Source organism: Ochotona curzoniae, unplaced genomic scaffold, assembly GCF_017591425.1.
Source record: "Ochotona curzoniae isolate NIBS_2020 unplaced genomic scaffold, NIBS_Ocur_1.0 contig_291, whole genome shotgun sequence".
Classification (NCBI taxonomy): Eukaryota; Metazoa; Chordata; class Mammalia; order Lagomorpha; family Ochotonidae; genus Ochotona; species Ochotona curzoniae.
In genome coordinates this window covers 2,880,856-3,169,213 of record NW_024465649.1, presented here as the reverse complement: position 1 = coordinate 3,169,213, position 288,358 = coordinate 2,880,856, and the positions used below count along the sequence as shown (strand labels likewise).

The 288,358-nt window shown below is 42.4% G+C and overlaps 1 protein-coding gene and 1 pseudogene across 1 annotated transcript; both read left to right on the top strand.

Moving 5' to 3' along the window:
• Window positions 1–81,231: 81,231 nt before the first annotated feature.
• On the top strand, window positions 81,232–286,753 carry CACHD1 (cache domain containing 1). Its single transcript, XM_040978638.1, has 27 exons — window positions 81,232–81,477; window positions 163,141–163,203; window positions 192,176–192,324; window positions 210,640–210,746; window positions 230,437–230,563; window positions 233,120–233,264; window positions 234,233–234,449; window positions 241,276–241,425; window positions 244,715–244,948; window positions 248,449–248,598; window positions 249,197–249,320; window positions 249,990–250,107; window positions 257,099–257,267; window positions 262,445–262,587; window positions 263,153–263,334; window positions 264,171–264,281; window positions 268,402–268,524; window positions 269,642–269,741; window positions 269,827–269,943; window positions 271,568–271,728; window positions 272,019–272,105; window positions 273,537–273,653; window positions 274,859–275,010; window positions 276,026–276,187; window positions 277,372–277,449; window positions 278,435–278,536; window positions 286,515–286,753. Exons 1-27 carry the CDS (start codon window positions 81,232–81,234, stop codon window positions 286,751–286,753), a joined length of 3,873 nt encoding a protein of 1,290 aa, XP_040834572.1.
• On the top strand, window positions 188,199–190,351 carry LOC121155340 (annotated as a pseudogene).
• Window positions 286,754–288,358: the final 1,605 nt, after the last annotated feature.

The window sequence follows — 288,358 nt, the reverse complement described above, 5'->3', positions numbered from 1 at the left end:
TTATGGTTCTCAAGTGCTAGTTAATGTAATGGCTTGCTTAATGTGACCCTTCTCCTGATCCATCATCATGTGAGGTAACAGGATATGATTCTGCAGGACAAGCCCTGAGCCCTAGCTTTTGCATAGACTGGTATTTGGTGGTCAGCATTGTTCAGTGATTACAAGTTTTTCAAGGAAGAGTTACTGTCATTGAGGATCTTTACGATTGCTTCACATCCTATAAGCACAGTGGGTTCAAACTGGAGCTACCTAAGTAGCGACTCAAAGAAACAAAACCCTATAGCTCCCCAGCTGGGCGGCCAGCAGGCAGAGCCTGGCACCAAATGGTACACTGGCCACCCAGGGACAGCTCACCATGTGCACATGGTGGCTGTTGACTGTGATCCAGGCATGAGACGCCCTGTCCTGAGACCCACCAGCAGCCAGGAGGCTGCTGGAAGTTTAAACTCCCAGGCCCAAGGTCGCACCCCTCCCCAATCCCATTCACCACCCAATGAGGGCGGCAGGCAGGCCCCTGACGTGCCCAGTCACGGAGACCTCCCCCCTCAGTGTACTCACCCCGAAGGAAGCAGGCCCGGGGACAGCTCACCACATGCACATGGTGGCTGTCATCTGGGATCCAGGCACGAGATGCCCCATGTCATGAGACTCACCCCACTTTCATTTTTTACATGATCATATACAATAGGATCTTTTTCTAGACTCTCCTCTTTTGTTCATCTAACTTTTGTACCTTGGAACACAATCTTCCTAGCTATATTGGAAAAAAAAAAAACACTTCTCAAACACACACTTTTGTCCATTTATTTTAAAGGAGGAATTACAGAGAAAGTGAAAGAGATCCATCTGTTGATTTACTCCCCACATAGCCATTATGGTCAGAACTGGGCCAGGCTGAAGACAGAGGCCTGGAATACCATCCAGGTCTTCCACAAGGGTCTAGGGTTCCAAGGACTTGAACCATCTATTACTGCTTTTGCAGGCACATCAGCAGGACGTTGGATTCCAATTAGAGTAGCCAGGACTCAACCCTGTGCTCTGATGTGGGATACTGATGTCCCAAGTGGTAGATTAACATGATATGCCACAATATCAGCCCCTATTAACTATAGTTTCATAATGTTTTACTACTTGAGGAAGCTAATCTATGCTATTGACCTTTTTGGTATAGTTCTGAATTAATTGTCTTTTTAAAACAATTTGTTTTTATCTCTGCTATGGCATCAATGATGCCTTAAATTAGAAGAACTACGTAGGGCACATCCCTGAAGACACAGGGACCTCCCTGAAGGTTTAGTCCTCCATGCCCCCTGCTGAACCACAGCCACTTACAGAAAAGAGTGAAGGCCTCGCTTGCAATGACAGGTAGTTTCTGTCAGAACCAACTCCAAAATGGGTCATGTTCTCCTCCTTCCAGAATATTCTAGAATCTTGAAGAAGCTCCTGTATCTCCTTTTTTTTCACTCTTTCAGTGAAAAAACATCAAGAAGTAGCAGTCACGACTGAGGATAACCTGTCTACCCCACTGCCCAAAGTCTCTCCACCATTGGCACGGTGGAAAGACAAGCTAATAGATCATTATCATTCTACATAATGAACGGTGCTATAGCTCAATATTAATGAATTTTACTCAGTAATTGCCAACATCAGAGACTAAATTATCATTTAAAAGAACTGAAGCTACTAATTAGACTCATTAGCCCTTCCTGGAGGGAGGAAGGTATGAGTGAGCAGAGGTGCTTGCTTACTGCCCTCCACTCATGTTACCTATCATCTGTGACATTTAGCATCTCTAAAATATCATGGAAGTTCACGGGGGAGGTTTTAAAACTAAATAGGTGGCCTTCCGTTTGCTTAAGAAATTCATTTGATCAAAGCAGTAACTGTCAAATCAAACTGTGATATGGACACACATGAAAATATTTTAAATTTCAGATTCCTTAAACTTAAAAAAAATCCAGGGGGAAAGTTGACTCTGTTAAGGCCAGGCCTAGAATTACTTTTTCTTATTTCTTTTTTTGCTTCTTCTAAATCCCCAGATGATTTTAATACAGCCTTTCGGGAGATCCTGGGCTAAAAGACATTGCTAATGAGACTGAGATCATTGCAATGCATTCACTCATTTATTTTTCAAGACATAAGCATTCCACAGAATTTTATTCAAAACCATGAAGTGTCCTAGGACACCCAGAGGAGCTGGTTCACCCGTCATTTGGCCCTCTGTAGAACACATGAGAAAAATGCACAAGGGGGGCATCTGTGTTGCCATCAACTAGCTTAACGTCAGCTTTTCATTCTTGAGTGGGCAAAGCATGCCGAGGACCCTGCCAATCTTCATGTGAGCAGAGGAGGGGATTCCAGATGGAGGTGTGAACTGAAGGGCACTGGAGAAGCACAGTCCCTTTGTATTCACTCCCACGGCAGCCAGCCCTTTGGCAAACTATCTCCCTTACTGCAAAGTGTTTTTAAACTGCCTGAAAAGTCACTCTCTAATCATCCTATTCATTCCACATGGTAACAGAGTAGCTGCAATTACTAAACAGGACAGTAAGCTTTGGCAGGAGAGAGACAAGAAACTTGAGTGTCGCAGCCCTGGCCATCTCTAACGCAGCAATGATAGATGCTGTGAGAGAAGAGGCCCAGAAGACAAGGTTAAATGAAGAAGTGAAAATCGATCAGCCCCGCTGTTCAAGTCCTTGAAATTCCAGCCGTATCGTCTGCAAAACCACGGGGTTGCACTGCACACAAAAACACCACAATTCACTTGACGCTGCTGCCATTGTTAGTGCAGTTGGAAGGTCCAGGGCCAAGTGGGCCAGCATCTCAGCTGTAGACTGGGTTTTGTTCCCACTTTCCAAAGCTGCCTGGCTACAACCTCCCCAGGCCAAAATCCTGCGACCAGGCGAACGGCCAGAGGCTGATGGGAGAGGCCAATGATGTTTTTATGAGGGCACCCAGCTGCCTGCATTTAAGAGCTGCTCTTGAAGAACGGAGCAGGAGCAGAGTAGGTGGAGCAGGAGGAAGCCTAGAAGAACCCAGGGGCAGAGGGACTGTCAATAAAGACAGAGTTAGCTTGCTGCAGGTCACCGGGGCGGTGGTGTGACAGGAAGAGTGAGATTATCATGTCTTCGCAGACACCACCGCACATTACAAAGGAAGGCAGGGAGGTCAGTCTGGTGCCAGCCTCCCTGAGTTACTCAGGATCTTTCTCTGCCAGCCATTTTCCTATGGTTGTGGCCTCCGAAGATGTGTAAAAAAGCAGGGCCCTCACGGACTCCATTGTCTTCTTTGGGAATGTCCCCAGTGCGTGGCCGCTCTGTAATAGAACACTATCACAGCTAGCCCAGACCGCTCTATATTTTTTCTTGGGCATCTTTATCTGCCTAAGCACCCTGAGCTGGGTTTTTATCTGACCCAGATGGTCTATAATAATTTCCTATGATTAGTCTCCTGTTCCTTTTATCTTTCATTTCCATCCAAATACATTTTGTCCCACTGCCAACTTATTTATGATGTGACATTCTTTCCCCCTCTTTTCCCTTCAGACACAATATCCGCCTTGACCCATGCTGGCATGATTCCCCCCAGCCTGTTGTGTCTATCTCTTATATAAACTTTCCATATCCAAATTATATCCAAGTCTGTTTCTGGTTTTAGCCCCTCCTTAGTAATCCCAGTTACATAACGTGTCTATTATATCTCCCGGTATTTGTTTTCTTTCAGTTCCCTTCTTACCATGCATATGAAAGTCATTTGTAAGGGGAGCTGTTTAGACTGTGTTTTTTTCTCTTCTTTTTTTTTTTATGTCTTTTTTTTTCTGGTTTATTCTAAAATTCCGCTGCATCCTTGGAGAGTTTAAATCTCTGACTACCCTGCCTCTCTCAAGCCCCGTTGGTTTTCTCCTAACAAGCTCATTTATAATGTCTCAGATGCACACGTTTTTACCGTGGTGGCTTGGTATAATTTCATGTGGTTTTGCAGACAGAGTCAATGTTTACTAACTCTCCAGCTTCTTCCAGTCACTTGTTTATCTGGGGCTGCATTCACATTCAGTTTCGTTCCATTCTTCAGAATCGACTCCAAGTCTAAAGGAAGTTTGATAAAGGCTTTGAACAGCATCATCACGTCATTTTGTGTCTTCTTAAGACTTCAGCTGGCTAGAAAAGTTCCAGAACAGCCAACTGAAAATAAAAACTATTTTAACGAATTACCCATCTGACCTGGATAGAAAAAGTGAAATAATTTGAACTACTTTTTTTTTTCATTAAATCATTTTGCGCATATAGGTGTGTGCAAAAGTTGATATGAGCAACATACTCCCTTCGTGTGTAGAGAAAAGTTATCAAGTAGAATGTCACAGATGGCTACTTCTACTATCACTTAACCATTTGCTGTGGTAGGGAGTCTCAGCAAAAGAAGAGCCAAGGGGTGGGCACAACTGGAAGGCTAGCAGCAACTCTTAGATAATCTTTTTCCAAGGATATGGTTCTTCAGGAAGGGTATGTCCCCACTCATGTTTGTTAACTCAGTTTCTCCAGGCCTCAGTTGAAAACAGAGATCGATACACATTCTGGTACCAGTGGGACTCCTGGAAGGATAATTAAAATGCTGTCTGAAAAGAAATAATCTATTAATAGTGTTCTAAATAACAATAAGATATGACTCTGAAAGTCACCTGGGTATCAATCTGTAAGTTGTACCCTAGAACCAGTAATCTTGGAAGTAATTGTAGGGCTTGGCGGCATGGCCTACCGGCTAAAGTCCTCGCATTGAATGCCCCGGGATCCCATATGGGCGCTGGTTCTAATCCCGGCAGCTCCACTTCCCATCCAGCTCCCTGCTTGTGGCCTGGGAAAGCAGTCGAGGATGGCCCAAAGCCTTGACCCTGCACCCATGTGGGATACCCAGAAGAAATTCCTGGATCCTGGCTTTGGACCAGCATAGCATCGGCCGTTGCGCTCACTTGGGGAGTGAATCATCGGACAGAAGATCTTCCTCTCTGTCTCTCCTCCTCTCTGTGTATCTGGCTTTCCAATGAATAAATAAATCTTTTTTAAAAAGCTGTTTGTAGATTTTATTATATATGTTAACTTCTCTTCTCTCACTACCATCCAGATTGCAGAAGAAAACACCAAGTCGCCAAGGAAGTTGAGTGATTTGTCTGTGGTCAAACTACTCATAAATGTGCAGCAGCAACCCAAGCCAAGAACGACTGACACCAAGTCTCCATCGTCTTAAGGAAAGGTAGAAATGGAGCATTCATACACTGACTACCTATTCAGACAAATTTTAATGTCGTTAAGGATACAGTTCTACCAGAACCCTCACTTGCGCATGTCATTAGAGAGGAATGCATTTCACATGGCTCTGTTATCCCACAGATAGGTAACCCTATTTGCCCACATAAAATTTTCCCTTAAAAAATCAGCAGCGTCTATGCATTTCTTTTTATCGAGTGTAGGTCCTGGCTGATTTTGAAGTGTGAGAGATCAGATTAATTTCAGGCTAGAGTTTAGCTGACTGTTGCTGGTGTGTGCCTGATTCAATACCAGCACCATTTAACTGTAGCTAAATCAACCACCTTTTATGTGACATTCTTTCTCTCTTCAAGCATTCTATCTGTTTTTATTCCTCTTGGCTTTGTGTTGGGGTTAAGTTTAGAACCCATCAAGAACACTTTGAACAAGCTTGTTATCAACTACTACTCCAAGAAAACCAACCAAGTGATTAATGTTTCAACACAAGAAGATATTCCAAGATTATTCTTAGTGTTGGAACATGAAGGCTCACAAAACTTGAGGTTGGGGAAAGTGGGAACCAAGCATAAGAAATTCATTGCATATTATGTATATCTGAAATGTTTAATAATCTGTGTATGCTGTGATTGATCATTACCTGTTTCATCAGAAACATTTTATGATTTTATGCAATTGTGTAAAACATTTCTCAAAATCTAAAAGTTCAAATATTAAGGCTAAGGGGTCATGTATCAGATGAACAGGGAGGAGATCTATAGGAAAATAAATTGCCTACATCAAGTTCTTATTGCTTAATATTGCATATCAAGAAAAATCAGTGGAGTATCTTTTGTTATTTCTGGAAAAAGGAAAAAGCCTAGTGAATTTAAATTTTCCCTTAGGACATTAGTGGAGAATCTGTAGCCCACGGGCTATGGAAGGCCCTTGAAATTATTTGGTCTGGCCCTACCAAGACAATCATAGAAAGGCCTCAAAATTCAAAAACTCTATAGCAGTCTAATTATTTGGAAATAACAGTGCATTTAAAAATTTGCTTAAACTTAATTTTTAATTAATATTTAATAGATTTGATAAAACTATGAGAACACAGTGACATTCCTCTCCCCCTTCTTCTCCCTACTCAATGACAGAAGACTAATTTTTAAGCCTACAATTCTGTAAGGCCCATGAGTGATGCTAAAAATATCCAGAGCCTGGCATGGTAGCCTAGTAGCTAAAGTCCTCATCTTGCATGCACCAGGATCTCATATGGGCACTAGTTTGTATCCCCGGTGCTCCGTTTCCCATCCAGTTCCCTGCTTGCAGCCTGGGAAAGCAGTTGAGGGCGGCCCAAAGCTTTGAGTCCCTGCACCTGCATGGGAAATCCAAAAGAAGCTGCTGGCTCAGGATCAACTCAGCTCTGACCACCGAAGCCACCTGAGGAATGAACCAGCGGATGCAAGATTTTTCTCTCTGTGTCTCTCCTTCTCCCTGTAAATCTTACTTTCCAATAAAAGTCAAATTTTTTTTTTTAAAAAAAAGAAATACCCAAAAGACCCTTGGCGGAAAAAAAAAAGATTCTTTACCACTATCAGTGCTTTAAAACTTTGCCTAACTCCGACAAGCCTGTAGGTGGATTATTTTAACAAGCTTTATTTTAAAACGTTCTATATTCTTTAGCCATTTTAAATCTCACAGAGGACATTCTTTTTAACACTTTGTTTAATAAACAAAGTATTTTTTATAGAACTTATTTTCCCGCAGGACTTTTATTCAGTGAAAGTTAATTTTATTCTTGAAGAGAAACATGGTATTTCTGATTTTGTATTTTCCTTCTCCCTCCAAAGAGGGAGTTTATATTATTTCTGTTTTCACTATTTTTACATGACTTTGGGACATTCATGGATTAGGGCAGGACACCAGTGTTTTTCTTCCAGAGGTTGTGCAATCTTTGGAGCATTGTTCCAAAGCAACCTGGATTGGAATACTTGCAAGGCAGAGTGAAGGAAACTTTAGCACAGAATAATTAATGAGACTCCAAGACTAGAGAGCTGAGATGCTGCAGAGCGGCTGCCAACAGTCCTCTCTTGTATTCCATGCTCAGGCCCTGGCCCCAGCAAGGTGGATCAAATGCAAAACCCAGTGCCCCAAATCTAGCTCAGACAAGGGACAGAAACCAGCACCAGGGAAGGTGGGAAAGGCAACAAAGATTAGAGGGGGAGGGAGGGAGAGGGCCTGGTAAGTCAACATATGGTGTCACCATAGGAAAAGAATGAAAGAAGAACAAACCAAAAAAAAAGATGAAAGACTGAGTCATGCAAAGCAGAAGATACAAATAACATCTTCTAGAAAGCATAACACAAACAATATAACCAGGGCCCCATGTTGCTTTATGGTAGTAAAGAATTTAAAAGACCAGAGTTTCTGAAAGGAAGAGCTTAGATAATGTGACATAGCAAAAGAAATGACATTGAGAAAATGCAGTGTTCGGTGAGCAGATGGTGAAAGAAAGCCATTACAAAGTCAACAACACAAACAGCCAAGGAAAATTAATACAATAATAAAATAATTATCCACAGGCAGGCATAAGTAAAAGAGTTGAAGGTAACCAGAAGAAAATGACAGAGACAGGAAATAATGAAGAGCCATTATAATAATAATTGCATAATGATAGTAGAAAAAAACAAAGATGCAGATATGTAACGCAAGAGTTGCAGGATTAGGGGCAGTGTGGTAGTGCATCAGGTTAAGCTTCCGTTGGTGACACCAATGTCCCATATGAGCATTGATTTGAATCCTTGGCTGCTCCACTTCTGATCCAGCTCCGTAATGTGCCTGAGCAAACAGCAGATGGTAGCCTAAGTACGTGGGACCCTGATATCCACAGGAGGAGATGGAGTGGAGTCCCCGGCTCCTGGATTTGGTCGACTTGGTGCCTACCATTGCAGCGAATAGGAGAGTGAATCAGTGGATGGAAGATCTTTCTCTTTCTGTTATTCCCTACCTTTGTATCTCTGTTTTTCAAATAAACACAGATTTGAAAAAGAAAACAATGGAACAATGTCGCAATGTTCTGGGGAATAGAAAAAGCATTAAATGCATCCTAATGATAACTCAAAGATCAAGGCACTTGGGAGAGACCACATTCAACAACTCACCATAACTAGGGGCCACAATAAAGGAAGCGCTCGCACTCACTGGAACCATTTAAAAGAGAGACTGCGTTCAAACAACCAGAAGGACTATAACTAATGAACAAACAAACAAAAAATACAAATTCTGACTTAATCAAAATAAACCTTTAGTTGATGTCAGAGAGGGAGGAGGAAATATGGGAATTTATTTCCTCACCTGTCTTAGTAAATTTTCAATCCACATTGACTAAAATTGTAACACACAGACTTTAAAAATTAATGATTCTTACCTCCTCAGGATTATTCCCTTCTGCTTATCCAGCCATTTGTCCATCTGTCATTCTAGCTCTCCATCCTCTTGCATATATTCATGTAGATCTATCTTAGCTACTGAAGTCAATCAAATGTTAAGACGACTTGTTTTGGGTTGGTGACATTTAGAATGATTTATAGCTTCCCTGTTTAATTCCTCTATGTTGCTTGAATCTTCAGAAACTTGTCATCATCACTGTGGTGGGTTCAAATTTGCCAGAAAATCTATGTATGCTTATGGATATTGTGGTACAAAAAGGTTAAGTTGCTGCTTCAAGCACTCATCAACCATGTTAGCGTGCCGGTTGGAGTACTGGCACCTCCACTTTCCATCTGACCTACAAATGCACCTGGGCAGACAATCCAACAAGGCCCAAATACTTAGGCCCCTGCCACCCATGCAGACAGCCAAGTAGAATTCCCAGCAGCTGGCTTTGGCTTTTCCCAATCCTGGATATTTTAGTCATTTGGAGAATGAAACACTGTATCGAAAGTGTGTGTGTGTGTGTGTGTGTGTGTGTGTGTGTGTGTGGCCCCTCTTTCTCTGTCACTCTGCCTTTCAAATGAAAAATAAATAAATCTTTTTAAAAATGCAAATTTTTGCAGATCCCATCAAGAAATAGAATCAATATCCTATCCTCTGTGTCTGAGCTGGACTTGGGTCTGACATTGACTAATATAATGGTACTTCAGCAAGTCCAATGGAAATTGAAATTCAATGATGAATTAATTTGTGTGTTAAAAAGGTTTAAAATCCACGCATACAGGCCCAGCTCGTAGGCCCAACTTTAGCCTAGTGGCTAAAGTTCTCACCTTGCATTCACCAGGATCCCATATGGGTGCCAGTTCAAATCCTGGCAATCCTACTTCCCATCCAGCTCTCTGCTTGTGTCCTGGGAAAACAGTCAAGGACAGCACAAAGCTTTGGGACCCTATACCCATGTGGGAGATCTGGAAGAGGCTCCAGGCTCCTGGCTTTGAATCAGCTCAATTGCTGCCACTGGGGGAGTGAATTGGGGAACGAAGATCTTTCTCTCAGACTCTCCTCCTCTCTATATATCTGACTTAACAATAAAACTTTAAAAATTATTTTAGGGCCCAGCAAAGTGGCCTGGTGGCTAATGTCCTCGCCCTAAATGCACTGGGATCCCATATGAATCCCGATTTGAATCCCGACAGCCCCACTTCCCATTCTGCTCCCTGCTTGTGACTTGGGAAAGCAGTTGAGGATGGCCCAAAGCCTTGGGACCCTGCACCCTTATCAGAGACCTGGAAGAAGTTCCTGGATCTTGACTTCGGATGGGTGCAGCACCAGCCATTGCTGTCACTTGGGAACCAATGAATCAGCGGGTGGAAGATCTTTCTCTCTATCTCTCCTACTCTCTGTGTATCTGACTTTGCAACAAAAATAAAATAAATCTTTTAAAAAATAATTTTAAAAATCCAAGCATACTTTTTTCATAATCTTTGTTTTCCATGAACTATTTGAACTTTCCTTACAGAACTCAACAGAGAAATATATTGAAATATTTCATGCTCACACTCAGAATTCTAAATCAACCATGTTGTAAAGAAGCCTCAGATAAAAGCCTCATGAGCAGACCATCTCAGCCAGCCAAACTGTATTAGTCAAGGATATAGCTGAAACAAGCTGCTTAAAGAAAAGGAGTTTGGGCCCAGCACAGTAGCCTAGTAGCTAAAGTCCTTGCCTTGAAGATGCCAGGATCCCATATGGGCACCAGTTCTAATCCCGGTGCTTCACTTCCATCTAACTCCCTGCTTGTGGCCTGGGAAAGTAGTTGAGGACAGCCCAAAGCTTAGGACCCTGCACCCGTGTGGGAGACATGGAAGAAGCTCCTGGCTTCAGCTGCAGCCATTGCAGCCACTTGGGGAGCAACTTGGGAACCATCAGATGGAAGATCTTCCTCTCTCTCTCTCCTCCTCTCTGTATATCTGCATTTCCAATAAACATAAAATAACTCTTTAAAAAAGGAAAAAAGAAGGTTACCAGCAAGGTGGTATAACAAGGTAGTGTTTGCCTGTGGTTCATCACATAGGATGGTTCTTGCGTCCTATATGGACACCCATTCAAGTTCTGTCTGCTCCACTTATGATCCAATTCCCTGCTTATGGACTGGGAAATCAGCAGAGGATGGGCCAAAGTCTTTGGACTCTGCACCTGCATGGGAGATCCAAAGAAAATGCCTTGTTCCTGGCTTCAGTTCTGCCCAGTTGTTCTGGCATTGCGACCGTTTTGGGAAGTAAGCCAGTAAATGGAAAATCTCTCTCTCTCTTTCCTGTCTATCTCCCTCCTGCCCCCATCTGTAACTCTGACTTTCAAGTAAAATAAAATGAATCTCTAGTATGGCTTATAGTTTTGGAGTTTCACAGTCCAAGACCAAGTGAAGCCCACTGATTCCACTGTTGATTGATGCCACAGATAACAATGAGAGAACATATGTGAAGGAAGTGCCACATGGCAAATCAGGAAGCAAAGAGACTGACTGCAGCCAACCTTATTAAGAGAACTTCCTCTTAGTATGTTCCCGATAACCTAAGGCCCTCCCACTAGTCTCACCTGCTAGACACCTTGACTAAACTAAGTTTCCATCATCTTACTTCCATCAACATATGGGTTTAGGAGCAATATCCAATTCAAACCATAACATAGTCATTCCAGCCACCCTCAATGAAGCCTCAGGCATCTGCATATTAAACACACCAACTGAATTGCCGGATAACCACAGCTTCAAGTGTGATGCTGGGCAGGACCAGTAAGTAGAATTTTCTAGTCAATCACTGACTTGTGAAACATAATAAATTATTTTTGTTTTAAGTTACTAAGTTTTGGAGCTATTTCCTACATAACAACGTATGACTGATAACCTATTTTTTTTAAATTAATTCAGCACTCTTAAAAATCTAAGATGCTGAAGTTTCCATTCTACAAGGCAGAGAGAGCTCTCTTAACCTGGAGTTTTCCACGAGATTAATAACTTCTCCACCAACAAGGATGGGCTTTTTTCCCACTATTTCCTATTTCTGATGTTCAGTATTACTTTCATCATTCTCTCTCACCAGTTTAGTTCACCACACTCTGCATATATTTCAGTTGACCTCATGGTGCCACTAAGTTTGTTGTGTTTCAGCTGTTTACTAAGAGTACAAGACAACACAAAGATTTTGCACATCTATCTACTATTATGTAATAATTACTCCAAAGTGTAGTCAGAAGACCCATGGACTCCTTTACTCTTCAAGTCCACTGAACTCTCTTTGTCAGATATACATCCCTTTCATGGTACAGGGCTAACTCCCAGCTTTGTGTTGTGTGTTCAAGATTCTGTGACCCCATAGAGTTGACTCACTTGGCCCTTGCTGCTCTAAAGCTTAACACCATGCTTAATGCAAGTGTGTCTAGAAGGCATGAATCTTTCAAAGCATGTTCTGGGAAGTGAGGGTTAGAGCTAGTGTTTGCTCAATTTTTCCCATGTTTCTCTAAGGTTTCCATTAGCCCAGAGAGGAACAGAGTTCAGGATGCTTTCTAGAGATAATTTTTGATTCTCTGATCCTTTCTGAGACCTCACTACCTTATTCACTCCTTAGTCCCACTCTACATTTGTTTTATCACAGAATTGTTCTTGTCATTTTAAATCATTGTGCATTCTTTTCAACTTATTTGTTCATTATGTTAATTTCAACTAATTTTCTCTAGTTTCAATTAATTTTCAACTAATAATCTCTAGATTTTTAACAGCAGGCTTTCAACAAGAAGAATTTTTTTTTCTTTTTCAAGAATCCCAGATCTTATAAATTTAAAAAGCTCTGTCGTTTTAGGTTCCAAATGTGATAGTTTGGTAGGACCTCCATAAACTCTGACCACACATTGGGTGGCCTGAACCATGGAAAATTCATTTATCAAAATTCTGGAAGCCAGAAGCACAAGATCAAGGTGCTGGAGGCTCTGGTTTCTCCTGAGACCTTCTCGCTGGGGCCTTTGGGTGTATCCTCATCGCCTCTTCTTATAAGGACACTATCTCGTTGGAAAAAGCCACACCCAGTGACTTCATTTTAAGTTAATCACCTCTTGAAAGACCTTCTCTCCAATCATGTTCTGATGTTCTAGGCATAAGGACTTCAGCATACAAATCTGAGAGAAGGAGTACAATGTAACATATAACACAAAAGGGTCTATTTAGAAACCTAATTGATTTCCAAGTCTCTCTGTGTGTTATGTGTTGTGTGCTCACTGTGTGTGTGTGTGTGTGTGTGTGTTCTTTTCTCTGGAGCAAATGAATACAGATTGTTCTGACTGACTCAACGGATGAATGACCTCAGAAATCCACACAATTTTTATAGACAACAAAGTCTTTTATAATGTGGTTTCCCTCCTCCAAATTCTTTCAATTCCTCCTACACTTAACTTCCTCTACTCTAATAACACAAAATTTCTTTTAGGTTCTCAAAACCCCCATGACATCTCATACTTCAAAAGATGTTGTTCCCTCATCTAAAATACCTCTCTTTCTATTGTGCCTTCCCTTTCTAATTCCTACAAATCATTTGTGACTCACTTTATGTTTACTTGGTACCTAAAACTAGATTAAGCTTCATTACATGTTAAGCTTCCCATAGTAATTCCCATTGTTTTGAACTGAATTGTCACATTTTGTAATAGTTATGTCTTATCCAAAAGTTCTACTGATCACAGAATATAAAGGACTGTGTCTGTATTTGTTATGGTTATATTCAGTGCCTGCTCCAAAGTCTGACAAAAAGTAGGTGCCAGAAAGTATTTGTTTTTCGCTTTTATTACGCATGCTCCACTCTCTCAGTCCTATTGAGGTATGATTGACATAGGGATACAGTCATCCCTCAGTATCTGACAGAGGCTGGCTTCATAGCCTTCATAGGTACAAACATAACTGGTCCCTCACAGATAATGGCGTAGTACTTACATTTAGCCTTTGCACATCCTCTGAATCACTCCTATGTGACTTACGACAGCCCATAAAACGCCAATTCTAGCTAAACAGTTATAATACTATTTGTTTATAGGATAATAACTCAAAACTTAATGTCCAAAGGCTTTGGACAGATGCAACATTTTTCCCCAAATAGTTTCAATTGGAGACTGAATTTTTGGACACAAAGCATCCAGCTTTGTGGACAACCAATGATATGTAGCATATTCAGAGTACAGATCATGATGCTTTGATGTATTTCCATACTGTGAGATAATTACATAATTAAGATGCCATCAGCATAACACATGAATGTGTGTTTGTGTGTGAACACTTAAAACCTGCTCTCTCAGCAAATTCCAACTACACAATAGGTTGGTATCAACTGCCCGTGGTATACATTGGCTCTCCGGAGCTTATTCCTCCTATAGCTGTAAGTCAGTGCCATTCAGTTAGCATTTTTCTTTTTCTGCCACTCTTAACCCAGGTCAATATGCTCTATTCTCTTACTGCTTGTTCATCTTTTTTATTTTAGATTCCACATCTAAAAAACATTCATTAAATGAATAAAAACTAGCAGGGAGCATTATTGGCTTGGTGTGCAGGAGTAGTACCATTCTTATAAAATTTTACTTCATGTTTCTAAAGATACTGCTCTATCCGTCAGGATTGTGAGAGGTTGACAACTAATACTCGCAGAAAAGGATGGTGGGTAGCAGTGTCTTCGGGAGGGCTGGAGACCCAGACAGAGGTCACAGTTTCATGCACAGAGCCCCCAGTTATTATGCAAAACTATGGCTATCTTTGGGGATCAGATGCCACAATAGGCACAACCAGCAACACTAGACACCAACTTGAGACCGGCCACTAAAACCATTTTTCCTGCTTCTGCCTTCCAGAACAATGCCACTGTCACATGACTGCCTCTACCACACATGGCCTCAATCATTGCTACTGCCATCAATAACTCCACTGCCCTTGCTATCATCCCACCCCTGTCTTTACTGCTTCTTCCACTCTTGCTGTTCCCATCTACATAGGACCTTGGTACACCCTGCCTCTGCATCTCTCAGGCTTTCCATTAAAAATCTGTTCTGCATGGACTGATGCTGTAGCATAATGGGTAAAGCTGTGGTATACAGAATCCCCTGTGGGCTCCTGTTCAAGTCTCAGCTACTTCACTTCCAATCCAGCTCCCGCCACTGTGCTTAGCAAAGTAGCAGAAGATGTTCCCAGTCTTTGGGCCCCTGCCAGCCATGTGGGGAGACCCCGATGAAACTCTTGGCTCTCCTGTTTCAGCCTGCCTCAGATCTGGCCGTTGCAGATGGAAGGTTTCCCTTTTCTTTCTTTTTTTCTCTGTCTCTGCCTTTCTGTAAATCTGTCTTTCAAATAAATAAGTAAACATTTCTAAAAATATATCTGTTTGGCAGAGCATGGGTAATGTGACAAATCTCCAAATACAGCAGAAGCTGAGAGCAAAAATGTCCATTTGATATCTATACTGAAATATGAATTATGCCTCATAATATGAGAAAATCCTAAATAAAGGGCAGAGGTTCAGACACTGGGAGGACAAAAAGTGTGACAACTGTCCACCACACTGTTATTGCAGAAGCACTAAGTTTCATGACCCCATTAAGTACTGTAACCTTATTATAGTGTGCTTTTACGTGTCTATGAATACATTTCAATGCATCTTCCCAATCTTTGACATCACACTTGCTGGTGCAGAATTTAAAAATATTGAATGAGGTGCTATTTGGGGACTGATTTCCTACAGAAGCAATGTCACACCAAAAATAGCACAAAAGGAAGTGCTCAGCTTTGCAGATTTGCAGTTTGTCAGTTCCACACTTGACTTAGGCTCAATGGTCACGCTCAGCCCAACCATCAATTTCCTGAATCTTTTCACCTCTATCTTCTATTCCATAATCACTATTTGTTCCACTGCCTCACATTTTATATTTTATGAAGTTGGAACATCACATTCCAAGAGAGTAGGGTCTATGTCTATTGCTGGCGGGGAGCTAGTGCTTTCTGTGGAGTGTCCACAATCAAAGTTCTCTTTCAGCAAGCAAGACTTTCATGGGAACTAAAGGAGAAGGCTACCCAGGCCCAGTGCCTCTCCCTTGCAGTACTAGATTCTCTGCATAGTACAGGGTGCTAGCCTTGACTCTTTTACTGCCCTGCCACTCTTTCCCAAGCAGCCTTAGTGTCAGGAAGCCTCTTTGTCTGTATCTGAACTGCTCTGTGCTGTGTGCTCTTAGATCACAGCACCTAGCCAATGCTTCAGTCAGCATAGAAGCTTCTCCCCACGTCCTTTACCTCAGCCTGCCTTCCTGGGACCATCCTTAGCTCCTCAGTCCTTTTGATTCCTACTCCTTTTCACCAAAATCTTTCTGCCTGTGGTGCCCAGCCTCTGAGTCATCTTCTGCTTCGGGATCTCCTGATGATTATAGAAACATGAGGGTCAGGTTCAGTGGAGACCTAGAAGAATTCCTCACAATGATCTGGCCTGTATTTAAAATATCTTAAAAAAAAATTTTTTTAAGGCCTCTTATATGGAAGTTGGCCTCTTGCTGATGTCATCTACTCTTCTTTTTGTGTTAAAAGACACCCACACCTATCTAAATATAAATGGAAGTACACGCTCTGGAAAGGTTATTGGAAACATTCAAACATTGTTGCATCCCAGCACGAAGGGTTAGTCCTCAGTCAGGTTTGAGTCAGCTCATCCCCTATCTTGGTGTAAGGTCACCCTGGCCCCACTCTGGAAAAGGCATCCACATGCTTAGTGTCCTCTACACAAAAGCTATGATGTTGATCTTAAAGAGGTAAAGTGAGCAACACACTATTATCCTTTGTACCTGGCCCGCCACTAGACTTCTTTCTGTAGAAACAGTAGATCAATGAATGAATGGCCATCAATAGCAATCCAAGTTAGCTGTTTCAAGCAGAGAATGTGTTGTTGAAAAGTCTGAGCAAGAGTGTAACATCTGGGCCCAGCACGATAGACTAGCGGCTGAAGTCCTCACCTTGAATGCTCCGGGATCCCATATAGACACCAGTTTTAGTCTTGGCAGCCCTACTTCCCATCCGGCTCCCTGCCTGTGGCCTGGGAAAGCAGTTGAGGACGGCCCAGAGCATTGGGACCCTGCACCCATGTGAGAGACCTGGAGGAAGAAGATACTGGCTCCTGCCTTCGGATCAGCACAGCACTGGCCATTGCAGCCACTTGAAGAGAGAATCATCAGACAGAGGATCTTCCTCTCTGTCACTCCTCCTCTCTGTATATCTGACTTTGCAATAAAAATAAATAAATCATTTTTTAAAAAAAGAGAGAATGTGTGTGTGTGCGTGTGTATAACTTCTGCAAGCTACCACAGCCTTGCCGGAGATTCCATTGGGAACTTTCTACCAAAAGCAATTATTTATTCATTATTATTTACTTGAAAGATGGAATGACAGAGAGAGAGAAAGAGAGAGAGAAAAAAAAAAGGAAGAAATCTCTATCTAGTGGTTCACTCTTCAAATGGCCACATGCTCTGGTCTGAGCCAGGTGGACACCGTGAGCCGGGAACTCCACCCTGAAACACATATCCCGTATGTGTGGCAGCAGATGATGAGTTAGCTGGCAGCTGGATGAGCAGGAGAGCCAGATCAAGCAGAACAGATGAGGCTGGAACCAGCACTCCGAGATTGTATACCAATGTCACAAGGAGTAACTTAACCCATTATGCCACAACGTTGACCCAGAAAGTGACTTTGTTTTTACTTTAAAAAATTGTGTGTTGAAGTCAGTTTCCAGCATTACAAAAGATTTCATGAACTTCTGACTCACTCTTAAGCATTGTCACTTTGTTTTGCAGTTATTAGCAGCACAGAGAAGTCTAGAATACCAAAACTCTGCAATTCCACAGGTTGAGTCTGATGAAATTGAGTCAGAAATTCCAGCTGCTTTGTCAAAGCAGTCACTGTGTTGCCAATAATGTCCAATGGCCAGACTCAAAAAATGAGGTAGCTCCCCCTTAAAGTATAGTATTTAGTGCCTATTGTCTGGCTTATCGTAATTATTCATGCCATTACTGCTATAAAAACCTATGATAATATAACTGGATGAATGTCCTGACCATCACTCTAACTTGCAACATTCATACACCTCACTTTAAATCCATTTTTGAAATATATTTCAAATAAAGAGCAACTATCTCTGGATAGTTTTATAACCACAGGTGGTATTCATTTACACAATGAAAACAGGAGTTACCAGGAGTTCTCTGGAGTTGGGTCCACACTACCTGTGTCTATAATTAATTAAAAGGTACCAAAGGAACAGAAGTTCCAAAAGCCAACTTCTCTGGATGTGCCAGTCAAAGCAAGAGTGCTTCAGGAAATTAACAATGGTGTGCAAGAAAAGTGTTCTGCAGCCAAGCCATTTTGAGAAGCCCTAGGTTCAACAAGGTTAACAAAGTTTGAAGGGTGTCATGTGTGCTGCAGAACTTTCCAGAGCCTTTGATACACTAATGTACATTGTAAGCTCTTCAGAACACTTTCCAAAGGTGTTTAACCACAGAATACTTGGTGGTTGAACATCTTCTAAACGTGCTTTATGATACAAACTTGAAAAATTTTCACTGGAGTGTAGACATTGTCTCATGGCTCATTGTTCTTCCTCCGAAGGATGAAGAAAACAGCAAGCTGTGCAAGTGAGCCTTTTGGAATCATTCTGTGTTGATGTATCATCTCTCTGCCGCTGCATCAGAAAGAGACATTCCTGTCACAAAGTGTTTGTCTGACTTTTCCTGACCAAGCTCACACCTCCCTGCCTGTCCCCTCTCTAGATCCCCAGGACAGTTCCAACAAAGCCCTGTTACAGGAATCTACTCTTCACGGTTCACTAACCCCATGGGCTTTTCATCTTCATGTTGTGCTGTCACCACTGGATCCTCTGCCTTGGCTTCTCAAAAGCTGCGGTTATTGCCAAGAACCCATTTTCTTTCTGATCATACGAATTGATTCCTACATTGTGCTTTGAAAGAACTCTGCTTGCTCTACTGTGTTTCCATGCCTCTCCATGTGCCCCCTTCATACCGTCCACCTCCTCTATGGTTGCTTGTCCTAGGTTTGTCCTTGACCTTCCCTTTGACTTGGCCCACAGCTATGATATAATACTGACTACTGAAGCTTGCCAGAACCATAAAATATTAGAAGGAATTGTCTTGCAGCATGAAAAACGGACCAAGCTCCAGGAAAAGTGCACCCTGATGACTGAGACCAAATGTCAGTGCTTGGGTTTTCTGTATCCCCATGTTTGATTATGTCAGTAAATCATTAATCAGTGGGTATTCTAACATTTTTTTACACCAATAAACAATGGTACTCATGGAAATGTGTTCTTTCTATAACTGTTTTTTAAAGATTTATTGTATTTTTATTTGAAAGGCAGAGTTACACACACAGAGAGAAAATCTTCCATCTGCTGTTTCATTCCTCCAAATGGCTTCAATTGCCCAAGCTGAGCCAATTAGAAGCCAGGAACCAGGAGCCTCCTCTGAGTATCCCACATGGGTGCAGGGGACCAAGGACTTGAGCCATCCTCCACTAATTCACAGACCATAGGCAAGGAGCTGGTAGGAAGCAGAGAAGCCAGGACTCAAACCCATGCCTGTATGGGATGCTGGTGCCATAGGTGGGGGCATAACTTACTATACCACAGTGCTGGCCCTATGTTCTTTCTGTATTTCTAAAATTGTTTATCTGCTATACCACACTCCATAAGCCTTGCTTGTTCACATTATTAGAAGTCATAACAGCTCTCTGCCTGTTGAACAGAGATTAGGGTTGCTATGTCATTTCATTTGATCTTCTTCTGTTTTTATTTTTCTCTGAGAGTGCCCAAAGCCCTGAAGGCAGAAGTGCCTTCAAGTTACAATGCATTGTTAATATTCCAGACCACACATACGTGGTTCTTTTTGTGTCTTTGACTTTTGCTATTGAGATGATTATGTGTGACAATCTGGTGCTGAGGAATGGCACGCAGCTCATCATATTGTGCAAACTCCTTAGTTCCCAAAGGCCAACTGGGCAGAATTTTGGTAAAGGTTCAGGTGGGATAACCCATATTCCTTCCCCAAGGCATTTTTTCAAATTCTTTGTCAGTCAGTTTAATGAAAGATAAGTAAAGACTTGACTATAGAGCAGCCAAATAAATGGCTTCTGAGGTGTGTGTGTGTCTGTGTACGTGCAATGCACACATGCGTGCATGCGTACATGAGGGGAGAAAACAAAGTCCTTTTTCAGCAATATCATGAGATAAGAACACCTGAGTTCTTATAAAATTGGCAAGGTTATTTGTCAATTAAGAGACAGAGCTCATCGCAAACATTCATCAGTGAGATCTCTCAGAACTGATTTTCACCAAAGGACATACAGCGTGAAGGAACATTGTAAATTTATTTGTATAAATAAGGTTGTAAATGGTCTTTTTAAGGACTACGACTTTCTTGTGCCTAGAGTGAGTCCCAGAGTGGCCCTGGGAGGCAGCTGTCCTCACATGTCCTGGCTTGCTTGTCTGTTCTTTGGACCTCTCTGTGCTCCTTGTCCATCTCCCCCTCCTTGTTCCTTACCTGAGCCTCAAGCCCAGCTGCTCCGTGACAGCTCTGCTAATGCGTGTGCTCTCCCTGGATGTATTCACTGAGTCAAGATCATTGATAACTATTATCCTCCAAGAAGCAACTACTCATCTTCTCTGTCTCACCAAAATGTACTGATTTTCAAAAGTACAAGTCACATCCCAGAACTTCAGTTCCAAACTTTAGAAACTTAGAAGCCCAGCTTGTTTTACCCTTGATCTTTCACCCAGTGCCTGGCATATAATGAATCCAGAAGGATATTTGTTGAATTTTTAAAGTGGACAAAGGGTCCAGGAAAATCCTGTGGCATGGACAAGAGGTGAGAGTGAGAGAACTCCTTGGAGAAACCAATCCCACCAGAGTGGCTTTAATTATTCATATGTTCACCCTCTTGATAAGCATTATGCACACCATTAGGTTCTATGAGAATACACAACTAAATGTGACTTAAACTCTTTTCTCCAGAAACCTAATCTTATGAGAGAAAATAGATGTGCACATCAATAACTGGAGTGCAAGGTTGAAAGTGACAAAGGCAAAAAGAGAAACACTAAGAGAGATGAGAAGAAGAAAGGGATTAATTATGCAAGAAGATGCTAAAATGGAACTTTTCTATCATACTCTGAGGACAGAAAGATAGATGTCAACCACCCTGTGGGCCTCTCTAGCCCAAGAGTAAGGTGCCAGCCGTTTCCACAGGGCTTATGCAGGCAACCACGCCACAGCATCCAAGAGCTGATAACGTCCAGGAGAATCTGTCTGGAGAAAATGGTCTGTGCGCTGTGCATTTCCCACCTGCTATTCCTGCTGAGCAGAGTCAAGGCTGCTTTCTTCCACCTGAAGTCAAGTGAGGGGATCTAAGAATGCCACAAAAGTTCTGGGAACTGGAAAACCAGCCTCAGAAAGGTGAGCTATTTGTCATCAGGGGAGAAAAGAGACAGTAATGCTTTGGGGAGCCAGTTGTAGTTCCCAAACAGCAAGGCACGGGTTTGACAAGAAGGGAGAAGGTGGAGCCCATGAGATGGAGCTGATCTGGAACATTCCCCAAGAAGAGCATAATAAAAATCTGATGTTTGGAAACTCAACCATAACAATGGACCATAAAGTAGCCATCAGAGGCCAAGTGCCATGCCTGTTATCAGGACTGCCAAAGGGTTCAGTGGGACATTCCAGGAAAACCCACAAAAGCATTTCAGGAGTGCCAATGTCCATGGAGATTTAATGGCACAGTAGAGCTGTCAGGAGTCACTCCGTGCAATCCCTTAAGCATTGGCCTGCCTGAAAGGGATTAGACAGGGAGCCAGCAAGAAAACAGAGGGCAGAGCTGGGAACAGACAAGGGACACAGGGAACATGAGCCACCTCTTCTGTTGACTTACAAGCCTGTGCAGGCAGCACTGAGGGAAGGGCAAGGTTTAACATGGGATGAGTGTTTGAACTTTTGATTATTATCAAAGACCAGCCTACAGTTGTGGAGGTTTTAATATCAAGCAAAAGATATTTACTTGTCTATCCAGGTGGGACTGGACAAATCCCTGACACTGCCCAAAATTTTGGCTGCACTGGGTTTAAACCATAGAACAGGAGGAAAAGCAAGGGAATGTTGCTCTCAGTGTCCATCTAGTGTCAGTTCACTTAATAAAAACAGTTCTAATTCTTCTAGTTGAGAGCATCAGTGAAGAGTAGAAAGGACAGAAAAGGTAGGGGAGGAAAGCATAAGGCAGTACTTCTCTCCCAGGCACAGCCTGATGCAAACTGAGCACCCTGGTTGCACCTAGCGCAAGCTGACCCCCCAGGAGACCCACCTGGGCTCTCTCAGTCACCACTGCTCCCCTGGATAACCACCATGCTAGCTTCTTATTCTTTAATATTCTTTCTTTATCTTTTTGGTTTTTTTAATTTATTTTATTATTTTATTACATGGTCCCATAGACTCTGGGATTTCCTCTCCTCCCTCCCCAAATCTCCTTCAACCCACTGATTCCCCCAATATTATTACAATAATACAGTTCTTCATAAAAAGCTGTAAGTCTATCAGTCTGCTAATTAACTGCATCCTGACATTGTAGATACGGACAAAGACAGAATCCTGCATCCTATTATCAAGATATATTTAATAGTTTCATTAGGGGGTCAATCTTTGCTTTGGAAATACAGATGCATGCTGAATTGTATCTTCACATCTGGATATGATATTCTCTATTGCACAATTATTATACATCCCCTTAAATGAAAAGCCGTAAAACAAAATCAACACCAGGAAGAAAAATAGAACATTTACAAAAACATGAAGTCAAATGACATACTACTGAGGGACAAATGTGTCACTGAAGAAATCAAAAAGAAAATCAAAATGTTTCTTGAAGAAAACAATGCTACTATGTGTCACTGAGGAAATTAATAAGAAAAAAACCACCTTTTTTGAAGAAATGAAAATAAAAACAAAAGTACCAAAAAATCTTGAACAGTATTGAAACAGTATTGAAAAAGAAATTTATAACATCAGGTGTTTACAGAAAATCAAAATATCTCAAACAAATGATCTAACAATGCATCTTCAGGACTTAGTAAAAAAAAACAGAAAGTAAGAAATGATTTTTTTATATCCCATAAAAAATAAATAGAATTGAAACTAAAAATCTACCAAGTGCAATAAGAGCCATTTTTGAGAAGATGAGCAAAAGAAACTTCTAGCCAGACTAGCAAAGTACAGCAAGAGAGAACAACCAAGTAAAATTAGGAATGAAAAAGAAAACATCCTAAGAAACCAGTAAAGTGACCTCTTCTTGCTGAATGGATCCTTTGCTCATTCCTTCTTCATCTCTTTCAGTATTTCTCCCATCAACGTCTGTATTATCTGGCATAACAATGGCTACGCCAGCTCACTTTTCTTTCCATAGTCTGGAATATATTTTTTCAACCTTTCACTTTCAGTTTCCACATAGTTTTGTTTGTGAGATGTATCTCCTGTAGGCAACAGATAGATAGGTTTTGTTTTTTGATCTAGTTCACTAATCTGTGATGTATGATTGATGAGTTTAAACCATTTACATTCAGGGTTAATATTGATAGGTAGTGATTTGGTCCTGTCATCTTAGCAATCATTGTTTGATTTAAGCCTTTTGCTGTTTTATTGGAATGTTCTCCACTTTCACCTTTGGTTTTGGTAGGTACTATTCCTTTTCTCTGTCAATAGAATATCTTTAAGTGTCGTTAGTAAGGCAGGTCTGATAGAGACAAATTCTTTGAGCTTTCTTTTACTGTGCAAGAGTTTTATTTTATTTTCAAAGACAAAGGAAAGCTTTGCTGGGTATGTTATTCTGGGCTGACAATTTTTTGCCTTTAGAATCTGGAATATTCTCTTCTGGCCTGTAGAGTTTCCTGTGAGAGGTCAGCAGTAGTCTGATTGGGGACCCTCTAGATGTAGACTGATTTTTTTCATGTGCATATTTAATGATCTTTTCCCTGTTTTCAACTGAAAAGAGCTTGACTTTCTTGTGTTGTGGCAAAGATTGCTCTTGGTCAACCCTCTTGGGAGTTTTGTACCCCTCCTGTGTTCTTCTAAAGTATTTGGCCAAAGTACTTGGGTTCCCACCATTCATGAAAATCTGGATGGAATTCTGGCATCTTGCTTTTACAGGCATTCAAATGTGTGGAAGTTGTTGGGGAGTGTGTGTATATTCGTGTGTGTCCATGTGTGTCTCCCCCTTTCTGTCATTATAGCTTTCAAATAAGTAAATAAGTAAATTAGTAAATACATCATTTGATTTTAAGAAATTTAATCACCTGAAATTTTGGTTGAAACTTTTTGAATTTATATATTTAATTATCTTGAAAGATTAGGATCTTCAAATTACTGAGTTTTGAATCCATAAGCATGGCATATCCTTCCATTTATTTCATTTTTATTTACTTCAGTAGTGTTTATTAGTTTTAGTAGAGAAATCTTACATAATCTTTGGCAAATAGTTTTTAATGTAGTTTGTGCTTTTACATTATAGTAAATAATATTATTTTAAAACTTTTATTTCCTTGTTTTGGTTGATAGATTCAAATAAAACTTACTGTATACTGACATCTGTATAGAATAATTTTTGAAGTAGTGTTGTGTGTCAATTATGTTATTCTTATATTTTTATATATGAGGGAATTTTTAAAAGTTCATAGAAAATTAAATTAGATGATAAGTAAATTTGGGTGAAAACATTTTGAAATTCAAGTGTAGTTTCTTCATACTATGCATTTTGCATGAATTTTCTGAAAGCCCTCATACTAGCTCTTTCAACTGCACTACAGACTTGCTTTACTTATTATCTTTACTTGTTAAAGGATAAGACTGAGGTTCAAAATAACCAAGAGATCGTTCCAACATCACACAAGAAATAGTGTTTGAATTGCCTTTGAAGAATAGTTTCTCAATTTGAAGTGAAATCATGTAAAAGACCATTCATGCAAACAAATAATCTGACAAAAGCAAAAATATAGGAGAGGAGAAGCTGAGTGTTCCTTTGGACTAGTAACCAGAAGATGTGAAATTTGTAGTCCACTAGCATGGACAGGTGTGCTGCTAAGGTCCAGATACACAGTTTGCTAAATGGAAATGAGAGGGCTTTCTTTCAGCTCTTGTCCTTCCACCTTATGGGATGAGCCAGTTCCAGAAAAAAGCAAAAACCAAAACAATCGAACAAAAACCTGACAGTGGAATCAGCACTAACTATATGAAATCAACAAAAGCTCTGTTGATTTTTTTTTCAACCCCAGGAATGTACTTTTCTCCAGGCAAAGCTTGCATTGTTAGTCTCTTGCTTGCCAAAGGATTTGGCAAAGATGCATAGAGAAAGCATCCACCAATTCTCAGCTCAGTTCTCCACAGTTTTCTTGGAATTGTACTCCCTCTATTGCTCAATGCTTCTACAATCCGAGGCTTTAGGCAGATTTCACATTTTACCTGACTTGTATAAAAAACTTACTTACTTGAAAAGCAAAGTGACAAAGAAGGAGATTCACCCACACACAGTACTTAGATGTGCTGAGTTACTGCCGAAAGAGGCAAGGCTCTCTCTGGCTGAAACCAGGATGTTGGAACTCCATACTAACCTCCTACATGAGTGCCAGAGACTCAATTTCTCGGGCCATCATCTTCTGGCTCCCCAAGCACCTTAACAAGAAGCTGGATAGAGCGACAGAGCAGCTGGGAATTGAACCGGCACTCTGATATGGGGTATAAGTAGTGACTCAAGCCACTGCACTGCAACACTGGTCTGTATGTGAATTCCTAGTTTCCCAACCAGGACAAAAATTCAACTTTTAATTTCTTTATGCAATTTTTTTAATTCTTGATTTTCTAGAAGTATATTTTACACATAATGCAAACATCTTGAGTACAGTTGGACAATTTCTGAAAAATATATACATTCGCATAATCAATTTCAGCCATGACATAGACAACATTGTGATAAATACACCTAGGGGAAAAACTTTTTCAGTTGAGTCTGATTGGGTCCCCTTGAGTTCTTGTATATTCACCTATGTTTCGAGATTTGAGAAGTTTTAACTACTGTTTCATTCAGTAGATTTTCAGTGCCTTTTCCTTTACCTTCTCCTTCGGGTTATCCTTATTATACCAGTATTCGTTTACTAAATGGTGTTCCCTATGTTTCACAGGCTTTCTCCATTTTTTAAAAAATCTGTTCTCTTTTATCTGACCGGGTTACTTCAAAATTCTTGTCCTTCACATCAGAAATTCTTTCTTGTACTTGGTCTAGTCTGCCATTAAAACTCACAATGTTTTTATCTTGTTAATTGATGTTTTCAGCTGTAATATTTTGTTTCATTACTTTTGATGATTTCTGTGTCTTCACTTCATTCCTCTTCATGTCATCTGTTGTTTTCCTCACTTCTTCAAGCTGTCTGACTGTTCCCTTGCATCTGATCGAGTTTCCTTAAATAATTGCTTTGAATTCTTTTTCAGGCAGATCATAGAGTTCCTTCAGATCAGGATCCATTTCTGGAGAACTACTGTATGCTTTGGGAGATGATTCCTGTGTTTTTATGTTTTCTGTGTCACCATGTCGATGTCTGCACCTTTCTATGATGTAAGACTTTTGATTTAGATGGAGTATGAGTTGTCACTTGGGTTATTGATTTGGCTTTAGGTCTAGGAAAGTCCGGAAATGTAACCTGTGCGTGATTTCTTCAGTGGCTGAAAATGTCAGTAGTGACTGCAGGAGCCGAGTTGTCTGGACTGCAGCAGTTTGTGAAAGAAGCAGTATGGCACTGAAGTGGATGTGAACTTCCAGAGGGCGTGCCACTAGTCCCCGGAGAGCTGGATGTCAGTCACACTAGGGTTTTTGATCATTGTCGTCATGCGTCTGGTACTGGGTGACACAGCTGTCTCCTTATCCCACCGCGTTATCCTGAGGATTCTGAGGCTTGTGCAGACAAGGACAAGCCCTGGGACCCTGTGATGTAGCAGTACCTCTGCCAGCTCCTCATTTCTAGCATTTTTATGTCTAGAATCTCATTACAGCAAGATGGCTTCCCCCGGTTAGGACACCAGGAAAGGAGCAGCTGCTGCAGCAACCACAATGGCTTTGTTTCCAGATTCGTCAGGTTGGTAGTTTCCGTTATTACTTTACTGAAGCCTTCTCTACAACAGTCTTCTGGAAGTGTGTTCCTCCCTGCTTTTGAAAACGCCTTTCTAACTGAGGTGGCCTCAGGGCCCCTCTATTCAGCCATCTTGACTGAGCATTCATTCTATTCTCTTATTACAGCCTTTGAGTGTCTAGTGAACCTGAAATGATTCCTTTGTCATTCTTTTGATTGGTAATTTCTATTTTCAAGGTTTTTCTTAAGCAGATACTGCAGTACATTTGTTTTGTTTTTCTTTTCCAAATATTGTTGATATGGTCGATGTTGTAGCTCCGTAGGATAGCCATCTCTTGCTTGGGCAGCACCGTATAGCGAGTCAAGTCCCTGTTGCTCTACTTCTGATCGAGACCCTACTAATGTGCTTGGGAAAGCAGCACAGCGTGTACCAAGCCTTGTCCCTCTACATGAGAGACCTGGCTGGATCTCTGGGCTGCTCGCTGCTTGCAGCATGCCAGTTGCAGCCATTTGGGAATTGAACTAGGAGATGGACGATCTCTCTCTTTCTCTGTCTGTTCCTCGCTCCCTGTCACTCTACCTTTCATATGCAACAAATCCTTAAAAAATATTTAAAGAGAAAGAAACTACTATTGACTTTGATAATCTTCTCTGTTGATTATTTTCTATTTAATCATCTCCACTCTTCACCATTTCTTCCGTCTACACTTTGTAGTTAAATTGCTGCTTGCCTTCTCACATGACAATGAAGTCGCAGTTCATGGCTGTTAAATCTGTCTCCTTTACTACCATTTACATTTAAAGCTATAAAATTTTTTATAATCGCTGTTTTTGTTGTATCCTATAAAATTTATGAGTAAATTGTTAAATTTCTTATCATATGGCTCCAAGTACTTCCTATTTTATTTTTATTTCTTTCTCTGTCATTAATTAAAGATGTTTTGCCTTTTATTTTTTCTGTTTTAGTATTGTTATTATTATTAGTTTTGTAGTTGTAGAGATTCCTTTGTCCCTTTCTTTTCCCCATTTTTACCTCCTGCCATATCCCCCCTATTATCACAGTAACTACCACAAGTTGAACTTTCTGCTATTTAAGTATATCATGGTATTGTAGGTTTTTATCTAACTTTTAAATATTTAGGGGTATTCTAGGTTTTGTGCTGTTATTTTCAAATTTAATTCCATTGATATCCAATAATAAACTCCATATGGTACCAAATTTTTGAGGCATTTTTTAAGTCACAGTTATGTGTGATTTTAGTCAATGCTTCATGTCCACTTGAAAAGAGTAGATGTATTAGGGATGGTGATACAATGTTTCTTAGGTCATGTTGGCTGGGTTACTGTAGCCTTACTGGCCTTTTATTACTTTCCTCAGTTACAGTGAAGAGTTTGTTAAGATCTCCAGCTACGACAAGGATGAGATGCAAAATGTACCCTACCCTGTCCTTTGGTGGTGTTGTAGACTAGTGCAGCCACTATGAAAGTATGGAGAGCACTCAGACAATTGAAAATTGATCTACCCAGTTGTGCTACTCCTGGGAAAACTGCATATGAGAAAGTGATATGTAACCCTATATTTATAGCAGCATGATCCACACTAGTGAAGACATGGAAACAACCCGGATGTCCATCAAAAGAGTATTAAATAAAGAAACTGTGGAACTGGGCCCCACATGATGGCTCAGTTGGCTAATCCTTCCCTTGCAAGCGCCAGAATCCCATACAGTTGTCAATTCATTCCCTGGCTATTCCACTTCCCCTCCAATTTTCTACTTACGGCCTGAGAAAGTAGTGGAGGATGGCCTAAAGCTTTAGGACTCTGCATCTGTGTGGCAGATCTGGAGGAGATTCCTAGCTCCTGGCTTCAGATCAGCTTAGCTTGGCTGCTGCAAACTTCTAGGGAGTGAAGCAGTGATTGAAAGACCTTTCAGTTCTCTCTCTCTCTCTCTCTCTCTCTTTCTCTCTCTCTCTGTAAATCTGCCTTTTCAATAAAAAATAAATGATTCTGAAAAGAAAAAGAAGAAACTGTACGTCTACTCCATGGAATACTACACAGCCATTAAAAAGAATGAAATTCAAAAAAAGGGAGGAAAAATGAAATTCTACCATTTGCAACAAAATATTTCCAACTACACATATGATGCTCAGTGAAATAAGCCAACCCCAAAAGAACAAATATCACATGTTCTCTTTTATATAAATCAATATTATAGTGTAAAAATACAAAACAAATAGACATATTGGTGAACAAGCGTATACCTATAGTCTCATGATTGAACTGTATTACGGAGACTGTCATCACCAGGAATTGAAGACACATCGCAATAGATATCTTTACTATCAAATAAAAGGAGGACTCCCAGTGAGACAGTTAAATATACTTTGTCAAAATGATACTGAATTTTCTATCTTTGTACCTAAAATGCCATGATGAACTTGAATAATGGAATGTTAAACTTACAACTGTTACTAAAGGATTAAACTACTGTAAGAATATGGTGAGGAAGGGAGGGGAACATGGGAAGGAAAGGAGGATACGGGAACAAGGAAGCCCTATACCCGTAAAAATGTATAATGGAAAATAATAAAAATAATTTTTAAAAAGATCTTCAGTAATGATTGTAGCTTGCTCTATTTTTTTCTTTAGATTCTGACATATTTTGTTTCATGTAGTTCAAGCTTTTTATAAAGTACCAGCATTTTCAGGATAATTATTAATAAATTGCCATAACAAGTTATTCTGATTTATGCCTACCAGAATTGCCTACTTAGAAGTCCACTCTTTCTTATATTAATATAACCATATCTGTTTTCTTAAGCTTGATGTTTCCACAGTTTATTTGTTATCCTCTTATTTTCAAATAATCAGCCTTTATATTTAAAATGCAACTCTTGCAGACTACATTGACACTCTGTTTTATTCAATGTGACAATCTTTATCCTATAATTGGAATGCCAACTCATTTACAGTTGATGTAATTGTTGATATGGTTGGAACTAAATTTCAGTATTTGCTTTTTGTTCATCCTCATGTGATTATTTTTCTCTGCAGCCTGCATCTTCTTTTAGCTCATTGAGCATGTGTTAGTATTTAAATGTTTTATTTATTTATTTGAGGGAGAGAAAGCAAGCATGTTCTCTCATACACAGCTTCACTTCATCAATGTCTGTAATAGGAGCAAAGCTTGAGCCAGATATCAGCTCAGTTCTCCTGTTTGGGTGGTAGAAGCTGAATCACTTCAGCCATCACTACTGCCTCCAAGATTCGACACGAGCAGGAAGCTGCCATCAGGAGTGGAGCTGGCTGTTAAATCAGATATGGCATGATGGGATGCAGAGATCTGAACTCATAAGCCAAGTGACCATTTTCTATATTCATATTTCCATTTAACTTATTCAATTAGCTCTTTGGTTTTTTCAACTTCATGTTGCCTTTTTCATGTACCATGTACTATCAACAGTTTAAACTTATTTACTATCCTCTCTTGTTTGTGTTAACATTATATATTTTGTTATTATATATGTTATAAACTTCCACAATACATTGCTATTATTCTTGTTTTAAAATGTAACTGTCTTGGGCCGGGCACAATGGCGCAGTGGTTAAGGTCCTCGCCTTGCACGCCCGGAATCCCATATGGGTGCCGGTTCTAATCCCGGCAGCCCCGCTTCCCATCCAGCTCCCTGCCTGTGGCCTGGGAAAGCAGTCGAGGACATCCCAAGGCTTTGGGGCCCTGCACCCGCGTGTGAGGGAGACCCGGAAGAGGCTTTTGGCTTCGGATCGGCTCAGCTCCGGCCGTTGTGGCCGCCTGGGGGGTGAATCATGGGACAGAAGATCCTCCTCTCTGTCTCTCCTCTCTGTCTATCTGCCTTTCCAATAAAAATTTAAAAATAAATCTTAAATATATATATACACACATATATATATAACTGTGTTTAAGGAAATTAAGTTGGAAACAATCTACCTGTAGCTTTGCATTTCTCATTTGTACTTTCCTACAGTGCTTCATTTTTCCACTGGTATCCTTTCCTTTCAACCTCAAGGAGTTACTGCCAAGTTTCTTTTAGTAAGTAACTATAGAAAATAAATAACTTCAGCATTTCTTTATTTGAAAAATCTTACATCGCAATGTTTGTTCATTTTTTAACCTTTTTTTTTTTAATTTTACTGGATATAACATGGCAAAGTGATAATTTTTCATTTCATTACTTTAAAGATGCCATGTCATTATGTTTTACTTCCACTTGATTTCCAAAGAGAATTCGTACAGTGCTCTTCTGGAATATATGCTTTTCTCTGGTTTAAAATTTTTCTCTTTCAGCTTTAGCAGCTGGACTGATTCGCCTGGATGTGGCATTGATCACATTTATCCCTGCAGGGTTCTCCTAAGATACATAGGTGGCTTAGTATATTTCCACTATTCTACTAAACTTTTTTTTTTGATAATAAACTTCTAAAATCTTACTTCTAGGGAAAACTTCCTGTCCTCCACTCTGCCTTTGCTTCTGTTGCTCTGTGTCTGAGCTAACTTACTATTTCTGACAGATCTCTGCACAAGTACTTTATCCTTTCTTTTCCTCTTTTTTTTTTATTTGCCATATTTGGTTGAAAGGCAGAGTTGGTGAGAGAGAGAGAGGAAAGACAAAGAAAGAGATCTTTATCTACAGGTTCTTCTCCAAATGGCCACGATAGTTGGGCTGGGCTGACCAAAGCCAGGAGCCTGGAATTCTATTCCGGTCTCCAGTGAGGGTACAAGGGGCCCAAGTGCTGGGTCTGTCTTCTGTTGTTTTCTCAGGCACTTTAACTGGAAGGTGGATTGGAAGCAAAGCAGCAGAGCCTTGAAACGAATGTTATGGGATGTTAGTCCCAGAAGGTGTGTTTACCTGCTACACCAGTATGTCACCTCCTCCTTGCTCTTGTTTGGATATTTTCCAATAATTTGTCTTCTCATTAAATGATTCTTTCTTTCGAAGTATCTGGTCTTCTTTAGCTTCTATCAAATAAGTTTTTCTCTTCTAACCCCTAATTTTTCCAGTTTAGAATTTCAATGTAGTAACTTCCATTCTCTCGTGGGGTATCATGTCCATTCACTCTTCCCATATTTCCTTTCAAATTCTTTAATACAGTTACAAATGGAGCTTCATTCCAGTGCCAACATCTGGACCATCTCTGGGCCTGCTTCTCTTATTCCTGACTGATTTTGTACATTTTCTTGTTCTTTCAAGTGACTTAGTAATACTTTTATCCTGGGTATTGTAGATGATACATTATAGAAATTCTGGGTTTTTGTATCCTTCCTCTAAGAAAGTTGAGCTTGTAATGGCAGACAGCTAAGTTTCTAGCAGATCTCCTAATCTTGAGAATAGGCTTGTTATAGGTTCTGTGATGGTAGATTTATTTACATTTTGCTTTAAATTCTGGAGAAGAATCCCTAGTCCTGTGCTTACTCATAAGGTGTGGCTTTTCTGAGGTTTTAGTGGAATGTCTAAGATGTTTACCAAACCCTTTGGACTGGGCACAACTTGAACTTTAATTCTTTCTTGCCAGCTCCATGCAACAACTGTAGCTTCTAATGCTTTCTATGAGGCTTTTTGGATTCACTGCAATAACAACATTTACAGCTTGGAGTCAGGAAGAATTTTAGGAAAATATTAATACAAAATACGACTATTCTAGTAATATAAAATATGATCTGCACCTTCCAACTAGTCAAAATAAGTTAGAGTATTTTGTAAAGAGCCACCAAAAAAAAAAAAAACCTCTGGAGACAAACTACCAGTGTGTTCATAGGCTGATTTGGGTGATGAACTGTGCTAGACACTGTATTGAAAAGCACAAACAAGAATCAGGTCTGAGATCACCTCAGATGAGGTTTTTTTGGTGATTCCCTACCAACTGAACCTCTGGACTCAGAACCCCAACCATGGAGAGAATTGCAGGTTCCATGGTCTTACCGTGGAGTGCATGTGTCAGAGCTGGGCCTCCTCACTGGCTTAGATGGAAAAGTGGACAGCATATCCAAATGCACGTGGAGCCTCCAGAGGACACCTGGCACCATGGCAGAGGGCAGTGGACAGGACAAATTTATCAACTATTCCAAACTAGCATTTGCAATGGATATCTGGGCAGATAGAGACTCTAAGGTGGACCATAGCAGCCAGTGGATTCTGGGGAGATTTCATCGCGATTGGTGTGGTGGGATCACCAGTAATTCAGGACTGTTGAACTATCAAAACCTTTTGAGAACTTCATAGCTTTGTAAATTTCTATTTTTCTTCCTGTTGTTGATTTTATATTGTGGCTTTTCATATAAGGGGAGGTATACTAACTGTGCAATGGAATGTATACTAACTGTGTAATGGGATGTATACTAACTGTGTAACCCTCATATCCAGATGTGAGAATACAATGCAGTATGCATCTCTACTTCCAGAGCAAAGATGGACTCCCAATGAAACTGTTAACTATATCTTGACAATAGGATGCTGGACTCTCTGCCATTGTCCATGCCCACAATGATGGACATAGGATTATTTATTAAGAACAATACTATAATAATAATATATGAGAATTCAGGGGGGGGAGGGGACTTGGGATGGGAGTAAGGGAAATCCCAGCGCCTATGGAACTGTATGATAAAATGATAATAATAAAAATAATAATTTTAAATAAACAAGCCTAGTAGATTTTATAGAATGTTATAAAGTCCAACATTCTAGTGTCAAGATATTTTTAACAATCTTATTTAGAGTCCATTTTTAAATCAGAAGTAGAGATGTATACTGCAATATATCTCCACTTCATAGTATACTTGCCTCCATTGTATAGATACTCCTAGATAAACATCTATTGGTTACCTAAACATCTATTGGTTTTGTATACCATTATGTATACCTACAATGTCAGGACACACTTAAATAGAATAATGGAGTTGTGACTATTGTTGAGGGACTAAACTATTCAGGAAGAGTAGGAACAGGGGCAGCAGAGGGTGAAAGGAGAAATCCCTGAGCCTAAGGAACTGCATCATGAAAAATTAAAAATTAAAAAATAACATTAGATTTTAAAATTAAGAAAATAATACAATGGATGCCTGGAAATGGACTTTCTAAAGTGCTGTATAAGTCAGAGACAGATGACAATAGAAGGACAAATTACTCCTCGTAAGTCCAGAATATGGTCAGGTGAAAGAAATTCATTCATCTGAGATCATCTCTTGAGCAACCACAAATCATCACTCAGGGCTCCCCTTATGGCCCAGGGATGTCTTCCAAGAACCCCAGTGGACACATGTAATCAAAGATAGTATGGAATCCTATATATATCAAGCTTTTTTCTTCTTTATGCAGACCTACCTCTATGAGAAAGTTTAATTTATAAATTAGGCATGGTAGAGATGAACCATTTTAACTAAAATATAATAATATACTATAGTAAAAATTACATGAATGCTATCTCCAGCTCTCATTACCTCTCAGTATATCTTATTATACTATATTCCCCCCTCCCCTAGTGGTGCAAGATGATACAGGTCTATGTGATGTGATTGACCTAGTGAAGGACAGAAACATTGTGACAGTGTCAGACTATTGCTGACCCTCTTCAGTAAACACAAGCATCGCAATACCATGACAGTGCATCTGATAACTGACACAGCACTAATTAAAGGGCACGGAACTTTTTACAGCAAGAACATGCCAGCTAAGTGAATGATTTATGTACCAACAGGGACTGAGTGGGACAATGCAAGAGCCCATCACACTACTCAAAATATACTATTGAAATTTTGAGAATTGTTTATTTCTAAAATTTTTCTTTTTTATTACTTCTAGGCAGCAGTTTCAATAGAATGCAAAGTTATGGATGAGGGGAAATTACTATCATTTGGGCATTACTTGAGAGGAGTAATCTCACAAAGGGATTGCATGCATTCACAAGCATTGAGTAACTTAGAGTTACTACTGAAACTACTGTAACTTGATGCTTTAACTAATGCAACCACCAACTTTTCCATGAATTTCAGCAAGTTGTGGCCTGGGACCAGATAACAACCTCTCTATACTTTGGGTTTCTTAGTGTATTTTTCAAAGTCATTATTTTAAAGTATTTTGAGATTTACAGATGGTAAGTAGATACAATTAAGGTTCTTCACCTCACTCATAAAATTTTGACTTTGGCCATGAATGTTGCAGGCTCTTCAGTGTCCTTTCTGCTGCTTCTTAAGTGACATTCCAATGCAAGATAGATGAAAGGGGGCGGAGCTCCACATGCCATTGTTGTTTAAACACAAGCCCTGACAACCTGACTGTAAAATGAGTGCTTGAGTCAGTGTTAATGAATCAGTCCATTTCTAATCAGAAAACAACCCTCTGGCTCCCTCCCCCTGACTTGCTGATACCTCTCATTAGTTGGTGGTTCTGAGACTGCGTGGGATAAGTATCTGAAGGCAAAGCTGGTTGGAGAAATACTCTAATCCTATTGAGAGGAGAAGAAAGGGGAAAGGAGCTGGAGTTTTTCACCCAATTTATGGTATTTTAATTAAGCAGAGACTTTGCTGTGTCGTTTACAAGCTGGAGGAAAACACAGACAGCTGTATTTTACATATTGAATGGCTATAAATAGAAGAATTAATATAGAAAAGATTAGAAAGCTATGTGGATAATGGGTGTCTGTTAGCTCCTGGAACCATGTCAGGAGTTTATTAAAGAAGGCCAATCTGCAGACTGTTTTTTTGGAGATTAAATTTTCTAAACACACACACACAAAAGAAATCAGAGTTTTGGACTCTGGGCACAATGTAAAGGAACTTCCCTTTTTAATTCTCCTATATAATTCTGTAACCACAACTTTTTACAGCTCCTTAACTTTTCATTTGGAATCTCTTTTTGTACCAATGGCGGGTAAAGCTGGACTTCATTCCTGTGTTGCTGATTGGTGTTAGCCTCTGGTGTAGGACATGGTACAACGCATATTCTCAGCAACTATTTGCCAAAAAGGCCAGAGTACTCTTTCAAGAGATTGGCCAGATAATCATGCTACAAATAGTTGTCTGATGTAACAAATAATATCTAAGGAACAAACCAATATCAAACAGTTTTTAAATTAATTACAGAGAATTGCAGGGAAAAAGAGAGACATAGATGGAAAGAAATCTTCCATCTGCTGGCTCATCCCCCAAGTAGGTTCAACAACCAGGTCAAAACCAGGAGCCAAGAACTTTTTTACAGGTCTCCCAGTTCAGTGACAGAGGCCCAAGCGCTTAGGCCATCTTATTCTGCTTTTCCAAGTGACTAGCAAGGAGCTGGATGGCAAGAGGAACAACCAGGACATGGAGCAGCATCCAAGTGGGATGAAAGGGGTAGCATAAGCTCAGAAATCAAATCTTAAAAAGACAAAGACAACTGAGAAAAAAAAAAGCTGAAGTAACTGATATTCCCATTATTTCTAATAAACATGCTAATATCATGAAAATCAATTAAGTAAGCTTTGTAAGAAATTAGTGTCATACTATTTGTTCTGAACGCACTCTTTCCATTTTCTAAGTATCCAATGCATGTCAGACTTTCGTTAGGTGTACTTATCTAGAAACCTTGTACCTGAGCTTAAAGGAACTGGAATTTTTAAGAGATTTTTATCTATTTTTATTGGAAAGGCAGATATACAGAGAGGAAGATCTTCCATACGATGATTCACTCCCCAACTGGACACAGGGGCTAGAGCTGAGCTGATCCAAAGCCAGGAACCAGGAGCTTCCTCCACACAGGTGCAGGGTTCCAAGGCTTTGGGCCATCCTCGACTGCTTTCCCAGGCCACAAGCAGGGAGCTGGATGGGAAGCAGGGCTGCCACAATTAGAACCAGCACCCATATGGGATCCTGGCACTTGAAAAGAGAGGACTTTAGCTGTTAGGCTACTGCACCAGTCCCAAGGAGCTGGTATTTAAAAAAAAAAATCTCAACAACACAATCTACAATAATAAAGACGTGTAAACAATCCAGATACCCATCCAAAGAGGAGTGGTTAAAGAAATTGTGGCACATCTACCACATGTAATACTACTCAGCCACTAAAACAAATATTATAAAATTTGCAACCAAATAGCTCCAAGAAGAAACCATTATGCTCAGTGAAATAAGTCAATCCCAAAAGGACAAATACCATATGTTCTCTCTGAAATAAGGCAAACTTCATGCAAATTATAAGATCAATACTTTCAATACTGTTTTTGCTGCAACACATTGGTTTTGATATTGTTTCTATTTTCATTTCTTTAAAATGGTTTCTTTTCTCTTATTAAATTCTTCACTGACTGGTAGATCACACAGTAGCATCATTTTCTCCCAAGAAGTTTGTATTTTCTGTTTCATTTCTTCATTGACACATTGGTTATTCAGCAGCATGTTACTTAACTCCTTGATGCTGTAAATATTTTGTTTTATCTTTATTCCTATTATTGATTTTGTTTTGTGGCTTCTCACTTTAGGGAGTGTATAGTAACTGCATAATAGAGACTATCATATCCAGATGTGAAGATGTAGTGTGCATCTCTACTCCCAAATCAAAGATGGACCCACAATGAAACTGTTGGATATATTTTGACAATAGGATGCTGCACTGGCTGTCATTGTCTGTACCAGCAATGTCAGGACAAACTTTAATAACAGAGTAGTAAGCTTATGACTGCTTATGAAGTAATATACTATCATAATAATATGGGGAAAATAGGATGGGGGGAGGGAACGTGAGGATGGAGTAGGGGAAATCCCAGACCCTATGGAATTGTACCATAAATTAAAAATAAAATAGAAGGGGGAAAATAAAAATAAAACAAATAAAAGAAAAAAAGAACTAGAGGGAGACCAGTGCCATTCTACTCTCAACTTGCCTTCTTCAGGGCTTTTCATTTCCACTCTCAGCAACTTTTTTCTAGTATTTAGTTAAAAATGTCTAATTTAAATGTTACCTGCTAGTTCCTGATTCTTTTGTTTCCATTCTTTAAAGAGTTTTGCTAATACAAGAATAACAAATTTCATGTATTTCGTAGATGTAATTCTAAGAAGATGACCATACTTTCCTCCCTTCTTCACTTCCTCCCTCAGACCCCCTCCTTCCTTTTTTCTCTAATTTTTGCAAAAATATAATTTCTGTCCACTCTATAGTTACAGGTTTAATGCACCACTTCCCTCCATCTTCATTTTAAACACAGCCAATCAACTACCTACTGTAGAGGACTCTCAGATCTCCAACCTCCATAGAAAACACATTTCCCTCCCCCTCATCTTTTCAGATTGAAATTGCTTTTTGTGCTTTAATTATTACTTAATGTTTTTACTGTCAAGACTATGAAATATTGGGTCTGGCACAATAGCGTCAAGGTTAAGGTCTTCACCTTGCACACCCAGGATCCCATATGGGCACCGGTTCTAATCCCAGCGGCCCCTCTTCCCATCCAGCTCCCTGCTTGTGGCCTGGGAGAACGGCTGAGAATGGTCCAAGGCTTTGGGACCCTGCACCCGCATGGGAGACCTGGAGGAGCCTCCTTGCTCCTGACTTCGGATTGACTCAGCTCCGGCCGTTGTGGCCGCCTGGGGAGTGTATCAATGGATGGAAGATCTTCTTCTCTGTCTCTCCTCCTCTCTGTATGTCTGACTTTGCAGTGGAAATGAATAAATCTTTTTTTAAAGTCTATGGAATATTATTTTCAGTTAAGCCATTAAGGTTCTCCTAATAAAAACATCCCCAGCTTTGCTGAATTATTCCCAGAGGTTAGAAGTTGTCTTTCATATTTTCAAATATAGTAAGTGTCATCTCAGATCTGTTTTCTCATGATCGTCTCTGTCATCTGGTTCTACCTAGTCTGTATGTTCACTCAGAGTTATCCAGTTCTTTTTTGATGATCCTCCCACCAAATGAGATCATCTGTTTGCAGTATCCTCTTGTGCTGCTTCCTCCTCTCCAGGGGCTCCCTCCAGACTTTGGGAACATCAACCTGGCAGCCAGTGTTCTGCAACTGTAGTTGTTGGGGGAGAGAAAATATCCTCTACTCTCTTAGATCTTCTCTCTGAACCTGCAAATTAGATCAAGAAAAAAAAATGAATAGGATAAAAAGGCACACAATTTTTATTAATATTTACATTCACAAGAGTTCACAGAAAATTTTTATGAGCATTTATATGAATATTAGGTTACTGAAAAGAAGTGAAATTCTAAGAACCATTTAGGAGTGGATGTAAGGTGCCTTGAGATGCCTGCTGGTGGATGGGTCCCCACTGTGTGGAAGACCTTGCCTTGATCACCGTGGACATTTGGGTACCCACCAGCAGTCTGTCTGTCTTTTTCTGTGTGTGTGTCTATCAATTAACATGAAAACAAATTCAAATACATTTTTCAAAATAATCATTTAGATTCAGAGCTTTATATACCGTTTTAACAGAAGACCTAGAATCAAGTGACATTCATATAGGCTATGCATAATAACTAGTATCCTTACAAGTACTTGCAGGCAGAATCTTATCCTTTTCTATGCATAAGAGCTGAAATAGCTAACATCAAGCCATGGAGAATGATTATAATGATAACAGCTACTTTTAAAATTTTTTTTTGAAGAGTTTTTGTTTATTTTTATTTGGAAGGCAGATTTCAGAGAGGAATAAAAAAAGACAAAGAGTTGGCTTCCATCCACTGATTCATAGCCTCAAGAGTGCAGAGCTGAAGCTGACCTAAAGTCTGTAAGAAGGAGCTTCTTCTGGGTCTCCCACATGAATCTAGGGGCTCAAGAATTTCAGCTATCCTCTGCTGCTTTCACAGGCCATAAGCAGGAAACTGGATTGGAAGTGAAGCAGCCAGGACTTGAACCAATGTTCATATGTGATGCCTGCTGCACTGCAGTGCCAGCCTCAGATAAAACTTATTTTTATTGAATGTCAACCAGACCCAGACAGCAAGGAAGATTGCAATGTCACAGGCTATTCCCCCTCATGTGAAAATATTCAGAAATACAATTTAAAAAAAACAAAATAACTGTCACTAAGTAATTATTAGAAACAATTCAATTCCTAGCATTCTGCTCCTGGCCATCACAATTGCAGGTACTGTTTGCATGCAAAATGCATTTATTCCATCCCAATATTCCACCAAATCTTAACTGCTCCCAGCATGAACCTAATGTCCAAAAATCTTATTTAAATAGCATCTTAATTAGTTACGGTGTGACTACAGGTATGATTTATCCTGAAGAAATTTCTCGCCAGCTGCGACCCTGAGACACCAAACAAGCTATGTGCTTCTAAAATGCAGTGAAGGGACAGGCATAAGATAGCATTCTCATTCTTATTTCAAAGGGGAGAAATAGGAGGGAGGAAGGGCCCCCAAGTAAGTTTTAATCTAGGCAAAGTACATTGCATAAAATGATGTCAGGTTGTATAATGGCCCTCTCAGGTTCCATGTTTTGCCTTCTGAACTCATGTGACCTGGAAGAGAGCATCTAGATGGGGGAGGGGGCGACCTTATTCCCATTAACAATGTCAAAAGAAAGGAAAGTCACAAAGGAAACAAAGAGAGATATGTCAACCAGGGATGTGAGCACATGATAATCCTAAAGCGGTTTGTACAGAATGGAAGAGAAATGTGGTCTTGGATAGAAGCCTTGAGTGATGGGACCAGTTCCAGATGAGGATGGTACACGTGCTTTGGATATGGAGAATTGGAAGTAACTTCTCTAATAAAACTTGAGGCCTTTAAAAGCTGCTCCTTTCTAAAGAGGAGAACCCATGAAATTCTGCCTAGTGATTCTAGGAAATCACTGAGTGCTTACTGTCATCTAGAGCCTTGGGCACCCAGAAGTCTTTCCACTTTTAAGAAAGGGCTTATAAACACACACACACACACACACACTAACCTAAGTTCATATGCATGGTGCACAAAATGTTGTAGAGATGTAGAAATACAGAAAGATTAATATGAATTTTGACCAAGGATCATTTAAATGTCTAGAATCAATATGGAAGGAAATATCACAGGTGAACACAAAGACACACCACCACATACTGAAGATGAGGTTACAATAATAATGTTTCAGTTGAATAGAAAACGTGTGAATCTAAAAAGAGGTCTGCACATAAAATATAGCCAATAAAAATTAAAAAGATGGTAAGAGACATGAGGAATGGAAGGAGCAAACCCAACAGGTACCTACTAGAAGTTCCAGGACCATATGTTTCTAGTTACTGAACACTTGTGTGATCATCAAGATTTGTCTCTCTTAGTAATTCTTAATTTACCCCCCTTCAAATTCCATTACTGGTTATGATGGCCCTTATTTTGCAGATTAATAAAGCAAAACTCAGAGAGCTAAAATGATTTTATCTGTAGTTACACAGCTCACAGATGGCATAGACGGTCATTCTGATTCCAATCCCTATGGTATCTCAATTCAGAATTCATGATCAGTTCTAGGTGACCACAGAGCTATCACGGGAAATACAGTCTTTCATGCCACATCGAAAAGAATATATTTTATAAGAAGAGAAGGTCTAGAACGCCATTCAAAAAAAGATCTATTTTATTTTACTTGAAAGTCAGAATTATAGGGAGGGAGAATGACACAGAGAGAAAAAAAAAATCTTCTATCCACAGTTTACTCCCGAAATGGCCATAATGGCCAGAGCTGAGTCAGTCCAAAACCAACCGCAGTAGCTTCTGGGTCCCCCACATGGGTGCAAGAGCCCAAGGACTTGAGCTTTTCTCACTGTTCCCAAGCCATATGCAAGGAGCTGGATCAGAAGTGGGCAACCAGGGCTAGAACTATCACCAAGCAGGCATTCCATAGCTTGCTATGCCACAAATCTGGTCCCAAGTCCCTTTTTCTTATTCTTACTTTTCAACCTTTCTGTCTTCCCCTCAAATTCCTTATGGTGCACGCCGTCTATTCTTGCCTCTGACCTATAAGAGAGTAATGGAGGCCGACACTGTGCAGCAAGACCTACTTACTGGACCTACAACTGTCTCTTGTCAGTACTGATTGGCTCTACTGTCTACTTAGCATGTATTTTACTAAGACTCCTTCTTCAGAAGTCTTTATCAAGGAGGAGAGTGGATCAATGTAAAGATAACAGAGTCATCTTTGCTTATATGTACAACATGAGCATCGAGAAACAAACAGGTGTGTTTTAACGAAATATTTTTTTTTAAAGATTTATTATTTTTTTTATTACAAAGTCAGATATACAAAGAGGAGGAGAGACAGAGAGGAAGATCTTCCGTCTGATGATTCACTCCCCAGGCGGCCGGAACGGCCGATGCTATGCCAATCTGAAGCCAGGAACCTCTTCTGGGTATCCCACGCAGGTACAGGGTCCCAAAGCTTTGGGCCGTCCTCGACTGCTTTCCCGGGCCACAGGCAGGGAGCTGCAAGGGCCACCGCGAAGGGCCCTAACCAAATCTTTTTATCTATTACTTTCAGTGAACAAAAAACAGCTCAATGGCAGTGTGAAATCTATGATTGGAACTCCAAAAAGAGATCAAAACTGCAGAGAAGGATCTGTGAATATTTTCACTGAATTTATGGTTAATGCAGCAAGATTAGTAGGAGACTGCCTGGGTGGAAATATGCTTCTGGTTTTCTAGACTTCCTCATAAAAAGATTCCTCATAGATTTTGAAAAAAATATACTTTACCTCTGCTTGTTTTCAAATGTCAATGGTAGATTCAAGATGAAATGCATAATGTATTTAGTCCTCAAAAGGAGCAAAAAAATTACATAGGATAAAAATGTTCCTTAAAGCAAGGTTGAGAAATTCTGACACATTGAAAACATGAGATAATAATAAACTCAAAAAGGGATCCAAAATTAAATGTGTGAATTCATAACAATTTCATAAAATGTCTAAAAGCTTTTTATGAGGCTCAAAAAAAATAGAGATGTGGATGGCTGAATTTTCAAAACATTGGTGATATTGTTGATTGAGAATTTAATGTGAATATTTATAATAATATATGTTTTCAGCTTGAGATAATATTTATAGTCAGTTACTATGAAAATTTATTTACAACTTTTCTTTGGCTCATAAAAAACATACTCAATTCCTCTCCTATGCCATAAAAATGTCACGACTTTCCAATGGAAATCACCATATCCAGCATCTTTTTTGAATTTACAAGATAAACTTTATTTAACATACGATTCATTTAAGAGAAGACTACTCTCTAAGTCTTTGTTAGGGGCCACCACATCCAGAACCAATTTGCTGAAAGCCTATGGTTGTCAAAATTCCACAATAAAACCCTGTGTAATGGAACTTTTGAAAATACTAAAATCTAGTAAAAAAAAAATTATAGTGGCTATTCTGAAATTTTGAAGAACTAAACCATGTGATGTGAAATTCTGGGGATTCTAACAAGATCTTTTTATTCTAAAGAGTGGAAAGCAAAAATATTTATAAATTTCTCTCAAATATCCTTAATTCTCTAATAGTTACACACTACTCTAAAGGAACAGACTTAGCTGTTTTTAGTGACTTTTTTTGGAGTAGCTTTAAGGAATGCTCCTTCCATGGCTTACTTTAAAATTATTAGTATCTACATGTAGATGTTTTCACAGATTGCAAGGGACAGAAATAAGTCATCTGTGATTCAAATTCTATTTTTGTCTCTTAAACACTATGTCGGTTCCTATAGCAGACACACACATAGACTGGTTCACATTTGTAACCATTTTGCACAAATTTTCCTGTTACATGTAACATTCACATGTCATCGTTTTGGGTGACTGTCTATTATCAAGCCTTGTCAGCAAACTTCAGTGCCAACTATGACAGGCAACACTGTTACCAGTCTAGAGACCGAAAATCAACTAGATTGATCTAGACTTGTTTACTCAGGTCATTCCTGCTTTTGAATATACATTTCCAGCTTTTCATTTATTTAGGAGACTGTCTGCCTTTATACAAAGCCTCCCTCTTAGATTGTTTTCTTTGTGACAGATTTTAGAATCTGAGGCTTGAATTTTTTTTAAGATTTGTTTATCTGAGTTACACAGAGAGAGGGAGACACAATGATGGGCCAGTGTGAAGCTAGGAGTGAGGAGTTGTATCTAAATCTCCAACAAGGATACAGGGAACCCAGAAACAGGGTCCTCTTCTGCTGCTTACCCAAGCATGTTAGTAGGCAGCTGGATCAGAAGTGGAGCAGCAGGGACTCAAATCTAACCTGAGATTTAAAATTTGTCTCTTCTTTTTTCTTACCAAAATGATATTGTTTATTTACAAAATGATTAATTTTTTTAATTTTTATTTTTGATGATTTTGACATAGATGATTAGGGTGCAAAGGGTCAAGGGCTACAGGAACGTGGGTGAGACCATTATTTCCACATTCTCTCTTTTTTTTTTTTCCTTCTTGCCTCTGGGGAAATGGGGAGACAAAGGGAGAAGCCACACCCAACCTCCCAAATGCCCCTGTGCCTTGGGATGGAGGACAGCCACCCGGCGCCACCCCAGAGTCCCTGATTTGAGGCGAACTCCAAGGGTCTTGCTCAAAAGGTATTGACAATTCCACAGTTCTGAGTTACTGCTAATCTCACCACTCCAAGTAAAATGAAATCTTTCCAGAGGTTCCACTATTTCCCTAATGGTCCCACTCCCACTCCTGGACCTTGCACTCTCCAGGTGGTTCTGCAGTTTAAGTTGAATGAATTTGGTCCCCGTGCCAACCTCTGCCAGCTGATTCTGCAGCAAAACCCAACCAACCCCTACCCACTCTGGCTTGTGTATGCACCAGTAGAAACAGTCAGCCCAGCCCAGCCTGGATTTCCCCAGATCTAGCTCAAATGCAGGCCAACAGGTGTCGTAGCCTTGCCCAGCCTGATCTACCCCCATCCCAGCTTTCATGTTCCCCAGTGGTGAGTATGGTCCAACAGGGGATCCCTGCAGACCCCCTCTCGGGTTCACGACCCTCCCCAATGGGTCTTGTGCTGGCTTGGCATTTGCCAGTGGGTGCTGTTGCCTGGCCAGGCCCAGCCCAGCCCCAATTCCAGCTCACGCTGGTGGGGGCTACAGCCTAGCCCAGACCAGCCAGCAACCAGTCCTGGCCCTCATGTGAACTGGCTTGTGTTGTGGCCCAACCTGGCTCAACCCACACTTGTCTGGTTTGCCCCCAACCTGAGATAAATGTATTTTGGTGTGTACCATTACCTGGTCTGGTCTGGGCTGCTCCCTATTGAGGTTCTTGTGCTTGCCTGCAGGGACTGTGCCCTGACAGAAGAGTTCCCCAAGCTCCTCTATCAGAAACCCTCCCAATGCTAGAGTTTATGCACACTGGTGAGTCCCTGGGCCAATACTACTTAGCGTACCTCCAGTCCTAGCAGGAAGAGTGGCCTTTCCTGAAAGACCCTCACCTATTCTGATTTTTACTGTTGGGTATTACAGCCCAGCCAAGCCTGGCCCACACCCATTCACAGCTCACGCATGGCTCTGCAGGGCCAGATACCTATCCCAAACTGTCCTGTGTCCACCCTGGTTCTCACAAACACCAGTGGGTGCTGTAGTCTGGTCCAGTCTGGCGCACCCCAGATCCAGTCCACACTTGTGCCAAGGGGCAGTGCAGCCATGTTCAGACCTGACCACAGTCCCCACTCCAGCCTTCGCACTTACCCAGTGTAAACCGTATCCCAGTCAGAGCATCCCCTTAGCTACCAAACCAGGCCTGTCAGGCCTGGTGCGGTGGCATAGCAGCTATGGTCCTCACCTTGAATGTGCTGGATCCCATATGAGCTCTGGTTCTAATCCCAGCAGCCCCGCTTCCCACCCAGCTCCCTGCATGCGGTCTGGGAATGCAGTCGAAGATAGCCCAAAACCTTGGGATGCTGTACCCACATGGGAGACCCAGAAGAATGCTTCAGATTGGCACAGCACCGATCATTGCAGTCACTTGGGGAGTGAACCATCGGACACAAGATCTTCTTCTCTGTCTCTCCTCCTCTCTGTATATTTGACTCTGCAATAAAAACAAATACAACTTAAAAAAAATAAAGAAGTAAAGATGACATTTTCACATATTGTGCTCCACAGTTGTGAATGATCAAACCAGGATACAGCACAAAGCCTGGAATCTTGATTGTGTTGCAGGTGTGTTATAGATACTCTATGCCAGGCCCAATGCAGTAGCCTAGTGACTGAAGTCCTCACCTTGCATGCTCCAGGATCCCATATGGGCACAGGTACATATCCCAGCAGCACCACTACCCATCCAGCTCCCTGCTTGTAGCCTGGGAAAGCAGTTAAGGATGGCCCAAAACCTTGGGACCCTGTACCCTTGTGGGAGATCTGGAAGAAGTTCCTGGCTCCCTGTTTTGGATTGGCTCAGTCTAACCATTGTGGACTCTTGGGGAGTGAATCAACGGACAGAAGATTTTCCTTTCTGTCTCTCCTCCTCTCTGTATATCTGTCTTTCCAATAAAAATAATTTTTTTAAAAAAAAGATAACACTGTGCCAGAGATGTCAGAAAAGATGAATGCAAGATTTAAAAAATACGATGAAAAAGAGGAGAAATGGGCATTTGGCCAAAGGATTAAGATATGTGCATCCCAACCAGAGTGCCTGGATTTCCTGGCCCGGCTCCCAATTTCAACTTCCTGCCAACGCATGCCCTGGGAGGCAGCAGGTGATGACTCAGGTAATGAAGCTCCTGGCTCCAGTCTCAGCCGTTGTGGAAGTCTGGAGAGTGACCAAGGAATGAGAGTGCTCGCTGGCTTGCTTGCTCACCCTATCGCTCACTTTCTGACTCTCAAATAATGGGGGAGGAAGACATTTTAATGATTTCACTTCTTGTACTTGGTATTATCCTCCCAACTACCTGTTTATTTACATAACGTCATATGCATTCATCATAGAAAAAGTAGAAAACATAAAAAAAGCAGAATGGGAAGAAAGCTATCCTAACTAATACTACCTAGAAATTGTTTGATTAGCATGGATACACAACTTCCAGCAAGGTAAAATGTGAAGCATAGGAAATTAAAGATTCTCTGTATATGATTTCACTAGCTTCTAGATGACTGTTTCTACTTTCAAAAACTCTTTATTTATCCATTTGATGGCAAGAAACCCCAACCATTAATTCACTCCTCCAAAGGTCAGAAGGTGAAAGAAGTAGAAATTTAATCCAGATCTCCACTTGGGTGGCAGGAACTTAACTATCCTGAGTCATCATTACTATCTCCTGAGCGTGTACATTAGCAGTAAACTAGAATCAAGAGCTGGACCAGGGACTCAAACCCAAGCCTCTGATGTGGGACAGTGCATCATAAATGGTGTCCTACCCACTAGGCAAAATGCCCAGCCTCTGCTCTTCCTAGATTTTAACCAGTCAGAGTGCAACCTCTACTGATACTGGTTAAGCAGTAATGTTAACATTCAGTAAGAGAATGTTTAAGGTAGCCTTCTCATTAACCTAAAGTTAACTCAGCTTCCTCCCATTTGCCCCCAGTTTACATACTTTTTAAAAAAAGATTTATTTATTTGGTTTGGAAAGACAGATTTACAGAGAGAAGTAGAGACAGAAAGAGAAAGATCTTCCATTCGCTGGTTCACTACCCAACTGGACGCAATAACCGGGGCTAAACCTATCCAAAACCAGGAGCCAAGAGCTTCTTCCAGGTATCCCTCATGGGTGCAGGGTCCCAAGGCCCTAAGCCATCTTTCACTACTTCCCCAGGCCATAAGAAAAGAGCTGGATCAGAAGTTGCCCAGCTAGAACATAGAACTAGTGTCCATATGGGATATCGATGCCTGCAAGCAGAGGAATGCCCAGTTGAGCCATTGTGCTGGCCTCCAATTTACATTCTAAAATGGAAGACAGTTTGTCCATCAGAGATAATGCTTTACTTCTCCCCCCAATCCCATCAATCCTATCTTTCAGTGACTTACTTTTTCTCTTTAATTCTATCTGCCCTTTCCAGTGGTCAAGGTGAAGCTGGGAGACACACAAAAGGCAAACAATAAGGGGTGGATCAGGAGAATTCTGGGACAGAATTCCCAATATAATCCTTTTGGTAACCCAGGGAGCAGGATGAGAGTGAAGGTTTATCAAATGGATACACCAAAAAGAAAGAGGATTATATTTGTATAGAGGCAGATCCTTCTATACAAACAATCTAGACCAGAAAATTAGCCAACGAGGTTAGGAAACATGTGCTAGAAGTGTAGCTGCTGACTCACAGAGCACTCTCACTTCCAGTCACTGGTGAGGATTTAGTGAAATGCGGGATGGACTAAAAGCTCCAGGCATTTTGTTTGGAAATGTTTTAAATTTGTATTGTTCAAATTCATCTTGTCTGGCCTTCATGAATCTTCCTTTCACATCTGGGATTGATATGAAGCTTGCTTTCCTTCCAATAATAAATGTAGGTGCTCATTCAATAAATCAGCATTTCTTGAAAGCCTTTTATAAATCAGGCTAATACTGGTGACCTGCAATATCGGGGGCAGCATTGTGGCATAGCTGTTTAAACTTCTGTCTGAAACACCAGCATCCCACATCAAGGGCTGGTTGGAGCTGTACTGATTCTGATGCAGCTCGCTGCTTATGTGTCTAGAAAGACAGGGAATGATGGCACAAGTATTTGGATTTCTGCCATGTGTGTGGAACTGAGAGCTGCTTAGACCCATCTCCTCCTTGCCACGCACATGCCTTGCTGAGTATGATCAATAATTTCCATTCTCTCCACCTTCGCATCAGTATGTGTATGTATTGAAGAAGTTGGGCACCAGTTTTAGCCCTGGTATTTCTGCAAATCATCCAATCAGTATTCAACCCCTTCTGATGAGAATAAGACCATTTATCCTTACATCGGGCTGCCCAAAGTTTCAGTCCATTCCTTATTCTTTATAAGCCATTGGTGTTATAAATCCCTACAGTGGTTGAGAGAGATTTTATGGATACATTCCAGGCAGAAAAGTACGTAATTTTCATTAGATTCCCAAAGGAACCCTCAACCTAAATAATATTAAAAAGTTGTGCCCTTGATCCAATCCTTTTGGTAACTCGCCACTCCCCACTGTGACTATCACGGTATAAATTGTGTGTACCTAAAAACACAATTTCATTTTGTCTGTAGCATTTGTTTATGTGTCACTTCTTCTATCTTAAAATTCTCTCCCCTTCAAAGACATCTTAAAATTCCATTTCCATAGCCTTTGCCTTTTAGTTTTTTGACTATTCTGTCTCTAAAAATCTGATCACATTTCCTCCGGTTGCCAACTGAAAGTAGATGACTGGAATCTTTTTACGCGGGCTCTCTTTTCCCTTAGCTACTTCTCCCCATAGCAAATGCGTCTACCCCTACAATTCCTAATGTCACAGCAACAGATGACTTCTAAACTTGGGCTGTGAGCCTGGTGTAGTAGCCTAATGACAAAAGTCCTCACCTTACATGCACCAGGATCCCATATGGACAACAGTTCACGTCCTGGCTGCTTTACTTCCCTCCCAGCTCCCTGTTTATGGCCTAGGAAATCAGTCAAGGATGACCCAAAGCCTTGGGACCCTACATCCACATAGGAGACCTAGAAGAAGTTCCTGGCTCCTGGCTTCAGCCTGGCTCAACTCTGGCCAATGTGTCCAATTGGAGAGTGAAGCAGCAGATGGCAGATCTTTCTATCTATATCTCCTTCTCTCTGTAAATCTGTCATTCCAATAAAAATAAATCTTATAAAAAGTTACTTTTATCCAGAAAGATAACAAAACTTCTGTAATGGATTTGAGTAGAAAAGTGCAATATATATATATATATATATATATATATACATTAGAAGTATTTCTCTGGAAAAGGACAGATGGATGAAGGAAATGCTTGATGGACTGCTGTCAGCACAGGAGTTCATATAATGGCAAAAGTAAGATGAAAATATGTGCCATAGAGTGACAGCTGTTAGAACTGTACAGATGTGTCTGATCTTGCAGAAGAGGAAAAAGATTCAGAGATGCTGTGGATTTAGAATTTATGAATTTGGCAATTGTTTGGGTATGGTGAGGTAGAAGAGTGAAGAAGACAATATACCTCCAAAGTTGTAACCCTACGTGTCAGAGAAAAGGTGACATTGTTAGCAATTAAAGAAGCTTGTTGGTAGTTAAGAGTCAGAATAAAGGGTTGGGTTGAGGATTCATGTGTAGCCTAGCTTGGGCCTTTTCAATTAAAAATATTATCAGGTAAGTCATATGGAAGTACTTAGCAGGCCACTGGCAAAAGAGGAGTAGAGCTGGGAACAAATACTGCTCTGTAGGCCAAATTTTTTGTTGTTGTTGTATTTTTAAAATGTAATTGTTTTTATGGGAAAGGCAGATCTATAGAGAGAAGGAGAGACAGAGAGAATGGCCACTGAGCCATTGTGCCAGGCCCCAAAATAAATAAATCTTATTTTTTAAAAAATCATCACCTTGTCAGTCCTACCATATTCTGTATCATTTAGAGATATTCAAAAGATTCATGGAGGCCGTAGGCACTTGACACAATGCTTAAGATGCTACTTGGGATAAACACACTCCAAGTCTCCAAGTCTCAGTGCCACTTGAACTTCAGCATGCCTTTCAATGTTCATCCAGGGAGACAGCAGCTGATGATACAGAGACTCCAGATTGAAATTTCCTGCTTTGGGCCTGACTCAGCCTTGTAGGTTCTAGGCAGCAGAGGAAGACATGACAGGAAAAAAAGATCTCTGACTTGCTTTGTATTCCGCCTTTCAAATAAAAATTTTGAAAAAAAAGAATGAAATTTTAAAAGGCTAGTGGAAAAGGCACATTCAAAAAATATATATGTATGGTTTTCAAAGTTTTATACCAAAAATAAACTTACCCTTTCATTTCATTTTCCACAAACTTTCTGAAATGACACCACTCAGCCACAATGTACCGTTTTAGCCTGTGATCAATGCTAAAATGATCCTGAGTTCAAATCCCAATTTATTCACTTCCTATTCTGCAAATTTAGGGCAATTGTTAATTTTTTCAAAGACAGAGTTAGAGAGAAAGAGTGATCCTCCATCCACTGGTTCACTCCCCAAATTGCTACAACAGGCAGTGCTAGGCCAGGCTGAAGCCAGAAGCCAGGAGCTTCCTCTGAGCCTCCCACATGGATGTAGGGGGTTCAAGGACTCTAGCCATCCTCCACTGCTTTTCCAGGTACATTACTAGGAAATCGAATTGGAAGTGGAGTTTCCAAATTTCTAATGGGCACCTATATGAAATAACAGTGTCACAGGCAGAGACTTAACATGCTACACCACAATGGCTTAATCACTTTTAATCTATAAAGACTGGAACAAGAGTAGCATTTATCTGTGGTAGCTTGAACATAACTAAAAATCTTTTACCAGTCCTGCCCATCCAAAGTGGTCCTGTATTTCCCCACACCTTGAATTTGGGCTTGTTTTCTGGTTAGCAAAATGTATGGAAAGTGAGGATCTTTTGCACTTTCCAAGTGTAGGCCCCAAGAGACCTTGAGGACTCCTTTCCATGTTACAAAACCCAAGACCATCTTCTAGAGCAAAAATGTGGAGAAGAAATCTGCCTACATACACAGTTTCCCCTCAAATAGATGCTCCATCACTGAACATGTAACTGAAACCATCTTACATCATCCGCTCCAGCTAGTCCACTAGCTAATGACCGCCGCGTGGGTGAGACCAGATAAGACAACTCAAACTTGTACTTGAGTCAAGTACAAACGGCCAACCTACAGATCTGTGAGCTAAATCTGTGAACTTAAATTAAGCCCCTGTGTTAGGGGTATTCTGTAGTGCAAGAAAAGTGGACAGAGTAGCTTACAGAATTGTCATGGGCATGCAATGAGGCGGTACACATGAAAGTGTGTATAGTACAGCTTGATACAATAAGAGATGGCAGTTATAGTGTTATTAAGTCAACACATACCTCTCAGCCTGTCACATGATCACTCTCTGAGCTTCTCTAACTCTTTCTTATCTCTGTATATTGCTACTGAATTTAAGCATGACAGAGTCCTTCTCTCTCTCTCTCTCCCTTTCTCTCATTCGCTCTCATTCTACCCATGAACAAATTTTTATCTCAAACAGCTACTTCTTCATGAAACCATTCCTAAATCTATAACTAGGTAATGGAAAGAATGAGACTTTGAAACCCAACAAACATAAGTCTGAATTCTGACTCTCCACTACCACTTAATCAGGTGCACCAACTTGTTTAATTTTTAGAACATTTTTCTGAAACTAGTTGTTGTAATGATCAAATGGCAGCACTGTTAATCTAACCTTTAATGCCCATTCAACACTTGCTTTTTTTCTTGCTTTTCTGCCTCAAAACCACACTTCATAGCACATAACATGTTCTGCATTTGATTATAATACTGAGTACTTTCTTTTTTACTCTACTTAGAGGGAAAATGACTTATTTATCTTGGAGTTGCATACAGTACCTTATATGGTTATTTTCACATGGTAAACACTCAATAAATATTTATTGCATTGGAATTCTAAAATTGCCCAATTACACAAGCAGTGTTGGAGGAGGAATTGCTTGTTTCTGCTGGGTGGTCAGGGTAGGATTTATAGAAGACTTGGATTCAAAGTAAGGTTTTTCTACTTCAAAAAAAATAGGCAGAAATGGAAAAGAGGGTGGGGGGCCCAGGAAAATCTAAAACCCCAACATTGGAACATGAGTACCTGCTCAGAGGAGAGTTAAAATCTGTCTGGCTGTCACAAGACTGGTGACAAAGCTACAAAGAAAAGCTAAAAAGAGAAGTGGCATCTTGTGTCACAGGGCAAAGAAACCACGTTTTCTGTCGAAAGCAGTAAGGGAAGCACAAAGAGATTGGCATATCATCCATTTCCTTTTCCGTATATGAGTAAATGTAGGGGCATCATACATATCATAAATAAGCAAAAACAGAAAGTTAAAAATTATCTATTGTTTTCTGATGAGTTCATTGCTGCTGTCATAATTTTAATGTGTATTATTCTGCTTCCTTTTTAAAGATTTATTTACTTTTATCAGAAAGGCGGATGCACATAGAGGAGAGACAGAGAGGAAGATCTTCCATCCACTAGTTCACTATCCAAATGGCTGTAACAATCAGAACTGAGCCAATCCAAAGCCAATAGCTAGGGGCTTCTTCCAGGTCTCCCACACGGGTGCAGGGTCCCAAGGCTTTGGGCCGTCCTCCACTGCTTCCCCAGGCCACAAGCAGGGAGCTGGATGGGAAGTGGGCCACCAGGATGTGAATCGGCACCCATATGGGATCCTGGTGTATGCAAGGCAAGGACTTTAGCCACTAGGCTACCATCCCGGGCTTGTCTCCTTAAAAGAAAGAAGAAGAAATTAAAGATCGATTTTATTTGTATTTGAAATGCAGAGTTACAAAGAGAAGGAGAGTTAGAGGCAAGGATCTTGCATCTGTTGGTTCATTTCCCAAATAGCCACAACAGCCAGATCTGAACTGATCCAAAGCCAAGAGCCAGGGGTTTCTTCCAGGTCTTCCACATAGGCACAGCGTCCCAGGACCAGGGCCTTCCTCTGTTGTTTTTCCATGCCATGAACAGGAGCAGGATAGGAAATGAAGCACCCAGGAAATGAACCAGTGTCCATATGGGATGCGGGATGGGCAGGCAGAAGCTTAACGTACTCGCCATAGAGCACCCCACAAATAATAATAATAATAATTTTGAAAAAATTTTAGGGCCCAGCGGCGTGGCCTAGCGGCTAAAGTCCTCGCCTTGGGGCCCGGCGCGGTGGCGCAAGTGGTTAAAGGTCCTCACCTTGCACGCCCGGGATCCCATATGGACGCCGGTTCTAATCCCGGCAGCCCCGCTTCCCTTCCAGCTCCCTGCCTGTGGCCTGGGAAAGCAGTCAAGGACGGCCCAAGGCTTTGGGACCCTGCACCTGTGAGGGAGACCCGGAAGAGGCTCCTGGCTTCGGACCGGCATAGCATGGGCTGTTGAGCTCACTTGGGGAGTGAATCATCGGACGGAAGATCTTCCTCTCTGTATCTCCTCTCTGTATATCCGCCTTTCCAATGAAAAAATAATAAAAATAAATCTTTAAAAAAAGTCCTCGCCTTGAACGCACTGGGATCCCATATGGGTGCGGGTTCTAATCCTGGTAGCTCCACTTCCCATCCAGCTCCCTGCTTGTGGCCTGGGAAAGCAGTGGAGGACGGCCCAAAGCCTTGGAACTCTGCACCCGTGTGGGAAACCTGGAAGAAGTTCCTGGATCCTGGCTTCAGATCGGCAGTTGCCGTCACTTGGGGAGTGAATCATCGGACAGAAGATCTTTCTCACTGTCTGTCCTCCTCTCTGTATATCTGACTTTCCAATAAAAATAAATTTTTCTTTTAAAAAAAAAAAGAAAAAATTTTAAACTCACAAGTGAGTTACAGAAGTTGTTATCAAAAACAACAACAAAAAAGTTCCACAGGTCTTTTGTCCAAATTTTCACCTGTTAGCACTTTACAATGAATGCTTTGGTAGACCAATTAACTTACAAATGTGATTCCTCCATCCCTCTACCACTAATCCAAAATACAGCCATGTGTATTTTCTAAGAAAAGACATCTCCTTATACAACCACAGTATAGCATGAAAATAATAAGAACATGAATATTATTTCCCAGCTGTAGGCAATTACCTAGGTCGCCTTGTACCTGGGCAAGTGATACACTGCTAAGGAGAAAAGTAGCCAGAAGCTGGCAGCCATTCTGGGCCTGCTTAATGCCAAGTTTGTGTTAAATATATCAATCTGCCAGCACAGTTGCTTTTTGCTTTTTCTTTTCTTTTCTTTTCTTTTTTTTTTTTTTTTAATAAATGGGGAAAGCTGGGATCACTAGTCCTGGACATACCACCCTAGTCCCCAAGTGGGAGCACTACAGATTGCCCAGGGAAGGGAGTCGGGGAACATGTCATAGTGCAGTCAGCTGAGGGAATGTTTGACAGGTGAGGAATGACTTCTGGAGTCTTCCACAGACGGAACCACTGCACTCACAGGTAAACAAGGGAGTTGAGGCAGAGTGGTTTAGAGAGGGAGAAACCAGAAGGCATATCTGGGCCAAGCCAAGGCACTCACCTGCTAAAGATGTTTGGGCTCAGCTAAGCTGTAGCACCCCTGGGTGTACACAAGAACCTGATGGGATGCAGGATAGGCTACAGCAGAGACTAACATGTGCAAAATCCACAGCTGGGGTAGGCCTGGAGTTGGTTACTGGGTTGTCCCAACTAGACCACAGTACTTGCTGAAATGCAATAAGGACCAGATCAATGGCAGATTGGGAGGGGCTAAGCCGCAGCACTCATCGGTTCACATGAGACATGGAGCTGTAATGGAACTGACCAGGCAGCTTACAATCAAACTACATCAGCATCTGGGGATGGGGAGCAGTCATTTGATGAAGCCTTAGACACCCAGATGTGTTTCAAGGGTGTTACTTGACTGGTTTAGATAGCTTAGATAGTTCTAAGAAGTTGTTGGTTTCATTGCTCCAGGACTGAGAAAATCTTTCCAAGGTTTATTGGTTGACAGGGTCCACCTTAGTGCATCCACAGACCCAGGAACATGCTGCAAAGCTTGGCCAAGAGAATTGTCCAACCTGTTCTACTTTCCATCCCCTGACGAGACAGCTGATTGCCTTTATTGGCCCAGATATGCTGGCCATCATGTCCTCTGTGTGCATTTGGTTATGCCTTCTACTGCACAGTCATCAGCAACTGAGGGAGCCCACTCCTGATAGATGTACTCTAAGATCAGACCACATATCCTGTGATTTTCCCCATGGCAAGAGTCTGAGTCTAGAGATTTAGTTGGAGAGTTCCCCAAGAAACTTCACCTGGAGTGACCTCTGACTTGACTCCTGTTTGCACCAGTCAGTGCAGGCTCAGGTTTGGTCTGTCATCTGAACCAGTCAACACACATTCCAGAGGATGCAAGCTGCCTAATCAGTTCCAGGCTGGACAAGACTGTAACAAATGTTAGCATTTAGGAAGGCAGGTATGAGGGTGGGTCAGGCTGAGCTATGCTGTAGCACCCCTGGGTGTGCACAAAAGCCAGATGGGATGTGGGACGGGCTGGGCTAGGCCACAGGAGAGGCTGAAATGTGCAAAACTCAGGGCTGGTTCAGGCTTGCGAGGGAGAGCAGATGATTATTTGACAGCAAGGAGCAGTCCCTTCCCCCTCCACCCCTGCAGACACAGGAGTAAAAACAACTGAAGCATTTGTCTCACCCACCTTGCTCCATACCTGATCTTCCTTATCCTAATCAGAGGCTCACATGGGTGTGCATCCCTTTCAAATATGTAAACAATATTTTAAAGGAAATGTAAAACATTTTTAAAAGAAAAAGAGCACTGTTGTATCACTACCATATACAGATAGATCCCATTCAAAATTGACTAATTGTCCAATATTTCCTAGGACTGTACCTGTGGTGCCAGCATCCCATATGGACACCAGTTTAAGTCGTAGCAGTTCTACTTCTGATCCAGCTTCCTGTTAATTAATGGCCTCTGTCCATCCTCTCTTTCTAAACTGCCCTCTAAATAATAGGAAATAAATTAATAAACCTTTAAAGAGTGAGAGATATCTTTTAGCCATTGATTTATTTTCCAGATAGCTGCAATGGCCAGGGATGAACCAGGCTGAAGTCAGGATTCTGAAATTCCAGCTAGGTCTCTCATGTGAGGACAGAAATCTGAGTACCAGGGCCTTCCTCCACTGCCTTCCCAGGCATATTAGCAAAGAGCTGGATTTGAAGTGAAGCAACCAAACTCGAACCAGTGTTCAAATGGGATGGTAGTGTTTCAGGCAGCAGACAAACCCACTGCGCCTCAACACAAGCCCCAGCTTTGGCATCTTTGAAAGGCACAAGTGGGGCACTTTTCCCATCAAGTCATATATGTATCTGAATCCTTAGGATTCAGATTGTGCAATTTAAAGCAATGTCCAGGAAGTTATGTCAATCAGAAGCATACAATATCAGTGTGTCTCATTACTGATGAGTTCTTGATCACTCAGCAGTCACTCAGAGATCACAATTTAGTTCTCCACAGTGAAGTTACTATTTTATAATAACAATTAGTAAGTATCTTGTGAGGGGATTCTACGAGATCATGTAAATATTCTGGTAAATTTTCACCTCCTGGCTTTAGTAACCAGAGCTGATTCTCAGCTGATTTACCATATACCCATGGATCCCATTCAAGATTGACTAGTTGTCCAATAATTTCTAGGACTATACTTGAATTATTTCAAAAATAATTCTCAAAGAACAATTTTCTAGCCCTGGTGCAATGGCTCAATAGGCTAATCCTCCCCTTGCAAACACCAGGATCCTATATAAGCAGTTCGTGTCCTCACTGCTCCATTTCCCATTCAGATCTCTGTCTGTGACCTGGAAAAGCAACAGAGGAAGGCACAGGACCTTGGGCCTCTGCACCCATGTGGAAGACACAGAAGAGGCTTCTGGTTCCTGACTTTGGATCAGTTGGCTGTGACCATTGTAATCATTTGAGGAGAGCCAGAGTGGCCGCAATGGCCAGAGATGAGCTGATCCAAAGCCAGGAGCCTGGAGCTTCTTCTAGGTCTTCCACACAGCTGCAGGATTGTAAGGCTTTGTACCATCCTCTGCTGCTTCCCCAGGCCACAGGTGGGGAGCTGGATGGGAAGTGGAACAGCCAGGACACAAACCAGCACTAAATGATATCCTGACACTTGCAAGGGGAGGATTAGCCAATTGAGCCTTTGCAGTGGATATCACCACCCCCCCCAACCTTCCACTCTGTGGTAGGGGTTCTGGAGGGTCCTCACAACTGGAGCTGTGAACAGTAGGGTGGAGTCAGGAGTGAACTCCCTAAATCACTTGAGTACCTTAGATTGACTGGATCTCCAACCTTAAGGAACATCCCATAGACATGTGGCTTGACTACAGATCACACGTTGCATGAGCCGGCCATTTCCACTGCTGAATCCAGACAAAGGATGGAGAACATATCCCAATGCACATGAAAGACAAGACAACCAGCTCCTCTAATCCAACTGAAGACTTCAAGTACTTCTGCAAAGTGTAGAAAAAACAAGCCAAGTTCTACAGAAAGCATCTAAGCCTGTTGGCACTCTGAGGTAGGCAAGAACAATTAACAGGCTTTAAAACTTACAAGAGGAGGGCCCAGCGCAATAGCATAATGCTTAAAGTCCTTGCCTTTCACACCTGGGAGGGTCAGAATGGGGACATGCAGCAGGCTTAGGGCCACAGGCCAAAAGTCACATCTCCAAGATCTAAGTCAGTCTTACCCACCTACCACTCACTCAAGTAACGGCTCTAGGACAGGACATTCTTCCCCCTTACATCTGCCCCTCCCCCTGCCTTTCACCCCCCACCCTGAGGAGGCATCAAGAAACCATTTCCATCCCCAGGCACCAATGTAGTCTGACAGCAAGAAATGGAACACCTTTTTTGGACCCCTCCACTCCCAGCTAAGGTTACACTTCTCTCACCCCTCTTCTTCCCCCACGACCCCAACTTTATCCCAACCAATGGCCCACATGGATCTGCAATCCCCTCCTGTTTATAATGAACTTGAAAAAAAGTAATTAAGAAATCTGGCAGGGGGTGGCCAGCAGAGAGGGGTGGCAAGTAATCTGACTTCCATTATCTGCAATGCATTTATTGGCTCAATGCCCCTGAGTAGGACCTGTCCTCTCTAGCCCTAGCCTCTTTAATAATATCTTTAGCACTAACTTCACCAGCTTCTCATAGAACATTCCCTTACTCTTGCCCTCAGCCTCCAGTAACTTGGCTCGAAGTGTAAAGGACATCTTGGTTGCCACCAATAAATACTAAGGAAAAAAGAGGGAAAGGAAATAAAGACAAGGAAGGGCATCCTTCACTCCTCTTTTTTGACAAATGGCTATCATGTATTGAGTACAAACTACTATTCTCAGTACTCCATTTGCAATCTCTCAATGTCTCAATTGCTCCCTGAAGTTCATGTCAATACCTGTTTCATGGAAGGAGACCCTAAGACACAGAGAAGTTAACTGGCCAAAAACAAGAGAGCTAGAAGCTAGAGCTAGGTCAGGTATTAGAATCCATGTAGTTTTTAAGTCCTCCAATCTTGATCACTATGCTAGATTACTTTCCATTTTCTATGTGTATATTTTTAACCGTATCATGGTAAAGCAGAAATTACACTCACAAGCTTCGAAACCAAAAATAAATCCAGCCTTCTATTTTACACTTCCTCTGGGATCTTGGGCAAGTTACTTAACCTTCCTCTTTTCTATGTGTCTTTCTTTATAAAATGATAGTAATTTACCTAGAAAATTCAAGGTTAAAATCGTTTGTTATTATCATGATATAAAGTTTTTAAGAAGGGGACCTGGCACCATGGCTCAATAAGCTAATCCTCCACCTTAAGGTGCCAGCATCCCACATGGGTGATAGTTTGTGCCTGAGCTGCTCCACTTTCAGCCCGACTCTCTGCTTATGGCCTAGGAAAATAGTGGAGAATGATCCAAGACTTTGGGACCCTGCACCCATGTGGGAAATCCAGGTGAAGCTCCTGGTGCCTGACTTTGGATCAGCTCTGCTCTGGCTATTGCAGCCATGTAGAGAGTGAACCAGTGGATGGAAGACGTTCTCTTTCTGTTGCTAATTTAGCATTGTATAAACTTGAAAGTCTTCTGATTCAATATCATTTCTAATGGACCAACACCTGCAAATCTTCAGAAGGATACTGTTAAAAATTAGCTGGTAGTCATGTACAGGATGAAACAGAAAATAAGAGAGACCAAAACATCAGACCCAGGGAAATCAGCTAAGGAACTATTGCAAGTGAATTGAAAGCACATTAAAGAGTTGATTCAAATGCAAAATGTTGAAATAATAGAGAACAGGGCACTGCTATAGAGACAAGATGATCTAGAGATATTAAATAGGAAAGAGGCATAAAAAGCTCAAACATTCCTATCACTCTGTGAGACGCGTAAGCTCTTGGTGCCAATTAAGTTACCCTGACCCCTTGAGATGAAGCTAATCTTGAGTCACAAACCCATCACACCTACCAAGAAAGTACAAAGTCTTCTCTCGGCAGTCTCTGAATCTCCAGGGCAGCCAATATTTTGGGACCACTCTGGTTGGCCACAGGTTTCTACCTTCTATCCATCCTCTCTACCCAACAACATGGCTAATCAAACTTGCAGTGCTATTCCTTGGATGATGGCCATCGAACTGCCCTCACACCAAGCACTATGTACATAGCAAACCATAACAGCAATTTGGAAGGAAACAAGAGTTTTGCCACAGCATCATAATAGGCTTCAAACAGATCATTAAGTTTTTTCTTTTTCAAAATTTTCTTCTTGAATCCACATCCCGAAGTGTTCTCTAGGTCTCCACTGTCTTCAAACTCTAGCTGTCTCAAATTCCTTGTCTTGTGCAGAGAAATTTTGACATGTGCTGTCTTGAGGGACCCCTTTCTTTAAGCCATTTCCTTGAGCTCTGTTTAAGAGATTGCCTTGTCAAGAGAATTTTTTAAAAAGATATTTCCCTTCCTAAAAGAAATCCTGCTGCTAGTTTCTAAGAAAATATATTTTTCATCAAGTTCTAAAAAGTAAGGAAAAGAGCTTGAGAATCTACTCATGGGCCACAGATCCCTGGAGAGCTGGGATATAGAATGAGGTGATGTGAAGACAATAGAGGATGACAATTAAAGAAGGGCTCTAATACCCCAAATTAATGGCATCCACTTGCTTTGGCAAACTTGCAAAGTTTCTCTTTCCCCAGTGTTTTTCTATAACCAAATGCATTTAGTGAAAAACAATTGTTAGCATGCCTGTTCTCATTTCAAGAGCAAAGGTAAACTCCCCCCATTATGTACAGCCCTTAAATTTGTATTCCACTCAGAGATGTCCTGATTTGTAATGCATAGTGAGGCCATCAGATGCATAAATTCCTTCTAAGAGGCTGACCTAGCCTGAGGAAGCCAGGTAGGGAGCCAGGAATGGGAGAGACATCACCGAAGAGTGTTTGCCTGTGAAGATATTAGTGAAGAGTGTTATGTCTCAAGGACCAAGTGTCGGGAGTGGGAGCGCTAGAGATGAGATGAAGGGTGCAAGGCAAAAGAACAAGAGGGAAAGGTGGACACGAAGGAGCGTAAATGTGGAGTCCACTGCAGTTTAAGATTACCAGTATCCAAGGCAGATAGCAGATACCTAAAACCTACAAAAGATCAAGCCCCAAACTTCTGCAAAAATACTAACATCATCTAGTATATCATAATAAGGTCAGAAAAGTTAAAGGTATTCTTTTTAACTTCTTTTTATTATTTTCTTAAAATGTTTTTATCTGCCAAGTTAGGGAATGGGTCACTTTAATCCAGTTGGCTCAATTTAAACATTCTGATTATCTTAAAACCAAGATAAATTGGAAGACACTTGAATATACTGTTCATGAGTGCAAGCATATTTCTGACAGCATTTTCATTATTTTTATTATGAAGAATCAATCTGCCCATTGGAAAGGGATTTTTGTCTAGTGTTGTTTACAGATTTCTGAGCAGCTTGGTGTCCATCGTAGTGTCTGATGCACCTTGTGTGGAAACATCTTTGATACTGCCTGTCCATGCCTGAGGTACTCCCAGCAAATACAGGAATCAATTTATAACACATTTGCTGACAATTGTGCATATCCATACAGAACAAATGAATCTGGGAGGAAATATGTGAGGTAAAAAGCTCAGAACAAAGAAAACAACAGGCAGAAATTATGCCTGTGGGGACACTGGCTCCATTTTGGCTCGATGAAACCAAAATATTTCTTGACTTGGATACCAGGATCATGGCAGTTTCTTCTAAAACACTGTGTTCTGGAGTATTAGGACAGAGAAGAAGATAAACACAGCCAAAACACTGGCCAAGAAAGAACTCCAAAAATCCACAATAAAAACTAAGGGAAAGATGCTTGTTTGTGAAAACCAGAAACTAGAATCCCTGACGCAGATGGAGGAGAAGGGCTCTTCACAGAGAAGTAAGTAGATCTTCCCGCTTCGGTCCATCATTGGCCATGCTTCCAATGGCTAGAGAACACATCTGCAGACTCATCAACCACTTTTCACATCTCAGTGACAACTACGCCAGTGCAGTACTTTGGCCAACTGGCCTTCCCCTGCCCTGCTCTGCTCTTTCAAACCTAACTTAGATATTAAAGCTGCCTTCCAGTCTCATTTCTCTGCTTGTGCCAGCCCAGGATAACCTCAGCACAGAAGCCCCTTTGGCACAGAACCTAAGTGGTAGTCATTGGAAGTTATCTGAGGGTATGTCTTCCACAGAGGAATCTTCTGGACATAAGTCTAGCAATCAAAATCAGATACAGACAAGACAACTCCCTGCTTGTGTGAGGTTCAAGGCAGGAAGAATTAATTCATGGTGATATAAATGATAGTTCTTATTACGAGGGAGGAATAGTAGCCGGTTAGAGGAATTAAGATGCCTTCTGGAGTATTGGAAATGTTTTAGATTTTCATTAAAGTGATAATTATGAGTGCTACTGCTTATGCAAATTCACTGGGTCAGGACCAGCTTTGTTGCATGCCTGCAGTGCTGGCATCCCATATGGGAGTCTGCTCCACTTGCCATCCAGTTCCCTGCTAATGACACGGAAAAAGCAGAAGGTAGCTTAAGTGCTTATGCCCCTCCTTCCCACCCAGGAAACCCAGATAAAGCTTCTTGCTCCTATCTTCAGCCTGGCTAAGCACTGGCCATCGCAGCCTCTGCAGAGTAAGCCAGCAAAAGATTTTTCTCTCATTGTCTCTATCTCTCTCTTTGTCTCTCCCCGTCTCTCCGTAAGTCTGAGTTTCAAATGAATTAATGATTTTTTTAAACTTACTGAGTATACAGTTAAGATCGGGTTGCTTTATATATTTTATACAACAAGCAATTTAACAGTTGGAGCCAAGTATTTGCATGGTCATTAAGAAATCTGCCCAACATTGAAGTGCCTGGGTTTAAATATCAGCCCTACTCCCAATTCCAGTTTCCCGCTAACGGTCACACTAAGAGGTAGCAAGTGATGGTCCAAGAGCTCACACTCCTGCCGCCACAAGGAAGACCTGGCTTGAGCTTTGGACTGGCCCAGCTCTGGCCCTTGCAGCTATTTGGGGAGTGAACTAGCAAATGGAAAATACATCTCTTTCTCTGTCTCTCCCTCCCTCTCTCTTTCTGTGTAACCCTGACTTTCAAGTAAAAGAGAGAGAGAGAACTTGTGCTCATTACTTCATGTCTCTGGCTTGACATACAAGATAATGCAATGGGGCCCAGTGCAGTAGCCTAGCAGCTAAAGTCCTCGCCTTGCATACACCAGGTTCCCATATGGGTGCCAGTTCTAATTCCGGCAGCCCTGCTTCCCATCCAGCTCCTTGCTTGTGGCCTAGGAAAGCAGTCAAGGACGGCCCAAAGCCTTGGGACCTGCACCCGCATGGCAGACTTCAGATCAGCTTAACTCTGGCCATTACGGCCACTTAGGGAGTGAACCATCAGACAGAAGATCTTCTCTGTCTCTTCTCCTCTCTGTATATCTGACTTTCCAGTAAAATAAACAAACAAACAAATAAATAAATCTTTTTTTTTAAGTTTGGTCAATCACAAACCCAAACAATCTTTCATTAGCTGTGGATATCAAATTTGATAACTCACCTAGTAACCACTAGGGCAAAGTGAACTATGAGCTTTTATTTATTCATCCAAATCAGTTATTAAAATATTATTGCAGGCCTGCTATGTTTAAGAAATGTCATTGAGTTAAATACTCATGGCACAGAACTCAATGTATGTTAGGCCTGTAGTTTTCTATTTCTCTGATTTATTTAAAGTTCTCCAACAGCGCCCATTCCACCAAACAAAAGGAAATGTACTTATGCTCATCAATCAACAACATCTCTCTCAGTTACATTGGCTTCTGATTTAAACTCACTCTCTTGAGGGATAAACAGTCATTTGTCAGGATGTCTCTCTTTTTTCCTTCTTGCAAGATTAATCTGGGCTGACAGATGACTTGCACATCCTCCTGATGTTAGCTGGGTAGCTGATCTGTGGCCTGTTGTAGCTGTTCTGCTCTCTAGCCACACTACAGTTTTCAACATCTAGTCTGTTTGGTAATGCCCCAGCTTCTGGTGTGCTCCTGTGGTTGACACTGGTGCTGTGGCACCTTGCTGTCATGGATGACACATATCCCATGAACAGGGTCCCTCTTGGGACTTGCCCTTCCCATCCCCTGAATGAAGAATTCTGGAGTCAGAACAAGGGAGCCTCTTGTTTCCCATGGCAGAACCACCCCAAACATGTTGAGGGGCTGGGAGATGGTTCCTGTCCTGTTCTCTGCCTTGTCCTTCCCTGGACTCAAAGGAAGCCTAAGAACTCTGTCTTTGCCAAGTCAAGCTTCGGACCGCCATAGTGAGCTGTCACTACCCCACGCCACCTTGCTCTGCCTCTGGCATCTCTGCATTATAGATGGATGGTGCTGTGATCAAGGCTTGTCGGCATCCTTCCAGAGAAGCAAGGACAGGTCCCCCAGCGTTGTGGCTCCTCACATCAGTCTGCTTGTTTTCCAGCTCTCCCACCTCACTCACTGAGGTTTCCTCATCTTCTCTCTACCAAAGTCCTACTTCTCGTACAAGTAACAAAATGACGGCCTCATCTCCTCCTGTCTGAGAGAGTCCTTTTGACAGCACGATGTTCTCCCCTAATGTGATGGGTTATAATCTTTTTCCTAAGTCCAGGTGACAAGTGACAACTGGAAAACATTCAAGGGGAAGAACTGGGTGTGTGACAGACCACTTGTGCTTGGGGACCTTAAAAACAACTCGAGAGAAAAGACAATAAAGAAAACAGAAGATAACGCGCGGGTAGCCACCAAATTGCAGATGTTCTGTTCCAAGGTCAGCTCAGCCAGTGCAGAGCTGAGATGGACAGAAGGTGGCAGAGCAGCCCCCCAGGATGGCACCTTTATGGAAAAGCAGGCAGGCACCAGGTGGAAATTCAGCAGGTCAGGAAAAGGCCTTCTTACAGAGTGCTGGGCTGAAATATGTTAGCTGATCCCACACCCCTCCCCCGCAAGTCGTGCTGCCCTGAGCAAAAGGAATTTTGGAAAGTTATTTTGCAAATGAATGTGAGATGTGAGATTATTCAGTCCACTGGAAAACAGCCTTTTATTACTCCTGTCTTACTTTCAGTTGAAATGTTAACAAATATGGGACACATTCTTTAATAGTATTCCAGAAAGGAACTTGGGCCTTCAAAGTTCATTTAGGCTTTTGCCTGTGAAGGAATGTCCTTGTACGAAGTTATGTCCCTGAGGTTTCTATTTCAATCTTTGTTCCTTAAGGTATTAGTTAGCGAGCTGAGTGCAGTTACAGATATAATGAATTGGATTTCCTTCCTTTGATAGTACAGTGACTGTTCCCTTTTCCAGTAAGTTGGATTAATATACTGAAATGACAAAAGGGAAAAGAGTAAAACAAAGATATTTGTATGTCTATATTTACATAACTATTTCACATTTGAGGGATCTTCAAAAAGTTCATGGAAATACGCGGTATGAATTTCAAAAATACTTTGGTACTAAAATAAATGTGTTGTCAATGTAATTTTTAAATAGTTTTTTTGTTTTATGTGAAGGACAGAGTCACAGAGAGGAAAAAGTAAGTATCTTCCATGCACTGATTTTATGTAAATGTCCACAACAGCCAGAGCTAAGCCAGGCTGAAGCCAGAAAGCAAGGATTGCGATTGGATCCCCACAGAGGTGGCAGAAATCCAAGCACTAGGGCCATCCACTGCAGCCTCCCACAGTCATTAACACGATGCTGGTTTGGAAGCACTGGGCAGGCAGGACCGGAAACACCAGTGATCTGATAGCAATCCAAAGCGGCAGCTTAACTTGCTGTATCATAACACCTCTTCTAAAAATTGTATTTATATGAGACACACACACACACACACCTCTCCCATGCATTGCTCACTACAAAATGTCAGTAATAACCAGGACTGGGCTGAAGCTGAGTGTCAGGAAGTCAAACTAAGTCTCCCACATGGGTGTCAGGAGCCCAGTTACCTGAGGTAGCACTGCTGCCTTCCGGGGACTGCAGTAGCAAGAACTGAAAATTGGAAGCTGAAGCCGAGAATTGAGCTGAGGTACTTCAATGTGAATGGAAGCATCTTAACCAGGGTTTAAGGCTACATAGTCCACTCTTAATCTTACTTTCAAATTCCATTTCTCCTAAAATCTTTGAAATTATCTCATATATGTATACATGTCTGCATATGTATGTATGTAAACATATAAATATTCCAAAAATATAAATATATGAAGTGCATATGTGAAGGTATGTGTATACATTTGGGTAAATAACAAAATCTTGAAGTTCATATTGAGGTACAAACTAAACAAATTCCCACTTTATACAAAAGAAATAAATGTTTTATGCCTTTGAACATTTGCTTCCTTCAGCCTGAAATGTTCTTCCAATTCCTTTCAATTCCCAAACTCCTACATATTCTTCAGGAACCAGCCTAAGAGCCACCTCACTACTATCCTACTGTTATATAGGATGTCACTAAATATTTTATATGCATGCTTGTGTTCTGTTATGTACCTGTCTCCTGTCCTGGACAATGAACTTTTTGGGTATAGGAACTGGCTCTCGTTCATGTTTGCCTGATTCCAGACCCTAGCCCTCAGGCACATACTAAGTACATAATAAACATTTTATGAATGAGTAAATGCAGTCCTTGAATAATCGTTAGGACTTTGATGTGAAGGGATGTAAGGCACACCCTATCCCAGACTGGGAAGAGACCTTAAGAAAGGCTGGAACCATTTGCTAAGATGGAGAGAAGTAGAAGGAGACAATTGGCCTAGAATGAGCATGACCCACATGGGAAGCAGAGAGTGATGGCCTATGAATAGCTTATGTATTTAGATCTTTGAGCTAATGTGACAAAATGGTCACCTTTGGAAAGTGATGAATATCCAAAAGAAGGTCAGAGACTTTGGAAGTTGTGTATGGAGGTTGTAGTTTTGGCCTTGGACAGTCCTCCACTTAAAGCACATGCCTCTGGCAGTGATAGATAGTGGGCCTCAGTGTCATTCTCTGTAAAGGACTGGGACAGAGAGAAAGGGGCCTTCCTGATGGGCAGGGAGGAAATGGGAGATTTTACTTGGTGTGCTGTGTGTGATGATTTCATGTGAATCAGGGTCTGGTAAGGAAATGAGCAGTGGCTTCCACATAATGGAATAAGGAAAAGTTAATGCAGGAGATTAAATCATTAAATGGGGCTGGAAGAACTGGAGGCCTTAGAGGTTACAGGGCTAAAGGGAGAGGGCGAATGCTAGTGACACAAGGAACTGTGGCTTCATCTTTGCTTTGACACAGCTCCAGGGACAGGAACTTTGGTTGAGTTCCACTGCTGGGAAGATGCTACCCAAGACAGAAAGGCGGGAGAACTGTTTTGCCTTCTTTTTCCCTCTGTCCTGCAACTGTTCACAAGCACTACCCACTATCTGAATCCAGGACTCAGACCCTTTGCAAAAGGATGCAAGCAGGAGATAGAGAGAGATGGATAACAAGGCAAATGATGCAACTCATTGTCTTAGCAAGGCAGGATTAGTTTTGGCCACAAAGGATGGAACAATCCAAGTAACAGTGGCTTACATAAGATAGAAGCGTTTGTTTGCATCACATAAAAGTCCACGTAGAGACTTTAGGGTTGTTGTGACATTCTATCCTATCAGAGACCCAGGCGTTCTTTCTCTTGCTGCCACTGTATGTGTGGCCTTGAACTCATGGTCCAGAGAGGGACATCTATGCTTCAGGAGGCTGGAAAGTAGAACAAAGGGAGAGAGAAAGAGAAACTCATACAGCTGTGTTTTTTTAAACTGGCTTATGATTCACATGTGGGTCATAAAATCAATATAATGAATAACTTTAAAAATGAAATGGAGGATCTCAGAATATACAACATTCTGAAGGTATTTCTATACATAACTTGTTCTTAGATAAGAGTACTACTAAAAGTATGTGGATATGGAATTAAAAGATAACCTTATTTTGCTATAAACCTTTTTAATCTACACAAATAATTTAGTCACAATATTCATTTTCCATAAACTTTTAAGAGACTGTTCATATATATTTTGAGGAAAGGAACCACTACTCAGGTAACATGAAGGAACAAAAATTCTGACCTGCCAATGTCAAGTAGTAAGGGGAGGGAAAAACCAACTCAAGCTCACTCCCTGCATATCCAGCCTTCAAAGATCTTGACCTTGTTCTGGATTTTCCTTTCAAAAAGAAATCAGTTAGTCAAATTATTTTCAGATAGATTTTTAAAAGCCATGTCTAGGACTTCACTTCATTCAAATGTGTGGGGTACTACTCTAAGCAGCAAGATTTATGAGCATAGAAATAACATATAAGTTGGGCCTGGCACGATGGCCCAGTGGTTAAAGTCCTCGCCTTGCATGCCCGGGATCCCATATGGGCGCCGGTTCTATCCCAGCAGCCCCACTTCCCTTCCAGCTCCCTGCCTGTGGCCCGGGAAAGCAGTTGAAGACGGCCCAAAGCTTTGGGACCCTGCACCCGTGTGGGAGACCCGGAAGAGGCTCCTGGCTTCAAATTGGCTCAGCTCCAGCCGTTGCGGCCGCCTGGGGAGTGAATCATCGGATGGAAGATCTTCCTCTCTGTCTCTCCTCTCTGTCTATCCGCCTTTCCAATAAAAATAAAATAAATCTTTAAAAAAAAGAAATAACATAATTTTATTTTTGTGCAAAGTTTTGAAATTCATGCAAATTTTTTTCATAATATGAATTTAAATAAACTTTTTGAAGGTCCTTTGTAAATAGATATAAATGTAGTAAATATATATATAATGTATTTCAAAAAAAATCAAAGCTATTTTTATAAAGTCTGAAACTACCCAATTTCCCTTTCATTCCTTTGGCAGAACTTAGTCACAGAGTTGTACAGAATTGTTAGAAGGGCTGGGAGGTTTGTTCTATTACAGACAGACATGTGCCTGACTAAAAACTACGATTTTTTTTTTTCTTGGCGTCTCTATTCACGGAAGATGAGGAATCTCCCACATACAGAGTCACGGCTATTACTGCCCGTTATTGTTGTTACTCGTGGCTGTGATTATTGGCGGAAAGCCATCTCACACAGAGTAACTCCTGGCAATTTCACACAGTGATAATAAAATTGGTCCTGGGACCCACCAGTCCATATGTGAATCCTGATTTGAAATTTGGCCTTCTCGTTTACAAAACACGGATATTAAGCAGCTTCTTTTTCAAGTTTTTGGAAAGTCTGAATAACAATGAGCGCCCGTGTGTGGTAGGTGCAAATGTGGTACTTCTGAAGAGCTCAGTGATAGCTGCAGATGGCAACTCTGGAGCCCTCGGGCAGAACACGCAGGAAAGTTGCACGGTGGAGGTCCGCTGTAGCCAACCAGCATTCGTCCCGAGCAGGGAGAAAGTGTTAGAAACACGGTAGGGCACCACAGCCTCCCCGCAGCAGAGGGAACAAGGGTCAGGAATGCCAGGTTCACCAGCAGGGAAAACCGAACAGCTCAACTCCCTGGAACTTTTGAGGAAGAAAACTAGGTGGGGAACTGAAAGCAACTTCCAGGGTTGAAAGAGTTGGTGGTTGAACCAGAGAGCCTGGTGCTCATGAGCATGAGATGGTTTGCTGAGGAACACAGCCGAGAGGACTGTGAGTCAAATGTGCTTTGGACTATGGCACATAACATTTTTCTCTCATATTGCTGAGGCGGCACTGAAAAGGACAGGGTTATGTTAATTTAAAAATATCACATGGCAGTTGGATCCATTTTCAAATTGAAAACTACCGTCACGCTCTTTCGTGCAAAACACGTAACTTTTTCTTCCACCTTCTGCATACTATGATTACTCTTTTAACACTAATTAAATTCCCACCATGTGCTAAGTGGTAATCAGAACATGTGAATTATATCGTTTTTGCTCTCATGGTGCTGAGCCGAGAAACTTGGTAGAACACTCCACAGGAAGGATGAAGGTGAATTTGATGTTTTTAATATTGATCTTATTCATCACAGCACCTTCAGAAAGAGTTGTGAAACCTTATTTTGAAATAAAAAATTAAAAATAAACCCCCTTCTGCTGGCAGAGGAGAAAGTCAGTGCTTGTGTGGGCTCTTTCTTCATCTCCCAGGAACTCCCTGCATCTCCACCAGTGCTCACTTCAAACATGACACGTGTCCTTCATGGCCAGTCTCCTTTCTGGACTGAATAGGATCTTTCTGTGAATATTTAATAGTCTGCAGAATATATTCATTTGTTCATAGATTCATGTCTTCCTTAATTCCGTAAATGTTTATTAAATTGCCAATATGTCTCATCTGCTGCAGAGACATTAAAAATCTAAAAAAAAAAAAAAAAAGTTGTTTTTCCCCTAAAAGAAGTGATTGTAGAACAATTGTCAAGATCTAACTTTCGCAAAGCAGGGTGATGAAAGCAATGTCTGGCACAGGCAGGGAAAGTTCATGAAAAGACACCTGCCTCCTGCTGGAGTGGCAGGCAGAGTGGTCAAGCACTGTGTCCTCGGTGGGGACAGTGAATTCAAGTGAATCTTCCAAAGGAAGAATGCTTAGCTAGACAGAAAGGCAGGGAGAGGGTTTCTGGGTACATGAACCAATCAGGGAAGGCCAGCAGGTGTAGAACGAGGGGGTTGAGGTTAGAGAGGGCAGTAGCCTGTGTTGGCTAGGACATGGGACGTAGATGTGCTCTGGCAGGAAGCTAACAGAGCAATAGAAGGACCAGGGTCCAGATCATGCCTGAGGTGCTTAAAATGTTTCCCTTCATCCTAAAGATTATGTGAGATCACTAATAAATGCATGGAGGAGATATGAGATGGCTTAGTGAGATTCAAAACAAGAGAATTCAAGGACGGTGAATACCATTGGATTGCTCTTGTGTATCCTCTTTCCTGAAGGTGACTGGACAACAGCAGGACTACCAAGTCACTCTGTGAGCTGAGGGGAACGGTACAGATGTTAAGATACTCAGTACCAGAGAGAGAACAACTCAAATATGCCTCAAGTGACATCCTGAAGTTGTGGTCCAACACCAAATTCAAGGACACTGAAGATGAGAACCTATGTTCAAGAGTAGAATTGAATGGATCAGGGAAAAAAGAGTGATGGGTGGCAGATGAAATGAGGAATCTTCTGATCTTGTTTTAGAAGCTTGCTTGCATGATTGGGTACAGAACTAGCTAAGGTTTACTTGGTTATGTTTCTTGATCCCAGGAACAGTAAGATGAAATTACAATGGGCAGTGAAAAACTGGGCAAATGGAGAGTATAAGATGGACTACGTCAATCAGTGGATTTTTCAACAACTTCATTGTGCTTGGAGTGGTGAGACTGGCAGCAATTCATAACTGTTGAACTATCAAAACCACTTGAGCAAGACCCTGGGAGAATGCCCCACATGCTCCTGGGGTGGGTGGGAGACTGGGTGGGGCTTCTCCCTTAATATTCCCCTTTACCTCAGATACATGAAGGAAACAAGATGGAAATAATAGTTTTACCCACTTTCCTGTAGTCCTTGAACCTTTTTACCCTAATCAACTATGTAAAGATTGTCAAAAATATAATTTAAAAAAAAGAAGAAATTACAATGGAGCACATATTCACTTAGGGGGGATTCTAGAATTTTCCCAGATTGGGGAAACAACAGGTTTAAAAGTCCCAAGCACAGACTTTGTCTTTCTTAGGAAGTTATGTATTTGTGCTTGCAGTTATTGGTCCAGTACCTATCCTTGATACAGTACCATAAGCTCTTGTGCGCAGGGAGTACAACCTGTTACATCCCTGATATCTAGTAAGATGCCGAGTTCCTGACATGAGTGAATGACAAAAACTTTTGAACATTATTCTAGCTTGTGCCATTTATCATTAAGTCATTCATATACTAATTCAAGTTCAAGTTAACTGGATGGTCTAGTTAAAATACACATATACTTTGTATTTCTAGTGTTTTTGATCCTTTAGTATATTTTGTGGTAGTTAAGTTCCTAGATTTTTGGCTTTCTTCAGGCATGTATTCATGGTTCCATTTTTCTGAGCATCAATTTTCTCCTTTTAAAATGAGTTTGATCATAATTCTTATCTGTTGTGATAAGGTAGGATGGCTCTGTAATGAAGTGTGTGTGATGGCCTAGATTTGTTTGTTTCAGAGAGACTTTCTATCCAGTAGTCACTGTTTGTCTCCTAAATGATCACAACAGCCAGCTCTGGATCAGGCCAAAGCCAAGAACCAAGAACTCCATCCTAGTCTCCCACAGGAGCAGTTTGGGCCCAAGTACTTTGGCATTTACTCTCCCATCCCAGGTGCATCAGCAGGAAACTGAGTCAGAAGCAGAGCATCTCACTTCTGTATGGAATGCTGGCACTGCAAGTCACAGCTCAACTTGCCGTGTCACAACAGTGGCTCCTGGTCTGGATTTAAATGTTACACACTACCACATGATACTTTTGAAACCATGAGCAAAAAATTTCAATTTTACTAAACATTAATTTCCTAATCTATAAAATGAGGATGACTATACCTTCTTAATAGGTCCTCGGGCCCGGTGGTGTGGCCTAGAGGCTAAAGTCCTCGCCTTGAACACCCCGGGATCCCATATGGATGCCGGTTCTAATCCCAGCAGCCCCACTTGCCATCCAGCTGCCTGCTGTGGCCTGGGAAAGCAGTCGAGGACGGCCCAAAGCTTTGGGACCCTGTACCCGCGTGGGAGACCTGGAAGAAGTTCCTGGATCCTGGCTTCAGATCGGCATAGCATGGGCTGTTGAGCTCACTTGGGGAGGGAATCATCAGATGGAAGATCTTCCTCTCTGTCTCTTCTCCTCTCTGTATATCTGACTTTCCAATAAATAAATAAATCTTTTTTAAAAATAGGACCTATACAGAGAAAAGATAAAATAATCCACTTAAAACACTTAGCATCATGACTGGAACATAGTAAGCGCTCAATAAACCTTAGCTTTATTATTATGGTTCACAGAGTTTCAGAGCTTAAATGAGAAAATTTAATAAGATCATTTCATTTAAAACATACAGAATCATGCCACATGACCTAGGAAGCATCTAGAGAGTATCGTTACCAATAGTATTTCTCTATACAGTCACTTTGTCACTAGGCGAACCACGTCCTTATAACTCATTTGCTTTGTACCATCACCTCTTCTATTGCAGGTTGAGCTGTGGTTTAGATTTTCACCGCAATTTTACTTTATATATTTCTTTTTTAAAAACTCAGGAAGCAAGTTTTGTTCTTTTTTTTTTTTTTTAAAGATTTACTTTGTTTGTTTGTTTGTTTGAAAGGCAGAATTAAAGAGAGAGAGAGACAGAGACCTTACAGCCACTGGTTCACTTAACAAATGGCCAAAATGGCCAGGGCTGGGTTCACTTCCTTCTCTCCCTCCTTTCCAGTTTTCCTTCCTTCCTTCCTTCCTTCCTTCCTTCCTTCCTTCCTTCCTTCCTTCCTTCCTTCCTTCCTTCCTTCTTTCCTTTATTCTTTCCTTCCTCTTCTTCCTTCCCACCTTCTTTCTGTTCTCCTCCTCCTCTTCTCCTTCATCTTGGATTTCTTGCCTAACCCATGCTTTATTGTTGGTAACATCTCTCAGGCACTACCTCCGCCAGGGAACCTTCTCTCTCCTTTCTACTAGTTAGATTAAGTACTGTCCCCATAACTGGTGCAGAACTACTTCTCTACAACTTCCCATATCATACTCATTCATGCAACAAATTTTTTCTGAATATTTCCTATATACCAAGTATTATTTAAACATTAGAATATATTGACAAAACACATAAAGTCTTGCCTTCAAATGGAGTTATATAATAATCAACAGAATAAATAAGCAAATTAATTTCCTAGATGGGGTGAGTTACAATAGTAGGGAGGTCGTAGGTTGGTCTTAGAGTTATAAGTGTCACAATGTTAACCAAAATGGTTAGGACAGACCTCCCCTCACATTTGTATACAGACTAGAAATAAGTGTGAAGAAACTATCTCAATAGGTTCCCTGCATTTATTTTGAGCAAAGCACTACTGCTCTTTTTTCTGGGATGTGATCATGCAGGTATATACGCACACTCATGTGTGTAAACACACACACACACATCCACTAATGTTTGTTTACCAAATAACCTTGGTGGCTAGAGTGTCATCACTTGGAGCAACAGAAAATTTGCTTTCTTTCCAGTAAGTAAGTTATTTCCCTCTGGGAAGAAGAAAGTTCTGTTTGCATTTCATTATAAAAGATTCAAGTTATTGAACCTTAGGCTTCCCCCATCTGGCCACCTAACATGTGAGGATTTCTCCTGGCCTTCTTCATACTTCCCTTTGGAAATTAAAGCTTGGAAGACTGCCTCAAAAGGTGACAGTCTGGCTACTGCTCTTATTGGGAACAATAAAGTCCTGGTCTCTACCTCAGGCATCATGTCTATTCTGCCAGATCAACGAGGATGTGGAACTTAACTTGATGACTTTCAAAAAGGGTAACATCTCTGCTCCACCAAAGCTCCACCAAACAGTTCTTATTTATGTACTTGAGAGGCAGAGAGAAAGAATGAGAGAGAGAATGAGAGAAAGAACCTCATGTGCTGGTTCATTCCCTACATGCCTACAATGGGGACTGAAGCAAGGAGTTAAGAATACAACCAGAGCTCTCAGGAGGGTAGCAGGAACCCAACTGCTCGAGCCGTCACCACTGCCTTGCAAGGTTTGCATTAGGAGGAAGCCAACCAGAGGAACAAACCAGAGAGCAGCAAACCCAAGCCCTGGGATATGGGACACAGGCATGCTCAACACCCGGTTATATTTGTGACCCACCTTTACAGCACCTGATGGTGTAATACAGACACTTGGAGGAAGAAAACATGGAAAGTTCTTGAGGCACTTGTTACATGTGACAGAATCTGTTTTCTCTCTTTTCAATAGTCTTAAGGACAACCAAAGTTCATAACTTTAAGGAAAACTGATAACCCATTGATTTTTTTTTTAATCAGCAGGAAAATTACAAATAGGAGAATCTAGTCTAAGATTTCATTCAGATCATTAGCCATTTCCATTTATTTAGCAATAAATCGCACTTGCTGAGATTAGTAGTTTTATAGAGGCTAATGAACAAGTGCTAACGTCTGCCCTTGGAATTACCGGTTCTATTCTCCTGAGTTCCCTGAGTTCACAAGTTCATTGTAGTTGGCAGCCAATTATTGTTTTGAATGAGAGGCCTGCCAAGCAGCATTAGACTGAGAATTTGTTGTTAATGTGGGCCTCACTTCCTCCTCAGAGTATGCCAAGGAGAATGATGGGGGTTTGAAAGAGCACACCACAGTTTTTGGAAATGTAACCCAAAGTCCTTCAAAACAGCTTGCCAAGAGGTTTTCTTGTGGTGAGACTCCTGGCCACAGACATACTGTGATAGCTGGCATTGAAATGGCGGTGGATGCCCTCAAATACAGAAAAGCAGCAGTTTGATGGGGACCCCTGGTTCATTCTTCGTCAGTAGTCAAGGAATAATACTGCTTATGTAGCTCCTTGAATATGTATGGCTTAGTATACATGTTTTCCAACTGAGTTGCTTCTCTGGGTCTGGAAGTGCGATCGACTCTGTAGCAGTGACAAAGGAAAACAATCCATGACAGATGAATCTACTGTGAGTGGTTATAGAGTGCACCTGAAGAAACATTTGGATAGGACCACCTGAACAGAGGGACAGTGATGAAACTGCATGATGAGTGCTGGAGCTTCTAGGAGGAAATGGATAATGACTGGGTAGCCAGCACTGGTGATCACAAGAGTACTGGAGGAGTCCACAGAGGGAGGACACGAGGCGGCAGACAAGTCACGTGGTGGCTTACTGTCTTCTTCTTATTTGTCATAAGATCTGTTTATTTTTATTGGAAAGGCAAATATACAGAGAGAAGAAGCAATAGAAAGAACTATTTTTAATCCACTTGTTCACTCCCCAAATGTTGATCTGAATCAATGCAAAACCAGCAGCCAAGAGGCAGGAGGCAGGAGCCAGGAGCTTCTTCCTGGTCTCTATGCAGGTAGGTGCAGGGTCCCAAGGCTTTAGACCATCCTCCATTACTTTCTCAGTCCCCAAGCAGGAAGCTGGATGGGAAGTGAAGCAAATAGAACCCAAACTGGTGCCCATATGGGATCTTGGTGCTTGCAGGTGGAGAATTTTACTAATTGAACCATTGTACTGGGCCCAGTCCATTATCTTCTACACACTGTTGTGACCCACTTACCAGTCTGTTCATCATTTTGTAGTTCAAATAGCTACCTGGTATAGATACGTATGAATGAAGTTGATTCTTTGAGTTACATCAAGACTACACAGAGAAGAAAAAAAGAGACTATTAATGACATAACTTGTAGACTAGATTTGGTGTGAGAAAGTTCTGAAATCCACTTGGTTACACTCTCTGGTCCAGCCCACACGTTCTAGGCACTCCAAAACCCCTGCTGTCTTACTGACCGTCTCAGTTTGTCTTATTTGCTCCCTCACATCTTCAGCATACAAAATCATACTTGCTCTTTATTGGGTAATTCTATGCACCAGGCACTATGCTAGGTAGATGCCTTTGCATAAAAACGATGGGCAGTATTGTACATATGAAGAACCCAAGAATAAAAGAGATTTAGCCTTTTGAAGAGAGCATGGCTAACAAATATTGTTCTTGGGATCCAAGTGGATTTCTGATACCAAGCTTTACGCTCTTAATTGCTATACTCACCTACATATACATATATACACACATACACACATACGTGTACTTACATGTATGTATATACACACAGGTATGGCCATCTATACATCTAACATGTGTGAGAGTATGTATACACAGAGGTGTGTATTGATGATATATACACATATACAGAAGTATATATAGATGAATGTGTATGCATTTATCAAAAATATTTATACTCAGATGCTCATAAATGTATATGAAATAAATAGCCACAAATATACCTCTGCATGTATACATGCATTTATATGTATATGTCACTATATATTTCCTGCTGGACAAGTGTGTATTACAGGAGTCTTGGCTTCCATGGCCTCATCTTGTATCATTTTAGATTTAAGTGTCACTTCTTGCTTTTTTCTCCTATCATTTTCTAAAAGAGAAATATAAAATTAAGGTTCTGTCCCAGGTAATCTTTCTACTCACCTTCAGTGCTGTATAGATTAATCATTTTGATGTCACATGCCCAATTGTCCCCTGGGAAAATACAATCAACAACTGCTGAGCAGAGATCAAAATGTAGGGTCATTACAGCTAAACAAATGGGGCCCAGCACAGTAGCCTGGTAGCTAAAGTCCTTGCCTTGCACACGCTGGGATCCCATAGGAGTGTCAGTTCTAATCCTGGCAGTCCCGTTTCCAATCTAGCTCTTTGCTTCTGGCCTGAGAAGACAGTTGAGGATGGCCCAAAGCCTCGAGACCCTGTACCCATGTGAGAGACTTGGAAAAAGCTCCAAGCTCCTGGCTTCAGATGGGCTCGGCTCCAGGCTTTCGGCTGCTTGGGGAGCGAATCATTGAATGGAAGAGCTTCCTCTCTGTATATCTGACTTTCCAATTAAAAAAAGAATAATAATAAACAAATCTTCAACTATACAAATGGAAGACTTGAGAACTTGTAGTTGTAGTGGTTTCACTAGCTAATCTTCCCTCTTCAAATGCTGGCAACCCATATGGGTGAGGGTTCATGTCCCAGCTGCTCCACTTCTCACCCAGCTCCCTGTGTGGGGCCTGGGAAAGCAGCAGAGGACGGCCCAAGTCCACAGGACCCAGGAAGAGGCTCCTGACTCCTGGTTTTTGGTTTTGGATTGGCTCAGTGCTGGCCATTGTGGTCATTTGGGAGTGAACCAGTGGATGGGAGTAACTTTACTCCGTTTTTTTCTTCTCTGGAAATTTGCCTTTCCCATGAAAATAAATGAAGCTTAGTAATAATAATTTCTATAATAATTATTATTTCTATTAATAATAATAATAAGTATTCCCAGACCCACCCCACCATCCGAGAATCTGTTTCATTTGACCTGGGAAAAAATAAAGGATCTGCCGTTCTTTTAACTGCAGGTGTAGGCGACTGGGGGACCACACTTTGGGAAACTACAGGGTAAAGAAAACAAAGCCCCAGAGGGACAAGCACAATGTTGTGTCTTAAATGCAGAGGGGGACATTGGGTGCTGACAGAAGGTTCCAGAGCTTTGGAACAGCAAGGGAGCAATGAATTCCAGAGTAGGGTGCTGGGAGCTATCATAGAAGGCCTCACAGCAAGAACATCTCAGCTGAATGGGGAATTAGCGCAATGGAGAGAAGTGGAAGTTTGGGGACAGAGAAAGGTGTTTTCTGGGGGTAGGGAGGCATTTGGAAAGAAAAGAGTGAGGACAAGGCCAGAGAGGCAGCCAGGTTGCAGTGCACACAGCCCTGTTCAGCACAGGCTCTGAAAGGGGCACCCAGAAATGAGGAGATGCAGATTAATGAGAGACAGGGTTAGTTCTGACGCTTAGGAAAATGATTTTGACTTCAGTGTGAAGAAGAGCATGACTGGCTTGGAGAGCGGATGACATCACCCGGGTTTTCACGGTTAAGGGAACCACAGGAGGAAGTCTTCAGTTTTTATGCATGGGGATCTCAAAACATTCATGGAAGATGGAACTAAAAGAAGTTTATTGTGGCACAAAAAAGATTTGAGGTCCATGCATTTTTTTTTTCACAATATATATCTTCAATGGACTGTTACAAGGTCCCTTGAATACATCGATTTCTATATTCTTTTTGAATGAAAAGAAAAACTTATCTCATAATTCCACTATCCATAAATGTGTTGTATCCAGGACCCAGTAAAGAGCTGAAAAAATGGAGAGTCAGCTCAAGAGAAGGATGAACTTTTTAACTTTGCAAAGCTCTGGTATTTTGGTGACTAGTGGAGGCATGGTTTTAGATACGTGTTCTCAGAAGAAAGGGTGGTAGGATGAAAAAGGCAGCAGGTGATTAGAATCCCGAGAAATAGCAACACAGACAGGATGGGCAGTAAAGGAGAGGTGCTTTCGGAAGGTGTATCAGAATAGCGACATATGCTAAGTTGGTAACCATGGTGAATGCAATTGAAAAAACTAATGTCAGCTGCTATTATTATTTATTTTGCTTTCTACTTACCAAGTGGACTAGTATTTTTGTGTTATTAATAACTATCATGTGCAAGGCTAGAATGCCCCCCCCAAAAAAAAGAAAGGTCGGCTTAACTCTGGGGGCAGAAGACAGACATGTAAGTTTGCATCTCCTTGTTCATTTAAGAATCACTTTTCTGAAACCTGTTGTGTTGTTGTGTTGTGCAGCGAAGGGCTTGGTCTCTGCAGTGGACAAGCTCACCCGGGCTCCAGTGTAAGACAAATATGAGGCTGCTAAGGGTGTGTCTTGCCCGTGTCAAGGTGAACAGACTGAAGGGTGTCACCAATGAGAATCTATATCATTGTAGCAGAGACAATGCTGATTGGAAAGTTCAGAAAAAAGGATGTTCATGAGATACAATGGACCAGAAGAGTCTGAAAAGAGAAGGTGGGCTTTTAGCACACTACTGTGGAAGGATTAAACCACAAGGCTTTTGGGATCAAGTGTAAAGAGCGCCAACTCCAGGTCTGATCCTCCTAGCACCTCTACTGTGGCTTCTCTGCTCTACTACCCTTCCTCTTCCTGTGCCTGGCTGTGTGTTCGAGGAAACTGCAGCCAACCCGCAGCACTTGTCTGCTTTTACACACACACGCGAGCGCACCCACCCACCCTCACCTGTTCAGGTGCTTCCAACAGGTCATTTCTCAGTCTGAGCTGGGGGGTCTGGGAAAACAGGTGTCCGCAGTGAAGTAGGGTTGACTTGTGGGTTTTGGCTGATGCCTTTGTTGCAATAATGGGATCAGGTGGTTCCCTTGCAAAGGCTGACCACATGAACCGTGTTGTGTTTCAGAGCAAGAACCTGGGAGTAAGACAGGCGCTTAATTTCTGGATCTGCTTTTTATCCCCTGGGTGACCTTCGGCCATTTATTCCATTGCCCTCAAGCCCCAGTCCTTAGTAGCTAGAATTTTGGATAAAGATGCCTACCTCGTAGAGGATGTTGCGGGGAGGTGGATAATGTCCAGAAACCTTGGGGCACCACGCTGGACACGCAGTGGCGAGCTTCCACTAGAAAACCGTCGAGCGACCAATCCAGGGCTATTGTTATTGATAACCTGGAAGACTGGCAGCAGATGCACCAGCCGCAGTGCCTCGGACCCTCAGGTTCCGCCCGGCACACCACCAGCGTCCTAGAACTTAAAGGGACTTTCGATGGGCGGAACCTGGAACGGATAGGAGCCCGGAGTCCTCGCGTGGGCGGAGGCCGTGAGAACCGGCGCGGGGGTGGGTGGGTCGCTGTCCCCGGTCACAACACGGTGGACCCCGTCCCGTGGCCCGGCTGGTCCCTGGGAAGGGAGGCTGGGCTCGGCGGCCGGGGCCCGGGGGCCGGTTGTGAGGCGGGAGCAGGGACGGAGGGGAGGGGCGACTGGGGTAATTTCCCCGCCTCTCGTCCTTGCTCCATAAATCACCGCAGCCGCGGCGGCGAGCTGGGAAGTGCGCGGAGCCGTAGCGCGGCGTGGTGGCACCAGACACCTCCCTTCCTTCCACCTCTTTCTTTCGGTTGTGGTTTTTTTTTTTTTGTTCGCTCGTTCGTTTGTCCGTCCACCCCTGTCCCCAATCCCAGCCTCCGCGTCTGCCTCCCCGCTCGGGGTGGCTGCCCCAGCGGCCGTAGCTGGGTGGCCGTTCTCCCTCCGGTGCCGCCCGTCGCCACCACCTCGCTGGGGACTCCGGGGAAGGGGGGAAAAAAGCCGCGCGGCTCGCGGCGCCGACTGTCAGCCCCGCAGTGCACGCACTCCGGCTCCCGGAGACCCTCGGCGCACCGCGGGGAGCGCTCCGGCGGCCGCTTCCTCTCCCGCCCAACGCCGAGCCGGCCGATGGTGGCCGGCCGCGCTCCCGCGCTGGAGCCGGGCGCCCCCTAAGTTTGGGAGCCGCTGCCGCCGCCGCCGCCGCAGCACCAGCAGCAGCAGGATCAGTGTGGAGACGAGTCTGCAGAAGAGGAAGAAAGTTTTGCGGGCTGCGTGGAACGGGCCCCAGGCGCACCTCCGGCGGCTCCCTCTCCGCGTGCCCGCTCCCCGAGCCCCTCGGCGGGGCGTAGCGAGGAGGCTGCATGGCCCGCGAGCAGGAGGACGAGGAGACGGCGGGGACGGCCGCCCTGGCACAACACTGTCCGGGCTCGCCTGGCTGGGCCGGGGCCGGGGCTCGGCGGCCGCCCCTCTGGCTGCTCTGCCTGGTGGCGTGCTGGCTCCTGGGCGCTGTGGCCGACGCAGACTTCTCCATCCTGGACGAGGCGCAAGTGCTGGCGAGCCAGATGCGGAGGCTGGCGGCGGAGGAGCTGGGAGTCGTCACCATGCAGGTAAGCGATCCCCTTTGCGGCGCTGGCCTTGCCCGGCAGCTTGCCTTTCCCCTTTGCAAAGAAACACCTCCCAGTGCCCGGTGCAGGTCTCCCTGTCGTGCACCGACTGCTTTTGGCCGGCACAAAGCCCCCACCCCACCAGACCTTTCTGTCCTGTGCACAGAATCGACCCCAGCCCCTTTGGTACGCACTGCCCACCCCTCGCTTTCTCCTCTGTAGAGTCCCCCTTCCTCCCACAGCCTGTGTCTGTTGAGCTCCAGGTCCTTGACCTCGGGCACGATCCTCTGGTTTCCTCCGCACCTTTCTACCCTTATCTGCACACCTTTCTTGGGCAGTTACCGCCCCGCCACCGCTGCAAACTCCCGTCTGCTCTTTGTGTGTCCCTATGCTAAGGCAGCCGGCCCATCGGCCTCCGACGAGTTTCCGAGGCCCCAGCCCTCCCGGGACCACTGCTCTGGTGCCCCGGGCCAGCGAGGCGCGCACCGCAGGGAAGGCACCGGCTAGGGGCGCGGCTGCTCCCGGGCGTTCTGGGGCCCCCGCGCTTCCCTCCCTGCCCGGTGCGTTGGGGGAGGGGCCGGCCTGGTGGATTCCTGCTTTAGATTCCGACTCTGGTCCTGGTGGGCGACTCTTTTTTGTGGTTGCTTTCAGCTTTGGTTGTGCGCTGTCTGCCGCATGCAATTTGGAGGGCAGGGTGCTGTTTGGGGTGTGAGTGTGTGTGTGTGTTCCCGCGCGCGCCTGGGCCTTTTGGGGGAGAAGCGAGGAGAAAGGGCGAGATGAAGGCGGTCTCGGTCTCTCCCGAGTGTTTACCATGCGGGTCCTCCCGGGGAGTGGTGGGGGGGCGCGCCAGTAAACCTCGCCCGCTGCTGATAGGATGTTACCACTGTGAACCACCGAGGTAAACATCGCCCCACGGCCACCACCTGGAGATTCTCACCCGCCGTTATTTTAGTGTTGTGGGCCAGAAGCACCCACTCGATTAGGGGTGCTTGAGGTGAGATCCCGAGGCTAATACCCTCTTAGGTAAAATCACCCCATTTCTCTAACACTCCCACGACAATAATGGGTGACGGGTAGGGTCTTCGAAAGAGTGAAGTTTGCAGGAAAGTGTTCTTGGAAGAGAATTCTGATACCGTCGCTACCCCGGCCGCCCCTTCCACCTCTCACCGGGAGAAGTGTTTTCGCTGTTTGTGATTCAGGTTTCCTATCTTTTTCCTTTTCTTTCTTTCTTTTTTTTTTTTTCTTAAATTCTTTGTACCCTCACTTCTGCCTCTTGCCGAGAGAATACAATTTTCCTAAAGTGAAGTTCCACAGACATTTTCCACCGTAGAAAAAAATAATCTGTTTCACTGTTGAGGGGAAGGTGGAGGTGTGGGTGGTTTGCTTGGAAGATCAGTTTAGGTTTGCACACACCCGGCCCTGAAGTGCAGTCAGGTCGGCTTTTATTCATTTGCATAATAATAGGTAAGACTTGAAAATACATCATTCTCCCTTTCGGTGCAAATCCTTGATGTTCATCTTCAGTTTTTTCTTTTTCCCATCTGCATTTTCTTATTTTTTCGGCTGTTGCTTAGTTCCTCGGAGGGTAAGGACTTTTGGAGGTGAAGGAAAATTCGTTTTCTTTCCAGCGGTGAATGTTTAGATCCGGGGTGCACACAGAGTTGTGTGTTTGGCGTCTTTGGAGGCGGGGGAGTCGGAAGCCGGGTTTTTGCAGCTTTGGATCTTGCTGCAGGGGTTAGTTGGCCATTGCCACCTTCATCGCATTGCCAGGACGGGCAGGGCATTTAGGGTCTTCCACCCCCCTCCCCCTTCCTGTAAGCGTCAGGACTTGATTTTTCTTTACTGTTTCTCACCCGATCCTTGACAAAAGGTGAAATTGGATCGCCACACATTGTCATTCAGGTAGGGATCCAAAGCAGATGTAGTTTTAAAAAGCTTCCCTGTTGAAAAGGAGACACTTCAGTCAAAAGCTCTGGCCGGCAGGGGGTTTGTGCCCAAATGGCCCTTTATCTCCTCCCAACTGGCCTCTTTCTAACACCTTTGCCACCTCATTGTGAAAGCCGACCTCCTGCATCCAGGGTTTTGTCTGGCAAAATGTGAAGTGGCTTCTCTCCCTTTTTGAAAGGAGCCAGGGCACACACACTGCATCTAAAAGTTCTCCTGGCGCTGTGCTTCGGTTTGCCACTTGCCTCTGCGAAAATTGGGAGAAGTGGAGTCTCTTTGGGGAGAATATTTGTAAAAACAAATTAATAGAATTAAATTGAATAGCAGTTGGATGTCTGGCTCTAAAAGATTTTAGGCCCCAGTTCTGCCTTGCAAACCTTCGGGGTCTGTTCAGTGGTTCTGCAAGGCCACGGATTTAGTTATTGTAATGTAGATGATGTGGCTCTCCCTAGGAAGATGTTGGATTTTACCTGTGCAGAGCGGGTCTGTTGTGCAAGGGTTGTCTGAAGGTGAGTTGGGTCAGATCCCTGGGGGGAACCCCCCCTTTTTATTTTTTTTTCAGCAAGACACACCTTCACCACTTAAGGGATTGGCTTGGCCGCTGTCACTTGATTTTGGCGTTTCGAACACAGTGTGGACTTTTCTATGACAGCACCTCATTGGTAAAGGAAAAAAAATTGTAGGTCAGTTTATATAAAAAGCCAGTTTTCAGTGGCTTCTGCTGCTGAAAATCTCCTAAGACAGTTTTTCATGCTGTGAAATTGCAAAATGGCCCTTCAAGCCCGGCCTCATGTTGGGCAGCATTTCCAGGGCCCCACGTGCCCTGTTCAGTGGGATGTTGGGAAGGTTACTTTACAAAAACAGAAATCAGGGTTCTTTCTGCTCTGTGGTTTCCGGTGACGTGGGACCTGTGCCTGTGTAGAGGGGACAGTGGGAGACCTGCTCCGCCTCCATGTTGTCTTTTAGAAGTTTCCTAGTGGTGACTACTTTGTCACTATTGTTCCTTTTTAGTAGTGGACAGAAATGTTGGAAAAAAGTATTTTGATTTACAGCAACCAATTTTGCCAGTGCCCTGGGAAAGCTGCCCCTGGATGCTGTCTTCCAGCAGCAAACATCATGCATCATGAGTTGGGGGGTGCGGAACTGAAAAGCTAATCATTCTGTCCTCGGGGGGTCTGGCTGCCCTGTGGTCTGAGGATCAGTGTGTGGCTGTGTGACTGGTTTCTGCTTTTTAATTCACACAGCCGGATTGTGACGAGGCAGCCTCAGGAAGAGGAAAGAACCCTATCTATCCTGGGTGTCTGGCGACCTGAGTCCCAGCTCTGCTACCTATAGGTTGGGCGATTGGTAAATGTCAAGTTGTCCATATGATTCTTGCTAGAGGCTCACTCGGTAAATGTAATGGCACCTGTTAACGTGAGGGCACCTGTTTTGGCATGATGCTGAATTGGAGACACGTTGATGGATGTAGTGGTTCTTAAATGGAGAATTGCTTGTTGAAAGCTTACAGAGCATGGAGCACTGTGCTTAGGTGTTGAGGTTTTCCAGCACAGGTGCTAATGGTTGAAGGAGGAGGTAAGTTTGCACAGGTAAAACAGTTAAGTAACAATGCCTGCTTGTTAGAAGGCGGATCTGCTTTGGGAGCCATTTCATCAGGCACTTATAAGGCCCATTTAACATTATATGACAATACAGGCTTCTTAACAGCAAGCACCTGGCACGTGGCCAGTGTGCCTGCTTTAGTGTTAGTGCTAACACAGCTCTGGTAGGCTGAGCACACTCAGTATTAACTTGGCAGGCACACCTGCAGGTTGGTCAGACAGCTGCTGTATGGGGCCTAGGAGGGAGGCTTGTGGTGGGGGTTGGGTGTCTTCTGCTTGGGGCATAAGAAATACCAAAAGCATAAGCTGGAACCTGGACTCCAGTGGAAGAAAGTATAGCAAGATGGAGCAGTTGATACTTCAGGAACTTAAGAGGGCTCAGCAGGGCAGAGGTGTGGATTGAAAATACAGCTCCATGTTGTAAATGACAAACAGGCAGGCTTGCTCTGCGTACAGAAAAACAGCCATACGTGAACTTCTTGGTTCAGTTTTGCGTATTTCCAACAGACTTTTTGGAGGGCTTTGATTCTCTAAGGGGTCTTGGGTTAGGCCAAACTGAAAACAGTGACTAACGCTGGGCCCATGTCCTTAATCTCCATAATGATGACAGCAGACACCACAAATGAGGCCCTCAGAATCAGGCAGCCAGCAAAAGGCTATGGGCGTTGGACTGCAGAGGGTTAGTGCAGCGTGAGAGGGGTGCCCCTGACGTGTTAGGAGCACAGAGGAGTCCTCAAGCCCCTCTCATGGAGATAAGGAAGCAAGTCATCACTTTGCTCTTGACCTTTTCGGTGACATGTCTGTCCCTAGTGGCAGAGCCTTAAAGATGAAGGGTAAATGAATCTATTCATCAGACTCTTCTGATTCTTTCTGGTGGTACCAGACGAGGGACACCTGAGCTGGAGGAGAGCTCTAGCTCCTGCATCCCTTGGTGTGGTTCCGTGGCTTCTTTCTTTGACCATGACTCCAGAGCTTCTGTGGTTATTGGACAAGGGTGTTTTGATGGCCCTCTTGCAACCACACACTGCTTTATAGTGAGATTTAGCAAGGTTTTTTTTTTTTTTAAGATTTATTTATTTTTATTGGAAAGTCAGATATGTGGAGGAGGACCCAGGTGCCTCCTCCAGGTCTCTCACACAGGTGCAGGGTCCCAAAGCTTCGAGCTGTGCTCGACTGCCTTCCCAGGCCACAAGCAGGAAACTGGTTGGGAAGCAGAGTAGCTGGGACACGAGCCGGAGGCTCCCGTGCTGGGCCCAGATTTGGTAAGTTTTTTATCTTCTAAGTTAGACTTCTCCTAAGTCATGTGCATCATACCAGCACCAGCCTGGTTGAGAATGATTTGAGTGTGTAACTGGGCAATATGGAATGATTGGGTGGGGGCAGGGAATCCCTTGCATTTACAAATAATATGATTTGGTTCTGTGCCCTTTTGCACAATAAAAGCACTAGTGGAAAGTCTGGCATTGCATCTTTGGGGAATTGAACACTTGGAGTAGAAGAAAGCTGCTGATTAAAGGGTGACGTGGTTTCAATGAGCCCAAGGAAAAGCAGGAGCCGTTTCTGTCGCGCGTAGTCCTCCCTCCCTAACACCTGCCTGAGCTGGCCTGGTCCCTCCTGCTAGTTCTGTTTCCCCTGCCAGTGGTATTTGAGTGTTGGAAGGGCTCAGAGGATGGGAAGGAGATGGTTTCACGCTTTCTAACAGGTTGCTGCTATTTCTGGTTGCTGCTTGAGGAGTTCCTTCCTTGAGCTTAAGTGGATGAGCAGGCAGGAACTTTGCAAAACGCTGGCATTGTGGTAGTAGATGGAAAGGGCTTTGTTTGGGATCTGCTTAAGCCTGCTCTACAAATACACTGGAAATCAAAATATGAAGGGACAATTTTTGACTCAGCCAGTTATTCATGGTAAAATTTCTGACATGTTATTAAATTGCAATGATCTCTAGTGTCTTCCCACTTAACTTCACTGCAGGAAAGCTGTTTGACAAGCTAATGAAGTATCTAGCATAGGGATCTAACCTCAGAACAGGTTGTAAACAGAATAAACAGCAGGATGGTCTGTGTAGTGCTGGGGGCACAGAACCTGGAAGGAGCAGCCGTGAAGCTCCTGTGCCCAAAGGGAAAGGAGATGAATCTTCTGGCAATTGCAGCTCTCCCTGCCGTCAGTATGGTGCCCCTGTGTTTCTAGGGTACTGTGTGTAGATCTCAAGGATGTGCTGCCAAACCCTTCTTTGGGGCTTCTGATGAAAATAGTGGAGCTATTTTCCTGCGAAACTGTTTACTACAAAGATTGTAAATATAGTCAAGCATTTTAAAAGGTGCGTGAAAACGCCTGCATCCCTTTCTCCAAGCTTAAACATTATCAACTTGTGATCAGCTTGGTTTCATCTCGGCCTCTGCCTCCACCAGCTCTTCCACTCTCCCCAGATTATTCTGAAGTAAATTCCAGACATTACATGACTGTTGATAAGGTTTTGTCGCATTCTTATGCTTTGAAGATTTATTTACTTATTTGAAAGGCATGGTTAAAGATAGAGGGAGAGTGGGCCCAGCGTGGTAGCCTAGCAGCTAAAGTCCTAGCCTTATATGCACTGGGATCCCATATAGGTGCCGGTTTGCCATCCAGGTCTCTGTTTGTGGCCTGGGAAAGCAGCCTGAGGCCTTGGGACCCTGCACTCACGTGGGAGACCTGGAAGAAGCTCCTGGCTCTTGGTTTTTGGATCAGCTCAGCTCCAGCTGTCATGGTTGCCTATGGAGTGAATCAGCAGGTGGAGGATCTTCCTCTATCTTCTCTGTATATCTGCCTTTCAAATGCAAATAAATCTTTAAAAAGATGGAGAGTGGGAGAGGGAGACAAAGGGAGAGAGCAAGAGAGAGGGAGAGATAGATTGAATGAGAATGAATCTTTTGTCTGCTGGTTCACTGCCCGGATGGCTGAAATGGGAGTGACTGGTCTAGGCCAAAGCAAGGAACCCAGAACTTCATCCAGGTCTCCCACAAGGATGGCATCTAATGCTCTTACCAAGCTCGTTGGCAGAGAGCTGGATCGGAAGTGCAACATTTGAAACAATGTATATTCTTTAATATGGGATGCCAGTGGGATCAGTCACTGTGCCACAACACTGGCTCTTGCATTCTTATTTAATATATGTATTTTAAAAAATGCTTTAAATATACAGAATATATTGGCAAAGTGGTGTATAGGATTTTTCCATTGACGAATCAATATAGATAGCTTGGAAGCCTTAACGCTTCCTGGTGATGTGTCTGAACAACTTCCACCCAGTGTCTACACACAGCAAGTGCCTTTGCCTGGCAAGCTCCTCAGCCTTCTAGGGTTAAAGTCAAGTTTGAGGAACCTCCAGTGAGGCTTCCTCGGTGTGCCTTCTGGTGCTTGCTTTCTTGTCTCTCTCCCACAGGTCTTTAAGGCTCCTTTTTTTCTTAGTGTAAGGATTATAGTCTGGGTATTTATTTTTGATTCTGCGTGAACTGGCTCCTGTTCTCCCTTCCAGAAGAGGTAAGAGTGAGGAAAAACCAAGGTGAGAAGACCAAGTGGGAGGGAGAGGCAGACAGGAGAGGGCCAGCTGGGCTGTGTACAGGTTTGTCAGAAAATGTGCTCAGTATGCTACATTGAAGAGCTGGAGGCGTAGAGGATGCAGGAAGTACTTGGTACCCCAGTGCCTTTTACTGGGATGTTCCTGCCTTGTGAGGGAGCACCCTGGAGAGACTTGAGTCAGAATTGGGAAGATGTGTTCTGGAATCTACTGACGGTTGCTACATAAAGTATTCATAGGGGTCACAGAATGAACAAAGTAGACCAGTAGAGAGCAATGTTGGATATTGTTGGCTAAGGGTACAGCGAGCGCTAACGGAGATATGGTGACCCTCAGCCTGGGATTGTTGCCCGTGTGGGGCTAATGTTGATACATCTGTTTTTAGAAGAAGGTGGATACCTGGTTTTATTGGAGATCTCTTGATTCTTAAAATGTTGACAGCTAACTTATTTTCTTTTAAAAAAAGGACAGAAACTACTATGTAGGTCAAACCAAACAGGTCTGCAGGCCTGATCAGGCCAGAGGCCATCAATTTGCAATGTCTAGGTTGGAATTATGCACAGGTTTTGGGAAGTTAAGCCAGGTTTGCAGGAAACAGGTTATGTAGTACAAAAGAGAACTTTTGATAGAGGAGTTCTAAAATGGATTTCCTTGAGACAGGAGTTCCTTTTCATCCTAATACCTTCAGGTATTCACTGAATGATTATTTTGTACCAGGAACTGTATTATTAGCCTTAAGAGATCCATTAGCTAATTTCTGATACATACCATGGAAGAAGAGGTACTAGGTGTTCAGAGAATACATATGAGTATATTAACCAATCTGGGGATAAATAGGAGTTCTAGAGGCCTCCTTGCAAAAGTAGAATGAATAGAATTGTTTGGGCATGGTAGGATAGCTTAGATGGATACAGAGTAATGAAGTTACCAGAAGGGTTATTGGAGGTGAGGGTACCTTTTAGGATTACACCTTTTAGGATTGGGGAGATGTGATTAAAGGTTTGGCATGTGCAGAGCTAGAGGGGAAAGAATGTACAAGAAGAGATTGGAGAAGAAGGTGGAGATAAGGCTGTGGGATGCTTGCATCCTCGTGTCACTCCAATCTCGTTTATGAGGCAGGTTACACAACAACTCACATTGGCTTGACCAAGAAAGGAAACTGCTGCCCCAGGCACATGACCAGTTCTGGAGAGGTCTTTGTGTAGGCTGTTTCAGGAGTGGTCAGTACTGTTTCTCTTTGCAAGCCCACTTCTTAAGTACCTCTTTTTGTTTCAACTGGTTGGCAGTAGCTACCCCCTGTTTTTTACTTGGAAATTAGCTGTGCCTGGAGCCTGAGTTCCTTGGGTTTGGGGGTGTTGTGAAGAGAGAAAATGAGAATCTGGAGGGAATGTGTACCCTAGGAAATGCAGCAAGAGTGATTTGGGATTCAGACACCTTAGCCAGCAGCTGCCAGGCCCTGCCCCATCTTTGTGTTTCACCTCCCCAAGTTCCACTCAAGGGAGGCCTGGAAGTGTGCTTCCTGCCCTCGAACCCGTGCAAGCTGGCTGACCGCACTGCATTCTGTCCTGAATGTTTGTCTCAAGTCCAGACCCAGCAGACCTCTTGGACCTACCCTCTGTGGAGTGCACACCAGAGTGCCTGGAGAACAGAAAAAGGCCCGAAGCAGTCAAGTCTGCACCCCTCCGTGCAGGGCCGTGGCTGCAGTCGTGAGTGGTAGATTGAGAACTCCAGTTGTGGTCATTGGAGTCTAGCCTTTGACCCTGGCATGATACTGTTTCACGTTCCACTTCCCACCCAGCTCCCTCTTCATGGTTTGAAAAACAGTGGAGGCTGGCTCTTCCATCTCCTGCCTTTGGATCAGCTCAGTTCTATTCCAGCCATTAGATCCATCTGGGGAGTGAAGTAGATAAAAGATCTCTGTCCTTTTCTCTTTATGCCTTTTCCAATAAAAACAGCCAAATAAAAACAAAACAAAGTACTTAAATCTTTACTACACACACACATACACACACACACACACACACATACACACATATATAGTATTTAAAAAACAGGGACGAACCAACTTTGTTTAGTATTTGCTTATGAAAAAACATGGAAGAAAATTCCACATGTACTGTTTAGGCAAAGTTCTATTTTATTAAACAGATTTATTTATTTATTTACTATAAAAGGTAGAAGAATAGAGACAGAGGTCTTCCAACCACTGGTTTGTTCCTCACATGGCCACAATGGCTAGGATAAGCCAGGAGCTTCATTCAGTTCTCTTGCATGGGTGGCCTTCTTCCAAACTGCTTTCCCAGGCGCATTTGCAGGGAGATGGATCCGAAGTGGGGCAGCCAGGACACCAGCTGCCACCCATATGGGAGGAAGCATCAGAGGCTGCAGCTTTACAGTGCAGTGTCCGCCCCCCAGTATTCTAAAAGTGGATTTTATGATCTGTATTTCTCTCCCAAGAAATTAGAAGTATGAAATTCTTTAATTTTTTATGAGAATTTGTATTAGTGTTATAATTTTGAAAAAGTTGCTTGTTTGATTTGTTCATGAAATTGTCATTTGGATTGCTCTTTACCTTGCCCTTCTTTTTTCTGAAGGTAACTTCAAAGATAACTTTGAAATCGTCTTCAGAAAAAATAACTTTTCTGAAGATTCACATAGCCAAATGACTTCTGTCTTAATTACAGCTTGAAACATTGCAACACCTAAATACCAGAGTGCATCAGCTGAAAAATAGCTTATGGCTCACCTTTCCCTGGAAATGGTATGCTTGATTGTAATTGTATGGTAGAAGCCAGTGTGGAGTAAATTCTTATCTTGTACATGATAATGGCTTGGTTCTCTTCCAACCATAACAGTTATTTTAAAGGTGCAGTCAAAGCTCATGACTTTGATTCCTCTGGGATTTAAAAATAATATTTAAAAAAATATATATTTTTTTGCATGGCGTATTTAAAAAGATACTTTGAGGCCCTGGTAGAAGAACAGTGAAAATCAGCAAGTCTGTGAGAAATGCATCTGAATTTTTAATTAGGCTTTGAGTTGTTTCTTCAAAGTGTGGAGACATCATTAGTGATGTAAGTCTTGTTGCATTAGCAGAGACTGACATTTTACTTCAAACGCTGAGAGTGCAGCTGTCCTGTGCAGATAAAAGTTGCCAAGTGCGGAATAGCAAGGTGGATCGGTAGATAATTAGCTGTCCCACATTACTGCGGTGTGGAAGGAGCCTGCCCGTCATGGGCAGGAAGGAGGGATTATTAGCGGGAGAAAATCCAAGTGTGTCATAAAGCAATTGGCATCACTTCAGCTGTGGCAAAGCTGATAAGGCCTGTGTTAAGGAAACAACACAAACCCAGGCCAATGTGTAAGATGGCCAACTTTGCCTTTTTTTTTTTTCCTTTATTTCTTTTAAAAATCTTTTCAAAAGAGGAAATGGCCAGAAATGAATGATCCACGGATGCACAGGTTCATCCAACTTCATGTGTAAAATAACTAATGAGCTCAAAATAATCTTCATGTTGTTGTGTTACTTGGTGAAGCGGTGAGGATTCCACCCATGCGAGGGCAGAGCACAGAGAGCTCTCCGACCTTGGCAGTTCCCTTACTATGGGTGCCATGAAGAGAAACTTGATGCATATCGGCTCCTTGATACGAACTGTGTGCAGTATATATGAGTGATTTCAGGAGAGCTTTATTTTTCATATAGTTGTGACATATGTGTATATATTTTTAAAGATTTGTAATCATTGCATTCATCTGAGAAACTAGAAGTCTAGGAAGACCTATTAGATTTCTTCTTTTTTTAAAGACTGATTTATTCATTTGAGAGGCAGAGTTACAGAAAGAGGGGAGGTGGGAGAGGTCTTAACCAGTGACTTCCAGATGGCTGCAGTGGTTGGGGCTGGGCCAGGTCGGAACCAGGAGTCAGGAGCTTCAGGGTCCCTCACATGAATGCAGGGACCCAGGCACTTGGGTCATCTTCCACTGCTTTCCCAGGCACATTAGCAGGGAGCTGGGATGAAAGTGGAGCAGAGCCGGGAATGAAGCTGGTGCTTGTGAGATGCCAGCATTGCAAGTGGCAGCTCCTGTGAAATTTCAGGGGGCGTTTTACGGATGAGGTGCAGCAGGGATCTGTTTAGGTTACTTCTTGTGCCTCTAATTCCTTTTATTCTTGCTCATTGCTTTTTCTATAGCCAGTGCCTATTGCAATAGCCCAGAGGCAGGAGAGGATGGTGGGGGTTGGGTGCCACGTTCTGAGTGACACCTTGGCCACCATTGGAGAGAGCCAGCTGTGTGTGCCTCTTGCTGCTGCTGCTGCTTCTGCCCCTTCCCTAAGGAGAGACTCAGGTGCAGGCTACTGCTGCCTCTTGATGTCTGGGGAGGAAACATAGGTTGCTGGAAGTGCTTTTTGGTTGGGGAGGGATGGGGAGGGAAGTAGAAGTCTATTATATCCAGAGATGGCTTTAGCTGCTGTAACATGGGGACATATGGCCTTTCTTCATGATATGGTTAGCCTGGACGTGGACTGTGGGATGATTATCAGACATTGCACCAAACCGATGGTCTAACCATCCTTTGGTGTTCAACTTTATGACATTTTGGTAGTTCTTTCCAAATCAACTTGTACTTCTAATGCAATAAATTTATATTTACTATGTCAGTTTCAACCAGACCTTCCCTTGGTACTAAACATGTTAAATGTTTCAGAGGAAGCCAAGTACTTAACAGCACACATGGTAGGTGTCTAAGTATTGGTTGGTCTTGATGCTTAATTGATGTTAGAGGAAATTGGACTGCATTTAGGAATGTAAAAAAATAGAAAAATGTACTGGAGGCTACTTTATCCTGAAGGTTAGAATTTATCAACAAATATTTATTGAGATCACATTGTGTATCAGGTATTGCTTAATTTTGCATCAAATAGTTTCTTTTTAATTATGTTTTTATTGGAAAGGCGGATATACAGAGAGGAGAGGAGAGGCAGAGAGGAAGATCTTCCATCCAATGATTCACTCCCCAAGTGAGCCCAACGGCCGATGCTATGCCGATCCAAAGCCAGGAGCCTCTTCCAGGTCTCCCACGCGGGTGTAGGGTCCCAAGGCTTTGGGCCGTCATTGACTGCTTTCCCGGGCCACAGGCAGGGAGCTGGATGGGAAGCGGGGCTGCTGGGATAGAACCAGCGCCCATATGGGATCCCGGGCGTGCAAGGCGAGGACCTTAACCACTTGCGCCACCGCGCCGGGCCCTTGCATCAAATAGTTTAAAAAAAAGAGACCTAGTCTACTTTTCACCCTTCTAGGTGAAATAGACATTCACAATCATATTAATAAGACTTTAGTCGTAAATTTTAAGTAGTGTTAGGAAACCGCTTTTAGAAAGATGGCTAAGGGGTCCTTTCAAGCATTTAAGTAGGGGTAGGTGTTTCCCACAGCAGTTGAGTCACCCCTTGGGATGCCAGCATCCCATATCTGAATGCCTTGAACTCTGGCACCACTCTCCACTCAGCTTCCTGCTAAGGCCTACCCGGGAATGGATAGTAGATCCCTGCCACCCATGTGGAGTCCCCGTGGAGCTCTGGCTCCAGCCAGGGCTGTTGTGAGGTTTGGAGAGTGAACCTGCAAACAGGGCTTTCTCCTTGTCTCATCTGCCCTAACCGGTTTCACAGCCTTTCAAACATATACATGATACTTTTTAAAAATTAACTCAGATGTGTCCTTGTCTCTTTTTTCTTAAGCTCTCTACAGGTTCCCCCTGTGAATCGGTAAAATCTCATATTTCAAGTGGCCTTGGCAGCAGAGTGAGATGTGCCCTGCTACCTTTGAGACCTTCCACCCTTCCGGGTCACAATGTTCTTTGAACACTCCAAGCACACACCTGCCCCAGAGACTTTGAACTTGTGGTTCCCTTTGCTTAGGAGAAGCCAGAAGCCTTCCTTGTCAACTCTATCTTTAAAAAACATTGATTTATTTTGGAAAGGCAGATTTACAGAAAAAAATGGAGAGAAAGAGAAAGATCTTCCTTCTGCTGGTTCACCCCCCCCCCCCCCCCCCAGACGGCTGCCATAGCTGGCCAAGTTGAGCCGAGCCAATCTGAAGCCAGCAGTTTCTTTTGGATCTCCCACGTGGGCGCAAGGGCCCAAGCACTTGGACCATCCCTCCGATGTGCTTATAAACAAAGAGCTGGATGGGAAATGCAGCAGCTGGGACGTGAACTGGCGCCAAAGCTGCGGCACTTGAAGGCGGAATTAGCCTGTTGCGCCATCGTCCACGCCCCCCCCCCAAGTCTGATTTAAAACCAGCACCCTCCATCGCCTTCCCTATGGCTCCTTCCCCTGTTCTTGCCATTGCTTGTCCCGCCCAGTGACCTCTCACGGATGTAAACACCGGTTCTTTTGCGGCTGTCTTCATGGTGATTTGCCGAAGAGGGTGAATAGGTGCAGCCGCTTGTGACTGGTTGCTGAGGAAGTGATGGGAAAGAGGAGCCAGTCAAGATTGAGGTGGGGGCATGAGTGGGTGGGAACAGCACAAGGAGAACATGGAGGGACAGGAAGAACCAGCAGGGCAGGGATTGGTGGTCTGGCAGGGAGGGGAGGAACCAACCGAATACCGGTGGAGGAGGACTCTGGTAGGGACGCAGTGGCCACAGGTGCAGGTAGCGAGCTTGGCCGTTGCATTCCATCAGAGGGAGGCCCCTGTGCGGATGTGCGGGAAAAGCCAGGCAGCTGTGAGTGTGGACTGCGGAGGGCTTTGGAATTTGGATTCCTGTTTTCCTGTCAGCCTGGCGCCATTATTGATAGGGCACTTGGAAGAAGTGCGATCAGAGACCCTGGGTCTGAGGAGTTCTGGAAAATGGTAGGCCATCTACTTCTAAATTTATTATTATTTTTTTAATTTAAGGTATAGGGGCCCGGCGCAATGGCGCAGTGGTTAAGGTCCTCCTCGCCTTGCATGCCCCGGGGTCCCATATGGGCGCCGGTTCTAATCCCGGCATTCCGCTTCCCATCCAGCTCCCTGCTTGTGGCCCGGGAAAGCAGTCAGTGACGGCCCAAAGCCTTGGGACCCTGCACCCATGTGGGAGACCCGGAAGAGACTCCTGGCTTCGGATTGGCTCAGCTCCAGCCGTTGCGGCCGCCTGGGGAGTGAATCATCGGATGGAAGGTCTTCCTCTCTGTTTCTCCTCTCTGTATATCCGCCTTTCCAATAAAAAAATAAATAAATAAAATCTTACAAATAAATACACCTTAATTTTTTTTTATGTGATAAGCAGAGTTAACAGAGAGAAGAATGGTTCACTCCCCAAATGGCAACCTCTGGAGCTGAGCCTGACCAAAGCCGAGAGGGAGGAGTTCCCTCGGAGTCTCCCGTGCGATGCAGGGTCCCAAGGAGTTGGGCCATCCTCCACTGCTTTTCCAGGCCATCTGCGGGGAGCTGAATGGGAAGTGGAACATCTGGGACAAGTGGCAACCATGTTGGATACTGGCCCACAGGTGGATAATAAGCTGGCTTCAGCCCCCTTGCTAATCCATTTTTTTGCAGTTTTGTTAGGAGGAAAAGCAGAAAGTAGTGTGCTGCTTTTTTTATCTGAAAATTTTGAGAATAGGCATGCCTTTTAATTAAAAAAATATGCATGCATTGCTTCTTTTTGTTGGTCCAATGAAAACTTCAGGACCACTCTATGCAGTTAGGATTCAAATGCCCCTTCCCACACTGTACTAGCATTTATATCTGTATAGAGATATAGAGTAAAAACCTCTTTCTTAGAAGTTAATCTTGATCACTTCATCCAGCTTTGAATCTTTAGAAAAGAATCCTTATGGAGAACATAATTTTTTTGCTTTATTTTTATAATTGTGATAAGATATGCATAACATAAACCTTTGCAATTTAACCGTTTTTCTTGTGCAGTTCAGTAGTGCCGAGTGCATTTCAGTCGGGCAACCCTCGGTGCTCCTGATGCAGTTCTTGCCCCTGTCGCCAGCAGCCCCTGGGAGCCATGCTTCCTTGTGTATAGGATTTGGCAGTTCCAGGAACCTCATTTAAGGGGAATCTCTTGCTTCACATAAGCAGAAAGTCCGCAAGGGTCCCTGTGTGACAGCCAGTCAGGATTTCCTTCTCTGGTTGGATGGTACTCCATCGTACCTGTGCACTATCTTGTTTATCCTTTCACTTGTGGATGGCCACTGCTTCCACCATTTGAGTCTTCTGGATAATGTGGCTAGGCGGGAACATGCAGGTATAGGTATCTGTTTGGCTGCCTGCTTACAGTTATTTCGGGTATACGTTCAGAAGTGAAATGGTTTTTGAGAAACCATGTCTTGCCATCTTTGCAGTGGCAACACCGTTCCCTATTTCCAGCAATATACAAGGGTTCTGATTTCTTCACAGGCACCAGGGTTGTGATTCTCCAGCTTAAGTGACTGTAGGCAGTACTGGCATCCCATATTGGGATGCCATTTTGAGTCCTGGCTGCTCTGCCTTTAACCAGCTTCCTGCTAATGCACCTGGGAGGGCAGTGCTTGATGGTTCAGGTACTTCGGCTCTTGCTGCTCACATGGGAGACCAGGATGTCTGTGTTAGCTTCAGCCTGGCCTAGCCATGGTTGTTGTGGCCTTTTGGGGTAGAGAACCAGCACCATAGATAACATCTCTCTGTCTAGATTGCTCTGCCTTTAAATAAATAAATCTTAAAAATTACTTTCTTCCAATTCTTGTGAATACTTATATAATATATATAAGTATAATATATGTATGCATATACATGTGAATGAACATGTATATATTTATGATTGGTATTTTTGCACAGTATCCTGAATTCCACCAAAGATAGTCAGGACCTCCTGTTCCCCATTAGAATATTTAGCAGTGTTATCATCTGTGATACTTCTCCTTTGCAGGTAGCTTCCCTGCCCCTGGAATCCCTGATAATTATTCATTCTAGTTTGTACATTCTGCAGTAGGTCATCTGCATGAAAATGAACTGATGTACATTATTAACATGACTGTAAGTCTCATCTGTGTGTGTGTGTGGATTCTGTTCTGTGGAGCTAGCATAGCTTTTGAAAAGTTTAGGCTTTTCAATGTTACAAAATTTTTGAAGACTTTCTCGTTATTATTTTAACTGAAAGGCAGGATGACAGAGATCTTCCATTTGCTGGTTCAAGTCCTAGGTGGTCAGAGTAGTAAGGGGTTAGCCAGGCTGAAACCAGAATCCTAGAACTTCATCCTGGTCTCCCACAAGGAGAGGGCAAGGACTCCACAACCTGGGTCGTCATCCATGGCCTGTCCAGATTCATAGCTGCAGCAGAGGCAAGACAGCTGGCAATCCAAGTCACACTCCCCAGTGGGATGCTGATGGATGACAGCACCAACCATAAATCTTTTCTAAAAAATTTGCATGACTTTGTTTTGTTTTTAAGCAGAAGTTTTCTGTCTCCAGGCATGGGGTAACTGTGTTATATATGTGAAGTATGAGTTAGGTTACAAGAAACTGACAGTTTTTGTTTCGGAGTTGATGTGTCATTTTGTGTTCCTAGGAGCAAAGTATGAGTGTCTTGGCATCCCGCAGTTAATTGTTTGACTATTTGTCACTGTACATTGTGTGAACATGGTTATCTTGTAGTTTTAATGAACAACTCTTTCTATTTGCATTAACATGCCATTTTTGGGAGAATGTCAAGGTCTTGACCCACTCTGTAATTAGTTTCTTTGTTGATTTTTAATACTTAATTGTTAACTTTTATTGGCTTGTATCAAACTTAAAGAATTGTACAGTGATTACCACTATCCAGGATTTAATTTTAAGACTGAGTTACAGTACAGCGAGTTGACTCCCCAAATGGTTTCAATGGCTAGGGTTAGGCCAGATTGAAGCCAGGAGCCAGGACCTTCCTATGGATCTCCCACGTGGGTGCAGGATCCCAAGGACTTGGGCCATTCTTTACTGCTTTCTCAGGTATGTTAGAAATGGAGCAGCTGGGATTCGAGTCAATACCCATATAGGGTGCTATAGGCAGCAGCTTTACCCACTGTGCCACAATACTAGCCTCAACACTATCCATTTCTGCAAAATTTCCATTACTTCTGAAAGATCATATGTTTACTGTTGAGTGTTGAGACTATGCAAGTGGGCACTTAAGGAAAATGCATATGTTTAAAGTTTTATTTACTTATTTACTGATTTCAAAGGCAGAGTGGCAGAGAAGAAAAGAGACAGAAAGCTCTTCTAGCCACTAGTTTACTTCCCAAATGGCTATAACAGCTAGGGTCAGGCCCAGCCAGGAGCCAGAAGCTTCATCTGGGTCTCACATGAGCGGCCAAGGCACAAGCACTTGGGCCATCTTTGTCTGCCTTCCTAGCACATCAGTTGGGAGCTGGATCAGAAGCAGAGCAGCTGGGACTGAAGTTTTCACTCTAGTATGGCATGCAAATGTGGATGTCAGCATCACAAGCAGTGCCTTAACTGGCTGTGCCAAAGTGCTAAGCCCGTGCTTTATCAATTTTTAAAAGATTTTATTTTTATCACAAAGTCGGATATACAGAGAGGAGGAGAGACAGAGGAAAATCTTCCATCCAACGATTCACTCCCCAAATGGCTGCAACAGCTGGTGCTGTACCGATCCAAAACCAGGAGCCAGGAACTTCCTCCAGGTCTCCCACGTGGGTGCAGGGTCACAAGACTTTGGGCCATCCTCAACTGCTTTCCCAGGCCACAAGCAGGGAGCTGGATGGGACGCAGGGCCACCGTGATTAGAACTGGCGCCCATATGGCATCCTGGCATGTTCAAGGTGAGGACTTTAGCCACGAGGCCACTGCGCCAGGCCCCATGCTTTATCTTTTAATTCCATTTTCCCTAAAACTTTAGATCTCGTGTGTGTGTGTGTGTGTGTGTCTGTGTTTACAGATACTCATTTTACTTTCCTTTATGAGTGCCAACTTCTACTGTAGTTTTTTTTAAGTCAATGTTCTCACAGTTTAGGTTCTCTCATTATTTAAATAATAACGCCACCTGTATAGAAAGAATGAAGTACAATGTTTAAAATTAAGAATGAAGTACATGTCTCCTAAGGGAATTAAATTTCAGAACTTTGGAAGAAGACTTAAGGATTTGGGTGCTGTTTGAGATAGGGGCTCCCTATGGGGTCTTGGACTCAGTGAGGCAGCCTGCTTGGGAGTCCCCAGCATTGGACTCCCTGGGTGGGGCACCTGATGTGGAACAGGGCAAATTCCCTTCTTAAAGAAGGGGCTGCTTAGACAGGGCAACATTCAGGAGCATGCTGGGTTCCAGCGTGCTTGGGGAGGAGCTAAAGTGGTTGACAGGAAAGTTCCAAAAGGGCTCACGGGAGCACTGATGTTTGTGTTGAGGCTTGGGGGATAACGTGGGCAGTCTGAGAGGAGCTGGGGGCAGCGCTGTGAACCCCACACAGCCCCTAGCGGGAAGGGGATTCTCGTATGCAGGAGAGTGGCCATGTTACACTGCAAGGGTCAGTGAGGTGTGGCTCTTGTTCTGGCTGAGGTGGGAAACCACCGGAAGGTTCTAGGCGCAAGAGGAAGGTTGAAGCATCACGTTAATTGCTCTCCTTTCTTTCATCTGGGCCTCACCACCTTGCTGTTGTGCAGGGCACAGCATAGATTCTTCCTCCTTAAGGGTCTCCTTGTGCCATCAGAGTGCTCCTCTCGTCTGAGAGGATGAGTATATTATTCAGCATCTGCTCTTGGAGTTTGGTGCAGTGCACTCACATTTTTGTGGCTGCTATGTAATGCACAGAGTAGGGGTGCAAAGAATTCACACAGGTGTTGGTTGCGGTGGTAGTCACCAGAGGCAGCAGCCTATGGAGAAGGATTGTTTTAATCACTTCGGCTAACATCTTACTTTTGCTGATCTTCCTTTAAAAAAAAAATTCAATTGGTTATTTCCCGAGTACTCCACCCTTCTCGATCCTCAAATGTAACATAAAGCAGAAAGTACATGATGGATATGTCAACAGTTGGCATGTGCACTGCTCAGTCTATTTGGGAGACAGAATTCAAGTCAGTTCATAGGAAAATGGTTCTAAAAATTTATTTGTAAAGTAGAGGGGAGGAAGAGGTGTCTTTCATCCACTGATTGATTCCCTAAATGCCAGCCTGAAGACTGAAGCCTGGATTGAGACAGACCTCAATCCAGGTCCCCCACTTATGTGGCAGGGAGCCAAGAACTTGAGCCATCATCTGTTGCCTCCCCAGCTAAAATCAGGAGCCGGACAGGAACTTGAACCCATAAGCTCAGCTGTGGAAAGTGGGCATCCCAGGGCGTGTCTCCGCCATGTAGCACTGTGTGTTTCTCAACACTGATGGCAGACACTTTTTAAATTTGTGTTTTACAAGTTTGAAGTTTTTGACTAAACTCTTCGTGCCCATTTCTAATATCCTCTTTAGCTGTGTCTGAACTGTGGTGACATTTAGCGAAATTAGAGAATTGATTGAGATTTTAAGGGTGAGGCTTTCAAACAGTCTGTAGTTAGCTCACTTAGTGAATGAAATGAAATAATTATTTGCAAATGAACAGAAGTACACATTTTATTAGGCTTTAACGATTGTTTTGTGAGCGTACGGTTCCTAAAACAACTAGCATCTGTTGAACAGTTACTGAGAATTCATTGTGTGAGGATCCTGATGACGACCCAGAAGTGAAGTCTTAGTCCCCTTGTTGCGTTTACCCCAAATCCCTGAAGGATTGGGCTGCTACTGGATGGGTTTCGGGAATTGAAGGATTTGCATGCTAACATGGTGAATTTTTTTAAACTGAATTTTCATTTGGTGCTTTTGTTTATAAATTATGGATGCAAAGGTTATTGTGGTGCTACTTCCCAAAAACATCTCCATTGCATGAAAGGATGGACAGTCGGCTAACAATCACTGCATTGTGCCTCCATTGTTTTTCCTTTTAGCCAACAACTGCACGTGTACACATTCTGTAGAGCAGTGTGGCATACTCCGTGAATCTTGGTGTCTCCATTTCATTGGAATTTGCCTTTTTATACCTTGATTCTCTTGAGTTATGAGACTAAGATCAAAATTATCCAGCTACACATTGGTGTGTTCTCTTATCGTCTCCTAAGAACTCTAGAAGTGCTTCTTTTCTCAAATTATTCCCATCGTAATATCCTATCATTTAAACTTTGTAAAAAGATACCTCAGGTGCAGCCATTTAAACAGGAAAATTAAGTAGGGATTAAAGTAACTAATCTTTCAGTGTAGTTAGTACCTACTACTAACCAGACACTCTTAGACATGCTGAAGATGGGGTAGCCAACCAGAAGCAGCTCTGATGTCCTGGAGTGAGCATTGTGCTGGAGAGATTAGTTAGGCAGCCAGTGGGGATGTGCAGGGAGGAGGGTCCCTGAGGGAAAGTTAGCACATGCAGTGGTCAAGATTTCCATCCAGTTGATGCAAATGGGCCCTGTGTCCTAGAGAACCATGTGTGAGGATTAACTGTTCAAGCTAGGCTCTTCCAAGTTGTATTTATGTCCTTTTTAAATATATCAGAGTGGCCTGTAAACCATCCCTATGCTTTCCTTGTCTATGTGTTTCCTGTAACCATCAAATTTGAAAAAATATCCATACCACTGAGCTCCCATGTGTCCCCAGACTTTCATTATCCAGTCTCCTAGGAGTGCCCATCAGCAAGGCTCACTTCTTTGTAGATGTTTTGCAAATGTGCTACAGGAGTCAGAACTTCAAACTCAAACCAATTTGTAAGTAGTGCAGGCCCCTTCCTGAAGGAGGCAAGAAATATGAACCATTCCAGCAAACCCCAGGTTATGGTTCCCTCTGACTTAAGTTCTGTCGTCTGTAAGAACATCCACCTACAAGAGTTGTGAAAACAAGGCCAGTTCTCAGGCCAGCTCACAAACTTACCTGTTCACCCTGGTGCTATCGTCATCCTACTGAGCCTCAAGCTCAATGTAAAAACTGGGGTTGTTGTACAGTGGGTTTACATGAGGTTAAAGGATGTGATAACATCTAGCCTGAAGTCAAGGTCCCAGAGTTTGCCTTTTCTTTCTGTGGAAATAAATATTGCTCAGTATTCAGAAGTTAATGCTTCAACCTTACCTCTCAAATATTGAGCCGTCATCAGGATCCTTGGTATGTGGGAATGAGGAATAAGTAGGATGGATAATCCATACTGTGATTGGCATAAGTGTTGTGCTATTCATTAAGTATTGGCTTTTGGTTATTACAGCTTAACTCAACCCTACCCCGTGAATAAATTGATGACTTCAATGCCTGTTCCTCGTTGCTTTGGCCAAAGGGAGTGTTGTAAAGATGCCTGATGGCTTTGCCCATGGATGCCAGCAACTCTCGCCAGCCTGTGCCCATCTCTTTTCAGTCTTCCAGCATAACCTCCATCTGACCGTTGATCAAGAATAACAACTTGGGAACTCTTTTTTTTTTTTTTTTATTGTACTGTCACTCACAAGCAAAAAGAGAAAGACTTTTCCAATTTCCCAAGGGCAGAAGCAGCCCTCTCTCTGGTCTTGCCGGTCTGACTGGGCCTGGTTTCCTCTTGCAATGTTTCCCTGTGATGTTGTAACTTAAAAGATGGAGGACCTTTTGATCCAAGCCCAGGATTTGTTGGCTACAGGGTTTTTGTTAATAGAAAACACTCACACACCTCTAGGGGGAGAAATTAAAGCACGCACTTCTTCCTCTTTGACCTTTGAACCCTTGCCATTTACATCAAACGCGCGCCTGGGAGAGAAGGCTAAATTAATAATCTGTGATAGCTCCCCCTCTAACAAGCCTCACTTTAAACTTGGCATTTCCTCCTGGAACTGATGAGTTTCTGTCTCAGAAGATGTGTATGCCCTTCAGACATCTGAGCAAATACCCTTTGTGGGAGGTGCACTGTTCTGTGTTCACTGAGTCTCCGACATGTCTTGCCTTTCAAGAACAATTAGAACTGGTTTCATAAAGGCCAATGACTTGGCTTCATGGAGACTTGACTTGTTTATCTGTGAAATGGGGATTTAACCCTGTCGTCAAAGATTAGGGTGAAAACCAGAAGGAAAAGTGTTGTACAGTGTTGCTTTATAGCATGCTTTTCAGTTATCACCTTTGATTCTTGAAGTCTGCAGAGGGTGGGAATTTAGGGGCAGAGTGACATCTGCTTCAGAAGGCTGAACTGAGAGCTCCTGCCCTTGAAACTTGAGTAAGCCTTCAAGCATTAAGTGTTCTTGTATGCAAATTGCAATGTAGGAGATCTCAAAAGATTTCCCTTGGAAACATTTTTTTAAAGTAAAGAAATAATAAAGCTTGTTTTTTCATCCTTGGGCATCAATTGGATGTAACCGTAGGCCTGATGATGCATTCTGTTTGTCACCCTGCTTTATGGCTTGGCTGAGGGTCGAGTTGCTGTTAGTGCTCCAAGGATGCCAAGCAAGGGGTCTTCAAAAAGTTCAGAGTGTAATGAGAAAACTTTACAAGGGTGTCACATTTATTTACACCCATATCTTTTAATTCCATTTGGCATTTGAAGTTTTTGAAGTCCTTTTGTGTCTATGGTGATCTTGAACAGTGGAAGGAGGTAATATCTAGAACCACCTCCTCTATCTCTTTATTCTTTTTTTTACATTTTATTATTATTATCATTTTATGATACAGTTCCATATTCCCTTATCCTCTTCCCAATTCCCTCCCCCCACCTAGCTCCTTTATATCATTACTAACATATAGTTCTTCATACTCAGTCATATGTGCATCATTGTGGGCATGAACAATGGCAGAGAGTCCAGAATCCTATTGTCAAGATACAGTAAACAGTTTCATTGTAAGTCTATCTTTGTCTGGAAGCAGAAATGCATACTACACTGCATCCTCACATCTGGATGTTAGTCTCCATTTCACAGCTACTGTACATCCCTTTAAATGAAGAGTCATAATACAAAATCAACAATAGAAATTTACAATGCCATGAAGTTAAATGACAAGTTACTAGATATGACAGCCTCCATTACACAGCTACTATACATCCCCTTAAATGAAGAGCCACGAAACAAAATCAACATCAGGGAGAAAAAAGAAATTAAGAACACCAAGAAGTTAAATAACATGCTATTAAATGACTAACATGTAGCTGAAGAAATGAAAATCAAGAACCTTCTTGAAGAAGATGCCACTGTATGATCTATGAGTCATTGAAAAATTTAATCAGAAGAAAGTGTTTTGAAGAGATGAAACCAACAGAAAACAACAAAACCCATGCGATATAGTACCCACTGATCTTTGTTGAATTGTGTCTCCTGGGTTGTTCATTAGTTTAGTCTTCTGTTGTCTTTACTGGGATGTTCTTCCCATTTGCCTTTGGTTTTGGTAGGTGCTATTCCTCTTCTCTGTGAAGAGAACATCTTGACGTATCATTTATAGGGCAGATTTGAAAGAGGCAAGTTCTTTTGACTTTTCTCTACTGTGGAAGAATTTTATTTCATTTTCAAAGACGAAAGAAAGCTTTGCTGGATATGTTATCCTAGGCCGACAATTTTTTTCTTTTAGAATCTGGAATATGTCACTCCATTCTCTTCTTGCCTGTAGAGTTTCCTGTGAGACATCTCCTGTGAATTTAATTGGCATTCCTTTATATGTCAATTGATTTTTTTTTTAACGTGCACATTTAAGGATCTTTTCCTTATGTTCAGTTGACGAGAGCTTGATAATCATATGTCTTGGTGAAGATCTCTTTTGATCAAGCCTGTTGGGAGTTCTGTGCCCCTCCTGGATGTTGTTTCCCAATTCTTTCTCCAGATTAGGGAAATTTTCCTTGATTATTTCATTAAATACATTTGCAAACTCAGCTTTCTCTTTCTGCACCTTCTGGGACTCCCTTATCTCTTAAATTTGGCTTCTTAATAGTGTCTTTTGATTCTTGAATACTTTTTTTGGCCTGATCCAGCTCTATTTACAGCTTTTTGTTTGCTTCCCCCTGGTGACAGGAAATATCTTCCAATTCTGACAGTCTTTCTTCTGCTTGCTTCATTCTATTTTGGAGACTCTCCACTGTACTTTTAATTTGCTCTACTGTGTTCTTAATTTCTGATATATCGGCCTTCATTTGCTTTATTGCTTCCTTAAATTCTTTGAACTCTTGCATGAGCTTCTCATTTTTGATCAGAAGCTTTAAAATGAGTCTTATGAATCCTGTGTCCCCCGTTTTCTCAATGTCTTCCTCAGTTAACTCTGAGTTTGGCATAGGGCTTTGTGACTTTGTCTCTTCTTTTGTTCGTGGTCATTGTACTTCTGGTTAGCAGAATCTTCTCCTTGGGGCAGGTTTCTAAGCTGTGTCACCCACAGGTCTACAATGCGATTTTACTTATTGCAGTTGGTACACAACTTTTTGCTTGCAGCCAATTTTGCCACAACCTCCAGTGAGTTCCAGGTCTGGGTTCTTATTTTAGGTTTCCACCATGATCTCTGTAGCCCCAACTCCTGCCTCACCAGTCTCCACCTTCTGTGCTACCTTGCTGAGGCTGCACTGTTGTCTGCACAACCTGTCTCCCACTTCTAGTTCCAGCAGTTCCCAGGATTAGAGAGACACAAGGTGTCCTATATAGTTAGGTTGTTGGTGGCACTGATCTTGCTAGAACCTGTTGGATGTTAGGTCTGGGTGCCTAACATGGACCTATTTTGACCCATACAATGTCACAGTCATTATTATCTTCCTGTGGGACCAGTGCAATCCATGGTCCTGTGGGACCATGCAATCCATGCAATCAGTGAGTTCTTGTGAGCTCAGCACCTGCAGTCCCAAATCTGTTGCCACAGTGCATAAAATGGCGCCCGATGTGCCACCACTACAGTTCTTGATCTGCTGGCCATCAGATCCGAGGGCTACCCATACCTGTGTTGGGTGGAACCTGTAGAATTCCACATCGATGCAGTTCACTGAATCAGAAAGGAGCTCACTCCCAGGTCACTGCATGCTCAGTCCCTTCCTTTGCCCTTGCCTCCTTAGGCAAAATGGCACCAGTTCAGCTCTAGGGGGAACTGGGCTATGAAATCCACTCTTTTCTCGCACTGCTCGTCTGGGATCTGCTGCTCTGTCTCTGCTCCTGGTCAAATCAAACGGACCAGTTCTTTGTCTGGGCTCACCTCCCAAGCTCCCAGTTAAAGTTCCTTCCCACCTGGTTGCTGGTGGAGTTCTGGCTGCTGGTGGAGTTCAGATCACCTTTAGCTGAGTGCTGCTGGAGTATCAGTCACTGAAACACCACACCGTTGTGTCTGCTGCTTTCCTGTGTGTCAGTCTCCAGGTACCCCTCTGCTGTTTTTCTCTGTCCTTTCCCTTTTCCTGAAATATGTCCTCTCTGCTTCATCCTGATTAAATGTTTTTATGTCCGATTAAACTTGTCCTTACCCTATTGTGCCATCTTGATTCCTCATTCCTCTTTATTTTAAAAAACATTAAGAGAGGTATTTTGTGTGACTAAAATCGTGTACAGTGCACTGTATTTGATTTTATTAAAAGATCTTGAGTTATCTTTCTTGATTAAAGATGGTTTGAAACTTGGAACTTTCTTATTTCTGTATGACTTTAAAAAGATGGGAGGTTGGAGCTGGCTCAATAGCTTAGTGGCTAAATCCTCGCCTTGCAACCATTGGGATCCCATATATAGGCCCCGGTATATATCATGGCTGTTCCACGCCCCATCCAACTCCCTGCTTGTGGCCTGGGAAAGCCGTCAAGGACAGCCCAAAGCCTTGGGACCCTGTACCCACGTAGGAGACCCGGAAGAAGCTCTTGGCTCCTGGTTTCGGATCAGCTCAGATCTAGCCATTGTGTCTGCTTGGAAGTGAACCAGCAGATACAAGATCTTTCTCTCTGTCTCTCCTTCTCTATATGTCTGCTTTTCCAATAAAAACAAACAAAATTTAAAAAATATATAACTTTCTTTTAAATTGAAGTTCAGGATAAAATCTATAGCAAAAAAATTTTTTTCTTGGTAGTGTTATTTGTTTGGAAGAAAGACGCAGTTTAGTGAAGAGATTCCATAGTTGTATTATAAACTGTGCTTGAGGATGTTTTATCCTTAATGACAAGCCACTGGATTCTTTGTTGTTGGAAGGTTAAGGGCATTTTTATAATTCCAGAAGAAGTTACGGGAGGAGACTTTCATTCCAATAGGATGCAGTTGAGTTTTATATATCAAGACTTTGACCAGTAGCCCTGTCCTCTAGGTTTCCTCTTGCAGACTTGTCTTTGTGTCTGGACAATACCAAATAGGTCTGGCTCCAGATCTTTCCAGGCCAATCTCGCAGAAATACATTCCTTGCTCAGCATATCTCTTTTTGGAGGTGACTTCCCCATTTTGATATCCCTCATCATAAGCCACACCAGGGTCATCCAGCTGCTTTCTAATAAGAGCTCATCAGGTGTCCAGCCGTATTGTGTTGGCACTGCACCCATCCTGTCTATGGAGGTAGCAGCATCACTTCAGGGTGGGATACTGCTGCAGGAACTTGCTGAGTTTGTGTCTTCTGAAAGGTGTGCTATCGTGTGGTCCATTGTGGTTATCCTGGCTTAAGACTAAGTGCCACATGGGCAGCTCTGTGGTATCCTGAGAATCCTAGATTTGTTCTGGAGACCTCAGCTGTTACCACTTTCTTTGGAAAGTTATCTGTGTCCTTATACCTACGTGTGGGTTGGGAACTGCCCCTTTAGGGCTCTGGGTTTGCACTTATGAACTAGAGATAGTCAGTGTCCACTTAACTCTCAGAACCTTCAGTCATGGGCAGACCCAGAGTAGGTCCTCAGTGAGTGAGTGAGTGAATTTTAGAATCAGAAGCTTGGAGCTCGGTGTAATCTCATTGGGTCTCTTTTATCACCCTTAACGTAGAGATATATACCTACTTTCCAGAGGTGTTATATCAAATGAGATGTTCTAAACTCTTGCAAATTATGACATTTCTGCTATTAATCAGTTACTGACTAACCCAGATCTGTATCCATTTGGGAAGTGAATTCACTGTTAGAGGATCTGTCTGTCTCCTTCTCTCTTTGTAACCCTGCCTTTCAAAAAATCAAATCTTTTGGCAAAATGTGTTCAGGCATCACTGAGAGAGAGACAGCTGCCATTCACTGATTAACCCACAGCAGAGGCTTGGGCCAAGAGCCTGAAACTCAGTCCAGGTCTCTCACAGGGGTAATAGGGACTCAGCTACTTGAGCCGGCCCTTGCTGCCTCCCGTGGCACACCTTAGCCAGGAAGCTCGGAACAAACCCAGGCACTCCTATGGGACATGGGCATCTTAGCTGGTATACTAACCACTAGGCCATATATCCACCTCTAGAAATATTCTTGAATATTGTTTTAACTTCACATAGTGAGGTAAATAAAAGAACTTTCTATTTCTTAACCATGAGTGAACTTGCTCTTTGTGTAACTTCTTCTCCCAGATAAATAATATGAAGGTTATAGTGAAGTTAAATACAGCCCATGAAATCATTTGGTCTGGCCCTGCCAAGGCAACCATAGACGAGACTCAAAGATTCAGGCTGACTTTAAGTTGATAATTTTGCTTGACGAGTGAATGATGTCACAAATATCCAAATATCCTTAGGCAGAACCCCTCCCTCATCCCCTGCCCTGGTCTGTACCTTCTTTCCTCCCCCTGGGAATTTCCAAAGAGGGAAGAGCCCCTTGACACTACTTTGAAATCTGCACCCCTCCCAGCCACATACACCTTCACCCCTCAGAGGACTTAAACCCATTTTGTGGGTGTGATGGAGTGAGCCTGTGGTCCTCATAATCTCCTTAGAGGAGTGTATGCATGTTAAAGCCCCGTCGTTAATGGACAGTTTCACCCCCATGAAAGAATGCTTTGTGGAAAGAAGCCTTTGTGAATTTCTCCTTCTTAGCAGTTCCTGGGGGAGCTTCCCAAGTCTCCCTGGCACTGAATGGGAGCTGGGAAGGACCTGCCCCAGGATAATGGGAGGGAGTGGGGAGAGCAGGCAGCACTGGAATGCAGAGACCCTGGTTTTGGCTGAACTGAGCTGAGTGTCTTAACTTTTTTTCTCTTCTTACCCCCAGCTGGGGACTTTGCATTTTCAATGAGGGCCCCACTACCCCAGGCCCAGTGAAAGTGGATCACTTTAAGCTGGCAACAATGGCAGCTTCTTATCCTCTTAGTTGATGCTTCAGATAACTTTTTTTTTAGATCAGGTAGGGGCTCAAAATGTGACTCTGGCCAAGGGGAATTTTCTCATCTTTCTTTTTCCTGCTTTCTCTTTGACTTGGTAGAAATACTTGCATTCATATCCGTGGCTAGTTCAAGCTATATTAGGAACCTCTTGTGAGCTGTTGTCACAGGATTATCCTATAGGGTGGCAGTTAAGAGTTCCCTAACAGCATCCCAAATCTGTGTTAGAGAAAGGATTTAACACTTTCTTTTTCTTTAATTTGCTAGCTCCAATCTACAATTCAGCGGTGGGAAGCTACTTTTGTTCATGCGTGTACCTACCAGTGAAACCACAAGAATTATGCCTGATACAGGTCCTTAAATTGGTAGGAGGGTGTGTATGTGTGGTGTGGGGAATCTCCTGTGACTTATTGTTGGTAAATAAGACTTACATTTGCATATGTCCTTTGGACCTCCTGTGTGCCAGGCATCTTGCCAAGTATTAGTATTCTTAATGTAGACAGCTACTGACTTAAAGGATCAGTGACTATCCAAGGTTGGAAATTCATAAAGTGGTAGATGTGGACTTCAAACCCATGGCAGGTGTGGCCTGAACACTAGGTGAATGACGTTCATTGTCTCCTCATGGAAGGAGTCCTGTTTTCTTTGTGTTGGGGTCTGAAGAATAAAGAACATGAGTTAGAATTATGAGAGGAAGTGGTATTGGTGTGGTTGTGGCCACAGGAAGTACATGATGGATCCAGTGGGTTGAAGGCACATGTGGTTAGTTTATGTCCCAAGTTGGTGTGTGGGAGAACGCTCCTACTTCCTTCCTCCAGCTGACTTAGAAAGAGGTGTATCTAGCAGGTGAACTGGAAAAAAGTGTTGTCAGCATTGTGAGGTGTGAAGCAGGGAGGATGGAGAAGAAAACCTGGTAACAGAAGGTGAAAATTAAAAGTGTTATGATTAGACAGAGGCCGGGCTATGTTCTGGACAGTTCTGCTTTGCTTTCTAAGCTGGTAGCTTTCTGTCCTGTTTTGTGACAGAGTGGCTGCTGTTCACACAGCCTCTTCATGTACTTGAAAGACTGCTGAGTTCTCCCTTATCTTCTAGATGTTTCACTGCCACTTGGAAGGGTGGGTCGCTGATGCACCTGATCTGTGTGCCTGGAATAAGGCCGTGGGAGGACTTTGTCCTTGGTTGTTGATTGGGCAAGAGATGGAAAGATACCCATGTGGGCAGGAGAGGCAGTCAGTACCCTTTTTTATTTGACTCAGAGCTAAAAGAATCACATTTTTTTTAACCAACTCTTTTTGAACCTAGGTTACTTGAATGACTTTTCAAAGGGCTCTTAGCATTAACATTCTCAAATTTCCTCATTTCATCCTTTTTTTCTTTTTTTATTCTACAAACTGTGGCTCTGTCTCTTTTTCCATTTCTTTTCAGGTTTGTCCTTAGAAGAAAATAGAAGTTAGGGGATATAATTATTATTACAATTTTTTTAAGTACATGTTTGGACTTTTTTCTTTGGCTGGGACCTTGATAGCTGTATTTCAATTTTATTGTAACATATCTGGATTGCTTTGAGGGTACTGCCGAAGGCAAGAGGGCACTTAAAACCTTTACATTTTATGATGGTTTGCTTGCCAACCTGGCTGATGTCCCAGACACTGCATCCTACCTAGTACGTGGGTGATGGTGAAAGTGAGTCGAGGTTAGTGTTGTTTAAACCGTGTTCATATGAAATATTTGAAATATGTAGGATAGTTCAACCTAGCTAATAGCCTTGCTGACACCCTTGCTAGAAAGGGTGTCACGTTGTAGAAAAAGAATTGTCCTACATTTCAAAATATTGAAAATATTTAGACTGCTGTTTTAGTCTCTTAGTAATAGTTCAGCCAACCTGAAATACCTAAGGAGTGATGTGCTAAAAAGGCAAGAACAACCTAGTAGATGGAGTGAGAAATCCTGTTCTGCATCTGCTTCTGCAAATGGCAGGTGGTTGAATTGATCATGAACCCCTCTCTGTGCTCTGGTTTTCTTCTGTGAACTACAGGGTTTACTAGTCTGTGATTTTTCCTGTTGATTCAAATCTGACCCCACCCCTACTCTTTTGCAGCTAGAGACATCACAATTAGAGTACTTGTATTTGAAAAGAGCTGGCAAAAGTCATTGACTTTGGGTAAAAATGGAGAGGACTATAGTATGGAACCTGGTTCTGTCTAGTTAGCAAGAATGTTAATAGAGATGGTACAGTGGGCTTGGAAACGAACAATCTGTTGCAGGGGTGAATTTAGTCAGAGTCTGCTCCAGCTGAGGCAGACTGGGATAGTTTTATTTATGGGTCAATTATGGGTCAACGAAATCACATGCCACAGACTACTTTCCTACAGGATAGTCGTGCATGGAAGCCCAATTTCCTCAAAACCTAGATTTTCCTTAGAAGTTGCCTTAGGAAAAAAAAAAAAAAACCCTGAGCTCTGCTTAAGTGGTTTCCTGTCCTTAAGGTTTCCATGGAGAGAACATTTTTAAGATTAAAGGACTCTAGCTGTCATTTTTAACCTGAGGGGTCTTGAGATTTATGTTTCAAAGCTGAGTAGGAATCTGGTCCTTTTTTTTTTTTCTTCAATCATGTGTTGAGCAAGTTAACTTTTTTTCTGAAAGAAGTAAGCAGTCTATTGGCTACTGATTTGTTATCTTGATTTCACGGTGCCTCTATCCCCCAAAAGAACAGTTTCCCTGTCTGTCTTCCAGTAATACTGCAGGGGTTTGAGCCATGGATCCTGTATGTCTTCAGGCAGAGTTTTTAAAGCCTACTATGTGCTCCTTAGTGCATCTGGTGTGCTTGTGGCCACTTGCCAGTAATTCTAACCGGCAGCAGTTGGGAAGAAAGTCAGGAAGGGCAGAGATGGAGACTCTTAGCCCAAAAAAAGAAAAGCTTGCAAACTCCAGGGAAATGAATACGATGGTTATGGGAACCAAGGCTGCCTAGTCACATAGTTCAGGAAAAGCGTACCTGAGGGCGCCCAGCATCAGTAGACAGTCAGTTGTAATGAATTCTCTTGCCTCTTTTCAGAGCTGCAGTAAATGAGTCAGCTCCTGGGGGGAAAAAAAAGTAACCAAACTAACAGAGCACTAGCTGGAAGGGGCAGGGGGCTCTAACCTCGACCTGCCTACAGCCCCGCTGGCATTCCTGCTGCCTCACTGCTTCCAGTGCCTGGGAGAGAGGGATGGTTGATCAGCCCCCAGCTGGCAGACATTGCACAGTTGGAGACAGCTTGGAGATGTGAGCAAGGGGAAGACCTCGGGCCTCCCAGTAGCAGCGGGTCATGCACTGGCACAGCTTTCCACACACTGCAAGTGATTCTCTTTGTATTGCAAAATGTTCTGTTTCAATTCTATTTCTACAGCCATATTTTGAGTTGCCTTTGCAGTTGTCTTCCTGTCATTTCCATGGTTTTACCAAAGCTTTATCATTGCACAGGGAAGGTGCCTCCATGCAGAATTTCCTCATTTTAACAGAGGAGGAGCTGAGTTTTAGCAGCATAGCCCACGTTTGCCGAAATAATTGGCCCAGTCTCCTGACTTTTTAATCCAGTGCCACTGGAGTGTCATCTGGAAAATGAAACAAGACTGAGTCCCAGGCCTCAGCTTCTTAGATCTCACATCTTGCCTGAGGAGCTTATTACTTGATTTCAGTTCTCTGATCTCTTGTCAGGACTGAAAGCCACAGCTCAGTTGCCCTGCATCTGGGTAGGGTATTGACCCATCATGCCAGGCTGATGTAGCAGAAAGCAATCCAGTCATAGTTTCTGCTGGCATTCTTTGATCAGTTTTCTCTTCACCTTGCAGAAAGGAGATATGCCAAAAGAGGCATGAGTTATTTCAACCTTATGGGTTGACTGGCATCCACTTTCTTGACCATTGCTCTGAAGGGGCCCACAGCTCCTTAAAATGCATTTTGGCAACTTGAACAACTCTTTTCTCAGTTTGCTGTCATCGTGTCCAGAACCACTGGCAAGTACACAAGCCACAGGGTAGAAAGCCATTCGCTCCCAGCTCCAGAGGGCCCAAACCTGCTGCCTGAGAGCTTATAGGGTGGTCATGTTAAGTCAAGATAAAACTTAGCCATTCCTAAATTCTATGAAGCCCAAAATAGGGAGTCCATGAGCTTGTTGATGGGAAAAATTATATTATAAACTAATAATAATGTGCCATTTCTTTCCACTGTGATTGTAAACTACAGATCCCAATAGTGTTAGCAAGACCTGGGACTTTAAAAAAAAAAAAAGATCTATTTAATTTTATTGTGAAGTCAGATGTAGAGGAGGAAAGACAGAGAGGAAGATCTTCTGTCTGATGATTCATTCCCCAAGCAGCCACAACAGCTGGAGCCAAACTGATCCGAAGCCAGAAGCCCGGAGCCTCTTCCAGGTCTCCCACACACGTGCAGGGTCCCAAGGCTTTGGGGTTTCCTCAACTGCTTTCCCAGGCCACAAGCATGGAGCTGAATGGGAAGTGGGCTGTTGGGATTAGAACCGGTGCCCATATGGATGGGATCCTGACACGTTCACAGTGTGGACTTTAGCTACTAGGCTACCGTGCTGGGCCCCAAGACCTGGGACTTTAACATGAACATAGATACAATAATTTTGTATCTACAGTGATACAAATAAATTGAAGTTATGGAATACTCACTGCTTTGAAATTTTAGTGGCTGATAGACCCACTCTATTATATCTTTTGTGAGTAATGTAATGAAAAGCATGTATCATTATGTCATAATGTTAAATATTATTTAGTATTGGTTAAAAAAAAATACTTTGTAGTTGGTATTCCTTACCATCCTGTACATTTTATGCATTATGTGCATGATCTTGAGAAGAGTCATAAACTTCTGAATCCCATGACATGCAGAAAGATAAGAGCACCTGGCAGTAACAAACCAGTCGTTGCATCTCAGTGACTGCCCTCCATGCTTGTTGCGATAATTGCTTCTACTGATTGATGGGGCTTGCTTCTAAAGTGAGATGTTAGCGTCTCAACATGTGACTTCCAGGTGTGCGGGCAAAAGAGGCATGGAAAGCTTGCACTCCTTCGTGTAGAATTCAGCTGCCTGGTAACACAAGTCACTTCTTTTTTTTTTTTTTAAAGATTTATTTTTATTATGTTTTTATTGGAAAGGCAGATATACAGAGAGGAGAGGAGAGACAGAGAGGAAGATCTTCCATCCAATGATTCACTCCCCAAGTGAGCGCAACGGCCGATGCTAGGCCGATCCAAAGCCAGGAGCCTCTTCCAGGTCTCCCACGCGGGTGCAGGGTCCCAAAGCTTTGGGCCATCCTCGACTGCTTTCCCAGGCCACAGGCAGGGAGCTGGAAGGGAAGCGGGGCTGCCGGGATAGAACCGGCGCCCATATGGGATCCCGGCCGTGCAAGGCGAGGACTTAACCACTTGTGCCACCGCGCCGGGCCCCACAAGTCACTTCTAAGGACGACTCTGGGAGAAAGCTTAGGAAATCTAAGCACCGTCCATGTCTTATTCACAGTAGTGTGCTTTGCTCTGCCCAGTGTCCAGTGGGCAGTTTCTTCAACGTGATGTGCCTATGTTCTAAAATGTGGAGGTGAGATTTATGTATGTGTATATATATATATATAAAAATAAAACTGCTATATAAGTATATATATATATATAAACTGCTATTGAAGTTCATATACTGCTTACAAGAAGTAACCTATTGCTATGGAGTTAGTAAGAATTGTGCAGAATTCCTCTACAGTTGAGCTGCTGGCATTTTAGGATTCTCTGTGCTCTCTTCTGAATTTTACTAAAAAAAGAGGAAAGAACAGTTAGTTACTATTGGATTTTCTAGGAAGGATATTAAAGGAAAAGTGGTGAGTTATGTCCAGAGGAGAGAAATGGTCTTCATACATTGTATTTCTTGCCTCTCTTACAGTTCACAACCTCTCCTTCTCCAAACTCTGTCTTTATTTTATGTGTTGTTTCTCTTGGGATAAAACCAGCTTCACTCATCATGACCAGGGGCTTTCCAGTCTGGTTGGTAGCTGTATTCTTGGATTTATTTTAGTCTGAGTTCACTACCTCTTTGAACTGATTTATGCCTTTTCGTGTTGATGCCTTCAGCAGTTAACTCTGTATTTTTACTACCTTTTCTGTAGAAGATACTGTTTGAATATTTTCGAGAAATTACTTCTACTTCTGGTGTTTTCTTAACTGGTAGACCAAACCATTGAAAGTGTAATATAAACACCTTTGAAATATTGCCTTTCCAGTATCTTTACCCTAAATTAGGAGATTTCTCCTTGAAAGGTATGGAAGGTTGGGAATTCGACTTTCCTTGAAGGCTGATGAAAAAGAATAGAAGTAATTTCCAGCGAGAAGCCATCTGCTCCATTGTACTTGTAATAAAACATAGCCAGTCTCTTAGAGGCATTAGTGTAGATTTTGAGAGCAGTACTGGGCACTGATTAGATAAACACTGTAAGTTAATGATACATGAAAAGCCTAGAACTCTGGTGTCATTCATTGTTAAAAAGAGTCATTTTCTCCATTCACTATTCATTATAGAAATCCTCTACATAACTACATAAGGATGTAAATAATATAAGGCTTAGCTTGCTCTACATAGTCCCTGAAGATTTTTGCTTTTAGATGTTTTCTTAGTTATTTTCTGTTGTAAGGCAAGTAGAAAGAAACAACCCAAGGTGGTTTTTTTTTTTTTTTTTTTTATTGGAGGGAAGACTTATACCCGAGGCAGCACAGAAAGCATTGCAAGTGGATGCTTTTCCCACAACACTGTGAATGTGTCCTTCCTTGGAGTCTTATTTGAGCAAATCTTCATGAGTCCTAAAATTGATCCGTACTTTGCTCCCACATTGTTTGCCAATGGTTTAGATGGAACTACAACGTATTAAACACCAGTGGAGTACTCTGTTGTCCTGTCTGGCACTCTGTTTCCTTCCATAGTGTACACTGAGATGTGTTAGATCAGTAAGGGCTTCATTATTACTGCAGTGCAGCCAGCACTTGGTTTCCTGAACGCATGTGCTGGCCTGGGATTGCTTGTAGGCCTCGAGCTCCGTTTTGCTCTGTTGGAGTGTGTGTGTTACTTTTGTTTGCAGAGAATAGATAGAGCGTGCATTCTTTTTAGATTATATAGCAGTTATTTTCACTACACATTCTGCTATGCGAAATGGATTTCAGGTTAAAAAGGAACATACCAGCTCTAAGGAGTTAATTTAAAATTGGTGTGAAGTAGAATAGGTGAGGGTGGTTGAACATTTGTTCTTAGAAGTAGAAGATTATGAATAACAACCAGTGCGATGAAAACCAGTGTACCTTGTAGTTCCCACCACCCAAACTCAAGTGATACCCTGAAAACTAACTGGTGAATTGTAGAAACTGAATTGAAATAGGCTTTGGTTCATAGTATCAAAGTGCATTTCTTTTCCTATTTTGTGTATATTGACCTTCCTATATTCCCTGATGTTGATGGGAAAACTTGGTCAAGTAGCATAATTACTTTTTTATTTAATTGCCTGCTCTTCCAAAGGCAACAACAAGTATTCATTAATTTCCATCTGATCGAGCAGAACTTTTTTTATGGCTAAACAATTGAAACAGGAAATGACCCAAGATACAGTTTCCATGACACCCTGTCACTTGGATCCAGTTTTCCAGAAGATGAAAGACCAAAGCCGGCTTTTGATAGTGAGTAACTAATTGGACTGGCTGATAGTGGGAGTTTTTTTAATGTGAGAAATAAAGGAGAAAAAACTGGAACAGGTGTGTTTTTGGTACAGTTGTTTAATCCCCTGATAAAATGCTCCAAGGACATTGCAACTGAATAGTGTACCTGGAGTTGAGGGGGAGGATGTAAAATCTGGTAAAGCACTAGTTTAGAGAAAATACAGAATATATTTATGTGAAAATGCAAACAAGAAAAAAACGGTTACAGAGCCAAGATATCAAGTGATAAGTTTCAGGAGTCATCTTTGTTCAGGCAAAATATGATTTCACATTTTTAAGAAAATGAGGCCAGTCCCTGGATTGTTCTTTATATTCCACATTTTCAAATGTGTTTGTGTGTGGCATGGTGGGTGAAGCTGGTAAGTTTTGTTGAAAGACTAAAGAATATCTGTAACGTAGGAAAATAAATTTGAAACATTTCATTAGAATTTTTATAAGTCAGCAGATCCATCCTAGGGCTGAGGAATATTTGCTCAGTTGTATTTTGCTGCTGACGAGATTATCTAAAGAACCAGATATGGATGGCCCAGGGGCTCCTCAGCCCACAGATAACCATTGCTGTACACTATTGACATGTAGATTGGTTGTGGGAATTGGACTTTGATTCTTGGCTTTGCCAGCCCACAGCCCAGTGACCTGCACCTCTGGGGCCCTGTTGCCCTTCTCTTGTGTCTTGTACATGAAGGGGTATCTTTTTGTGTGCTTTTGAAATGTAGGCTAATGTAAAGGTAACACTGAGCACAACAGATTTTCAGTCCTGGGAATTTTTTTAAAAAGAGATTTGTTTATTTTTACTGCAAATTCAGATTTGTAGAGAGGAGAGACAGAAAAATCTCCAATCCTCTGGTTCACTCTGCATGTGGCCTCAACAGCTGGTCCTGAACTTATCCGAAGCCAGGAACCAGGAGCTTCTGGGTATCCCATGTGGGTGCAGGGTCACAAAGCTTTGGGCCGTCCTCGACTGCTTTCCCAGGCCACAAGCAGGGAGCTGGATGGGAAATGAAGTAGCCAGGATACGAACTGGTATAGGATTCCAGCGCACGCAAGGCAAGGAATTTAGCCATTGGGCTACCATACTGGGCCCTTCTGGGAATATTTTAATGATAATAATTTATTACAAAGTTGACCACAAGGGTATATCTGTATTGATGCATATATTCAATCTTTATACATGTCTTATGTATAGGACAATGGGAAAGTTGCTTAAAATGTTAAATACTTGGTGGCACAGTAGGCTAATCCTGTGTCCTGTGGCGCAGGTTCCTGTTCTGGCTGCTCCATTTCCCATCCAGCTCTGTACATATGACCTGGGAAAGTAGCGGAGGATGACCGAAGTCTTGGGAACCCTGCACCTATGTGGGGTTCCCAGAAGAAGCTCCTGGCTCCCAGCTGTGAATAACCTCACTTCTGGCTGTTGCAGGCATTTGGGAGAAAGCCAGTGAAGGGAATAACCTCTCTTCTTTATTGTAAAATCTTTCAAATAAAACTAAATAAATCTAGGCCTGGTGTGATTCGTCATTTAGTTTGAGATCACAGGTGAGCTTACAGCCTGTGCTGATGGAATGGAACTAATGAGTTGCCTGGAAATGTTGAGATGAAACGTGATTTTTTTGTTGTTGCTGCTTTTCTTTTATTTGGTGGGGCTGAAAAGACATATCTTGCATAAACAGGCATGGAGTGTGTGCTCAAAAGCCTCTGGTAAAAAGGTGGAGTAGGGCAGGAAAATGGGAGAACTGGAATAGGAATCTGCTGACAGCCCACGGGAGAGGGAATGTGGAAACTCAGGTTGAATTAGGAAGATGAGCCAGAAATAAGACAAGAATCGGCTCTCAGGGGCTGGGAGTGAGATAGACTTGTGATCCAGAGAAAATAACTTACTAATATGTCAAAAATGTGATATTAGGAGCAAAAAGACTTGAATTCAAAGCGCCAGTATGTGCCTGGGCAAGTTTTTTGAAGTTGGAGCCTTCATGTCCTCAGCTTTACAGTAGGAAAAATCATATATCCATCTCCTTCCTGCCAGGTTTTCATATTTATGGGAACTACCTAAGAATGCTCATAGAGGGACAGGTGTTGGGCCCGGGGTCCTAGACGCCCATTTCAAAATGCCTGCGCTCAAGTCCCTGCTTCTGTTGTGATTCCAGCTTCTTGCTGATGTGGCCTTGGGGAAGCAGCAGGTGGCTTAAGTGGCTCAGTACTTGTTACCTGTTTGGGAGATGGAGACTGATTTTCTGGCTCCTGTGTTTGACCTTTGTCCTTTGTGGATGCAGATGCTTGGGAAAGGGGAGCTCTCTTTCTTGCCATCTTTCAAATAAAAATTTTAGAAGTGCTCATAAATGGATTTTGTATACATACTAAGTGTAAAGCACAACATAAATGATTGTGAGGACGTGTTGAATGAGAGCTTCCCAGTAGAAAAAAATACCACTTTATATGTTCTCAAGTTCTCTGGGTCTAAATAATCAACCTTGTGACCTCTGATTAGGAAATGATCTCAGAGCCTCAGCATTTCTATGTGTAAAATGGGTATACCAATGTCTAAGGACATTGCAAGCTTGTTTCTGTGATTGACGGTAAGCAGATGCTCCTCTTACTCAGTGTGGTCCTGTCGGTAAGAGTGGGTCAGGAGAGCCAGTGATGTGCCTCACTTGAGATGACTTGTGGTTGGCCAACCTGCTCTGTGGCCTGAGGTTGCTTTGCCCCCTCAGGCTGTGCCTTACTCAGAAGCTTCTCCCACCTGGTTCAGCTGCCTTCCTGCTTCTTTGCTTTTGTCCTCAGCCTCTGGCTCTTTCTTTTCTTGGTGCCCTCTGCCATCGCCCCTCCTACCCCCATGCCCACCCAGGATTCTACCATCCAGGACTAGCCACTGCTCCCTTCCTCCAGAAGACACAGACAGACAGACAGACACACACACACAAGGGTCTTTTTTCTTTTCATGCTTTTACTGCTGATGGTAAGAGGAAAAGAAAGCAGGCATTGCAGAAAAAAATTATTCTGAAACTTATAGAGGATTCAAACTGTAGTGAAGTTCCTACTGTCTTCCTGTAACCTCTTCTGTTGAAAAATATACTGTTTTTATTTTTGAGTGTTAAGGCTCGTCATCACTTTGAACTGTCATTCATGAAAATCCTGTGACTCCCTCCTTTGGGAGTCTTTTCTGCCTGTTGTCTCTTCCCCTTGTCCAAATGTAGAGTTGTTTTTAGAAATCATCTGACAGGGTAATAACAGGTTCACAGGGCCTCGGTTGTGCCCAGGAGGGAATAATTAATTGAAAAGTAAATCCCAGGTCATAATAAGGAATTGTTGAAAGAACACTATCTTTAATCCTTTCTTTGGCTTGATCCACTTATCCACTTGTTATTAAAAAGATAGGTTTGACTCAACTAAAGATGAACAGCTTTAGTTCATGTATTTTCCTTGGCTTGAAAATGTGGGTAGGAGGCCAGCATGGTAACCTAGTGGCTAAAGTCCTCACCTTGCATGCACTGGGATCCCATACAAGAGCCAGTTTGTGTCCTGGATGTGCCACTTCCTGTCTGGCTCTTTGCTAGTGGCCTGGGAAAGTAGTTAAGAACGGCCCAAAGCCTTGGGATCGTGCACCCATGTGGGAGACCCAGAGAATGCTCCAGGCTCCAGGCTCCTGGCTTCAGATTGGCTCAGTTCTGGCTATTTCAGGCCACTTGGGGAGTGAATCGTTGGACAGATCTTCCTCTCTGTAAGTCTGACTTTTCAAGAAAAATAAATACATCTTTAGAAAAAGGAAAAAAGAAAAAAAGTGGGTAGCAAGGAAAAAGGCCTTAGGATGAAACACTGGCATTATTCAGTTAGTATAGAAGGGGAATTTTTTTTTTTGGACCATGAAGTTAACCCTACATGACTTAAAAGTAGAGAAATTTCGGTTAATCCCCAATGATGAAATACACTGTAACATTATGTGTAAATGTGGAGTTGAAACTATCAGGTTTATGACAGCTTATTTTCTTCAAAACCTAATAGTATGTTTATTTTAATGTTGGGGCATATTCATACCCTTTTAGCTTGTTAGTAATGGGAAGATTAAGACAGCGAAAAAAGTGATTCTCACTTCAATGGGAGATGTCTTTCACAGCTACTGTTAAGATTTTTAAGTTCAGGATTATAGAATGATAGGTTTCGGAAAAAAATACACGTTAAAAGGGGGCTGAAAAACAGGCAGTCTGGATGGTGCATGCTATGCACACACAGAGTCATGTTTATAACAGAATAGTAACAAGGAATTATAGCATTCATATAAAACCTCTATTCGTGGTGCCAGTTCAGCTGCTTTTGAAAGAAGGTTTTACTGAGAGTTCAAGAGCCAAGGTCATGGATGAATCCCCCACGTGGGCACTTGACCAGCTTCATAAACCTGAGCCAGTCAGTGTCTTCTCTTATCCGAAAAGGAAAAACGAGCAACTTGGTCCTAGAGTGCTGTGCTGAGCATGCAGTGGATCTTGGGCATTTGGCTCTCCTGAATCTTAGGTACCCTTACTGCCCTGGGCACACAGGGGAGCGGGCTGGGGACAGATGAGCCTCCTCTAACTGCGGGGGACATGGGGCACTACCTGTTCAAGCTGTTGTTTGAGCAAAGGGGAGCTGCAGAAATGAGTCAGTGATTTTAAATTTTTGGAGAAACAGGAGGATCTGCTGACAGAACAGGCAGGCATCCACAGTGGCCTGCAAGCAGGAGTGTTTTTATGGTTTAATCTCATAGGCAGTGTTCTCAGCTACTAAGTTTGGTAAGTTCCTGTATTTCCTGTATTACTTGCTTTATATCTGAATTGTCTTTCTGAATAAATGAATTCTCTCTTGATTGGTTTTCTGCTGATCATCATCCAGACCTGCTCAGTATTTAAACTATTAAACTGAAAATTGAGGGCGGTATTATGGCCAATGGGTTAAACCACCACGTGCAACACTCACATGTTCTCTTATCTCTTACCAAGTGTTGGTTTGAGTCTCTGCCACTTTGCCTCTCATCCAGCTTCCTGCCAGCATACCTGGGAAGGCAGTGGCTGGTGACCCACCTGGGCCCCTGCCATTCATGCTGGAGACCTGGGTGGAATTTCTGGCTTCTGAATTCAACTGGCCCAGCAATGGCTGTTGTGACCATTTAAAGGTGAACCAATGGATGGAAGAATTTCTGTCTTTCCATCTTTGTCACTCTGCATTTCAAATCAGCCAATGAAAATATAATGTTATGTATGTGTATACACACACAGACAGCATTTAACAGAGATGTTGGCTCATTGTGTAGGATTCACATCAGTTCAGATCATCCTAAGTGAGTGCCCTTGCAGATCTCCTGCATGATTCTTGTATGAGATGTTGTGTACTGGAGTGCTTTAGACCTTGATGGTTCAGTTGCGTTTGTAACCTGGTATTCCTGAAGTTTCTGTCTGATGCTGAATCTGTGATTAATAGGACCATAAATCCAGCTGGAAACGATGAGGGTGTCAAAGATTATGATAGTGGAGAATTCATTGTCCCTTTTTGCCTGTGTCTGTGGCAGGTAAAATGTTCACTATATAATTTATTTTCACACTACAGGCTTACAGGATGTGGGGTCAGACTCTGAAGAGTCCAACAGCGTGATAGATAGGACTGAAAGAACATTGTGAGTGAAGACGACAGCTTGTTTCTGCCATTGCATAGGCACTGTACTTTCATCTGTTTTGTCTCGTTGATGACCCTCGTTATTGATGAGGTCATGATCATCAGTGGAGATCTTAATAACTTACTCAGTGTTGCTTAACTGTTAATGGGGGGAGATTGAACAATCATCCAGGGCTTTTGCATTTCAAAGCCTGGGCTCATTCTATTACTGCATGGTGGGATTATGGGAAAATTAAAAGGTAAGTGGACAAAGGACCAGGTGTAGAGGTGGCCTCAAGAAAATGAAGATCTATCAGTTCCAAGAAATGGTTAATTGGGAAACCAAGAGTTCAGACAAATTATCATTGGAGTATAAGATTGAAACAGACCTTAAAGGAATAAGTCTCACCTGTCAGTAGCTGTTCACCCACTTCATGATCTCTCCATTAGGTGGTCACCAGTCTTCTTCCTGCAGCATTGTCTTATTTCACGGGACCCTGTCTGCCATCTCTGGGCAGCTCTGACCATACAAGGAAGTCATTCCCTCAGCCACAAGTTAACAAAAGACAGCCACGGGCACTTTGAGTGGTAAACCCAGGGTGCATAGTGGCCCTGGGAAGCTCTGCAACGCCCTTGCCTCTGTTGGGATTTGAAATTGTTTTCCTGCATTCACCAGTATAGCCTTGGGCAAATCATATTCCCTGTTTTCCTCTTCGGTAGGTGGAAGCCACCTCTGCCTGGTGTGATGCAAATTAAATTAGAAGAAGTGTCTGTCTTAGGAGGAGACTCTCAAGGTTTTATAAGGATATGAAGTATCATTTTCCGTAATGCTAAGAGGTAGAAATTATTAGTCCCATTTTGCGGGTCTTAGAAACTGAGGAACCTGTCTGGAGTCACGGAGAAAGTAGGGAAAAGAACTGGGCTTCGCAAGCAAATGATGGAATTGCAGCTGTTTGTATCTTAATGTTCACTCTGCTGCTGCTGGACTCTGCATAGAGAGGCCACTGCAAGCCAGCTGCAGAGCATAAACAAATCCATCTGCAGGTGTAGTAGTCAAGACCTTCTGTGCCTGCCAATCTTGAGCTACATTCAGTACCATTACTAGTTTTCCTCTTTCTCCTAAAGAGAATTTTCTTTCTAAAAACTATTTCAGTCATTTGTATTTTCTATTTGTAAGCGTTTGAATTAGGTGTTTCATATAAGTTTTAAATTCTAGATATAAAAGTCTCCATTTTTCAGTATCAATGTAATACACTTAGACATTAAATATATTAAATTTCCATATCCTTCATGACAGTAGTTAAGTGTCTTGCAGAATCTTCCCATAAGCAGGCCACACCATGTATTTTGCAAAAGATTTTGTCAGCTGAAGATAGTCACTAATCTGTGAACGTTCTTACTAAGTTTATGCCAGACAGAGGCATGAACGTGTTCACAGGCTTAGTGTATTTTTCTGTTTTCATTGTCAAATTCTCAGAGACTTACTGGGAGTTCAAGTCAGAATTCCAATGTAAACCTCCTTACTTCTAGCTTGCAGTTAGCTACTTGCAAATGCGTGGAAATATTTCTTGATCCATCTGTCTTACCAGGATCATTCTAAGTCAGATTTCATTAACCTTGACAATGCCATTTGGTGGTGGTGGTGATGTTGAGAGTGGCTGTTGTACATTTTGGATTTTAATAACCTGTGGCCCTTCCCATTCTGCCACTAGCATTCTCTTCCTCCTCAGTTTGACAACCAAGAATGTCAAATGTCACCTGGGGTTGGGGGAAGGAGCAAAAAAATGAGCCCCAGTTGAGAACCGTTGTTCTGTATATGAGAGGCTGGGTACAAGCCAAAGAGCTATGGGGTAACTAGGTATCTTATTAGTTTTGTTGAAGATACTGTGCCAAGTGCACTGAAGAAAAAAGGAGCAGTAATTGCTAGTGATTTGCCTTCCCTGCTTTTGAGCAGCTGTATTAGGTTGAGATGATGCAATTTGGAATTTGATAAGTTCGCAAGGTCCAGGAGATATTTCAAATACAAGGTGCCATTTGGCATCTGAGCAATAGCTTAAATAGAACTGTAGAGATGAAACAACTCCAACGAAGGAACCAGTGTTTTAATTTGTAGTTGTTTGGTAGGTTGCCAGTTAGAAAATGAGTGAAGTAGGCTGTGAATGCATGAAGCAAACCAGAGATTGAATGAGCCACCGAAAGGAAGCTGGCCGCTGGGAATGCCAGCTCTTCCAGTTTTTGTGAAAAATGTTGGAGCTCAAATTTTTAGAAAGTGAAAATTCCTGAAGTTTAAAACATGAACTCAATTTTAAATAATAGCAACAACACTCCATTTGGGTCTAACAAGAGGCTTTTGCAGGTCAAATTAAATTGCCAGTTTGCAGTCTCTGTTCCAGGTCATCTTTTCTCATCTTTTTGTATAATGAGTAGAAGAAGGGGCTGATGTTACAGTTAAGTTGCTGCATGTAGCTTCACATTCTGTGTCAGAGTACCAAGTTCAATTTTTGGCCATTGTTCTTCCGAATCGGCTCCCAGCGTGCCTGCGAAGCATGGCACAATGCCTCAAGCACCCGAGTCTCTGCCATCCGTTAGGGAAACCAGGATGGAGATCCTGGCTCTTGGTTTAAACCTGGCCCACCCCTGATTATTGTGAACATTTGGGCTTGAACCTGCAGATGAAAAACTCCTTTTTCCTTCCCATCTTTTTCTCTCTCTTCTCCCTTCCTGCATTCCACATACATCTTTAAAAAAAAAATGTGGTGGAAAAGTTAGACTAGTACATCTGCATGTACTGGACAATGTTCATTTTTACTCATGCTTTCATTTTCCCATTTGAACCTGTGCTGTCCTGTTAAGGTTTAGATCCGAAGTGTTGAGCTGCCTTACATAGAATAGCATTTCTGGAAAATATGAACATCCCTTACTTGGTTCTCTGGGGTCTTGTGCTAAAAGTGAAACCTAAATTATTTGCCAGTACGTGCCTTTTGTAGCCTTGGACATTCAAAGTGATTTATCACTCAGTGGTAATAACTGGAGGTCTCTCTATACAAGAAAGGAGTTAAAGAGGCCAAAAATAACAAGCGTAACCATATGGGTTTTCTCGGAATGTGTCCATATGGCTATCTAACTTAAAAGGACTTTTGCCAGCTAGGCTGTGAGTTCTTTTTACAGCTCTACATAAAAATCTCCCAGTTATGAGGAAGGAATTTCTTCTCTTTTCACTCTTAGCCTTTGGAACAATGACCTCAGAAATGGAGAGATGTATTTGTAGGCAACAGAAACAGATTCTGTTGGCCATAGGATGGTTTGGTCACTTTGGTTTATGTTCCATGTGGTCTCCAGCAATAGCTTAGCATTATATATTGACATCTAGTTCTCAGTCAGTCATACTCAGTGTGCCATTCTTGTTCTCAAGGATGCAGTACTCCAGGTACTTTGATAAAATCAAGATATATGTGAATTCATACAATTTCTTCTGTTTCAGGGATGTTCAGGAAGTTCGTGGAAAATGTGTCTTATGCATAATCTATGCATGGATATCAAATCTTTGCATCAAAATTTCATATTTAGTCTAATTTTTCATTAACCTTAAAGGAAGATTTATTTATTTGAAAGGCAGACTAGTAGAGAAGAGACAATCTTCCATCTATTGGTTCACTTCTCAAATTGCAGCAACAGCCAGGGCTGGTCCAGCACAAAAGCAGGAGCCATAAATTCCAGCATGGTTTCCCACGTGGGTAATAGAAACGGACACACTTGGACCATCTTCCTCTGCCTCACCAGGTGCATAAGCACAAAGTTGTATGGGAAGTGGAGCAGTTAGGACTCAACCTGGCACTCTGATATAGGATGAACACAGCTAAGGTGGCATCTTAATTTACTGAGCCACAGTGTCTGCCCCTTCCCGTGAATATTTTAAAATACACACACATGTAGCTCCAATATGTTTTATAACAGATAAAAAACAGTGTAACCCAGCCTTTTTTTAAAAAACAGAATCCTAATTTTGTCTTTTTAAAAAAAGATTTATTTTTATTTGAGAGGCAGATTTACACACACACACACACACACACACACACAGAAGATCTTCCATCTGTTGGTTTACTCCCCAAATGGCCATAACAGCCGGAGCTGAACCAATCTGAAGCTAGGAACCAGGAGCTTCCTCCAGGTCTCTTATGTAGGACTTGGGCCATCCTGTGCTGCTTTCCCAGTCTATAAGCAGAGATCTAGATCGGAAGTGGAGCAGGTGGGACTAGAACTGGTGCCCATATGGGATGTAGCACTGGCAGGTGGAGGATTAGCCTGTTAAGTGACTTATCTTTTTTTTTTTTTTAAGATTTATTTTTATTTTCATTACAAAGTCAGATATACACAGAGGAGGAGAGACAGAGGGGAAGATCTTCTGTCTGATGATTCACTCCCTAAGTGACTGCAATGGCCGGTACGGTGCTGATCTGAAGCCAGGAGCCAGGAGCCTCTTCCAGGTCTCCCACGTGGGTGCAGGGTCCCAAGACCCTGGGCCATCTTCGACTGCTTTCCCAGGCCACAAACGGGGAGCTGGATGGGAAGTAGAGCTGCCAGGACTAGAACCGGCACCCATATGGGATCCTGGCGAGGACTTTTAGTCGCCAGGCCATGCCACTGGGCCCCAAGTCACTTATCTTTTAATACAGTTAAATAATTTATTTTAATGAGAGAGTCTGAAACCAACTAATTCACAAATTCTAGAATTCACTTTCTTTCTTGGTCGAAATGGAAACCTCTTCCCTAACCTTGAAGCTCATCAGACCTTTTGTTGCCATGTCATTCACTATCCATGGGACTTTTTCCCCCACATTACGGTCCTAGGATGTGGGAAGAAAATACACACAGGAATGAACATGCATCAAAATTCTCTCTTGTTATAGCATGGAAAAATACATTAATGGTCTGGATTAATTTGGATGGTATTAATCTTTAGATGTTTTTCTGAATTGAGTTTGTTAATACAAACCATTTAACAATGTCTCCTCATCTTAATTGAACAGATGTTTCTAAATTATAGTTTATTCAGAGTACACTTTGGAAAGTAGAACTGGAGAGCTATGGAGGTTGCAGCCTTTCCAGGTATAATGAAAACAGGTAGGAAATGGCACAAATCCTACCACTTTGTGCAACAGACTGAATTTAAATTACCCCAGGAGTCTCCACAGCCCAGTCTGATTGGTTTGACATTTGTTTAGGACCTTTGGAATATAAGTGTATGCGATTAAAAATGAAAATGAGTCTCCATCCTTGCACATTCGGAGTATCTCAAAGCATTCCTTCCCTCCTTAAATCATTTTGACTCGGAGTATGCGTGGTGATCCGGCTTCCTCCTATGAAACATGCTATTATCCAATAGCTGTAGCTGTGCTGCCCGAATATGTGCCAGTTCTGCTCAGATTGGGCCGTGGGGACTGCTTGTTAGCTTCCTTGCTGCCTGGGAGAGAAAGTAATGTAAAATTAATGTCTGAAGAAAGGCCTGTTATCTGACAATATTTGGGGATGCAGGTGGTCCGAAGTGGTGTACAGAAATTAAACTAACATGCTAATCTTTTTGCTTATGGAAGCGTGGCTACGATTCGCTCCATTGGTTTTAATTTTTTTAAAATCGAGGAAGGCATTGCTTTCATTCCTTTCCTCACGTAGCTGTACTTGAACTGAAAGTGTGCATGGTACTGAAGATTCTGAGAGAGAAGTTTGGTTTGCAAACCGTGGATAAGCTTCATGCGCTTCTGGAGGAAGTAGTGGAAGAGATTGTTACTAAGCTAGCAATAGTTGTTTATTCAATGGTAAGTAGTATGTGAGCTAGAATAATACTAAATTTTCAAGTTCATCTTTTTTCTGATTATTTATTTGAAAGGCAGAGTGATAGAGAGGGAGCGACAGTCGAGAGATGGAGATCTTGCATCTGCTCTTGGCAAAGGCTAAGGCTGAATCAAGCCAAAGGCAGGAACCAGGCACTTCAGCTTGGTGTTCCTCATGGGTAACAGGGTCCCAAGTACTTGCTCAATGTGTGCTGAATTTCCAGGCACATTAGCAGGGAGCTGGGTCAGAATTGTCAGGATTCAATCTGGAATTAATTGGTACTCAGAAATGGAAAGCTGGTATCACAAGCCTTGGCTTAACCCAGTGCCTACACATTCTACTTTATTTATTGGTAATGAATGTGGGTCCCTTCCTCACCATATAGGCCAGATTCCTAGACTCTTTTCCTCTTTGCATCTTTTTTCCTTGTTGATTGTATATTCCATTATTCTCTTGCATTTTAACCAAAGCAGTTAATTTCTTCATTGTCTTATGATATCCAATGCATAATCATCATGTCATTTAACTTGCTTCTAGAATGCGTTTCTGTTTCACTGATCTACATCTGTCTAAGTTGGGAACCTTTTTTTAAAATACGATTTTATTTGAAAGAGTTGGAGAGGGAGAAACCCAAGGAGGATGTCCCATCCACTGGTTCATTCTTCAGGTAGCTACAACAGCTATTGTTGGGTTAGACAGGAGCCAGGAGCTTCATCTAGGTTGCCCACATTGAGTGGTAAGGACCCAAATATTTGGGCCATTTTCTGCTGCTTTCTCCAGGCCATCCCCTGGTTTGGAAATGAAGCAGCTGGGTCATGAACCTGTGTCCATATGGGATGCTGTCACAGGTGGTGGTTTCACGCACTATGCCACAATGCCAGCCCTTGGTAGCTTTCTCTTATTGCATCTGTTAACACAGCACTAAACAGTGTGCTTAATAAATATCTGTCTATGAATGAGATTGCCAGTAACATTCTCACATCAGAAAGAAGGCAGAATCAGCTTATGTGTCAGATACGTTAGGCAGTTTCAATAACATCATCTCATTTTGTCTTTTAAAATGCTAAAATAGACCTTGTTGTCCCAGTTTTGTGTGTTGTTACCTTCGTGTTCTGAGAGCTAACCGGAGCGGAGGAGTCTGGATCGGATTGTCTTTCATTGTCTAGTTATTTTAGTTTCCCCTCAGGAGGGTAACCTGTGCTTACCCAAGTGTTTCTACACTTTGTTCTCTTTGAGTTTGTGGGAGCAGGTGTTCTTTCAGACCGTCTTTCCTAGTCGACAATACCATGAAACTTCAGCAGAGCTGAAATGTTAAGCATAAGTTTGCAGTCAACTGGAGTCAGACTGTCCTGAGCTTTCCTTCTGACTTCTTTACTTCCTCGCAGTGTGATCATGAGCAAGGCAGTTCCAGCTGAGTTTACTGACATCAGTTGGGGATTACTGTTCACACTTCTGCCATCTACGCCTTTGAGGGTCCCCTTGGTGTGAAGCAGACAAAACACTCACTCTGTACTAGAGGCTTGGTATGGGCTGCATAAATGCTAGTTACAGTTGTTAATAAATGGGGACACCTCATTCATTCATTCAGCAAATACTTATTACATTTGATCTTAGCCAAAAGACCCAGGGAAATGAAAATGTTTTAAGTGTGTGCTGGGTGCTGGGCAACTTTACAAGTCTCGGTTTACCAAAATAGACAAAAATCCTTTTGTGCATAGAATTTACATTCTAGTTGCATTTCAATTGTGGATAGCTTGATCAACAGACATGATAAATGTTGGAATAAATTGCACATTGACCAATGGCTAGTGCTGTTAAGTCAGTAAAGAAAGGTGTGGAGATTCAGGTGAGTATGGGGGAGGGACATGATTGCTGCCTAAGGGTAATCACTGTAAGCCTCCCTGAGACAGTGACATTGGAGCAGGTTTGGAGGATGTGAGGGCATTTGCCCAGGATCTCTGGGCAGAGCCTGGCAGGATGGGAGGGGGAACTAGGAAGCCAGTACAGCAGGAAGACCATAGGAAAGGACCCATTGTGAAAGAGTCATTGGGAAATGCCCCACTTTAGAGTTCAGTTGTCATGCATCACCATGCAGCTTCTCATTAGGAGAGACCAGGATGGGTAGCACCTTCACCTGGCCACTGTTCTTTGTCCTACTAGCTTTGCTTTTTTACACTTTCAATCTAGAGGGAGGGTGAGGGAGAGAATGTAAGTACCACCCCAGTGTAGCTGTCCTGCCTACTCTGTTATTGATTGAACTGAGCAGTCCTAGGGCTATACTGGTCGTATTCCTTGGGAAACAAAGGAAGTGATTAGATCTTAAGAGACAAGGAAAGTAGAATCCTGTGATAGCACAGCTTGCAACCCCCTTTGAACATGGCTTGATCTCTTGCAGGCTTCCTTGCTGGAACCAGGAAGCCTTTGTAGAGAATCCTGGGAGGTGCTGGCTTGGCTTAGTGTTTTTAAATGTTTGTATCTCCTTACTGGTTGGAGGATCCATTATGGGACAAGAGGAAGCGCTTAAGTGTAGTCATTTGTCAGCTCAGGACTCATGCTTAACTTCTTTCCTCTGAGATAAGAGTGGCAGACTCCCTCTCAGCACACAGAGTTGGAGAATGCTTCTGGATGGTGTCTCCGGTGAGAATTGGTACCCGTAGTTGCAGCTTTTGATACGCCAAGTGATCTTGTACTGTTCCATTTATGTCCTGTTGTTCTCTGTTGATGCGAAATGCATGTTTGTAAATGCATGCGTGCAAATGTGGTGGAGATAGAGAATGGGACAGGGCTTGGGAACAAGTCCTGATGCCAGGTTTAGGGCAGGATCACACAGGCAGCGTCAGAGGGCCTCCATCGTCACCCAACTCTGTGAAAGCTGCCCTGGACTGTGCCATGGCTGTGCCCAAGTGTTCTTGTCTCCAAAATGGGTTGTGTCACATGTGCCCTTTCTATCTCATGGAACAAGAACAAAATAAGGTTGCCAGTTAAGTCCTGGTTTGGAAATCATGTTGCTGGTAAAGCTGAGTGTTTGGGGGAGGGAACAAGGATGGAAGGATTCTAGTTTCCTTCTCTGGAGTTCTTGGTGCCCAGCGTGAGTGTTACTGCCTGACCTCAGGCCCTGGCTTCCCTTCACACTCCACTACTGTTGAGCTTTTGAACTCCATGGGTAAGGGCACAGTGTAAACCATCACAGGTGCCTTCCAACCCTCTGTTTAATGGTTCCATGAGTATCTTCTTGTACCCCCTAATACTCCATATTTCCCTTATTATGTTAATTATTTGAGATAATTTTAGAGATAGGCATCACTTAATTAAGTGAAAGCTTTGCCATTGAGAGGTTACTCATTAGCAGGAACTGCTGTTTTGGGATGTGTGTGTGTGTGTGTCTGCTTTTTAAACTCATTAACCCTTTGTTGTCCATTTGATAACAAGAACTTAAAGGAAAATTTACTCAAAAATCTGTTTGGAACGCTGATAGTATCTTGGGCCTGATTGATGAACTTTTGCCTTGAGCAATGGAGAGGTGCAAAAATTCCAGATATTAGACAAAATACTCTGACTTGGGGCCAGCAGGTTGAGATGGTGGAGCGTTTTGTTTGAAGCGCAGCCAAGAACTACTGCAAGAGAGCAAGTTACATCAAGACAGCAAGGAGGCCTGATTTCAGAACTGGAAACCCATGGGGCTTTGGAAGAGCAATGGCGTGCATGCCAGGCCTCAGTTTGCTTATCTCTAAAATAAAAGAACTGAGCATCTTAGCACAAGGGAGCTCATTATTTTATTCTGATACTTGAAGAAATACCTACTAAACCTTCAGGGTCAAGCTAAGTGAACATTTTGTCTTCTAGCTAAAGAAGAAAAAAATTTGTCAGTGACAAATCCCATGAGTGACTCTAGATAACCAGATAAAATAAGTTGGCAGGGTTCTAGGACCAAACCTAAAAACCCTCATTTTTTAGTCTGCTTTTAGAGAATACATTTTGGGGTTTTGTTTTGTTTTGTTTTGTTTTGTTTTGTTATTTTTCAAATAATGGAAACAGATCTTGGTGATTATCACCTTATTACTCAAGACTCTTTCTGGTTTTTGGAGAGTGTTATTTTTGTAGCCACCAAATGATTTGGTGAGTGAGATTTAGTTACCATCCCACAACCTTGCCACCTGGTTACAACAGAAACAAGTCTGAGGCATGAGCTTGCTACGCATACATATACTGTTTGACAGCCATGAAATGAGAGAGCCAGCCCAAAATAGGTCAGGCTAAACTATTGTATAGGTTCAAGAAAGTCCCAGCTCTTTTTTTTGTTGCTGTGGTCTCTGGTTGCACAAGCTTTACTCAGACATTACAACATTCCATAGACTTCCTTTGTCCTTGTTAGCTGGTGTCAAGCAACTGCAGATCGTCCCCACTGGGCTGGACTCTCAGTCATTTAGGAATCAGGTCTATCAGGGGCTGTAAATACCCCCTATTCAAGCAGGATAGGGAATCCCTCACAAATGGTTTGTCCAGTCGTCATCACTTGAACTTCTTTTTAATTTCAGGACTCATTTCTAACATTTATAATGCAAGTAGATGAGCCTTTCACTTTACCAGCACACACGTACAAATCCACCCCTGTTATTCCTTTTGCTAATTGACAAAGAGTCTGGTATTGATTAGCATGGATAATAGTAATGTTAACAGTGTCTCTTTGTGGAGTACAGGCTTTGTGGTTAGAACACAAGCTGCCTACCCCTGCAGAGTGTCTTCGGGAATATAATGTCAACTGTATTTGAGTTGTTTTAACCTAATTAACTCACATGTGATATCACATTACCTCTGCTAAATGATTGCTAAGTTAATTAGGCAGCCTGACATTGCCTTTGGAACCCCATTATGGAAACCACTGTTACTAATGACATTCTGAAGGACTAAATGTTGAAATGATTCTTCAGGATTCCATTGTTCAAAAAGCATTGCTTAGCCTACTAGGTCATCAGAACCATGTCTTGTCATGAAAGGGTAAATCATCTTAGCTACTATTTAATGTACACCTACTGTGTGTCATGCTTTCTATACATTGTTTCTCCTATCCTGTCATCTACTCTGAAACATCGAAATGCCTCCCGTTTCATAAATGAGAAAAATGAGACTAAAGAAATAAATAGCAGTGAAACTCTTACCTAACCAAAGTCAGATTTTTTCCTAAAGGGCTCCCCTAAAATACCTGAATCCATTTCTTGTTGCTGTGTAACATTTTATTACAAGCAAGTGGCTTAAAACAACACATTGTTGTTATATTCTGTTTAGGGCAGAACCTAGACATGGCATGGCTAGATTTTCTACTCAGAATCTTACTGGGCTGAAATCAAAGTGGTAGCTGGGCTGCAGTTCCCAGTGAACTTGGAGTCTCAATGATATTATGCTGAATTCTTTGCAGGTGTAGAATGGAGGTCCGTCTATCTTCTGCAGGCTGCTCTCAGCTTCCAGGGCCTAGCCAAGGTTCTGTTCCTTGCCACAAGTAGTTTCCAGTGTGGGTGCTGTATGCTTGTAGACCTGCTGGAGTATTCTCTCATTCCCTTCTGGCACTAGCCAGAGAAAAACTCTTGGCTGGCATGAGCATTTGGCCTAGCATTTAGGATGACACTTGGATACCCATATCCCATATCACAGCACCTGAATTTGGGTCTCAACTCCATATCCAACCCCAAGCTCCTGCTGATGTATACCCTGGAGGTAGCAGCTGACAACTCAAGTAGTTAGGCTCCTGCCATTCATGTGGGAAACCTAGATTGAATTCCTGGTTTTGGTCCTTGCTCAACCCCAACCATTGTAGACATTTGGAAGTGAACAAAGGCATTGGAACTCACTCTGTCTCTTGCTACATTTCTTCCTGTTCTCTCTCCCACTTCTGTCTCTCAAAATAAAAAAATACACAGTACATCTTTAAAGGTTTTGTGTGATTATGTTGGACCTACTGGATACTCTCCTTTTCTAAAAGACCCTAGCGCCCCATAATGTAACTCGATGCTGAGAGTACCATCTCAGCCCCAGAGAGCATGCTATACCCTTGGACCTGCAGCCATCCTAGTGGACCATTTCTTGGAGGTAACACTAGATACAAAACTGACACCCTGTGTAGGACTCTGAAAATGCCCATCACTGCTTTCTTATTCCAAATCTTATTCACCCACTTTTATCCACAAACCAGATACTCTGAGAGCCATCATGAGTAAATCATACCTAGCAGGTGTGGGTGCAGGTGGGGAAAGTATTTTCTCTCTTCTCTTTTGCAGAGCATTTTCATGATGCCTGATGGCAGAGCAAGAGTATATGAAGAATAAAGTATTCTGTGCTCCAAGACACTTCTCTCATTCAGAGGAAGTAAATGATGTTTTGATGTTCCTTTTGGCTATTTCCTGACAGCTGATGAACAGCAACTGAATGCCAGGTGCCTTTGGAAATATGCCTGTTTTAAGGTATATATGGCCCTCTTTCAGATAGAAGTAGTTGGTGCTTGACCACCAGCAGGAAGTTTTCTGGTTGAAGTAACAGTTAAGGACTTAAAGCTAATGATGCAGGAGGTTCTTTTCAAATGTATGTTTGGTTTTTGTTATATAGTTTTTGACAGCTCTATTGATAAAATTCACATGTCAGTTAAAGTGTACATTTCAGTTATTTTTAGTATATTCATCAATATGGCCAATGCGCTCATTTGGTTATTAGTTTGTGCATTTTCCAGAGCTCCATATGTTAAAAGCTTGATCCCCAAAGTCTCATGTTAATGGTTAGTGGATTAAGAATTGAAACTTAATCCAAGTATGATATCTGAAGATGGGACTTGGGGAAGTGGTTAGATTAGATGAGGTTGTTAGGGAGAAACCTGCATGATAGCATTTTGGTGACTTTATTTTGGTGACTTTATGGGACTGGACCATAAGTATCAGTGACAAGTTCACTGCTAGTTCTCTGCTCCCCTTCTGTCCTGCATCCTTGTGCCTTCACACTCACTCTGCATTGCCATCCTCCAGTCACACCACATGGCTGAACCCATGAGTCATGCCCAGTCTTGGATTGTGAACCTTCATGCTTGAGCCAAAACAAACCTTCCTTCATAAGTAGCTTGCCTCAGGTGTTTCGTTATAGTGATGAGCAGCTAGTACAAGCTGTCATAAGTACGAGTTAGTTTAGAAAGTTTTTGTCGCCTTAAGACTAACCTGCCAAGAAGTGAAGATACATTGCAATATGTGTCTCTACTCCCAATGAAACCATTAAAATATATTTGACAATAGGATGACAAAATAGGCAAATATATTTTGACTTCCTACCATTGGGTATACCTACAGTGTCATGATACACTTAAATAGCAGAATGATGGACTTGTGACTATTGTTAAAGGACTGTAGTGTTACATAGAGGGGAAATCTGTGGCAGGGAGAGAGTGGGGAAAATAGAAGGGCAAATTCCTCAGCTTATGAAACTATATCATGAAAAATAATATTTAAGAAAGTTTTAGTCACTTCAGGAAAGGAGCATTATATCATTTAACTATTCCCTTACTCTTTACCAGCATGAGCGATTGATTTGCGTTGATTTTCCGGTTCTGTATATTTCATATGAATGAAATCATACAGTGTATCGTTTCTTGTGCCTGGATTCTTCGCCTTAGCCGAGTATTTTCAAGGTTTATCCATGCTATGGCTTATGTCAGTACTTGATTCTTTCCTGTAACTGATACCACATTTTGTTTATGCTTTCTTCAATTATCAGACATTTGAGTTTCTACTTTTTTGGAGTCTTAATGACCAGTGCTGCGTTTGTTTATAAAGTTGGAGGCAGATACGCATTCTCATTTCTCTTGGGTATGTATTTGTGGGTGGGGTCACTTGATCATGTATGGTGACTGTTTAATCATTTGAGGAACTGCAAGAATGGCTCCCCTGGTGGAGACCAGCTGTAAGAATTTTTTATGCATTCTAAGTACTTTAAGTCTCGTATCAGGTGTATGCTTTGTAAACAGCCACTTCCATTCCATGGGATGTCTTTTTGTATTCTTGATGCTGTTATTTGAAGCACATTTTATAATTTTGTTGATGTGATTTAGTTAATTTTTGTAGCTACTGTTCATGATATTCGTGTTCTAAGAATCTTGGGCCACAACCAAGGTCCTCAAGATTCGCCCTGTGCTTTCTTGTAAGAATTTTAGAGTTTTACCTATTATGTTTACTTCCGGTTTTAACTGTTTCAGGACCATGTCTTTAAAGACTTCTTTCCCCAGGCATTACTTTTGCTATCCTAAAATCAGGTGGTCTTTTAGGTGGATTGATTGGCATAGTTTCATGAAGTTGTATGCACTGCTTTCATGGGCCTGGAGGGCAAGGGTAGTTGAGAGGGAATTTACTGTGTTATTTGTGCAGCTTATAAGCCTGACACTTTTATGAAGAAAAAGAAAGTTATTGTTAGATGCAAAATTTAGCAGATTTGGGCTCACTTAATACATTCCTCCTGGTTATGAATGCATTCTTTTTTGGTGCAAAGCCCTTTCCAAGTTAAAGGACACTCCCTTAGTAAAGCTTAAAATGATGTAAGTCCAAGGAACAAGATCACACTACATTGTTAATGCCAGCAGTGTTAAAAAAAAAAGTATAGAGGCCTGACATGGTGGGTTGTAATGCAGGCATCCCCTATAGGAGTGCTTGTTGAATCCATAGTTCTGTGCTTCTGATCCAGCTCTGTTAATGTGCTTCAGCAGCTGAAGATGACCCAGGGGCCCAGGCCCCTGCCACCCGTGTGGGAAACCCAGATGAGTTCCTGGCTTTTGGGTTTGGCTTAACCCAGCATGGGCTGTGGCAGCCATTAGGGTAGGAAGCCAGTGGATACAAGTCTCTGTCTTTCTATAACTCTCTGTCACTCTGTCTTTCAAATAAATAAATAATATCTGTAAACCCATAAAACTGAATAGTCCGTGTCCTAATTCTTATTGCTGCTCTTGTCCTTTCCCGTAGAGCAACCAAGAGGGGAAGAGTTTGAATCTGGTTGGAATTATGATTGATCAGAATTAATATTAGTTTGCTGATGGTATTGTGATTTTATTTTATTTTTTTAGTCTTTATATCTTAGGGTTTTTTTAAAATAAACTGTCAATGATATTATTTACTATTTTAAATTTGTTTTTACAAAATATTCTGGGTTGGGCAAAGTAGGCATGTGTATGAACCAAAGAGTTTGTTACTATTGAACTAGCTAAGGGGTATGTGAAAATTTTGTATGCTGTTCTTATTTCAGTTGGGGAGGGGTTGTTTTTCATAAAGCAGTTGGGGCATTTCCATTTGGAGCCAAGCAAGCTTCACTAGGGTGTGCATCTTCAGTGCGTGGCTGCCCTTGGCTCTGCTGGTGCCCCCTTCTCAGACAGCCCCTTCAAAAGCCTGCTGGAGCCCTCCTAGAATGAGTCTTTGGCTTTTAATCAGTGCCCGTTTTGCTGTGCATGTTGCAGATGCTAAGTGCAGTGCTCTTTGTCCCATAGTATGCAAGTTTATTTTTCTGATGCTTTTTTAAACCCACAATTCTGTCCGCCTTTAAGCTTTTGAAAGTGTATGTATATATGAACTAGGAATTTATAACATAAATTTGATCATGGAAAAAATGAGAAAGAGTCTGGAGAATTTCTTCACTGGGAGTTGAACTGTATTCTTCCCTAATCACTGGCTGTGCTGTTGGCTAGAAACTTTCACATGCTGTATTCTTTTTTACTCTTTCTAATGGCTAGGAACCTCAGTAAATGTGGTATCCAAGAACGAGATTTTCGCATGGAATTGTTACAGCTCTCTATTCAGACGACTAAAGCTTTCAGAACAATGTTGAATTGAAAAATCTGTGCAGAAAAGGACACCATCTGGAAATTATTCTCTTCTTTATTCTTGGTTTTGCTAGTATAATGAAACATGAGCATTCCAACTTCTCGTAATTGTTGAACTTTGTGATGTAAATGGTGCCAGGCTTGGGGAAAGGCTTGTAAAGGTTTTGCTGACTTTTTTTGTTTTTGTTTTTACATGCTTTCAGTGAAACTGTGCTGTTTTTTGCTGGGAGAATCTTGTTTGACCATTTGGAATAATGATAATCGGGTCTGTGAATGCATATTGACTGCCAGTTTTTACCTTTTTTCCAGTAGTGTTTTGTAGTATTTGGCTCCACGTCATCTGAGATCAGATCGCAGGATAACCCAGGGTTTTTAACCCTGGACTAGGTGACTTGATATGTTGTTGGTCTAATTTGCCACGTCCATTTTCCCAGTTGATGAGGGGAATAAGAATACTAAAGTATCTAGCATTTGCCTCTGTAAAAACTTTCAAATGAACTCTGTATCTCTCTCTCACTAAATGTGTGAACGAAATAATGGCTTGATGATCAAAATCCAATCGAATGCTAAAGCAGAAAGGCCCCAGGGATGACTTTATATATCAAAGAACAACTAGTGGCAGAATTCAGAGGAAAAACTTTATTTTAATAATAATTATTTAATTATTTAATAATTTTAATAGTGATTTTATGTTACTAAAAGTACTCTGAAGATACTGATAAGGAGGAGAATGCGGTGATGTGCTTGGTCCTTTCCTTACTGCTTTCCATGAATTGCTTTTTAACACCTCAATCCTGCAGGTTTGAGTTCTCACATTTTTCACACGAGGACACCAAGAGTGATTAAGTAACTGACCTAGGGGAACTGCTGTTGACCTGCAAGCTCTGGCTTGACTTCATGGGACCACTGAGCCCTAAAGTTCATTGCTAATATTACCAGCAGACACTCTCAGCAAATATCTTCCCATCTTCATTCCTCTTTGCTAGTAATATGTTCCGTTCAATTACCATATTGTTTGCATTAAAATTCTGACATATTTCAAAGGACTTGCGTTTGGTATTTACTCAGGATTTAAAAAACAAATCTGACCTGTTGGACTTTTCCTGTACAATAAATGGGTCCTGTGTTATGCTCTGAAAAGTCTTGCCCATTTGGACCCAACTGCAGCTCCCTTAACTCCTTCTCCTGGCTTCTTTTCTACCACACTTATTACTGATGACCAAATATGGTAGCTCAAGTCTGTAAAACGATTGCAGTTCCTCAGTTTCAGGTGTAGGTCAGATATGAAGGTGGTTGACTGGCATTGCAGTCTTTCCCTGACTATAAAGAGCATCTTCCCCTAATTGGTCCCGCATGTGCACTGTGCCGTCTCTGGGTGGATTCTCTCCAGACCCTGTAGGTTTTCATTAGGGAATGGCAACACTGCATTCTTCAGGCTGCCTGGGAGCTCACTCGGGGTGAGCATAGAGGAAGGAGACCCCTCTGACTATTGCTAATTGCACTGCGCTTCCAGAAAACTGTAGGTGAGGAGGAGCATTTTGGCGACTCAGGTTTCACATAACTGTGAAATTCTTAGGAATGTAAACAGTACTCTTGTTGTTGTTCTGGATGTGTGTGCTTACTTTAAAAAAAAAAATGATTATTGCTTTTAGACAGATGGTCCCGGAACTGGAAAGAATTGCATCTGCATTAAGTGCTATTAGGTTCAAATAAAAACTTGCCGCAGCATGCTTTGTTAGATTTATGAACTCTGTAACTTCCTGAGATTGATTTAGGGTCAGAAGATGGAAATTTTAGTTGGAGCTCAACTCAATTTGCACAAGCCACAATCCCTCAGAGCCCAAGGTGGTTGGTAAAGTGAACATAATCGCAATGGGACCTGCCCCTGTAGATGGATTGTGTGCACTGCCGAGTCCTTTTGTTTTCAGGATTCCAGAGCTATAGTGAAAGTGCATATGGATTGCAGCCTTGTGGATGCTTGCTTGCTTGCTTGCTTTTTCAGCAATGAGAGGATGCGAGGTGATTCATGTCCACACAAACCTATGGGGCTGTGAGGTCTTCGAGTGCTTTTTAAATTTTTTTTAAAAGAGCAGTTTGAGGTAGAAACAAATAAAAATCATTAATAAGAGTAACATCGTTATTCCCAGAAGAAAAGAAATTTCCAGCCTGCTGTGACTTGTCTTGGAATTTGTTGAGAAGTCCCAAGAGGATCGATTGCCTCAACAGGATTTCTTTGAGACGCCGAAGTTTAAGAGACTGGGGGGTGAGGGCAGCGTGAAAGGGAAAGAAGCAGTTAAGTCAAAGTTTCAACATTAAGTGAAGCAATTTCCCATCCCTGCTAATGTGCAAGAAGTTCTGCAGATTTACTTATTCTGTTGGATTTAAGTCAGAAACCTGTTCTTTTCCTCAGAGGCCTCTGGAAGGCCTGCTGTGGCAGAGGCTGAGACCTCATCCTGCCTTCCTCTGTCCTCTTCCCGTGACCAAGGCCGTGGGTGGAGCTTCTCTGTGTGTCCAGCAGGACGTTGGGCTGTGAGAAGCAACTTGGAGTCTGTGGAACCTCGTTTTCTTGTTTGTAGAAGGCAAGGGCTCTATAAAGAGCAAGAGCTGGAGAACAGTACTGTGCTTGTTCTTCACACAAATAAGAAACCACATGTCTTTATTTGAAAGGAGCAGTGGCAGTCAGGAGACAGGAGAAAGAGCTGTTGCATCTGCTGGTTTGCTCCTCTGCATGACCTCAATAGCTGGAACCAGGAGTCTAGAGCTTCACCCGAGTCTCTCACGTGGGTGACAGAGATTCGAGCAGTTGGACCATCCTCTGCTGCTTTCCCAAGTACCTTAGCAGGAAATGGGATCAGAGATGGGGCAGCTGGGACTGGAACAGCTGCTGCAGTGTGGAATGCCAGCATTGCAGGCAGCAGCTTAGTGCACTGTGCCACAAGACTGTATCCAACAGCATTGTTTTTGAAGAACATTTTGGGCAAAAACCTGGATTCTTATCCCATGGCCTAAAATGAACAAACATAGGCAGTGGGCTTGGACGGGGCTACATACAGTTCCCCTTGCTCTCGCAGAATGGGAGCTTTTTTCCCTGTCGCCCTGTCCGTCTCCGCAGAAACTTTCTAGACCCGGGGTAGCCTGCAGTAGTCATTGAGTAGCTCCCATGTAACATAGAGACCACACCCTTTGTCAGTGTTGCTGTTTGTATCCAGTGAACGCTGCATTCTTGTGGATTGGAGTCACCATAGCAGATCTGAGTGCATCCTCCTGGGTTTAAGTGAGGGAGCAGAGCCTTCTTGCAGGGGCCCTGAGTCCGGTGATGCGTATAGTAGCAGACCACACACCTTGCATACTGTCCTCTTGTGACATCATTTTGGGCTAAAGTCAGCATTTGGTTAATTTCAGTTGTTTGGGTGTGAAGAAGCTGAATTGTCAAGTGAGGTGGGTCAGGGGCTCATGGATGTTTTTTCCCGCAGATCTTGGAGATTTCTTCGTTTAATTTTACATTCTTCTGGTCTTTATGGCTTAAAACCGTCTTTCTTCATCTCTCTTTAAAAGCAAAGCAGATTTTACTGTCACTTGGATTGAGGGCACAAACCTATGCAGAGATTACATTTCGTTTTCTGTAGGGGGGCAACAAGGACTGACACTGTGAGTTTAAAACACTTGCTCCAGACAAAAACAAAAATGCAGTTTCTGAATTCCCTCCTTAATTTAGGGTCTGACAGGGAGCTGTGCTTCTCAGTTGTCATTTTGTATTGCTAATTGGCCCAGGGCTGGTAAGATCTCACAGTCTCTGCTACTGCTAGTGCTTGGCTTTTCCTAGCCACTCCATATGTAAATGTATGTTGTGTGATGCAGATGGATTCTGGAAAGGAGAAGTGCGAGTTTCTGAAAGATTATCTCCATTTATAATGTGAGTAGCACTACTTCGGAATTCGACAGTACTTAATAAGCCTGGTATTTAAGATCAAATCTCTTACATGGTTTAATTATGTAGATTGATATTATTGCTGTAGCCTAATGTGAGTTAAGTTTGAAGACCCTTGCTTTTTTTTTTTTTTTTCATTGTTTCCATAGGAAGGTCCAGCTAATTTGTTGCAAATGAAAAAAAGTATTTTGGAGGATGAGGTTGACATTTAGCATTCTGGTTTGAAAATCCTGTGACTGTTAAATATTTAATGAACTGCAAAGCATCCTTAAAAATGAAATATGAATGAGTTTTAGAAAACCTTAGAGTGGTATAAAAAATTGAGAATTTTCCCCCCCACCGCCCGCATTTCAAGTGTGTGTGTCTAGGGATTCTTAATTATTTTTAATGAAGATGACGTTATATATCTGATTAGTGATGGGAGTATTCTAAATAATGAAGTTAATACAGAGAATCCTTCTGAATAATACAGCAGAGATTTACTTAATGAATTATCAGTTTTGTCTCTGGAGGCTAATCAGTTTACCCCCCTTTTAGTTTTTTGTTTAAAATGGACAGTAAAATTAAATGACCAGAGAAAAGTCCTTTGTTCAAAACAAATTTCCTCGGTTTGTTGCTTTACTAAAACTATTGTTTTACTTTTCAGGCTCACAAGCTTTAGAATATTATAAGCTGTGTGTGTGAGAGAGAGAGCGCGTTCTCAGAAGGAAACAGTTATTAATATTCAAGAATAACTGGGTTTTTTATATCGGTCTATATGTTATTTAATAGTTTTTTATTTGAAAGGTAGAGTGAGACAGAGGGAAATGATGTTATCACTTAAGTAACTTCAGGGGTAGAACAGGCTGAAGCCAGGGGATCGAAACTCTGTCTGGGTATCCCATCTGAGTGGCAGAAAACCAAATACTGAGACCATTACCCACTGTCTTTAAGGTACAATTGCAGGAAGATATATTGGGAGCAGAGGAACCAGAATTGGAACCTGTGCTATGATATGGATGGGGTGCTACTGTCCCATATCGCAGCTTAACCCTCTATGCCTCATATATGACTTTTCAACAGAAAATCTTAAGTGTTCTTCCTCTAAGTTAATGGCATTAGAATTGGTCTTGAGCAATTCTTACTGCTTTTAGAATGTTAACATCTGTCATTTTAAAAAGAATCACACCTGTGTTTACTTACCATACTTTCTTGCATTGAGTTCAGTTCTGTTTGTAGAGTGTTATGAGCTGGGAAAGATGGGATCTGAATTCAAGAGCACAAGCTACAATAGCAAAGACATGGAAACAATCCAAATGCCCGTCCAACGAGGAGTGGGTAAAGAAACTGTGGTACATCTACTCTGTGGAATATTACTCAGCCATTACAAAGAATGAAATTATACCACTTGCAACTAGATGGTCCCAAATAGAGACTGTCATGCTCAGTGAAATAAGTCAATTCCATAAGGACAAATACCATAAGTTCTAATATAAGGAAACTATCATGCAAATTGTAATTTCAATAACCTGTTCCATGCTTTTTTTTTTTTTTTGCTGCATCCCATGTATTTTGATGTTTTTTTATTTCATTTCTTTCAAATACTTTTCTCTTGTCAAATTGATCCCTGGCTCATGGATTGTGCAGTGGCATCATTTTACCCAAGAGACTTCTGTGTTTTCTTTTTGTCAGCTGCACATTGATTATTCTGTGGCATATTTTTTGGACTACATGGTGCTATAATTTTGTTGTTGTTCTAATTCATACCGGTTGTTGACCTTATTTCATAGCTACTCATAGAAGGAAATGTATAGTGATGGCGTAATAGATACTACCATATCCAGATGTGGAGACACAATGAAATATGCATCCCTGCTTCCAAATCAAAGATGGACTCCCAATGAAAGCGTTGGACATGTGCAGACAGTGGGATGCTGGGATGTCTGACATTGTACCAGCAATGTCAGGGGACACTTAAATAGCGGGGATGAAATCATGACTCCTAATGAAGGACTATACTATCGTAACAATGTGGGAAAAATCATTCAGGGGTGGAGGGAAATCCCAGACTATGAAATTCTACCATAAAATTCAAAAATTCAAAATAAAAAAAAAATTTGGAAGCTTGTAGCCTGTTTGTTTCTATTAAAAAATTGCAAGTTACATGCTCTTCAAGAATGTGAATTTCCTTGCATTTTTCTTGAGAAACCTCTTCTGCAAAAAATCGGTTAATATCTATACTTACTATCTGAGAGCTGTGATAACTTACACAAAACCATGATCTGAACTTTTTTCTACCTTTGCAATGATCATAGAGAATACTGCTTCCTTCTTATTTTTTTTCACTGTGACTATGTGAAAGTAACGTACTCCAAAAAGAACTTTGCATACCAGTTCTGTAATTACCCAGCTCCCAGATCTTTCTGGAATTTTTGGTGCATTTCTCAATTCTCAAAAATTACCCCTTGTATCTGTTTTCCTTTTTTTCATTTCTGGAGCAGCCACCAGATTCCAGTGTCCCGTATCTCCCTGCCCCCACTTACTAGAATAGCAGCCATAGACGTTATCATTGATTGAACACTTACAATAAGCTTACTACTGTACTGCTGTGATAAATGATCTTATTAATAATAGGAATTTAGGGGTTAGGTTGTGTGCCCTGGGACATACGACTAGTAACTGACAAAACTGGAATTGGGATCCATGATAGCCCTTGGCCCTAGGATCCACATTCAGTCCTGTGTTATGTTTTCATTTTTTAAATACATCTGCCATCTGTTGCTGCCAAAATACTCTACTACAGGCCCAGATCAATTCGTTTCCTTTTTTGTTGTTATTTTTAAATCTCAGCGGTATGTTTATTCCAAGTCTCAAGCATCTTGCTCCAGATCTTCGATTTAGCCCAAATCTACATTGTCATCTTTGTGTTAATGATCAGTGAAGCTAGAATAATGAAAAACAGCAAAAGCTGCCTTCCAGAGTGATATTGATGATCCTAGTGTTAGGGTCATTTATTGTCTCCTGAGGCAGCACAGTTCCCGGCCATAAACTAGAACACAAGTGGTCAGGACCTGACAGCACGGGACTGTTCCTTTCAAACTGAAAATTGTGGTCAGCTCATGCCCTGTCATTTATTTGCAAGAACACTGGTTGTGTAAACAAATTGAGTCATTGGGCTTTCTTAAATCTTAGCCCGCACAATGAATCCAGTTATTCCTTAATGGAAGTTTTAGATTCTCAAATACTTAGTGAAAACATACCTTCAAGAAATAACTCCCTACATTTGAACTCTGTACATAAGCAAGACCAAGTTCAAGAATAGTGGAGACACATAACTATATCAATAGCTGGACATATTGTCAGCCTTAATTTGCTGTCAATATGGGCTGAGTTAAGGATTTTTCTTTTTGTTCTGTTGCTTGTTTTTCTTTTTTGTTTTACACCATTATTAATGGACTGATTTGTTCCTGGAATAATTGATTGAAAAGGAGTTCAGATTGTATGCCAAGGTTCCCTCCCCCTTCCCTCCCTCTGTTCTTAAGAAAGAAGATACAATTAAATACTTCTTGCCTAAGCCTTGTTCTGTTCAACAGGAATTTGTTTTTTAACGGCATATCAGTTTCAGCCAGTTCTAGAGTGCAGCAATAACTCTGTTCCTTGCACGGAGTGCTCTCTGTTGGCTTCATTCCTTAACTTGGAAGTAATGCATTGTGGATATAATCAGAAGCATCCTTCGTTCCTGCTTCCCCAGAATGCCCTTCAGGAGAACACTGCGAAGGACGGACTCACACACTGTGGGCCAGTTTCTTGTGATTCAAAGCAGTCCTGTTCTCTTGCTAAGGAGAGTAAGCAAACTGATTTTACCTGCTTGCATTTTAATATTTTCCATGGGTTCTTTTCAGTTTTTTAAGAATTTTTTACTTACTGTAGAGGAAGATGGGCACACAAAGAAGGAGCTTCCATTGGCCAGTTCACCTCTGCGTTGGCTACCCTGTCTGCTGGGACAAAGGTTGTGAGGTCTCCCAGTTGCTTGAGCCAGTGCTTTGGCAGAAAGCTGGAGTTGGGAGCTAAACTCAAACCGAGACACTCCAGTATAGATTGTGAATGTCAGGCAGATTTCTAATTTAAGTCAAGAACTAAATCGCCAGGACTCTTCATATGTGGCAAATAACTTGATCTGCTACTTTCCCTTTGGTTTTCATTTGCCAGTGAGTAAGAATGAGAGTGGTGTGAGTATGTATGTACTGTGTGTGGGATTGTGAACTGTAACACTGCCTGGAAGAACTTATTTGGGAAAGATCAACAATTCAGAGATTTCAGTATCTACAAACAGAGCTGTGATATGTGTGATGCTCAACTTATTAATTTGTCTGTTACTTCCCAATGGCTCGCTCTTGCCCAAAGCCAGAGTGGTATCTGCTGTACCCACAGGAGCTTGGCATCTATATGCACTTGTTGGCGGGGTTGGTGACACTGCTTTCTGGATGGAGAATCTTCCATGCTCCAGCTTAAGTGCCAGACTCAAAAGTAATGTCAGCTCCTGAAGGACATACTGGAAGGATATGTTAAGAGTATATATTCAGAAACAGTATGCTCCTGTGTGGTGGGGATTCCAGGATGAGTTCAGAATTCATCTAGAAGCTCACACGATGGGAAGTGGCTGAGGGGGGTGAGACAGGAAAACAGAGGAGTACAATGTGTTAAATGCCAGCCTGGTGTGAGACCACTAGTGCATTCAGGTGGCAGAAATGAAAAGAGCCTTGATGATGAGCATCTTGGGTAAACCAGAGGCCAAGTGCATTCTGGACAGGAGAGACAGCCTCCTTGAATGGTTCTCTGGGCTAGGAATTTTGGCAGCCAGTCTGTGGTTCTCGTACAGCAGCTCTGCAACCAGTGCCCCTTTTGTGAATTTGTGAATTCAGCCCTTAATGCAAGATGGTCAACAAAGCAAAGGTGTGCCCAGAAATATATACAGGCCTAGGGGGAGACTGACACAGACAGGTAGAAACGGGGTAGTGCAGATTGGATGAGAGCTACTGGAGGTGCAAAGGTATTTGAGCAGAGGCCTGGAGGCAGACAGAAACAAGCCCATAGAAAGAAAATGTGTTCCAGAGACAGGAGCAGGAGTGCCAAGGCCCTGCAGCCAGAGAGTGCTGGGGAGGTCTGAGGAACACCCTGGAAGCTGGTATGTCGAGCAGGTGGAGCCTGGAGAGAAAGCTGGGAGAAGTCTGAAGGATGTGTGAGTTACACGCGGGGACTTCAGAGCCTGGGTGAGGACTAAGGCACTAACCCTGAATTCACTGAGAAGTTCTTAGAATTCAGGGCCTTGGCAGTGGCAGGGGCCTTGGTCTTAGAGTCAGGTACGACTGACTTCAAATCTCAACCCATGAGACTGAGAAACTATTTCTTCATTTATAAAATAGGGTTTAATGTATGCACATTCCAAGTTTGTAATGGAGGTGGAGTGAGTGGTACTCAAAGTAGCTGTAGTACTAGCCGTGAAAGAAGGCAGGAAAATGGCAGTGTGTCACATTACTTATTGGTGTCTTCTGTAAGGACAGGCAGTGGAGGAATGAGATGGATGCTAATGGCTTAAGGCAGTAACTTCAGGGTGTGAGGTTGGGATTCTGAGAGAGTCACAAGGCAAGAGACCTTGTAGATTCACCTGATAGGTGAGAGACCAGGGAGGCACTGGGTTCTGGTGTCTGTAGATTGGGACCATCCAAGAACTTGGTACAACTCATTGTCAAATTCATATGCAAGGGTCTTCAGCAAGTTCATAAAAATAATATGAAAAAACTGTATGTGGATGTCAAAAGCTCTTTGCATGAGCGCAAATTTTTTTTATTTCCATTTGTACAGATTTTGGAAGTCGCTTTGTATTAGCAGCAGCTGGGCTTTTCAGAGACTGGAGTGGTTCAGCCACCTTAGATTTTGAAGCAGCTCAATCAGAGCTACCAGTGGTGTTATATTGGAAATACTTCTATTTAACAGGTTAACTCTGAGCACACAAATGCAGCAATTGTGCCATTTGAGTTGATTTCAGTTTTTGTTTTTAAAGCACGAGTTTTGAGACTATTAAATATCAGAGTGGAGAGTGGGGGTTGAGGAGGCTGCATTTTATAGCAAGGAATCAAGAACATTTTATAACAAGAGACCAAGATTGATTTTGAGCCCTGGAGCTTGATAATTATGACCTTAGTAACAGAAGCCTAATTTTTGTAGCTGTTATTGACCATCTGCCAATAGTTGGTAACTAATTAAATCCTTCCACATTTGACTTTAAGGTACATATTACTGAGCTAGTTTGTTTCCTAAGCTCACCTGTTTAAAAGAATAGAATTCAGTGACTTCACATGTGTCTGGAGTTGTGCAATATTCGCTGTGTTCTAATTTTAGAACATGTACAACCCAGAAAGAAATATTATACCCACTGGCAGACACTCTCCACTCTTAGATATTATGATACCCAATTTTAGAGTTAGGAAAATGGAGGCTCTGGCATTGAAGCAGCCTGCCCTCAGCCTCACAGTGAGGAGTGGAATGAGAAGCCAGAGTCCAACTTTGTTACTTCCAGAGCCCTTTCTCTTTCCATCACAACTTGCTCTCTTCCAGGAACTGAAGCCAAATTAAATATTTACTTCGTGGGCAAAATAATTTGATGTTATGGTTTTGTCTTTGTTCAGTAGTTTTGGGTAATATATTTTCCCTTCTCATTGCAACTGGCAATGTGGGATAAATAAATATGGCTTTGGCTTTTAGTTTGGTATGCAGTCAGCCAGATTTAAAAATTACATGAAAAATTAGCATGACAAAAAAATTTCATAGTGGGAGACCAAAAGCTAAAGAAGTATTTGGACCTGTGTCTGGTTAGTGACCTGTCACATACCTTCACTGAAGCTTGACTTCCTCTTCTGTCAAATGAGTAAGTGATATCAGATTTTTTATTTATTCTTTAAACATTGGCTGAAAATGAATGTGTTATTATACTGGATCCTGGATGCTCAGGGAAAATGACAACAATTTCCACGTGAGTTATGCTTCACTGGACAAAGCAGATACTGGCCTAGCTGTTCATCCCATTGAATTCTGGCAGCAAAGCTAGGAGGTGGCTGTTAGCATTCTGTTCTGCCTCTCTGGGACAGGAGATACATTGCTTAAATTCCTAGGAGGAAACTTCTGGCTCAGAGGGTTTAAATAGGTTGTCTTGTACCACCTATGGAGACAGCTAAAGAGTGAATCATTTCAGAGCCCAGCCCTCCACTCCATTGTCCCTCCAGGGGCATTGTGAAGGTTACTGTTGATGCTTCCAAGTAGATGCTTACAGTGCAGCATGAAAGCAAGTATTTGGTGACAACACCAAGGCTGGCATCTCCTCCTCTCCCACAACCACTTACATAGAAAATGTGTGTTATGAAAAAAACCATACATGGATTTCACAATTATTTTTACACACAAATTTGGTTTTTAACTATTTTTTGATAAACCTTTTCAAGTATCTTATTTGCTTAGTATGTACAGGTTGACTTTTTTTAATCCTCTTATCGTTTATGTATTTGAGAGACAAAGATTGACAGGATTGCCCCCGTTAGTTCATTGCCAGAATTGCCTGCAGCAGCCCGGGTTGGGCTGGGACAGGTAAAACCAGAGGTCCAAGTTCATGAGTTGTCACCACTGCTGCCCATGGTGTGCACCAGCAGAAGCGGAGAGCAGAGCTGGGGTTCAGACCCACATATTCCAGTACAGGAGGTGAGCCTCACAAGCAGTTTTTTGGGGTTTTTCTTTTTGTTTTTAATATTTATTTATCTGGTTATTTAGTTATATATATATATGTGTGTGTGTGTATACACACACACACTTAATATAGAAGGATAGAGAAAGAAGAGACATATCTTCCATCTGCTGTTTCACTCCCCAGATAACCAGTGGCCATTGCTCCGTCAGACCAAAAGCAGGAATGTCATTTGGGTCTCCCACATGGTGGCAAGGACCCTAACAGTGGACCATCTTCGGCTCTTGGAGGGTGCATTAGCAGGAAGATGGATCAGAAGTAGCACCTAGGATGCTAACTGGCGCTCATAGGGAATGCTGGTGTCAAAGTGAGTGACTTAACTCACTCTACCGTAATGCCTGACTCCCCCAGGGAGTGTTTCAGTCACTCTGCTGAATAGTCATTCCTGTGGATTGGGTTTCTAAAGACCACTTCCTCTCTCAGCACTGGTACTATTTTGCACAGGAAAAACTAGATTGAAAAAGATCAGTAAGCACTTCTGCAACCCAGTTCCCACCTTGAGTGGACTGCTTTGGCCCTTTGACATGTGCACAAAGTGGAGATTTTTGTTATCCTCAAAAACAGGTGTTCCCCACTAGGTCCCATCAACTGTCAAGGGCAGAGTCACTTTCTCGGGGACTCAACTATCTCAAGAATCTTGAGGAACACAGCTTGCCGAGTCTGAGATACATCAAACCAGATCTTGAATGTCAGAGTCCTTTCCTGGAAGTGTACACTTTTATAAAAGTCTTGCTACCTTAGAAGACTTCAGGATGGCTGATTTGGGAGAATTCCTAATATTGGGGTTAGGACCCAAATAATAACCAATGGTTCTATTCCTGGAATTGATGTTCAGAGGGATTATTTTAAACGTTATGTTAGTGGAGCTTTTACTAAATGGAGCTTTTTTTGAGTGCTATATGTGTACTGATGTTCATAGAATCAGCAATAAGTACTCGGAGGTGGCTACTACCACCTCCACTTTGGAAGTTAGGAGATTGGAGGCAGATGTAACACCCACTAGGCCACCTTACTGGTGACAACACAGGACTTTTTAAAAACTCTCCCTTTCTTTACCTTCACCTATAATTTTTTTTAAAGATTTGGTTTTGTTGCAAAGTCAGATATACAGAGAGGAGGAGAGATAGAAAGATCTTCCATCCTCCAATTCACTCCCCAAGTGGCCACAATGGCCAGAGCTGAGCCAATCCAAAGCCAGAGCTCAGAGCTTCCTCCAGGTCTCCCACGCAGGTGTAAGGTCCCCTTTGGACCATCCTCAACTGCTTTCTCAGGCCGCCAGGCAGGGAACTGGACTGGAAGCTGGGCTGCCGGGAACCAGTGCCCATATAGGATCCTGGTACATGCAGGTGGAGAACTTTAGCCACTAGGCTACTGTGCTGGGCCCACCTATAATTTTTTTTTACCTTTTCTTTTTAATCCTAACATCATGAAGACAATTTTCAACGTGGAGTGTATCTGTCAAAATTATATTGTGAATCTGACCTCAAAAGCCATCCTTCAATTAAGATGTTAGTTAATAATCATGATTGAGATTCATGGCTAGTTGGGTTGGAGGCTTTACAGGCTAGGGCTGTTACCATGGTATTCAATATGCATGACAGGCACCCTGGCTATGATAGCCTGAAAAACGATACAGTCAAGAGGACCTGGGAGACATTTATGTAATCATATTAGTATCACTTGTATTCCTTACAGGCTAGCTGTTCTGACTCATGTCTTAAATTTCTACATTTTGACTCGTCATTTCCAAGAGTCTGTTTAAATTTTCATCTTAGAAAATTCTTTCCATCAATACTTGGTCACTCCTCCCCCATCCCCACCGCACAGCAAGTTTTTAACAATTTAAATTTATTAGCAAATATAATTTTTGTAAAACATCCACATGACATACTATGAGCATTGGTGGATTTTCAAAAACCTAGCATTTGGCTTTTCAGTATAATACTAGCATAATAATAAAATGGAAGTTTTAGGCTCACAGTATTCTTTAGCCCTTGGGCTTAGCACTTTGGAAGCTAAATGACTTCCCTAAGCCATAGAACTAATTTATGCAACCTATAATTTTGGTATTATTGGATATTTTTAGTTACTTTGGCTTTGTGATAAATTACGATAGTTTGTAAAAGTCATGGTTATACTAGAAAAGCATCTGTTTCAATGTTTAAACATACCTGAGTCATGTTTATTTAAATTGTCTCCCAACAGCCTCACTGTAGTCTAAAGTGTCAAAAACCAGGCTTCATCTTAGAATGCAACATTGTGACTGTTTTAAACCCCAACCATTGTCTTTCACTAATAATTATTTCAAGAATAATTTCAGAATACCTATTGAACACCTATTACTAAATCTCCTTCCACAGTGCTGCTCTGCAGAAGCACTATAAGAATTGCAAAATCAAATATAGCAGTCACCAGTGGTTTGAATAATCTTTTTTCTTTTTTCTTTTTAAGATTTCGATTAAAACACAGCTGCTCACATCCCATCCTGGAGTATCTCGGTTCTAGTCCTTACTCTGCTTGCATTCCAGCTTTCTGCTAATGGACAGATCTTTTTAAAAAAGATTTATTTTTATTGCAAAGTCAGATATACAGAGAGGAGGAGAAATAGAGAGGAAGATCTTCTGTCCAATGATTCACTTCCCAAGTGAGCACAGCGGTCGGTGCTGCACCAAAGCCAGGATCCAGGAACTCCCTCCGGTCTCCCACACACGGGTACAGGGTTCCAAGGCTTAGGGCTCTCCTCGACTGCTTTCCCAGGCCACAAGCAGGGAGCTGGATGGGAAGTAGAGCAACCGGGATTAGAACTGGCGTCCATATGGGATCCTGGTGCCTTCAAGGCGAGGACTTTAGCCTTTAGGCCACTGCGCCGGGCCCTGAGTAATCTTGTGGAAGAGATCATCTTCAAGTCCAGACCCTGCGAGCATCACACTAGGGAGCAGTCCATTTAACCTAGTTCTAAGGGTCCACAGGCTCTTGGGATGCAGTTTGTGAATGAACTAGTTTTTTATTTCTTTCTTTGTGAGAAAGCCATTTAGAAAAGCTCATGTAAGGCTCTGAGCATGTAGAATGTAAACATTTTTCAAGCACCTAGTTCATCATGTCAGTTCTCAGTTAAAAATGCTTTTAGCAGCTCTTTATTTCTTGGCAAATATACGTTTATTCATTTGCCCATTCAAAAAATATCTACTAAATGCCTACCCATCGCTCCCTGGCTTGAGTAACCCCCATGGTCTAGCCGGATCATTTCCCTTAACTTTGAGCATCCCACTTGCAACACAGGACACTACCCAGTGAGTCTACAGCTTTCTGAAGCAAGTGGCTGGCTTGCTGGCTGGCTGGTACACTCTTGTATCCCTAGGATCTAGAACAGTGTGCATAATAAATATTGTTATTTTTAACATAGCCTAACATGCATAATAAATATTTTCTTTATGCCAGACCTTCTCTGAATGCTCTCACCTAATCTCTTTTCTAATTTAAATCCTACCTCCAAGTATAGCCAAAGACCATCTCTTTGGAATTCTCCCCCTGGTGTACTCTGATAGCTCCTTGGGCCTATGCTTAACATACCATGTCCAGGCTAGGGTCTACACTGCATTGTTCACTGTTAACTTCTTAAGTGTGTTTTTGTTGGTAATGGCTGTTACTAGTTTTCACCCAAGTAGAGAATAAGCCACTTAAGGTTACCTGGTTTCTGACTCCAGGAAAGACTTGATTGATTGAGCTATTAAACTTCAGTTGCTTGAGCCTGGGAGGTTAAGCATATAAGGGTCTCCAATCTCTTTTGTCCCTATTGGATAGATTCTCAGAGACCACAGCATTTTTGCTGATTTGTGCACACAGAATATTTGAAGACTTATCGCATAAAGCAATCACCTCCCTCTCTGGAGTTAGTTGCATAGTCCTTAAACACACTCCTCTCTATCTTTCCTCCCCAACCCCCATCCCAGTCCTATGCAACAAAAATTGCCTTAATCGTGACCTAGGGGTTGTGTGGTAGAGTTTGCAGTTAGGAGTCATGCTAGGGAAGTGGAAATTTGGCACTGTTGCAAAGTATTGGGGCAACCTGGTGTCCCATTTCTGAGTGCCTGCCATGTACATTGTCATGAATATTACTTACAGTCAAGCTACATTGGCCAAAGGCTGCTTCTTTCCAACATGTGGAACTGATTTACATGCCTTTTTTCCTCTTTCCCCCATTTGAAAGGCAAAACAACAACAAAAACCCCAATAACCCTTCAGAACCTTTATTGCGTTGAGGGAAGTGTTTCCGGATTGCCTTGCTTGCCTTTGTTCTCTAGGTTCATGTTTACCCACCCACTCTCCGGGGTTTGAATGCTGCACCAGGAAATCAAGTGATCAGTGCTAGAAAGTGTGCTTGTTGAGATGGACTGCTTTAGATGTCCCCTGCTCAGTGTGCAGGCTGTTCCCTTTTGCCTGTCATTTCTTTTGAGGGGGTAGAGTGGACCACAACAGACAGCTCTTTGTAAAGGTGACACTTGTCACCAACTTGTGATTCTCCCACATGCTTTCTTACCATTTAGAAGACTATTGGTTTGAAGGGTGGTGAAGTTAAAATGCCATCAGACTGAAGAATTCATAATCTGATTTCTTTTGGGAACTTGGAGTATTCAAGCTGGGGTGTGTGTGTGTGTGTGTGTGTGTGTGTGTGTGTGTGTGTGTGTGCGCGCGCGCATTGTGAGTGTGTGGTTCTTTAAAGCCGAGAGGCTACAGGAAGGACTATGTTAGGTGATTTTTGAGAAAGTTAGATTGTTGAAAGAATGGAGAGCATTTTTTTTTTCTCATAAAGGGAAAGGATGCCTTATTGCTAGGTGGTCTACTAGCCAATCTGAATAGATTAATGATCTGTGTGATTGGATGCCTGGATTAGTGGACCACAAGTGTTTATTTGTTCTAACTATATACAATACATAGAGCTAGGGAATCACAGCATGGACCAGTTTCAAAGAGTTTGAAGATTAAGACCCTGAAGTCCAAAATACTGGAAGGAAATAAAGTAAAATGTCAATGATATTCAATAATATAAGTTTTTATTGAGCAATCAGACAACACATTTTCTTCTCTCCTTTACATATTTTTATTTTTAGATTTTATATAATGACTATAGTACTTCAACTGAAACATAGAAAGCCTTCCAGGCAGAAATTTCTAGGAGGACTTGAGTTATAAATATCTATAAGGTATTTTTTGCTCTCTATACCTCCAACTATCCTAGAAAAACTGTCATTAAGATTAAAAATCTGAACTTTCTTAAAAGATTAACTGTGACAGAATAATCATAGAATAGCTGTCACAATGATATGTGAAATACATTCATAGTATTTTTGGTGCACACTATATAAATTCATCTTTGCATTTGTGAGCTAAATGAGTTAGAAGATGGGAAGTGCCTACTGCTTGACACACAGTAAGTAGTGTCAGAGCATTGGCTATGACCAGTATTAATAGTAACCTTCAACAAAATAAGGAAATCTGTCCAACTGGGACATGTAGAGCTGGGGTAGGGTTTGAATTAGACAAGGTCATCTATTGTGTCACTGATTAGTTTTTGTTTTAGGTTCCCAATGCGGGCCTCTTCCTCTGCCATGCTCTTTAACAACTAAGCATTTCCTTTGTTACAAGCATGGAATAGTCCAGTTTTCTTGACAGGCACTGTGGTGTCCAACATAGAGTTTTCACAGTGAGAAACGAATGTAAGAGCCTGCATTTTTTGTCTTCTCCAAACTCTGAGGTGACGATGCAGTGCAAATGGTTCTTTGTAGTCTAGTTGTGACTCTGGACATAATGGCCTGCTTTGAGTTGGACAACTCTTTGAAAAATATTTTGTCACTGTTAAAGGGAAATGTATATTCAACTTTGAGATTGGGGTGGGGGAGGAAAGAAAATATATTTCAGATTCATTATTCACAGGAAAGACCTGTTATGATTTTGGTTCAGTTCTAGATTTAGCTTAAGTTTTCCTTTTTAAGAAAATATTTGCAAAGAGGACCATGAAAGGGGGGGAAAAAAAACTTAGTCATGCTATGCTTGGGTCTAGACTTGGCTGCTTACTCTGGGCAAGTTAGGCATCCAGAATCTGTCTCTTTATCTGCAGTGACTGGAAAAAGTTGTGAATATTAAATGCAATAATGTGTGGTAAAGAAGCTGAGTGCATTCTGAGCCCATGGTCCCAAATATGGTAACATAATAGTGTGTAGTACAACCATGCATACATATAGTTAGAATATTTATGTGTAAGAGTAAGAAATACTGTAAATGTGTCTTAAATAGTTCTACGATGTGCTTTTAAGTAGATGAAAAGTCATTTAATTTGGTCCAGAGTTTTGGACATTTAGGTTACTTTCACTTTTTCTTTCAGTGGTAACCTTAACAAACTTTTTTCTTGAGCCATCTATACACTGTTTATTCTAACAGTTTCAAGGATTTAGCAATAACCAAGATTGATAACAAACCTGCAACCTCAGAATGGGTAGTGTTTAAGCTACTTGGAGATTGTCCTTTTCCTAAGCTTTTCCTATGTGTAATAACATGAAGTTAAACGGTCTGATAAAAATCAGACAATATCTAATCTAGGCACAACGAACTCCTTAAAATCTGGTAAAAGATTATTCATGGGGTATGCTTAGAACAAAATGAAGTCACACATGTGTTTTCTTTTCTGAAACACGGAAGTTATATTAGTTACCCCTCCTGTGATTTTTAGTTTCTTTAAATGACAGCACTTTCTCTCTCAGTGGTTAGTGTTACTCAGCTTCTTGAGATAACAGTGGTGATCTATATTTTCCTCCCCTGTGGCCACAATGCCTAGAATCATGGGAGCAAATCCAGAGCGGAATGAAGCCATTAGTGAACTGTCAGCCATATGGGCTTGCCACAGAGACCCATAAATAGCAAGAGAACAAACTTTAGAATAAAACTCAGACCACATTTTCTTAGCAAAGACCTTGGGTGGGAGGGGGCTTGGGTGAAGGGAATACCAACAAAACAGTATTGCTAGGCTTGTATAGAGGTATTTCTTTTTGGTGGTATCATGCTGCAAATATCGGGGTAAAATTGATAGAGCTGTCAGCAGAGTGGAGGTGGGGTGACTGTCTGGACTGACCATGTTAAGCGCTCATGTAAATATTCCTGTTTCAGCAAAGTGGAATTCTCTTGCCATCTGTTAAGTAGCACAATTAAGTAAATTGGGGAGGGGAGGAGCTGGTGAGTTAGGGTGTAGGGAATGTGACCAGTGGAGTGGAGAGTAGGGGCAGCAGAGAACAAAAGTACAGCAACCCTCCAGAGGTGGGAAAAGCGCCCTCTCTGTCTGTCTGTCTGTCTCTCTCATGCACATACACGGACTCAGAGCAGGGTATTTATCTACCCTCTGTTCTCTTGGCATAGAGAGATAAGGGGGGCTGTATTCAACTGTTCCTTGGCTTTAATTTTTCACTTGATTTATGTTGAACATCCTCCTTTAACAGTGCTTTGAGAACAAAAGAAAGGAATACACAAGGGGAAATTGATTCAGTTTTGCTCTGTGTTTAGAGCATCCATGTTGGATGCTCTAAGATACCTTTATTTCCCCTCACCAAAAATCAAACTTTGTCCATTCCCATCAGATGGATATCTGAAGCAAAGCGTAATGGTACAGACCTGAAGTATGAGGGAGCAACTAATATGTAGCCTCAGGGAGGAAGGCTCAAGAGCCCCTGGTTGTGGGTTGCTGGGTGACTCTTAGCAGCTGCATCATCGGCTGCCATTGAGGTTGTCCTTTGAGGATCTGTGTGGCAGCCCAGTTAATGGATTCTTACCCTTCCTTTTTAAAATACATGCATTGTCTTAAAAGTATGTGAAAACATTTGGTTAGAGAAAATTTTTAAGACTGCCTTGAAAGTATGGTTAATGTTTATCACAATAAAGGCACACTTAAGAAAATTACATCATCTGACTTCTCATGGAGGTGAACCCATATCATAACTAGCAAGCACACAGGTTAAAAAACAAAACAGAACATTTCCTCGCCCTAGGAGCCCCTTGCATGTCGTCTTGCATCCATTCACTGTCCTGACTTCTAGAAGTAGGTTAGCCATGCCTGGTGTTTGGGATGTGCTCTAAGTGGAATTAGGCACTTCCTTCCAGTGTCTGGCTTTTTTCACTCAGTCTTATGTTTGTGAGATTCATCATGCAATGTGTTTTGCAAATGTTTGTCCTCATCGCTGAGTATTCCATTATGGAAATACAGCACACACTTTTTCGTTGTTGTAGACATTTGGATACAATAGGCAATTGGATCTTAGACTCGTCCTGATGAACGTGTGATCACATCTCTTCTAGGAACGTGATCAAGGGTGGGATTTGCAGACTCATGAGATGTGCATGTAATTAATATTAGAGGACACCAGCAGTTTTCTGAAATGTGGAAAAGTAGTTTTGTCTTCAGAGTACACAGTTCCTTATGAATAAGACATCTCGTCATTGTTTTCATTTAAATTATGGAAATTTAGTCTCAGGATTCAGTGGAGTAATTTCACTTAACCTTTTCGATCTCATCTGTTTTAATGATCTGACTACATATTTAAGGCTGTTTGCTTTCCTTGTTGCATGTGCCAAGGACTTCCGTGCCTGAGAGGGGCAGGGCTGAACCCTATCTTGAGCTTCTCTCCCAGGGGGCTGTAGACTGAGGAGTTACTTCTGACTCCTTGTAGGGAGGTGTTCAGATTAAGAGTTCACATTTCTGGAATTCCTTGGGTTTTCCAGGGAGTTTAAGGGAAAGTGACAACTTGGAGTTGAACATGGAAAAGGCCCACTTTGCCTGTCCCCTCCTGAATTCCGTTCCTTTGAGTAAACCATCCGAGGGAGCCGAAGGGTCTCACCTGTCAGCATTGCTCATCATTCTCATGTGTTAGGAAAATTTCTCAGTTCTGTTTCCATTTTTCAAGTCCTCTGATATCTAAGGAGGTCTTGACTCTGAGCTCAACAAAATACCAGCTATATAATGTCACAGTCAAAACAAAACTCTGAATTCTGTTTCTGTCACAATTACACGTAGCAATAGAAAGCAATTTTAAAAACCTTTGTTATCCTGTATTTACTCCTGACATTATGTAACAAGATGGACAGAAAGACCTTAAATCCACAGATCTTTCCACATGGTGGTAATAGGATTCCTAGATTATCCTGAACAATTGTTGTAGGGAATAAATGGGTTTAGTTTTTCTAAAAGCAGTGCTATTTCTAACTAATGACATGGATTTAAGCCTCAGTAATTCTGTTTTGTACCAGGAATATAGTCTCTCGTTACTGAGTTGTAGCTTTTTTTTTGTTGTTGTTGTTTAATTTGTAAAACATGTCCTGGTTCCTTGTTCTACCTACTTTATGCAGTTGTTGTAAGGGTCAAATGCAATAGCTTAAATGAGATTGTAAACTGTGAAAGTTGAACTTAGCAGGCCATTTCTTTTCATTCATAGCTACAGCACAGTTTTGGGGAGCAGTTTTTTTTTCTGTACCCTGAAATACTGTGATACATAAGCCTGAACTTTTAACCTGGCACCAGATGTGGTTGATCATGAGTTACTTGTCTAGGGTCTCCTGGCTTCTCCCTGCAGTTCCTAAAACTCCACCCCTACCACCACCACCTGGGAAGGATAGGGAGCAAAAAAAAAAGTGTGTGCTTGGTGACATCCCCCAGCTGTGACCGAGCGGCAGATCATCTTTCAGTTCTGGAGTGCTTAGAGGGAAGTCTGCAAGATCACCACTGCTTGCTTCTGAAACATCTTTCTTGCTTTTAACCTTTTCTTTTATCCATTCACATCTGTTAGTTGTAGAAAATGCTTACAAGCCAGAGAAAAGATCTGTATGTGATCAGGACTATGTTGAGCTAATTAACAGAACACCCTCATGAACCCTTGCGGGTGTAGATGCTTCATTACTTCTGAGGAGTTCACCTTTTTCTTTTAAGGCAGGAAGACGGAAGCCTTTGACCATCGCATGGCGTTGGCTTTAGCAGGGTGATTTGGTACTTTCCAAGTTAGACCGATAACTGCATCAATTTGAGCATCATTGTCTGAAGGGGAGTAAGAAAGAGCTGGGTCATCAAGATCTGGAATTACTATGTGAATTATGTTCATTTTTAATCAAATTACATTCTTGGTTCTGAAGAGTGAAATCAAATTTTATAAACATACAGCGGCATTCTGGGTATATGGGTGATAATAACATTGGTTCAGCCTCCAAGTGCATTAAAATCAGGTGAACTAAAGTGTTTTTTAGAAAATTGAGAACTGAAGAGTTGAAGAGGGAAGCTGAACATACCAGAACGTAAGGGTTCTATGTAGTATAGATCTCACCTTCCAAATACAAATCAGGTTTCCAATGAAACTTATAAATGCACCTCTAAATTACAACCTAGGTTTTCTAACTTTTTTTAAGTTATTTTTTTGTTATTACACTGCATTATGTGACACAGTTTCATAGGCTCTGGGATTCCCACAACCCCTCCCTGTGCCCTCCCCCCCCCCCCATGGTGGATTCCTCCACCTTGTTGCAGTATTACAGTTCAAATTCAGTCAAGATTCTCATTGCAAGCATGTACCAAGCATAGGGTTTTCTAACTTTAGCTGTACTTTTAACTTGTACTAAGGGACTATACTATTGTGATAATATGGGAGGTAGAAATGGTGGGAGAGGAAAATAAGTAGGAAGGAAAAAGAGGGATAAATCCCTGTACTTATAAAGCGGTATCATGGAAAACAATAAAAAATAGCTTTAAAAAGGTGGGGTATTATAGGAATCTGGGTCTGAAAGTTTACATCTCCTTTCCCTAGGTAATGTTTTCAGGACTGAGAATCGTGATGTCCCTTGATTATAAGACATTCTGGTGACATCTGGAGAAAACACATGTAATCAGTTGCATTTATTATTATCTGTATCAAAATTAGTGGATGTTCATGCTTAAATGGCTTAATAAAGATGAAAAACATCAGTTCAATCCAAGATTTATTGTCAGATTCAGATAGTTTCTTATTTGTAAACATGAGTTATACACAGCTGCTGATTTTTAGTGCCTTTTGATTTTAGGAATAACACGAGGAATTGGTGATATGTGTTATGTTCAGGTATTAGTGGTCTGGAAGACCAGATCTAGTGTCAGAGTGCCTGGGTTCAGATTCCAATATATAGGTGATTCTGGATAAGTTATTGAAGCCTCCAGGGTCTTACTTTTACACCTTTAGAGTTGTAGTAATTTGCACGTGAAGATCAAACAGTATGCACGAGGCATAATGTGTGCATTGCACAAGGTACTCAGTTAACTTGCTTTAGTTTCCTCATCTAATAATAGTGTCTATCACAGGGTGTTTAATAAGACTCAAATAAAAGGTAACATCCTCACTGTAACAAATGTTCAGTAGAAATTAGCCAACATAATTATCATTGAGTATTACCAGAAATCTGTAAGGCAGACATTCATGTCACAAGCATTATAGGGCAAGAAAAGAATGATAAACTTGTGTTGAGTAACTGAGTGACATTGAAGAATTGTGGGAGGCACTGTGACTCAGAATCATCTAAGCTCTTCCTAAGTTTTTTGCTCCCCCTCGCCCTGTGCTCTGCTTCCAGATACCCTCAAAACTCCCGGCTTGCTCTTAGCTCATTCACACTGCACTTTGGCTGTACAGTACTTGATGAACTTGGCACTTGTCTTCCTCACACCATGCAGGTGTGTTTGGCTGTCTGGGAAGCTGTCCCAGATGCTGACAAACCCTTGGCATTAGGATACAAAGGGAAGAGGTTTGCCTCCTTACTCCTGGAGAGTTCAGGTGTACCTTTAAAAAAGATAAATGATGAGGCAGCTGCTCCTTTTTTTTTTTTTTTTTGCACCTCTAACAGATCTGTAATTCAGTGTTCTCATTCTTTAGTTTGTTACATGTTCATTTCTTGTGATTACACTGTAAGGATATGGCTTAGTAAGGTCATAAGTCTGTAGAGATGTTTTAAACAAGGAGAACATATCGCTTGGCAGGGACCAGGGGAAGAATGTGTGTGCTTGTTGCCACAGTTTGGCCTCATGTCTTGGCATGGCTGTCACATTTCCTGGCATGTGAAAACAGGATCTTCTCTTAAGGCCACACATTTTAGCAGACCTTTTATGCTGCTATCCTGAGGGGAGTTTGTGTAACAAAGGTGACAGATCACACTGGGGAGGTACTGGCTGGAGAGGGAGATGAGGGAATTTGTGGAGGGAAAAAAAATCTTTTTACAAATGCTTTCCTGCATTAGATTTTAGTGTCTGTAAACAATTACAGCTTTCAGGGAGTACAGGATTTAAATGAGAAACACAACTTGGTCGATTATACCAGTTGGATAAAATGGCATGGCTCCGGAAATCTATAATTAAATGTAGTTTTGAAAATGATTAGTACAGTGTAACATCTGGTTCATTTCACTGTTAAGGTGCTGGGTATTGCTTATGTGGTGTGATTGACTTTGGCTGATATTTGGAGTTCTCTCTGTAAAATTGCTGTTTTAATTGCTTTCTCTTTTTTTTTCCCGCCCACTTAATTCTGTATGTGCAGTAAACAACTCATTATTCACACACACACATGTGCAAGTGTGCGCACACACACCTCTGTGGAAAAATGTGTTACTTAAAAAAAATCTAATGTATGTTTGTTTTCTTTTTGTTGCAGCGAATATTCAACTCCTTTGTTTACACTGAGAAAATCTCCAACGGAGAGAGTGAAGTGCAGCAGGTAAGAGGCCGCTGAGCACTTGATGTTCTTGTCTTTGTCTTGCTCTTAGATGCCACTGCATGTTGCTTGCTGTGGGCAATCCTCACCAGAATTGCCTGTTCTCGCTACATTGTCCTCTACACATCTTATGCATAATGGTGCAAGCACACACTCCAGGTTCTTAGAATTTGTTGAAAATACAGGTATGGGCTGTCTGGCTGCTACTTGTGTTATGCTTTTAAAAATATATTTAATTCCTTAAACATTTGATTCCTTTTAAGAAATTCCTAAACAAGTGAAACCTAAAAAGTATCACAAATTATTTCCACTCATAGAGAAAATACTGAAGTATCCAGGCTTCGCAATCGAGCAATTCTCATGTCTGATTCTGCTTTTCATACATGTCCTGTGGTCTCATTTAGCATGGAAGCCATCTTTAAGATGTATCTGGTTATTTGGAAGGCAGAGTGGCAGAGCAAGCAATCTTCATCTGCAGGTGTGTTCTCCAACAGCTGGGGCTGGGCCAGGCCATAGCCAGGAGCCAAGAGTTTAGTCTGGGTCTCCTGTATAGGTGGCAGGAGCCCTAGAACCCAGATCATCCTCCACTGCTTTCTCAGGTGTATTAGCAGAGAACTGGATTGGAAGTCAAGCAGCTGGAACTCCACCCAGTGCTCTTTTGTAACATTGGCCTCCAGTTTCTCAATCCTAAAAGGGAAGGGCATAGCATCTGCCTTATGGGGTTGTGAGAAATACATGAAGTGCTGTCACATTCAAATGAAGCCCATTGACCAGAACAGTGACTCAGCAAGCTAATCCTCCATCTGTGGCAATGGCATTGCCTGTGGATGTCTGTTCATATCCTTGGCTACTCTACTTCTGATCCAGCTCCTGCTGGCCTGGGAAGGGAGTGCAGGAAGGCCCCTGAACCCACATAGGAAGCACAGAGGAGGCTCATGGCTTCAGATAATAAGCAGCCATTTGGGTAGTGAACCAAGGGATGCAAGCTCTGTCTGTCTCTCTCCATATATCTGTAAATCTGCCTTTTAAATATAAATATATTTTTTTAAATGGAGCCCTTGTTGAGGCAAGCTGTCACAGAGAAGCAGCTCATTGGAGTTGTCTTCTTTTGCTCTTGGCTTTTCTTCTTGTCACCTTCTTTCCCTTCATCTCCTTTCAATGGTCCGTGGAGCCAAGAACTTTTGAGGCCAGATTCTATTTACTTTATTTATAGCTTGCTTCAAGACACACTGCCTCCTAAATTAAAACATGCCGTTGTTGGTGAGCTTGGTCTTAAATAATTTATCTGTGCTTGAAAAGAAGGCTGGTGCCAACGAGTCGGTTTTAATTTCAGCGAATCCACCAACTTCATTACAGTCTGTGGCCATCACCTGGTAATGTGAAGCTAGATTCGAAACTTAAGTGAAAAAACGGTACCAAGTTGAAAACTAGAGCTTAGCAGGATGCTTTCATGGAATCAAAAGATAATTGTAAAATGCATAATAATGGAAATCCTTGAGAGTCTGTCATGATTTTATTCATGGAAAATAGCTTGAGTCGATCTGAACTTCAAATGTGTTAGACAAGAAGCAAAAGCTGTGCAAGTGGCATTAGAGTGAAGTTATTTATAGGATAGTTATTTGTTTATAATAAATTACTGTGGTTTAATCTTGAAGTTCAGTGTTTCCTGTTTATAAACATGACTCTTTTATGGGTTTCTGCAGGTTAAATTTAGGGGATGTCGGCGCTAGTGCATATATTCTTTATCTTGGCTTTAGATTGCTTTTCGGACCAGTAAACTGAACTTCTGGCAAACAAAACATCCTTTGCTGTATGTAGCTAGTCTTGTCATCATAATTTGTGTCTTACTGTTATTCTAGAAAAGTGGAAAGTGTGGTAGGGCCAGGAAATTTAGAAGAGTTCATATGAGAGAAGATGTCTACACAAAGCAGGTTCAAGGAAACTTTGAGGGCAACCAGCGTTAATTTGATCCAGGGAGATCAGTTTTGCTGCTTTTCTTGAAGTAACAGATACAAGTCTTTTTACCTCAACACATTTCAGATCTGAAAGTCATTTTGTTTCCTTGGGCTGGCATCTTTGTGTTATTTATCTAGTCATAAAACCATGTGGAACCCCTCAGTAATATTTTTGTGAATTAAAGTAGATGAACCTTGATGCTTTACCATTTAATATATTATCATACTATATTTGCCAAATAACATTGAATGGAAGATATTGTCCTCTCATAGTTGAGGAAACGGAGGCTCCAAGAGGTGAAAAATAAGTCCACTGTAGTCTTAGGGCTATTAAGTAGGAGAGATAGTTGTTCAAATAAGTTTGACATGGGTTTGACTGACAAATGGGTTTGATGATTATCATAATATTTATATTTTTAACTTAACCACATTAAGTATATGTTGATTTTTTTTAAATGTATGTTTCCATCCAAAAGAAGAATTGCAGTTGAAGTCTGTCTTATGGAACTAGAATATGATTACTTGTGACTTCCAGTCTGCCTGGGAAGAACGCTGAACTAGTAGATCTGTTGTCCCTCTTCCTTAAGTATAAAAATCATTATGTCATTATCCTTCAACCTGAATTTTAGTGTACTCGGGTCTTAAATGATTTCTTCTTCTGTGACATGAGTCCCTGATCCTTTCAGTGCTGTGACCATTATAAAAACAACAGTAATAAGCAGTTATGCTTGCTTCTTTATGGAAAAGTTTTCTGTGCTTTCATTATGATGATAGAACTGTGGGTTGGACAGAACAGTGCGGTATCAGTGTTTTGGTATCAAAGAGAGAGGCTTATTCTGGCTCACAGTTTTGGAGATTCACAGTCCAAGCTTGGGGGACTCCTTTGTCTCTGCTTCTGGGGATGGAATTCTTGCTTCGCAAGGCATAAGGCAGCTCCAAGCAGGAATGAACATGACTGTCCTCTGTCTTTGTGGTCTCTAAAGCCTTAAGAATTTACTCATGGGGATTTCACCCTACTGGCCCAACTGAATCCAGTCATTCCTGATTAGGCCCTGACTCCAAACACTGTGATTGAATCAATTTCTGCCTTCTGAGTTCCACTGTAACTGAAGATTTGGGGGTACATATGCAGTCATAGGAGATCTATCATGAGCAAATAAATTTCTTATATCTTCTTCATTTGATTTCAACCACCTACAGGTCTTTTATGCACTTACCAAGAGTCTAACCATCTAGGAAGTCATTAAAGGGATTTTTCTGAAGATTGTGATACTTGTGACATATGTAACAACATAAAATACGTATGTAAAATAAAAGAAGCATATGGAAATGAGCATCACAACTAACTGCCTAGCTAAAGTGATGGCACTTGCTCCCAGAGATTATCTTATTCCCAGAAACAACCTTATTCCAATGTTTTGTTAGACATTCACTTGCTGTTTTGTTTTAATTTATATCTGTAAGCAGACAGATAATATAGTTTTATAGATAACGTTTATCTCTAAGTTAAATTTAAGCTTTATTGGGAGAAAGTTCTTGCCCTCTAGTTTTTTGTTTTGTTACATTTTATTTTTCTTTAATTGGAAAGGCAGATTTACAGAGCAAAAGGAGAGACAGATCTGTCTGTTGGTTCACCTCCCAAGTGACTGTAATGAAAGAACTGAGTTGATTTGAAGCCAGGAGCTTCTTCTGGGTCTCCCACACGGGTGCAGGGTCCCAAGGCTTTGGGCCATCCTGCACTTCTTTCCCAGGCTACAATCAGGAGCTGGATGGGAAATGGAGCAGCTGGGAGACAGACCAGTGACCATATGGGATCCTGGTGGATGCAAGATGAGAATTTAGCTGCTGAGCCATTGCATCAGGCCCACCTGCCATTGAGTGTACTCCCACAATGGTTGGGACTGAGCTGAGGCTGACATTTTGGTAGCAGGGGTCCAGTTATTTCAGCAGCATTATTGCCTCCAAGTGTCTGCATTAAAAGGAAATTATCTTTTTTGTTGTGGTCTATTTGTTTTGCTTTTCCCAGGCCATTAGTAAGGAGCTAACTGATAAGTAGAGCAGCCAGGCCTTGAACTGCTGCCCATATGAAATGTTAACATTACCGGATGGCAGCTTTAACCACTCTGCCAGAGTCAGCCTCTGGGCCATTTTTTGTTATTTGGATATTGAAAAATTGTGTATAGATAAATTGTATCCCAAGATAATTTTCAGTGATGATGAAAATATTTCTTATTGGTGCTGAGAGAGCAGCCACTTGCTGCTTGTGATGAACAAACTAGAGCTACTAAGTAATTAAATTTTATTCAGTTTTTGTTCAAATAGCCACCTGTGGCTATTATGCACTACATTAGATTGAATCACAGATTTATGCATCATAAATATGTTTGCTCATTTTTGCATGTGCCGGGATTCCATGTGGGCACCAGTTCTAATCCCAATGGCCGCGCTTCCCATCCAGTTCCCTGCTTATGGCATGGGAAAGCAATCAAGGATGGCCTAAAGCCTTGCGCCCGTGTGGGAGCCCATGTGGGAGACCTGAAAGAGGCTCATGACTCCTAGCTTTGGATTAACTTGGCTCCTGTAATTGCAGCCACTTGGGAAGTGAATCAATGGATGGAAGATGTCCCCTTTTTGCCTTCCTCCTTTCTGTATATCTAACTTTGCAATAAAAATAAATAAAACTTTTTTTTAAAAAAGGAATTAGTTTGCTTTAAGTCATCTTTTCAGATCTTTCCTTTTTGTATTCTCTTACAATTTTTAGAAGATACATTTATTTTGCTTTTAGAAGCGATTTGAGAGAGAAAGGGGCTGGCAAGAGAGCTCTTCATCAACTGGTTCACTCTCCAAATGGCCAGAATAGCTGGGGCTGGGCCAAGCCAAAGCCAGGAGTTGGAAACTCCATCAGGGTCAACCACATGAGTGTAGGTACTCAGATAGGCCATCTTCTGGTATTGTTCTGGTTGCATTATCAGGGATCTTGGGTCAGAAGTAAAGGAGCCTAGAGTTGGACCAGTACTTTTACTGCATGTCCATTGTAGGCAGCAGCCTAGTACACGGTGCCACAATGCCAGCCCCTCACTTTCTTTGTATTCCCAAAGGCATGAAAGTGTTAGCTTCTAAATTCCATCTCTTATGTGTGCCTTTTACCTGCCTGGACTTGATTTGGAGATTGGATGTGAAATAGATAGCCGATTTTGCTATTTTTCCCATTTGTATTTGCAAATGTTGTATCAGTATGTATTGAACAATCCTTCCTCTCTTCATTTGATTACAGCATATTTTTTGTCGTTAGTTGAGTTTCCCTGCACGTGCAAATTTCTTTCCATTGTTTTATCTATCATCCTGCCAGTGCTATGGTATCCTGGCAATTGCAGACATATAATGGGTTTTACTATCTGATGGGGTCACCCTGCCTCTTTCCCTTCTTGGCACATGCCTGAGCACCTATTCCTGTTCCTCCTGTCGCGAGTTGGCTCTTGCCAAAGTAAAAGCTCAAGATCTCAGGTGGCATCCACATTCCTGGGCTGAAAGCAGGATTTGGGGCTGGTTTACTTCCCAGATTCCCTGTTTCACCTTGTCACATTGCCCCTGACTGTGATTTGTTTGTTTGTCATTCATGCCACTAACGATTTAACAATTCTAAAGGTAAGTAAAATTGCTTATAGGATTTATTTGATTAGACAAAACACAGGTAACTTATTCAAAGAAGATTACTAACTCTTCATTTGAGCTCATAGTCTTTAAGTAAAATACAACCACCACCTTATTTTTTTTTTTTTTGTATAGTTTAAACAATCTGACATCCTGACATGAGCTTTCTTTAGATTATGTCTCTCTTCAGTTCATAGTGCTCGTTGGGTTCTTGCCCACCGTCACCCTCTACTTCACTAATCAAATCCTACTGAGAGTTGGATCCGACTTGTGCATACTTTACACCTTGGCAGGAAATCTAACCTGTTGTTACTATCTTGTAGTTAGGGGAGCAAAGTAATTAACACTAATAAAAACATTTTGTGATTCTTGACTTACTGCAAAACTCTCAATGCTTTTTGCTTTTATGACTATTTCAAGCTAACCTTTGGAGATTTATTTAAATATTTATTTTATTTTTATTGGAAAGTTAAATATACAGAGAGGTGGTGAGACAGAATCTTTTGTCCATTGATTCACTCCCCAAGCAGCCACAATGGCTGGAGCTGAGCCAATCTGAACCCAGCAGCCAGGAGCTTCTTCTGGTTCTCTCACATGGATGCAGGGTCCCAAGGCTTTGGGCTGTCCTCAACTGCTTTCCCAGACCACTAGCAGGGAGCTGGATGAAAGCGGGGCTATTGGGAGTAGAAACGGTACTCATATGGGATCCCAGCATGTGCAAGGTGAGGACTTTAGCCACTGGGCTACCATGTAGGGCTCAACAGTGTATTTTTAAATATTTAATCAGTTCAATGTATATAGTTTGATTGCCCAAGGATCTATGGCATTAGCCTCAGAAAAATGAAAATCCCATGAACACATTCTTGAGTAGACCTCCTCCCATAGACTTCAAGAATTAAAGTACTGCCATTCAGAATAAACTGGTAGGAGTTTCTCTTAACCTTTTGGAGGGAATTGTTTGATAATATTTTTTGAAAGGCTTAAGCTTTAATGTTTCATTTTTAGCAGTTATCATTTTCGGTACACTGTACAAGACAAACATTGAGTTTTCTAAATAAATAATATTTTGTGGGTGTTAATAGTCCAAACTCAAGCCTTTCCTGTTGAAGAATCCAAAACAATGAATTAGAATCTGCTGAAGAGCAAAGTGTAGATCCAGATATAGACCTTGAAAAACAATTATATTCTTTTAATCATAGGAGAAGCAGCATTTTCTGTAGCAAGTCAATGCATAGGGCATCCAAGATAGCCTTTAATCTTTGAAAAGATTAGAAATTGAGATTCAACCCTAGAGGTGGAATTTTGTGTTGTAAAATGTAAATCATTAGTACTGACTGATACTGTGTTTTAGAAATGAAGGCCTGGAAGATCTCAGAGGCCATGGGACAAGGCCAGAAAGGTCAGGAACTTCTTTGGATAGTGCTGTCTCAGACTAGCCCACGATGCAAAAGTAACAACCTCAACTTTGGAGTTCAAAAACTTAAGTTCCAGATATGAATCTGTCATTTGCTGGCCATATGATATTTCACAGGAGGGTTAATCTGACAGTGTTAAGTCCGTTCATCTCTACAATAGAAATAATAGTCTGTCTTGCCGGGTTGTTCCATAGATTATGCGGTTGGCATAGGGCAGATCTTCAGTATTTGGTGTCCTACTTCCAGCATACAAAATCTGTTAACAGTGGTAATGTAAGGATACACTAGTAAGAAGACTGCCTTTCTGACTTCCTGTATTTGTTCCTCTTTGGTATGGCTTAGAATGGAAATTTGTAATGTTAAAAGGAAAATTTCTTCTTCCCTACCCCGGATTTATTTATTTGAAAGAATTAGGAAGAGAGATATTTCCTCTACTGATACACTCTTCTCAGCGACAAAGCAACCAGGGCTTAGCCAACTAAAGCCAGTAAGCAGGAACTGCTTCCAAGCCTCCTGTGTGAGTACAGGGGCCCAGTATGTGGGCCGTCTTTTGCTGCTTTTCCCAGGCTGTGAACAGGGAGCTGGAGTGGAAGTGGAGAGGTTAGGAATCCAACTGGAGCCCACATGGGATGCTAGTGCCACTAGTGGTGGCTTCACGCACCATACCACAAAGCTGTGCCCAGAAGGAGAATTTTTAGGAAAAAATGGTCACAAAAAGACTCTGAAAGAGCTGGTGCAAGCTTTGAATAGAAGCAGACTGAGAGTCATGAAACTGGATATGTTACCTATATTAGCTTTTCATTTATGTTACTGCTGCTTGTCTGAGACTCCCCACTCTAGGAGAGGCTGGTTGTTTCAATGAAATGGAGAAAGGACAGTGGTTAGAGATAAAAGGCGCAGAAGTGGTGAAGGCTAGGAATCCTTGTCATTGAATTCTGGCTTGCAGCACCTATGACTAGATAGGCATTTAATAAATATTTGTGGGGAAATAGCTGGTTATACTTTTTGGTTTCAATAGTCATGTTTCTAGAATTTTGGTTTGTTTAGGAGTTGCCCTGCCAAGTGCAATCTGGCATGGTAGTAGCCTGCAGGCTCTCATTTTGTTTACAGTTACGTAGTCAAGTGTGTTCAAGACTCAAACGTGTCCAGGCTGGAGGAATCCTGGAGCTGGGCTGGATGGATTCCATTCTCTTTTTGCTCCCAACCTTTCGCCCATCTGTCCTCGGAGATTTGTTCAGGCTGGGTCCTGGTTTCATTCACCCACTTACCCAGATCCACACTTGGCTCTATGTTTATTGTAAGTATTCATGAAATGTTTGTTGCATGAGTGAATGAATGCCACTAAATCTGTAGGAAGAAAGATTGAGAGGCATTCAAGTTACCCAGATGGGGAATGTATAATGACTCAGCCAAGGATCAGAGAAAAACAGATGGCTGTTCTGCCAGGCTAGCATCCCAGCCAGTTTACCTGGCTTGTGTTTAGGTTTCCACAAATAGAAATCATTCCAGGTCTGGCTCAGCAGTTGCTGTGCTGGGTCTGACTCCAGCAAAAAAGTAAATTTTTATCTTAGAGAGTCTTCCTAGGCTGCTTGTCCCTTGTGGTCATCTATAATTTTAGAAAGATAGTGTATTAATTACTTTTCTTTGCTAGAATGACCTGACACGGACTGCTTATGAAGAAAGAGGTATTTTTAACTCACAGGTGTATTAGTCCCAGAGCATGGAATTCTGCCATCAGCTCAATTCTGGTGAGGGTATGTGTGAGGAAGGACCTGATTGTTACCCAGGGAGTCAGGTGTGCTTGTGTGGGATCAAATGTGAAAGTTTTATAACCAAACTCCTGAGATCACAGGTGAACTACCATTCAAGAATGTTCCCCAGCACCCAAGGGCGTCCCTTTGGGTTCCACCTCTTACAGGACCCACCATCTTTCAATTGCACTACCCTAGGACCACGCTTTAATCACCTCAACCCTTTGGAAAAGACATGATTTAGAAGTTCTATTTCCAGACCAGAAAAAGAGAGTGTAACGGATGTGACACTTGTAACATTTGTGTCATTTTTGTCGATTTCTTTCTGCATTGACATGTGCATGTTCTCATTTTATCCTAGTAAGGACATTGTAAGTAGGGCAGGCATGTTACCCCCTTTTCTGTATGAATGAGCTGTAACAGAGGAACAATGATTAGCCATAGATATGGGCCTCATAAAAGTGCTGTATAGCAGAAACAGGATCTTTAATCTCAGTCTCATGTTCCCATTATTGATGCCATACTGACTGTGATAATCAGCATCATTTATTAAACAGATTTATCACTCAGCACTGTGATGACATCTTTTCTCAAGTTATCACATGGTTTATATCCTTATATCACTGGGGCCTTAGAATGCCACCTCCCCCTAAGCCCTGTCCTGCATACCCCTGTATGCATTTTGCTAATGATATTTCTCCTCTAACCCCATTCTTTGCTTGGTCTCCTTAAGAGATTATAACTCAGGACTTACATATGTATATATTTTTAAATTTTGTCTTTATCCCAGATAGTTTAGAAGCACCATGAGAACAGCAATATTTGTGTTATTCTTTCATGTGCCTGCAGCACTTCTAAAATTGTTGCAGCATAGCAGATGGGTACTTAGTATACATTTGCTCCATGAGTTAATAATCCTCAAAAACACCTCAACAAGGTTTATGGACAAAGAAAATTAGGCACAAAGGTATTTAACTAAGGTCAGCCTAGTAGGAGGTTAACCAACCTAATTTTGAATTCAGGTATGCTCAAGTTGAAAGCTCTCCTACAAAACCATGTCTCCCAAGTTTTATTCCCTGTAAGTGCAGGTGGGACTACAAAAGCTTACTAAAAATAATGGACCAGGTTCCCACTTCCTTCTTGGATATATTGGGGTTTAGTATGTGGTGGGCTTTATTTTTCTTTTGTTTTAGCTATTTGCAGATCATACTTCATGGTTGTGCTTAAATTGATAAGAAATTGTTAGAGATGTCTGATTCTGCTACCTTTTTTGAAAGTTGAATAAACTGGACTTTAGTTGTTCAAGCAGACGTGACAAGAGTCACTGGAAACAAGAACTTTTTCACCTGTGTTCATCCATGTCATGGGATGCTTCCTTCTTGGAAGGGTTGATAGCTCCACTTCTCAGCAATACATATAATAAGGCCCTTTTTGAAAAACACAGAAAAGAAAAAATGATCGGGGACATTCCTTAAAACTTGGGATTGGTAGGAAAATATTAAACATTTCAGTTGCAGGGAGAAAGTTTGTTGGGTTTATTGGCGCCTCTAAAACACGACTGCTTCCTTCTTTAACGAGATAGACTTCCGGGCTGCAGGCGAGTCACTCACTGCCTGCTTTGTGGATATTGTGGATCACGTTGTGATAGGCCAGCATTTGTTGAGGACTTATTACATACTCGGCAGTGCAGAAAGAGAAACAAAGAGCTTATTCCAAGGACAGGATCACAGGAGGTATTTGTTCGTACATTTAATAGGTCTTGCTAATAATCTCTCGAAGGTAAAGACAGAATGTGCTCTTTGGAAAATCTTTCTCGATTGTACCAGGAAAGTGGGCGAGGGATGTACAGAGGATGTGCATCTCCTCTGGGATGGCACAATCTTCAGGTAGGTTCAAGTTAGGTATATTTTCTAGTCTTAATAAATGGCAATTGAGTACAAAAATGAGTACATATACACATAGGCTGCATTTTAGAAAAGATTATTTGACTTGATAGTTTGTGCTCATTTAACAAACAGTACTTCGTGTCACTTATCTCAGTCCATTTTTAACAACTCTGTGTTATAAATATAACCCTGCTTCCTGTTTTGGAGTTGAAGAAACTGAGACTGCAAGACATTAAGGAATTTTCCAAAATCATGCTCAGATCAGGTGACACGACTAGGATTTTTGCCAAAGTGGCCTGGCTCCTGAAACCCGTTTTCTAAAACCACATGCTATGTAGCCTTTCATTCTTCTCCCCCTTGCAAATTCTGTTTTTGATTTTCTGTAAAGCAAGGTGTTTTATCTTCTGAGAGTTTTACACATCAACTGATGTAAGGGAAATAATGCCTAAACACAGTAAGTGCTATGATGAAAATGGAGCTACTTAAGTGCAGAAAAGATGGCGTTTAAATGCCCGCCTGACGGGGGTAAGACGTGAGTGGAGGATGCCTTGTGCACTGTTAGTGACAAGCCTTTTAACTCTCATAAATCACAAACATAACTGCAGTCGTTGAGGAAGCGCGTTAGATTACTAATGGATCATCCTGCAGGAACGAACATAAACAAGATATAAAAATAAACGAAGTCCTTGATGGCTTCTTTGTCTTTCCTCACAATTCATCATTATTCCATGATTAACATAACCTCGAGACATTTGGTTATAATTTGCGTCAGTGTGGAATTTCTATTGGGCTGTTGGGGTCTTGTCTCGCTCTTCAGTAAGTACCCCCGAAATAAGGACCTTTAGCTAGCAGAGCAAATGAAAAACTGCAGCTGCTGGGCTACAGGTAGGGTGAAGTTGAACTGAGAGGGCTTCCTGTCTGACACAAGCCACAGGAGTGGACAACAGTACAGCATTCTGGGTGGGGAATGATTTCCCTGGCGGATGTAAGCAGGCCTTGCATACCTCCCAGCTCTGCCGGATTGGTCTCCTGATGTGAGCCTTTATAGTAATCAGGAGTACTGCCCAGCTGCCTTGCTAAGCAAAGAACTGGATAGGCAAGGAGGGAGGAAACTTCCTCTTGCCTGTCAAATTTAAAGTACAATTTGCGATCTTGCATGTGTTTTAAGGGAAATAGGCATGTAGCCTCCATTCCTTACCCTTGTATATGGATGTTAAAATACATGTGTTCGCATGCATGAAAGCTTACATTCCTGTACTAAATATAGACCAGCGAGCTGACTTCAGGGCTACATTTTGTACTTTAGCCAATGTATGCGCCTGGTGTTGAGATAAGCTGAGATAATCCTGCTTAGCACCCGCACGCACATGCTAGCCCTGTATACTCCCACATTTGATACAAAGCTCATTGCTTCTCCAGCACTGCGTGCATTCTGATACTTGCAGATGTCGTGTTTATTTTTGTATTTGTGTGTTCACATATATCCCAGCTGTAGAAAACATATTCTGTGCATCGCCACCAACACTGCCACACACAGTGTTATTTAAGACTTAAAAATTCCAGTTACACGTAGTTTTTGGTGCTGATCATGATGCTGTTTTGGGGGGAAAAAAAATACTTGTAACTTCTCATGGTGAGGTTCCTCCTTCTTTTGATTTCACACTTGGTGTTTGTACTGTATCAGGGAACAAGCAAACCGCTGATGGCCAGCAGTCCAGAGGAGCCCCACTGCAGGCTGGCCAACTGGAACACAACAGAGAGGGGCAGGGCCGGGGGAAGACATGTACATTCCCCATGCCTCGCCCCCTCATTGCATCTCTCCTTGCCCTTGGTGCAGCTGCAGCTTTGCACACGACAGCCATCCATATGTGTGCATTTGCCTTTTTGCAGTGAAGTTGACTTGGCAGACCTGAGCTTTGTACCCCACGCTCAAAGCTTTGTTTAACTAGAAGGCACTAGATGGAGTCTACATCCTCAGGCTAAAGGCCGTCAAGGCTTCACTGAAAAATCAGCATTCACACTCTAAATAGGAACAGCGAAGTCTATTCTCAATGCTGGGTAGTATTTGGAAATGCTGGTGAGAAGCTGGCGCCCGAGATCTCTCCAAACCACCCTCCTCATCACCTGCCCCTGACTCCATTTTCCAGTCACCATGCTGCTCCTACCAGAAAATAAAGTATCCTGCTGGTAGAAAGCATGAGCCAAAACTCAGCTAAGGTCTTGGTAACCCTGATGAGCCAGCCGCTTAGGACTAGGGACCTTTAGTCCTTTGAAAACCAAGAAATACTTTGTTCTTAAAGTGAAGAGAATCAGTTACTGCTGATATCAGGAGATCTTGAAATGGCTGAATGTTCTGGGCCGAAGAGCTAGAGTTTGATGCGGGCACTAGTGGAAGGCCACCAGGCACCACAGCTCTCTTTTGGTATCAGAAGACTGGCCAGATGGAGATGATGTCTGAAGGCGCTGATCACGGGCGTGCGCACTGAGTGTTCCTTAAGCAGCATTTAGTTCTTTTATCTGCTGAGAAGCATGTTTGGGTTCTTCCTCAGAGTCTTCGGGAAGGCTCACTGTCATGTGTGCTGACACTCAGGTCTGGCCTGCTCTAGCAGCAATCTGCAGAAGATGCTCTAGAAGCTGACAGCCTATAGGGAACAGACACGACTGGTTCTTGTGTTTGCAATCTGCCCTGTCATCAGATAATGGATGAGAAGACCTTTTTAAATCCAACTGTGTGAGTTGGAGACTGATACTCGATACAGCTTGGCAAGGGAACACACAGAATAGTTCAGAGAAGGATATAATAAAATTGTTGTATTTCAGGCAAATATCCTCATTCCTCTGGTTTGGAACCCACATGGGAAACATTTCTTTTGGTTGTTGTTTCTAACAAGTCTTCAGAGCAGGCAGTGCATTTCCTGCCAGCATCCAGCATTCACACCTCATCTAAGCTGTCTGTGGGAATGATGGCATTAGCTTTTTAAAAATTTGCTACCAAGATAAATGGATTAAAAACACCAACTTGAACCTCTGAGTCAGCACCTATCTGCCTACATTATAAAATTACCTGTGTCTGCTTTGCCTCTGTCACATGTCTGAAAGACCAGTTGGGCATTTCTTTATTGGACACCACAAGGACATTCTGTGCTAGCTCCCTTGTTCAAAGGTGGGAACTTGGACCCGGTGTGATGGCTCAATGGCTAAATCCTCCCGTACAAGTCCGGGATTCCCTTTGGGTGCAGGGTCGTATGCTGGCTGCTCCACTTCCCATCCAGTTCCCTGCTTGTGGCCTGGGAACGCAGTAGAGGATGGCTTAAGGGCTTGAGACCCTGCATTTGTATGGGAGACCCCTAGGAGACACCTCACTCCTGATTCCAATCTCTGGGATTTGAATGGGCTCAGCTCTGGTTGTCCATTATGGTCATTTATGGAGTGATGAGCCAGCAAATGGAAAATCTTTGTCTCTTCTCTCTATAAATCTGCCTTTCCAATAAAAATAGATAAATCTTAAAAAAAAAAAAAAGTAGAGTCTAGGGGGCAGGGCAGGATGTCCTTGTCTCTTAGCTGTCTTTTAGTTATCCTAGCTTTCAAGGCTCAAGTAGTAAGAATATTCAAGGCCATTTCAACAGCTAAAGAAATCAAGTACTCGCCAATTCATGAGATGTTTTTCTGCTTATTCTTAAAAGGAAGCTCTCTTTTGGAAATTTGTTTTAGATATGGAAACCATGTATATTAGATTGTCTTGAACTCCTTTATCTTTTTAGCATGGAGAAGCCTACACATACTGAAATTGAGCTCTTCTCCTGTTACAACTGTGTATCAGTGGATGTCCTGGCATGTCTGTAGCACAGTGGTTAAAGGCCACTGCCTTCGACACAAGCATCCCTTCTGGACACCAGCTTAGGTCCTGGCTGTTCCACTTGTAATCCAGCTTCTTGCTAATATGCCGGGGGTGGGGGTTGTTGGGGAGGGGGAACACCACAGGATGGTCACAGTGTTTGTGCCCTTGAGCCTTTTGTGTTAATCCTGGCTCCTGGCTGTGGACTGGCCCAGTTGCAGCCATTGTGGCCATTTGGGAAGTGATCCAACAGATCAAAGATCTTTTTATCTCTTTCTGTCGCTTTCACGCTTACTCTAACTTTGGCTTTCAAATAAATCCCTTTTAAAAAATGATGTTCTGAAGTGGTACAATGTTATATTCCATTGGAAAGGAGAGCCAAGTGAATGTTATTAAAAGGTCAGCTGGAATCATGATTTTTCCCCCCCCCAAGTTTTGGGAAAGGTCAGCATGTTTCCAGATTATCTTCCTAGCAATTGGGTTTAATATATGCTCGGCTGGTGTGAGGCAAGCAGCATTCATAAAAGCAGATGTTTGTGTCCTTGCCCATATCATCTTTCCATTGCTGAATTAATTGGCACTTACCGGCAAGTGGTTGATCAATAAGTTTGCAAAGCAACAAATGCTGTGGTCAGTTCGCTTCTAGCTGGAGGATTGATCAAGTTCCATCCTTGATTTCCACAGCAAACTTTCTGCTGAGTTCCCCAGGTGCTGGGCCAGGTTGCAGTGCAGGTTTGTGTTCAGTATGGGAAAGATGATTTGGGCTAGAGAAAATATTTCAGACACTTCTTCCTATCCTATGTGTCTGTAATAACACTCAGGTAATTTTTAAGTTATGCACAGATATTCCTACTTTAAATAAGAGCCTTACATTGTAAAAAAAAAATAATAATAATAAACTGGATTTGCCTTCTTTTCTACGGTTGAATGTCTTTCATAGGCCACCAGAGAGTTCTAAGCTCACAAACTCATAATGTTTCTTCGCTTTTCCTCCATGCTTAAGATCCTGCACAAACTTACCTCAAATGTTGGGAGGTAGAATGTTGGGAATTCTTCTTTGTGCTGTGGCTCCTACTCTCCTCCCCTTAGTTCTCAGCTTCTCCTTTATTTCTAAGGTCAAGATGAGGTTGAATTTCTTTTTTCCTTATGGAGGAGCAAGCTATAAACTTCCAAGGCCTGAGCACTTGCTTGTAGATTTAAAGGAATCTCAGATTTAAAGGCGCCCAGGGTCTCCTATTACAGAGTGAAGTGAGAAGTGGGCTGAAGCCTACCCTTCCCATTGTTTCCTTTGTTGTGATCTGGTTGTTAAGGGTAGAGTGGGGTGAAAAGCAGGGCAAGAGCTCATTGAGCCCTTGAGTTGATAACCTTGGCTTTTAGGAGGCTGGGGTGTGTGTTACCACAACTCTCCAAGAATATCCAACACAAACTGCTCCCCAGGCCAAACCCCATAATAACCTCTAAAGCAAACCTGGGTTTTGCTTAAAAGGAGAAAGCCATTGCCTCCCTCCCTGCGTCCCTGGGCTCAGCCTCCTCCCGGTCCTCTGGCGTGTCAACACTTGCCTTCTGTTTTTTCCATTGTGCTCCTCCCAGCCCAGCACAGGGGCCCCACCTCTCACAGGATCTGAGTATGTGACTCTACAGTCCAGACAGCCTTGTCCATAAATCTTCCTGATCCACCTGCAGATTGTCTGTCAGCGGCTGTCCTACTTCTCTGTTGGATGAGCCATTTCCACCGTTCTGTTGGACAACCCTGAAGCTTTATGGGCTGCTGGAAACTCCAACTGGCCTTATTCCCCCTCTGCATCTTATCCTATATTGTTTTCTGTCATGCCCAGGCTCTTCTGTGCTGGGTAGTTCCATGAAGCCCACACACGTAGTGATAAGAAACCATATTGTGATTGTGGCTGTCTTATCTTTCCATTGCTGTGATCATACCACGGACTGAGTAATTTATAAACAGTGGGGGCTTGGAAGTCCAAGATTGTGGCACACTAGCATCATGCTGGGATGTACTATGGCTGAAGGCACACTTGTAACAGATGCTGAACTAAAATCCTACTTTGAACCCACTACTTTGAGCCTTTAACTCCATGGCTAAAGGCACTGATCCATTCATGGCTCCCCTGACCCAACCAGTTGCTACAAGGTCTCATCTCTGGGAAATGGTTAAATGGGAAACCATTTAACCTAATGGTTAAGATGCCAGTTAATATAACTTCATCCCATATTGGTGTGCATGGGTTGAATGCCCCAGCTCCAGTTTCCTCCCAGGGCAGACCTTGAGAGGCAGCAGTGATGGCTCAAGTAGGTGGATTCCTTGTGTTCCAAATTGCTTGGCTCTAGCTTGGGGTGTTACATTTGTGCAGTGAACAGCTGGCGATGTGGGAATTTAGGGAAGTAATAGGATTGAAATGAAGTCGTGGTGATATAACCCACCAGGATGACATTAGTGCTTTCATAAGAGGTGGCAGAGACACCACAGTACCCTATCTTGGGAGAGGAAGAGACAGTGAATATCTCTGACGCATGAGTATACAAGAAGATAGCCATCTGCAAGCTGGGAAAGGGACCAATACCAGACCATCCTATTTGCTGGCATGTTGTTCTCACGTACAGAACTGTGAGAAATAAGAATTTGTGTTTAAAAGTACCAGACTATGGCATTTTGATAGCAGCTGGTATTGACTAGGTCAACAAGTTGTTCTGAAGTGGCTAATATTACCTGTTGGTGGGTAAGATAAGGAACTTCAGACTCTGGATAATATTCATGGGTTAATCTTCTCTATTCCAGACTGGGACGCAGAGTTTGTCAATATGGCAAAGTAAAAGTGTACTGTGTGAAGGCAAATGCACAGGGTACTTAACACCTGTCAGGCTCCTCTCTGTGATAGCAGTGTCATGTTCCAAGGCATGTGTACGTTCTAATGAAGCTGTTTATTAGCATAGTGATTGGAGCAGGTATTGCTTTCTAACCATCCAATAGTGATTGCCAAGGACTGTTGTGAGGATTAAAGGGAATCAGAGTCACACTTTACACAATGCCCAGCACAATTAGAATTTGTTTTTCTTTTACTGGTTTCTGGGCATGAGGAGACATCAATGATGTGGAGCAGGATACAAGTGGAATAAATGGTTAGCCCTAGGGCATCCTGGAAAAGAACTTGAGAAGACTTCAGAAATGCTGGAATTGGGCTGGAACTGGAAGAGCAAGCAGGAGCTAGAAGAATGAACAGAACTTGCATTGGGAATATTTGTTTTTCTGCAATTTGGATGAGCTTATAACTGAGAGAATTGAGCTAGGGTTTAGCAGAAATGGTCTTTTTCTTTCCTGTCCTGATACAGCTTGAGCTTGGGCGATTCACTCAGCCTTGGTAATAAAACAGGACAGGATATACCTGTTTTGCTCAATTCTCAAGATTGTCATACGACATAAGTGACATATATAAAAATATACCCAAAAAGTTAGAACCTAACACATGAATAAACTCATTATGAGATCTTTAAGTTTTAGAAAAGGGGTCCCAGGAACAGGCTTTATTCCTGGTTAATGAGTTACCGGTTGGGCCACCCATGTTGTCTGTGTCTCTCTGCTTTCTCTCTCCATTTGAATTCATGGATGAGAATTCCAGTGTATATGTCTGCCTGTCTGGAATGAATGAATGAGGATTCTGGAAGAATCTAAAGCTTCCAGAGCTGTAGTTTACCCCTCCTTCAGGACAGTGCTTTAGACATGTCACTGACACTCGAGTAAGGTCACAGCCCAGTGTGAACACATACATCTGGTTACATGGAGTCTACCTGCCCTTCCTTCTCGCAAGTACAAAGTGTATTCTTTGGGTTCTTCATCTTTAGTACCTGAGCCAAATGTCACATTTCCCAAAGTAGCTACAATAGTAGATAATAAGTGTGAAACAGTAGCCACCTCCATTTACAATATGTTAGACACTCTGATAAATACAAACCTTAGCCTACTTCATTCTGAACAACCTCTCAAAGCAGAATTACTGTTCTTGCTGTAGAGGTGAATACACTTGGAGAAACAATTTGCCTTATCTCCTTTAGCTGATAAATGAAGGCATTGGATTTAAGTCAAATTTATTTGACTGCAAAGCGTAAGTAAGCCTTTTGTGCCATTTTGCTGTTAATCTTAAAACGCTCTTCTGCTGCCTTGTACCAGATTTCCCATGTAGCATTGGCTATGAGAAATTCAATGAGTAAAATGCTTAGGTTTTGTTCAGGTAATCCTTCTGCCTTATAGTTTTACTGCTGTAAAATTCAGACCACACAGCAATTCCCACTCACCACCACATGCACTTTTCAGTCCAGACATTGGGCTATATTGGCAAGAATCATCTTTTATGCTTTTTCTGAGCTTTGTATGTTTGCTGTTACACTTGAACATTGCCATATGCCCTTTTAGGACTATTAATCCTGTTACTCATAAAGACACGTAAGCGAAGAAACTTCCCCAAATTTCTAGCCAGTAAGTGGGAGAATTCTATATTTTGAATACTGTGGCTTTCACTACTCCCATTAGCAAGGACTTAGGGAATCTTCTATAGGTAGTGTGTAGCATGAAACAGTGAGGATGTTTTCTGCTTGAAGAACTCTAGAATGCAATGGTGTGATGTTGTTCAGAGGTCCTTGATATCTGTGTTTGGCACAGACTTGGAATTACTTCTGTGTCATGTACATTTAAGAACTTAAAACCTGCAACTTGCTAGAAAACAGAATGGAAGGTTTACTCTGGAGTAGTAAGGCTGCAGTTGAAGGAAAGGACGATCAGCTATTCAATTCTTCTTGTGGCACAAAGGTTTTTGAATGTCAAATGTTAAACTCTTCTACATTCAGTAGGAATTTTGTCTGTGAATCTTCTGTCCTCTAGGGTACATTCCCTGTCTGTGCCTGTCAGCCTCATTGTTATGTATTTTAAGGAAAGCTTTTCCTAACATTAAAACTCTGTCAGGGCCTTCCTTTTGGGAAGCAGACATAAATAAAATGTGTACTGTGCCTTTGCATTTTTGTTTTCTTTTACCTTTTTCCATCCGTGTACCCACCCCAGTCCCAACCTTCAGAAGTCAGAAGCTAAGGTAAAAAGAGCTTTATGAAAGGGGACTCTGGGGAAGTATGCAAATGACAGAAACATCTATGGGAAAATTAAGGGAAAGGAAATTCAGTAAGAGATTCCTTGATGTTGTGATGAAACGTTGTCACTGGAGACGATGAAAAATTAGACTCCGTTCCCATGGGGACCACACATTACCTACTGATCATTTGACCCATGGCTGGGATGTTGGCTAGCCCAAGAATTGACCCAAAAGATGATAAGATGGTTTTTGTCCCTTTGTCTCATCAGCATTCAGGAACCCCTTAGGGGACAAAGAGGGAAGGATGAAGAGGGGTAGCAGGTGAAAGCTGAGCTGTGGAAAGAAAAATGTGTTTAATTATACTGAGAGAGGACTGTGGGTCCACCTGTAGCAGTTGGTTGAGGATGGCCTTTTTCTGTTATCTGCAGGGATCATGGTGGGACACAGACCCATGGTGCCTGCCCTTCTGGAAGGTACCACCTGGGTTAACCAGGCCGCTTGGATTTAACTCATCCACATAGGATTGAATCTCTGTGGGCTCTCTGCACTTAGAGAGCTTATGTTCAGCTGGCCTGAACCCTTAGGTTTGGCTCATGTGCTCTCAGATTGCTTTGAGAGGGCCCCAAGAAGGAGTGCAAGGCGAGGTTTCCACAGTGAGCACCCCCTCTGGGAGTAAGGAGATCTTCAGGCTCTGTATCTTCAGTTTCTTCACTTGGAAAACAGGAATTCCACTTGTATCCTCTTATCCTCCTGTGATGACAGGTTCATTAAGGTGGAAAACACCAAATTCTGACATGCGTTTCCTGAAGAAAAAGGACAGTACATCCACTCTGTTCTGTCTCCAGGCTGGAAACAGGCTGTACTTGAGTCATTGGACAGTTTAATTGTTTTGGTATAACTTCTGTGATGGGAGTCAGGAATTTTAGCAAGGCTTTGTGATGAGGAGTGATGACCCCTTGCCTTGAATTTGGCCTCGTCTCTCTTTCATCCTGCTGGTGGAATTCAGCAGTTCTAAAGTTCTATCAGAATATTGGATTTTCATAGAAAGTACAAAGAATTTTAAGTGAAATCACGCTATTCTTTAGAAATCTAATTCTCATTACAATGTAATAAGATTGTACATGGCTTAGAGTATGCTGTCAGAAATTTCACAGCATTTGTTAAAGTGGATTTGAATAGAAGGTGGGGGGGGCGGGGGCAGGAAGTCATCTATGTATAACACTGAGACAAAGACATCTTGCTTGGAAGCTTTGGCTCTGAAGTTAGACTTGGACATTTGAATTTCCTGGCATCATTACCTTGGGCAAGTTCTGTAACTTTCAGTGTCCACTTTTATAAAGTGATGGCATATATTATGGGATTCTTTAAAGGATCAGCTGGCTTGATAAGTGCGTGTGAGAGAACAATGACTTTCACAGAATTCCTGTGCACATTTTGGTGGTGGTTGTTGTTGTTTTGAGGCAAGATAAGGCACCACTGTGTGAAAGTTTGGGGAATCTCTGATTCAGAAGTGGAGAGAGCGTGCATCGCAGGCGTTTTGTCAAAGGCCCCGGGTGCCTGATTATTAATACATGCAAGCTGCTCTCCCTGCTGATACTGCAGGCTGCAGCTGACCCTAAACCAGGGAACCAAAGGCGGACGTTCTCTCCCACCTGTCTCAGGGCCCCTCTCCCGTTAGCCAGTCCCCACCACTCCAAGCAACAGTCAGTTCCACGGCAGTCCAGTGCTCTCTGTCTTATCTAAAGGTGTTCACAGGTCTGTAACCTCTGATTTGCTGTATTTTTTTTTCAAGTTTTTAAATTTTGTAGCTTCTTTTTGGTTTGTTTGAGGTACCATTGCAGTTAACATGCAATTCCTATAGGCAACACAGTCCTTTGTGAGTCTGTGTTTATCACTTGACCCCATTAATATAAATTGAAAAGGACAAGTGCTTGGCTCTGCTGTTGAAGCATCACTTGGTACATTCATATCTCTGGAGTGCCATCTAGACATCAAATTCCAGCTTCTTGCTAATGGAGATCCTGAGAGGCAGCAGTGCTCAGGTACTGAAGTCCCTGCCCTCCTCCCCCATGGGAGACCCAGATTGAATTCCAGGTTCCTGGCTTAGTCCTGGCCTAGCTACAGCTGTTGTGAGCATTTAGGGTGTGAACCAACATACAGGAAATTACTTCTCTCTGTCTCTCTTGCCTTCTTCCTATACCTCCCCCTCCCCGCCTTTCAAATAAATGAAGCAAATAATGTTTATATTAATACAACTAGAATATTAGCATAAATTAGAATATTTACACCATAAGTTGCCCTGTGCTTACTACATAGTGGATACTTCTATAGTAGCTATTAAAAAATCTTTGGATGAACATTGAAATCTCTGCAACAAATTGATAGATGACAGGGTACAGTCTTGTATTTTTGGTGATTAGAGGCAGAGCCTAGATTTGAGCAGTTTTGTTTAGCTTAGCTTCAGTATGCTTATCCGAGGATGGAGTCCAGCCTCCCCTGGACGTTCCAGTTATCTGCAGCTGCATAACAAACCACCCAAAGCTCAGTGCAGAAACTGACATCTTGAGGCTCGTGGATGTTATGAGGCAGGAATTTGGATCAGGCCCAGCAGGAGTGGCTTTTCTCTGCACTGTGATCGCTGAGAATCAGGGAAGACTCCATGAACTGGCATTATCTGGAAGCTTCTTGACTCCTGCCTGGATCTTGTACTGGGATATCTTGAAGACATGCTTTGCCAGGTCTGTCAACCAAACACTTACCATGTGGCCTCTCGTGTGTCTTGGCCTTGTTACAGCTCAGGAGTTGGGAGCTACTAAGAGAGGCACGTGGAAAACTGCAGTGATCGTTGTTGACCTAGCCTCAAAAGTCAAATAATCTTACTATTCTAAACTTTGTTAGAAGCAATCATAGGCCCAGTCAGACTCCAACAGGATTGAGGGAATGTAGCAGGGTGAAGAATGTGCAGCTATTTCTTAAACATTTTTCTAAATACATGAATCGGGCCCGGCGCGGTGGCGCAAGTGGTTAAAGTCCTCGCCTTGCACGCCCGGGATCCCATATGGGCGCCGGTTCTAATCCCGGCAGCCCCGCTTCCCTTCCAGCTCCCTGCCTGTGGCCTGGGAAAGCAGTCGAGGACAGCCCAAAGCTTTTGGACCCTGCACCCACGTGGGAGACCCGGAAGAGGCTCCTGGCTTCGGATCGGCATAGTATCGGCCCATTGCGCTCACTTGGGGAGTGAATCATTGGACGGAAGATCTTCCTCTCTGTCTCTCCTCTCTGTATATCCGCCTTTCCAATGAAAAAATAATAAAAATAAATCTTTAAATACATGAATCATTTTGGGCTAACTCACAGCCTATGCATAAACAGGCAGTGAATTGAAATTGTTGGCTAGATAATATAAGTAGATAGAATTCTACTTTCGTTAGAATTCTCTGATGCATAATGCAGCAAGGTGGAGGAATCCGCCATGGGGGGAGGGTTGAGGGAGGGGTAGGGGGAATCCCAGTGCCTATAACTGTGTCACATAACGCAATGTAATTTAAAAAAAAAAGAAAAAGAATTCTCTAATGCATAGATAACAATCCTTGGGTACTCCTCACTTTTTAAATATGTTTTTCATTTATTTATTTGAAAGATATAGATAAGAGAGAGGAGAGACAGATCTTCCATCCACTGATTCAATCCCCACAGTAACCAAAGCTGACCATGTCAAAGTCAGGAACTTCATCCAGGTTTCCCACATGGCTGGCAGGGGCCCAGGGACTTGGGTCTCATCTATTGCTTTCTCAGGTTCATCAGCAGGGAGGCAAACCAATAATGGAACAGCTGGGGCTAAATCCATATGAGCCTGATCCACTGTGCCACAGCACCAGCCACTCATTTTCATTTTTAATAAGTTTGTGGAAGCATCATTTGGAACTTAGATTCTTTCAAATATACTTTGTCCTGAACCTGTGCTGTCATAGCAGAATATTTGTTCCCAAGTCATGGACCACTCCACTGACTGTTGTTGGTGGAATTTTAGTATTTATATTACCAGAGGTCAGAACCCTGAGAGAACTTAAGGCAGCTTCCAGAAATATATATTATTTATTTTCAAAGCAAGCCTGAGCTTTGTTGAAAAGGTTAACGAGGTCATTAGATCAAAATAGAAGGTAGATGACTCTCAAAAGTGATTCTGTTTACTTTTGTGCATTAGATTGTGTGTGTATGCACTCCCAGTGCAAGGCATGGTGCTAGAAACAGAAAGGCATGGGACTAAACAGAGCGTATGTGTAATAAAAACTGCCTTCACAGAGCATGCTGGCTGGAGGGGAATCAAATATCAAACAGATGATGGCATCAAAGTGCAATGTATGTCGTAAGAGCATGCAGGGCACAGTTACACTATACATCAGATTTTTTAAGCTGAACCTGTTATTTTTACAACTCTTCCTTGAATTCAAAGTGTAAGGAAGGAGAATTGTTTGATCAGTGCACACTGTTGTTCCAAAAATGTGTCAGTGTGTCTACTGATCATGAGCAGTAGTCCTGTACCTGTTGTTTGGACTGCATTTAAAATCTCATTAGCAAGACTAGTGTAGTGACTCCGGTCACTGACACCAGGATTCCATGTTGAAGTACTAGTTCTAGTTCTAGCCACTCCACTTCCTATCCAGCAACCTGCAGATATATTTTGGAAGGCAACATAAGGTGACCCAAGTATGTGGGCTGCTGCCACCCACGTGGGAAACCTGGTAAAGTTTCAGGTTCCTCCTGGCTTTTGGCCTGGCCCAGTCTAGCCACTGGTCGTTTGGGGAATTAACTCACAGGTTAAAGATTCTCTCTCTGACTTTAACTGCCTTCCAAAATAAATGAATAAGTCTTTAAAGAATAAAAAAACCGGGGCCGGCGCAGTGGCCTAGCAGCTAAAGTCCTCACCTTGAACGCGCCAGGATCCCATATGGGCGCTTGTTCTAATCCCGGTAGCTCCACTTCCCATCCAGCTCCCCGCCTGTGGCCTAGGAAAGCAGTCGAGGACGGCCCAAAGCCTTGACCCTGCACCCGCGTGGGAGACCCGGAAGAAGTTCCTGAATCCTGGCTTCGGATCGGCAAAACATCGGCCGTTGCACTCACTTGGGGAGTGAATAATCAGACAGAAGATCTTCCTCTCTGTCTCTCCTCCTCTCTGTATATCTGACTTTGTAATAAAATAAATAAGTCTTTTTTAAAAAAACAAAGGAAAGAATAAAAAACCTGCGCTCCGAGAGTCAAGGAACTACAAATCCCGACAGCCACCGGGGCTGAGTGCTTCCGGCTTGCGCGTCCTGTCCCTTTCCCTGCCGTCGGTGGAAGGGGCATGATGGAGCAAGAGGGCTGAACCTGCAGCTGCGGGTGGGGGCTGCCATCCGCAGACCCTAGATGTCTCCCTAGAGCATGAGCTCGGACAAGAACGCCCACTACAGCCGCTTCTCCGGGAGGCCTGCCGACCTGCCCTCCCCTGATGCTGCTGCTGGGACCAGAATGGAAACCACATTTGGGCCTGCTTTTTCAAAGCCGTCACCACCGTCACGAAAGCTGACAGAACTGCCACTTACAAACAGCACCGCAGGTCGCCCTCCTCCTCCAGCACCCTGGCCGACTTGCCGCGGGATGAGAAGGATAGCATGCATGCCTTCCATCAGCACGCCCCGCCATCTCCGTCAGCCCCGTGCACTCCGAGCCCAGCATGTCCCTGCACTCGACCTTCTCACTGGCCGAGGAGGAGGAGCTGGAGCCACTGGTGTTCGCTGAGCAGCCCTCGGTGAAGCTGTGCTGCCAGCTCCATTGCAACGTCTTCAAGGACCCTGTGATCACCGCGTGTGTGCATACATTCTGTAGAAGATGAGCTTTGAAGTCAGAGAAGTGCCCCTGGACCACGCCAAGCTGACGGTGGTGGTGAACAACATTGCGGTGGCCAAGCAGCTCAGGGAGCTCTTCATCCACTGCAGGCACGGCTGCCAGGTGATGGGCGCCAGGAAGCCCCCGGTATTCGAAGTGGATCCCGTGGGTGCCCCTTCACCATCAAGCTCAGTGCCCGGAAGGAGCATGAGAGCAGTTGTGACTACAGACCCATGCAGTGCCCCAACAACACTGGCTGCGCCCTGTTCCTCACCATGAATCTGGAGGCACACCTCAAAGAGTGCGAGCACATCAAGTGTCTTCACTCCAAGTACGGGTGCACATTCATCAGGAACCAGAACACATATGATACGCACCTGGAGACTTGCCACTTCGAGAGTTCCGGCAGCAGAACAAGATGCACGTGGCATTGGCCCAGAAGGAGCAGGGGATCAGCTTCCTGCACTCCATGCTGGGCAACCTCTCCGAAGGAGTCAACTAGCTGGAGAAGAGCCTGGAACTCAAGTTCGACGTGTGGGATGAGAATCTGAGTAAGCTCAGTGAGGATCTCATGGAGTTCCAAAGGGACACATCCCTGCTGAACGACGAGCTGTCCCACATCAGTGCACGGCTGAACATGGGCATCCTGGGATCTTAAGGCCCTCGGCAAAGTTTCAAGTGCAAGACCTTCGTGGACGACCAGGGTCCAGTCTGGTGTTTCTATGACTACTGGATGGGAGACCTGCTCTTCAGCAGCTCCTCTGACAAGACCATCAAGATGTGGGACACATGTACCACCTACAAGTGCCAGAAGACACTGGAGGGCCAAGATGGCATTGTACTGGCACTCTGCATCCAGGGATACAAATTCTACAGTGGCTTAGCAGACTGCACCATCATTGTGTGGGACATCCAGAACCTGCAGAAGGTGAACATCCGGGCCCACAACAGCCCCGTGTGCACGCTGGACTCCTCCCACAACATGCTCCTTAGCCCACAACATGCTCCTTAGCGGCTCTCTGAAGGCCATCAAGGTCTGGGATGTCGTGGGCACTGAGCTGAAGCTGAAGAAGGAGCTCACGGGCCTCAACCACTGGGTACGGGCTCTGGTGGCCACTCAGAGCTACAGCGGCTCCTACCAGACGATCAAGATCTGGGACATCCGGACCCTCAACTGTATCCACATGCTACAGACGTCTGGCGGAAGTGTCTACTCAATCGCGGTGACGAATCACCACATCGTGTGTGGCACTGCCTCATCCGTGTGCGGGACATTGAGTCCAAGGAGCAGCTGTGGACCCTGACAGGCCACATAGGCACAGTATATGCCCTGGCAGTCATCTCTATGCTGGACCAGACCAAAGTGTTCAGCGCATCCTACTACTGATCCCTGAGGGTCTGAAGTATGGACAACATGATCTGCACACAGACCCTGCTGCACCACCAGGACAGCGTGACAGCGCTGGCTGTGTCCCAGGGCTGGCTCTTCTCAGGAGCCATGGACAGCACCGTGAAGGTTTGGATTTGCTAGCTGAAGCCAGGCCAGGCTAGCCACATGACAAGGTCTTGGGGTCTTCGGCCTGCCCTGGGGGATGAGTGGACGGGCTCAGGTGGTCGGCAGTGCCTTCCCTGCCCCACACTCAGCCTCACTCCTTTGGCCTGGTCCTTCCTGTTGCCCAGACAGTGGCCAGGGCCCTCTCCCTGGGCGCCAGGTATGCCACCTGCAGCCCTGCCCTCCCCCATGCCGGCCCACGGGCCTTTTTATTGCCCTTTTCTACTGTTTTTAGGCTGTACATAGATTTGATTACTCCTGATGGAATAAACGCTGCACCCACTATGGGGGAAAAAAAAAGAATAATAAACCACTAGCATATATTATGGGCCTCTTTTATATTAATTGAGGACAATAAAAAGCAAAGAATAAAAGTTTATAAATGTTGAGTTTTTTAAGGTTTTTTTTTTTCCCCTCTACTGGATACCATTTAGATGAGTGGAAAATTACATTAGAACAAAGTGGGAGCTTTTTGGCTGAATTTCAAATGAGGTAGTTATGTTTCATTTCTCTCGGTTAAACTGCGTTATTGGAGATGCTATTCACACGTGAGGCTGGACAGTTCTTGGTTCTGCAGAGCTGTCCTATGCACTTGGGATGCTTAGCAGTGTCCTCTAGCAGTGTACTTGGTAGCAGTTCCTTTCAAGCTGTGAGGACTAAAATTATTCCCAAGCTTGGCCAAATGTCCCCTGGAGGGACAAAATCTCCAGTGGTCTAAATTTAGATGGTTTTCGTGTGTTTTATTACAGTGACCTCTAACAACAAAAACCTAACAAATTGTAGCTGAGGCATTTGAATTGTAGTTGAACTTGCTCATTTTTGAAACATACAACCCCTCCTTTGAAAACGATAAAATGAATTTGGACAACCCACCAAATTAAGCATTCTACTTACATTCCTCTGCTAAGTCTAGAGATTTCTCTACAGTTTACTGTTGGGCAGTTGTAAGGGAGGCAAGGATCAGGGTTATTTGAGATTGTAAAAGCTGCAGAATGTCTGGAATAAAATGAAGCCTGACAATAACAAAAGGGTGTATTCTGATCTGATGCACGTTCTCAGCCTATGAACTCTGGGATTGTATGCAACACATGGCCCAAAGGAGACCATCAGTTCTCTGGTGTGCTGGTAATGAATAGCTCTACAAACTCAATTAGCTATAATTCTATCAGTCATTTCATTGGGGTAACATTTTGTTTAAGAGGAAGAAAAACAACAGTCCTTTCCTTGGGGATCTGTAATTAAGCTGTGACTTTTGATGGGAACAGTGGAGGGGAAGGTACTGTGCTTACCAATTTGCTTGTATTATTCCCATCTGAAAGTAAATCATGATGAAGTGCCGCGCTCAAGGCTGTTAAGAAAGACATTTGTGTATCCTAAATATGTAACAGGGTGAACACAAGTATATCCCTAGCTATTGCTTTTGCTTTATGTGGGCATCTGTATTGTACACCTCTGGGAAATGACCATTCTTACCAAAGATCTGTGCGTAGGGCCGCTGGAGTTGTGTTGCTTGAGGTGCTAAGTGTTGCTTCCCTTCCTTCCTTCCTGTTTTTCCTGCTCCCTGAAAAGCAGTGTGCATCCAGAACCTCAGTAGTAGATGATGTCCTGTCTTTTTGTTGCAGCCATGCTGCTGCACTAGACTTGGCAATGCTCGCTCTCATGCTGACAATAACAACATCGATAGTCTTTGTTTGCCTTTCTCCTGCTAGGCATTTTATGGATAGCAGTTATTCTATGTGAGTTTAAACATATAAAACCTTCACACTACGTTGTCCTCTATTAGACGATGTTATTTTATTGATGTCTTCTGGGCATTTCGGAATATTTGTCTCAACCCACACATGTGGGTGGGGATTTGTTTTCTGTGAAGTTTTAAGATTTGCAGCTTGTGGCACAAATTAATTAGTTTAATAGGGGGAGAAAAGCACAGTGGGTTACTGTCTTGGAATTTCAATTTAGTTTTCTTGCCGTCTTCCCACAGCTAGCCAAAAAAATCCGTGAGAAGTTCAACCGATACTTGGATGTGGTCAACCGGAACAAGCAAGTTGTGGAAGCATCCTATACGGCTCACCTAACCTCTCCGCTAACTGCAATCCAAGACTGCTGCACTATTCCACCTTCCATGATGGAGTAAGATGAACGTTTTTGTTTTTGGTTTTGAAATCATTTCTGATGCTGTCAAATTACATACACTGTTTTATGTTCAAAATATCTGTGTTTATGACAGTGTGTCCTTTATTTCCTGTTAAGAAACTCTTTTAAAGAAATGTGACTGCTTGCTCTGTAACAAGAAAATACCCGGACCTCCTCCATTGCCCTGTTTCAGTAAAGAAGCAGCAGAGTTCAGGGTCAGGAGTATCAGCCTACTATCAGAGCAGTCTGCAGTTAGTAGGAACTGCAAGCAGTTTGTAGTAACTTGACTACTAAGTCTTGAATGAGATAATCTCTGGTTCTGGGAACTTGCTTAAGACATGTTTTTATTCATGAATGAGTACCCAAAATATTCCACTTCTTACTTTTGAAGATACTGTCATTTAAATTCCCAAGGGGAATGTGATTTCACTTAATAGTGAAACAGGTTTTGTTTCTGCATGGTTGAGATTATAATTTGTTGATTAGTAATTTTATATCTGAATGGGTGTAGGGTCATGTGATGTTAGAAGTTGTAGTGGAAAGAAAAATTTGTATAGAGGTACAGAGAACTTAAATTTGATTTGGTTTGTAGTTAATTGTGTCCTTAATCAAGTTTTCTAAGGTGCAATTTTTTAGTTTTTTTAAGTGTGGATTATAACCTCTATGATGCCAGATTTTTATCTCGAGTTAGTAAAAGTTGTTAATGAGCTTTAAAAAACATATAAGCATAATTGTTAGTCTGCAATTTCCTCTCTTTTTTTCTTTTTTTTTGTGTATGTGAAGGTAGGAAATGGGTAGGTACAGTATAATCAGTTAAATGATGCTTTAATGAAACAATCAAGTTTGTACTTATTATAGATTCCTGTACTTATTTTAGATAGCCAAGCAACATTTAAGTCATCTTCTTTCTCCACGTGAGCCTCTCTCTGGCTTACCACCCCCTCATGGCCTGAAGAAGCTCCTACTGGTCGTCCTCCAAACTAAGTGGAAGATACATGCATTTTGGAATGAGACTGGTTAGGAACTCTGCCTGCAGCACTTGGTTTTGGATAATTTGATGTCTTTGATCCAGCCTATCTTCGTTTCTAGGATGAAAATAATATAATTAAGACTTCACAGGGTAGTATAAACATTCAGTGAAATAAAATATGAAAATATTTAGTGAGCTGTAGTGCTCTGAATAAATATTAGACACGATTTTTTAAAGAATCATTTTTTATACTTCTAAAGATTTATTTACTGATTTTTTAAAAAATGATTTATTTTTAGTAGAAACTCAGATATACAGAGAAGAGGAGAGACAGAGTGGAAGATGTTGCATCTGATGATTCACCCCCCAAGTGGCTGCAATGGCGGGAGCTGTGCCAATCCAAAACCAGGAGTCAGGAGCCTCTTCCAGGTCCCCCACGTGTGCGCAGGGTTCCAAGGCTTTGGGCCATCCTCGACTGCTTTCCCTGGCCACAAGCAGGGAGCTGGATGGGAAGAGGGGCTGCTGGAATTGGAACCGGTGATCATATGGGATCCTAATATATGCAAGGCGAGGACTAACCATTAGGCTACCATGCCAGGCCCTATTTTTCATGTTTTGTTTTATTTGTTTGTTTATGGAAAGCAGGGAGGCATCTTGCATCTGCTGGTTTTCTCTCCAAATGCCACAGCAATGAGGGCTTGAGCCTGGTTAAACACAAAAGCCTAGAATTCAGCTCAGGTCTCCCTGATGGGTGGCAGTGACCCCAGGCCTTGGGTCAGCATCTGCTTCCTCTCGGGATACACCATGGCTGGAAGCTGCAAACTAAAGTGGAGCTGCGAGCTCCTGGTCCCAGGCCTGATAATGCAGGATGTGGACGTCCCAGATGGTGTCTCAATGGGCGCGCCCTCTGACCACTCCCAGCAATAGTATTTATAGGCTTCTCTGTTATAGTGCATAATTCAATTTCAATATTTTCAGAACTAGGAGAAAAGACAATATTGTGAGAAGTTGCTAGAGCTAGAATTCAGTCTCCCCTCCCTGGGAGTCATTGGCAATGTCTGGACACATTTTCAGTTGTCACAGCTGCAAGATGGGGAATAGTTCCTACCTACATGTAGTACCAGAAGTAATGCTGTGCGCTGTACATAGGATAGCACCCTGCAACAACTGATCAACCCAAAATGTCTGTCATGTTGAAATTATAAAACCCTGGCTGGCAGAATGGGGGGTCTTCATCAACGTGGACATAGAACCAGTAAGAGAGAGAGAAAGCGAGCAAAAGCAAAACTTGAATTAGTTGACTTCTGCTAGGACATCTACCCTACTATTAGCCCACCCGTAAACCATTATGCCTATTGCAAGATGTACTCAACAACTGCGCTTTTGCTGGAGCTTCCTGCTGTGTTTGATGTTGTCCCCTTTTTTTTTTCCATTTGTTCTTGGAAGAACCTACTGCTCTCATATAACCTTTGTTCCCAAGCTAGTATCCGTATACCTCTAAATAGCACAGACATCGATGTGTGCCACCTTGGTGGTGAGTCTGCCTCCCCTGCTGTTCCAGGCAGGTATTACACCTCTGACGTCTGGCAGGTGTTTAATTATTAGAATCTGAACAGCTTAGAATACAAGAATGAATAAGGCAAGGTCTGCTCTCAAGGAGTGTGTACATTACTGAAGGCTGCCGTGACAAACACTGAGCAGAACTGATGGGACCAAACATGTCACAACATAATCCCTCGAAGCAAAGATTTATCCAAGGTATTGAATTCTGCAACTTTAGAAATGTATTATCTGATCTTGCCATTTTAAGATAGATCACACACACAAAAAAATTAAAAACCTCTTCATGAAAACAGTTTTTGTAGTGTATTAGGATGAAGAAAATCAATTCAATAGAGAGTTGCTTAGGACAATTGTTGTACCATCCATATATGACCTGACAAGATACAGCCATGATGCAGAAGCTGACCTATGAAAATGGTCTTACAGACACGCACACACGCATCCACTTGACATTTGGCAGGACTTGCTCAAAGTTTTCTAGGGGTATGTATGAGATCTGTCGTGGCAAATATAGCAAGTTAAGCAGCCACCTGAGACACCAGCCTTCTGGAAGTGCTGGTTCGAGTGTTGGCTGCTCCATTTCCAACCCAGCTATCTGCTAAAGTGCCTGGGAAAGCAGCAGAGAATGGCAGCTTTGGTCTCTGAACTGAATGGTGAAGTGATCTGCTTCACCATCTGCTTCCTTACTGGGAAGTTGACAGAGCTAGGAGCTGCCATTTGGAGGGTGAATGGGAAAACCCAGGTCTGAGGTTAAAGCTGAATAATAAGAATAAGCAGGGGTGAGTGAGGCAGACATAAACACTTTCTGGTGACGCATTCAAGGGTTTCTGATGCCAGCAGTTTGCAGCTGAAAGTTTTCCATCTACTCTTGGACTGAGTCTCCCTGACTATGAATAGAGCTTGTTTTCCAGGGAAATATGTATAGAAATTGTTGCATTGAATTTGAACTGATGCACATGCTGGTGGAACATATGCAATTTGTAAATTACAAGAGCACTCCATCCCCCAGAGCTTTTTCATGAGCCTCAGAAGAAAGAATGAATGAGTTATTGGGATATGCCAGGATAAGAATTCTTAGCTTGGGCACTGCACGATGGCCTAGCAGCTAAACTCCTTGCCTTGTGCCAAGATCCCATATGGGTGCCAATTCTAATCCCAACAGGCCACTTCCTGTCCAGCTCCCTGCTTGTGGTCTGGGAAAGCAGTCGAGGATGGCCAAGATCCTTGGGACCCTGTGCCCACGTGGGAGACCCAGAAGCTCCTGGCTTCAGATTGGCTCAGCTCCAACCATTGTAACCACTTTTGGGGAGGAAGATCTTCCTCTCTGTCTCTCCTCCTATCTGTCCATTGAACATAAATAAATACTTTTTTAAAAAGAATTCTTAGCTTGAAGACTTTGTTCCAGCCGTTCAAAAGCCCTTTTATTTGCATATTATAACTGTTATAGTTCTTTCCTATATTCCAGTCCCCACCCAAGATGTCTTTATTTGAATCCCAGGGAGTTGGTATTGGAGTTGCAAAAAGTAAAAATTCCTGCTTTTGCTAAGCAACTTGAAGGTACTAATAACAATATTTTCCATGCTAGTCATATTTGGCTTTGAACCAGCCACACCTCTGTGACTCAAAATCAACCATGGAAGTCACTTAAATTTCTGAGTCTCCTTTTCCTAATCAAAGAATGGAAACAATAGTAGTACCTACTTCACAGAGTTGCTGTAGGGGAAATATTTTTATGCCATCTTCAGACAGACATTTAGTTCATATGTATTTATTTTAGTATCTTCCCCTCTGGGTAGTAATAATATAAAATTTCTTTTTCAAATATAAGTAAAAACATGGAATTATTTTAAATGAAAATTTAAAGTGAGAAATTTTGAAAGTGGAGGATATGGTAATGACTGAAGTTCATGAAAAATCAACTCAATTATTGGTGAAGTAGAATGGGCCATTCTAAGTGTGAGCTGTTGCACAGTGATTGGATAAGGAATCTGATGTCTTAGTCCTGCATCCTACCCATTCTGAAGTCATTGGGATCCTAGGAAAAAAAAATTAACTCAGCCCTCTCTCCAGGGGGCCAGCTGCTATTATGAACACTTTAAGTGATTAATGGTTTATTAGAGGTAAGACAATGTTTCTGCAGTTTTAATTACTAGTTAATTGTCACCTTTAGGACTGCAGAGATCATAACTCCCAAGTAGATTTTATTTTTACTGATTTATACTCCATATTTGATTTTCCTCAGTAAGACTTAACAGTGCACTTTGAAAAACATGCCATGCCCAGTTGGGAAGAGAAAAGTTTTAAAACTCCACTACAATGCATTCCACACAGTATACCCTGAAGGTTATATTAAGAGAACAGAGAGAAAACCCTGCAGAGTGGCAGAAAATTGGATTTTCAGATGGATTTGATACTCCCCTTCTGCAACCAACAAGTCAGCTCTTTTGACTCAGAAGCTTTGGAAGTTATTTTGCACATGGTCCTCCTTAGTCATTTATCACTCTGTCAATGTGTGTTAAAGGAATTACCTGCAGAATCAACATTCTGTACAATGGAAAAATATAGTTAAAGACATTTCAGTGGTGACACTTAGCATGGCTTTGCGAGTGTGCTCTTTTTTTTTTTTTTAAAGATTTATTCTATTTTTATTGGAAAGGCAATAAAAGGAAGATCTTCTGTCCGATGATTCACTCCCTAAGTGAGCGCAATGGCCAATGCTATGCTGATCCGAAGCCAGGAGCCTCTTCCGGGTCTCCCACGTGGGTGCAGGGTCCCAAAGCTTTGGGCTGTCCTCGACTGCTTTCCCAGGCCAAAGGCGGGGAGCTGGAAGGGAAGTGGGATGCCGGGATTAGAACCGGCGCCCATATGGGATCCCGGGCGTGCAAGGCAAGAACCTTAATCACTGCACCATCGTGCCGGGCCCGAGTGTGTTCTTTTACCCACAGAAATCAATTAACAACTCCCTTTGTGGTGTTTGGGGTGAAGTGCAGGAGACTGTTGGCTGTCCCACAAAGAGTGCCCAGAGTTATGTCCATAGACTATGTCTGACTTGCAGGTGATTTTGGTTTTGTATTTTGGGCTTTATTTTGGTTGGCCCTAAATATCTTTGAAATAAGATTTTCAAATTTATAAGTTTTTTAAGGATTTATTTTTATTTATTTGAAAGACATAATTGTGGAGTGGGTGGGTAAAGAAACAGGAGCAAGATCTTCCATTCATTGGTGTATTCCCAAGTAGCCAGGGCTAGGGAGACTGAATCCAGGAGCTAAGAACTTTGAGATCTCTCACGTGGACTGCTTTCCCAGTACTGACTGGATCAGGGAACCAGATCGGAAGTGGAGCAGCCAAGGCTCCAGCCAGTACTCATATAAGATGCTGGCATTGCAGATGTGTGCTTAAGCCACTGCGTCACAACACTGACCATGTAACAGGCATCCAGGTGTGGCTTGATGAACAAAGTAGTAGTCGCTGGAGTCAGTCGGTGAACACCTTATTTTCCCAGATTTCTAGAGCCAGCTGCTGATAGCTAGGAGATTTCTGCTGAATAGATAATTCTCACATATACCCATCAGGGGAGATTCCACATTCTTCACTGTTTCGAGTAAAATGAAGAAATTCTTGAAACTATATTCAAATGGATTCGTGCTATTTTACAGGAAGCTTTTTGAGGTCTGCATCCCCTGAGATTGATAGACTCTGGGAAGGGCATGTAGGACTCTCATTTTTAAAGAACCTAAATTTGCTGCATTCCCAGGTGCCTTTAGAACTGTGATTTCAAGAGTCCTGTCCTCTTACTCCAGCTCATCATGGAGCCGACAAAGCAAAGAACATAGGTCCTGACTTTAATTCTTCTAAATAAACACTGTTTTACCTGGTGTCACTCAAGGGCCCCTAGAGGAACAGAACTCATAGGGTACGTGTGTGTATACACATACAAAGACATGTTTATTTTAGCATCTTACATGATTGTGGGGTTACAAGTAAAAATGCATTAAGGCAGACGCATCTGGAGAGACAAGGCTTCTAGAATTCCTCTTGCCTAGGGGAGGAGAGTCTTTGATCCACTAAGGTCTGATTGGATGAGATTCACCCACTTTGTGGAGAGTGACCCGCTTTACTCAGCATCTGAAAAATGACTTCACAGAGACATTTAGGATAGTATTCGATCGTGGCCCAGCTAGGTTGCCACCTTAGTATAACTATCACACTCTGAAAGAAAGAATGGATTGGGTTGCAGAACCTACTGTTGAAGTTTCATTTTTATCAGACCTTTGTATTGAGATGGGAAATTTTTGCTGTGTCCTCCTACCTTTCTTTCCTTGAAAAAGTTAATATTCATGTTAATGAGCTACCTGGAAAGGAGCCTAAGCATTTGAGGCATTATTTTTTATGCAAATCAACTGGTATTGTTTACATGTTATATAATTTCTATTCACATTTCAAGTTCTTTAGGTATTATTGACATCATGTGAATCAGTGGTTAATCAGAGGTGTTAGTGTTGGTGGTTAAGATACTGACCCATAAGGTTTATGTCCCTTTATTAGGCTCTTTAGCAATTTATATTCAATTTAAAAGCTCTGATTTCCATTCTTAATGGATTTGGCTTCAAGCCAGATTGTGTGTGAGAGAGAAAGACAGAGACAGACTGTTGCTCTGCCTTTCAAATTGAGTAAGTTTTTGAAAGATTTATTTATTTGAAAGAGTTACAGGGAAAGTTTGACAGGAAATCTTCCATTCACTGATTCACTCCCCAGGTGGCTGACACAGCCAGGGTTAGTTCAGGTCAAAGTGAGGCCCTTCGTCTGAGTCTCCCACATGGGTAGCAGGAGTCCAAACACTTGGGCCATCTTCCGCTACTCATATCAGGCCGTTAGCAGGGAGCTGGATCCAAAGTGTGCAACTAGGACACAAATCAGTTCTCGTGTAGGTTTACGGTATAGCAGCCAGTGCCTTCAGTGCCTTCCCCATTGTGCAATAACACCAGCCGGATGAATAAAATCTTTTTTTTTTTTTAAGATTTAGTTATTTTTATTGGAAAGTCAGATTTACAGAGAAAAGGAGATACAGAAAGATCTTCTGTCTGCTAGTTCACTCCCCAAGTGGTCACAGCTGAGCCAATCCAAAGCCAGGAACCAGGATCTTCTTCCAGATCTACCAAATGGGTACAAGGTCCCCAGATTTTGGACCATCCTCCACTGCTTTCCTAGGCCACAAGTTGGATGGGAAGTGCAGCATCCAGAGCCGGAACATAAATTGACACCCAAATTGGTTCCTTGTGGATGCAAGGTGAGGATTTAGTCACTAGGCTATCACACCAGCCCCATAACATAAATCTTAAATAGAAGGATGTTTTAAATAGTAAAGATATTTGGCATTACAAACAACTATTCATACCACTCAAATTAGTAAGTTCTGGATTCTGTAAGAAAATTGCTTTCATCTTTTTGAAGGTTACCTAGAAAAAAATATTTGATAGTAGAGGGAGGAATTATATAATAGTGCTGCAAGGTTAAATCACTCATTTATTCATTTGATGTAATAGAGCTTAATAGAATGTTTATGGAAGAAACATTGCAACTGGGTACTGAAATAGGAGACGGTTTTGAGCAAATGCAGATGTAGAGAAAGAACTTTCCAGGAGAGCACTTATTTCCAGATGAATAGGAAGAAAGCTGCTGGCTGGCAATAATCAGAAGCACTGAGGAGTGTTCTTTGCCAGAGCTAGAGATGGAATAGACTGGGAGGCTGGGTTAATGTCACATCACAGGGCCCTCACATGCTAGGTTGTTCCATGGGCAGTGCTCCATCAGTGAAGAAACAGACAGTATTTATCCTGTTCTTTCCTATTTTCTGACACATTAGAGGCACTAATAAATGTTGCTTGAATGAGAACATTCATTTAAGAATGGAATCAATTGGCAAGACACAAGCCTTAAAGGAGTTTTACTTGTCACCAGAGTAACAGCTGGAGTCAGCCCGATTTCATTTATGTAGGGAAGGCACAGTAAAAAGCTTGAACTTAGCATGGCTTTTGACTTCCTCTGTGTTGAGTTTTGCAAGAGGGAAGAATCGGGGTCGAGATTGATTCTGGGTAAACTGTGAGGGCTGGCACCAGGTGCTACTTTGTGTGCCTTCTCATCTCTTTGTCACTTGAGTTCAGAGGCCCTGTCAAATTCTTCTTTACATTCAATACCTTGCTGGAATAGGGCCTTGGTAAATATTTGCCAAAGAAGTCAGGACTCTAGCAAATTGTCTTTAGTTTTCAAGTTGCAGTGGTAGTATAGAATGATCAAGCTATTCGTCCTCCAGGCAGAAATTGAATATTATTAAATAATTATACAGTTGAACAATATTGGTAGTTTTCTACCCATTTGTAGTAGTGTTTTCACCTGAATGTTATTCCATTATCATAAGCTTTGTTATGAAATTTAAGTTGATGTCAACTCAATTATTAATCATTTTTTAAAATTTGCACAGGTTGAATTTTTAAATGCACAAAAATGTAGGTAGTTATGCATATCATTTTTCTAACACTTACTTGAAAGACAGTTTCAGGGCGGAGGATAACACACAGAAAAATTTTCTATCTGTTGGTTCACTCCCCAAATGACTGCAACTGACAGAACTAGACTGATGTGAAGCCAGTAGCCAGGAGCATCTTCCATGTCTCCAGTGTGACTGAAGGAGTCCAAGCACTCGAGTCATCTTCAGCTGCTTTCCCAGATGCATAAATAGAAAGCTGGATCAAAGTGGGACAGCCAGGACTTGAACTGGCATCCACATGGAATACTGGCACTGTAGGTGGTAACTTTAATTGCCACAGCACCCGCCCCATATCATTTTCAAGTGAACTTGTCTGTTATGTCTATGGAAAGTAACGTGAGAGACATTGTACTAAATCCAGTGCTGGTGGAAGAGGAGTAAAAACCAGTTTTCCTTGCAGGAAGTCATGGAACATATGTAAATTCTAATCTGGAAGACAGGCTGGAGCAAATGTATGACAGAAATCCAGACTCCTTTATCGTATGGTTTATTTATTTGAAAGGCAGAGTGACCAGGTGAGGGAAAGACAGGAAGAGAGCCGCTGATTTACTTCCAAAACCAGGAACCCAGAACTCCATCAAGATCTCCTGCATGGATGGCAGGGACCCAAGCACTTGGACCATCTTTTCTGCCTTCCCAGGTACATGAGCAGAATGCTGGGTCAGAAGCAAAGCAGCCAAGACACAAACCAGCACTGTGATATGGGAGGCTGGCATCACTAAGTGTCAGCTTGATATTCTGTGCCACAAGACTAACCTTCAGACTCCTGGAGATCAAAAGTGTAAATCCTTTAATACGGTGGGAAAATGGTTGGAGCATCCCAAAACCGAACCAGGGCATAAACGCTTCAAGCCAGGAAACAGCAGCGTACATAAAGCAGCTGAGAATGGTGAGGTAGAGGACCCAGTTGGAGCTGTAGCTTGTGGGTATGCTGGGGGAAGCACAAAAGCGCAGTTCACCTGGAAACTTCTCTGTAGGCTGTAGCGAAGGAAAGGCTGTGGTCAGGCTCATGATTTGAAGAGACTGATTAGTTAGGAAAAAAACAATAATTTTGATGGAGAAGCAGACTGGTCATCAAGTTGGACCAATCTGATAATCACAGAGCAAAGTAATGACAGCTTAAGGGGAAATCCAAGGAAAACAGGAGCCATCCGAGATGACAGTGGTTTCATGGGATGTAAGAAGAGGGTGGAGAATATGTAGAACCTGGCAACTAGTTTTATTTGAGGTTTGAAGGGTCAGGAAGTAAAGATGCCTCTAAGTTTTGGATTGCGTGTGTGAGAAGATTCGGTACACTAAAGAGTGAAGTGTACAGTGAAACACTTGGAAGAGGGTCGATTTAGGAGTCAGCTGATTGGGGTTTTGAATTACACGGGTATCATTCTTGAAAGATGTTTGGCAAACAGTTGACAGTTAGCAGTAGTATCACTGTTTTCATCCCATGGATATTTCCTCCTTCATAACTAGATTATTTGCAAGGCAACCCAGGAAACAGGGCAGAGTTTAATGCCTGGTCTTAATGATACGTTAAAACATAGATGAGCTTTTTATGAAATGGTATTTTTAGATATATAGCTGACCAGTATGTAGACAGATGCAATTTTTTTCCCTGTGATTTTAAATGTTGAAGCCCAGATATGAGAAATAAAACATGGAGGTCTTGCCAGGTTTGCTTCTTGCACCTTGGTTCGCTTTGTGTCACAAGGTCAAGTAATGATAGGCTTGGTCTCTGACAACTTCATTGTAAGTCTTATTCTTTCCCTTTGCAGGCATGCTTTGTGTTTTCACCCTCAAAGTACTGATGGCAAATCTTATTCTTTCAAATTTCACATTACCATCTCCAGTCCCTTTAAAAAAAAAATACAATCCACAGGCGGACTGACAGATACAGTTTTCCCAGCTATTGGTACCAATAAAGGTTTTGTGGTGCACTTGGTGTTTCTGAAAACCTACTTAGTGACATGGTTTAACTGAGTTAAATTATTAGAAAGGGTTGCACATGTTTCAGTAAAATACTTCCTTGGGCTTTCTTTCTATAAACACTATTTAACTGATTGTATTCCACATGCAATCCGGGACCATGGGAAAGGCAAGAACTCCATCTCAGAGCTCTCTGCCATCTTGTGGATAGGAAATGGGCTCAGGGAGGGTGTGGCAAGGCTCAGGGGAGTGAGTCTGAATTGTAACTTTCCTGATTCCACATGACTTTTAACATTATTTATATGAAAGGTATAGTGAAAGAAGGAGACGAGAAACAGCTTTTCCATCTGCTGGTTCACTCCTCAAATGGCTGAAATGGCTGGAGTCAGAGCAGAAGCCATTTGACTAGGAATTCCACATAGACCCTTGGCTTGGGCGAAAGAGCCCAGGTACTTAGAGACTTTTTCAGTGCCTTCCCACAGACTTACCAGGGATCTGGATCAGAAGCAGAGCAGGCAAAGACAGAGGTGCCAGCAGTCAGCCAAATCATTTTTTTCTTCTAATGGCAATATACCTTGGCCTGTGGTAATATTGGCACAGTTTATTTGCCTTTGAGATGCAACTGTGTTGCTGTTGAGAATCTGTCTCCATAGGAACTACCAATTGGCCCTCCAGTGTTTCTAACCTGCTTGGTTGGTTTCTCGGGCTCACCCGGTGTTCTGCAGTTTGGGTCCTTCCGCTCTTGAGTGTGACCTTCACTGAAGGGAGAAGGAGATGATTAGCTCCTTACAGTGTTGGGTTTCACAAGCTGCATTGTTTGAATTTTAGGTAGAGATGTGTTTTATTTTTTAATTTTCCTTTCTTTTTAAAATGGGGTCTATATAGCAGACATTAGCAGATACCACCATCAGCCCTGTCGTAGCCAAAAATCAGAAACCTTCCCATTAACTTTTGCAAATTCTTTTATACAAAGTATTTTGACGAAGGTCAAGACAAATCGTTTCGTCTGTAATTTCTTTTCTGGAGGGGGCTTGTCTGGTATATACCTACCTTCACTCCCATGGCTTTAAACACTTTTAGTATTGGGTCAGTAATTTGCGTTGCAGCTTCATCAGCACTAAGAATCATGCATTTTGTGTGCCCTGTTTCTTTTAAGTAGGGAGATCAGACAGGCCTCCTGCTGCCATGTGTACCTGAGAAATGCAACCAGTTCCCCTCCAAGCTCACCTGCTAGCTCTGAGATCCCTGGTGCTTTTCTTCAGTGTTGGTGTTGTACGACTCACTCTCAGCTGTCCTCTCTTTGCTAATGACCCAGCATATAGGAGGGATGAGAGTATACCCTGTTGTCAGCCTCTGGCCTCCCATCTCTTAGATTTTCCCCATTTATTCCTTCAGCAGCCATTAAACTTTGATGCCTTCCAGGTCAACTGCGGAGCAGCCCTGGGGATTAAAAAAAGCGCCAGCATCTCTCCCTTTGTGCCTTCCAAGCCAGGGAGAGTGTATATAAACAAACAATGGTTAAATAAGTAATGCTGAGCCCTTGTTTGAGTCAACTGGGCCAATGGACAAGGGCACTGAGGGACAACACAGAGCAAGCCTGTTGATTCTGTTGGGTTGTCCTGTCCTCTACTTGATTCTTTTTGCAAATACTCCTCTTCTGGTGTGTGTCCCCCCCCCCACCCTCCCCAACATAGAAGATAAGTATTTGAAATGTTAATGAACCCATTTCCAATTCCTTCTGGAAATCACTTGTGCAGTTTTCTCAGCTTATGTGAGAACACAGATTAAGCAGATAATACCATCCAAGTATGAGATTGAGACACAAGATCACAGCAGGACCTTTCGGTGATGATGGATAAATGGTGAAAATGAGATAGGGTTGGTTCCTGTGATACCTGGAGGCTTGTAGAGAGGGAGATGCTTTACAGCTCTGAATGCCTCATCTTGCAAAGGGCATTTGAAACCAGCCCTTGTTACCAGTCTGGGTGAGGGGCTGAACCCTGAAGGTTTCCATCCTTCTCACAGATAAGGACAAAAAGAATGTGACTTATCACTGCAATCTCTGCATAGATGGAGGGAAAACCATTTTTCGGGCCATGATTACACGTTATTTGACAGCTTTTCAGTTTGCCCATTAATTCAGGTGTTTGAATAAGTAAACACTGTAGTGGGGAGGGAGTTTGAGTATCATTTACTTTATAAATGTGATAGTTCCTTTTTGAAGTGATCCTACTCTTGCCCCCTTCCCTCAACCATTCAAACAGAGTTTAAATATTTGCCCGTGCAGATGTTTGATTTTTATCTTAGCTCTTTCTTTGTTTAACTTTATTCTCAGGGGTAGTTAAGTGGAAGATAAGGAGGTTCTTGTTTAATTCTTTTCAACTGGTGTTGCTCAAATATTTGGAGAACGGCTGCTTCCCAGAATGACCATGTAAGCAGGAGCCTGGTTCGATGGCTGTTCGTGCCATCACCCAGTCACCCAGACCCCACCAGGCAGGGTTCCCGGGGTCTGCTCACCCTGCTGACGGCCCGCACCCACACATTGCTTTGAAAGCCCCTGCAGCTACTGATTTGGGATTTGTGCCTCCGTGGCTTCCCCAGACTGTGTGTGCTGCTCTTAAAAAAGAACTTGACAGAGCCTGCCTGTGCAGTGACCACCATGAGAAGCTGTCAGTATTTGTTCCACACTCCCTTCTTATCAGATAGGATGTTTTGCTTTCAGAAGAATGGGTGATTTTTCTTTTGACCTTTTACACTTAGCTCAGTATTGTGGCTGTGATTAAAGAATGAGCCACATTCCTGGCCCCTTTGCCATCATTACATTGGCTTTGTACATGGCCTCAATGATCAATGTAAGCCTTGCTCTTCTGAGAAATCCACAGGGATTTGCTTTTTTTAAATCATTACCTTGGAAATGTATCCTTGAACAATGCCACATTTCACCACCGCCCTTAGAACACACACTAGGGGTGTGGTTTTTGTTTGCTGTGTGGTAAATTGGGCAGGCTTCCTTGGAAATGTTAGGGAAAGCCCAGGATTCTGAGTGATTTCCCTGACAAATCACCTTCCCTAGGAAATTCAACAAAGACCAAGAGGGACTCAGGAAGTAAACCCCAACTAGAGTGAGTGAATGAGTGTGTGTGTGTGTGTGTGTGTGTGTGTGTGTGTGTGTCCTTTATATTTCTTCCTTTCTAACTGGGGCGCCACTGAAAACTTGATTTACACTGTGAATCGAGGCTGAATGAAATCCAATTGGAACTCACTTGAATACTGTTTTGATGTAAGATTCAAAGCTTCTGCAAATTTATTTTATCTTCTACATTTGCTGATCTCCTGCTTGTAAATCCTGTTGAAGGAGAATAAAAATGACTGGAGCCTGATGGGAATTAAATGTCTGAAGTTCAAAGCAGTTTGCACATCAGAGCAAACGTCAATCAAATGAACATCTTGCAAGGCAGGCAGGGAGTGAATTTCTCCATGGGGAAGAGATCAAAGTGGGAGTCACAGTTCTGTTTTCTCCCTCGGGATGCAGTTTCGATCAGTTGTTCATGAAAGTAAATCCAGAAGGAAGTTTTTTTTTTTTTTTTAAAGTGGGGTTGGAGAGATGGAGTTATTTCTCTTGAAACCATATTTCAAGCAGTGGTTTTATCTTGTGAAAATAAATATAGAAAACAGGCATAATCCAATATCACCAGTTTTTTAGAGCCAGAATCTAAAGGAGATTTAGATAGGATTTTTCTATCTTCAGTACTAACTTTTTAAAGCACAGATATAAAGAATGAAGTAAACCAAACCTCTTAAGTTGGAGTACCTTCTCATTTTATATGAAAATCAATGATGTTATTAGTTCTTGCTCTTTCTATAAGGCTAAAATTATACACATGTGCTTGCCTGGGAACTAATATATTACTCAATGGAAAAAATATTTCAGGTAACTCCTAAGAGTCACTGACACGTCTTTATACAGTATCTTAAACATGAACTTCCTTTTTCACAGTCCCAAAATTAGGTTATATAATGTTTTGGGTTTTGTTTTTTTATAAATCACTTTCTCAAAAGCGCACACACATATAAAATGCATTCCTGTCTTTGGCAAGGCAGCCGTTCCTCTGGGACCTGGGAATATCTAGAAGAACCCGAACAGCAAAGTGTGTTTTTCTCATGTGTTTGGAGTCTAATAAGAGAAACAGGCATTAGGACGTTGAGACTGGAGCAGGGAGAGAGATTAACCTTCACTATCCTACGTCACCTACACTTTGCATCTGATATTCCCAGGCATCCCGCCAATCCTGCACATGCTCTTCCTCCTGATCCCAGAAGCCCCTCTGACTCCCACCTCCTCTCCTGACTGGCAGGGCAGTGGCAGATCCAGTGAGAGAAGCAGGACGAGGCTTTCTGGGCTTTTCTAGAGTTGACTTTGCTGGTGAATATGTGGCTAAGATTCAGGATATGTGAGAGAAGAAAACTGGAAGCAGTTGAAACCATTGTGAGATGCAGGTGCTATTGAGTGAACAGTGTTGCTTATCTGCATCTTGTGGATGTAACTATGATACCATAGTAACCCTGCTTTCAAAACAAGATTTTTAAATGTGGAAAGGACACAGTGAAGAAGTCAGCCATAAGATGGAAGGACTCATCACAGTGGAGACTGGAAAGGAGATTGGCTTGTGCTGGACATTGGAGAATGAGTGCAGTAGACACTGAGGAGCATCCCAGTAGGGGTCAGAAAAGCATGGATTAGATCATGGGAAATGAAGCTTGGGTAGATTATTGATGACAAGTACTACATTGTGAAACCATTTTATGACTAACCAGTGTTTACCGAGCACCTACTTCTGTTAATGAGTCACCACCATTTTTGGTATAAAAAGTTTTCTTTAGTTCTCTTAGAAGTGATCTTTTTAGGAAAGAAAATGAAACAACTCACGTTAGTTGTTCCCAAGTTTCTGTGGTCTCAAGAGCCAGATTTCATTTTTACCACTGCCCGAGAAATCCATGCACCCTAGGGTTGGACTCGGACTTTCTTGGCATCCTGGCTCTGGAGCCCCCACCAGGTGGCAGGGGGCCGCCCCACACTTAACAGTGTGCTGAGATGATTGGTCAGTTAGCTGCTCAAGTTGCTACTTTCCGCAGGAGCTTAAATTTGGTACACCACAAGACAGCCCCTGAATACCTACCTTTAGCAGGACCATTGCTAAGCATGAAGTGGACAAAACCAATGAGACATGATGCCTGCTGTCATGGGACTCTGTTTATTCATGGGCCGTGATTATTGAAGAATACAAATGTAACCAGGCATTTTAAATCATGGCTCCTGCTCTGCGAGAATGTGAAGGCACCTGATGCAGACTTGAAAAGTCATCCATTACCAGGAGGAGCTGTTCTGAGAAAGTCACTTATGAACACATACCTGAAAAATTGACCAGGGAAGTCATCAGGGGAACCTAGATTTGCGTTGTTCAATATGATATCCACTGTCTAGTGACTATTTACTTTTAAATGAAGAGTAGATAAAACAGAAAATGGAATGCCTTCTTTGTTGCTCACATTTCAAATGCTCAGTAGCCACATGTGGCTACCATACCAGACAGTGTAAAAATAATATACTTTCAGCATCTCAGAATTCTCTTGAATTTCCGTAGTCTAGATTCGTAGTGGTCTGGCCACACCACCTAATTTTAAAAACTAAATTTTCCTGCAGTACAGCCGCAATCAATCTTTTTTGTCTTCTGTGGCTGCTTTCACTCTAATGGCAGAGCTCGGTGTTTGCAAGAGATTTAGGACCCACAAAGCTTAAAATATTTATTATCTGGCCTTTTATAAAGTTGTTTGCAAGGAAATAGATTTAATGTGACTAGCTAACACATGGAGAAAAGTGAGATGATAGTGATACAACTTGGCCTGCATTCACGTAGGCAGCTGCTGCTGCATTAATCTCTTCTTTTTCTCTCCATCTGTGACTTTTAAGGCAGCACTCTTCTCATCTAGACAAATTGGAGCATGTCCAAGGAAGAGCAGCCATGTTGGTGAAGCAACTGTGTCCTCTAAGGCCCAGTTGACATACTTGGTATAATTCTGCACTTAACAGAGGATGGACTAAAGGTCCCTAGATATCCAGCTACGTCTTCTTATGAGATATGTGATGAAGCAAGAGTGTTTAACTTTTGCTGTTGAAACCAGTTCAGGGTGTGAAGGCTTAGTTCCCCTGCCAGTACAATCAGCTCAGTTTAATAGCTCGAAAGATAATCAAAGTTCATTTGAATCACTAAATTGATCCTGATTGATCTTGTTTCTCCCAGGTTATTAATGGAGTTTGATTAGTGGCATATAGGATGTGCAAGATTTTAACATCCTCGTCTCCAGTTATGTTCATTTGAAAAAAATCTCTTAGATACATCAGGAGTCCTTGGTATTTGAAATCCCAAATGCATTAGTTAGAAATTCAAAATGTTTGTCATCATTTTTGGATTTAATTGACTCTTAAGGACTATGTATAAATTTGTTGGCACATTTTCCTGTTAGTCGTGCAGATGTTCTGTCTAGCACATGGGCTGTTGATTCCTCTTCAGTGTTTATTGAGCAACTGGAAGCCATAGCACTAGCCTTGTTAAAGGTCAAGTAGCATCCTGATACATCCACTGAAAGTAAAAAACAAAAAGACCATAGCTTTATTTGCATTACAATCGAACAGATACAAGTTGAATATCATGTACCATGAAATTTTCCATACATTGTTTCTAATTTTTTTGGAAAATAAGTTTTTATCATTTTTTTCAAGTAAGGAAATTGGGGTTCAGACTAGTTGAATAGTTTTTTTTAAGGTCACCCTGTTTTTTAGTAGCAGAAAGAAACTCGAAACCAGACCTTTGCCTCCCTAGCCATTTTTTCCTCTTCACAACTGTTTGTGTACTCTGGCATTGGTTTTCAGATAGAATTCTGTTTTACATGTAATGTCAGAGCTTAAGTCTGAATTTTTGTAGTTCTAATATATATTCTATCATCTATTTTCTGTGTGATTTTTATCAATAGTACCAACTCAAATTTATTAGGGAAAAGTTAGTTCCAAGATCAGTGTTGTTTTTTTTTAATCTCCCTAAAATTGAACTTGACTTCTAAACTCCGTAGTTACAGAAAACCCTGACCCCCATGTGCACACACACTGTTCTGAAATTACTTTTGTGAATGTTTGCTCACAAGTCCCAATTTTCCTACATTATGAACTCTTTGACATACATTATCAGTATTATTTTTATTGGTTGGCTTTTCTGTGTTGAATCACAAGTAAATAATGGTTTCTAATTCTCTTCTATTTCAGGTTTGATGGAAACTTTAACACTAATGTGTCTAGAACAATTAGTTGTGATCGACTTTCTACCACTGTTAACAGTCGGGCCTTTAATCCAGGGCGAGACTTAAATTCAGGTCAGTAATCTGTTGGTTTTATCAAGGTGTACTGTGTTCTACCAGAATAAATGGAATACATGTATTACTTCAGACAGCTTTTGTAAGTTTTGAAGAAAAGTGCCATATACTACTTAATGAGTGTTTCTTGCTGGAAAGTTAATCCTCAAAATAAAGAGTGGAAGACAGGCCATCATACTGACATGTTTTAAGCATTTGCTCTGAAACTGCACATGGCAGATGCCAAATACCTTGTTGGTGTTTTAGTTCAGTATCTCATTTTTTAAATGTTGTACATTTTTTTAATTTTGGAAATTAGTAGGAGTTGCTGATTTCAGTTATGTTACCTATTAAGTTTTCATTTGTTTGGGGATTTTCTTGGAAGAATGGAACAAGTTTTCTACTGATAAACTTGGTGCCGTAATACTGTATCTGTTAAGGTTGCGCTTTCTTGTAGTCTCACTGGAATTAAATTCTGTGTGGTGATAATAACTACTAGCAAGGTGTTTATAGGTGTTTATTGCTCTAATGTAATACATATCTTTGCTTTCTTGACCTAGATTTCCATAGCATCTTTTTTTCCTTATGTACGCTTGTTGACTTATGGGCATCAGAACCCAGAGGTTTTGCCTTCTAAAACTGTAAAAAATTTTGCAATTCACATAATTCTCAACACTCAAATGTTTACCAAGGTAGAATCTGGAACCAAGAGAGGTACTGTGGCTTGGTTTATTGCTAGAAAGTTAATCTAATCTTAAGCATGAAGAACTGGATTTCTCAAAGTCTAGAGACACGTAAAGAAGAATCCAGCAACCTAGAATATTTGCTTTCAGGTCCAAATCTAATCTCTGTTTGGGGGAGCAATGGTAGTCTTTGGGATTTACACAAACTAGGTAACCTATTATGTCTGGAAAGAAAGAGCTTTAAGTTTTATGCTTCTTTGAGATAATAAAATTATAGCTGTTAGATAAATGGTCCAACAGAATTCTGCTAAGTACATATCACTTGGATCTATATATTGAATTTAGCCATTTTTTAATTGGTCAGAGATTCTAGAAGACTGTGGAGTAGGTGGGCTTTACTCCCACAAAGGAAGCTAAATGAGAATTTCTGCATTGAACCTGTGACAGAACAGAGTATATAAGAGCATGGACTGGGCAGGGAAAACCATGGAAGAGTCCACGGAGAGAACTCAGTTCTCCAGGATCCTGAATGTAGTACTTTCTTTCAGAAATGGTCAGTATACAATGTGCATTACTGGATGTGAAGACGTAAGGCTGAAATAGCAACCTTCAGTGATCAGATTTAAATGTGCCCCCAAAGGACACAATGTAGTCAACATTGTGTGTAAACTTTTTATGATTGGCATTCATTTTTGATATATCTATTTGAGTTAATAATTCAGCTTATTGCACAGAAATGGAGACAGCTATCTTTTGTTGGATATTTTCACTTTATTATTGATATGTTTAGTTTTAAGTTAAGTCTCTCTAATCAGGAAAAAATAAAGTAAGAAGGAATTATAAACTATTTTTAAATACTTTTCTGTCCCTTCTGGCAGACAGCATCCCTCAAACTGTCTCTGAAACTAGATTCCTGAACCTGATGTTGAGTTTCTGTGGAAATCACTCCTAGCTATGAGAATGGGACCATGAGAAAGGGCAGGCTTGGGGCCTGACATGGTGGCCTAGTGGCTGAAGTCCTTGCCTTGGATGTGCCAGGATCCTGTATGAGTGACGGTTCTAATCCCAGTGGCCCTGCTTCCCGTCCAGCTCCCTGCTTGTGGCCTGAGAAATCAGTCGAGAACGACCCAAGAACTTGATACTCTGCACCCACATGGGAGACCTGGAAGAGGCTCCTGGCTTTGGATCAGCTCAGCTCAGGCTGTTGCAGTCACTTGGGGAGTGAATCAATGGATGGAAGGTCTTGCTCTCTGTCTTTCCTCCTCTTTGTAGATCTGACTTTGCAATGAAAATAAGTAAATCTTTTTCTTTTTTTTTTTTTCAAAGGGCAAACTTGGACAGGCTGCAAGTAGTGCATGCCACGTTGGAGTCCACAGTGATGCTCCTTAGCTATGTCACCTACCCCTATGAGCTCAACCTTGTGGGATCTGGGAACTGCTATAGTCAGGCTATATCCTTATTGCCTTGTTTTATGTCTGTTCATTGTTTCTGTTAGTCAACTTACTGTTGGTATCTATCATTACTAATAATAGTGGAGAACCTTTTTTTATTTTGTGAATACCAGAGGCATTCTTTTAAATGATAGCCTCTCTACATACATATTGGAATAATATACAGTTAGAGAAGTTCAATGTTTATTATGTTCCTTCTATGTGGTTGACATTTCCTCTGTGCTAGGTCAGAAGATGTCAATATGCACAACATATGTAAATGTGTTGTCAAGGAAGAATAGTGCAGGGGTCAGACCAAGGGAATATTCTTGTCTTGGGTTGAGAGGAGGGAGACTTGCTGTTTTACGAAAGGTTTTATCGGTGAGGTCTGAGTGAGTTGGGCTGAAGTGTGATGTGCTCAGAAGCTGCAAGCCACTAGACCAGAGGTAGTTGGAGGCTGGATCATCAGGAACCTGACTTTAGTGATCACTGTAAGGACTAAGGATTTTTCCTGGGAGAGAAATGCAGCTGTTGGCATAGAGTGAGGGGTGACAATGGGAAGAAGACGTGGCTTGACTTTGGCTAAAAGGTTTACTGGCTTTTGTGCTAAGAGTAAGTTGTTCAAGGCAAAGTTATTATTATGACAAAGTCCAGGTGGCAGGTACTGAAGATATTAAAATAGTGTAGTGGCAGTGGTCGTGGTAAGAAATGGTTGAATTCTGAATCTGTTTTGAAGATAAACCAAAGGATTTGCTGACTGATTCGATAAGGGAACAGCAGAGGGGAGGACATTTGATGGTGTGTGAGTATGAGTCAAGAAGGGCTTCTGGGACATTTAGCCCTGTCAGTAAGGAAAGTTGACATTTACTGTGATGGTGATCCTGAGAGAAGCTGAGGGATCAGCAATAGTTTGGTTTTTTTATTAGCTAAGTGTGAGATGCTAATTAGATTCCATATAAAAGGATATTATGGGTGAGTTGATTATTCAAGTCTAGAGTTCAGGGACTAGACCTGGTTAGACATAAATGTGAGATTCATTATGTATAGATAGAACTTAAATCATGAGACTCATTAAGATTATGTAGCAAATGACTTGGTTGAAAAGAAGAACTCAAGGGACTGAGTCTTAAGGTACTTTACTACTTAGAAATACTGAGAGAAGAGGCAGGAGGAAAGAAAGGACTTTAAGAGGGAAGAGCTGGTCTGGTAGGGGAAGAACCAAAAACACTTGAAAGTGTTTTAAGAAAGAGGAAGAGATCAAACCATCATTTGGTCCTGCTCCTGTAAGATCAGGGTTTTGGAAACCAACCATAGGATTTAGCCATGTGTAGATTATTGGTGAGTTTGACAAGGGTTATTGGGTGGAATAGAATGAATCCAGTGAATTCAACCACTTGGGATTGGGAAAGAGGTGCTGGTGACAGTGTGCCCAAAAACTCTTGATGGTTGCTTGAAGGAGACCTGAAGGGCCATGGGCTCAAGAAGGTCAGCAGTTTATATGCTAAAGGAAGGGTGGGTCCTGTAAAGCAATGTGAATAGCATGAAAGCTTCCTTGGCTAGGCATCACAAGCATTAGCATCCAAGTAGATGGAGTTCATTTGTAGTAAGAAAAGGAAGGAAAAATAGGTGGGTAGAGATGCCTGTAGGGGGTGTAGGGTCTGAAACTTGGGAACATATGTCCTTAGTGATTCTGTCTTAGAGAAACAGGAAGCAAAGTCATCAGCTGAAAATGGAGACCAATTGATCAGGAGTTAAAGACCTACTTGTTCATTGTATTGTGATTACCTTTATGACCAAGGTGAAACAGCTGCACAAATCATCAAGTATTCCTACAAGATACTGTTTTATTTCAATGTTAATTTGTTACTGGGGAGAGGATTAGGATAGTTAGGAATGTAGCATGTGGAGAGAAGTAGGCAAGATACAGTCACAGACTTAATCTTGAATTTTGGCATTTCTAAGAGCATGTCTCAAAGTGCAAGCTACTACCTAACAAGAGTTCTTGGCACAGTTGACAGGGCTGAATACAACAGCTTTGGGCAATATTAGGTATTTAACAACTAATTTGACTGCATTTGAAGTTTGGGGCCGTTCTAGCCAGGCACTGGTTGTATCCCAAGGTCCACACGCTTGAGCCATCATTTCTAACACAAGAGAGATGATGGTTAGGGAAGGGTGACCTCACAGTCTCCCCTTTTCCTCCTCTTCAGCTCACGTATCCTTTCAGAGCAGAATTAGTGTACTCCATGGGCAATCACATGTTTGACATTTACATCTGTAAGATGGCCCCTCGGGTTCTTTCAGACTGTATATAATGCATCAGTGGGCCCTTAATTGATAACAGTTTCAGACTTACTGGAAGCAGACTCACATAAAATTGTAAACCATTCTGAGCTCCATTTATCCAAAAGTCATGTGTCCATCCTTCCATCCATCCATCCAACACACATGTGTGCGTTCTTTAAAAATAAAAAAAGAAAAAGAAAAAGAAAACCCCTGCCAGAGCCCCACTTACTAAATTGACTCCTTTTCCCTGATTCCGTTCAAATGTCTAAAGTTTGACAGTGCGTGTGTTTTATTACGGTGCTGGTAATGTTTTGCTCAGGTCCTTTCCTGCTTTCATCCCTAGTTTCTCACTTCTTTTTTTTTTTTTTTCAAATTCCTGCTGCGCTATTTTCTTCCGTGTGGCCTGATCCCCAAAGAGAGTTTATTTGAAGAGTTTAAGGAAAGTTGCCTTTCGCTCTCTTGACTTATGCAATTGTGGTGAGAGTAGAAGTGGAGTTCGTCTTTCTCGCTGAATGAAAAAATGTCTGGACTTTCTTTATTGTGTTTGATTTAAAGAGCATTTGAAGTTGTAAACGTCGATCTTGGTAACATTGTGGTCTTCATTGAGATACAAGACTCAGAGGGTGTAAGGGGCATTTATAACTCATGTTAGAGAAGTAAATGTTACAGGAGGTACAGGTAGGCACTGGAGACTGCCTTAAAAAAAAAATCCAATGGTGCAAAAGCAATATGCATTCAGCAGAAACCACATTTGGAATCTTGGTCTTCAGCCAGGCTAGCTACGTGCTACATGATGCCCTCTTGAGAGGGTGGACCCCAGCAGAGGCCACAGATCCTAGTTAGACGTGTGGCCATAAGGAGACCACCCATTTTCTATAGGGTACAGCTTTACCCAGGGTGTTTAAGATTTTGTTTGTTGTTTTTGACATTCCATCTTGCCCACAAAGCAATTGTTTGCATGTATACATGAGAGAATCAACTGTATTATAACCTATATAAATGTTTCTGAGCATGCTGAAGATGGCTAAGCTAAGCTATAACATTCAGTGAGAGGTTAGGTGCATTAAACACTGAAAAGTATCAAATGTTTTCAATTTATGATGGGTTTATAGGGATTCAAGTCCATTCTGAGTCAAGGAGCCATAACATATGGACCATAAACATTACCTGTTAAATATTCAAGTTTTCCTAGTAACAAAACAGGAGAAAATCCCTACTCAAACTAAAAGCCTAAAATGAAAGAATAAAAATGAGCCAAACCTGGTAATTTTTTTTTCTTTCTGTACCCAGTTAGCCCTGCTTCCTAATTGCATTACTGTCATAAAAGATATGCTAATGCTTTGTGTAGCATCTAAATTAAGTTAAAAATCAGGATACTTGAGGTTATATGGTTCCACTTATGTGTATGAATTTATATGTATATTATGTACATGCACAAAATTAAGTTGACCAAGAGAGTACCTTGTTCTTTCCTCTGATTTCCTCTTCAAGTTCTCTTGTTACATGCTCAGCTACTCGAAAATCTATCCTTTCTTCTGGTTTTTAAAAGAATCTTATCATACTGAATTCATATTTTATTATCTGTACCCTAGCTATGTACTATAATATATGTTATAGTATACTTACATCCTGAACATTCTCATATACATATCATTTGTTTTCCATAAATTAAGTTAAACCAAATTAAAAAGTTAACTTTTTCAGCTGACATGATGGCTCATCTGGCCAATCCTCCACCCTTAACTTCCAGCATCCCATATGGGTGTCAGTTCATGTTCCAGCTGCTCCACTTCCCATCCAGAGCTCCTTGCTTGTGGCCTGGGAAAGCAGCAGAAGATGGCCCAATGTTTTGGGACCCTGCACCCATGTGAGAGACCCAGAGGAAGCTTCTGGTTCCTGGCTTCAGATTGGCTCAGTGCAGGTCATTGCAGCTACTTGGGGAGCGAACTAGCAGGTGGAAGAGCTTTCTTGTCTTTCCTTATTTCCCTGCCTTTCCAATTAAAAAAAAAAAAAGGTTAGACCTGGCACGATAGCCTACTGGCTAAATCCTCACTTTGTAACTGTCAGGATACCACATGGGTACCAGTTCATATCCCAGCTGCTCCTCTTCACTTGCCTACTTGTGGCTTGGGAAAGCAGCGAAGGACAACCCAAAAGCCTTGGAACCTTGCACCTGCACAGAAGATCCTGGCTTTGGATCAGCTCCAGCTGTTGATGCCACTTGTGGAGTGAACCAGTGTGTGGAAGATCTTTCTCTCTATAAATCTGACTTTCCCAATAAATAAATACATCTTTTTAAAAAGTGTTTTATTTTGGTACTATAAATTAAAATCCATGTATAAGTGTTTTCATAATGTATGTTTCCAAGAACTTGAAGTTCCTTTGTATGTGTAACTATGCTTGTACATCATTATAGTAATGAATGCATGATATTGTTGAATTAAACAGTACACATGAGTTTAATACATTTTACCACTTTATCCCAGTATTAAAAATGCTGGTATCAGGGCCAGTTCGAGTCCAAGCTGTTCTATTTTTATTGCAACTCCCTCCTGATAAATCTGGGAAAGCAATAAAGATGGCCCAAGTACTTGGGCCCCTGGCATGCAAATGGGAAAACAAGATGGAGTTTCTGGCTCTTGGCTTTAGACTCTAAGACCTTGCTGTTGTGGATAAAACATCTTTCTCCTTGTTTTCTCCTCAACCCCATTTATTGCCTTTCAAATAAGTTAGTCAGTTTTAAAAAAAACATTTATTTATTTTTATTGGAAAGGCAGATTTACAGAAAAAAGAAAATATAGAAAGGAAGATCTTCCATCCACTGGTTCACTCCCCAGTTGGCCTCAATGGCTGAGTCAATCAGAAGCAAAGAACCAGAAACTTCTTCCAGGTCTCCCACATAGGTGCAAGATCCCAAGGCTTTGGGCTGCCCTCTTCTGCTTTCCCAGGCCACAAGCAAGGAACCGAATGGGAAGTAGAGCAGCCAGGACACAAACTGGTAGCAATATGGGATCCTGATACATTCAAGGTAAAGATTTAGCCATTGAACCATCACAGCCCATTTCTTTAAAAGACTGTTTTTCCTTTGAAGGATTTCAAGTGATCCTCTACCATTTTACTTGGCCACTTTGTAGCAGTTGACATGTAAACCTGTTTTGAAATTAATTTCGTTTCAAATCCCAGGAGCCTCTTTAGCTATATCACAAAGTGATAACTAAAAAAAAAAAAACAAATTTAATTTCATTTCTCTAAGATCCGTCTCTGTTGAATCTTTTCTGCTTAGTCCTGTTTCCTTTTTTCTGTGGGCTCCTTTCCGTCTATCCTATCCCTTGGGCCTGACATCCCTACATGTCTTTTTTTGGCTGCCCTCATTGAGTGGTATCCCCTGAAAATTTTCCATCTAGTTCCTACCATGTGCTGCTGATTCCCAGATCTGAAGCTCTAGCCCTGGTCTGTTTCACAGTTTATTTATTGGGTTGCCATTTTTAGAACATATCTTTCTGTGATCCTCGGGCTGGGTTCACTATTGGATCTGGAATATCTGAATATTTCCTCACCTCTTTGCACCCAGTACAACTCTGGGTTTTATGAGTTTTGACCTAGCTTGCCTCAATGGCTGCCTAAGAATCTCAGTGAGTAAATATCTGTCAGGTGCTCATACAAAGCACTAGACCCTTTGTGTCTTGAGTCTCCTTTCTCTTATAGAAGACTAAGGAATATGTAAATCTTCCTGAAATGCTTCTCTGCTTCTATTCTACAGGTAGCGGTCTGTTAAAAACACCTACTTTGCAGCAGACATTTGGCCTAGCAGTTAAGATGCCACTTGAGACACATCCCATATCCAAGTGCAGAGTTTGAATCCAAACATCACTGTTGATCCCTGACACTTGCAAGACCTGGGTTGAGTTACAAGTTTCCCCTTTTTGGCCCAAGGCAGGGGTCACTCTGGCCCATGAACAAACAGAGAGCTCATTCTCATTCTCATTCATTTCCTCTCTCTCTCTCTCTCTCTCTCAAAACAGAGAATTCCTACTCTGATCTCATTTCTCCAAACCCTCTGATGACTCCCCTTTGCCTTGAAGATGAAGGTGGAGCTTATTCTTTTCTACTTTATTTTTCACTGCTTCCCCTTAGGTCTTCTGGACTCAGGCCCCAGGGAATCCTGCTCATATTATATGCCATGTTGCAGTACGCTACTAGCCTCTCTACATGGAAAGCACACTTGCTCCTCAGGACCCAATATCTTTTTCAGATTGCCTTACTCTTGTAACTTGAAGATTATTGCAGCCAATCGGACTTCTCTGGCAGCAAACTCTAAAGAGGAGACTGGCAGCCAAGAGGGAAAGAAGGGGAACAGAGTGGGCCATGGTAGAGGATGGTCTCAGGGATGTCCTAGTAAACCAGGCCACGCTTGAAAGCTAGGACACCTCCAGAGTTGTGTCAGCTCAGCTGTGACTGCTCTGTACCACACTCTTAGTTTTGTTATGTTGGACAACTTCTTGATCTTGTGCCTCTTTTTATTCACTGTTTGTATGTTTCCTGCCCAAGCCAATGCCTTGCTGATACCAGGTACACAGTAAATGCTTACTGAATGACAAAAACTACATTTTCTTTGTGCTTTTGTTTCTTCATCTTTATAATGGAATAGTGAGCACTTTTGAAGGACTTTTTTGAAGGCCAATTGTAATTGTGACTTTTTATAAGCAAACATAAATTTCATTCATCTAGAAGCACTTCTGCACACATGAATTTTGTGGGTATGTAGCGATAGACTCTACTAATGAATTATGTATTCATGTGGTACTTACCATGGTGATTCCAGGAACACTGTGTACATACCACACACAATAAGTCCACCACTTCTTAATACCTTATAAACCATTCCATATGTTCACAATATTCTTAACAGATACCAAGGACAAGTATTAGCTTCCTTTTGTAACAGAAAAATACCAGGGTTCACTGATATATGGATATTCAAAGAAATTCCTTATTAGTATTGATACTAACAGTTGATACTAATTATATGCCCTGACTCGGAGTCTAGTGTCCCTCTCTACAGTAGATTGCTGTAAGATGAGGAAATAAAATCTAAGACCAAACTTAGAATCTGTCCACCCATCGACTTGCTCTTTGGCTCTTGTTCTGTATCAGTTAACAAGGTTTAGACTTTATTAGTTCCTAAAGCCAAGATCCAAGATCAACCCTGATTCCTTCATACTTCATAAAGAGCTTCCCTCAGATGAGAACTACATGGTACTTACTATGCCAACACCAAAGTAAAGCAGTTTGATCCTTGTGGAGTTCCTAGTTTAGTGGTATCTTGGGGTGAAGAAAAAAAAAACAAGTACAATTACAATGCAGTGCTCAGAACTCAGATGATAAAGGTTGTGACCTGTAAGCTGGACCTTGAAAGATATATAGCACTTAACCAGGTGATTTGCTCATAAAGGTATACATTTTTGGATCTAAGAAGTATGCAGTCATGGGCCTGGCACAATGGCTTCTTTAGCTAAACTTCCCCTTGCACATGGCAGGGTCCCCACATAGGTGCCAGTTCATGTCCTGGCTGCTTCACTTCCCATCCAGCTTGCAGCTGGTGGCCTGGGAAAGCAGAGGAGGATGGCTTAAAGCCTTGTAACCCTGCCACCTGACTAGGAGACCTAGAGGAGGTTCCTGGTTCGTTTCTTCAGTTAAGGAATGAACCAGCAGATTAAGGATCTTGATCTCTCCTCCCCATAAATGTGGCTTTGCAATTAAAATAAAAAGTTATGCAGTCAGAATGTATCATTGTTTAAAAGTGTAAGCAGAAAATGAAAGTAGTGCTGAGCCAGACTATAATAGGTCTAATGTATCAGTCTGAGGAATTTTTGGGTCGTTTAAGTTTGATTTGCTTGCTTCTATATTGAAGGCAACCAGCTGGCAGACAAAAAGCAAAGGAGGCCAGAGGGCTTTGTGAAGAATAGAAGCAAATGTAAAAGGAGAAATTGGGAAACAATCTTAAGGTCATCCAAGAGTGGGAGGTAAATGGTAAGGAAGGGCCATGGCATAAACACGGTGCCCAGGTGTGGGTGGGATGGGAGAGCACTAGGTGCAGAATCCATGTAGAGCATGCTATTCCAAGTTACTTCACTGATAGAGTGAAACGTAGGAGGGCTTTCCTTATCATTGCAAGTTAGACACATTTAAATTTTTTTTTTTTCCTTTGGAGACAGAGGAACAGTCTAGGAAGCCAAGGACATTGATGGAATGATAGAATGTGTTGGGTCAGTGAGTCAAATAAATATGAAGCAGATAAGAAAGGGTCATTGTGCTGTCCAGAAACAGGGTTGATTGGCTGTTACTGGATTATCTTTTGCAGTGGATCTCATCTAGTTTTCAGCAAGGTGGCCCAGTCACAGGCTACATGGTTTCAGTGTCATACAGGGTCCAAGGCTTAAGTCACTTTCCCCTTTCTGCCCTGAAAATGCCTTACTTATCAAATGATGATAATTTAGTGAAAGTCTATATCCTGGGTCTTGACAGCTGTTATATACTTGGAAACTAAATATCTCTGTCCTTGGATTCCTAAACATAAATAAAATATCTGCCTCACTTTGTTGTTTTAAGAATGAGCTGAGATATTTCAAAAATGCCTACTTCATGATTAAGTACGCGGCATATTCACCACACCTGGAACAGAATAAGCAGTATCTGGGTGTGTCTAAAGTGTGACCCTTCCAGAATGCATGGGTAAACAATACTCATGGTGCAAGTGAAAAGTGAGAATCTGGAAGGGATGATAATATAATGCCAGAAATGTGCTGTTCTCTTATAGCTCAGGGTACCATGTAAAAATGATGCTGGGCATCAGTGGTCTGTTCTACAGCACCTCTCACCACCACATGCTCTCACTGCTCCGTGTAGGAAACCTTCCGTAGGTTTACAGGACAGAGTTCTGGACCCAGAGGCGAAAGTGTTGCTGTTACACAGATTAATATTGAAAAGTGCTAAGTAGATACTACTCTGTCAAGGAAATGCCTGTATGTTTGTGTGTCTGAGCCTCTGTGTACTTAGAAAAGCTCCAGTGTATTATGTTGGCAAGCTATGGAAGGTACACAACTTTGTGTGTTAGTTACTGAGTGGTACTAGGCTGGACATCAGAAGGCCTAGAGTTTCCCGAGGCGTAGGAGGCAACAAACATTTGACTGTGTTTTCGTTTTGTCCCAGTTTTTGTGAATAATGTTGTAAAAACAAGGAATGGGCCTTGCAAAATGGCGTAGTTTAGGCTAACCCTCCCTCTTGCAAGCACTGGGATTCCATGTGGGCATAGGTTGTTGCCCCAGCTACTCCACTTCCCATCCAGCTCCCTGCTTATGGCCTGGGAAAACAGCAGAGGATAGCCCAAAGCCTTGCTAACGTGCAGCTGCTCCTGGCTGTGAATTGACTCAGCTCCAACCATTGCAGCCATTTTCAGAGTAAACCCAAGGGTGGAAGAAGTTTCTGTCTCTCCTCTGTAAATCTGATCTGCCTTTCCAATAAAAATAAATAGATTTTTTAGGGGAAAAAAAGTAAAACAATTTACACCCCAGCTTCAAGTGATTTACACTCCATCTCTCCCAGAGACGGAGTGGTTAAAGACTAAGAAAGCCAGCAAAGAGTTTGAGGCTTGGTTGGTTTTTTTTTTTTTTTTGACTAATAAGGCCAATAACTTAGAACCAGGTAGATGCAGATGGTGGAACTATAGAGAAAGTATTTGGGTCAGAAAATCTGGGGACCATATGTGAAAAATGTCCACATAGAGTTCAGTGTAGTGTATGCTAGTGGTTCAGTAAAAGAAGCAGAAAGAATGCCTGAAAGGGGGAAAGGCCCATTGTTCAGGTACTTATCTGACAATGATTTGTATGCTGTGATTGAAAACTGTTGGTCTTTACCTTGGATTAGCATAGCAATTATTTGAGAGTCAGACCGAGAGTCATAGATGGGGATAGAGCTTGTCCAAAACCTCTTGAATTTTATAATCTTGGGGCATGGGGGGCATTAGATGGTGCAGAAACCAAATAGCACCCATGATGCCCCAAAGCTGCCCCTTTGGGATGCTGTGGGCAACCAACTAGGAATGAGGAATAGAGATAGCTGCTGGCAGTCAGATCCAAAGCACCTCTCTGCTGTACGCGCTCTTCCATGTTCTCACCACTGCATGTAGCAAACTTTGCGCTGGTGCACTGATCATGTTCTGGACCCAGAAGAAGCAGTTCACATGACCAGCACTTGGGGAGAATTTGAAAGGCAGCAAGGGGCAGTGCTTTCTCCTCCCTTGATGCTGGGCAGTGACCCTGAGCTTATCTTCCAGTCATCCATGTGATCACAAGGGACACAGCTACTACTCCATGTGACATGCTACTAGTGTTCTTTACATTTAGTGTTTTTGATTTTCACCTTCCATCTTATGTTGCAAAATGCCTGGCTTTGTACACAATGAAATTTGGTCTACACTTTATTATAAAAATACCCTTTGTGTTAAATGACTTGCCCCATCTGTAGAATAATGTGAGTCTGAGCACACTGAAGGTAAACTGGGTTAAATTATAGTGTTGGGTATGGTAGGAGTATTAAATGCATTTTCAACTTAATGATATTTCCAATTAAAAATGGCAATATTTGAGTGTAACACCATTGCTGGCTGAGGAGCATGTGTATTTGTATCCTGTTAGTCTTCATTCTTTGCTGCCTTTTTACTTTTCTCTTTTGGTTTCTCTTTAAAAATATCTGTTTCTTTTTATTGGAAAGGCAGATTTACAGAGAGGAGAAGACTGAGAGGAAGATCTTCCATCCACTGGCTCACTCCCCAAGTGGCCACATTGGCCAGAGCTGAACTGGTCTGAAGCCAGGAGCTTCCTCTGGGTCTCCCACGTGGATGCATGTTCTCAAGGCTTTAGGCCATCCTCTACTTCTTTTCTAGGGCACAAGCAGGGAGCTGGATGGGAAGTGGAGCAGCCAGGGAACTGGCACCCATTGTGATCCTGGCGCTTGTAAGGCGAGGACTTTAGCCTAGTGACTACCACACCTGACTCTCTTTTGGTTTCTGAAGGGTCTTTAGGGCCACCTTGTACAACTCCTTTACTTTGCAGAAGTGCAAATTGGAAAGTCTCATAGGGGAAAGAGTTGAAGACTCTTAGCTAAGATCCCCGTTTACTCTGCAAATGCTGACATTGTGCTTATAAAATAATCAGGTGTGTGCTAGATACTACAAATAAGATGCTTGATGCTTATTCCTGCCCTGTGGAGCCTGTAGCTCCTCTGTGTGGGATATAATAAATAGTCACATAAAAAGAACATAGAACTTCACCATTTTCTCTCTGAAGGAAAACACTGGGTGCTCTAACGAAAGTTGATCATTAAGTGTGAACAAGGAAGGACTTACCAGAAGATGAAATTGAAGGCAAACCCTGGATGATACAAAAGAATTAAGCAGATGAAAATGGAGAGAAGAGATAAGCCAGCCCAAAGGATTGCCTTATACCCAGGGCCTGGCACATTTCTTACAGTGTGGTGAACTGAAGAGGAGATAAGTGAGGTTGGGAAATAGCAAGGGGCCAGATTGTGCAGGCCCTGGTGAAGCTTGAGTTCAATGCTCTGCATAGTGCAGAGGAAAACCTTAAGACTTTCCAAAAACCCACAGGAGGATTTGATTGACATTTTGGAAAGATGCCGTTGAATGCTTTATAAATTTAAGATCATGTGGCTTGCTAGTCTTAAGAGATGGAACTTGAACTTAGGGCTTCTCAGTCTAGTCCATTCTGATTTATTAGAGTCTTTTTCTATTTGGTATGTGCCAACCTGAATTAAATAAAAAAGTACAGAGTTGTGCTGGGCCAATGTCCAAATGGCTTTCTTTGTCTTGCTTAAGTTGACAGTGAGAAAGAAACTGCTAAAGCTCACGTCTCTAGCCTGTTGAACATCTAAAATGATTGTGATGTCTAGACTCCATGATATCTCCCTACCTACTATATAGGGACAGGCATTTGGTCTAGTGATTAAGCTGCCTGTTGGCACACCTGCATTGTATAGCTGAGTGCCTGCATTCAAGTTCTGTTGGTGTTCCCAATCTGGCTTCCTGCAGATGCTCACCCTGGTGAGGCGTCAGGTGATGACCCACCACTGTGGGAGATTTGGGTTGATTTCTAGGCTCCCAGCTTTGGCCTGGCCCAGGCCATGCTGTTGGACAGTGAGCCAGTGGGGAAGGGCTCACTCAGTCAATCTCTCTCTCTCTTCCTCTGTCTTCTATTTAATGTCCAATGTCACACATAGATGTGCATTAAATAATTACTGTTGATTCTGCCTTCTAAACAGTAGCTTGGTCTGACAGTCTTCCAGTTTGGACAGCCAGGGCAATGGCAAACTCTGACATGAGAAGTGTCCAGCACGTGTGCCACAGATTTTTGTAGTTCAAAGGTTGTTTTTTTCTTTCTCACAAGATTAAATGCCCCACGTCTAAAGTGATTTCAATATGAAATTATTTCTTTTTGCTAAGTGTCACCTTAGTTGCATTTACTCACATTCCATATTTATAAACAAACTCAGCCTTCTCTTATGATTGGAAAGCACCTGCAAGTTTATGTATTTATTCTGCCTCTCAGGTAATATTGAGGGTGCTTCTAGTCTGTGAATCACTAACTCATTCAGTATGTATTTATGGACACACAGCAGAGTTATAATGCTCTGGAAAAAATAATCGCCTCGAAGGTTGGCATATCCAGATGGCATTTTGGCTGTACCTTTATGGCCTTGAGCAAGTTTTGAATCTGCAAAATGGGGATAAGACAACACATCAAATCATGAAAAGTAGCACAGAAACAATTTTGTGCAATGTGCACTGTATTTCCTCTTTTATTATCAAAACCATTTTATTGAGGTATATTTGACAACAAGAATCACATGTTTAATATCTACAGTCCCGTATACTTTGACGTGAAGCCATCAGAACAGGTGGCTTTTTAGTCCCATTTGCTAGTCTGTTTCTGTGCTGACAGACCTCCAACACTGCAGTGGTATTTAACGAAGGTGTTGTTTAGCATTTAAGACATATTTAAAATGAATGTTATTTGTTTTCATTTATTTTTAATTGTATTTGGCATTAAGAGAGAAGTAAAAGTTTAGAATTTATGGCACAAGCATGCAGATCATCTTGACTGCATAGTGCCAATACCAACCCCGAATTCTCAGAGAACGTGGGCCCTGATGGGGTAAGAGCTGTTGGTCTCTGCTTTAGGGATGTTGAGAGGAGTCAACTCTAGGTGCAGCCCATAAGGCTCTCCCAGTGCAGGAGTAATGGAGCTAGAATTTACTCTTAACACCACAATCCTGGGTAGGAGGGGGAAAGAGGCAAAATACTGATGAATTTCTGAAGATGCAGTAACTTCCGAGCGTGGAAGTAGGCTTCAGGAGGACAATGCTGTTTATCGTCTCCTTTGTGTCTATCTGGGGTAGGTGTGGAGAGCAGAATAGACAGACATAGACCCTGCCCATTAATAGCTTAAAACCTAATACTGTGTGCATCCTGGTCTGACAGGTTGGGCGTCTGCCCAACTTTTTTTTTTTTCTCCCTTGGATGGCTTCCAACGTTTTGAGGAAAGAATAAGTGTGCAAGACCCTGTGTTTGGACACCAGCCCAAGAGTCGGAATATCTCACTGACGCATGTGAATGGGGGAAGCCCCCTCTGGGTTGCATGCCTGGATAATAAGGCTCTCATTCACTTCCATGTCTAGGTCAGCCTTGCCTGGCTGAGATGTACAGCAGATTGATAGATTACTCCTGCACTGCAGGGGCCTCATTCCCATCATATCCATCATCTTCTGCTAGACCAAAGGACAGATGAAATTTAATCAGATGTCAAAGGGGTCCTCGGCAGGAGATTTTGAGAAAACTTGCTTGATGCTATGCTGTAATGTTACAGTGATCCTGAGGAACCAGAATGTTCTTTTGTAGTGAGGCTTAATGGATCATGCACTGTGTGAATTCTGATTTATTTTTAAACATTCTTGGTCCCATTGGCTCCTTTTTTAATAGTTTCCCTGTAGCCTGTTTATTGTTACAGATGTTACTTTTCAATGAGGTCATTGAGCTTTCCTTTGCTTCCAAAGGCAGTATTTACCTTTTTATTGCGGGGTTGGCAAGGCTGCTTGGAGAAGACTGCTAATGTGAGATCAAGGTTAGGGTTTCAGGCCCCAGGAGACTAGCCAGAGAAGAAAGCCTCTTCAATGTTACACACACTCACTTCAGCCAGGTGGAGAAGAGCGGTGGTCTGCTTCCCACAATGACCTTGACGAAGGCAGGTGGCTTGGCAAAGACAAGGAGACTGATACTGTGGTCGCAGCTGGCTTGACTTCTGTGTCCCCTTCTTGCCTGCCCTGAAACCCTGAGAATACTAATACTAATAATAGTACTGACCCTGTCTCCTTATTTGTATACTCAAATGATTTTTGTAGAATTTTTGTGAAAATGAAGTGTGCTACAGCTCCTTGGTATGTATGTTGGACACATGATAAGAAGGAGGACAGAGGTGATAACTTAGCGTGTGTCTTTTCCCTGAGGGGCAGCAGTGATGGTTGAAATACTTAGTCTCTCCCACCCATGTCAGGGAGTGGATTATGGTGTCATTTCCCAGTGTAGGATTGTTGGCCAGTATGGGTGTGAGCAGTCACAAAGTATTCTGTTTCTCACTCTCAAATAAGTGAGAACAAAAGCATAAGGCTTTGGCAATGCTTAAAATCCTGCATGTAGAATGTTTTTCATGGTTTTATTGGAAATCACTGATTTCATTTAAACACCCAAACCTTTAGGCATGTTAGAAGATATGTTTGCTGATAGTACATGCAGCATCATTGTTACAGGCTTGCACAGATAGATGGCTTGTGGATATTTGCAAGAGTAGTCTTAATCAGAACCTATCTGATTATATATAACCCTGTGTGACCCTGGGCAGACATTCCTGGAAGTATGTCTGGGCTGACAGAGATAGCACTATGTGGCACAGTCACAAGTTATCCAGAATATTCTTTGTAAGCTGTAGGTGGTGATTGGCATAAAATGAGAGGTCATTGGACCTATCTTGACCTGTGCTTCCTGCTTGGGGTAGGGGTAAGCAGGGTAGGCTGTAAAGCCAGACTTGACTCTGTACTTATCCAGAAGAGAGATGAGATTGACATTTTTCCCCATCGACTGTAATACCAACCCCATTGTTTGTTTTTGAGAGCAGTTGTAATATTTGCCGTGGCTCATAGAGATAATCCTGTTATTGATGGCAGAAAGGCATCTATTGATGAAATGAAGCTTAATATGCTGAACCTCACTCAGATGGAGTAAGACTAGGAACCACATAGATTATCACTGTGCATTCCACTTTATTCAGGGCCAAGTACATGGTATACTCTGTAAGCCATCCTTTGACAAGTTTTATAGAACTTGGGCCCAAGCCCTTGTCTTGTTCAGTCAGCACTTCTTACAGAGATCCTACTGGAGAGTTCTCACTCCCCTGTCCTTGCACACTGGTCTCATCCTGGGAGCTGCTAATGACCTAATGGCAGAAGCCCACAGTTGTACGTGTAGGGCATCTCAGATATTGCCTGGTAGGTAATAAACACTCACGCTGTACTTGTCCTGACACCATCTCAACAACACAGGTATAAATTCCCCACCTTCGAATTTCCGTCACCCTTCTCTGTAACCTCCTCTAGGAACTTTGGCAGATACCATCATACCTCATATTACACTGTGTATTTCTTATCTGTTTCAATTAGTCTGTCTTACCCAGGTAAGAATTTTTTCTTTGGAATCTCTTTGCTTCCATGCCACCGAGCAACTTCCTTACCATTGTAGGCCAAGAAATAATGAAAATGGGGCCCGGCGGCATGGCCTAGCAGCTAAAGTCCTCACCTTGAACACGCCAGGATCCCATATGGGCACCAGTTCTAATCCCGGCAGAATCATCAAACGGAAAATCTTCCTCTCTGTCTCTCCTCCTCTGTGTATATCTGGCTTTGTAATAAAAATACGTAAATCTTTAAAAATAGGAATAAAAAAAGAAATAATGAAAATGAGTTAATCAAAGCCATAGGGTCTTATGGAGTAAGAACCAACGTAAACACCACAGCTCAGACAGCAGGGCTTCCTGCATGTCTCAGATAAGATCTCAATGCAACCAGTGTAATAAACATTAGGGTAGGCCGACCTCCATAGTTAATGCCCATAGGATTGGTTTTTTGCTCCATTTCCTTCTAAACCTGCTGATATACCAGTTACTACAGTAGGGCTTGGCTTTTGTTCATCTTTGTACATCTTAGCAGTGTGTTAGAAAGTGATCTTTACATGATCAGTGTGTAACAAGTAGCTAAGTTGGAAGATAATGGAGGAAAAGGGTGTAAGAACTCAAAATAGAGGGAGGACTGGAGGAGTGGAGGAGGGAGGACTGGAGGAATCGAGGAGGGAGGAGGGAGGACTGGAGGAGTGGGTAACAGAGACCTCATGGATGTTGTGATGTGGCACACAAGGGGCTGGCACTTAGGGCTGAGAGAATGGCCAGGTGCATAGTAGTACGGGGGTGCAGTATCTGCAGAAGGGGAGATAAAGTGGCATGATGGAAAGAACAGAGGAGCCAGGACATCCCAAGTGGGTATTAGTCACTTACTGATGAGGTCTTTGTCCCATTGTTTCACCTCCCTTAGCATATTTTCTCAACTCCAAAATAGGGCTAATAGTATCACCCACATCCCAGGGTTGTTTGTGAAAGAAATGAGACAGCACATAGGAAGATCTCTATCCCAGGACTTAGCACGTAGGAATGATCCCACAAGTAACAGCTTTGCTCAATGATTGTTACACTCGTTCATGCTGTATGCTGTTCCCCTCCTGGTAAAGGGAGACATGTGGAGGCAAGGTCATTATTATAGGTCTAGTCCCCATGGAGATGTGGCCCATTAGCATCACTGTTTCCACAGTTTGAGCGTGTTCTCCAAGCTAGCAAATGTACACAAGCCCAACAGGGACCAGTCCCACAAGGGGAGAGATTAATGGAAATGAATGACTTGTGCTGGAAAAATAATTCTGGACATATAATGTCACCGAAGTTAAGAAAAATAGCTTCACTTAACTGAAACCTTACATTTTCTTGTTTCTGGGGTATTTTTTAAGAGACCAAAAGAAAATGTTTTGTGGAAAATTTACAACGCTGTATCTAGTGGGATTTCTTCATACTACAAGCGGTTTATGCAGAACAGCTGCCTGCATGCACCTGTGGATTTGGTGGTTGTATTTCACTTTTCTCACTCCTCCAGTTCTTGCAGACAACCTGAAATCCAACCCTGGAATTAAGTGGCAGTATTTCAGCTCAGAAGAAGGAATTTTCACTGTTTTTCCAGCACACAAGTTCCGGTGTAAGAGCAGCTATGAGCATCGTAGCAGGTATGTTGGCATGCTTGCTCAAATGTTCACTTATTGCTAAAAAGTGATACAAAAGCAGCACCAACTCCCCACTTCCCTCTTTCCCACCTATAGCATTGCCTCTGAGCTGTGCATTCAAAAACATGTATTGTCTTGAAATGATCTCGCCACTTAACCTTTGCAGAAATATAGATTAAAGGGCAATTCATAGAGGTTAGAGCATTTGGGGAGCAATGTAACAAACCAATACAATTAATTAGTGAAATTAAGTTGTGTGAAGCTACTGTAGAGCGTTATAAGTTTCAGACATGTTTGCTGAAACATAAGTGGTACCTTCTCTGTAGTGCGATGTGGAACTTAATCTTGCAACAGATTTCCAAATAGAGTTTGTGATTCTTAACTTTTGCTTTCTGTAACAATGCACTGCACTACACTTTCAAAGCTTATCTACAAATTTCAACTATTAGAACTGTTAAGATTGTCCAGAAAGCATTGGATTCAAGATCACCATCAGCCTGCCTTTCTCCAAGAGCTGGGATTGTACCACCCTATCCTAGCCAGCAGGAAGGAAATGGCCAAGTCATTTGTATGACGAGTCTCATCCATTTATAGATACTCCCCACCCCAGGCAAAGGTACTTTCCTTTTGACTCCCATTGGTTTCCCATTTGCAGTATTTGGTGCCTGAACATCTGGAGCTAATGCAAGGTGCCTACTTTTTCAACCCACTTTATAGAGTCTAAATAAGCAGTCATTTTAGCTTCCCTTCATCTTTAAATTATATCTAGGATTTTTTTCCCCAAGGAAAATATTGTTTCTGTGCTTTTCCTGGAAAGACATTTTGATTGTCCATCATAACTTTGGCTTCAAGTCAGCCTCATGACAGGAGAGCAAAGGCCACCATGAACCATCTAATGTTCTTAAGCAACTCGGAAGATGGATTAGATGGCATGCTGCTTTTAACCAGTTAACTAAAAAAGGGAAAACAAATCTGCATTCACCTGCACCTGTGTTTCTACCCTAACACTGCCTGAATCAGAATCAACCCTCCAGCTTCTTTCCTGGCTAAATAACCCACTTTCCTCCCCCTGCTGGTTGTGACTCCCATGTCTTTGTCCTCATCATTCTGTTCTCGTTCTCTACATCCCTTAAGAGTGGAATACATTTCACAGCACAGTGACACAGGGAAGGGGCTTGGTTAACACGTTAACTTTTACCATGATTTATTCATGTATTCCTCTTGGTATAATAATGCTAACAAATAACTGTGTTTTTCTTTTTTTGTGAATTCAGTTGGAATGAGGTGGGGCATTTTGAAGAAAATCCTCTTGCTTAGCCTTAGAGATCGAAAAAGTTAAATATTTGCCCCTATTGTGAGTGTTGGGTGACCAGATTCTCCTCCTCTCCCACCCCCTCACACACTTCTCTCTCCCTGTAGCTACTGCTCTTGGACTCTTTTCATCCCATTTCCTTCTGCTGGCTCAATGATATTGACTAGTGAAAATAGAATGGTCTTTAAGTATTGATGCAAGACTTTTGGCTTGAGAACAATTAGTGTGAACTTGGACAGATTTCGAAGCCTTTCTTAGATACTTGGCCTCCGTTTTCTAATTTGTGCCCAGGCTTTTGTGACTTAACTAGCATCTAACATTTCACAAAAAAAAAATCTAGTGTTTCACGGGTGTCAATAAAGGAAAGAATTCTCTGGAGGCTGATTTGCTTTCGAAAACTCCCCCTAATTTGTTCCAGCTTTAAAACTGTGAATAGAGACCTCATTAAACCTCTTCCCACAAACCTTCGTGCCCCGCACATTAGCAGAAGGCTGCTTTTGATAGCAGGCATTTCTCCTTTGTGGCAGTTCCCCACCACCCTTCTCCTTAATGTTGGCAAACAAAACCTGGCAAGAAGAGTCTCAATCACGGGCTGGGACACACGTTTGGATGGCATGGTTTTAAATATTCCTCTTAGAAGAGTCCTTTTGGTGGCTGACCTGTGTGAATTGTTTTAGTACAGAAAGGAAGGGGCCTCTTAGGGAGAGTCTTTGTATTTGAAGAGAGAAACCAAACTTGCTATGCAAGGCTGCTGTGCAGGCTCCTAGGTTGCAGGCCGCCTCCCTTCTGGCAAACCCTGCTCTTGAGTCTGCAGAGGAGCCGGAGCTGCCCAGGGAACTCTGCTCTCCCTCCCTCTCAGCCTGTGTGCAGCTGAGGGAGCGCCAGGGCCTTTGCCCATGTCGTAACACTCACAAGCAGCAGGCCCAGGAAAGAGAGTGGACTCTGCAACCGGCTAACAAAGCCAACTGCTGAAAGGGCCTGCTTCTTTATTACTTCTCTGATTTTGTCCTCTTTAGAATGTATAAGGTACTGATCTGTGCTCCGCAAACTCATGTTATTCTCCAGAGTTGTGTCCAATGCACCACTGTAGTTTCTCCTTGCACATCCCTGTTCCTATCCTTGGACCATCCCAGGGGAACACATTAGACAGCTACCATGCCTACACATCCATAGTGTTCACCACTGTGTGTGCTGGAGGTCTTTGACCTAAACCAGTACTGACCACAAAGAGCTTCTCCCTGTTCTAGACCCATCTACGTTTCCACTGTCCGGCCACAGTCAAAGCATATTGTAGTGATTCTGGACCACGGGGCTTCTGTGACCGACACCCAGCTTCAAATCGCCAAGGATGCCGCTCAGATTATCCTCAGTGCCATCGATGAACACGACAAGGTAACCGTTATCCCAGCAACACCCATAGCATGGGTGCTCCTTGAGTGCCTTTTTATAACTCATTTTGTGATATACACTCACATACCACGTAAGGCATTTGGGCCAGCATTGGACCACATAGTGGCAGTGGTCCTGTGAAAATGTCACTGTGCCACAGGTGTGTGGTAGACTGTGCCATGCAGGTTTTTCTAAGCATCACTTACTTAGGGTACAAGTGCAGGGTAACAGTACATATGACATACACACAGTAGTGAAACTGCCTTCCACATTCTTAGAACATACTTCATCATGAAAAGACACATAACTCTGCATATATTTTAAAATACCTTTAAAAGGGGTTTGGAGAAAGGGAGTCATTTAGTTTTTCTTTTAATCATTAAAAATGTGCACTAGTCCAAAAATCTTTTGTAACTAATAAGACCATCAGAAAAGTCTTTATTATTCCTTTATGATGCCTGTTAAGATTTCTAATTAACCATGGCTTTCACACTGGAAATTGTTATGCTAAGCACCAAGGGGGCAGGGGGATATGATTACTGGTGGATGGCTCAACTTTATCTCAAGATTTGCGGAAAGTAAAGATGATGAAAAGGTTGCTAGCCATTCAGAAGTGTCCAAGACACTTCAGAAGCAGGCATGTACACACCCCACAGCCTTACCCTCACATCAGACTCCAATGGAAAAACTAGGATGGTTAGCACTTGTTAATATTTTCTCTCTCAGTGAGATAAGGAGGATTTGTTTTTGAAATGTCGACACAAACACCATAGTATATTTCATCTTGGAAGCGAAACTGGGCTCTAGATCTCCCGTCCCCACTCCCCAGGCCTCTCTAATGAATCCTTTCAGACTGAACACGTGCATGCCGCCGGGCAGTTACTCCCAAACTCTCAGGAACTGTTGCACAGGCGTTCTCACTGGATGGCTCCTCTGTTGCATGTAACATTGTCGGCCATTCTTTCCTCCAGATCTCGGTGCTGACTGTGGCAGATACTGTCAGGACATGCTCCTTAGACCAGTGCTATAAGACCTTCCTCTCTCCGGCCACCAGTGAGACCAAAAGGAAGATGTCCACCTTCGTTAGCAGCATCAAGTCTTCAGACAGCCCCACCCAGCACGCAGTGGGGTTTCAGAAGGCATTTCAGCTGATTCGAAGCACCAACAATAACACCAAATTCCAAGCCAGTAAGTATATTTTCTGAGGATTTATACACACTGCAATGGGGTAAGTTGACCATGCAACTGTATTCAGAGGGATTTTTTTAAATTGATTTGGCATCAAATTATCATGTGTTATGTACACATGAGGTCCTAATATGAGGATCCTACTAGATTTTCTCAATTTTTCCAGTCAGAGGTGTTCAGTGTGGGTGATTTAATTCTCAGAGCCTCCTCTTCCTACCCCACGATTAAGAACATCTCCCCATTTATTCCAACAGGGAACACCCTGTGGGGTTTTTTTTTTAGCACTAATTATCAATTTGCATCCCTCTTGACTTGGAATGGATGTCTGCTTGTGTGCGTGTGCACAAGAGGAGGGAAGCAAGAATTCTTGCCTTGATTCTTCGTTCTAACCAGCTGTCATTTAGATGAGCACAGCCCTTCAAAAGTACAAAGGCACCATAATTTAATTTTCATGTATTAAGGAAAATCTGGGATTAGGATGCATGCTAAGGGAAAGGAAAGGATGTGTGAGATGGGACTCTGGCTTTGAAACTACTGAAATGAATCTGTTTTCTCTTTTGTATTTGAAAATTTGCTTGTAGTTTTGGATTTTTTTTAAGTGATCCTGTATCCTATTGAGATAAATCTAAAGAATATATTTTCAAGCTCTTCACTGTGTCTGCATTTGAACCAAAACAATACCTGGTCCACGGTGGGCCCTGAAAGGAAGCACCTGCAATTATTGCAGCTGCAATTATTGCAGCTGCTAATGGTAGATAGCCTATATTTTCTGTTTCTGCCTAATAAATAACCACCAACTTAGCAGGGTTTTTTAAAGATTTATTTATTTCTATTGGAAAGGCAGATATACAGAGAGGAGAGACAGAGGGGGAAACCTTCTGTCCATTGATTCACTCCCCAAGTGGCCACAACAGTCAAAGCTAGGCTGGTGGGAAGCCAGGAGCCAAGAGCTTCTTCCAGGTCTCCCATATAGGTGCAGGATCCTAAGGCTTGGGCCATCCTTGACTGCTTTCCCAGGCCACAGGCAGGGAGCTGGATGGTAAGTAGAGCAGCCAGGATACGAAATGCACCCATATGGGATCCTAGCGCATGCAAGGCAAGGACTTTAGCCACTTGGCTATTGCGCTGGTCCCAACTTAGCAGTTTAAAACCCTTGTTTTCTCACAATCTCTCTGGGTCAGGAGTCCAGAGGCACTTCATTAGTTTGAAGTGTTGCACAGGCAACACTTTTTGCCAGGGCTTTGAACTCTTGTGAAGTTAGACATCCTCTTCTGAACTCATACAAGTTCCTTGCTGGTCTCGTAAAATTATCTCCAGTTTGCTTCTCTAAGGCCCTTAGGGGCATATCTCTCCTGTTTCAAGAGAAGCTGTTAGCGCTCTCTTGCATCTGATCATATCAGGTCCGTTGCCATTTTTTTATTTGATCAGGTTGCTCTCCTTTGGGCTTAATTCAGAGTCAACCTACTTGGGGCCATCATTACATCCCCAAAATCTATCAGCCTGTACTGTAGTCTGCTGGCTAGAGACAAGTTACAAGGTTGCACTCACATCCAGAGAAGATACTTGAAGATATGGCATCGTTGGGTCATCTTGGAATTTTGCAAACACCAGCAGCTCATGGGCAGATGTTTAGGCAAGCTGAGTGTAAAATTACCCACAGTTCCATAAGACTGGCTTGTTGAGTCTGCTCTTGGTATATGAGAATGTCCATTTATCCTTGCCAAATCTTGTGTTTCAAGAGAAGCCAGAAATCAGGATTGTTATGAAATCCCTTGGTTTTTAAGTGTTGACATTTGTTCCAGCCTCATAGCCGTGAATAGAGACCTCATTAAGCATCTTCTCCCACACCTCCCCACGATACACATTAGCCAAAGCCTGCTTTGCTGGGAGGCTTGTTGCCTCTGGAGTTTTTGTGTTTGCATTTTCTTCACTTCACACTGGCAAACACGAACAATGCAGGACAGTTGATCATCAGAGGCTTGGACAGATTTTAGTGGCACAATTCTCTAAATGCTCAAAGGAGCCTTTTTCAGGCCAAGTAAGAGATTTCTTAAGTTGAACACACCAGCCTTCATATTAGAGCATGTGCTGGCTGGGGCAGAGGCAAAAGAAGTCCAATTCGTTTACATAAAGAAATATCCCAAGAGTTGTTCCACTTGATTGAGGAGAGGCGTTTGGGTGCTCTTAAGCAATACAGCCTAATGCTTAAATATGTAGGTTTTGGATTTCGACCAATGTTTTCATGTAAAACTTGTCTAATGTTGCATACTTGTGTAAATATTTGACCGCTACAGGCCTAGTTTTCTCTGTAAGCCAAGGGAGATAATAAGACCCAAGGGTTTAGTGTAAATATTCAAAAATTGTAGCTATACTTATTATGATATGCAGCTTTTTAAAAAAAAGTTTCAGCTTCAGCTAAATTAGAATAGCTACCCTAGTAGATAGTTTACGTTAGCCCCAAGTCCAAAGCTGGACAAAGATTGCTAGTAGCCTCAGCAACATCATTGTAAAGGTAGTGTATACCCTTTCTCAGAGCGTACATGGGATTCACTGCTTTTAAGCACTGCTTAGAATCTACCTGTATTAGAGGCTATTTTTGGGTCAGTCAGGTAGGGTTATTCAAATAACAGATCATTTAGGACTGTTGCACAGATCAATGTACACATAACTGTGCCATAAATCATGGTGGCTTTGGATTAATTTGCTTTATACCAACTGAAAAATCTGAAATGTTTATCCATCGCTGGTTCTGTGTCAGTCCAACGGTAAATCTTTAACTTATGAAGCTAGCACTTAGCACTTTTGGGATTGCTTGTTCTGAGTTTTAGCGGAAGGTGGAGAATAACCTTATGGTAGGAGAAATAAGATGGCTAGATTTATAAGATGGATAGAGCTTTAATTGCTTGATCAGAGCTCAACTTGGAGTTGCTTTTCCCTCTAGCAGTTGATCCCAAGGACCCCTGCTGGTTTAGAGGGGCTGTCCAAAGGGAGGGTCTAGTGCGTTTTCTTCCAGTTACATGCTACATCTTTGCTCTGTCCCAGATCCAGATAGTTACTCATACCTAAAATTACCAATGGCAAGGCTTAACATCGCTAAGTGGGTGACAAGAAATGGAATATTCACATTAGTAAAAATAAATAGGTAAAATAAAAAATCAGGTTTACTTGAGGCTAGAGCTGGAATTGGGCTGGGCAGAACAGGTAAGGATGCTCACAGGGTGAATGTCTTGTTGGGACAGAAGGAAAAGTGGCTGCTGAAGGCCCCTCTCGGTCACCAACCTCTGGTTCCATGCCTTAAGACCAACTCCTTTTTTACCCAGAATCCTAAGATTAAGTTAGAAAAGTTGACGGGTTCTTTGTAGGTCATTCCAGGAAGAAAGATTTGATCACACGTGGTACCTTTGCCATGAGGATATGGTTTATCTCTTAAAGAGGCTATTTTAAAGGCGTAATGGACACTGGAAGGAAAATATAATTTTGAGTACAAAAAATATTGAAGTCTACTGAAAGCCCAAGAACATATATATTAAAAATTATACACGCGTTTCAGTTGTTTTATTTTTGCACCAAAATCAAGTTGTGTTTCAAATCTACTTCCACACCCTTATTCTTCCTGCTATGGAATCCAGAATCATTGTCTGATGCTTAAATGTTTAGACTCCAGTAAATAATTTACTGGATTGATTTACAACACTAAAAAATTGGCATCTTCTTTCAGGCAGGAATATTCCTCAAACGTAAGGAGATTTTTGGCATCAGAACTAACTCAACATAAAATTAAATTTACATTTGCAGTTAATATCCATTTAAAAATTGAGCATAGGGTCTAGCATGATAGCGTAGTGTTTGAAGTCCTCACTTTGAATGCACCGGGATCCTATATGGGCGCCGGTTCTAATCCTGGCAGCCACGCTTCCCATTCAGTTTCCTGCCTGTGGCCTGGGAAAGCAGTCCAGGACGGCCCAAAGCTTTCGGACCCTGCACCTATGTGAGAGACCTGGAAGAGTCTCCTTGCTCCTGGCTTCGGATTGGTTCAACTCCACCCGTTGCGGGTGCTTGGGAAGTTAAGATCTTCCTCTCTGTCTAACCTCCTCTCTGTATATCCGCCTTTCCAATAAAAATAAATAAATCTTTAAAATAAATAAATAAATAAAATTGGCTTTTAATATTTCCCCTATAAGCATTGGCACAATCGTTAAACCACTCCCTTGGACACCCTAATTACTTGTGTCAGAGTGCATGGATTGAAGTTCCACATTCCTTCTTGGGAATGTCCTGTGAGGCAGCAGTGATGGCTGAAGTGGCCTGGGCCCTGCCCATAGGGAGACAAGATCCAGTTCAAGATTCCTGCCTTCAGCCTGGCTGTTGAGGACATTTAACAAGTGATTCAGCAGATGGAAGGTCTTTCTTTCCTCTCCTTCCCTCATTCTGAATGACTTTCTGCCTCTCAAATAATGCTAAAATTTTTACACACTTATATATTGTTTGTGACCAACAAAAGGGACTTTAAATGTATTTCAGTGAGTCCAATTTTATTCAACTCAGTTATGTACAATATTGAAGCAACATATCTAAATTACTTGATTCTACACGGTAAGCATACTCTAAAACTTAAAATGAAGCTTACAGACAACAGGAAATGCAAACACTATGACCTCCTTCTCGGGATCATTTAAAAAAATTATTTTAAAATTATTTGAAAGAGTTACAGAGTAAAGGAAAGGAGAAAGAGAAAGGTCTCCATCCATTGGTTCACTCCCCAAATGGCTGCAATGGCCAGAGCTAAGGCAGTCCAAAGCCAGGAACTTCTTACTGGTTTTCCACATAGATACAGGGACCCAAGGTCTTATGCCATCCTCCCCTGCTTTCCCAGCCCATTAGCAGGGAGCAGCCAGAACACAAAACACAAATATGGAATGTTGGGGCCACAGACAGAGGCTTAGCTTGCTATATCATAGTACTGGCCCCCTCCAAGAGTAACTGCATTCATTATCTGTTGTTCCCTAAAAAATTACCCCCTTAGACTCAGCAGCTTAGCATAATAAGCGTCTGTTATCCTAGTTTCTGTAAGTCAGGAATCCAAGTACTGCCAAGCTGGGTGCCTCTGGCTTACATGGTCTCAGGAGGCTGAGTCGCAGATTGCTGGTTTTTTTGTTTTTTAAGATTTGTTTTTATTGGGAAGTCAGATATACAGAGAGGAGGAGAGACAGAAAGATCTGTCTGCTGATTCACTCCCCAAGAGGCCACAACTGCTGGAGCTGAGCTGGTGCGAAGCCAGGAGCCAAGAGCTTCTTCCAGGTCTCCCACACAGGTGCAGGGTCCCAAGGCTTTGGGCTGTCCTTGACTGCTTTCCCAGGCCACAGGCAGGGAGCTGGATGGAAAGTGGAGCAGTCAGAACACGAATTGGTGCCCATATGGGATCCCGGAGCATGCAAGACAAGGACTTTAGCCAACAGGCTACCATGCTGGGCCCTGAGGCTATTCTTATCTGAAAATTTGACCAGAGGGGGCCCTGCTTCCAAGCTCACTCATACTGTTTTTGGCAAGATTTTTGGTTCTGGGAACTTCTGTCCCTTGCTCCTCCTCAGAAGAATCCTTACAACATGCCAGCTGGCCTCCCTCCTGTAGAGAAAGTCTTGACATCCGTCACCTCTGACATATTCAATTCTCTTTGAGGAGATCAGCACACACTCAAAGGGAGGCAACTGCCTCCAGGACTGGAAAATCAGGAGGAGGGCCCTTTGGGGAGTCAAGTTGAAGGTTGCCTTTCACAGTCACTGTCAAGCAATCTGCATTAAATGACAATGAGAACCTGAGGAAATCAGTGTAGAGTACCTTGTATCAATAATTATCTTTCCATAAAATGCGTAAAACTTCTATGAATGATATACTAGAAAGAAAATGTGAAAGTCCAGCTATCTTCCCTCTACCAGTCTTGCTTATTGCCCATTGGAAACAAAGGCCTGACTTTTAGTTTTAAATCAGAAAGCTGTTCCCGCTGAACTGAAATTCTCAGTTGCTCTGCCCATTAGCCCTCTTTGGAGAACTGTTTGAGTCCCAGCTCGGCCATGTTACCCCAGACCAGTAGAGGGCACAGTTTCTGTTTGGAGATGGGTTTGAGTGTGGATAAACACGTGTTGCTGTTTCTTGCTTCTGTCACCCTTTTCTAGTCATCATCCTGTTTATGCCCTTCACTTAACCAGTAGTGAGTTCTCACAACAGTGATGGGAAGTCAGTATTGTCATTTCCACCATGTTAGTAGGGATGAAAGTACCTTGTGCAGAGGTTAAGGAATTGGCCTAAATCACCCAGCCTTAGATTGGTGTGGCAGAGCAGGTGGTGAACACAAGCTGTGTTTCCCACAGCCATGTTTTTATTACTTCACTTCATTGATGTGTGTTTTGAAGGGGAATGTGCCTAGAGGTGATTCATGTAACCTTACATGTCCACTGAGCCTCCTAGAAGAAGCACCACTTAGAAGCCTTCCTCCCATGCTGAACTGAGGAGAGGAGGAGCCGTGTTGCAGACAACAGCAGGGCTCCTCTGTCCGAACCCCCTTGAATTACCCAAGATGTAGCTGCCTTTTGCTCAGCCAGTTTATTAGGAGCTTGTTTTAAACCTAGGGGCCTTGCTGACCAGAAAGGGCCAGATGGGCAGACACAGAGGCGGGAGATGAAAGCCACAGCTCCTGCATAGAAAGAAGAGTGGGAAGGGGACCCATGGGTCCCCAAGGTGGGGAGATACAGAGGGAATGAAAGGGAAACTGCACCGCTGTCTCCAGACAGCACCCAAATAAATGTAACGTGTTTGGATGTTTTTTGTTTAGACACTGACCTGGCCATCGTTTACCTGTCAGCTGGCATCACATCAAAGGACTCTTCAGAAGAAGATAAAAAGGCAACTCTCCGTGTCATCAATGAAGAAAATAGCTTTCTCAACAACTCTGTAATGATTCTCACCTACGCCCTCATGAATGGTAGGCAGTGTTGCGAGATTTTGCTTTCAGATGAAAGTTTCCCCTAAGTGGATGCTGCTTGAAGAGAGAAAAGCAGAATCCTAATGCTGGGCTTTGATGAAGGCTCTCGCCACGGGCTGCTGAGCCGCTCTCTCTACCTGGTGTTGGCACTTGGGGCCTTTTAAGGGTGTCTCTTCCTCTCTCCAGCCACCTGCTTGTCACTAAACTTTTTTTGCCTACTGGGGGTTTAAAGGGGGTTTTGAAGGGCTCACTTTGTTCCAGTTCCCCTTCAGTAGTCTGTCTTGCCTGAGGTTTGCTGCTGCTTGGAGTTTCCGAATTCAGCTCGTTGATTGGAACCTCAGGCAGCCGAAGCACCAGTGCAGTGTCCTGTATGTAGGCAGCTCTGATTCCCACACTGCGCTGCACCATCACTGCCAGACCTTTTCTGCCGCTCCTTCCACCCCAGCTTCCTGCCTGTCAAATAGAAGAATCACCTGCTTTGCAGGGTGGCTGTGAGGATCAGCCCGAATGCCCTATACCTGGGGACTCACTACAGTAAATTACACCATGTGACGTGAGGTGTGTGAAAGCTTGTGCTGTGTGAATAAATTCAAGGAAACACTCTGTTTTCCCTTTTCTCCTTCCCATCCTGTCCTCTAGTGTGGAGAGTGCCAAGTTTTCTACCCTTTGTGCTTTGTTCTTTCAACTTCTCTGGGCTTCTTGCCCTTAGGACTCAAGATGAGCATCTTCTCTTGAGTGTTAAGAGGCCATGTCTTGATCTTTCCTGCCTATAATCTTGTCTTTCTCTTCCCTTCCAAACTTCCATACAAAATCATGTGGTTTGTGGGACAGTGGTTCTAATAGTTTAATTTCCTGGGGATTCCTTGGGGAGAGGCATTTTAATTGTAGCTTCTTGGACACTACCCTCAGATTCCTATTCAGACCTCCTGAGAAAATGCAGTAGCACTTCCGTGCTCCTAAATTCCACCTGTTCAGAGCCTCTTGTACATTTATCATGTCCCTGATAATTCCATCTAACTGTCCTTGTGTCTTGTTTCACTCATTAATCCAGCTGGTTTTCTTCCTCTTTTGCCTCCACTCTTTCCCTCTCTCAGAAGGCCAGTTCAGAGTATTGGTCACAAGGTTGGACACATTCTCTTCCTTTGTCAGTCAAAGTTCCAATAAGGAACCTGGAACCACTAAGAGAATTTTGTAATAAAGCATTTGTTATGAGAATTATAGTGTACAAAATGGTGAGAGAAACTAGCCAGGTACAGATCCCCTGAGGACATAGATGTGGAAGTCTGTGGGAGGTTGTTGGACTTTTTATGGCCACCTGCCCTGTGCACTTTCCACAGTAGTGTAGTGTCTAGGACTGTTGTGGAGTAAGCCAGCAGGTTGTGACAGCCACATTCTGCATCTTCTGTGTCTCACCATCACTTAACCTTCCAAATATTTTTTTAACTAGATATGTATTTACTTGTATTGCAGAAGCAGATTTACAGAGACAAGAGACAGAGAAAAAGCTCTTGCATCTGCTGATTAACTTCCCATATTGCCTCAATGGCCAGAGCCAAGCCAAAGCCAGGAGCATCCTCCAGCTCTCCCACATGGGTGCAGCGTCCCAAGGCTTTGGACCATCCCCTCCACTGCCTTCCCAGGCCACAAGCAGGGAGCTGAGTGGGAAGTAGAATAGCCAGGACACGAACCAGCACATGTACGGAATGTCAATGCTTATAGGCTGAGGCTTAGCCAATTGAACCAACATACCAGCTCCCTCCCAAATCTTGTAATATTTCATTTTTGGTAACTGTAACTTGGAAGAACACAATCAGAGGGGATTCTGGGAAATGCTGTGTTGAGCATAATAGAGTTAGCGATAGGCCATCATGTCTGTTCATCTGCCAGCTTCTTGCTGACACTATGCCAGGGCTATGTAACATTCCATGATGGAAAACGTAAAGTATCTTGCACTTAAGCTCACATGGCTGTGCTTTGCTTAGATGTTGCTTGTCACTTTTCTTTTACATTTTGAGAGAAACAAGCAGTGTGTGACACAGAAGTGTTTTTACTGCCTGCTTTTATTGTCTCCTTGTGTCCTATCACCCCTGTGAGCTTCTCGAGGTTGAAAGGTCAGGGATTCATCATGGATTTTTGTTACCTTTTACTTTAGGTCATACCCTATGCTAAGCAAAGGAAAAAATCATTTGTTTCCAACGTAATTTGGCCCAGGGATTTTTTTCCCTTCATTTCATCATTACATGAGTGGGTTAAATCCAAGTTTATTTTAATGTTTTAAGTAAGCTATGTCCATTAGATTGTTCCACAACTTCAGAAATGGACTTCTTGTCTCAAACTGTCTATTCACAAACTCAAGTGACAGGTGGACCATAAATGCGTCAGACTGTTTGTAATGACTGAACAGTTCGAGGTTTGCTGTTAAAATCTCGAAGACCATGAGGCAAAACCTTTTTAAAAATGCAATGTTAGCATCTCAGCAGTGACTGAAATCCTTTGGATTGTTTACAGTGTTTCCCATATGTGATTAGTTACTAATCCTTTTGACTGTGTTCCAACAATAGCAAACTATAAGAAAATGGTTTATTAAATTTATTTTTGTGGGATAAATTACAGATGTTGTTGAACAATACGGCCCAGGATGCCCAAATCTTTTGCAAAGATTTCAAGCCCCTCTAAAGAGAAAAAAATACATGCATCAACTAAATCAAATTTGGTATTATCCTTACAGCATCAAGCATGAAACATCCATAATTAAAATTGGCTTCAAGAGACTAGCTTTGGAGGCATCACTAAATGCAATCCATAATTCTTTCATTTAGTTGCTTATTAAGACCTTGGCAAGTATTTGACAGGCATAGAAGTAGGAATGAAATGGTAAACCTCTCATTTAAAACTCTTAGAAACTCTTACAACTTCATCTGCTTCTTTAAATTAAATGCAGATCATTACTTTTGCTTTCAAATTGTAAAGGCAGAGAAGGAATTTAAATTTTATTATTAAAGTTTTTTGGGAGGAACACATCCTTACCAAACAGGGCTTCTTTATTTACTCATGTGTTTCTCATCACTGCCCTTTGAAGAATCCCTTTGCCCTCTTGACTGTTGAAGGAAAGACCAGGTCTCGGGCTGTGCTTCTCAGCAGGGGTTGGCGCTTCTGTCCTGAGTCCCCACTGTCTCTGCAAAGACTCCTTCGGCTTTACAGGTCCTCCTCCTTCTCCATGTGAGATCAGACTTGCAAGGTGACCTGGATCTAAATCATTCTGTTTCCTGTGGCCTTTTTTTTTTTTCAGATGGGGTGACTGGTTTGAAAGAGTTGGCTTTCCTGAGGGATCTGGCTGAACAGAACTCTGGCAAGTATGGTGTGCCTGACCGGACAGCCCTGCCTGTGATCAAGGGCAGTATGATGGTGCTGAACCAGCTCAGCAACCTGGAGACCACAGTTGGCAGGTTCTACACCAACCTGCCCAACCGCATGATTGATGAGGCTGTCTTTAGCCTCCCCTTCTCTGATGAGATGGGGGATGGTAAGTTTGGAGAAAATTTCTGATCAAGGGGTGAGCACCTTTCTCTCATCCTTTTATCTGGAACATAGGGCTGCATAACCCCCCTGCCACCTGTCTGTAGCACTATTCTGGAGCAGAAATCATTAGCCCTATTTCTTCCTTAATGCCCTAGGCTCAGCAGACATAATTGTCACATCTCCTGGAAAGATATGTGAGAGTTCACCAATAATATCCCAAAGTTTAGTGCTTGGGATTAAAACATAGCTTTGCATTGCAAGTGAGAAATGGTACTCAGAACTTAGTATTCAGCTTCAAAGGCAAAGCAGTATGCCACAATCACATCACTTGGGCTTTCAAATCCTCTTAACTTATTATCCTTGCTGAATGACTTAATCTCATTCTCCATTTGATGGTCTGTAAAATGGGATAATAAATCTTTCTGGTTATTAGAATGAATTAGATGATACATAAGACTTATCAGTAACTATCATAACACCTAATCGTGATTGTTCCTCTTTTTATATTTTCATTTTATTATTTTTCATTTGTTATCATCATCATCATCAACAACTTAATGTGACAAGTTACCATTAATATATTAGGTAAAGTGCTTAACCTTCATATGATTGGGTTTACTGACCTACAAAATAGGAGATATGATACTTTCTTGGAGGCAGTTGTGAAGATGCAGCAATGTGTGGAACTATATACGTAATGATATATGTGTAACATCTAGAACAATGCTGGAATGGAGAGGTGAACAGTGCTGAGATGTAGCCTGGCCAACAGCTGTTCTGGCAGAAGTACAGCCCTTGCCTTGTCCTCACGTCCTACCCACTGTCCCTCGTTAAGTTGAAGACTTAGCCAGTTCAACAGATGCCAACAGCATGTGATATCTTTTATCAGTGGTTAAGTAGGAACTCCCATAAATACTCAGGGAAAACTCATGGCTGAAAAGTAACAAGCCTAGAAGGAATGCTTTCTAGAGGATCTGTAAACATACACTTTCTGTAAGGAATAAGTATGACAACTGCTAGTGCCATAGAATTGTTTATCCTTCTTGTTTTTTGAAAGTGCCCATAGATGTATATAAAAGAGAAACTGCCATGTTTAGATAGGCTATTTCCCATTGTAGTGAAAATGTCACTTCTTGAATTTAAGTGACCTTTTGTGCATTCAAACCACAACATTAAGTGCAATAGAGTGTTGTGCCAAGCAATGGTAGGGAAGGCGCACATCCCACCCTCAACAGCCCTTTAAATCTAGAGGAGACAGATCCACGAATCCTGATGATACTGTGTGAAAGCAACAAAGACAGCTGTGGAAACAAACTGAGGACTCTATTGTCGAGTACTGTTACAACAGCAGTATCAGCTCAGGTGGGCTGCTGCTTAAAACTCACCTCTCCATCCCAGATAGCTGTCCTGAAAGGTTTAGCCAGTCATGTGCACTTGCTTGCTGATACTAGCCAAGTTGTAATCTTGTTTTATGAGTCTTGTGCAATGGGTTCAGTGATTGATTTAATATCTGTTTAATTCACTGTTAGAGCATAACTGTCCATCTTTGTGTCTTCGGTTCCCAGAGCAACTGGGTGACTCATCCTCTGACTCCATAGCATAAGGAATTGAGACTGGGGAAATCCTTGTTCAATTATGGCAGTAATTCAAAACCTCCACAGATTAAATATCAGCTTCTGAATATATTTCTTTTAAAAAACAAGTCTGTGTGCTTTGGGTTGAAGCAGAAAGCATGTCTGAGGATTTTTCCCATGTAGCAAGAGCTTTAGCCTACATTATTTGCCAGAATGGGATAAAGAGCCTTGTGCCCACGTTGATGATTGAAAGGTAGGGTTATGTTCCTTTTTTTTTTAAGACTTTGTTCTCAACATATCCAGAGAATAGACATGTGAAATGAGAATGTGTCTGACTCTGAGTTTCTCTTGGTACTTCACTGATGCATGAAAATGGCTTTACTCTCAGGCTGAAGTCCAGGCAATGTGGCATACATGTTGCTGCCTCTATGATGGCCTTCACAACATTTCAAAACATACAGATAGCATTCGAAAAGTATACTTCCTGGAGAATTTGGCAAATTGTCTTTGGCACCCACACCCACTGTATGACTTCCACAAGCTGCTTCTGCATACTGCTACCAGGACAGCTCAGCCATACCGCAAGTGGGCACGATTGTCTCTGTGAACCATTCTTTGCAAAACTTTCTGAGATCCCTTTCCTGGTTGTTTCTAGAATGGCTTTGATAGGTTACCAAGGCATGAACATGCTGTCAAGCACAGGAAGACTGAAGATCAAGATGGAGAGAAGCTCTCTTTACAGTTTGGTTAGGGCCTTGGGATGTGTGCAGCACAATTCTTTCAACTCAGGAGCGAGGCCAAGGTGTCCTGGGGCTCAGGACATGCACTGACCTGGAATTCATGCTGTCTCCTCTATGTTTTTCTCCTGCGTGCTTTTGTATGGCCTATAAGCCAGTCATGATCTTTTATATTAGAAGAGGGTTGTTGCTTTAAAAATAAAAAACAGGCACAAAAATAAAAGAAGAGCCATAAAGCCTATCATAATTACTGTCTGGGCCTCCACCTAAAATTCTGGGGGAGGTCTGTCTAGAAATACATGGCTTTGTAAACTTTATTTCTCCTTCAGCTACCCAAAGTTTGCGTAGTCAAAGCTTTGTGTTTGTGAAAAGTTGCATTAATGAGATACAGTCATATCTTTTTTTATTTTTAAGGTTTTTGTTTTTATAGTCAGATTTACAGAGAGAAAGAGTGACAGAGGAAAAGATCCTCCATTGGTTCACTCCCCAAGTGGCCACAACAGCCAGAGCTGAGCCTATTCAAAGCCAGGAGCCAGGAGCTTCTTCCAGGTCTCCCAAGTAGGTGCAGGGCCCCAAGGCTCTGGGCTGTCCTCGACCGCTTTCCCAGGCTACAAATAGGGAGCTGGATGATAAGTGACACTGCTGGGACATGAACCAGCACCCATAAGGGATCCTGGCACATGCAAGGCAAGGATTTTAGCCACTAGACTACTGTGCTGTGCCCACTAACGTATCTTTAAAACACAGTATGCACCAAGGCTCGGAGAAGTTATGTCCCAAGTCAACTTGTATAAGCCAGAAGCGCTACAGCTCAACTTAGAACTTAATATTCTCTGCCCAGTGGTGTTTTCAAGTGTAGCAGAATTTCTGTACTTAAGGAAGTAGGGTAATGTATTTAGTCCTACTAATGTGTTGCGCATATCTGGAATGCCATGTCTGTCATTTTAGGTGAAAAAGTAGTGGAAGATGTTCAGATTGCTTCCATTTAAATTAACTGTGATAATAGAACCATGGAAGTACTCTTTCTCTCAACCTGCAAGATGGTGGTTGAATAGGGGATCACACAGGGAATTTTTCTTCCAAACAGAATTGAAGAGTACTGATACCAGCCCTCAGGACCCACAGGAACACACTCCCGTTGTTTATCCAGGCCTGCTCTGCTATCTTTGGATTTGTTTGTTTTTAACCCATAGGTTTGATCATGACTGTGAGTAAACCCTGTTATTTTGGAAACCTGCTTCTGGGAATCGTGGGTGTGGATGTGAATCTGGCTTACATTCTCGAAGATGTGACCTATTACCAAGACTCTTTGGCTTCCTATACTTTCCTCATAGATGACAAAGGTAATCTGCCGCAAGTTCATCGTAAGAAAGAATGGCTTCCTTAGCGACCTCAAGACAATAGTCTGTCAATATTGTGATGCAAAGAAGGCAGGGGGAATAAGACCATAGTTAAAGGAAAGCAGTGTGATTACGTGGGGTGGGACGCCCCATAGATTTGATGCAGAGCGAATGCACAGACCATATTATGTTAGGAATAGGAATGGTTATTTGGTCATCAAGAAATTAGACTTAAGGATTGAATGATACAGAGAATGTGATCCTTTAGCCATTTTTTTTTCTGTTTTTTGTATTCTTTTTAAGACTTTCCTGGCTTTAAAGTTTAGGTGGTAGATTAAAACATTTTGTAAAAAAGTGAAAGCCAAACACTCGATACTTCCAAGATATTCTCGATGAGACCGTTGTTAGAGAATTTATAGCATCTTTCTACACTCTGAAAGTTTTATACAAGCAAACATAAATCAAGTTCAATTTTTATTGGACTGGGAAGTAACATATGGGTGGACTGAAGGCTTGGCAGCCATCCCAGGGAAAGGTACTTTTGCTAGTGCATTTGCTTTTCTGTGGCATATTTTTGATAACATGCATTTTGTTCTTTCAGGCTATACACTTATGCATCCGTCTCTTACCAGGCCATATTTGCTCTCTGAGCCTCCCCTTCATACTGATATTATACATTATGAAAACATTCCAAAATTTGAATTGGTTCGGCAGAACATCCTAAGGTGAGGAAAAGGTGAAGGTTGAGGCATTTTTTCACAAGGTCATCTATGAGTATTTAGCACAAGTTTATGAATTATTTTAATATTAAAAGTCTACAAAATAGTTTTTCTACTAGAGTGACCACCGACACTGTGCTCACTTCATGTAACAGGTAACGTTATATTTTTTTAAAAGATGTAGTTATACAAAATAGAAATCCTGGCAAAATAGCAGGTTAAGGACCAACTCGGCTGCATTTGCCACAAAATAGTTTGGTAGACACTATCCAATGCAAGTTGACAACACAGTTGAATACAGCGTTTTCCCTTCAAATGAAAACAGATTGGATTTTTTCCAATAGTGATGCTTTATTCTGACAGATGGTAACCTGCAGAGAAGTGAATCTTTGTGCTCATTGGTTGAAAATTAATGGCTGAATGATCTGAGACAGGTTAGTCTCTGGAAAAAATTAGAACTGGAAGACAACAGCAAAGAGTAAGGAATGGTTTTAATGCAGCACTGACATAATGTTTTTGCAAAATTGGAAATCGCATCTTATGTTTCAAAAGTGATGAGCTTCATGGCTTTTCAAAATCAGGAGGCAGCCTTGACTCCCAGCTTCTTCCTTGTCTTTAATTAAGTGCTTAATTTTATCTCTTGCCTGAACTATTTAATTCTGTTTGCCAACGCAGCCTCCCTCTGGGCAGCCAGATTATCACAGTGCCTGTGAACTCGTCCCTGTCCTGGCACATAAACAAGCTGAGAGAAACTGGGAAGGAGGCCTACAACGTTAGCTATGCCTGGAAGATGGTGAGTTGAGAGCAGAAGTCACCTGTGCTTAAACAACCACGGGTCGCAGATCTCTTTTTCAAGAAGGAGTTCTGGGGGCGTCATTCTGTGACCAATTGTTGTTAGAGTGACTGGAAAAAGAAGACAGTCCACCAGTGTTGGTTTGTTATTTTCCTTTTGTGATTGTAAAACCCATAATTACACATAATTACTTTTGGCCTTCCATGCCCATAAGTAACCACTATAATCAATTTTCAGGAAATTTTATCTGCACACAGGCCTGTGTGTGTGTGTGTGTGTGTGTGTGTGTGTGTGTGTGTGTGCGCGCGCGCGCACTTGACCTTAATGGCCATATAATACTATGTTAAACAGATGGGTCAAATTTCATTAAGTAGCCCTCTATTAATCTTCATTTTGATTTTGTCTTTTTTTTTTTTCCTTCATTTCAACTCAGATGCTGGAAGTTGAATTAAAAAGGAAACATAAATGGCAGGCCTTTTGCCTAACACTTAAGAAACCAGTTAGGACGTGTGATTCCCCTATTGGAGTGCCTACTTCCAGCTCCAAATTCTAGGTTTCTCCTAATGTGCACCCTGGGGGGCAACAGTGATGACTCAGGTAGATGGGTTCCTGCCCACCAAGCATGGAAGTCCTGGATCCACTTAGCATAACCTGACTTTGATTCCCACCTTAAGTCATTGCAGTCATTTGAGAAATGGGCTATCAGATCTCTGTTTCTCAAATAAATGAAATTTAAAAATTAAGATTTATTGTATTGAAAGGTAGAATGACAGAGAAAGAGAGAACTTTCATCTGCTGGCTCATTCCCCAAATAGCCAGCCAAGCCAACCCAAAGCCAGGACTCGAACAGTCACTCTGATATGGTAAACTGGCATCGCAAGCAGCTGTTTAGCTAACTATTGGGCCACAACGCCAGGCCAAAATTACTTATTTTGAATGCAAGCATATTGGTGATTAGCTGTAATTTGTGGCACAACTGTCAGCTTTCTCTTACCAGTCTCATTAAGATGCTAGGCCACAAGGAATCAGAATCTAAGAAACACTGTTCATCCGTGTTACCTATGTTTCTCTCCTCACATTCTCTTCCCAACATAGCAGGTGAGCATCATTGTAGAGCCTTACGTGCTATGATGGAGTAAAAGACGATTGGACACTCATCAAATTTTAGTTACTAAATTTAACTAATTCACACTTAAGATTTCCTGAATGGATTTATGTAATATTTGACCGTTGACTTCAAATGGGTCTGTTTCTTCATCCCCTTCAGAATATATTGCTACATTAATGAGATCTTTTAGAGCATCTAGCCTCTTGGTGGATAAATACAGTTAACTAACTGTAGTGTCTTTGTCCGGGATAGAAATGGTAGACATTGGAGGAAGTCCACCCAAGTCATGAGTCCCTTCCAAACTTCTTAGATGGTTCTTAATGCGTTGTTAGGGTCATGGCAGCTACTAAAACACAAATGAAAGTTGAATAATGATGAAGTAAACTATGTGATTTGTTTACAAACCAAATTCTGGTATTTTACTGTTTGATAATACAAATTTGAGGATGGTCAGATTCTTCTTTGAAATTGTTTTTTTATTTTAATTATTCATTTATTTTTATTGGAAAGGCAGATTTACAGAAAGAGGGAAAGACAGAAAGAAAGATCTCCCATCTGCTGGTTCTCTCTCCAAATGTCTACAACAACCAGAGCTGAGCTGATCCAAAGCCAAGAGTTTCTTCCAGGCCTCCCACATGGGAGCAAGGTCCCAAAGCACTGGGCCATCTTCTGCTGCTTGCCCAGGCCACAAGCAAGGAGCTCTGGATGGGAAGTGGAGCAGCTGGGACATGAACCAGCACCCATATGGATCCCAGCGCTTGAAACTGGAGGATTAGCCGATTGAGACGTCATGCTGGGCCCTTGAAATTCTAGTAACCAACTGGTTTTTAAAAACGTTTTTAAGAATATGGGCACCATCTGCCCTGATTTAACTGAATTTTTCAAAGTAAATTGCTCAATTTTCACATTAGTAGTGGTGAGCCAGCCACCCAAATCCATAAGTGAAAGACTTTGTGTTTGAAATTAGAGATTGGGATAGGTGTTGGACCTTCTGCTTATAATGCCGGTTGGGACTCCTAATCCCCTGTTGGAGTGCCTGGCTTTGGGTGTTTTGTTCTGCTCTTTTTTTTTTAATTTATTTTTTATTATATGACACAGTTTTATATGTACTGGGCTTCCCAGCAACCCTCCCAAACCCCCCCCATGGTAGATTCCTCCACCATGTTGCGTGATTCAGTTCAAGTTCAGTTGAGATTCCCTCATTGCCAGCATATACCAAACATTGTGATCCTCATGTTATTGCCCAGATAAGTTCAATGGCTTTTTGGAGAGACCTTCTCTGGTCCGAAGGCAGAGCCAACAGAGTAAACCCAATCAATCAAAAGCCCCAACATTGACATTTCCCCATATAAGGTACATAACTGTTACAGGAGGGGTGAGCAGAGAAATCTTCAGCATCTTGGTGAGGTGTCCTTGTTCTGTGTCCTACCTAGTAAAGCATGTTTGAGTCTATACTGACCAAACTTTTCTTGTTGTTCTCTGTCTATTCAAATGTGTATGTGTTTGTGTGTATGTGTGTGTGTGTGTGTGTGTTTGGAGAGGGGCTCTGGAGCAACCCTGACAGTCATTGCATAGAGGGTGCAGACCCAACGTTGGAACTAAGTAAGGACAAGAGAAAGTTTCTTTCCTTAGTCCTGAAGGGAGTTTACTGTTCTTTTGATTCTGAGGACCACTCTGGGTTCCTGGTTGTTGTTCCGATGTCCTTGGATCCCCTGAGGAAGATTTCGGGCTTCTTTCATCCCGTGTAGTAGATCCAGTTCGGGAGAGATGCCCTCTGAGTTTGCAGGCTCCAAAGGTGTTCCAACTCCCCGTGGTCTCTTTGGCAGTTGGGATGCAGTCCTTGGTGCCCGTATCGATAGTCTTTAGTGGGGTTTATGAAGTCTCCAGGTGTGGGATGCAGGCCGCTTCCTGTCCTCGTGCTCCACTCTGGGGTCAATCCTTGCTCTGTGCATATGTCGTCCTGTTGGTAGGTTGTCAGGATTGCTCTTAGTTCCCCCTGTATGTCTTTGTAGTTTAAATGTTGTCTAATGTTGTTTTGAGCCTATTACCAATAAGTTACCTTTCATTTTCCTGGTAGGTTACCCTATATGTCTTCCTCACACTTTCTAAGGCTATGGAAGATTTCTTTGCTCTCTGCCCCATTCTTGATGAACACAAGGTTTTGAAAGTGTAAAAGGTTTTAAAATTGATCAATACACTTGGGTTGGGACAGTACTATTCACAAGTTTATCTGAGGAAGATTTACTATCCTTGGGAATCTTTACGATTAATTCACGTCCCTGAAACACTGTAGGTTCAGCTAGGAGCTGTCTAACCATCATATCTACTAACGAAAATCCTAGAGGTCCCTGGCCGGGCGGCCGGCAGGCAAAGCCTAGTGCCAAATGGCGTGCTGGCCGCCCTGAGGCTGCACACCACATGGCTGCAGCTGCGGCTCGTGTGTGGTGGGCATGGGGCGGCTGTCGCATCCACCGTCCTCTGCGTCCAGGCCCGCTCGCGAAGGTTTAGGTCGCTGGACTCCCAGTCCGCCCTCCCCCCCACCCAACCCCTGACTCCGCCCCAGCTCGACCCACCCCCAGGGGAGCAGTAGGCAGAGTCCAACGTGCCTAACAAAGGCTGCAGGCGCACACGGGTGAGGTCAGGTCCCACCGCCCTGCTAGGCCCGCCCTGAGGCCGCACGTGTGTGGTGAGCATGGGGCGGCCGTCGCATCCAGCGTCCTCTGCGTCCAGGCCCTGTTCTTTCCTTGATCCCAGCTTCTGCTTGTGTGCAGTCCTGGTAGGCACCAGGTGATGACTCCAGCAGCTGTGTCCTAGCCTCCCCTGTAGGAGATCCTGACTGATTTCCAGGTCTTCTGTCTTCCAGCTGGCCAGACCAAACGTTTGCAGACATTAGGGGCATAAACCAGCAGGTTGAGAAGAACTGTCTCACACACTCTCCCCCATCTCTCTGCCTTTCAACTAACAAAGTCTTAAGAAAAAAAGAAAATGTGGGTTATTCACCTCTAGCATATCTTTATCATAAATAAGTTAGTTGCACCCTGGGGGAAAAAATCTACATTACTAATTATTGACATTAAAAGAAAAGAAATGGTCATTTGTGTGTGTGACCTTTGCGCAGTAAATAAACCATGATTACTTTATTAATGAAAACAAATATTTTAAATTTCCTATCATTACTGTGACAGAACATAGTGAAAACATATTCATTTTATTCTGAAGAATAAATAAAATGAATGCTAATATCATTCAAATACAGTTAATTTATGCAAGCAATTTGCTGAGGTACTTTGCATCCATGGATATTAGCTATTCTGATGGAATATTTCACTGAGTTAATATAAATATATCATATAATCAGAGATTACTCTGTCCTATATGTCCCAAGTACATTTTGAGCATTTGTGGGGACTGTTTGCTGTGACCAGAGGAAGCGTGGGCTACTAGTAGAAGTATTCCGATGTTCCTGTGTGACACAGACCTGGTTCACTGATGCACAGACCACAAGGGCCATCTGGGAGGAAAAACCCTCTCCCTAAAGTCTGTTTCCTTGGCTGAAGAATTTGACAGGAAAACTACCTCGAAATCTGATTTCCCAAGGACTGTTTATCAGGTTCTACTTTTAGAAGCTCAGGAAAACTTTTTCTGTTTCACTTATAAAACAGACTCAATTATGAAATTGCATGCTTGTCATTCTGGTACAGTTTTGTTCCTTGGTATATTTGAGCCTGCAGGACAGAAACTCAAAAAGTGACTGGGTGGGACTGCAGGAGAGGAAATTGTAAATGCCATTTCAGAGCACTGCCTGGCTTTCTAATTTGAGGGATGGAAGAAGAGGATTAAGTTTCTAATCTAATTGAATATCTTTGCCAGCAGTGCTTGAAAGCAGCTCTAGGCAGATGCAAATCGCTTCCGTGTTTAAGGATTCTACAACCCTCCTCACAAAATTACATTTAATACCCGTTGCTTAGTTTAAACTTTCCTCTTGATCATACAGTAAATCATTCGAGCTGCTTCCTAAAGTTGCTGTCCTTTAATGGTCCTAAACTAGTTATCATTCCCTTAATTAATTTCCAAGCCAGTGTTTTTGGCACATAAATTCTGTCCATCTGCTAACGTAATGCCACTACAGTTGTGCATCGTGTAACAAAGGGATGCCCACCGAGAAATGCATCATTTGATTGTTTGACAAATTTGAATATTGAATGTCATGGAATACTGTTACACAAACCTGTGGGTTACAACTCACTAAGAATGGCCTCTTGCAGTCAAGAGACCGAGTAAACCCAAGATGTAGGAGGCCACCACCAACATAATAACATAACTCTGTGTTATAGTAAGCTTTTTCTAGGCAGTGTTATACTCTAGAATAATGATAAAAGTGATAGTAAATACATAGACCAGCAGTAGATCCACTATCAAGTAACATGCACTGCACATAATTTTCTTGCTATGTTTCATCTGTGTGACACCACAGAAAGTCCCTCTGCAACAGTATCATCACAAACACAATGTGAGTTGCACTTCTCATGTCATCAGTACAATGGCTTTGATGTCAGCAGGCATTCGTTTTTCAACTCCCTTATAATCTTACATGGCTGCCATGGTATAGACGTTCATTTTTCAGTGTATTAAATGTAGACCAGATGTTTAGCTCTTTTATGTATTCTTAAGGCATTTATCAAGTAAAAGCTATAACAAGCCATGTTGGCTTTTGATTATTTGGTGGAATACTTTTCCTACTAGATTTTGCTCATGTCAATTGCTAGGGGCAAAATGAATCTGAAAGTACCACAATTTCTATGCATGACTTGACAATTAGATGAAGTTAAGGAATACCTGCCAGGGCCAGTGTTGGGACATAATAGGTTAAGCTGCAGCCTGCAACCAGCATCCCAGATCAGTGCCTGTTTGAGGCTCATCTGCTCCACTTCCAGTCCAACTCCCTACTAATGCACTTCGGAAAGCAGTAGATGATGGCTCAAGTGCTTGGGTTCCTGTATACATGTGTGAAACACAGATGGACCTCCAGACTCCTGGCTTCAGCCTGATCTGGACTCAGCCATTAGAGCATTTGGGGAGTGAAACAGAAGATGGAGGATGGCTCTTATTTTCTTCTTCTCTCTGTCACTCTGCCTTTCAAATAAAATATTTTTTAAAAAAAATTTTAATTCAGGCCCGGCACGGTAGTCTAGTGGCTAAAGTCCTTGCCTTGCATACACCATATGGGCACCAGTTCATATCCCGGCTGCTCCACTTCCCATCTGGCTCCTTGTTTGTGGTCTGGGGAAAGCAGTCGAGGACAGCCCAAAGCCTTGGGACCCTGCACCTGCGTGGAAGACCTGGAAGAAACTCCTCACTCCTAGCTTTGGATCGGTGCAACTCTGGCTGTTGCGGCCATTTGGGAGTGAACCAGCAGACAGAAGATCTTTCTCTTTGTATCTCCTGATCTCTGTAAATCTGCCTTCCCAATAAAAATAAATAAATCTCTTTTTAAAAAGTTCATAATTCACTTGAAAGACAGTTCTCAGAACTCTTATTACAAAACCAAATACATATTTTAAGTGCATTTCAACTCCAAGAGAAACTATTGCATTGTTAAACTCGGTTCTTGTTCATATCAGCATCACAGTTTCAAACAGTCTACTTTCTTATTCTTGCGTTGGTCCATGCATGGTTTTCTGTTACAAACATAATCAGTTCCCACAGCAATCAAGGAATACAGAAAAGTAGAATTAGACACTTTCCATACCCTATTGTGTCTTTGTATTCATCAAATATTTATTGGACATTTTCTCTATGAGGCTGGATGGCAGAGACGGGAAAAGATCATGTAGGCAAAGTTTCTTTTTCCTCATGAAACCTTCACTGTCTTGATTTCCACAGGTACAGGACACCTCCTTTATCCTGTGTATCGTGGTGATACAGCCAGAAATACCTGTCAGACAGCTGAAAAACCTCAACACCGTCCCCAGCAGCAAGCTGCTATACCATCGGCTGGATCTCCTGGGCCAGCCCAGTGCTTGCCTACACTTCAAACAACTTGCAACCCTAGGTAAAGTCCTTGCACTTCTCAGTTTCCCATGTGAGTTGAGTCCTGACAGCTTACCCTAAGTGTGTCTAACTCCTGTACAAACACCCCCATCCCCAATTTAAAAACAAAGTAAGGTGATGCATGCATACAATGTCCAGTGGTTTGGAGATAACAGGTGTGAAAACCTGTTCGACGTCTTGCTGGGGTCCAGTTGGTCAGCAGAAGCTGAAAGGATTGTGAATGAGACTAACTTATTTGGGATGGACTCTCAGAAGAAACCAATAAGGAAGGAGAAGACAACAGGATAGGGAAGGGGGAGGGAAAGGCAAATTCACTTTCAAATGTTTTCTAACCCTGGCCTCACCCTGTAGGAGAACCCTGGGGTATAAATTACACCTCAGTTTGTCCAAACCTGCTACTTTCATGCTGCTTTTCATTTTCACTCTCTGCTGATCTTGGAGAGCAGTTTCCTAGCTTACAAACCATCCATAAAGAGAGCCAGGTGTTATGATTCAGCAGGTCAAGTCTGCACGTAGGACACCCACATCTCTTATCAGAGTTTGGTACTCTGTGCTAGTCATCCAGCAGGTACATCCCTGCTGGTGCCCCTGGGTTGGCAGTAGATGATGGCCAAGGTGTACGAGTGCCCTCCAGGTGGGAGTCTTCAGCCTGGCTCATCCACAGTTATTACAGGCTTCTGGGAAATGAACCAGCAGATAGAAGAGCTCTGTGTGTCACGTCATGTTTCAAGTAGATAAGCAAACCTTAAAGAGTCACAGGTACATCCCATTAAAGGTAAGATCATGAGGAGAGTGACGCTGAGGTGAGAGCAGGAGACGGAAATCATAAAAATGATGGCAGGGATCTTTGTAGCACACCAACCATGTCTACCCTGAGGTCTGACTCAGGACTCAGGAATATGGAACTCAAAGGAAGCTGAATAAAAATTACATTTATTCTGTATTAGACGTGTTTATCAAATTCATACCTGAGTTGGCAAGTAGTAGAATGAGACATTCTAACACAGAAAGGAGAAAAGCTAAGATCTTACTTCTGTATCTCTAATCTGCCTTATGTCGAACTCATACAAGGCATATGCCATCTTGCCCATACAGAGGCATCACTAATCTACAGTCTGAAATGTTCCAAAACATACTCCATTTCTGAGGTCAGTGTTGATGCCACATTCCATATCAGAGTGTCTGAGCTCAAAACCAGGATCCAGGTTTCTACAAGTCAGACCCCAGAAAGGAGCTGGAGGACTCAAGGAAATAATTTCCTGCCGCCCACATGGCAGACTTAATCTCTCAGCTCCTAGTTTCAATCTCAGACTCTGGGAAACGAAAGAGAAAAAGGTGTGCTTTTTCTTCCCCCACCCCCCCCAAACAAATAATATGCTATGTTAACTTATCGTTAGACTGTGTATTATGCATATATGAAACATAAATATATTTTATGTGTAGCTTGGGTTTTATCCCAAAGGTATCTTCTTATGTATATACAAATATTACAGATTTTGAAAAATTCCAGAGTGCTTCTAGGACCAAGCATTTCAGATAAGTGATTCTGAGCCTGAACACAGTATGTTCATGGAGTGGAAAACACACGCTGTTTCATTATTGAAAATTGTTCAGAGAATAAGAATTCTCACACAGCTGGCAAGCTCATGTCACCAGTCTCTGGGTTCCAGATGACACACTTGAGCTCAGATTCCTCCTTTAGATTCTGTCCTGGAAAGTCCTGCCTGGACAAGAGCAGGCTGGACCAAGTGGCCTGTTCTGTGACACATGCCAGCAGTGTTGACAGCTTGGAGAGAACCAATAATGTTAATCCATTTGTTTGTTTTGATTTGGGCTTTGGGACTCTTGCTTGTTTTTGTGTAACAATCTACACTAAGAATTCCAGTTTTTTAACAAATACTTAGAGGATGTGTGTGTGTGACTCTTCAGATCTCTGTGAACAGGCTTGATACTACTGCCAGTGAAAATGAAATCGCTGTTTTGAAATTTGGGACACTGGAGTGCAACAGCTCTCTTGATGAGAAGGAATCTCAAGCCCAGATTGTCTTTATTCCCTTGGGGCAGTCCCTCATAGTTAACATTAGTCAGTTTGTGAGTCATCAGCCACATGCAGCTATTGCACACTGAAAATGTGACTGGGAGGTAAATAATTTTTATATTGCTATGTAGTAAAATGGTAAATGTTTTAAATAGGTTGAATCTCATATATATATTGTACATAAAATATATGTGTGTGTATATATATATTGAGTTATTTCTGTTTAAGATTTATTTTCTTTTTATTGGAAAGGCAGATATATAGAGAGGAGGAGAGACAGAGAGGAAGATCTTCCATCCACTGATTCACTCCCCAAGTGGCCACAATGGCCAGAGCTGACCTGATCCAAAGCCAGGAGCCAAAAGCCTCTTCCATGTCTCCCGCACCGGTGCAGGGTCCCAAGGTTTTGGATCGTCTTCAGTTGCTTTCCCAGATCACAGGCAGGGAGCTGGGTGGAAAGAAGAACAGCCAGGATTAGAACTGACACCCACACGGGATCCCAGCACATGCAAGGAGAGAACTTTAGCTGCTAGACTACCATGCTGGGCCCTATTTGTATTTTCTTAAATTGGCTACTAGACAGTTTTAAGTTCCATTTGTGAGTTGTGTTATATTTCAGGTATATTTCAGACATTACTTTGAAAGTGTACATTTAAGGCAAATGCTTAAAAAACCCTCATCTGATACTAGTAGTACCTAGCATCGAGTCGTGCCCACATCCTACCCAGTTTCCTGCTAATGGGCACTCTGGGATGCATCAGGTGATAGCCTAAACACCTGGTTCCAGGATCCTGGCTTCCACTTGGTACAGCTCTAGCTATTACAATGTATCATTCCAACATTATAGATTTCCCCTGTGCTGCTCTTCTCTGCTCTTCCAAATTCAGACTCTGCTCCCACTTGCTGTTCCTGGCACTTCCTTGCATGGACTGACCACACAGACACATGAATCCACAGCAAGCACACTGCTAGACAGCCTCATCTTTTCCAAAAATCTGATTTTCTCTCCTTGATTATTTATGGTAAACATAATCATAATCTCACAGAATACCCCCATAAAAATCATGATACTGGAATAAGAAATCATAGTTTCTGAAGAGGAGATAATTCTGAGTCATCCCACTCAACATAGTTGAAAATTCTGGCTGGAAACAAGCTTGGGTTAAAACCTTCTTGAAATATAGGAACTAACAGAATCAGTAGGAGGGAGTGAGTCAAAATCTAGAAGAACTCAGAGGGTTGACATGTGCACATCCGAAACTGTAGTATCTGGGGATGACCCCTGTCTGCACTTTCTACTCCAGCATCCTGCTAAGTGTGCCCATGGTTAGCCATGTCACCCAGATAGGAGACACCCAGATTGAGTCCTGATTTTAATCTGTCCCAGCCCCAGCTGTTACGGGCCTTTAGAGTATGAACCGATAGATGGGAGATTGATGTCCTATCTCTCCCCCTTTCAAATAAAATGATTTTTTTTTTCAATTTTTAATAGAAAAAAAAAATAACTCAGCCAATTTTCCATACAACTTTTGCAATACATATATTTACCAATCCAGAAGAAATAGCTATGAAATTATACTGGCTTTGGGTAGCTCAGTAGAGCTAAAAAATGAAGCAAAAATAATGCTGAGTCCCCCAAAAGTAGGGACTCTAATATAGGAAACCACTTTCTTTTACTCTCGCCTCCTATACACACCTGCATTTAGTAAAGATCCTTTAAGGCTATACCTTTGGGGTACAGGTGAATTAAAAGCAAACTATGCCTCATCGTGGCTGTCCTGTCTCTGAGTGACTTAGGGAGTCCAGGCCCTGGATTAGCTGAATGTGAGTGAGTCACAGTGTGTAAGGATTGGGCCAGCCTGCCAGCTCCTTGTTGGTTTCCACCATCTCACCCTGCCCCATCAAGTGCAACATCCTGTTGCACTTGACAGATGAAACAAGTCTCCTCTGGCAAAGGCAATCCCATCCATTTAGGCCCCAAGCTATTCCAACAGGTCAGTTTACAGTACAGTGAGGAGCAGATTGCCAGGCTTACTCACTTCTCTAGGACAGTCTACAGAGCTATATGTGTCTTGGGACTTTGCAGGGGGAAGAAAGGAGGAAAGTTATATCCATTGGCCTTTATTTGTCAGTCTCATGCCCATGGAGTCTTTTTTTTTTTTTTTTGGCCCGTGGAATCTTAATTCCCATGTACTCTGGGATGATTGCTCTAGTGTCATTTCATGCTGTCACCCAGCAGGGAAGCTCTGAGCCACTCGTGGGAATGGCTCAAGTACTTAATTCACTTGCTCCCGCAAAGGAGACTCCTAAGGAACTCCTAGCTGCTGGCATCTGACTGACCCTGCCCCTGCTACTCTTGGCTTTGGGGAGGGAGGAGCCAGTGGAAGATTTTCTGTCTCCCTCTCCCCATCTTCCTTTCCTCCCTCTTTCTGCCTTTTTGGAAATGATTATGAATGTTTAAAAGCAACAGCAGAAATAACCATTTTGTAAGAATAAAATAGAAAGCTAAGGACAATCCTCCTCTTAGATATCCTCTTAGGTAAAGCCAACGATTAAATATATACACATAACCACTTTATTTCTACAAACTTCAGTTTTCGTCCAGTGTGTCTGCCTCTGTCCTATCCTGCTTCTTAAATGTCCCTGCTCATCCAAGTCACCACAATGATTACTGAGCACTGGTTGCCAGCAGGACTCTAATCTGCCTATTTCTCATTGAGTAACTCATCACTTTGACACATGCTAACACATTTAATACCACAATTCTATAGAATGGTGCTAATTTCTTCTCCCGCCTTTCAGGTCGGGGGAAAAAAGTCATCCCATAGCCCATGAGCAATGGAGCCCAGAGTGTTTTGAGGGCCTCTTGTCCCAGGCTGATGGTGGGAGCAGGCTGAACCTTGGCTCACCTGCATTCACAGGGCTGTGTCCTTGGTGCTGCACGTTAGGGACCATAAGCTTCCTGACGGGAGTACCATGGCCATTTCCCTTTTACGCTGCTCTCCATGGCCCTGGTCTCCCTTTGGACAGGGTGCAGCTACAGCCATGGCTGGCTTGGCCAGAGCCAGGATGGCACCTTTGTCATGGCCTGAGGGGATGCCTGGGAGTTCTCAGGCCGGCTTTGTCTCCTTCTTTTTCAGAGAGCCCAACTGTCATGCTGGCTGCCGGCAGCTTCTCTTCCCCCTACGAGCACCTTAGCCAGCCTGAGACAAAGCGCATGGTGGAGCATTACACAGCCTATCTCAGCGACAACACCCGCCTCATTGCCAACCCAGGCCTCAAAGTGAGTGCTACAGCTGGGCCTCTCAGCTGGAGAGCCCCAAGTGAAGGGCGTGTGGCCAAGGGCAGACTGCTCAGCCCTGGCCCTTCTCATGGGTTAGGAAGCCTGGGTGGGGGGGAATCACATGAAGGTTCTTTGAGGCCTCAGATAACACCATGGAGGAAAGAGAAGGTAGAGGACAGGCACAGGGTTGAGGGTGGTGTGGTTGAGAGACTGGTAGAACTTTCTCAGGCATAAGAGGTGCAGTGGTCCTGCTGTCGGTTAAGATTGACACCATCCAGTCAGACAGGAGGGCATATTTCTGAGTGCTTTTGAGTAAAATTTTTCATCTTCAACTCAGAAAGCCTAGCTAAGATGAACAGTTAAGTCATCACACATGCACTGACTGTATTTCTGCAAGCGTTTGTTTTCACCAAGTTTGGCCACATCCATCTGCTGTGAAAAGATTTTTAAGAAGTAATTGGGTTTGGCCTCTCTGCGAGAGAGCTTGGGGAGGCCCTGCCAGCAGCCGGCTGTCTTTTCATGTGAGTTTTAAAAGATCCCTGCTATGTCTCCCTTTGTTTCCCAGTTCTCTGTCAGAAATGAAGTAATGGCTACCAGCCACGTCACAGATGAATGGATGACACAAATGGAAATGAGTAGCCTGAACACTTACATTGTCCGCCGTTACATAGCAACGCCCAATGGTGTCCTCAGAATTTATCCTGGTTCCCTCATGGACAAAGCATTTGATCCCACTAGGAGACAATGGTGAGTTTTAGGGGCATCCATTATCAAAGATTCCCTCCAATCCTGGACAGACATGATAAGTACATACAACAAAGCAACTTCAGGCAAGCACATGAAAGAATATACTTTCATGGTACTAAAAACTGTATTTGAATAATTTTGTTTTCACTGTAGCATTAACAATAGGCTTGTGGGTTTTATGTGCGTACATATTTCATCTCCATTGAAAGTTTGAGACTGAAATGTTTTCTGCTTGGCCATTTTGATTCCTAGTGGTTTGTTTGATTCCTTCCTTATGCACATTGTAACCACAATGGATGTACTTCCCTTAACTACCTGTGATGATGGCATCAAATTCTAGTTCATGTATGACCTGGCAGAAAGAAAGAAATAAGCACACAAATTCAAACCATTCTTGTACTTCTCAGACTTAGTGTTACCCTGATTTTTCAAAGCAAAAAGCTGCTCAGGTTTTATATCATGGAGCCAGTGTGCCCAAAAGAGCAGAGTGCTGATTAGAAGTTGTAGCAACCTAGTCCTTCCTGAGTCAGCTGTTCCCCAACTCTTAACAATCCAGTGTACATTTGTGGGCCCCAAACTACATGTTTCCGCTTTATGTATTCATTCTCTTTTTTAAGCTCTGTGTTATAATCATTTTGAAAAGAGAAACTCTCAGATTCCTTTGGACTCTTGTATTGATGCTAGTCCAGTAGAAAAGATAGGAATCCTTTGAATTTTAATATATTATGAGCACAACTTGATAAAGATTTTTTTTTCAAATGACAAGCTCACTTCTCTTTGAAATTTAGCGTGGCCATTCATACCACAGAGTAACCTGACTGTCTTTGAACTCCTAGGTATCTCCATGCAGTGGCTAATCCAGGGTTGATTTCTCTGACTGGTCCTTACTTAGATGTCGGAGGTGCTGGCTATGTTGTGACCATCAGTCATACAATTCATTCATCCAGGTAATAGTTCACTTTTTTTTCTTTTGTTTTAGTTATTTCTTAAATCCATCAAATTTTGAACAATTTGAATGAAATAGTAAACACCAAGGATCATGACCTTTGGGACGAGGCTGGCTGTGTTGGACATTTCTAGCTGACACCTTAGATTTCTAGAGCTTCCTTCCGACATCTATAAAATGGGGTGCTACTTTATATGGCTAATGTGGAAGTCAGTGAATGAAAGATTCTGGGCCTTGGGCGTGGCAGCCGTGAATGATGTTTATGAGGAAGGAAGAGGAGGATACTGGATTCAGTGGAGGCCCCTGTAGAAACACCAATTTTAAGTTGATGAAAGAAATAACAGAGCCACCCAGTCATACTGTCACACATGAGTTTGTTGCTCCCTGTGATTAAATCTAACTCTGTAGAGTTAAGAGTTGTTTGGTGTTTGCTTTTTTTTTAATCTGTCCTTGAAACTGATTTTAAATATAAAATGGCTTTTTTTAATGGATTTTACCAAAATGCTAGAAAGTGTCAGTGTCACTGCAAAGATATTGGAGTGTCTTATTTCCTGCTTATTTATTCTGTAAATGTCAGTGAAATGTTGAGCAAAGAAGCAAGTTGTGTAGGTTGTTCTAATCCCTTCATTATACAAGTCACTCTTTTTCCCTAGCAACCAAGGAAAACCATGTTCTGACTGGTGCCTATAATGGTGCCTTAACATTTATAAGAAATTGATTTTCTCCTTGAGCTCTGAGATCTTCAGTGCCGCACATTATATTACAAATGATTCATATTCAGAATTCCTCTAATTCAAGTTCATGGGGACCGAGAATTGGGAAGCAGTATGGTGTGTAATTTCATTGTCAAAGCCAATGTCTGTGTGACATAGCAGGGCCTTGCAACCAGCCACCTATCACTTTGCTTTGCATGGTCTGTGTCTGTTGGGCTCTGGTGGTTGCTCTCATAATGTAGATTGCCACACATGAACAGTAAACACTTCCAACAGCTCCCTCGGTGTTTTCATTAACAGGCCATCTGCTGGAAAGGCACCTTACTCATGTTTGAGAGGCAAAACGTGTTGGCCCACCTGTGTATGCTAGTCTAGTTCCAGAAAAGTGAACAATGAGTATTTGAGAGGACAATGGTCACTCACCTTGTTCTTTGATTACAATGAAATGGACCACACGTGGATTTTTAGTGGAAAAATAAGAATTCAGGTATCTCTAAATCCTGAGGAATACATCAAACCCCTTACCTGGCAACTGCTTTTCAAGAGCTTTTCAAGTGGCCCAGGCCAGAGCAGGGCTAATTTGTATTTTCTATTTCTTCTTTTTGATCTGGTTTTTTTTTTTTTTTTTTTTTTTGGATGGGTGAAACATTTTATTTCAGATGCTTACAATTCCTTATGGTATCACTCTAAGTGATGTATGGTGGACAACTTTCAAGCTAGAAAAACCTGGGTTCACCTCTCTTATTTGGTTGCTTTCATTTTGTGGATTTAACCTGCACAAGTTTACCTATGCAAGTTTAACAAGGAAAAAGAAATGGTTTTTAGTCTCTCCAGATTCTATCTCGTAAGTTTCTCTATGAATATGTATTCCCCAGAAATACTGTATGCTCTTGGGCCTGATCAATATGCAATCCCACAGACCTGATCATTCTCAGCTGAATGCAACTGTATGTGTGCGTTTCGTTGCACACAGGTCTGAATGCAGGTCAGCCACCTCTTCAGGTGTGCAGTGAAACTGACCATGACTTGGGTGCTATTGTGTTGATAGGACTTCTGAGAAATCCTTTTGGCAAAACACTTCTAGTGATTTTGGCATCATGTGTCTGCCTGAGGACCCCACCTCCTCTCAAATGTGATCCCACTGCAGGAAATGTAGTTAGCTGTCTGACAATAACGAAATTATGTTTGGCCTGTTTCCTGACCTAGGACAGAAGGACATTAAGAATCTACCTCCAATGCTTAGGTTGAGGGTTAAATTTAACATGTGTAAGGCCTTCGTAACATTGCCTGAAACATGGTAAAACCTTGATAGACATGAAAAACTTTCGTTCTGTTCCGTGAGAGCCTCTTGTAATGCTCACACAGAGCTGGTATTTAAGAATTACCTATAATGCATGTAATATGCTTGGTGCTGCAATTGATCATGTTGGGTCCCAAATACATGGTAGTTGTTTTATTGTCATGCTATTTGTGCTTTAGACATCCAGAACTTTAGCAGTGCAAAGAAAAAGCTTAAGCTAATAGCTTGTCATGAAGCACTCCAATTCACCTTTGGTTTTCAGGAGTAATTTGGCTGAAAGTGATGGAAGGATTTCCTAATCAACACTCACTTTCAGTTATTCCTAGCAGTTCTGCTGCGGTTCCTTCATGAGCATGTTAGCCTGACACTGTTTCTTAGAGAATGGTAACACTACCAGAGATGAAGTACTGCCATTGGTAAAGGACTAGTCAGACATCTCTTTGGCAGTGAAGTTTCTCACTTCAGTGTTGCAAACAGCCTGCTCTGTTCTACTTAGAAATGTAGGTTTGGCTTGATTTTTTTTTCTGTGACATTCTTTGAGTTGCTATGGCAACAGTATGCCTATCTGAAATGCAGGTAAAACTATGAATGCCAGGCTTACATGGACAATATGCATGCTGCGACTTCAGTGTGTTGATCTGTTAGAGCAGATAGCAATTATACCAGGGCAGGATGGGTAGTTCAGAAATAAAACTACCCTCTCCCAGAACACTCAAGTTACTTTTTTACTGCAACAAGCTGTAATATTATAGAAAAAGCCAGATTTGGTACTAATTTCTGTGCCATCAGTAAACAGTGATTGTGAGCCATTTAACCATTCTAACCTTCATTTTTTCCTATTTCTGAAAGTGAGAACTGATTCCTTCCTGGTTTCTTTACAGGAAATGCAATTGTGTTAATAGCTTAATAACTCTTGAGTATCTTGCAGAACTCAGAAGGCGGTGTAACTTCAGGTTAAGAATACATGCTTTGGAATTGCAGTCACTGCCTTTTAATCCCTTCCTCCACTAAGTAGTCATTGTGTGACCTTGACAAGCATCAGTTTTCTTGAGATAATTATACCTTATAAGATTATTATGAGAAATAATACTTTATTTTCTTTTTGGTACTTTCTTTACAAAGGAATAGGTGGGTTGATGAGGGTAAATGATGGGTACATAACTCACGCTGGGTAAACCCTGCAACTTCTCAAGTCATAAGAATATTGAAATTGGTTAGCCTGTGACCTTGCAATTACCCATGGATATAGATGAAAAAGAATAAATAGTCCAAATGAAACATCCAACATTTTCTGATATGCCAGGAAATTTAAATTCATGCTCAATCCAGGCCTACTCTCACTGTTTAGTGGTCTTCATTGAGCTACTTTGGTCCATTGAGTGTTTCTTATATGTTCATTAAGCAGCTGGATAAGCACTGTATCTTATTTAATCTCAATTATAGCTTCCTAAAGTATGTACCATTACTGTCCCCATATTAGGGTGAGAAAACTAAGGCTTTAAAATGTTAGCTAGCATCCCAGAATCACACTGAGATCCATAAGGCCAAGATTTGAATTTAGATCTGCTTCCTTCTAGAAAATTAGCTTCAAGTTTTACTGTCCAACTTTCTCTTGCTTTGTTCTCCTCCTCCTAATGAGATAGCCTTGTAGATTGGAGAAAGCCATGGCCTGTAAGACAAGAGTCTTATTCTAGATTGTGAGCTATGCTTGGAGTCAAGTCAACTTTAGTGTTGTGGAAAGAAAACTAGACTGAACATTATTCCTACTTAGTTTTGTGTGACATGGCACCAGTTAACCTGCACGAGGTATCACTTTTCTTCTCTGCAAAATGAGGGAAATAAACAGGAGGGTTACTCGGGATTTTTTTCTAGAGTTTTTTTTTTCTTAAATAACCATAGCACCTATAGGTAATACCTTCCAGCGTGTCCCTTTGCACCCATAAGTTTTTTCTCAAGAAATTTCCATATGATATTAAATTACTGAGTCTTTTTAAGCATAGAAAGTGGAGCAGAAGAACAGGGATGTATTTCTGGTATCAAACAACGTCCCCATGACTGAATATTTCTTTAAATAAGCCATGCCTCTTATTGATCTTTTTGACATAAAGTACACAGATGTCTTCTGGACACACGGTGGCCGTGATGGGCATTGACTTCACGCTGAGATATTTCTACAAGGTTCTCATGGACCTGTTACCAGTTTGCAACCAAGACGGCGGCAATAAAATAAGGTAAACCTCTTAGAGACGTCATTTTCTATCCCAGCTGCCAAATGGATATCAGTCCATAGCTGAATGGTAACTACACAATATTTATGGTCAGAACCATAAATCAAATCCATGGCCTATGTGTTCTATTAAGAAAGAGTTTGCTCTTTTTGTTTTTTTCTTTCTTTCCTTTTTCTAAGATGCATGTTTATGATTTGTTTTTAGACACATAGACTCGGCATTTGACAAAACTAACTGGCAGAGAATGGCCCAAAAGCTCTTATTTCTCCAGAAGTCAGTAATTAGAGGTTTCCCATGTCTTTGGTACTAGAAAGACCAGAGGGTACTCTGGGTAGAACTTTTGATGTTAACTTAGTCATTAAACCAAAGTCTTTGTGAAATTTTCGGCTGCTTGGGCTGCTGCTTTTACATTTCCCCAGAATGAGGCTCATGGAACTAAAAGTCTTTGCCCCCTGAATTTCAAAAGAGCATGTCTGATCAAAGCAAGAGCATTCCCTTGAGTTAATGCAGGCTGCTTTTAAAAATGGCTTTCGCGTTCAGTCTCATGGCCCACGTTTCATGTCACCACTGAATTTCACATTGGCTCTTAATGGGGGAAATGCAGGATTCCTGCAAACTGGTGTGACTAATGTACAGTAAAACGAAACAAAATGCAGTCTTGATTAAAGCACTTCTGGCTTTCCTTATGCATTGTTTCCATCAAATACATTTTTACGTAACCCCTTAAATGTCGCGGTCTGTATGTTTGTCACTGAAAGAAGTTATGAAAGTTTTGCTTGTAAGTACCCTCAGGGTCTCCCTTGCCTGAAAAAAGAACAGACTTCCCACGTTTACCTCCTTGCAAAGATCTTTAAGTCCAGCTTACTTAACGCTGAGTAAGCATATTGTCTGGAACATGTGGATGACTTCAGAGTCAAGTGTAACTCTCATCTGCACCTGTATCCCAGCTGTACTGCCATCCCAAGTATAATGCACTTGTCTACCTTCCTTTGCTTTTCAATGGTTGCTCATGGAGAACCAGAAGTCATTACCGTGCATTTCAGAGATAGCCAGATGAATGCCCCGTGAGGCCATAGGAAGCAGCTAACCTGAATGAGAGCCATCTTTTGTTTTGATACAGGTGCTTTATAATGGAGGACAGGGGTTATCTGGTGGCACATCCAACTCTCATTGACCCCAAGGGACACGCACCTGTGGAACAGCAGCACATCACTCACAAGGTATCTGTCATAACACTGATGCGTGCAGTTCTTCAGTAGCCCGCAGCTTATTATATAATATGTATCTTCTGTTTGGCCCTATTAGGAGCCCCTGGTAGCAAATGATATCTTGAACCACCCCAATTTTGTAAAGAAAAACCTGTGCAACAGCTTCAGTGACAGAACCGTTCAGAGGTTTTATAAATTCAATACCAGCCTTGTGGTGAGTTAATTCCAGAACATTCTTTTGCATGTGAAATGGAGTAATGATTAAAGCCTAAATATCAGTCTGGCTCCCAATTTGACAGTGGTGGAATCGAAAGCCCACAGTAGAGAAGTGAATGTTTTAAGGTGTCACACTTGGTGTTTTGTTTGGATTTTGTTTGTATAAAGTCTCGCTCGATCTAAGTCCTTTGAAATTGCTGCTGAAGTCTGTTCCCACACTCTTGTGTAAATATGTGTGGCACCATGTGCTCCTCTCTTCCTGTCTTCGAGAGGTCACGCAGACTCCTTAAATTCCCAAGGTCAAGTTCAGTCCGTTCTGGGTCATCTGCCCTCTAGATGGGAACTTTCATTTAAATCATCCAAAAATAATTTTGGTTTTCATATTTTTTTTCTTTAGTTTAGAATGTTCTGTATAATACAAGTGGCTGCAGATTAACTTGGTTTAACTTCAGAGAGAACTAAAATGGGAAATGACACAACTAACATTCAGAAAATTATTCATGGGAAATCTTTTATTTAAAATACACTTTTCAGTGATTAAATGTGTGATTAGAATTAATTTTAAAATTAACCTAATTACCTAGGATGCAGGCTACATCTCAGAAAGTTGATTGTCATCTTGACCAATGTCTATTTCAGAGGAATGTTTGGGTGTTTGCAGGCGAGGTTGTCTGATGAAAGTCTAGCTTACTCTCTCATCATCTGGACAGTGGTTTCTGGAGACTTCAGTAGCCATAGCCAGGATACTCAGCTAGAAACTTTTCAGAAAGGTATATTGTAATTGAATATGAATTAGCCCAAGTTGGCCCAAAATGGAATTGGAGGTCTCCTCAGTACTGGCACCAACAGGAAGATATGGCTGTGTTATTGCTTATATGCTGGCAGTGGGAAATTCATCCAGACCCCTGAGAACCTGCTCAGTGCCTTGATCCCCAGAATAAGGCTCATTGTCATCATCGTCATCATGCATACATAAGGAACGAAGGGCAAGAGAAAGATACGTTGAAGTAACTTGCCTGGTACATTATACATTCTGCGTCCTTGCAGAAGAATGATCACCCACAGCTCTAATAGCACTTTTGAATCTTTGGTTTTCTATTATAGTAGGCAATTCAAGAAACTAGGCTTCATATTTCCCCATTATAGAATGAAGAAAAGGGATACGTGCTGTCACTGAGTGGTTCAAATTTGCCGGAAGCCAGAAACTGGACTTTTAGATCGCCTTATTCAAAATAGGCAAAAGACATATCTCCAAAGAGAGTTTGGTTTGCCTTTGAATCAATTGTGAGCTGTCCTGTACCTGAAAATTGTCTTGCTTCTTCAGATTTCAATTTTATATATATTGTTAAAGTGTAGGTTATAAAAATTTATATTTGCACAGGCATGGACAAAACAACACACGATGCATGTCTAACACAATTGGTAAGCAGGAATTCTCTCTCATTGATAATGAGTAGTTTTTTACATTCTGGATTTTTAGCAGTGCCTCTGTATTACTTTTGCAACCAGAATAAAATTTCATTTTTAAGCTATTTTCAGCAGGTAGTTGAATTGTTGCCACCACGGTAGGGCTGAGGCTTTGCCTTGCTGTCTGTCACATCTGACACTTGGTTGTTTTGTAGGGGGATTTGACGAACCTTGTGCATGGCAGCCACTGTTCTAAATACAGACTGGCGAGGATCCCAGGAACCAATGCATTTGTGGGCATTGTCAACGAGACGTGTGACTCTCTTGCCTTCTGTGCCTGTAGCATGGTGGACCGACTCTGTCTCAACTGTCATCGGTAAAAATGTGATGAGGCCTAGTCTCTGTTTGCCACACTGTCAAGTGCTGCCATGGGTGCCAAGCATTTTCAAGTGGCATCTGCAGAAAGGACAGAAGAGGATGATGTGTGTCCCGAGGAAAGAGGAAGTCCCAGTCACTTAGAGCTTTGTGGTTTACAGCATCCTGGTCCAACATAGAACATTGATCATAACTTCTTTCTTACTGCTCTTTATTTTTCTTGCCCAGTGCATATATAATATTCGGCTTGCCATTGGCCTTCAGCATAACAACTTTCTTTTGACTTTTCAGAATGGAACAGAATGAATGTGAATGTCCTTGTGAGTGCCCCCTAGAGGTCAACGAGTGTACTGGGAATCTCACCAATGCAGAGAACCGGTAAACACACACACACACTCCTGCACACCATTATGCAATACCATACACACAATTATTCAATGCCATGGGGTCTTTTATAAACCTTTTTAGGTTGGAATGGATGAAAATAATTTTTTCTAATGTAGGACTTCTCAGTGAGGCAGATATTAGGCTCCAGAGCCTTAAAATGACATCTGCTTTGAAGTTTAAATCCAAAAGCTGTGAAAGTGTTAAGAATGTATATGCTACATAAAAAAGAAATGAGATTGTTGGAAGCATTACTAATTGCCTACTGTGTGGTGGTTACTTTTTATGCACATTAAGTTGTTTATTTAATTACACCTGTAATAAATATTCAGACACTTCTCATACAAATTCTCATGTGTACTTATATTACCGTCATTCGTATTAGTGGCAAATTTTAAGATCAAATAACTTAGGATGAGTCCTCTTCTAGTGGTTAACAGTGTCATGTAGATGTGTTTACAAATATAGATGTTTTTAGGCATTAGAAAAATGTCTAAAAGACATTTTTAAACTGTTAACAGTGAAAACCAGTGTAGCAAGTTAGTCCTCCATCTGTGGTGCTGGCATCCCATATGGGTGTCAGTTCAAATCCGGGCTACTCCACTTCCTATCCAGCTCCCTTCTTACAGCCTGGGAACGCAGAGGAGGATAACTCAAGTCCTTGGGCCCCTGCACCCATGGGGGAGACCCAGATGAAGCTCCTGGCTTTGAATCACCTCAGTTCTGGATGTTGTACCCATTTTTGGAGTGAACCAGCACATGAAAGATCTCTGTGTCTCTTCTTCTGTCGCTGTAACACTGCCTTTCAAATAAAAATAAATCTTAAAAAAAAACTATTACCAATAGTTATCCCAGGAAGATTAGATATAAGATGCTTAACAGGGAGATAATGTGTTTTATATTGTTCATTCTGGCTTAGTTGAATGATTATGACTTCCTGTTGCTAAAACACACATCCTCTGTTTTTAGGATTTATTTATTTGAAAGGCAGAGAGGGGGAGACAAATCTTTCCACCTGCTGACTCACTCCCTAAATGGCCACAGCCAGGAGCCAGGACCTCCTGCCAGTTTTCTCACATGGGTTCAGGGGACTGAGCATTTGGGGCCATCTGCTGCTGCTTTCCCAAGCACAGTAACAGGGAGCTAGATCAGAAGTGGAGCAGCCAGAACTTGAACCAGTACCCATGTCGGACACCAGCGCCAGCTGTGGTAGCTTTACCCACTGTGCCACAATGCTGGTTCCTAATGTACATGTTCTTTCTGTTCTGTATAAAGAGGAATAAGTTAAAGCTCGGATCAACTATGTAATAGCTTTAAAGAATATACACAGTGAAAAAGCCAGGATTCAGATCACTTCCAAGGATCAGGGATGTGATGAAAATGTGAGTGGTGTTGGTCCTGACCTCAGACTTTATTTCTGCCCAGAAACCCAAGCTGCGAGGTCCACCAGGAGCCAGTGACATATATAGCCATTGACCCTGGCCTGCAGGATGCCCTTCACCAGTGTGTCAACAGCAGGTGCAGTCAGAGGATGGAGAGTGGGTAAGTGAAACCTTTTTCATAAAGAATCATGTCCTTTAGCCTCATTCAACTTTTCCAACTGCTATTAAATAATATTGTTCTTCATGTTTGTAAAGGTATATCAACTTTTCATATCTCAAACTGATTTCCAGAAACCTTATCTCTATAAAATCAGAGTTGCACCATTCATGCTTGTGAAAGTTATTTGGCATGTGTACTCTGTTGGTAGCCTTGTTTGTAAATCAGAAAATTTTTCTTGGAATTAAATAAGTGTGAAGAGGGACAGCACTGTAGCACAGTGGGTTCAACCACTATCTTCAACGCCAGTATCCCATGTGAATGGCAGTTTGAGTTCCAGGTATACAAATTCTTATTCAGCTCTTTGTTCATGTTCCTGGGAAAGCAACAGCAGATGGCCCAGTGCTAGGACCCCTATCTCCCACATGGGAGACCCAAATGAAGCTCCTGGCTTCTGCCTGGCTCAGCCTCGGTGGTTACAGTCAATGTGGAATGAACCAGCAGTTGACAGACGTTTTTCTGGATTTGTGCCCCTCTGTCACTCTGCCTTTCAAATAAATAAATTCTTAAATTAAAAAGAATAAGGAGACATGGCAAAGCTATAAGAGCTCATGGATGCAGATACCTCAAGTTCTTTAACGTTCTTCCCTCACACGGATTCTGAAAACTGAAAACAATTGGCCCCTGTGTCCTCCGCTCCTTCGGCTGTTTTGGACCACACGTGGTACAAATAGTTGCTATGGGGAACTATAACGGGGAGATGTGGTTAGTTTTACCTTTCAAATAAAATGAAAATAAAAACATTTTTAAGTTGAGAAATTGGCAGTAAGGAAATCTGAGTAATTAGCATGGAATTCTCAGACCTACATGACTATGACAATTCTTTCCTTTTCTTTCTTTTTTTTTTTTTTTAATGAACACACTCTTGGGTAAGATGAAGCCAAAATCTCACAAACTTGGGGCCATTTCTGTTTGATTTTGAATAATCCTGCATTAGTCTGTGATGAGTATACCATAATTTAACTCACAGAGAGCAGCGTTATGTCTCTGATTTGCAAGTTGTTGAAAGGCATGGCAGAGCTGACTCCTGGCAGACACGTGCTCTTCTCATGTTAAAGTAAAGGAGCAGGAGCGCTGTGTGCTGCCTAGGCTTGTGTGCGTTCCCTGCCCCGCTGCCTCCTAGGCACCAATGACTGGCTTTCTGGCAGGGACTGCTTCGGTGTGCTGGACTGTGAGTGGTGCATGGTGGGCAGCGATGGAAAGACTCACTTGGACAAATCCTACTGTGCACCCCAGAAGGAATGCTTCGGTGGCATCGTGGGAGCAAAAAGTCCCTATGTCGATGACATGGGAGCAATAGGTATGTTTCTTAGAAACCCAGAGTAATTAAATTCTGGAATACACGTGTTCCTCCCTCTAGGCTAAGACAGAAATCTTAAAATCATCCTCTTTCTGGATTGTTTCACCAGTAGTCTTTAGTCACAAGGCCAAGGCAGATAATTCCCTTCAGGGACGCCTAGATGCTCCGTGCAGAATGAGTGAGCAGCCATCTGTCCTGTCAACGTTTTACAAGCCTGGAATTCATTTCCATAAAGTTTGTTCTCAGACTGAACCTCATTTCTGCATGGCTGAGCTCTAGAGTCTGCTTGAATGCGAGGCCCAGCTGTCAGAAGCACAGGACCAGCGACATGCATAGTGACTACTGCCATCTATCTGAACCAAAGCCTTCCCTCCCAACTTCTGCAAGGTAGAAGTCTTAAGAACGTCTGTGCCTTGCGGTCAACAGATCCACAGGAGAACCTCTGAGGTCAGGTTCTAAGATCATAAAATACTGACCCAAGAGACTAGCCCTCACTTGAATTGTGGGTTGTTTGTCTCATTGTGCTTCTGGAATCAGCCCCAAGTCCTAACTCTGAGTTGGCATGTGAGTCAAAAAGTCAAACTTTGAGGTAATGGAGATGCTTCCTTGACTTACAATGGGATTATAAATCCATCAGACGTTTAAAAATACCTTAATCAAAAAGGGCCACCAAACCTTCCAATCACCATAGCTCAGGAGCAGCCCAATGGAGTGTGGGCTTCCTTGTGCCCAAAGGGCCAACAGGAAGCTCCACTCATGGCTACTACCCAGCATCATGAAACAGGCTGCTACACATGCTACCAGCCCAGGAAAGGAGTCACCATGCAAAACCACAAGTGTGGTTTCTCTCAGGTGTGTATTGTGTTCATACCATCAGAAGTCAGTGTTGTTCATGTGTCTGCCAAACCCCTGCTCACAGTATGCCTTCTTGTCCTTCTACCCAGTTTCGATCCCTACCTCCACATGTGCTTAAGGAATCTGGCCAAGGAATCTCTGCTTGTTTGCTTTCCTGCAGGTGATGAGGTGATCACATTAAACATGATCAAGAGTGCCCCTGTGGGGCCCGTGGCCGGAGGGATCATGGGCTGCATCATGGTGCTGGTCCTTGCTGTGTATGCCTACCGTCACCAGATCCATCGCCGCAGTCACCAGCACATGTCTCCTCTTGCTGCCCAAGGTGAGCTCACTGTGAATCCCAGGACGCCTCCTGGTAGGTGGCAGCCCCCTTTGGGTTGCTTTCAGGCCAGAAGGACAGTGGCCAATTCAGTAAGCCCGTAAGGAGTTATTAGAACAATGCTGCATTTTCCGTTTCCATGGAGTTATTTTGCAAGTCCCTAAAACCTGCTTTCTTCTTTAGTTGCCTACACTCTAGAAACTACATTTTGACTGCCCGGGAAAGCCTTGGGTTCTCCCACTTGTCAGCATTAGCTCTCTGTAGCCTGCCTCTGCAGTGAGCCAGGATCAGGGGCTGGGACACTAAGGGCCAGTTTTGCTTGTCAAATGTGCTACCCTAGTCATTGCCAAAAAACAGGCAAATCAAAGGTATCCCAGATCATTGTTGGCAAGGACAGGAGTCTGTGTGAAGGGACACTTTTGAATAATCACAGCTTTTAAGGCAGGCTAGGTCATGGAGGCCAAATAGAAACTGGTCATGAAGCTGTGATTGTGACCGCGTTACCAGAAGCCTGGAGTGTAAGCATCGATTTGTTGTTAGGGAGCAGAACTGTCCCATGGCTGCGCCTTCCTCCTTAAAGCCCCAGGCGTGTGTTAACCTGATCTTCGTGGAGGTGGAGTCTTCCTCCTGGCTGCTTAGTGCCCCTCTCAGCAGTGCTGGCAGGTGGATGTTGGCATGTTGCAGCGTGAGCTGCGGTCCTGAAGCGGCCATCGTTGGGTACTGTTGCCTGGTTTCACAACAAGGCTGAACACTGTCTCCTTGGTAAGATTTGACTGCACTGCAGGTGACTGTAATCCGGGCCTTCTACAGGCTTTCATGAAGTATTTTGTGAACAAAAGCAGTCATGGGATTAGACCCCTTTTCTCCCATTCCAAGTGCTTTTTTTTTTTTTTCAGTAGGATTGAAGCATCCGTTGACCACCCTCCCCCTCAACTTCTTTGTTCCTCTTCCTTCAGAATTCAATTTCAGGTGCCTCTCTTGATTATTCACTCTTGTTCTCCTTTTGATTCCTGCATCCTCCTTTAAAAAGAAAAAAAATGGAGCACCAGTTCAGCCTTTTCCAAGATAGGATTTGTTCTTGATGGAATGCTGTCACCCAGCCATCAGACGAGCGCTCAGCAGGGTATTAAAGCGGGTGATTTTGTTTGATTAAATAGTCATGTTTCTCTCTTTTTAATGATGGGTAGAGATGTCAGTGCGTATGTCCAACCTGGAGAATGACAGAGATGAAAGAGACGACGACAGCCACGAAGACAGAGGCATCAGTGAGTATTCCGCCGCCTCGCTGCACAATGTGTCAGCGGGGGGCCGATCCAAAATAAATATTCTTTCTTATATCCTTTTGGCTTATATTAAAATTTAAGAAGCCTTGGCAGCATGCAGGGTTTTTTCTTCCCTCCCCTTTTTCTTAGGAAAAAGTACAGGTCTTAGCATTGTGTTAAAAAGTCGCAATTTTTTTTTTCCTTTTTTGCCCTAAAGCCACTCATGCTTCCCCACCTCTCCCAGCCTCATTATCCCCCCCCCACACACACACACACACACACGGTATCTTAGAGGGGAGTTTCAGATGTGCATTTTTTTTCTTTTCTTAATTGATGTATGTAACTCTGGGGGTGGGGGTGAGCATTTTTTTTTTCCAACAAAAATAACTCTGTTACTCATGAGACACTCCGGCTTTCAACTGCCCAAAGCATAGCTACTTGATGGATATAAAGAATATGCCAGTATAACTAAGTACCTCTTACTTTACAAGTGCTAAAATCAGCTCGCCTCATCTTCGGAATTTTTCTGAAGTATTAGTTCTGGGGTCAGCATAACGGAGCTGTGGTGGAGACCCTGCTGGTGCTCCTGTGTCAGCGTGCCAGCGTTCACGCCGCACCCCCATTTCCAATTCCAGCTCACTGCAAATGCCCTCCCCGAAAGGCAGCAGCTCATGGCTCAAGCACTTGAATCCCTGCTATACCCATATGAGAGATTTGGGTTGAATCACCACTCCTGGGGCTGGCCTGACCCAGCCATGGCTCTTAGCAGCCATGAAAGAGCAGACCAATCAACGACACACTCTCTCTGTGTGTCTCTCTGCTTTTTGAAATTTAAAATATATATATATATATATATTTGTCTGGGTTATTTATTCTAACTTGGCAAACAATAGCACTCCCCCATGAGTAAACCTTCCTAAGGCAGTGGTTCTTAAAGCTGAGAGCATAGCAGCAACTGGGTGACCTCCATGTCCTTGGCCTCCCACAGTCAGCAACACACGCTTCATAGCGGCTGTCATCGAGCGGCACGCACACAGCCCAGAAAGGAGGCGCCGCTACTGGGGTCGGTCGGGAACAGAGAGCGATCACGGTAAGTAAGGTCCAGGTGTCTGGGTCCGCTGACCTGAGAAACAGGTGGACTCCATGTGGGATGCCCTCACCACCTCCCTCTTGCCTGTCCTGTGCCGGGGTTTCCCCCCCGCCCCCCCGTGACACCCCACCACGTGACATTGTTTTCTACAAACCTGAGACATGTTCACTTATATCTCGGCTTTCCCAGCCAGATGACCAAATTGCTCTACATAAAAAAATCATTTGGGAGCAGTTGTTTGAGTAGTGGTTAAGATATTATTTAGGGTGCCAAACGGAGTAGCTGGGCTTGACTCCCAGCTTTACTTCTAGTTGCAACTTCCCACTAATGTACAGACTGAAAAGCAGCAGGTGATGCCCCAAGTAAAGGGGTTCCTGCCACCCAGGTGCGAAACCAGCACTCAGTTCCAGGCTCCCCAGCTCCAGATGTTACACGTATCTGGGAGGTAAACCAGTAGATGAAAAGTCTTTCTCTTTCTGCCATTCAGATAAAACTACAAAAAAATGTTTGAAAAGATCATTTTCATCAAAAGAAGAAAAGAATTCCTTTTATCTAAACAGAACTTGCTGACCACTCACTTGACTCTCAGTAAAATTAGCATCGTTCTGGGTCATCCCACCCGGCACTGTTGGTAGGCAAATATTAATGTCAAGTGCTGTCCAGGTACACACTCGTGGGATGTGACAAGAGTCTGTGCTGTCCCCAGCCTTCTCTGGCTGTGAACCTAACCCTTGTCTGGAAGGCTTGGAGAGAAGGTTTTACCAAAGAAGCAGCTGTGCTCTAAACATCCAATAATGGTGGAACAAAAGAAGAGCAAAGGTTCTAAGAGGCGAAAGGACTATTGCGTACCAAATTATGGAGTTAGGCAAGAGTGATTTAAATCTTAGTAGAAAAAATGGAATTATAGGTTTATTTTGGTGCAGAAGAATTTTGAGATTCATGCATGTGAGGGAGTCTCCAGGAAGTTGAGAAAAGCAGGTTGAGCTGCCACCTGGGACAAAAACATCCCGTATGAGTCCCAGTTAGAGTACCAGCTTCCTGCTAATGGAAGATGGTATATTGTTTGGCCTTTGCCCTTTATGTGGGAGACCTGGGTGGAGTTTCTTCTGGACTCCCAGCTTCAGCATGGCCCAAACCCAGCTGTTGCAGTCATTTAGGAAGTAAACCAGCAGATGAAAACAAAATCAAAATATCTCCCTCTCTTTTTCTCTATAACTCTGATAATATTGGGAACGCAAATATACAGAAAGGAGGAGAGACAAAGAGGAAGATCTTCCATCCAATGAATGATTCACTCCCCAGTTGACCACAATGGTCAGAGCTGAACCAATCCAAAGCCAGGAACCTCCTCCTGGTCTCCTACACGGGTGTAGGGTCACAAGACTTTGGGCTGTCCTCGACTGCTTTCCCAGGCCACAAGCAGGGAGCTGGATGGGAAGTGAAGCTGCCAGGATTAGAACCTGTGCCCATATGGATTTCCAGCGTTTGCAAGGCAAGGACTTTAGCTGCTAGGCTACTGTGCCAGGCCCAGTAAAATCTTAAAAAGAAGTTGATGAAACACCTCAGGAAGAGTCAGGTCTAAATTGTGAAGAGGCACTTAACACTAAGAGGCCCCTCGGGTGATCATCAAGCACATGTTCTACCAAAGCCCTGGGCACACTTGGCTTCTCGCTTTTTGCTCGTAGTCACAGAGCACAGCAGGTGCATCCTGTTCTCTAAGCATCCCTGCCACCGTTCCACCAAGACAGGACAGGAGAGGCGGGACTCTGCTTGTCATTATAAAATCTTTTTGTTATTTTTTAGGTTAGCTAAGGGTATCCTATAAATCTTTGATTTATTTATTTTTGTTGGAAAGGCAGATATACAGAGAGGAAGATCTTCCATCTGATGATTCACAATGGCCGGAGCTGAGCCAATCCGAACCCAGGAGCTCCTCCAGGTCTCCCACGCGGGGCAGGGTCCCAAGTCTTTGTCAACTGCTTTCCCAGGCCATAAGTAGGGAGTTGGATGGGAAGTGGGGCCGCCGGGATCAGAACCAGTGCCCGTATGGGATTCCGGTGCATGCAGGGCAAGGACTTTAACCACTATGCCATTGCACCAGACCCAAACCTTTATTTTCTTCCCAGAGTCTGGTCTTTCCCCGCCCCCCAAGTGCATAAATAATATATGTAAGGCTGTTTGACTCAGCTTTTTCCACACCTATCCTGGGGGTTGTGAAAGTCTTCAAGCAGTGTGCTGCACACCTATGTTAACCAAGCAGCCAGTGTTGCCTTCTGCATTCTGCCAGGGATCCCTGCTTCCTTTGGGCAACTGCAGAAGCAGGTGCTCTGTTTCGTAAATCAGAGACTGTTAATTGGGGCTTTCAATGACTGTTCCCACCCACAGAACAGAACCTTGCATTTCTATAGCTAGCTAAAGCAGAACTTGAGTTTTTCAGTTTCTTTGGCTTTCTGGCTTTTTTAAAAAAAAAAAAAAAAAAAAAAACTTTGAACCTGCATAAATTCCTGCTGCCAGGCAGCTCTGTGCCTTCTCCTTGGAATAATAAAACAGGTTTGAGGCTGCTAAAGTTCAACAAGAAAGAATTTCCTATTCAGCATAAAAAGCAAATCTTTTTCTCCCTCACTGACTCCCTCTCTTCCCAAAGGAAAGTTGCATCTATAGCGAATTGGAATTCTGGGTGATGTTTACAATGTCCCGTTGCCCTCTCCCATTGTCTTAGGCAAATGACAAATGAAGCAACAGCTCAGATAAAAGGCAGGTGCAGCAGCAGTATCTGAAAGCAAGGCAGCCAGCGAAGGGATCTGCTTCTTTCATTTTCCACAGTAATTGGCTCCCTGTTATCCCCCAAGGAATCAGAAATAGTTTTTCATGCAGACAGAATGCAACGGCAGAAGAAATAAAAGGCACTGACTTGCCACTTCTTCCAAACACATCATAAAATCAATAGGCTTTAGCTGCTCACCGTCATATCCCTGAACCTAGGGTATGAGTCACTGAAGGCAGTGGCTTTGGGTTCCTGTCCCTGTGCGTGGACGTTAGGTACAGAAATGACTAATTGCTCCGTGGATGTGACCTTGACCTCCCCTCCACCCACCCACCTTTTTTTTTTTTCAGTTGTGGCCTTAGAGGGGCTACTTTGAAAGCTCTGTGTCCTGGTACTTAGGGGTGGGATGAAAATATCTTCCCTGGTCAGGTTATTGTGAGGACTAAATGAAATGACCCATGATAGGCTTGGAGCTCAAGGTTAACCTTCTTCAAGGCCCATCTTGCCCTGAAGGAATTTCTAAGCTGGGAGGAAACCATGAATGAATGCCTGTATTCATGAGGCTGATAAAAGGTGCAGTGTGACAGCTTCTTTAAAGGAGTAGGACAAAGAGGCAGACAGTGCACTGTCATCTGCAGGCACATTACACAGGAGCCCATGGGGACAGCGCGATGCGCCGAGGGGACAGTGGTGCTGTGGTTCTGTGCTACCCAGGGAAAGAATTCAGAGATGTACCAACCCGTGACCGCCATGGACTAGTGCGTGAAATGGAGTTGTGACGCTCCTAGGATTGAAGTTGAATGTTGGCAAGGAAAACTTAGAGACATTCGACTGCATTTTTATCTACAAGTATTTCACATGGCCAGCAGTTGTATTTTTTCAAAACAAACTAATCTTTATTTTCCCATGTTAGAGCCAAAGCCCCTCAAGGAGAACGTGGAATTATTTTTATAGTGGTAGGAGACTACTCAGCCCTTTTTGTTGGCAAATTGTTAAGACCTACAGGTGGAGGTTCAAAACAGTTACTGTTTGTGCATGCCTTTAGCTCTGTACTGAACTTTCCTTTTATTCTGGAAATAGTCATCTGCTGTCTTTTTTTTTTTTTCCAATTACATTTTCCACAAAATCCTCTTGTCTTTGGTCCTTGTGAATTTGTATTTGGGTGGCCATCTCATTAGAAAATTATGCAGACACATTGCGTGAAATTGCTTCTTTGAAAATGGGGGGTTTCTGGGCAGTGCTGTGGCACAGTGAATTCAGCCACTGCTTTCAAAGCTGGCATCCCCATAGGGTGCTGGTCATATCCACTTCCAGTCCAGCTCCCTGCTGATGTGCCTGGGAAAGCAGCTGGAGATGGCAGATGACCCAAGTACATGGGCGCCTGAACCTAAGTGGGGGACCCAGAAGAAGTTCCTTGCTTCAGCCTGGCCATTGTAGCCAGAAGGTGGAACATCCCTCCCTCTCTCCTCTCTCTGTGTAACTCTGCCTTTCAAATAAGTCCGTAAATATCTTTAAAAACAAAAAGAAATGAAAGAAAGGGGGCACTGTTCCCTAGTTCTTGGCAAATTCCAAAATACCTGTAAGGAACATGCTGAAACATGGCTCACAATTCCTTTGCTAGTTCTGCTTACGTTCTCCTGCAGTTACTGCGTGTGGCCACTAGATGGTGAGATGAGTGAGTTGCCCAGAGGGAACTCCCATCTGTTACAATGGAGAGAGGTTTCTTAGGAACCGTCAAATAAACACACGCACTGAGAACATGCCTAGGAGCAAAGGCGGACTCCCGGCTCTTTTCTTCTTTCTGGACCTTGGCTTCCTTCCTGAAGCCTGTTTGTCCCATAGCATTGTGTGTACGGACACTGTCCTATTCATGCCTTTGGATAATATTTACCTTTGCAAGTATAAGAAGAAATGACAGGGGATTGAGCAGTATCCTAGGGAGGGAATTAAAGGGAATGGTCCTAATGGGATTTTATTCAGGAACAGCCTCTGCTGGGGGTGATTATCAGAAAGTGGGACCAAGAAGAAGTGGACCAGGTGGTGGTACCGCAGATTGAGCAGCTGTGTGAAAGACACATCCCAAAGCAGAATGCCAGTTTGTGTCCCAGCTGCTCCGCTTCCCATCCAGCTCCCTGCCAGTGCACCTGGGAAAGCAGCAGATGGCCTAAGAACTTGGACCTGGGACTTCACATGATGGAGATGCTGGCTCCTGACCTGCGCAGTAGATGGAAGATCTCTTTCTTTCTCTGCCTTTCTACCTTTCTCTATCACTGTGCCTTTCAAGTAAACGAATCTTTAGAACAAAGACACATGGTGGCCTCCCAGATGCCTTGGAGACCACTCTATATTCTACCGACCACCTTGGACATGGTCGAGGGCCTGTGCCCAGTGTATCACAGAGCTGTTAGATAACCTGGGCAGATAACCTGGCACGTCCTAGAATGTACATTATCAGTGAGACTGCCAAGTCAGGCCACAGCTAACCCGAACAGCTCACTAACATCCTTGCTGTGGAAATACCATAGTGGGATGAGTGGGGTGTTTTTTTCCAGTGCCCTCTTTGTATGAGACATACAGAGAAATAAATCCTTTGTGATTTAAGAAGAGATAGATAATGGGCACTATATTTTTATTTGATGGTTAAAAAAATAGTAATAAGGGCAAGACATGCACCAAAGGCCGTAGACCTGCTCAGAAAGAGCAGACATGCCCACCCCTGCCATGCCCTTGATGTGTTTGGTGTTTGGGAAGGTTTCCCGGAGAAGACCTTCAGGCCGAAGCTGAAGCAGAAGCACAGTCACAGAAAGGAGGAGTGAACCAAGCAGAAGACCACTGCTGGTCCAGCGCCAGGAATGTTAAAGTGAATGGCCACTGACAGTGCTTGGAGATCAGCACGCAGGATGGTCCTGAGTCTTTGACATGCGCATTGAGATTTTGCTCGAAAGTTCCCTTTTGTCATTTACACGCATAGCATGAGGTGCTTTGAATACACACAGCACTTTGTCCCTGAGGCCTGAGACGCTTGTCTCCTGCCCCACATGAAAGACCCAGCAGTGCCAAAGCTGCGTGCTCAAGGCACGTCCTTTGGCCACTGGCTGCTGAACCTCAGGTGAAGGCGTCGCCATCTCCCCCAGTCTCTGACCCTCGCAACAAGGCTCTCACCCGCCACTCCTGAGTCTTCCACAGGCCAAATGCGCTGCACATTGAACAGCGTCCTGGAGCCAGCTGCTTGCTTCATTTCCCGGCACTGCCTCTGTCCCATTTCAGGTCATCGCCGTCTCCCTGAGGACCATGCCCCTTCCTGTCTGTCACCCATTAGTAAACAAACTCTGGCTCAAAGTTTTGACCTGCCGAGCTGCAATTCTGCTTCTCTGTGCAGACCAACCTTTCCACCAATTTCCCACACCCCCAGAAGCCTTTCAGGCTGCCGCACCATTGCATGAGCCCCTATCCTCAAGGATCTAGGCCAAGTACAGTGGTTGTGGAATTCCTTTCCCCATGCCTCTCTTGGCCTCTGTGTTTTACCCGAAGTTCTGGACTGTGGACTTCAGGGAGCTAGGACTTCTCCTTACCCTTGTTACTTTCTGTCAAGCCTCTAGTCTGGTACCTCAACCCCGGAAGCACTAAGTAATGGCAGACACCCTTGGCATTGAACCCTGCCTCCTGTGTACTGACTGCAGATGATGCTTCTGAGAACTCCACAACCATGACCCACAGACTTTGAAGTTGAAGATGTTATGGAAACAAAATCCATGTTCCTACCTTAAGCCCAGTCTCTGCCTCAGCCTGTCTTATCCTGACTGAGGTCACAGTTACCTTTAGCTAGCCCTCATCAGACTCGGTCAACTTCTCCTGCTTCCAGCCCCGAGATAACCATCCCATCTGTCCAGGCCTCCTCCCTTCACCTCTCATCTAGGCTGGCACAGTAGTCCCCTCACTGCCACCAGAACTCTCTGAACGTAGCCATGATCATTTTTTAACCTGCTCAGTCATTCTCTCTTCTTGGGCCTCAGCCTCATGGTCTGATTTTAACTTATTCCCTGCCTGCTGCATGACCTGTATCCAGCCCCTACCAGCACCTGAACAGCTCAGCAAATGATGTGGCGAGGCTCGAGGCCCCTGGCTCATTCTCCTTCTGGAGTTCAAGCATGGTGCTCGGGAGCAGAAACACACCTTGTGGGCATGTTTCATGATCGCTTGTAAACGCATTAACAAAAGAAACCTCTCTTCTTCATGTTTTGTCATCTCCCTCACCAGCCCATAGTGATCTTCAATGAGTAAATAACTGAACGATCTAGGCCTGTCTTATTTCATCTCTCAGTACCAGCTTTTGAGTTTGTGCAAGGCTATATTTTGAGCTTGATATCTCTTCCAACCAGTGACTTGTACATAGTAGGTGCCCAATAATATTAACTTGGGCTGTTAGGGAATTCTTTCAGTTGAGTTCTGTTTCATCAAGGACAAAGAATGGCCTTTCTCATTTCTGCCCAGGGGATACATTTTCAATAAGCTACTCCTGCTTGGCTGTGTGCACGCACATCCATTTTGAAGCCATCAATGTAGCTAGCACTACCCACGGGTGAGGGCTGATTGATACTAACTGTAGAAGTAGTGAAAATAGTAATGAGCTGTCACTTCTTGGGATGTTTCAAGGAAATTTTTGCAATATTTAAAAGCGTGCCAAGGTTCTTGCAATGGAATCCTTTGATCACCAAGAGTATTTTCTTTTGAAATGTGCATTAACTTAGAATACCAAAAGAGATTAATCTTTCAACAGTGAGCCAGCTTACACAGGGAATAGCTGATTCTTCTACCAGTTGCTGTGAATACATGTGGCACTTATATTTCATTAGGTACCAGGACTTGGGGAGATTTCCTTCGCCTCTCTGATCATCATTGCATTCACTAGAAAATGGGTATTAAAATGCATGCCTCACTGATATGCAAGAATTATCTGACAAGAGTGCCTGCTGTGAAGCAGGTGTTCTGTGGATGTGGGTGACTTTGCTGTTTGGTTTATTGATTCAGGGATCTGAGGTGAGAATTATTGTTTAATGGGAACGGAGAGCCAGTTAACTCTAGCTGCCTGGACCTCTGCATCCAGTCTGCCAACACTGGCATCTGTGTGCTGTGGTGACGTGCCTACCTCCCAGTGCCCAAGAAATCTGGAATGAGATCTCTTTCCTCAGTGACTTGTCTGGTTCCTTTTTGTAGGTTACAGCACCATGAGCCCCCAGGAGGACAGTGAAAACCCTCCTTGCAACAATGACCCCTTGTCAGCCGGGGTGGACGTGGGCAACCACGATGAGGACTTGGACCTGGACGCCCCGCCTCAGACTGCTGCCCTGCTGAGTCACAAGTTCCACCACTACCGCCCACACCACCCCACGCTTCACCACAGCCACCACTTACAGGCGGCCGTGACAGTACACACTGTCGACGCAGAATGCTAACAATCCCCACGCCTCCGAAAGAGATGGGGAGCTAGGGATCCCAGGACATCCTGGATAGAAAAAGGGCCAGCATTTAACTCACAGCAAGAGACTCCCTGTGTGTGTTCGTGCTTTGCCCAGAGTGGTTGAACTCGACTTCCTGCCTGATGACGACATGTTCAGAAGCAAGAGAGACAACAGCAAGATCACATGGGGGAAGACCCAAGTTGATCCTGGAACAGAGGGAAAGCCTGATGAATGAACCCGCCATAATGCAAATGGGATGGAGTGAAGGCTAACCTCCAAACAGACGCAAACCTCTAAGTCGAGCTGAGCCACAGGAATGTTCCAAGGAGCCAGGGTCACCCAGCTGTGCTTAACTGGAAGAGGAATGTCTGCTCAAGCGGAGCCAGGAGACGCGACCTGACCAGATGGCAGCGTTTCTGCGCAGGACCTGGATAGCACGGGGCTGTATGAAACATGCGTGACGCTCTAAGTGATGCATCTCAAAATTTCTAAGTAAAGGATTATTTTTCTACTATTTATTGAATGTTCAAACATTCTCAAACTTTGGGAGAAAGGAAACAAGTGAAGTTTTTCAGCAGTTGTCCTGGAGCTGTTGTGTGTGTGTCATGGAGTGGGTCTTCAATGAAGACGTCTGCTTTGTTGCCTAACCGATCACCGGCCCGCTGCCCTACCCCCTCAGAACGGGACAATGAAGAATCTTCCTCTAATTTGTTTACATCCTTTCATGGAAACACATCTGTATTTGTAATGCAGTATTTCGCTGTGTATGGCAAGAAGGGGCTGAGGAATCCAAGATGCTTTAAGAAGTTTGATTTATTTCCACTCCCCCTGACAGTGCTTTGCTTAGGTTTCCACGAAAACTACTCATTCAACTGCAGCTTCTCCACTAAGGGAGAGGTAGGTTGGGTCTCCTTATTTTTAAAGACTTTATGAAATCTTACATGTCTCATTTTGTCTCTGAGACTTAAGTACAGAAGCAAAGAAGTTTTTAAAATTGTGAGAGTTTGTTCTTAAAGATTTCACTTGAAATCTTAGTTGAAAGCTGCTGCCAGTCATCTCCGAAGTTACCCACCCAACTGCTTTGTGATTCATATAGGGCTGCATCCAATCTGGCCACTAGAACATGAGGGTATTGTGATTTTACGGTAGTGTTCTAATTGCAGTGATGTATTTTAGATTCACATTTTGTGATTCAAATATGTTATAAAGACATTCTTGCACCGTGCGTGTGGTAAATCTTCGTTTATATGTAGTTGGAAAAAAACCCACAGAATAATGTTTTAATGATAGGGTGTCACAATATAATGTAAAAATGTGGTTATTAAGCAGCACAGAAAGTATCCATGTGCTATCAGGAAACCCCTTCATACTGTGTATAAAACTGCAGTCTAGTTCAATAAACTGTGTGCGATGGACAGTTTCGCTGGCTGCCGTGGTGTGTTCATGTGCCTCTTGCTGTGTTCAAGGCAAGTCACGTACGTTTTGCCACCTAGCAGCAGATCAGTTGCCAAACTGAGAGCGGGCCTCCTTTCCGTGGGACAGGCGACCTCGGTGCTTCTTGCTCATCTCAGACATGCATAGAAATGCAAGGATATAACG

Excerpts from the sequence above, each read along its gene's own strand:
- CACHD1 (XM_040978638.1), top strand. The coding sequence starts at position 81,232 with ATGGCCCGCGAGCAGGAGGACGAGGAGACGGCGGGGACGGCCGCCCTG. Across the intron at positions 248,599-249,196 it reads TTTCCTCATAGATGACAAAG|GCTATACACTTATGCATCCG; the intron begins GTAATCTGCCGC and ends TTGTTCTTTCAG. Across the intron at positions 273,654-274,858 it reads AGTCAGAGGATGGAGAGTGG|GGACTGCTTCGGTGTGCTGG; the intron begins GTAAGTGAAACC and ends GCTTTCTGGCAG.